This window comes from Lutra lutra, chromosome 16 (genome assembly GCF_902655055.1).
Source record: "Lutra lutra chromosome 16, mLutLut1.2, whole genome shotgun sequence".
Classification (NCBI taxonomy): Eukaryota; Metazoa; Chordata; class Mammalia; order Carnivora; family Mustelidae; genus Lutra; species Lutra lutra.
The window spans coordinates 14,572,547-14,850,850 of NC_062293.1; the positions used below are offsets into that span (position 1 = coordinate 14,572,547).

General features: G+C 48.9%; 5 protein-coding genes, 1 long non-coding RNA gene and 2 other non-coding genes across 26 annotated transcripts; 4 read left to right on the forward strand and 4 right to left on the reverse strand.

Moving 5' to 3' along the window:
- The first annotated feature begins 1,616 nt into the window (after positions 1-1,616).
- On the forward strand, positions 1,617-106,828 carry TEX2 (testis expressed 2). 4 transcript variants are annotated; one of them, XM_047706754.1, is made up of 13 exons: positions 1,617-1,744; positions 21,816-21,904; positions 46,706-48,371; positions 66,101-66,301; positions 67,259-67,598; positions 69,070-69,317; positions 80,678-80,824; positions 85,472-85,571; positions 94,104-94,236; positions 99,289-99,414; positions 101,336-101,545; positions 103,484-103,604; positions 105,170-106,828. In XM_047706754.1, the coding sequence occupies exons 3-13, from the start codon at positions 46,731-46,733 to the stop codon at positions 105,290-105,292; spliced, it is 3,390 nt and encodes a 1,129-aa protein (XP_047562710.1). In that variant the 5' UTR covers positions 1,617-1,744; positions 21,816-21,904; positions 46,706-46,730; the 3' UTR covers positions 105,293-106,828. The 4 variants fall into 4 exon arrangements, with proteins under 4 accessions (XP_047562710.1, XP_047562709.1, XP_047562708.1 ...); XM_047706753.1 differs by lacking the exon at positions 21,816-21,904 and adding an exon at positions 45,161-45,363; XM_047706752.1 differs by lacking the exon at positions 21,816-21,904.
- An 875-nt stretch (positions 106,829-107,703) lies between these two features.
- Positions 107,704-107,838, reverse strand: LOC125088263 (small nucleolar RNA SNORA76). Its single transcript, XR_007123659.1, has one exon. It is a non-coding gene; the product is annotated as a small nucleolar RNA SNORA76 (small nucleolar RNA).
- A 28-nt stretch (positions 107,839-107,866) lies between these two features.
- LOC125086984 (uncharacterized) lies at positions 107,867-108,595 on the reverse strand. Its single transcript, XR_007123324.1, has 2 exons — positions 108,121-108,595; positions 107,867-107,952 (listed from the first exon to the last, which is right to left on the reverse strand). It is a non-coding gene; the product is annotated as an uncharacterized LOC125086984 (long non-coding RNA).
- On the reverse strand, positions 108,031-108,101 carry LOC125088249 (small nucleolar RNA SNORD104). Its single transcript, XR_007123646.1, has one exon. It is a non-coding gene; the product is annotated as a small nucleolar RNA SNORD104 (small nucleolar RNA).
- Positions 108,596-119,807: 11,212 nt separating the features above from the next.
- Positions 119,808-197,469, forward strand: ERN1 (endoplasmic reticulum to nucleus signaling 1). Of its 2 annotated transcripts, XM_047706760.1 has the most exons (22): positions 119,808-120,034; positions 145,023-145,143; positions 163,663-163,696; positions 164,675-164,747; positions 168,556-168,628; positions 170,986-171,108; positions 172,557-172,658; positions 173,500-173,761; positions 174,960-175,038; positions 175,864-176,029; positions 179,661-179,779; positions 182,498-182,689; positions 184,182-184,449; positions 185,229-185,319; positions 185,605-185,794; positions 186,582-186,681; positions 186,962-187,161; positions 187,601-187,748; positions 189,295-189,422; positions 191,701-191,824; positions 192,260-192,327; positions 192,873-197,469. In XM_047706760.1, exons 1-22 carry the CDS (start codon positions 119,981-119,983, stop codon positions 193,083-193,085), a joined length of 2,928 nt encoding a protein of 975 aa, XP_047562716.1. In that variant the 5' UTR covers positions 119,808-119,980; the 3' UTR covers positions 193,086-197,469. The 2 variants fall into 2 exon arrangements, with proteins under 2 accessions (XP_047562716.1, XP_047562717.1); XM_047706761.1 differs by lacking the exons at positions 119,808-120,034; positions 145,023-145,143; positions 163,663-163,696; positions 164,675-164,747 and adding an exon at positions 165,101-165,234.
- An 11,903-nt stretch (positions 197,470-209,372) lies between these two features.
- ICAM2 (intercellular adhesion molecule 2) lies at positions 209,373-223,047 on the forward strand. Of its 4 annotated transcripts, none has more exons than XM_047707957.1 (5): positions 209,373-209,529; positions 218,440-218,544; positions 220,279-220,542; positions 221,715-222,035; positions 222,709-223,047. In XM_047707957.1, exons 2-5 carry the CDS (start codon positions 218,472-218,474, stop codon positions 222,855-222,857), a joined length of 807 nt encoding a protein of 268 aa, XP_047563913.1. In that variant the 5' UTR covers positions 209,373-209,529; positions 218,440-218,471; the 3' UTR covers positions 222,858-223,047. The 4 variants fall into 4 exon arrangements, with proteins under 4 accessions (XP_047563913.1, XP_047563912.1, XP_047563914.1 ...); XM_047707956.1 differs by lacking the exon at positions 209,373-209,529 and adding an exon at positions 209,773-209,821; XM_047707958.1 differs by lacking the exon at positions 209,373-209,529 and adding an exon at positions 212,252-212,270.
- Positions 223,048-223,192: 145 nt separating this feature from the next.
- On the reverse strand, positions 223,193-226,445 carry PRR29 (proline rich 29). 8 transcript variants are annotated; one of them, XM_047707966.1, is made up of 6 exons: positions 226,215-226,445; positions 225,777-225,852; positions 225,536-225,642; positions 224,358-224,590; positions 224,121-224,197; positions 223,193-223,937 (listed from the first exon to the last, which is right to left on the reverse strand). In XM_047707966.1, exons 3-6 carry the CDS (start codon positions 225,626-225,628, stop codon positions 223,909-223,911), a joined length of 432 nt encoding a protein of 143 aa, XP_047563922.1. In that variant the 5' UTR covers positions 225,629-225,642; positions 225,777-225,852; positions 226,215-226,445; the 3' UTR covers positions 223,193-223,908. The 8 variants fall into 8 exon arrangements, with proteins under 8 accessions (XP_047563922.1, XP_047563921.1, XP_047563917.1 ...); XM_047707965.1 differs by having other exon boundaries at positions 226,130-226,445; XM_047707961.1 differs by having other exon boundaries at positions 225,962-226,445.
- Positions 226,446-232,598: 6,153 nt separating this feature from the next.
- Positions 232,599-275,078, forward strand: SCN4A (sodium voltage-gated channel alpha subunit 4). Of its 5 annotated transcripts, none has more exons than XM_047707540.1 (25): positions 232,599-232,730; positions 246,914-247,556; positions 247,646-247,764; positions 247,901-247,990; positions 248,285-248,413; positions 248,885-248,976; positions 250,629-250,943; positions 251,357-251,420; positions 251,660-251,801; positions 252,606-252,815; positions 253,409-253,562; positions 255,440-255,678; positions 257,446-257,619; positions 258,393-258,749; positions 262,736-263,224; positions 265,072-265,204; positions 265,849-266,003; positions 266,554-266,727; positions 266,815-266,937; positions 268,245-268,523; positions 268,797-268,850; positions 269,163-269,300; positions 269,710-269,814; positions 270,370-270,640; positions 271,252-275,078. In XM_047707540.1, the coding sequence occupies exons 2-25, from the start codon at positions 247,284-247,286 to the stop codon at positions 272,475-272,477; spliced, it is 5,505 nt and encodes a 1,834-aa protein (XP_047563496.1). In that variant the 5' UTR covers positions 232,599-232,730; positions 246,914-247,283; the 3' UTR covers positions 272,478-275,078. The 5 variants fall into 5 exon arrangements, with proteins under 5 accessions (XP_047563496.1, XP_047563500.1, XP_047563499.1 ...); XM_047707544.1 differs by lacking the exon at positions 232,599-232,730 and adding an exon at positions 234,822-234,916; XM_047707543.1 differs by lacking the exon at positions 232,599-232,730 and adding an exon at positions 242,820-242,855.
- The last annotated feature ends 3,226 nt before the right edge of the window (positions 275,079-278,304 follow it).

Consider the following 278,304-nt stretch of genomic DNA (forward strand, 5'->3'; position numbering starts at 1 on the left):
CAAAGAATCCAAATTCCTCACTTTTCAAAAAGAAGGGATTCTTCTAAGTGTTCGTGCTAGATCTTATTGGCCTCCACTCTGAGGTCAGATTGATGAGGCATTAATTAATCTAATATTTATATAGGGCTTGGAACAGGCACAAAGGAGGGTGGGTACCCTCTGATGCACCTTGCCAGTTTCCAAGGACCCTTGCAGCCATGCAGCTTCAGGGTCTGCTCCCCCGCACCAGACCCCCACGGAGGTGGAGATTTTAAGATGTGGCCATAAAGAGTCTGGGGCTGTTTCTCCACTGATAATCACCCTTGTTGGACATTTCCACAGATCCATGAATGGAGCCCTCTCCTGTTGAGACAAGAGCTCATTTCCCTTTGGGAATGCCAAGAGGAGACATGGTAATACCAGGCAGTGATATCAGCAACCCCGAGACTGAACCCTGACAAGGGTGATCGCTCTGTGTGTGGAGCTGTCCCTGCAAACACAGCACCCAGCAGATACTACAACAAAATATGGGGTGTTCTGTGGAGGCCATTTGCTCCTCATAGGAGGGGTCTAGGTGGACAGGGCTGACCTTGAAACTGAAGGCAGTAACTTCTGGGTCAGATGTACATCTGGGACACTGGGGATGAGGAGAGGAATGTGGCTGGGAGGGTGGGCAGGGCTCAGGCACATTGGAGGGAAGCTCCAGAGGGGCAAGGCACGCTCCTGGGCTTATGACTGGGTCTGGGTGTGTTTGCCATTAAGATATTTCAACACTGTCTCACCAGTCAGAGGGACAAGACTTGTTTCTTGCTTCATCCCACCCCAGTTCCCTTCAAATTCAATTCTTAGTATGACGCTCTCAGGGAACTGCTCTGAGTTTCTTAGTAGGCGACCTCCAGCCCACTAGAGAGTCTCCCAGCCATATTACTGATTTTGAGGATAAAAAGGAGTTTAGCTTTATTTTTGACAGTTAAATTTGAATTTCATGACCATGATGGACTGAAAGATGCACCTGAGCGTGCTTGAATCTGTTTGTACCATCTACATTAGATTCACCTCGGGGGAGGGATGTTGAAAAAGGCATATTTTCCCCAGACCCATTCCAGAAGTGGGCAATTAGAGACTCGGGTGGGACCTAGGGATCTTCATGTTAAAATCCTCCATGGTGAGACTGAGAATGTGCCTTTTTAAGTGAATTTCTGGGACTGGACGGGATAGATGACGGCCTTCTAAAACCCAAATTTGAGTGAATATGCCCCGCGCGGGACCCCTGGTTCTCGTAGCCTCAGTTTCTCCCTCCAACCCGGCCAGGTTCTGTCTCCACTTGTTTGCTAGACTGCAGGAAGAGGAAATTAATAAGTGCAAAGAACTGAAGAAAGCTTTGCAGCCGGGAGAGAAGAGAAGCTCTTACCCCTCCCATCCAGTCTCTTAACAGTAACGCTGCCGCCGCCCCTCTAGCCCCGTGGGCGGCGGTCCCTTTAACAGACCTGGCCAATCGCGCGCCCATTTCCGCGGCCGCTCCCCGGCGCGCGGGTAGGGGCTGGATTGGCCGGGCCTGGCGCGCGGCCTGCTCCGCCCCTGCCGTCCTCTGGTTGGCGGCGGCGGCCGCGGGCGCGGGGCGGGTCCGCCGGCGGGGCGGGGCGGCCGGTGCCCGGGGGCGGGCGGGCGGCAGGATAGCGGCCGGAGCTGGAGCCCAAGCCGGATCCGCGGCGGCCGCGGAGCACGGGCGCCGGCGCAGTACAATGAAGGAGCCAGCGGAGCCGGGGTGAGAGCGACTGGGGCCGGGCAGGGGGGCGGTGGAAGGGGCGCCCGCAGAGAAGGCCGGGGCTGGGGGCGGTCCAACCCCGCCGGGTCCCGGCTGCGCTGGGGGCCGGCGGCCGTTGGTGAGGCGGGGCGCGGAGATCGGGCCCCCGCAGGGCTCCGCCCCGCTGTCACGGCCCCGTGTTGACGGAGACGCCCACCCGCGACGCCCCCGGGCGAACCCCTCTTTCTTTTGGGGTCGGTGTGACGGTTTAGGCTTGACCCCGACCCGAGGCGGCGGCCGGCCCGTACCCCCACCCCCCCGCCTCCCGCGCCCCGAGCCCGCGGTCCGCGGGCTCCCGGCTCGGCCCGGACCAGGGAGGGCAGTCCACACGCAACTAAGGGAAAACAGCTTGTAAATTTATGAATGGGGCCCCGGGTTCCCGCCGCCCCCCACGCCCACGTCACGAAACGCTTTGCAAGTCAAGAACCGCGGTTACTTTTACGGGGATCTGTCAGGGGCTGACTGCGCTCGGGTTGTTTTCCCCCAACTCCTGGAGATCGCGGATGGCAGTGGACAGGAGGCGGCGGCGTGCCGAGAGCCGGGGGATCGGAAGGTTAACAAGTGACATTGGGCTGAGGCCTAACGCCAGGTGCCCTGCCCGGGAGCGCGGGTGTGACGGTGGAGGCTGTGGCTGCTGGCCGCTGGCGAGCACACCAGCGAAGCCGAGGGACGGGGAGAAGGAGTGCACCGCGACTCCAGTTGCACCATGCACGCCGCCCGAATTGCACGGCCGACGCGGGAGTTGGTGCAGGGGAGTTTTCCCCTTTTGAAAACGGGTTTTTGGAAAACTTAGCCCCTCAGTGGGTTGACGGTTACTTAAACCATCGGTTGTTATGGTTACGGGGCATCAAATATAAGGGCAAAGTCTGTTGCCACCCTCGCTCTTTTTCTCCAAAGCTATGAAGTACTTTGTCACTACGTTTTATAGACGCTGTGCTGGGAGGACATACTTTTTTAGAGTTGAAGGGAAAGCGTGGGCTCCTTGAAGGCAGGGGTGGTACCATATTCCTGTTTGAAGTCCACCGTGGCAGCTCTGCCCAAGAATTGAAAGGAACCAGCCTTCTTCATGTTTTGATGATACCCATCAAAGGATTTAAAGGAGTCCTTTCAGGAGCCAGATGTAAGGTGGAAGAAACCAATGAGTGGCTGTTATATGGAAACCAATAAGGAAAAACGGAGGGGGCAAATGATCCTTGAACTCCAGAGTAAGGGGGTATTTGAGGAGTCTAGGTTTAAGGGTTTAGAACTAGGTGACACTGTGAAGCTTATCTCGTAGGAAGTATTGGAAGAGTCATTCCAAGCAGTCATTCCTATTAGCTTTTCTTAACCCTTAAGCTATTTTGGTATTTCAGATTCTTCCAGGAATGGGTAGTTGGTCCAAACTTTCAGAAAACAAGTAAGCCTCCTAAGGTGATGCGTACAGAGTGGGTCTTTAGGCAGACAGTTTCTTTCACATGGGGCTCTCCAGGAGTGTCAGTGAAGGCCTCCAGTCAGCCTATGGCAGGCTCTGGGTGAACTCAGCTTGGCCTGTTCATTTATCTGCAGGAAGAGGGGCTGTGCCTGAGAGGAAGGAGATTAACAACCTGATTCAAGTCGGAGTATGGTGGTAATGGAGACAACCGACAAGGGACCCAGGGGCTGGGACAGAGTGGGGGAGGGCAAGTGCAGGAGTTTGCTTGGGCTGAGTTTCTGGGGCCTGGAGGTTTGAAGAGAGTAGAGTGTCCTCCTATGAGAGGGTTGGAGAAATCACATGTACCAAATGTATTGTTTGTTCATTAGAGATGATGATTTTAGAATACTTCTGGAAAAGCAGAAGAGATTAGGCTTTCAGGTAGAATAAATGTACAGGGTGTTTTGGAGTTTTTGTCAAAAAGAAATTGCATGTAGCTGAAAAATATTCATTTGACTAATTTTTTTTTTAAAGATTTTATTTATTTGACAGAGATCACAAGTAGGCAGAGAGGCAGGCAGAGAGAGAAGAGGGAAGCAGGCTCCCTGCTGAGCAGAGAGCTGAATGCAGGGCTCCATCCCAGGACCATGGGATCATGATCTGAGCCGAAGGCAGAGGCTTAAGCCACCTAGCCACCCAGGCGCCCCATCATTCGACTAATTTTTATTAAGTCGGTAGTGTATCAGAACCTGGAAGGCATTGTGGGTTATGGTGGAAAAAACCAAAAGGGGTGGAGGGTTTAGTTCTATGTGCCGTATGATTTGCCTTCCCTCCAAGTCAAAAGCTCTCTTCTGAGGTTGTTCTGAAGTTCTTGAGGAAAGAAAGGGGAGAAATGCACAGAATATTACTTAATGTAAGAACAAAACAGAACAATGGGAAATTCTTCCCACTTTAGTTCACTTCTGGTGTCAAACTGAAACTTCAAAGAGTGGTTTTCTGTGTCAGGTTTGGTATAAGATTATCTGCATTCTCATATCTATTCACTGGTATCATTTCATGGTATTGGTTCCTGTTCTTTCTTTTTTCCCTTTCTGCTATCTATTTATTCAAAAACTTGGAAGTTCATTAGACAAATACTGTCCCTGGCCTCTAGGTGCTTCCACTTCATTTTCTGTGCCAGACTATCCCTCAGCATCTACTTTCTTCTCTCTGATCCTTATTCTCCCCTGAGGGTCCCCCTTGGGCATTGTTGAGGTCACAGGGAATGTTTGTTCTTTGATTCTGTCCCAAAGCAGAAGGCAGCTAGTATAGAAAAGAGAGCGTTTGTTGAATTTCAACTCTGCTCTGTACTACTATCTCTCTCTCTCTCCAGGAGATATCTCTATCAGATAGATGTAGATGTGGATATAGGTATCTTCTCCAGTCCTTGGGCAGCCCTCTAAGGGAGATAGATGGTGGGAGCTTCATTTTATGGACAAGCAAACTGAGGTTCTGAGCAGTCTCAGTAACTTGTCTAGAATGATAAGCTGGTTAGATAGTGGAGCAAGAATGTCAGTCGAGGACTCTGTGATTCTAAAACATGCTTTTTCCATTGTACTGTGTTGCTTCTCCCAGAAGAGTCATGGCAGTTGTAGCACAGTGCCTTCTTTGGACATAATGAAAGGTCAGGTTCAGAGATGTTCAGAGAATTGCCACAGTTACTGTGCTTATGGTGGAGCAGGAGTTAGCACCCTATGTCCTGTGTCTCTGCCTGGTGCCTTTTTGGGTCATTCGTGTGGCTGCCAGGAAATTTGAGTTTACTGCTGTGAAAAGGTGACCCGACCTACCAGGGCATATCCCAATGCTTCCATTTAGCAGCTCTGTGACTTTGGGCAAATTATTTTTTCTCTCTCTGTACGTCAGTTTCTTTATCTGTAAAATGGGACAGTATTCACATTCCAACAATGGTAAGACAAGTACAGTTTGTCTCATTTTAACATTTCTGAAGAAAAATATCTTATAATCTATGGGGTCTCACAGTTGTAGTTGGCGATGATGTCCCTTTTTGGTATATAATTTAATGGTACGTCTTACAGTAGTGGGTTCTAGATCAGATGAACTGTAGTAGTGCATTCTTCATTTTAAAAAAATATTTATTTGAGAGAGAGAGCATGTACGTGCATGAGCGGGGGGAGCGGCGGGAGAGGGAGAAACAGACTCCCTGCTGGGCAGGGGTCTGACACCGGGCTGGATCCCAGGACCCTGAGATCGTGACAAAGGCAGACGCTGAACTGACTGAGCTACCCAGGCACCCCAGTAGAGCGGTCTTTATAGGTAGTTGTGGGGATTACATGAAGTCACTCCCGTGCCTGGCACATAGTGGGCACTCAATGTCAGTTGATGGTACTGAATGACAGGGTTAGGGTGAACTGGTGGGTGGCTCTGGTCTGAAGCCGGTGAACACCTTCAAAGATTTGCCACTTGGAGCCCAGGCAGTAGTCCGTGATCTGCGGGCTGGAGGAGCGTTTTCTTGTTTGCCTGGAACTCTGTCCTTTGGCTGACTCTTGTCCCCATGAGGAGCATTAACTGTAGGAGCTAACGAGCCATGGGTAGACAGCTCCCTTTGTCCTGCCTGTTCATTAAGGTCTTTGTCAACTTTAAATCCCAAGTTAAAAATAAATATCATTGTAAGATTGGAAACCTGCATAGTCTTACATGTGAATTTTAAAGCTCCTCAAGGTTATATACAAGATTCTGTGTTTCCCCTTTCAAAACTCCTTGTGATGTTTAATTGCTTTGGGTGAAGTGTCATGAGATGCCATTACACAGTAGGAGCCTAGGAGGTCATGAATGTGCAGAAGCCCTTGACTAGCACTGGGTGAGGCAGAGAGAGCTCTAGAGTGGGCATCGGAAGGCCTGCTCCCAGTCCTGGGGTTTATCTTGTTATTGTGTGTGTTCTTGGGCCCTGGGCCCAAGGGTCTCTCTGGGCCTCAAGGCTCTCTTTTCCAAAATGAAGACGTGATTTCCCAGTCTCCTCCGCTGACTCCCTTCGACATAGTATCAGAGATTATGTGAGTTTATGAACTAAGGATCTGAGAAGTTATTTACTTATTTATTCTTTTAAAAGATTTTATTTATTTGACAGAGAGGGTCACTGTGAGAGAAGGAACACAAGCAGGGGGAGTGGGAGAGGGAGAAGCAGACTCCCCGAGGGGCAGGGACCCCGAGGCAGGGCTTGATCCAAGGACCCTGGGATCGTGACCGGAGCCAAAGGCAGATGCCTAACGACTGAGCCACCCAGGTGCCCCAGAATCTGAGAAATTAAATGGTTGAAAGGAGTTCCTTCATTCAGGACTCCTGAAGTCTCACTTGGGTGTTTGTGATCATGCTTTGTAAAGCAGAAACCAGTAGTCAGGTGATAACAATAAGAGTAACTATCATTTATGGAGAATTGCTGTGTGCCAGGCACTATCTCCTTTTGTTTCATATGGCCCTTTGAGTAGGGGAGACCATGGTCAATCTTATCGTAAGATGAGAGCACTGAAGTTCAGAGAAGTACGAACCTCATCCAAGGTCACACAGCAAAGATGAGGGCTTCTGTTGCTCTCCGGTGCAAGCTCTTTGGTTGCTTTCAGGTGGACCCTGCCTGGTCTTGGAATCCTCTCAAGCCACGTGCATTGGGCTCTCTGCTCAGCGGGGAGCCTGCTTCCCCCTACTCTCTGCCTGCCTCTTTGCCTACTTGTGATGTCTCTCTGTCAAATAAATAAAATCCTAAAAAAAAAAAAAAAATCTGAGTTCTTGTTCAGGGCATCGCTGTGAATTGGGAGAATTTTGCTCAACCTTTAAAGAATAGCGCCTGTGCCAGTTGTGGGCGACCTAAGTCCTTCAAAGGCAAGATTTTCCTTTGGTGAACAGAAGCCGCAAGCTGGGTCACCGTGAGCATAAGTGGGACCGTTGAGAGCAGAATCCAGTCCTTCTCTGTGGAGCTGGTGGGATGGGAAACGTAGGTGGGCTTAGAAACAATCAGGTAGCCTTTCGCTTTTGGGTTTGCCTGGAGTGTTGGTTCTTTTTTTATTATTATTGTTATTTTTTAAAGATTTTATTTATTCATTTGACAGACAGAGATCACAAGTAGGCAGAGAGGCAGGCAGAGAGAGGAAGGGAAGCAGGCTCCCTGCTGAGCAGAGAGTCCGATGCAGGGCTCGATCCCAGGACCCTGAGACCATGACCTGAGTGGAAGGCAGAGGCTTTAACCCACTGAGCCACCCAGGCGCCCCTGGAGTGTTGGTTCTAAGGGCTTTTCTCCAGGCGGGTTATTGGACCTAACAAATTGAGTGCCTCCTGGTCTTATCCTAATAGTTGAGAATGGGGGCGCCTGAGGGGCTCAGTGGATTGGGCCTCTGCCTTCGGCTCAGGTCATGATCTCAAGAGTTCTGGGAATGAGCCCTACCTTCGGCTCTCTGCTCAGCGGGGAGCCTGCTTCCACCCCCCAGCCCTTTGCTGGCCTCTCTGTCTACTTGTGATCTCTGCCTGTCAGATAAATAGATAAAATCTTTAAAAAAAAAAATTGAGAATAGCACAGGCAAGCAGAGCCCACTTCAGTCTTAAGCTTCTTTGGGATTTGAAATGTAAACCCACCCTTAGGATCCCTCCTGCCGTAACCTTTCAGAATCACAATAGGCACTTCTGAGTTTCATTTCTCTGTTGTTTCTGACAGCTGGGTAAGCTGGCCTGTTTTCGTATTCAATTTTAAATTCCTTTTTGCTTCTAATGCTGCCTTTTAAACAGTGTTCCTAAAAATGGTCATATTTATCATTTGGGGTTTGAAATAGAGAATTTAAAAATCTTTTCACTGAAAGGACTAACTAAACAATGATTATTACTCGTTCAATAAATATTTGAGCATCTACTGGAGCCAACCATTGTGCCTGTCCTTGGAAATCCAGTGGGGAGCAAAACAGATGTGGTCTCTGCGAGCACACAGCACATTATCTAGTCCAGACAGTCAACAAGTCAAGAGATGTATACGTTGTATGTGTATATTACATTGTGGTAAGTGTGAAGGCTCCTTCCTAGGAAGGGAAGACTGAGAAGGAAGAAAGGGAGGGAGCTAGCAACTGGGAGTGTCCAGCAACGCATTTCTAGAGGGAACAGGGTGTATGTAGAAAGTGTGGCACGGGGAGGAGGTGTGGAGGAGGTTGTGGGAAGGCGAGTCATCAGGAGAGCCCTGCAGGGTAGAGGTGAAGACCCCTGGCTCAGGAGCCAGATACTTCTTCAGGGACTTGGGGATTTCTTAGGCTCTTGGTGCCTCAATTTCCCATCCTAAGTGGCCTTAGGATTGAATGAGCTGATGTCTGGGGATTCTGGAGGACGGTGCGAGGCACGTACAGGAAGGACTGGGGCCAAGGGTTTGCTGATTCTCACACAGTGGGCATCTTGACCTGGAGTGGATGAGCTTCTGTTCGTGGTCAGCATTTCCCATCATTCCATGTGTAAAGTAACCAGGGGCTGAAGTTGAGACGAGATGGCTAATATGCACGGCTGCTGGGCGCGTTCTGAGGTGGCTTGGTGTTGGATGCTCTGTGGTGCGCTAACCATGGAGCACCTGTGCCTGGGGAGCACTTGGCATGGAGCCTCGGCCCCGTCTGCTGTGGGAGCTGTGTTCAACCGGAAGCTTCGTTCCTCAGCTCCTTCCTGCAGCTGTCTGCTTTGGGGTTTGATATGGAGGGTAGATTTTTAGCCCTTTTTTCACCCCATAAAAGGAGGCAGAGGCCAATGGCCTCACTACCAGGCGATCAAAGTTGACAACTCGGAGTTGCTAAGTGGTACCCACCTGAACTCCATGCTCGATGAGATTTGGTGTGGTGCTTTCTCGGGGAAATGGCCACACCTCGGGATCATACAGGAGGAAGACTTCATGAAACGAGTCACTGGCTTTGGTTCTTTGGCCTGCTTTGGGATGTTCAGTAAAATAGAAACCCAGCCATATCAGAGTTTGTTAGTATCCTACAGAGTATTTTATTAGAACTGATCAAATTTGTATATAATTGCAGTAGTTCCTTTTTAAAAAAATATTTATTCTGGAAACTTTTTTGAATTCACAAAAGTAGAGAATAATATAATGAGACCCATGTATCTATCATTGTTTCAATAATTACGACATTTTGCTAATCTTGTTCCAAGATAGTTTCCATTTGAAGCATTTTTGGTGGATTTTCTGTCACAGTATAAATGTATCTTTGTAATATAAAATTATATGGTAGATATGGTCCTAGAGAAAAAAAAATTACCACATGCTGCCTAATTACAGGACTGGTGCTAGTAGTTGAAATTCAGAATCCTAAATGAACATTTCTTGCAAGTCTGCATAGTCTTGCTTATGAAAATTAGGCATCCCTGACCTGGCTGCATAGGGAAGGTTATAACCTTGGGGCCTCAGGTTGGAGCCCCATTCTTCTGATGACATACTCAGTGAGAGTGATGCCTCCTGAGCGTGGGATAGGAAGCCCACCCAGACAGAGGGCCACCCTTAAAAGTTGGCAGGAGAATGCATTTCAAGTCTGGGACAAAGGCACAGAACATGCTTCTTCTGTGAGATGGGTCTGAACCCATTGGACAGCTCCAGGCATGGATTCCCGAGTCTCTTTCCCCCCTTATTTCCCATTCTGGATTATTCTACTCTAAAAACTGTTTGACTCCTTCTATGAACCCAAGTTTTGAAGAGCATTATCTCAAGTTTCTCCTTGTTTTCTACCACGCTTGCATTCATTCATTCATCACCCAACAAACATTAAAGGCGGTTGCGCAATGGGTCAGACGGTGTGCTAGGTACTGTGTATATAGCGGTGAGCAAGACTGACAAGGTCCTTGCCCTCCTGGAGGAAGGAGAAAAGCAGAGGTCTGCTAAAAAAATGCATCCTAAAGAATAGTGAGAAGTGCTACAAAGGAAAGCGCAAATGGGAATGAGGTGAGGGGGTAGAGCTGTTTCCTGAAGAGGGAGCAGGTGGTTCAGTTTCTGAAAGGCCTCGCTCCCTTCCTCCTGGGAGCAGGAAGGTGCCTGGAATATAATAAACCAGGAGGAGAGAGGCATGGACCCAGCTGAGGCAGAAGGCAGGAGGGGCTGGACCATATAGCACTTTTCAGAACATAGATCCTAGTCCATGAGCCACAAGAAGCTCTCATAGGGTTTTGAGCAAGGATATGGTACGCTTATGTTAGGATTTTTTGTTTAAAATTTTTAAAAGATTTTATTTATTTGACAGCACAAGTAGGCAGAGCAGCAGGCAGAGGGAGAGGGAGAAGCAGGCTCTCCACTGATCAGGGAGCCTGATGTGGGGCTCGATCCCAGGACCCTGGGATCATGACCTGAGCCCAAGGCAGCTGCTTAACCGACTGAGCCACCCAGGCGCCCCAGGATTTTTTAAAATTTTAAAATTTTGTTTTTAAGTAAGCTCTGCGCCCATTGTAGGGCTTGAATACAAGACCCACCCTGAGATCAGGAGTCGCATGCGCTGCTGATCTAGCCAACCAGCGGGCCCCCATGTTAGGAATTTTTAAAACCACTTCCACTGCAGTTGGGCAAATAAATGGAAGTCACCATGGGGAGAGCCGTGAGGGGGCTGCTACTGTCTTCCAAGCAAAAAGGTGGTCGTTTGGACCAGAGTGGTGGCAGTGAAATTGGAAAGAAAGAGAGAGGAGAGGTTTAAAGATAAAAATCACAGCACTTGGTAAAGGACTAGGTGAGGGCCAGCTTGCATTTGCAGTGAAAAGAAATGTAAATTACTTCTGGCAGAAAACATTGGCTGTGCATACTCTGCAACTCACTGGTATTACACTTCCCTTGGCACCTATTTTTCAGAATTTCTAGATAAATTTAAAGCTGTTCTCCTTATTTGCTCTTAAGTCTATTCTTGAAAACCGTCATCCATCTTTGAAACATATTCGTTGAGCATCTACTATGTGCTGGGGAGAAATAGGTGAGCAAGACAGCCCAGGCCCTCAGCCCATCTCCTCCGCACCTCTCCATCCTCTGGGCTGGGGTTGCCTTACCTCCTGAAGCTTTCATGTGGGCCAAGTTGCCAGGGTTCCTGTCCCAGCCTCAGGAGGCGTCACTTGCTGAGTATGTCATTGGTAGCATGGGGCTCCAAACTGAGGCCTCAAGGGTAGAGTCTTTCATATGCAGCCCACAGTCAGGGACATAGTAGTCTTCCTCTCTGTCTAGAAGGTGGAGATTGTGTCCTGTTCCTATTTGTATCTCCTCCCTCTCACACTCCCTGCTCCCTCCCCAGCTCCCATCAGCAAACCAGAGTGCTCTACCCTTGGGTGTTCAGCAGGTGTTTGTGAATAGCCCCCATACTACTCAAAAATAATGCTAGATGGGCCCTAAAGAGGGCGCTAGACAGCAGTAGGAGGTGGAAGGATCTTCCCGATGTTGGGAGATTCACCATGGGAGAGAAAAGAGGCAACTGTGTTTAGACCTGGCCCAGCAGATGGGCAGACTCGCCCTACTAGCCCTGAGGCCAACTTCTAGATGAGGGGAGGAGTCTGCCTCCTCAGATCACCTGTCACTTGGGAGGGAGTCATAGGAAACACCTGGATCTTCACCGGAACTTTGAAGTTCTAAACAGGAAAAAAACTTGAGGCAGAGATGGCAGTTAAATTTCCTCTATAGCTTTTGCGATTGTGATTCTGAGAGAGAAAACTGATGTGGGACATTATTACCTGGTTTCCTAGGTAACTTCCCTTTCCTTTGTTTTGTTTTGGAAGAATGGATTGGGTCTCCAGACCAGGTCCTCTGATAACCAGAGTGGAGGTATTTATCGGGGACAAGAGTGATGTGTTTTCTGGGAGACTTGCAAATCTGACTATTAAGGGGATAGAAAAGTATATACATATTTAAAAAAAGCATACAGGAAATTTGCAGAACCAGATAATATAGAGACCTATGTGACTCAGCAGCCGTGTGGGCACCAAAGTGGTGCCCAGAAACTCTCCAGTGGAAGTGAGCACCGAAGCTGCTTGAGAACAGCGCGGAGGGAAGGGGTCAGGTATCTGTCAACTCATGCCTGGAGGGGGAGCAGCCAATGTCTCCAGGCACTGGAAACCTTAACATCACAGCCAGATAAATAAGTGATCCGCTTATTGGAATTAGATCTGCATAGACTGAAATAGAGCAAAGGAGTATGGGCACACGTGGCCCCAAAGAAAACCCTAGGAGAGACTCCTCTGTGTGCCTTGACCGCAGAAGGCTGGCGGCAAGCCTTCCAGTCATGATGGCAGGACCAGGTATGTAATTGTAGGACGGCCTGCCAGACTGAGCTGGCAATGATTTTGTTCCACAGGCAGATCTTAAAAGAGGCCCCTGGCAGATGTAGTAGACTGTGAAGATGTTTGTAGGTGAGTGTTAATAGAAGTGGACCATATGGTAAATTTTAATACCACCTTGCTGATAGTTTATCTCTGAGAGCAGGTAGAGGGATGTGTGTGTGTGTGTGTGTTGGGTGGGTGCTGTTTGGACCTAATGATGACAAATAAGGAAAAGCCAGTTGACCTCGCGGATAGGATAAAGCCATCCAGAGGGCAAGGGAGCCGGGAGATAAGCCCAGAGCTGGGGTTTAGGCAGGCTGGCTCCACAGCCCCTGCTCTTCGAGCATCTCCTGCCTCTTCCTATTTCCTTTGATAAAAACGATGGAACCGCTCCTCCCACTCGCTGTACAGGAGCCATCTTGGTGTCCTCAAATATAGATGCCCTTTGGAAATGACCTCTAGAGTATCAGGCCATGGCAATGACTAATTTGATGTGGCTCCTCCTTGGTCTGCCATCTGCCTCAACTCCCCCACCCTCTGCCCCACCCCGGAAGAATTCGAGTAGAAACTGCAGTACCTGTCCTAGAAGTCCGAAGGGAGTTGTCCTCAGGGCAAGTTGAGCTGCTTGCCCTGGCGAAGTTCAGAGGCAAAATTGAAGTGGAAAATAAGTCAGAGTAGTAGAAAACCCATGGGAAAGGAGTTGCTTTTGTTTTAATATCCCAGGGTAGACTAATGTCTGTGAGGATATGATGAGTGGTATTCGATCCTGATGGGGAAAGTTAATAGTAAAGCAGGAACATTAATTTTTTTTAAGGCTAAAACTCCCAACAGAAATGATTATTGATCATACTCTGAGCCAGAGGCTGAACTTCTTTGGTCAGCCTGGCTTTTTTTTTAAGGTCTGACTGTGATCAAGAGGGCTGTTGGCAGAGGCTTAACAGCCTGAAGCGAATTTTATCTCATGAGGTCTGATTTGTGGGATGAAAGTCTTGTGGAAGGGAAAAACATATCTTGAGTTTCTGAATTAGGTGACAGAGTTGCTTTGGCAGATGTAGCAAGGACAGGGCCCAGAATTTTCTGGGGGCAGGTGATCAAGAGCTCCTTCCAACTGTATGAATTTATAATGCCAGAGTGTTTATCTTAAAAAATAGAATTTTAAACATGTTTAAAATATATGACCCACAGCTTAGACGGCTTCCAGGAATTGCAGGATTCGCAATCTCGAAGTCCTTAGCTGTGCTGTGGCCTAAGAATTTGAGCATTTTGTGTGATTTGGCAGAGTTGACCCAGTAGCTCCAGTTTCCCCGCCCAGAAACATCCTGTTGCTCCTTCTGGACTCTGGCACGGCACTGCAACGGGGGCTGCTGGTCCCTCACCCAACACGGCTCAGAGCGTGGGTGGGCACTATTGGTTGGTAAGTGTTCAGTACTTCATAGCAAGCTAAGGGGAAAAGTGTGATTTTTTTTTTTTTTTTTTTTTTTTTTTTTTTTTTTTTTTGGTCACGTTTTTCTATTTTTGGAGTTCATACAGGTGCCCCATTGGGCGTGTAAAGGGAAAATGAGGTTTTTGCCACCATAAACCAGGGTGGTTCCCTGGGTCAGCCCTGTCCGTTTGTATTTCTGCCCGTTGTCGTAGAGTACAAATCCGGATCTCTCACTGGTGTGATGCTATTGCTTAGGGAGGGAGTGACCCTGCGAGACAAGCAGGGAGCCCTGAACTAGCTTTGGAAGCATTCATCGAGCCAGCTTGAAGATCTCATGGTGATTTGGGGCTGGAGAAAGGACTCATCAAACGGGTTGTCCCCACATTGAGTTAACCTGGGCTGGGCATCCGGTGACGCTCGAGCATTGAGCAGATGACGCCGCTCCCAAAGCAGTGGCCGTACATGGGGACTGTCACAGGGCAGGCCCACGCTCTCCTGGGCAGTGAAAGGCAGTCTTCTGCGAGTCTCCTAAATGAGAGTCTCTTAAAAGTGTTCACCCACTTTGTCATTCTTTTTAAGGGAGGTCTCGAAGAATCTTAAAGCAAGTATTTGCATAGCATGAAACATGATACATTCTTAATTAAAAAAATGGCTAATTCAATTTTTTTTCTTCCTGATTAATAACTTAAAAGTCAGTGTGCCAGTTTTTCTTTCCTTTTTAACTTAGGCAAGCACTTAAGTATGTTTTAGAATATTTGCTTTTCAACTTTTGGTTGTTTGTAGAGTGTCTAGAAAGGAACCACATATTTTCCCAGGAAGGTCTTGGCCACAGGAGTAAAAAAACAAAACAAAACAAAAAAAACCCACGAAGCTTTTGTTGTTTTCTTGGGGCAGTACTTCACCTTGCCCTCTCTCTTGTCCTGCCCAGACTTCTAAAAGACCTCACACCCTACTACCCAAAGGGTGTACATCAAACCTCTATACATCTTCCTGAGAATAATGTAATGAGTTCTTGAAATTAGGGTTGTTGTTGTTGTTATTTTTTTAAGATTTTATTTATGTGACAGAGAGACATCGAGAGAGGGAATACAATCCAGAGAGTCAGAGAGGGAGACGCAGGCTTCCCACCAAGCAGGGAGCCCATTAAATTGGGGTTTTGGGGCACCTGGGTGGCTCAGTGGGTTAAGCCTCTGCCTTTGTCTCAGGTCATGATCTCAGGGTCCTGGGATCAAGTCCCGCATCGGGCTCTCTGCTCAGTAGGGAGCCTGCTTCCTCCTCTCTCTCTCTCTGTCTGCCTCTCTGCCTATTTGTGATCTCTCTCTGTCAAATAAATAAAAATAAAAAATCTTAAAAAAAAATCGGGGTTTTTAACCTTGGGGAGGGGAAGGGAGAAGTCTGTACCTGCTTGCAAATTGAATGTGAAATCTTGCGGGTGTTTGTGGATTTGTGTTTGGTGGTGGTAGGGTCTTATGTTCGTCAGGCTTTCACGCAGCCCTCGAAGGAGCTGAAGTCTCTGTACCTCTCACCTAGAAAGCTCTAAAGCCAGCTTTTGAGAAAGGAAGGACCGATTAACAGTAGGCAAAGAACCTAGATCACAGTCTGCAGGTTCCTGACTGGTGGGAGCCCACACACGCTAGCCTGGCTTCTCACTACCTCTGGGTCCCCGAGAGCCTCTTTCCTCCCTACTGGCCCTTCTCCCCTCTTCAAATCTGTAAGGTATCCTTTGCTCGGAGAGCACTGGATGAACTTGTCCTATAAGCCCGGTGCCATGCGCCAGGATATTTTGTCCTTGGTTTCTTTAGTCACTTTCTTTTGGTCAATGCCCTAACTGCCTCCTAACTTCTAGGCCTCTCTTCTCATTTTTCTTGGGTTTCTCTCTTATACCACCTTCTCTTCCTCCCCTTCTTCCTCCCCCACTCCCCTCCCCCTTTTTTTTTTTTTTTCCTTAATGTATTCTAAGTTAATCTCTTCCCTGCCATTGGCTTTTCTGTTTGGTCTGGTAATTCTTGTCTGTAGCCAGAAAGGGGGCCCTGAGCTAGACAGAGAACCAGGAGGCCTCCCAGCCCTGTGGTTCTGGACGGTGGATCCTGCCCCTCCCTGGGATGTCTTGCAGGGTCTCAGCTTACTACCCACTTCCATCCCCAAAGTCCAGCCATCTGCTCTGGTGGCTTCCACCCAGCCAGGAACACACACATGCATTTGCTGTCACAGGCTCCTGCCTTTCCTTGTGGACCTTATATGTATCCCATGATGGTGAGCTCGGTTCATGAAAGTATGATTCTGTTCTATCATCCTTATTCCAGTGCTGCCAGAGGCAGAAACAACAGAAGTTATTGCTTCCAGAAAGACTGTTCTTCCAGGGGCAGGCCAATATATAAGAGAGCCTTGGTGACAAATGTGCATCATTGCAACAGCAGAAGTTTAAATTACAGTGAAAGATGATCATTTTCTACCTTCGGTAGTTTAAGCTTCTTTCCCTCTCCGAATTTCTCCCGGTGCTCTGGGGAGCTAGGGCTCTGGCCCTGAAAGGGTTTGGGCAGAAGGTCTCCTTCTTTTCCTGCTTTTGAGGACTCATTAGCTCCTTGGCAGCGCTCACCTTCACACGGAGGTGGGCGTGTGGTCCAGGAGGCTCTGCTTAGGAAACCAGATCTCTTCATAGATAGAGCGATCTCATGAGCTAGTAATGCAAGCTGTTGGTAATTACACAAAACCTACCGTGAAATTCATCTAAAATTAATGAAGACTCAGCATTGTGGATGTTAAATACAGAGGAAGTTATGGCAGTGGCCCTCAGTTATCTGAGTAGGTTATTTCTTGCTCGTCTTTATGCCTTTAGCTGGCTTCCCTTTGCACCCCATTGTGGCTGGGGTCTCCCTTCCCACTCCACTCTGCTCGGTTCACGTTCCTCCCATGCAGACCCATTTTAATGGGAAGCTACCAAAAAATGCCATTTATTCCCAAATCAGTTGCTTGGGATTATCCATTCTGCTTTTCTCTTCTGTGAACACAGAGAAGTGAAAGGTCCGATGTATTTAAAAGAAAACAGTATGGGAAAAAAAAAAAAGTATCACTGTTTATACATTCAAAAAAAAAAAAAAAGAAAACAGTATGGGGCATCTGGGTGGCTCAGTGGGTTAAAGCCTCTGCCTTAGGGTCGGGTCGTGTTCCCAGGGTCCTGGGATCGAACCCCACATTGGGCTCTCTGCTCGGCAGGGAGCCTGCTTCCTCCTCTCTCTCTCTCTGCCTGCTGCTCTGCCTACTTGTGATCTCTGTCTGTCAAATAAATAAATAAAATCTTAAAAAAAAAAAAAGAAAACAGTAAAAATGTATGGAGAACAAATATGTGTGAGTGAAAACCAGCTAGATGAATAGAACATGTCTGCTTTTCCTGACATTGATTTTTTCTTTTAAAGGAGCATTGTTGGGGCGCCTGGGTGACTCAGTGGGTTAAGCCTCTGCCTTCAGCTCAGGTCATGATCCCAGGGTCCTGGGATCAAGCCCCGAATCAGGCTCTCTGCTCGGCGGAGATTTTTAATTTTTAAATAAATTTTAAAAATCTTTAAAAAAAAATAAAAATAAAGGAACATTGTTTATTACTTCATTTAGTGTGTAAGTCAAAATTTAAAGATCTCAAGATCCGTACTTACATAGACTGAGATAAATGGTTAGGATACTTTGAGGCTAAAATTTATATTGCTTTGGTGATATGCTTTATAGGTATTTCATGCCTTGATTTAATAGGAAGGATCTCTGGTCTATATGTGCTTTTTTTTTTTTTCTTTTTTAAGATTTTTATTTATTTGACAGAGATCACAAGTAGGCAGAGAAGCAGGCAGAGAGAGAAGGGGAAGCAGGCTCCCCGCTGAGCAGAGAGCCCGATGCCCGAGGCTTGATCTCAGGACCCTGGGATCATGACCTGAGCTGAAGGCAGAGGCTTTAGCCCACTGAGCCACCCAGGCACCCCTATATGTGCTTTTATGTGACTTGAAAATCAACTAACTATTCTATTTGAACAGATTTCAGTTAGGACAATGGTCTTCAGACATCTCACAATGGTGCCATTCTCAGACTCTTATGACAGAATTGTCAAATTATAGCAAATAGTGTCAGAAATAATTTTGCAATTTTCTCAGCAGATTGTAAATTTCTCCTTCTGTACATCTCGTTGTTCTGGAAATAATAGTGTGAAGGTACCTTTTTCCAGAACTGATTATTTTCCAAATACAGCGGTACCTTTTGGTTTAGAAGAAACAATAGAGGAAGATTGTGGTCCAGAAGACAAGCAGAGAACAGGGTTTTTTTTAGCCTTTCTTTTATTACACCTTTGGCCACATTTTTGAAGAGAGACCAAGAATTGCCGTATGTATGAAAGAATATTGGCAACTGGATAGACTCGAGATGAAAGTGAGATTTTCAGAGTAACAAGGTCTAGTTTCTTACGTCGGTTGTAGAAACAAAGGATATGTGATCACAGTAGGTCTAGCAGCTGGGGTTGGTGGAAGGGGAGAATTCATGAAATCTGAAGGATATTTAAGTTGGTATGATACATAATTTCCAAGTTAGAAAAACCTCATCAAGAACAGTGGTTTGTTAAGACCAAAATAGAAAATCACTTTTTAAAAAATGGGAGGAGGAATGTGCACGTATGCATCTTACAGGATGTTGAAAAAAGATAACCTGGGACACAGTCCGGTGAGGGAGCCAGAGCGCAGTGGGAATAGTGCTTTAAGGATTACATTTGATGTAGAAGCACTCAGTCAAAGAAGAAACTTGCCCAGGAGGAAGGTCTCTGTGGAGATGTGCCCTGCATTTTGAGTGATGTACTAGAGCATTGCAGACTCAACATTAATTTTGATCTTTCTTACGAAGCTGGATAAAATAATATTGTTTCTGAGGAAAAAATAGTCATTTTCATGAGGTGTCAGAGCCCTGGGGTGGAAAATGCCAACAGCGAAGAATCCCAAACAAATTCCAGAATCAACATCCTCAGTGCAGACCTCACACTAACATGTCATCTTGATTTACCCTGCTGGGAGGTCCAGCGGGCTCTTGTTGGGCACCCCAGAAATGCATGAGATCCACTCCCAGCAACCAAGTATGGGAGCCAGTACTCTGGCTTCCTAGTATTTTTCCTGGGAAAAACTGTTTGATCTGAAACAGTTCAAACCAGAGCTGGCTCTGAGAAACTTTGGTTTCGGCCACCTGGGTGGCTCAGGTGCTTAAGCATCTGCCTTTGGCTCAGGTCATGATCTCTAGGTCCTGGGATCAAGCCCCACATCGGGCTCCTGGCTCAGTGGGGAGTCTGCTTCTCGCTCTCTCCCTCTGCCTCCTCCCTGCTCATGCTCTCTCTCTGTATCAAATGAATAAATTTTAAAAATCCTAAAAAAAAAAAAAAAAAAGAAACTTTGGTTTCCCAAAATAACAGATGAAGTTCTGCTACTCCCTCGAAAGAGCATCGTTTTAACTTTTGGAACGTGCACCCCTTTGCGCTTCTGAAAGCTACGCACCGTCTCCCAAGGAAACCACACACGTACGCTTAGACCAGATTTGGCCCATAGGATGTTAGGAACACTTGATGTAAAATAGTAAGATGGAAGGTTTGGAAGAGAATGTTAGGAAGGAGTATGCTGCTGGTGCTGATGCCATTTTTCTCTGGAGGGTCGAGGCGCTCGCTGGGGAGTGTGCATTGTGGGTTGTTGGACGGTAAGATTTAGCAGGGCTGGAATACGCAGCTAGGCCTTTTTTTTTTTTTTTTAAGATTTTATTTATTTGACAGAGATCACAAGTAGTCAGAGAGGCAGGCAGAGAGAGAGGAGGAAGCAGGCTCCCCGTGGAGCAGAGAGCCCAATGCGGGGCTCGATCCCAGAACCCTGGGATCATCATGACCTGAGCCAAAGGCAGAGGCTTTAACCCACTGAGCCACCCAGGAGCCCCAGCCAGGCCCATTTTGAGAGAGTTGTACAGTCTGAGAGTAGTGCTTCCAGAAGGTGCAACTCCCTACTCCCCTCAAGATCTGGGCCCAGCGTTTGCTGTCAGAGGCTTTTTGGACAAGGTCTTTGTAAGTGTAAGTTATTGATTATGTGTGTGTGACAAAGCAGGACCAACTCTGCATTTATTTCCCTCGTTGCTCATATCCTTTTCCCCTTAAAAAGACTGATACAACTTTGACCTAATGGGTTTTAAGAGCCAAAAATTAATTTGTTAGATAAATTGCTTGTTATGTAAGTTAAAAAGGAGGCATTGCATACTTACTTATGCACAACAGGATTTCAGAATTCTCCCATTTGAGAGTATATATTCTGTAAGAATTGCATGTATTGGATTTGTGTCCTGCTTTCAAATCCTCTGCTCCACTTTCCAGTGGGCCTGGCGTGTGATACAAGCTGGGAGTGGGGTGGTTCTGGTCCAAAGGCAGGCCCAGGAGCCACAGGTGGACACCTTGGAGTTCTGTTGATGGCAACAGCTCTGCAATTTCCACTTCTGAACCCCTGGTAGATGGTGACTTGCCGAGGAGCTTTAATTTATGCCATCGAGATCTATAGGCACCTGGGTGGCTCAGTTGGTTAAGCGTCTGACTTCGGCTCAGGTCATGATCTCTGGGTCCTGGGGTCGAGCATCTTGTTGGGCTCCCCGTGCAGCAGGGAGTCTTGCTTGTCCCTCTCCCTCCTCTCTGTGCCTCCCCTCCTCCTGCATGAATGTTGCACGCATGCTCTCTTTCATATAAAAAAATTTTTTTAAACCTTAAAAGGTTTTTCTTATTAATTAAGTGATCTGAGAAGTCACTACCACCCAGAGGTATACCCCCCTTCTCCTGAAGGATCCTTTCCTTTGACAGCGGCTGGCTTGGAATTTCAGTTTCCTAGAAGAAATGCATTTTCCCAGCAGAAACAACAATATGTATATACTCAGTGGTTCTGTAGAAAAGAGTGGTACCATGCTCACAGCCTGCATTAGGAAAAGCTTGTGTGGCTACAGAAACTACCAGTAGAGGTGATCTGGGTGTGAAGTTAGATCTCACCTTCTCCTAGCAGGTGTGATAATATGTTACATTCTGGGGCTAAAACTTGGTGCCCAGTTGCTAAAAATATACTAGACTATAAATGATATATTCATTTTCTAGACCATATGGAATATCCTGAAAAGGACATAAACAGGTTACATAGGTATTAAGTGAGGTGTTCTTTCATTCATTGAACCAATAAATATTTAAGTGCCTACTCTGCAGTGCATATATTCTGCGGGCTGAGAGGTAACAAGTAAGTAGCCGTGTAACACGATGTCAGGTAGTATTACTGTTATTAAAAGTAAAATAAGGGGCTGGGGAGGCCGTGCTTTTAGAATGAAGTGGTCAGGAAGGTCTTTCTGAGGAGACCTTAGAGCTGAGTCCTGCCATTGTTTTTACTACAGTAAATTTTGGGGAGTAATAGTTGTCTTGGGGGCCTTGGAATTCAGTGAGGCATCTTTGCAGAGATTTTTTTTTTATAAACATATATTTTTATCCCCAGGGGTACAGGTCTGTGAATCGCCAGGTTTACACACTTCACAGCACTCACCATAGCACATACCCTCCCCAATGTCCATAACCCCACACCCCTCTCCCAACCCCCCTCCCCCCATCAACCCTCAGTTTGTTTTGTGAGATTAAGAGTCACTTATGGGGACGCCTGGGTGGCTCAGTTGGTTAAGCAGCTGCCTTCGGCTCAGGTCATGATCCCAGCGTCCTGGGATCGAGTCCCACATCGGGCTCCTTGCTCATCAGGGAGCCTGCTTCTCCCTCTGCCTCTGCCTGCCATTCTGTCTGCCTGTGCTTGCTCTCTCTCCCTCTCTCTGACAAATAAATAAAATCTTAAAAAAAAAAAAAAAAAAAAGAGTCACTTATGGTTTGTCTCCCTCCCAATCCCATGTTGTTTCATTTACTCTTCTCCTCTTTGCAGAGATTTTGACCGACTAATTTGAAGGATCTTTTGAGGAGTTGGGACTTTTGTATCAGTGACCTTTTGAGAGAGTGACTGGCCTTATTCTGGTTGGTATCCTCTTTTTTTTCTTACTGTCAGTTTTCCTGTGGCAGGAATAGGAGGAGAGCAAGTTGCCTCTGGCTGTCGTGCTGGTGGTTCAAAGCAAACCGAGCATCTCCCTACTCTTGGGTTGCCTTTGAACTTGACCACTGAACCTTGCTTTCTGATGTTATGCGTGCCCAGCAGTCTTTAAAATGCATGAACTGACCCTCCACTTGTCGCTCCATGAGGTCTGACAACCTGAATGCTTTCCCTGAAAGGGTCCCCACATCCAGAGGCCAGCTGACCTGAGCATGGCCGAGTCCCAGACACAGGGGCCTGAGTACAGGCTGAAAAGTTACAGCTATTGGCCTAAGGCTTTTTTCCCCCCTCCTCAGTGTCATTTTTAAGCACTGAATCTTGGCTAAGATCAAGTGTAAGCACTGAATCATAAAATTATAAAACAACCTTTTTGGAAATAGTATATACTTCTGCCAGCGATGCTGCCTTTGTTCACACGTGGGGCCTGTTAGCCCCATGGTTACTGCCTGTACTCAGTTGTCCCAGGATACTTTAATAACCGGTATTTGCATCGGGCTGTGATGGACAGAGCCAGGGCCATACCCCTGCCCTTAATCATCACAACATCCTGTTGTTACTGCTGCCCCTTTGCAGACCAGGAAACTGACCACACCTGTCAAAGCAGGAAGGGCACTAGTCACACAGGGAGAAGCCCGTATAAAGGCTTGTGTGGAACTCCTTTCATCCCCATACAGATGCCATGGGGTAGAGTTTATTTTTCTCATTCTGTAGATTAGAAAACTGAAGCGCAAAAACATTGTGTAACTAGCCCGAGGTCACGCAGCTGGCGAGGGGGTCACCCAGGTGGGGTTTGGAAAAGCATGCTCTCACCACCCCTCACCACCCTCACCTCGCTGAGGCCACCTGGCCCTTGCTCCCTTCTTCCCTTTGTAACTCCTGCTCTGCCCCCCTTCAGTGTCACCTCAGCCACTTTGCCTGGTACCTGGGCCGGCGGCCTCCCTGGGTCTGTGTCAGGCAGGCCGGGCTGTGCCAAGCCGAGCAGTGCTTCTGAGATCCCTGGAGGGCTCTCAGATGTTACACATTTGTGGGTGAAGAGCTTTATACACACACATATATGTACATAAATATATTTACATACGTGTCTGTGTGTGTGGGGATGCAGCGGAAAATTAAACTCTACATTCTTACATTTCTAAAATTGTGTAAATCGGTATAGGTGCTAGTTTGTGTTTTTTCTTCATTTATCATTATTTCATTTGCACATCGCCCCACTTCTGTACATACTTGCTATGTGTTGTTGTTTTTTCAAGATTTTATGTATTTATTTGAGAGAGAGAATGAACGGGGGGGGAGAGGGAGAAGCAGACTCCCTGCTGAGCAGGGACCCCCCCCCCCCCCCCCCACACACACAACGTGAGGCTCAGTCCCAGGACCCCGGGATCATGAGCTGAGCTGAAGGCAGACACTTAACTGACTGAGCCACCCAGGCGCCCCATACTTGCTCTTTGTAAGGACTATGTAATATTTCCCGTTAACACAGTTATGATCCTTGGTTGGCCGTTTGAGTTGTTAAGCTCTGGGGCCTGGCAAGGAATGTACCTGATAGCATTTCTTCTTTAGGAAGAAAAGTTCTGAGTTTGGCTTAAGAATAAATAAATGGTTTTTGGGGCGCCTGGGTGGCTCAGTGGGTTGAAGCCTCTGCCTTCGGCTCAGGTCATGGTCTCAGGGTCCAGGGATCGAGCCCCACATCAGGCTCTCTGCTGGGCAGGGAGCCTGCTTCCCTTCCTCCCTCTCTGCCTGCCTCTCTGCCGACTTGTGATCTCTGTCTGTCAAATAAATAAATAAAATCTTTAAAAAAAAAATAGTTTTTGAAAAATCGTTCTGTAAGTTAGAGGCACTTATTCACTATAGTTTCAGTGGATTTTATTTGGAAACGTGTAGTAGACATTTGATGAAAAACAAATATTTGGTTTTTACAGATTGGAGTTTACATTTGGATCCCAATGTTATAAGCAATCATAACTAAAACTTTTAAAACTTTCCTTGGGTGTGATTTACATATCTAACCAGACAAAACTCTTTTCAGAAGCTAAAGCAGAGAGGATTGAATTGACAAAACTTTTTAAAAATTAAGATTATCTCGGGGCGCCTGGGTGGCTCAGTGGGTTAAGCTCGATTGATGGAGCCCCATGTCAGACTCCCTGCTCAGTGGGGAGTCTCTTGTCCATCTGCCCTTCCCTCTACTCACTCTTTCTCTCAAATCAATAAAATCTTTAAAAAAAATAAAATAAAGAAAATGGTTACAGCTTAGAATTTTTTTAAAAAATTAAGATTATCTTGAGGCTAAGGATGAAATTGACAGGTGATCACAGAAAACACCTTCTGAAATAAAATATCCCGACGTTTGACTTCTACAGCAGAGGATTAACATCAAGGAAATAGCTGCTTCTTCCTTTTCCGCTGTGGTGTTGGGCATCCCTAAAGGGAGTTGCCTGGACCCATTTGCTTTGCATTTCTGCCCTTAACTGGCAATGATGCCTTAGGCAAGTCTCTCAACTTCCCTGTCTCCTATTCCTCATTTGAAATGAAAACACGGTTCCTGCCTCTTAGAGCCAGAAGTGAAATAAGGAGTGTCTTGATGTATCCAGGACTTATATCTTCAATCATAGTTTTTCCCCTTAACTCAGAACTTCAGATGAATTGGTGCCTGCCAAGTGAGCTGCCTGGGCAATGCCAAGATCCCCACCCCCCAACCCTGTTCCTCATTTTAGGAAACAGTTCTTTTTCCTGCTTCAATTTGAAGTTTCTTCTTTGCTGCCTGGTTTAAATTAGGGTCCTAAAAGTTGAAGAAGTGTGTGTGTGTGTGTAGAATAGTAGATGGCATTAAATTTCTCTTGAAAGATGTTCTAAAAAAGTTGAATGTAGGCAGACATATGCAATGATTTTATTGCATATGTTACTTGCACAGTATTGTTAGAAGTTCATGACTTTGAACTTTGACTTTGAACAAAGAAAATACTTTGTTGGGACGCCTGGGTTGCTCAGTGGGTTAAGTCTCTGCCTTTGGCTCAGGTCAAGATCTCAGGATCGAGCCCCACATCAGGATCTCCACTCTGCGGGGAGCCTGCTTCTCCCTCTCTCTCTCTGCCTGCCTCTCTGCCTACTTGTGATCTCTGTCTGTCAAATAAATAAATAAAATCTTAAAAAAAAATACTTTGTCATCCAACAAATTCTCTCTCTACTGTTTGTTTGCTTTTTTAATTTTTATTTTTTAAGTATTTATTTTAGAGAGGGAGAGAGTGCGTGTGCATGTGCAAGAGTGGGAGGAGGGGCAGAGAGAGGGAAAGAGGGAGTGAATCCTCAAGCAGACTCCCCACTGAGCGCAAAAACCCACACAAGGCTCAATCCCAGGACCCTGAGATCATGACCTGAGCTGAAATCAAGAGTGGGATGCTTAACGGAGCCACCCAGGTGCCCCTGGTTTGCCATTATTTGTAAGGAACCATTAGTCTCCCTCCCTGGTGGTTGTGTAATAGTATCAGTTAGTGAATCAGAACTTCCAGCACCTTTCTGACATCCACCCTTGGAGGCCACCAAATGTCAGACTCTTAAGATGTCCCAAACTGAACCTACTATGTCCTCCTTAAACTGATCCTTCTCTTATCCCCAGACTTGATAAATGGGATTGCTGACCACTGTCTTGTAAGCCTAAAGCCTAAGGCTTGTCCTTAAAAGCACCTTTTTTCTCATTCCCTGTCCTACCAGTCAAGTCCCTCGCATGTCATCTTCTCTTTGTCCCCTTCTTTCATCTTCACAGCCACCTCCCTTGTCTGGACTATTGTCACCTCTCACCTAAAATGTAAGTGTGTAACTGATCATTCTGAGTCCCTTCTTGTCCCTTTCCAGTCTGCTTCCACACTGTACCCAGAGTAAGCTTTCAGAATGTCCATCTGATCCACCGGCATGCTGCCTCTAGACCACAGACTATAACCCTTCAGATTAAAATGTCTGTGCAAACAGACCTGTACCAGTGTGTAAACTGTGAAATCAAGAGCCTTAAATCTACTATCAACTCCAAATGCTTGTTTTGTATACATAATAAATTGAGAGGAAAATGAATTTGTCTTTAGGTGCCGTTTTTGAAGTCAGTTTCTGTATGGTCGCACCTTTAGACATTTTGGATGAACATTTCATGGAGTGGTCATGTAGGGAAAATCTGTGGTAGCGACTGCCTGTGATGGCTAGTATAAAAGGGAAGGCAGAAACATCAGTAAAGTCACCAGGTAATCAATAACATGGGTGGACCATTTGCTACAAACAGCAGCCGCCTCTGATGCCACCTTTCACTGTCTCCATGAAGTCCCAGCTAATTGTGACCAACTTCCCTAGGATGGAAATACGTTCCCAAGGTACGCAAGAAGAGAAGTGCCATATTTTTAGGGTTTTCTTAAGATTTTTGTGCATGCAATAGAACATTTACTTATGTACACAATAAAGTGGGGGAGGGTAGAACACGTAGTCCCTAGGGCTGATACCTGCCTGCTGGATTTCTTTTTGCTGTAAACCGTGATTTACTATAAGAAAGTCTTCCCAGCGTGGAACGTAGTTCCCTAATAGGTTGATTACTATCCCAAGTAGGCTTTGAGGGACCTGGAAGAGTAGAGCGAAGAATAAAGCATTTTATAGCCTGTCCTATGAATTACTGGGACTTTTTAAGAAGTACTTTTCATTGCTTCTCTGAGTTATACTCAGGGTCCACCCTGGAATTGATGCTCCCTCCTGGACAGACAGTGTGAAGGTCTTTGTCGTTCAACAGTGGGCTTGGCATGCAGCCCGTGCTCAGTAAATGTTGAATGGTTGGAAGCTTTTCTTGAAGCACAGAGCACTGGTAGAGAGCTTCCGTTGCCCATGGATCAATTTGCCCTTGGAAATACATGAACGAGGCAGGTAATGGGGGGGTGTAGAGCACGGCCTCGGAGGGCGAGCCCCAGCTCTGCTAGTCGGTAGTTTTCTGTTGCCTTGGTAAGTTGCCCAGAACACTCCTCCTTTTTCCCCATCTGCAAAATGTGGGAATAATACTAGCTCCCTACCTCTCCGAGTCACTAGTCTTTGGTGAGATCTTGTTGGTAAGGCCCCGAGGCCTGGCGCGTGTAGAAGTTAATTATCAGAATCCCTCTGCTACATCCTCCCACGTCCAGATCGTGTCTCACTTGGATCTCTGTGGGCCTTGGCCCTCCTTTCCTCCAAGAAATAATTCCTGCTGCTTTAGGTGACTGGGGCATGTATGCTCAGGACGTGAATGGTGGTCTTTACCATGGACATTTAAATGGCCCTCAAAGCTTTTGGAGGAAAAAAACCCCTTGTATGATGACCGTAATACAATGTTTTAAATAAAAACAACTGCCAGAGTCTTTTGAGAACAATTAATAATATTTCCTTGATATACTTTACTCCGTCCTGTCCACGGGGAGAGAGCATCGTGGTTAATTATAACATTTCTCTGCCATCGGTGCCCATAACTTCACAGTTCATGAAGTGCTGTTCCATTCTTTCTCCCAGCAATTTGAGGAGTGGGTTTTCACCATCACGACCCTCATTTGACAGCTCAGGAACTACAGTCCCTGCGAGGCTGCTTCCGAGCCAGAGCTCTTCCCAGTTAGCCTCAGCTGTCCTGGGCTATGCCTTTGGGTGTTGAGTTATCTCTGTTGGATTTTATGGTATCCTTAATTACACTTGGGTAGCCAGAAAATTCTGCTCCTGTTTTGGCATTTTCCTTTGGCGGAGAGTCCTCTCTGAGGACCCACACGAGCTGGAAGACCAAAGCCAACAACAGACTCAGCATCGTCACCTGGAAAGGGCAGGACACTGCTGTTAGGCAGTTGCTGGACCTATGAACAGAAGAACATCAAGATCACAACTTTACAGCGTTCACCCCTTTGAAATGTCAGATGGAGGCCCAGTACAGCTGTCAGGTTTAGAGTGCCTCCCAAATTAGATGAGGCAGTTTGGTTCTAGGCTGTGTACTTGTGTTTCTGGTGATGAAATGCTCCTTGTGTGGGTTTTCCCTGATTCACCAAGAAACCGCTTTTTCTCTTGTTACTTTGTGCGTCCAAGTTTGTGTATTTCACTTGCCCTTCATTTCTGCCTTCTCTCCTGCTTTGGGCCTTTAGACAGTGATGAAACAGACCTTCAGAATGGGCAGCTGTGGAGGCCCTGGCTGGGGTCAACTCTGTACCTGGGGTCTTGGTTTGGTGGGGGATAGGCTAAGCCCCAGGAAGATGAGGCCACAGCTCTAGGGGCAAAGAGTGCAGTCAGGTGTATCAAAGGTCAAGAGCAGAATTCAGTCCAGTGGTGTCCTGTGCCCATGGAAGCAAGGACCCACCTCTCATTCTTCATCTGAAAGATCTGAAGTAGTTCACTGATTAATCTTGATGGAGGTAGGCCTGCCCCTGCCTTTCTAATGTAGGCACAGAGCCGGTCACCTCTTACAAAGGAGTCGCCTCTAAGGTAGTGCCTTCTAACATAGATGTAGACTGGGTTAACTAGTTACTGGTGCTGAGGAACAGCTGATACTGTGCCTCCAGCTGAGTTCCTGGGGATTTCATGATTTCATCACGCTTTCCAGTGTGTGTGTGTGTGTGTGTGTGAGAGAGTAAGTGAGTGAGTATACTGCGTTCCTGATATTCCAAGGTGATTTAGACCGGTGAGTCTTAATTCCATGGTAGGTATTGGGGCAAATGTGTGCACATACATAGGCCTGTGATTACTGGGAAATTGTTTCAAATTCTTTGTCTTCTAATCCCCCCTTCTCAGTTATGACAGGTCCTGAGATGGGGAGGGATGGCTGGGTCATTGGCATGAATACATTCCCTAGGATTTCCTGGCACACCTCCACTCTCAAGTCCCCAAATGCACTTGCCCACTTGCCCTTTGGTTACGAGGGACAAGAAGGTGCTCAGAGCTGGGTGGTAAGAGCCCACCGCAGTGTGCTGGGTGGGGCTGATCTAGGCTGGTGGTTCCAACCTGACATTTGCAAAGGAGCCCATGGAGCCAGGGAGCCATTTTCAGTATTTCAAAAGGCTTCAGACAAGCTATGCATTTACCTGGGACAAGGACACAAAAGCTACCCAAATCATCAAGTTTCTTTTCTTCTGTTTGGAATTGCCAAGTCTATGTGGTTTCATGCTGATTCCAAGTGCTGATTGGCTGTGAGTTACATAAGAGCTTCTGAGACAGGATTGGTCTAACTCTGGATATCGTTATTAGAGCTGGTATCAGGTCTCATTCCCCAAACTGAATGTTCTTACTGCCTTTAGAATGGGGTTGACCTTGACTATCAAAGTTAAGCAACTGATTCTTGCTTACTTAGCAATGTTTATCATCCTTATACCTATGGCAGTGATTTGATTTCATAATGTTATTTAAAACCCTTTATAGGGGGGCACCTGGGTGGCTCAGTGGTTAAGCCTCTGCCTTCAGCTCAGGTCATGATCTCAGGGTCCTGGGATCGAGTCCCACATCGGGCTCTCCGCTCTGCAGGGAGCCTGCTTCCTCCTCTCTCTCTCTCTCTCTCTCTGCTTGCCTGTCTGCCCACTTGTGATCTCTCTCTGTCAGATAAATAAAATCTTTAAAAAAAAAAAAAAAAAAAAAACCCTTTATAGGGCGCTTGGGTAGCTCAGTCAGTTAAGCATCTGCCCTCAGTTCAGGTCATGATCCCAGGGTCCTGGGATCAAGTCTGTGTTGGGCTCCCTGCTCAGTGGGGCATCTGCTTCTCCCTCTCCCTCTGTCCCTTCCCCCTGCTCGTGTGCGCATGTGTGCTCTCTCTCTCTCACGTGTGCGTGCATACACACACATGTGCTGTCTCTTGCTCTCAAATAAATAAAAAATTAAAACCCTTTATAAGTGTGGATTATTGGTTAAAATTTGGATCAGCATTGAAATGCAAAAACAGTATATAGTATTAGCCCATTACTACTAAACATCATTTGTTAGAATCTTGGCCACAAATATGTGGCCAAAGTGGACAAGGGACAGAAAAAAAGGTTGGTAGGACTGCATAGGGTTTTGTTTTTTTTTTAAGATTTATTTTATTTATTTGACAGAGATCACAAGTAGACAGAGAGGCAGGCAGAGAGAGAGGGAGGGAAGCAGGCTCCCTGCTGAGCAGAGAGCCCGATGCGGGACTCGATCCCAGGACCCTGAGATCATGACCTGAGTTGAAGGCAGCGGCTTAACCCACTGAGCCACCCAGGCGCCCTGCATAGGGTGTTCTGGGAGTGTTCTGGAGAGGAGTGTTCTGGGCAACTTACCAAGGTAACAGAAAACTACCAACTAGCATTCAGTGTCTTTATTTTATTTTATGTATTTTTTAAAAAAGATTTATTTTAGAGAGAGGACGCACGCACACACAAGTGTGGGGAGGGGAGAGGGAGAGAGAATCTCCCGGCGACTCCTGCTGAGTGAAGTGCCTGATGCGGGGCTTGATCCCATGACCCTGAGACCACGATCCTGAACCGAAATCAAGAGTCGGATGCCCAACTGACTGAGCCACCCAAGGTGCGCCTGGTGCCTTCATTTTAAAAGTGATCCTTTTAAACAGCTCTACAGTAAAAGCAAAAAAGACAACTCACAGTAAAGCACCAACTATTAACCTTTCGTCTCTGTAGCCTCCTAGGATCCTGTTGGCCGCACTTTCTTTTTTTTCCATGCACACCCTCCCAAGTTCTACTTTTTCATGTTGTGCTATAATGTATAGACTTTTCCTGTGTTTGTAATTCTTAATGGTCACAGCTGCCTGAACTAAAACTGAAGTCAGCCAGGTGGGACAGTCTAGTTCAGGTGGTTAGAGAGGCCGGGGACAAGCTGTTTGACCCTTGAGAACATGGTCGGGTGGGGTCAGCTCCAGCCCGGTGGGCACGGATAAAAAGATGTGCTCGAGCCTGCTGTGGATAATGATAATTATAATTTCCATGTGCTAAATTCATTTTCCCAGCAGCCCTTCTGAGGTAGGCACTGTTATCTCTGTTTTATTTGAATAATGAGGAGAAAGAGGCCTTTTGTGATAATTTGTCCAGAGTCACACGCTGGTCAGCAGTGCAGCTGGGATCAGAAGCTGGGGCAGTGTAACACCAGTGTTTAAACTGGTAACCGGGTTTCTCTGACTTCAGAAAACTTACCACCTTTTATCTTCCACCTTCATGCTCATCGCAAACACATCTGTTACCTGCATTAAAGTCACAGAGGCTTGATACTAGAATAAGCCGGAGCAAATGCTTCAGGTGAGCAGGAGCCCCAGGAAACCTCCCTCAGCATCAGAGCTTTGTTTGTCCTCCTTGGGGCAGAGTGGGGTGAACAGCCAGGCCACAGTCAGACTTTTCTTTCACTCCATCCCGTAGTCGGCCTTGGAGTTTCTCAAACTTGACTGGGCACAACAATGACCGCACAAGGTCACTTGAAGCGTTTGTACCGTACTTTGTAGGGTAATCTTGGTTCTTAGTAGATTTTTGCCCTGACCTTAGAACTTAATCGCCACTGATGAGTGGCCACCACATTCCTAATTAGAAGTTATCTATGTGCCCTGCTCTATCCTCTGGACAAATTAAAAATGTTCCCATGTTCTCCCTTATGCCTTTTGCCATGTCAATGCTTGGAAGTCATCGAAGCAGTTTTGTCGCTGCCTGGAGGGGCCCGAGAGGAAGTGTTTCCTCTGACTGCCGCCTGGCCCCTATGTGTCTGGGACTGGCGGTTCAATTCCTCTATTTTTCCAGGATCTATTGAAGTTTTACACAGGAATTAAAACAGATTCATGTCCTTGAGCTGGATTGGAAATTGGACTCCAGAAGTCCAATTGGGACAGGTGGTTAAGAAGTATCTGGGTTTATACCCTGGGTCGCTGGTTTCCTATTCTCTAGAACTGTCTTTTTCTGGAGTGTGTACAGGTGGGTCCTAGTTCTAGGGTCCTGGCATTATATGAATTCAGAATGTGGTTTTGTTTTGAGTTATGTTCTGTGTGGTCGGAAAGGTACATTTGTAGCACAGTGACATTGTGGATTGTGTAAATTTTGTGGGCTTAGGAACCTCTTTCCCATGTATTTTCCTTCAGGACAAATGGATTTTAAATTTCACACAATTGACTTACTGATGAACTTTTGAGACTCAGCCTGCTCTTGGGTGAGAACTCACTTACTATGATTACTTGTATGGCATAAATGTTGTAGAAGGTCAGCTGACAGGCCAGAGTTGTCTAGGAGGAAGGCCTGGGGCTCAGTTCAAGCATCACTAGCTTCACGGAGGACATTGCACTTGACGAGACAGAGACAAGAGGGGAAGGCATTTTAGATACAGGGAGCTGCCTGAATGAAGGTGGGAAGGAGGATGGTTCTCACATGAGCCAGTGGCTCATCAGACCCAACCAGAATGTTGGGAACTCGTTGGAGAGTAACTGAAAATAAGGTTGAGTAGGTAGAAGGGACCGGGTTATGTTGGACCCTTAAAGCCAAAGAGATTAGATGAGACAGAAGATAGGTCTTTGAGCAGAAGAGGGACATAAGGAGAGCAGTGTTTAAAGAAGGCTAGCTGGGGCACCTGGGTGGCTCAGTTGGTTAATTGACAGCCTTCGGCTCAGGTCATGATCCTGGAGTCCCAGGATTGAGTTCCACATGGGGCTCCCTGCTCGGCGGGGAGTCTGCTTCTCCTGCTGACCTCTCTCCTCTCATGCTCTCTCTCTCTCTCCCAAATAAATAAATAAAATCTTTAAAAAAAAAGAAAAAGAAGAAGAAGAAAAAGGCGGCTAGCCAGGTTGTAGAATGCCATGTGGGCTGGATTCTGGGGACGAGAGATGAAACCAGAAAGAAATGTTGAGGTATGAGATGATGAAAGAAGAACTCCATCAACAGGACTTGGGGAACAAAAGAGGCTTAGAGGATAAAGAAGAGGAGAACATCGGAGATGACGCATTGGGGTTGGAGCCTTGGTGGTTGGGAGATCAGGGGTCCCTTGATGGATGAGAGGGAGTTAGTGTGGGGTCAGGTTGGGTGGCAGGAATGAGGGGACAGATGGGTCCATTTGGTTTAGAATTAGGCCTCTTTAGACCTAGATAGGATCTGTGTGTGGGTGTAGATTAGAGAGGAACAGCTAGAATTTCTAGCCAAGGGATGGATTTGTGTATGTAGTTGGGTATGGGAGACAAGATGGCAACTCCTACCACCTTCCCAGTGAATTAGGGGCAAGGCCATCTGCTTAGAGGGAGAAAAGAGGGAGACAAAATGGGACGCCTGGATGAGAGACAAGGCCTGGCATCACACCAGTGGGGGATCTGACCAGGAAATCAATGAGCTAATTCAGGAATTTCCTAGGACATTCCTAGGCAATGTCCTAGTCCAGGTCTGCATGCTGTAGTCACCTCTGTAGCTGGGATCTGGAGCATCCCCACCCCACTCTCTCCCCCAACACCCTCCCTACCCAGGATGAAGATCCCTAGCCGTGGGAAGGACTTGTAGGCATGGGGGTGGGGATGTCTTGCAGGCGATAGATAGCGGTGTTAATGATTTAGACGGGGTAGTACAGATGGTGGTTTGATCTGACAATACAGATGGTGGTTTCGTCTTAAAAACTAGGCCAGCCCTTCTCTTACCTTGCTCTCTTCCCCCATTAAAAAAAAAAAAAAAGCCAGGCAGAGTAGGAGGGGGATCATTTTTTGTGAGAGGGTATGGAATTGTGTCCCTGTAAGGATAGATGGGAACCTGGAGGAGGTACTGTTTGAATCCACAAGAGGGTGAAACCTTCTGTCGCCACAGCACACTCGAGCGCTGATTTTCTGTCTGCATCTCATTCTTCGTAGACTTGGCAGACTCTCCACCTAGGACCAGAAGAAGTGAGGGATGTTTCCACAGCTGGGCTAAGCAAGACAAGGTCTAGAAGTATTTGTTAATCTGAGATGAACTGTTTCAATATTATTAGAAAAATATTTTGACTTAATTGCCTTAGGCACGTTAATCATTTCAAGCGTACTCTCATCCTTTTGCTTGACTTGGGCAATTGCCAAGAGTTTCTCTGGGCAAAATAAAAATGTAGGAACTCTAAGTAGGTTCTGTTCCATGAACATTGAATCATAGAACATAGATGTACAGAATTTAGAGCTTTCTGGAAAACTTCTCGAAGACGAGGAGGGTCCCCTCAGTTTACAGTGAAAGAACCCAGGGTCAGGGAGGTGAAGTGGAGTAGCGCCACCACTGTCACTGGAGGGTCTTGGTCCTCCTCGGAGTTCCTGGCCCTGCTGCCTCATGGCTTCACTTGGTATGAATTTTCAGAGGCTGATTCTACTACCATCTGAACAATTATCAAAATCTCACACTTGGGTAGAACTGTTGGGCTTGGTCATATCACTGGGCTGCCGCCAGCTCCAGTCCTTCCCTGTCACATCCACAATGGTGGTTGCGTAGGATGGGGGGGATGTTACCTGACGGGGCCTATAGGCAAGTAGTCCTCTTCAGAGGGAACCACAGTGTGGCCATTTGGCCATCCAGGACTGTGCCTCTACCAGGAACACAGTACCTCGTGACCTTGCAGGCCTTGAACATGGCCTTGGGTTTCTTGTCTCCTTCCCTTTCCTTTGGTCTGTCCTTCACAGAATGTACTCTCGACACTCACTAAGTCTTTGTGGTCAGCCTGTTAAGTCTACAAGAGCCAGCTCTCCACTTTCTTCAAGTCACCTTCTCTTACTTCCACCCATCGCTTCCTTTCTCTCTCTCTCTCTCTCAGATTTTTTCCACTTCTGAGGAATTAATCTGAAATTGATACGAAGGGATTCAGATATGTGAACTAGGTTTTCTAGTTTACAGATATGATTTGGAGGGGGAAAAATCCAATACTTTACTGTTTATTTTGACTAGAAAATACAGAGGAATGATTGTTCCTGACAGTCTGTTTTTTTAAAGTTAAGAGTGTGATCCTTGTGTGCGCACCAGAGAACAATATGCATGTTACGTATACTATTGTCATCGTTTTCTGCAGTGATTTCAGAGACTAATGTTCTTAAGCTGATGGAATGGGGAATACTTTCTTGGGAAGTGTAAAACCCAGATACTGCAAATAAGAGATTGAGAGATTCAACACCTCAAAATCCAAAACTTTGTATATTTCAAAATTAAAAGGCAGGTCAGAGATGGGAAGCAATATTTGCAATAGAAAGTAGAGAAAATGGTAACTGTCCACGACTCATAAAGTAAATAAGAAAAACCCTTGAGCAAGAACCATGAATGACCAGGTGACAGAAGAAGGAAAACAGGTGGGGAAAAGCTTGAAATGATTATCAAAGCATTGAGATGCCTTTTTACCATCAATCAGTTGGACGAAAATTAAAAATAATGTTCGGTCTTGACCAAAGTTCGGGGTGGATACTTTATATGCTGCTGGTAGGAGTGTAAATTAGCAAATCGGGCAAATTCGCGAGACAGTTCCAGAATTGTCAATATGCACTTCCTTTGACCCATCAGTTCCACTTCTAGAAATGTATCCTACAGATAGGCTTGCACCGGACACAAGATTTATATAGAAGGCTTTCAAGATAGTGTTGTTTCTAATAGTGAAAATTAAAAAAAAAAACAAAACCCTCAGATTTCTATCAAAGAAATGAGTAAGTGGATGATGGTATATCTGTATTATGTAGAGAAAACGTGTGTGTGTATGTATACAATTTACTATATAGGCGTATGAAAAAGTCCAAGAAATAGTGAGGGTTGCCTGGGTGGCTCAGTCAGTTACATATCTGCCTTCAGCTCAGGTCATGATCTTGGGGTCCTGGGATGGAGCTCCGTATAGGACTCCCTGACCTGCGGGGAGGCTGCTTCTCCCATTCCTTCTGCCTACCCCCCACCCAACTCATGCTCTCTGTCTCAAATAAATAAATGAAATCTTAAAAAATAGTAGGTGAAAAACGGCAAAGTAGTATGTGTAATATGATCTCATTTAAGACTAAGAAACAGCTTTATGTGTTTGTGTGTACTTATAAATACAAAAGGACTGGGAGGAAGGATACTTTTTTTTTTTTTTTTTTTTTTAAAGGAAAGATACATTCCAAGCAGTTGATTTGAAGGGAGCAGTTTTGGAAGGTTTTTACAATGAGTTTGAAACTGGTTTTTTTTTGTTGTTGTTGTTGTTGTTTGTATTTTTTTAACTGGAGTGCAAATGTATAGATGCTATATAACCCTATATTTTTACTTCTAAAACCTCATTTATTGAGGAAATAATCAGAGACAGTCAAAGGTTGCGTATAGGATCGTAATGCATTGTAGAGTTGTGATAGCAACAAATTCCAAGCAGTATCTTGTGTTGAAACAGTTATGGAATAGTCAATTTTAGGTAACTATTTAAAATCATGTGTAGAAGAATCTCTCTTGACTTGAGGATACACTTAAAAGCACAGTTAACATCTAGGGAATGCTTGCTTTGTACCAAAGACCATGCTCAGTGCTTTACATATTGTTCTATTTAATCTGAAGTCTTTTGCCATTCCCATTTTACAGATGGAGAAACAGAGGCTTGGCTAGTGTAAATAACTCGCCTGAGGGTCAGACTCCTCCCAGGTTGGTGGAACTGAAGCCAAAGGCCTCACTGGTACCCATATGCTAGATCACTGTGTAATCTTGTGTATAAAAACAGATTGCATGCATTCTTAGGGTGTGACTCATTTTATAAAAATGAATCTTTCTGTGCCTTAGTTTTCTTTTGGGTAACTTATGGGGGATGGGCTAGTGCAATTTTATATTCCAAAGATCATGATTTCATTTTAAAGATTGACATCCATTTACATGTAATTTTTTTTCCAGATTATGAAAATCTTTGGAAATACTTAAAACTAGAAAATAAAAATTACTGATAAACATAACTGACATTAGTGCTGCCCGCCCCCCTCTGGTTTTGGCTGGTGTATGTGTGGAATGAACATTATTATTTTTTTAAGATTTAATTAATTTATTTATTAGAGAGAGCACATGCAAGCAGAGGGAGGAACAGAGGGAGAGGGACAAGCTTAGGCTCGATCTTACAGCCTTGAGATCATGACCTGAGCTGAAATCAAGAGTCGGATGCTTAACTGACTAAGCCACCCAGGTGCCCCTGGAATGAACATTATTGAGGAATGTACTGCAAAATTGGTTTCTGAAAAGTTCTTACCAATTTTGTTCCAACCATTAGTGCAATAGTGGGTTTATATCAATGTGCCCTTGACAGCCTCATACATTATATTTTAATGATGGGATGTTGGCATTTGATGACCCAAATTGTTTCACTGATTTGTTTCCCAGCTGATATTTTTAGTAAGTTGAACTTTTTTTGTTTGTGTATTGGCCATTTGAACTTTTGGGGGAATTGCCTGTTTATGTTATCTATTGATGATGTGGCAGGAATTACCTATTGATGATACCTTCCTAAACTTGATCATTTTAAGACTTAAGAAAGACTATCAGGAAGTCCTTATAAGGGGAAGTTTCACTCTCAGGTAGAATGCATTTTTCTTACAAGGATGAATTGGTGGTCTATGGTTAAAACCTGATTTCTTAATCACTTGGGATTGATTTGACTTTAAAATTTAAGGAATGAGGGGCGCTCGGGTGGCTCAGTCGGTTAAGCATCTGCTTTTGGCTCAGGTTATGATCCTGGGGTCCTGGGATGGAGCCCCTTGGCAGGCTCCCTGCTCAGTGGGGAGTCTGCTTCTCCCTCTGCCTCTGCCCCCTCCCTGCTCCTGCTCTCTCTTGCTCTCATGCTCTCTCAAGTAAATAAAATCTTAAAAAAATAATAATAATACGGGACGCCTGGGTGGCTCAGTTGGTTAGGCAGCTGCCTTCGGCTCAGGTCGTGATCCCAGCATCCTGGGATCGAGTCCCGCATCGGGCTCCTTGCTTGGCGGCGAGCCTGCTTCTCCCTCTGCCTCTGCCTGCCACTCTGTCTGCCTGTGCTCACTCTCGCTTCTCTCTCTATGACAAATAAATAAATAAAATCTAAAAAAAAAAAAAATAATAATAATAATAATAAAAATAAAATTTAAGGAATGATTGGTGAAAGGTACACGGCATTTCTTTGTACGACGTTCACAACTTACTGCAAGCCTTTAATTATTTCAAAATAAAGTTTTAAAAAGTTCAGGTTATGGTAAAAGTCAGGGTCCCTCCTGTTAGTACTTGTTGAAGGCCTTGATCATTCTGACTGGTAGACTGGTAGAGCTGGTGGGTGTGGGAGGCAGCAACATTTGACAACAGCTCCAACGCCAAACAAGGGCAAGGAACACTGCCTTTTTCGTTTTTGTTTTTTGTAACTTGAAAATAATTTCAAAATTTAAAATGGTTGCAAAAATAAAAACTGAATAAGGAGCACTATGTACTCTTTCCCAGATTTGCCTTTTGTTAACATTTGACCCCATGAACATCAGCAGTTGAAACAGTTGAACCGTGTTTACGTGGTGACCACAGCCACTAACCACTCTTCTTCTTACCCTCCTTCCAGATTTCTAACACTGGTCTCCTGGGTTCCAGGCAGGAACTCACCTGAGCAAAAACATCTACACCCAGTTTTCAGGTTTCTTAAGAACCTACAGGGGTTCTGTTTCCTATGATTTAAATATAAATCCAAACACTTTAAAAGCTTTGAACAGTTGATTCCCTGCCCCTCAACTTGGATATTAACCTTCCTCCCCTGCCCCCCGGCAGAGCCCCTCAGCTGTAGCTAACCCAGCTGTTTAGCCGCCTTCTTGTTTCCGACTTGTTCCCATCTCAGGGGCTAAGGTTTCACATCTGCAATTTTCTTTTCATGTCTAGGCCATAGACCTGACTTTTCTGCTTAAAAAAAATTCATTCCCAGACTACTTTACTTGATTAGCACCAACTGGTCTGGGCCTACCTGTTCTAAGTTTCTGTTTTACTGGAGGGTCTTTTTGCTTGCACGTAGAGGTCCTACACGATTCCATCTGTTGTCTCCTTGAGTTCCCCTCCGTGGAGAGCACCGGCATTATCCTCTTTCGGCCTCCATAGGCTTTGTGCGGTTGTGCTGGAGGCGTCACCTGGTTTTGAAGGAGTTATGAACTGAACTTGGATTCCATTATTCGAACCAGCTAGCAGTCTATAAAGCAAAATTTCGTGTTGCTGCATTTGAACACCTTTTTCCTCCCAGGTGGGCCTTCTCTGTGGCAGGTGAAAAGGTCCATGCATCGGCGAAGAAGGTGGACCAGTAAGCCTGTGGTCGAGGCGCAGGACCCTGCTGGGTTGGAAGAGACTTTGGAGGTGTGCGTCTTAGAACCTGAAAACTAATGGGAAAGGCATTCTGAGTTTCTGACAGAGTGCCTTGGGAAGGCTGCCTGCGCTGAAAGTACTTTGTTTCCTCTTTCATTTCTTTTTTTTAGATGAAACTTAAGGCCAGAGCTAGTTCATTATCTATGATGTCAATATTGATTTTTGTTTGCGAGGTGGAGTATTAACAGATTAGAATGGCTGGCCATTCTCAGCTGCTTCATTGAATTTCAATGAATCAAGAGACAGCTATTCGGATGCACTTGAAATTTTTAGACTAAGTCAGACCTTCCTGTGATGGTTGGTTTGACCAGATTCAGCTGTTTTCTCTGCACCATCAAGGCAGAAAAATAGTCTTAAGGCCTCTTCCCTATAAAACCAAATCCTATTCTTAAAAAAGCACAGATAAGAGGTATTAAGCCATCCTCTGCCACACAATGCAGCTTGCCTCTTTTCCCCTTCCAGGAGAAGTTTTTGAATTAAAATTATTGACTGACACAGCCCGTGTTAGCAGACAGTACTCACACATCATACGTCCAAGTGCAGGCTTGTTCAGAGGCAGCAAATACCCAACAGGCTGAATCTTACAAAGACTAAGCATTTTAATAATGATCTTGAAGGATTAGTGATGCTCCTGAAAAATGAGGCATATTCCAGACAGGCTTGCTTCCTAAGATCTGCTCTATTACTGTGCACATGGTATCTGGAGACTAGTTGAGTTTTTAGTCAAAATTGTTCTTTTCGGGACCCCTGGGTGTCTCAGTCGGTTAAGCGTCTGCCTTCGGCTCAGGTTATGATCCCAGGTCTGGGGATTGAGCCCCACACTGGGCTCCCTGCTCAGCAGGGAGCCTGCTTCTCCCTCTCCCTCTGCTGATCCCCTTGCTTGTGCTCTCTCTCTCTCAAATAAATAGATAAAATCTTTTTAAAAAAAATTGTTCTTTTCCCTCCTTGCTTCCCTCCTCCTCTTTTTCCCTCCTCCTCTAATTTAGTATATGATTTAGAAATTAATAGTAATGATAATAATAATGGTCACATCATTTTTTTAAGAAGATTTATTATTTTAGAGAGAGAGAGAGAATGTGTGTGCGCGCGCATGTGCATGTGAATGTGGGAGGAGGGACACAGGGAGAGAGAGAGAGAATCCCAAGCAGACTCCTTGCTGACCTTGGGGCCTCATGGGGCTCAGTCTCAGGACCCTGAGATCATGACCTGAGCCGAAATCCAGAGTTGGACTCTCAACTGACTGAGCCACCCAGGCACCCCTCGCTATTTATTTTAATGTGGAAGGACCAAGTAGATGAATTGCTGGTAAGTGAGTGACCTGGACGGAACTGTTTTCTCTTTTTATGGCCCTGTAGGATGCCAGGATTAAATTGTTTCAAAGACAGCTAGAGGTAAGAAGGACAATTTTTATTAGAAAATTAGCTCCCCCTCACCCTGAAAAAAAAAAAAATCACCACAGTTCAGGAAGGTTATTATAACTGAGTTAATAAAGCCAACACTGAGTCTTGAAATAGCTTTTCATTTTTCATTATATAGTCTGATTTATTGTTGATTGGTTTTTCATGGCCTAATTAATGATGATAACCTTTTTGAGTGACTAGAAATAAAATAAATTTCATGGATGTTTCACATCCTAACCTTGACTGTACTGTTTGAGAGTCTCATGGACTTCACGATAGGGAGGGCAGTTGGCTCCTGGCTTCCTGTTGAAGGTCTTTGTTTTTTATGAGTTCAGGTTAGATGGGAGCTGAGCCATTGATTCATTCCTTGTTTTAGACTGGATAGAATCGAATCCAGCATAAATGCTAGGGAGAGAAGCCCTCCTTTGAGGCTTTCTCAGTCTTATTTATTTATTTATTTAGAGAGTGAGTACAAGCCCGTGCCTAAGGAGGGGGAGAGGCAGACAGAGAGGGAGAGATAATCTTAAGCAGGCTCCTCAGTGCGGGCGGAGCCCTATCTGGGGCTCGATCTCACAACCCTGAGATCATGACCTGAGCCAAAATCAAGTGTCAGATGCTTAATGGACTGAGGCACCCAGGCGCCCCTTATTTATGTATAGAGAGAGGAGGCTTTCTCAGTCTTAATGAGAACAGTGGCCATCTTTACAAGGCATAGGAACTTTAAAGGAGAATTGCAGTCAGGATCTTAGGAAAAAACGGTCAAGCAGAACAGTTTGAAATGTCCTTTTTCCCTGAAACATAGCCAACCAAGGCTAAGGTTCAGGGAGCATTGGGCTCTAAATAGCTTTTTTTTTTTTCTTTTTTCTTTTACTTCCTAGAAGTATGGGAGCAAAATACAGTTGCATTTGTTACCTTAGAATGTAACCTTAGAATGAACAGTATGAACTTTGTGAGTAGAATTTTCTTCATTGGCATGATAAGGAGTTCCAAGTATTTTAGTATTTCATTGTAAAGTTTTGAATGAATATTTTAAAAAATATTTTTTAGTTCGAATTTATGCCAAAACATACACAGCGTAAAATTTACTGTCTTCACTGTTTTTGGGTGAGTGATGTTAAGTATATCCCCCTTGTTATGCAAGCAAGCTCCAGAACTTTTTTTATCATAAGAAACTGAAAACCTGTACCCCCTAAACAGCAACTCCCCATTTCCCTCTCCCCTAGCCCCCAGTAACTGCCATTCTGTGTTCTTTTTATTGGAATTTGTCTACTCGAGGTACCTCAGGTAAGTGGAATCATTCGGTATTTGTCTTTCTGTGACTGGTGTACTTTGCTTAGTGTGATGTCCTCAAAGTTCTCAGAGCTAAGGGGGCCCGTTGGTCTGTCGTTCACTTGCTGCTGAGTGGATGTAGCCCTCTGGGGTTCTAGGTCATTGTGGTAAGGTCTTCAGTTAGTGCTCTACCTCGGTCACCCCCGAACTTCGATTTCTGCTCAGGAGATCGTGAAAATGAAAGCTCCAGTTTGCCAGGAATCATCCAATGCTCTAAGGGCTAGCCTGGCTTCTCCAGAGCTCTTCTCTGGGTTCCCGTTGGCCTTAGCCTCAGCCTGGTTTTTCCTTTCCCAATTGTTAAAGCTTGAGTGCTTCTAGAAGATTTTTTTTTTCTTTAAAATAGCAAATTCAGTGTTAATTGTTTGCAGCAGAATGGTGAGCCTGATGATAGGACTCGCCTTCCTAGACACCAGACCTCTAGCTTCAGTTTATCAAAGTTGCCTCTGCTACCCACCTCCGTTCTGGGTCTGGATGTGGTTAATCTTTAGCCCCATTTTGCTCACAACCAAATCAGACTTTTGTTCAGACTCACCTCTGGCAGGAGATCCTCCTCTGTGGCAACATGAGCTAGAGGCCCTCCTCTCGCAGGACTCAGGAGCCAGGGTCAGAGCCCAGGGTCCTGTGATCTGCTGATGGCTTTGGAAGAAGGAGACCTGTTGGGAAAGAAATTTCCTTTCTGGCCTTTCACTTCCTGAGGGCTTGATAAGGTTGTCTCCTTTTCTGGAGCCTGGTTATAATTGAGTTGGAGTAGAGGGCAGGAACTAGTTATTTTTTAGGATCCTGGATTGTCAGGTGGGTGATCAGATGACTTTTAATTTCTCTGCACAGCTGGTCACAGGCTGGTGGCTGCGAACTGAGCTTTTAGCTCCTGGGAGAGCTGTCGCTAAACGTCGGTGAAGGAGCACAGAGGGCGGGTACCAAGTCCAGGACAAAGCAGTCATAAAGAACGTGCGTGACATGCTGGAGGAGGCAGCCTGCTGTGGTGAAAAGGGCATCAGGACATCAGTGTCAAAAACCCATGTCTAACTGTCTCTCCCTTCCCCCTTCTGAGTCAGTGCCGTGGTCTTGGACAAACCACGTTATCTTCCTGGGCAGCAGTCAGGTGCTCTTTTCTCTTGACCTTGGTCGTCCTGCAGGGCTGTGACTGAGAGGGTCTGTTTTGCGGGCCCTAGCAGCCAGCCATTGGGAGGACCGAGCGGAGGCAGTGACCACTTGAAGGGTTGTCCGGAACCCAAATCATTGTCTCTGGTTCCACGACATTCCATTACCCAGCAGTGTTGGTCCTAGAAGCAGCTTTTCTTCAGTCTCATCTCCTCATTTTGCAGATGAGCAAACGGGGCCCCAAGATTTTCTCGTGTTTAAACAGTAGTAGTGCTGCTGTGGCCTCACAGGGCTTGTTTTATCCATATTTTATCAGGTGAAACTGAAAAGAACTGATAAAACAAAAAGATAAAAATAAGCATTGAAAAAACCCCAAACTGGTGAAGTAGAGCAAAGGCTTTGGTCAGCAGGAATGTGGGGGAGTTTACACTGGGTCCCGGAGGCTACCACCTGAGCCCTGGAGAAAGACACTGGGGCGGTAAGCCAGACTGCCCGCCCTTAGCGGGCTTCCTGGCAGCCAGCTCTGCATGGGGTCCAGCTTGGACCCTGTTGGCTGACATAGGCCGTGAGATGGTCTGATCAGAGATGAGCAGAGGCGCTTTCAAGTGGCAAGTCAGGGGACCTGATTGTGTGGAGGAGGACTGGGCAAGTAGGCCCCTGGGAGTGGGCCTTCCTGGGCAAGTGCTTGCTCATGGTACCACAGGCTTCTGGATACACTGTTTTCTCCCTTTGGCTGCTGCCTGGCCCTGCCTTTGCCCGCGGATTCCCAGGTCATTCCACCCTTGACTACACACAGGCCTCTCTCCACACTTGCCTTGCTCCCAGAGGACTGACTGACACTGTTCAGCACCCAAGTCATGTTCTATCTTTACCCCTGTGCCCACAGTCATTTTAACATGTAGCCGTTGCTACCCGGGACGCAGACTCAGAGCAGCAGAGCCTTACAGGTTATCCTTTATGTTATAAAAGCAATTTAAAGATTTTTATTTATTTATTTGAGAGAGAGAGAGAATGAGCAGGAGGAGGAGAGGGAGAGAGAATTTCAAGCAGACCCTTCACTGAGTGGGGAGCCCAACACAGAGTTCAATCTCACAACCCTGCGATCACAACCTGAGTTGAAGTGTAGGATGCTTAACCGACTGAGCCACCCAGGTGCCCCATTATTAAAGCAATTTCAGTGAAGCTTATTTTTCAGCCTACTGAGAATTATCAAGTATCAAACTTTTCCAATTACCTCTATAATTTTCTTCTTAAATTACTCTTATAAAACTAAGTGACAGTTAAATGAAAAAAAAAAACGTGTGTTGGGCTTGGTATTTTTCTCCTTACTAAGCTTACAAACTTGTTGGTTTAAAGATAACCGGAGAGGATTGTCCTGGACCTGAGGCCGTGTGTTTTCAACTTGCCATCAGCTCCTGGATTTATTTTATTTTATTTTTTTAAAGATTTTATTTATTTATTAGAGAGAAAGAGAGAGTGCATGAAAGGAGAGAGGTCAGTGGGAGAAGCAGACTCCCTGCCAAGCAGGGAGCCCAACGTGGAACTCGATCCCGGGACTCCAGGATCATGACCTGAGCCGAGGGCAGTCAGTTAGCCAACTGAGCCACCCAGGCGCCCCCAGCTCCTGGATTTAAATTGCTTTCTCTGTCCATAAGGATCATTCCCTTTTCCTGAATCTGTTGGGGATAGGAGAACCTGAGGGTCATGGTCATGGTAAGCATGGACAAAACTCTGTTGGAAAGTTTCTATGAATGTAATTTCTCTTAAGCATTGATGCTAAAAATGTGTAGTTTCAGATGTGTCTGTGTTGTGACTGTGCTCTTGAATGGTCATTCTTGTCATCATTGGGGTATTTTCTGTTCTCATGACACAGGATCACTCTCCCCCCACCCCCCCGCCACGGATTTACTTTTTCTCTCATTGGTAGTATCAGGTGCCTGCATTTTGCACATGAATATTTGACAGAAGACTCAAATATAGGAGTCTTCAAACTAAAGAAATACAACACGCAACGTGACGTTGATCGTCTATCCTAGATTATCTGTCGAAGTGTGTTATGTTGGGTTGTATGCAACCGTCTATAATCATGTAGGACTTTAGATTTGGAAAGAACTCTTGATCCTCCATTTTACAGATGAAGATTCTGAGAACCGGAGAAGTTGTGGCTTGTTCCGGGTCCCACAGAGTCAGCTGCAAAAGGAGCAGGTCCCAGGAGTCCTATTTGCGTGCCCGCATGTATATACCAGCAGCCCCCAGGGCTGCCCTTCTGCTCCCATGATGCCGCTCTTGTGCTGCTGGTCTCCCACTGCTCCCCAGCGCCCGCCCACCCTCCTGGAGGTAAAGGCCCATCTGGCAGGACACATCAAGCCCAGGCTCATCTTTACACCTTTTCGCTTCTTTCTGATCATGCTCCTTCCACCACGACCTGCCCATCCATTCATAATTTTAATTTATTAAAATTTTAAGTAGGTTCCATGCCCCGTGTGAGGCCTGAACTCACAGTCCTGAGATTAAGAGTCACATCGTGATTAAGTCAGTAGATTAAGCTCTGGCGCCCCATACCCATCAGAAAAGGCTGAGCAGGTGTCCTACTTCCCACACTGCTCTTACCGTCCTCAGAACATGTGAGGTTCATTCCTCAAGTGTTTTGTAGCTCCTTTGATATGGTCTCTTTCCAGATTGTGGTGTTAATTTGCATCTTGTAGGATCTGTCATGGTGCGTGGTGTCCAGGAAATGGGCCTTTAGCGAATAGGGGAAGAGGTAATGTACTAGATAGCACAGGGTCGGCTTGGTGTCTTCTGTTGTGCCGCACAGCTTTTCAGGTGTCTTTCTTCTTCCCAGCTGGCTGCTGAGCTCCAGAAGGGCAGAAAGCATAGCTCCCATGTCTCTCACCGTAGCTCTTAACAGAGTTCTTGGTTGGTGGTAGATTATAGCATTGAGTCTTAACTTTTCTGCCCTCCGAACCTTGGGGTCAGTTTAAAATATGTTTCCTTTATCCTGAAGCCCCAGAATATGACCTTGTCTTCATGGCTACCCAAGTACTCAGCCATTTGGGGAACAAAGAAGCCAACAGTTGATCGCAATCCATTTAGAGATTTCCCTTTCCACCCTTGGAGACTTGGCTGTTCCTTTGCCGTGGCAAGATAGTATGAGTCCTGGTGGGAGAAGCAAGCCAAATAATTGTTAGGATTGCTGGGAAAATAGCAATGGAAGCAATAATCCTCCTGGGGTTGGCTTTTTATAGCTAGAAAACAGTGGTGACATTTTTGTTCCAGGATCCTCAAAATCCCCAGGCTGCTTCTTTCTAGCCTGTTGGCTTTCTGAAATGACTCTGGTAACATCTATTGTGCAGGTATTTTAAGGGTTGAGATATGGAAAGGCTGGTAGAAATGAGCCAGTTAAGAGGGAGGAAACAATTACTCAGCTGTTGTGAAGTCAGATCGCAGGGCCTCTGTAATACCGGTTTGTAGCTTGCTCATAAAAGAGAATGCCTAACTGGGATTTATCTGGTGAAAATTAAACCATCAAACCTGCTCGAGTGAAAAACAGTGGCCATCTGCCAAGTAAAATCATAATCACCATTTGGAAGGGAGCTTCATCTGCGTTCCCGTGTGCACACGACAGCCCCTCCTTGGAGAAACGGTTCCCTGACTTCTGGTTTCCTTGCTGTTTCCACAGAGCCTGAGCCCTCGTGAAGCCGGCGATGACAAGTCTGAACGGTCACCATGCCGAGAAGACCGTTGACATGCCAAAACCATCCGCCCCCAGAGTGCACGTGCAGAGGTCCGTGTCCCGAGACACTATCGCCATTCACTTCTCGGCGTCCGGTGAGGAGGAGGAGGAAGAGGAGGAGGAGTTCAGGGAGTACCTTGAGGAGGGGCTGGACGACCAAAGCATTGTGACGGCGCTCGAAGCCAAGGAAGACCTCTATCTTGAACCCCAGGGTGGCCATGACTCCACTGGCCCTGCCGGCCAGCCCATCGTGGCAGATGGCCTGTGTGTGTCCCCTGCCATTCTGCCCGTCTCCGAGAACACGGTAAAGCTGTTGGAGGCCCCTCCTCTGGCAGTGCAAGTATTAAGCACAGTGCCATCGGCTCTGTCCCCAGGGTCGTCTTCGTCGGGGCCCTTAGCTAGCTCTCCCAGTGTGTCTTCCCTTTCCGAGCAGAAAATCAGCTCTTCCTCTCCGTTGTCCTCTCCTTCCAAGTCTCCTAGCCTGTCCTCCAGTGCCTCGTCCTCCACCCTGTCCAGTACCAGACCCTTCTTGAGCCTTGTGAAGTCCCTGTCAACCGAGGTGGAGCCAAAAGAATCCCCGCAGCCCTCGAGGCACAGGCACTTGATGAAGACTTTAGTGAAGTCTCTGTCCACAGACACCTCCCGGCAGGAGTCAGATGCCGTGTCCTATAAGCCCCCTGACTCCAAGCTCAACCTGCACCTGTTCAAGCAGTTCACACAGCCCCGAAACACAGGCGGAGACTCCAAAACCGCCCCCTCTTCCCCGTTGACTTCTCCCTCCGATACGCGCTCCTTTTTCAAAGTGCCCGAGATGGAGGCTAAAATCGAGGACACGAAGCGACGCCTTTCAGAAGTCATATATGAGCCTTTTCAGCTCCTCAGTAAAATTATAGGGGAAGAAAGTGGCAGCCACAGGCCCAAAGCCTTATCTTCAAGTGCTTCGGAACTCTCCAATCTGTCCAGCCTGAACGGTCACCTGGAAAGCAGTAACAACTACAGCATCAAGGAGGAGGACGGTGACTCAGAGGGGGACGGCTGTGGCAGTGACCCCAGCGGCCCCGTGAGTGACTACCCCAGAGCCTCCGATGAGCCCCCAAGAGAGGCGGAGCCCAAGAGTAGTTCCCAGGGGGGCGGCCTGAAGGACTTAGGCCTGAAGACGAGCTCACTAGTTCTTGAGAAATGTTCCTTGTCTGCCTTAGTGAGCAAAGAAGATGAGGAGTTCTGCGAGCTGTACACTGAGGACTTCGATTTGGAAGTGGAGGCCGAGAGCACAGTCGACAAGCTCCCGGAGAGCCCTCTCAAGCCCGCGGTGCTGGCAGAGGACGGTCCGGCCCTTGACATTGAGTACGAGGCCCAGTCGGCCTTGCAGCACCCGGAATTACCCGTGAAGACACTGGGCTTCTTTATAATGTGCATGTATGGGTACCTCGTCCTCCCTCTGCCCCATTACGTGAGCGGACTCCTCCTGGGAATTGGTCTTGGATTCATGACTGCGGTTTGCATGATTTGGTTTTTTACACCACCAAGTGCTCATAAATATCACAGGTTACATAAAAACCGACAACACTGGAACACAAGCTCTCTGGATATCCAAGAACCGGAAATCCTAAAGGTGAGTCCCTGCCGTGGCCGAGTGCACATGCTCCCTCCCGGACGGCCGGAGTTTAGATCCAGCTTCATTTTCCTAGTCGATGGTCATGGGTTTTCACACAAGCTGTGTGTCTTAGGCTTTGGGGTCTCTCTTCGTTCTCCGGGCACGCGAGAGACTTCTCTGGTAAACCTCATTCTAGGTCCGGTGCTAGCAGCTCAGCGAGCTTCTCAATGATCTCCGTCGTGCTGGAGAGCAGCATTTGCATGCGGTTCGTATTTTGGTCTCTCTCGAAATTTCCGGGGATTTACGACTTGCTGAGGATTTGTTACAGCTGAGTCTACCAGGATTGCATATTCTTGATACCCTGGAGAAGGGTTCAGCACTCCTGGAATGCCAGCAAAGGAAAGGAGGAAGAGAAGGCAAGTCAATGTCCGTGGTTGGCCGCTACCGGCACACCTCTTGCCTTCGTGCTCAGTGAGATGTGGGCTTGAGAAGGGACCTCACTCTCCAGGCTGTGACGGTTTCGGGATCTGGGCCCCCCGACAGGTGCTTGGGTGATCCGTTAGGGTGCGGGAAGAAAATAGTAGAACCTCCATTCACATTTGTTTTTGTATATTTAAAAAGCTGCTGTGTTTTTGTATGTTTCAAAATATACAAGATATAAGCATACAGTTGTAGCTTATATAGCTTGTAAGTCATAGGCTCATATACGCTTTTATATATATATATATATTTTTTTTAATTGTGGTAAGATACAAATGGCATACAATTTACCATCTTAACCATTGTATAGTGTACAGTTCAGTGGCATTAAGTACATCCACATTCTTATGGCCTCATCACCACCGTCTATCCCCGTAGCTCTTTTCATCTTGTACCACAGAAGCTCTCTACGTATTAAATGGTAACTCCTCATTTCTTCCCTCCCTCCAGACCTTAGCAACCATAGTTCCACTTGGTCCTTTAGCTTGAGTATGTCATATAAGTAGAATCAGACAGTATTTGTCCCTTGGGGCCTGGCTTATTTTACTTAGCATAATCACAATTAGTCAGAATTTGCTTTTCTTTTAAGACCAAATACCATTCGGTCATGTGCATGTACTCCCATTTTCCTTATCCATTCATCCAGCAGTGGACACCTGGGTTGTTTCCACGTTTTAGTTATGCTGAATAATGCTGTGACCGTGGGTGTATAGATGGTTCTTTGAGCTCTTGTTTTCAGTTCTTTTGGGTACACACCCCAAAATGGGACTGTTGGATCTGATGGTAATTCTGTTTCAGATTTTTCGAGGAGCTGCCGTACTGTTTTTCACAGCGGCTGTACCATTTCACCTTCCTACCAGCAGAGCGCGGGGTTCTAATTTCTCCATAGCCTTGCCAACGCTTTTTTTGGGGGGGTTGTTTGTTTGCATTATTTTGGTAGTTCAAAGCTGGTTTCATTTCTCTGTTAATAGGTTTTTTTCTCCCCTCTGTTTAAATAAGAATGCTTAAAAAATGGCAGCCTGTCTTTCTACCGCAAAAAACAAACAAACCAACCAAAAAACAAAAACAAAAAAGCAAAACAAGGGGAGGAAGAAAGCTAAGGGTCCAAAACATTGTTTGTTTTCTAGTTTCATAAACTTTTTATCGTATTCAAAATAAATACACAGACAATATTTTAAAAACATAGGAAACCCAAAGAAAAAATTTATTTTTTTATCACACTAGTGGGAAGGGATTAACAATTTTGTTATTTATCCTGGTTTTGTTCTTTTTTTAAATTTCCGCAAGTATATATACACCACACGTGTGCATACTCTTTTTGTTTTGACTTAATGAATCATGTGTTTGTTTTTTTCTTTTTTCTTTCTCATGGCAATATGAGACTTCCTTTTTAAGAGAAGCTGGTGCTGAGTCTTGAGGATGTGACACACATCAGCTTAGTATTAATATATGAAGTGGAGTAGGAGGGACTCATTATGGTTGCTGTGTTTTTCATAGGGTGATGCTGTGACTACCTGAGTTACATGCCCTCGAAGTCAGTTACTATAACTTTAGCAAAGAAAATGGTACTTCTATATTCCTCCAGTGCCTAACGATGGTGACATTCACTTTAAACTGGTTCGAGCACTTGACTTGTTTAGGGGGGCTTTGTTATTGTTGAGGAAAAGTTATATTTTAGCGGGAAGTCTTCTGTTTGGTATACAGGGCTGTTTTTAGAGGCGTGGTTAAATACTTAATTTTAAAAAAGGAACACTACTACAGATTAGAAGGGTAGGTTGTGTATTGTAAGGCAAAGATTTCAAATGCAAATGTTCTTTGGGCTTAATTTTACTGAGTTGGAGATCATACTCTTGGGAACCGTTTAAAAAGTATGACACTCTAAAACATTTAGCAGTGTTGACATTAAATTTGGGACTCAGATGATGCAATAAGAAAAGGAAAGGGTAGTGGAGTCTTACTTCAAGCATCTATTTTCTTACATTTTCTCATTGGACATTGTGCTTTATTTTTTGTAAGAGGTAGGATAACACTAGCTATTACAACAAATGAGAACTTGTTTCTTGCCTGTGGAAGAATCCTGTTTGGATCTTCCTGGTGGGTGGGTGGCCATCCCTAGGTGTTGATTCAGGGGCCCAAGCTCCTTCCATCTTGTGGCTCAGCTAACATTCTTAAAAGGCCAGATAGTAAATATTTTATGCTTGTGGGTCATATAGTTTCTGTTGCAATCACTTAACTCTTCTTTTTTAAAATCACTTACCTGGGCGCCTCGGTGGCTCAGTGGGTTAAGCCGCTGCCTTTGGCTCGGGTCATGATCTCAGGGTCCTGGGATCGAGGCCCGCATCGGGCTCTCTGCTCGGCGGGGAGCCTGCTTCCCTCTCTCTCTCTCTCTGCCTGCCTCTCCGTCTACTTGTGATCTCTCTCTGTCAAATAAATAAATAAAATCTTTTTTAAAAAAAATAAATAAATAAAATAAAATCACTTACCTCTTTATTGTAGCAGGAAAACAGCCACAGACAGTGTGTAAATAAATGGGTGTGGCCCTGTTCCAATAAAACATTATAGAAACAGGCCTCAGGCTCAGTTTGTTGATCCCTGCCTAGGGTACTGGGGTTTTAGAGTTCTTTACATCCAGCTGGCAGAAGGAGAATGAAAAAGCAAAAGAAGGCATGCCTTCTTATAATGCCTAGACCTAGAAGTGACACACAGCACTTCTACTCACATTCCATTGTGAGCTAGTCACATAGATCCTCCGAAATGTTGGGGGTCATGGGGAATCTGGGACTTGGCTGGGCAGCTTCTTCCCAGCAACAGCTATAGACTATAGAAAGGAGTACCCAAGTTTGAGGGACAGCTAGCCTTCTCTGCCTCACTTTCATAGTACTTGTGAGAGCCCTAGTTATATGTATGTTTATTGCCCATCTCCTCCAGTTCACAATGGGCTTCCTGAATGCACAGGCCACATCCATCGTTTTCATCGTTGTGTCCTCAGCATGTAGCACATATTGGGCACTTGATAAGTAATTACTGGATGAATAGGTGGGTAGATGATTGGATGATGAATGAGTAAATGAATGAATGAGGCTTTATCAGGAAATGTAGGTGGTGAGGCAGTATTGGCCTTGTCATCTCCTAATGAAGTTGCCTTTTTTTTTTTTTTAAAGATTTTTAAAATTTATTTGACAGAGAGATCACAAGTAGGAAGAGAGGCAGGCAGAGAGAGGAGAAAGTAGACTCTCCGCTGAGCAGGGAGCCCAATGCGGGGCTTGATCCCAGGACCCTGGGATCATGACCTGAGCCAAGGCAGAGGCTTAATCCACTGAGCCACCCAGGCGCTCCTCGAGTTGCTTTTTAAAAGAAATCCTTGATTTTTTTTTTAATTTTTAAGGATTTTATTTATTTATTTACAACAGAGAGATACAGAGGGAGAGAACATGAGCAGGGGGAAAGGCAGAAGCAGAGGGAGAAGCAGACTCCCTGCTGAGCCAGGAGCCTGATGTGGGGCTCGGTCCCAGGACCCCAGGATCATGACCTGAGCCAAAGGCCAATGCTTAACCATCTGAGCCACCCAGGTGCCCAGAAATCCCTGATACTTAAAGAAAAAAATTTAGTTGGATTGTGGTCTTTTAAGAAGACAATAATTACCAAAAAGTACAGATTATGAAGAGGTTTTTCTTTTCCCACAGCAGTGGAAAAGCCAAGATGGTCCATCTTTCACAGGATTTGGAACTTGATTTTTACTACGTAGAAACCTCTGGCAGCAAGTCTGCTCTTTCTTACCTATACTCCTCCATTGCTGGCCTCCTGAATTCAAAGGGGGAGAGGACTGCTGGTGTCTGCCAAGTTGAGCGTTAGAGAAATGGCGATGGTGGCAAGTTCTAGATTTCCGCTAGATCTATGACTTTAAAAGTGATGCAGGGAGGGCGCCTGGGTGGCTCAGTGGCTTAGGCCTCTGCCTTCGGCTCAGGTCATGATCTCAGGGTCCTGGGATCGAGTCCCGCATCGGGCTCTCTGCTCAGCAGGGAGCCTGCTTCCTTCTCTCTCTCTGCCTGCCTCCCTGCCTACTTGTGATCTCTGTCTGTCAAATAAATAAATAAATAATCTTTTAAAAAAAAAAAGAAAGAAAAGAAAAAAAAGTGATGCAGGGAAAAAAAATAATAAAATGAAATAAATAAAAGTGATGCAGGCGATGGGCCCTGGTTTTTTTATAAAGCAGATCTGTGAACCTGTTCCTAGGGCTGAAAAAGCTTGAATTAGGGGAATTAGCTGTTGCGAATTATTTTCAATGGATCTGCTACTATTCCATTGGTTTTTACAGAGGATGTAATGGTGCAAGTTTTGAGGGCAGGCATGGAAACTTAAAAAAAAAATTTGCAGACATGGGCTGTAAAACCTGCCTGTGATAAAGATCTCTAGCATAGAGGCCCAGCATTGACAGTGATCCTCCAAGCTTCGTGCCCTAAGTAGACTGTATCTTCGGGGCCCCATGAACAAGACAGGCAGGAGGGTTAGTGCTCCACGAGTATTTTAAGAGACTGTGTGTTTTTAAGCCTCTGACTCATGGAGGTTCTCACCTATGGGCCCAGGACTGAGAGTCTAAGTCCTAAATTGGCTCCATAAACAATTCAGAAAGCACTGAAGTTTCTCTTCAGCGAGACTTCACCTGAAAGGGAGGAGAAAAGTAAAGTAAAGCTCTTTTGTACTTTCTCCCGGTGATTTTACTCTTCCATCCACACTGTGGATATTTGTATTTAAAAATGACCCTGCTACAGGGGGTCCCTAGGTGGCTCAGTCAGTTAAGCATCTTCCTTCAGGTCAGGTCATGATCCTGGGGTCCTGGGATCGAGCCCCACATCGGGTTCCCTGCTCAGTAGGGAGTCTGCTTCTCCCTCTGCCTCTGACCTCCCCCCTGTCCGTGCTCTCACTCACTTTCTCTGTCTCTCTCAAATGAATAAATAAAAAAATCTTAAAAAAAAAAAATGAGGGGCGCCTGGGTGGCTCAGTGGGTTAGGGCCTCTGCCTTCAGCTCGGGTCATGATCTCAGGGTCCTGGGATCGAGTCCCGCATCGGGCTCTCTGCTCAGTGGGGAGCCTGCTTCCCTTCCTCTCTCTCTGCCTGCCTCTCTGCCTACTTGTGATCTCTCTCTCCGTCAAAAAAAAAAAAAAAAAAATGACACTGCTACAGTGGTGAGTATATGGGATGGAGAGTCACAAAGACTGGCTAGCAGCCAAGAAGTAGCTGTTCTCAAGGACCGATATGTGGCTGATCCAGCCTCATGATCCTTCGCCATGTCTCACTCAACCCTGCCAGTCAGCAGCTCTCTCGTCTGGGACGGAAGCAGTCAAAACCCCTGTAAGGCCAAACATTTGTCACCAAGTCCATAGAACGACTCTTAGAACCTCCTTGAAAGCCTGCTTGTTCTTAATGTTGGGAATTCATACATTGTTATTTCATATATTCATGCTGCTGATGAGAAGCAGCAAATAGGAGAAAGGCGGCTACACAGGCACCAAGTGACAAGTCGAACACGTGAGAGGAAGGGGGGCCACCAAAATGCTAGGACACATGGATGTGACTGAAAGCTTGGCAGTCTGGGTATGTTAGCTCAAGGTGGAGACTCGTGTGCTGCAGAGTCCCAAAGCCTTCATTTTGAGCAACAGCCCCTGTGTAGGAACCTTCTGGGGGTTTTATTTTGGGTGACTGGCTAGATACTGTGAGCTGGGGACCCTGGGAAAGAGTGGGGTTGGGCACGGGGAGAAAGACATTCAGAGTCAGCACTGCATTTGGGATGTGTGGTTTTGCTGAGCATTCTTAAGCAATTTGGGTGAGACTTCTCTGAGAGTGTACTGTCACAGGAAGCCGGGGTGGCTCTGTCGGTGAAGTGTCTGCCTCTGGGTCAGGTCATAATCTCAGGGTCCTGGGATCGAGTCCTGCATTGGGTTCCATGGTCAGCAGGGAGCCTGCTTCTCCCTCTGCCTGCTGCTCCCCCTGCTTGTGCACGCACATGCTCTCTCTCACACAAATGAATAAATAAAATCTTAAAAAAAAAAAGAATGTACTTGTCACTTGACCAGGAGTGTACCTAATTCAGTGCCATTCCTGTACACTGAGGTTTCCACGTGTCTGTAATGATAAGCTTCCCGAAGATTTCATAAGGTTCTTTGATGTATGTTTGAGTGTATGGCTCATGCAGTTTTGAATTATAGTCATGGGTAAATTCTTTATCTCTGACTTACAAACCACTCGTGGAACACAACCGTAGAATGTTGGTTTCTAGAGTGATGATCTGTCGCTCGCTCTCTCTCTCTTTTTTAAAAATTTTTCTAAAATTATTTTAACATAAACATCAAAACAACTTGGCTCTTTTTAAAATATGTGGCTCACAGGGCACCTGGGTGGCTCAGTCGGTTAAGCATCTGCCTTTGGCTTGGGTCATGAACCCAGGGCCCTGAGATCAAGCTCCACATCAGGCTCCTTTCTTGGTAAGGAGACTGCTGCTGCTCCTCTCTCTGCCATTCCCTCTCCTCCCCCCGCTTGTGCTCTCTGGCTCTCTCTATCTCTCCATAAAATAAATAAAATCTTAAAAAAAAAAAAAAGATACGGCCCATAAGGTCAACTAAAATTGCATTTCCACCATCGCAAAACTAATAGAAATAAATTTTGGAGAATTTTTTTTTTTTTTTCCTTAGGTTATATCACATTTAGGTTTTTAGTAAGGAGGATAGATTTTTTTTTTCTTTTTAAATCATTGCAGTCCCTAAATACAGGCTTTGGTATTGACACGTAAGTATAATTTTGTAGGGAGAACTTTATAGATTTTGAGAAGAAATTCAAGCTTGTAAATTTAATCTCAATTTCATGCAGGTCTTTCTTTCAAGAAATTAGAGTGTTCAGATATTAAGGAGAGAACAGCTCCATTACAACCAGAAGAGACCTGGGTTGCTTTTTGTTGGTGTCTATAACTCCTAATTTAGTGAGTACAAGAAATAAAAGAGCATTTCTTTCTACATTATTCTCAACTGAAAATATCCTGCTCCCATAATGGGTCACTTGAGTTTTTATGGATGGCTTTTATAAACATGGCTATTTCCCAGTGTCCCTTGTCGCTTGAGAAATACCAGGTTTCAGTGCAGGCAGCCCTCACTTAAAAGCAGGTACGCATGTTTTAAAGTTGGTTGGAAAGCTAACTGTGTAGAAAATGCTTCCTGAATTCCATTGGAATAGTGTGGTTAAGGATGTCAGGTGCCTCCAGAATGATTTTTTTCTTGAGCTTGTATTTTCTAACTTTTTATTGTAGAAAATGTCTAGTATACACAGAAGTAAAGAGAATGGTGTAATGAAACCCCATGTACCCAATGCCCAGTCTCAGCTTCAACAATTACCAACATTTTGCCAATTTCTCACTCAACTCATTAGCTTACAGCATGGCTAAATGGTAATTCTGGTTCACTTATATGTGACTAAGTTTATAGCATCATTTCCTTGAGAAAATATATTCTGGATTCTGGCTAGGTATTCCAGGACCATGCTTTTTAGTTTTGTTGCAGGTTTCATCTATGGAGTAAGGAGAGAAGCTGTGGGCATAGTGGATCTGAGAGAGTGGGTCTGTGTGATCTAAAATTTTAGAGGCTCCTAATTTATTGGCTTGCTAATCTCTTGTCTTATAATTTCAAAACTTGTTGATAATGATTTAATGTTTATCATATGTTAGTGTAAATCAGACCTTGATTATTTCAGTGGTTCATCTGAGATCGTGTTATTTTTCTGTCAAATTTGAATGCTCAGGAGTGCCTGGGTGGCTGAGTTGGTTAAGCACCCAACTCATGATATGGGCTCAGGTCATGATCTCAGAGTCATGAGATCAAGCCCCACGTTGGGCCCTGCACTGGGTGTGGAGTCTGCTTGAGATTCTATCTCCCTCTCCCTCTGTCCCTCCCCTTCCTCTTTCTCTAAAAAACATTTTTTTTTTTGAATGCTCATTTTCTCTTCTACTATTTGCCAGTACATTCTAAAAAGTGTTCTTTGAGTAGATGCTGCCCTGAAGGATGGGAAAATCTGAGATAAGGGCCATTTTGCCAGGCAGAGTCTGTGGCTTTAGCTCGGACTCCACAGCTTCTAGTGACGTGGCCGTGAAGGTGACCTTGGAGTGGGCTGTTGGAGGATGTGGATGGTATTGATGTTGGTGCTTCTCTCCCCTAATGGACTTTTTTTTTTTCCTTCTTGATGGTTTCTTTGAGTAGCATCTATTTTGAATGTTGACTATTTGCTTGAGGCTGTCATTCATACTATGAAGTCTATATATCTGTAGGTTTTTTTGTCTTTTATGGGTAAAATCAAATTTGTATCTAACGTTCTGTAAATTTAAGTAGACTGTTCCTGCCATAGTCTCTAAGTCCATGATCTGTGAGATCGTGTTTTAACTGATGACTTCCAGTTCTAAACCATTAATACATCAAAAAGGGTCAAAAGCTGCAAAGAGAAGACTCTTGCTTATGCTTATGCTTTAGTTCTGGGGACAAAAGAAAAGTCCCAGCCGTTTTTATCGGCTTCACAGAGGATTTCCAGCAGCCGGGGCCTCGGGCCGTGGCTCTGTCCTTATGTTTAGGATTTGTTCCTCTCCTGATAGGCTGGGTGAAGGAATGATGCAGGGGAGCTGAGTGACAGGCAGCCTCAAATGCCAGCACAGCCATGTGACAGCAGGATGTCAGCCCACACGACACCGAAGATAGAGAAAGCCCCATCGCTTCCTTGGGTGCATCGCTCTGGTCAGCACAGCATCAAGCTGACCAAGAGAGAGCATTGGTCTTGACCTCCTGACTGGCACTGTAACTGAAAGTGAACACAATAGTAGTTCTCCCAGACTTTATTATTTTGCAAAAGGTTAATTGCTGCTTTTAATCTTTCTGAGTGTTAAATGAGTCCCTTTATAGATTGTGGTTTGTACTTTCAGCCAGATACGGCTTCTAAATCCAGTGGAGAATTGAATAGAAACCCCTGACCTTTTACAGACAGGATCACAGGACCAGTCTGTGGGCCAGACAGCTGTGGGCCAGCTGACTGTGGTCATTGTCCCCCAGTGCGTGCAACTGTCTCCATTTTAACAGTTCCAGCCTCCGAAAGAAACGAGGCTTGTCTGAGCTGCTTTAGTGTGGGTTGAGAGCACCTCTGAGGTTTTTAGTTGAGCTGTTGAAATGGAATGAGTTGCTAACTGTATACTAAGCCTCTTTATACTCCCTCCTATGTCTCATAACAAAGTAAAACTGGAGAAATCCTTTTTTGTTTTTAAAGATTTTATTTATTTATTTGACAGAGATCACAAGTAGGCAGAGAGGCAGGCAGAGTGGGGGAAGCAGGCTCCTTGCCAAGCAGAGAGCCTGAAGTGGAACTCGATCCCAGGACCCTAAGATCATGACCTGAGCCGAAGGCAGAGGCTTAACCCACTGAGCCACCCAGGCACCCCAAACTGGAGAAATATCTTACTTGTTAAGAAGTGGGGGGCTAAGAATTGTAGAACAGCTAAGCAATAGACAGCTGGGTACTATATGGGGAACTGGGGGAAGGCCTTGAAGTTGCTGTACTGCTCGCTAGATTTGACATTTGACTGCTTAGGTCTGGAAGTTCCATTTGCAGCTTTATCTAAGGAGTTGGTCAAACTGCAGGAAGAATTTGGCCAGTTGAAGGTATCAAAAGCCAGTGGGGTTTCCATTGGGAGATCACTTTCTGGAAGGGCAGCCTGCGCAGTTTGGGGACAGTAAGGTGCATTAGGGGACAGAAGCAGGAGAATCATGCCTGGCCACCTCTTGGCTGGAGCCTTCCAATGGCCATCAGCATCGTGGATGCCTGACTGATGCAGGTCAAGTAGCAGCCTTGTGACTCAAGGTTTCCTATCAAAGCTCATAATGTTCTGGAAGGAACCCTGCATGGGAATCAAGAAACCTGAGCACCAGTCACAGCACCTACCTCTCTGTGTTATAGAGAAGTAGCTAATTCAGTTTCTGTCCTGAAAAGCTTGAACACCTTTTACTCTTAAGATTCTTCCTGAGGTTACTTATTCTCTGGTTCTATTTTGTGCAATTATAACTTGGTTCTCTCCTTGGGAGCAGTGACCAAGCCTTCTGCTTCAAAATAACCTCTGCCGGCCTCTGCACTCTCCACTCCTTCTGTGCTTCTCTCCGCTTCTGCGAGTAGAACAATACTTCCAGGTTGTGAAGGGCACACCAGCTTGTCCTGCTCACTCATGCTCGATGTACAGATCCCCTGTAACCCTCACGGGGGCCGTCTAAATCAGGGTGCATTCAGGTACTCGTCAGTGAACGTGTGCTACGACTCTGATTGTCTTCCCGCGTTTGTATGCAAGTAGACCAGGCAGTTAACAGATGTAGTGATAGGAGGAAGGCAGTAGACAACAGGTGATCAGAGAGATTCCCTAGGAAAAGTGTCACCTTCTCCATGACCTGCGGGATGGCTAGCCAGACAGAAGGTGGGCAGTGCTATGGAGGGAAGGTAGGAGCCTGGGCCTTGAAGTCAGGTAAATTTGGCTTAAGTCCTGGATTTGCCACTCGCTGGGCCACGTTTTTGTTTTTGTTTTTGTTTTTGTTTTTTTAACCTCTTTAGGCAAATCACTTAACCCCTCTCACCATCTTGCTCACTTAGATCTTAAGTAATCGGCAGAAGGAGCTAGGGCAGCTGAAGTGCCCGGATCATAATGTGAGCTCAGATGTCAGCTATTATTACAAACCTTAATATCTTAAAATCTCATGGGTAAGATTTGTTCCTTTTACTGTGTATATAGATTGTACCTCACTAAAGTACTGTTAGCGTGGAGGAATTCATTACAGTTGGAGCAAGAGGGTGAGGTGGGGACGGGGGAGGCACGAAGCTGGGTTAGACCCCCTCACAGGCAAGAAGACCAAGCATCTAAGGATAAGTACCACCCAACTTGGCAGTTAGCAAGTGGTGAAGTCAGGATTGGAACACAGGTGTGTCAGGCCCGGCAGTTCTGCTAATGTTTGTGGGCAGGTTGCAATGCATGTGTTTTGACCAGCAGTCTGTCATGTATGGCCAAGGGTCCGGTCTCACTGAAGCTAACAAATGATTGTTGGCAATAGACATGCAGTTGAAATCCTGATTCGTGGGTTGTATTTAACTGTTGACAGCCTTGGGCTTTAGCCTCGGATAGCTCCTGAACACAAAGAAAAGCAAATGGTAGTGTAGGGAACAGGCACTGTGAAGATAAAAAGGAAAGAGAAGCCACAGGGCCCTTTTTGTTGGAACGCAGCCAGTGGTGGTTGCGAAAGGAACAGGTGATGGGGAGGAGGCTCAAGCCAGCCCTGAACCAGAAGAAGGCAGCTTGGAGCCTCCTGGGCCTTTCCTGAGGAAAGGCATCTCCTAGATTCTCTTCTTAGGCCTACTCCTGCCTCTACCCAGTGTCCCCTGGTGGGGCAGGTGTGGGGTTATGTTCCCGAACTGGTTAGGACTTGAAACTCTCTTTTCTCCTCCACATGCCTCTAAATCAGGTTGTTCTAGTATTTCTGCAACTTGGCAAACGGTAGACGGTGACCTGTTTGTTTTCTGTCAGAGCAGTGAGCAAAGACGACCACGTATCATCTTGGAACTGTGGCCATGGTGCGGGGGCGAGTCACAGGCTGCAGTCCAGCAAGAACTCCAGAGGGCTGGCTCTCTGGGTTGGGTAGGAGCTCAGGCTGCTGGGTTAGGAGCAACTCCCCAAAGCACTGAAGTGTTTGCCCTTGTTAACCAGATACAGGAATAGTAGCTGTGCAGCAGTTTGTTAAACGAGTACGGAGTGATGGCTCTTCACCAGGTAATCCTGTAAACAGATGAGCTGAAGCAATGTGACCTAACACATGTGCCTCTGTAGCCTGTCTTCTTTTCTGCTAAAAAACTGAAGAATAAAAAAACAAAAACAAAAACAAAAAAAACAGAAGAATAAGCTAAAAACTTAATGTAAGTTTGTTTGCAAATTGAGTGTCTTAATGACCTTATAGAACTGTAACAGTTTTCAAAAACTTCAGCCTTTTACTTAGATTACTTTTACTCTTATTCCTTAGTTTTTAAGATTGCATGTTAGCTTTTCTTTAAAGTTTATTTTTTTTAGTAATCTCTGTACCCAATATGGAGCTCAAAGTCACAACCCCAATCAAGAGTCGCATTCTCTTCTGACTGAGCCTGCCAGGTGCCCCACGTGTTAGCTTTTTAAAGTGGTTTTGAATTTCTGAGATTGAATGTTGCATCTGGAGATTACTTAGACCATCTTCTCTCATGTAATTTGGTAGAGCACCTAGTAAAACACAGCATAAAACTGCTTTTGTTGGAAGTGTCAGCAAGAGGGGCACCTGGCTGGCTCAGTCAGCAGCGTGTATGACTCTTGATCTCGGGGTCATGACTTTGAGTCCCATATTGGACGGACCTAGAGATGACCTAATGTAAAATAAAATTTAGAATCCTGGAAGGGTCAGCAAGAGAAGAGAGGGGAATTTTGATCATCCTGCTTGAGCTAGGTGTCTAGGTTCGAAAAGGCAAAACCCACGAGTCGGCTGTGTGCTAATATAGTAGCCACTGGCCATGTGGGGCCATTGAGCGCTTGAAGTGCAGCTAGTTCGAACCAAGCCGTGCTCTAAGTGTGAAATATGTGCTGGATTTTGAAGACTTAGTACAAAACAAAGAATGTAAAATATAATCAATAATGTTAATGTTATGTGTTTACATGATAATATTTGGATACACAGTTGACCGCTGAACAGTGTGGGAGATGGGGCACCGACCCCCTGTGCAATTGAAAATCCTTGTATAACTTTCGACTCCCCCAAAACTTAACTACTAATAGCCTATGGTTGACCAGGAAGCCTTACCACTAACCGAGGTGATTAACACGTATTTTGTGCAGTATATGTATTGTATACCATATTCTTAAAATAAGCTAAAGAAAATATTAAGAATGTCATAAGGAAGATAAAGTAAATGTACAGTAGTATACTGTATGTACTGAAAAAATTCTGTGCATAAGTGGACCTGCACAGTTCAAACCCATGTTGTTCAAGGGTTGACTGTATTGAGTTAAATAACATAGTTTAAATTAATTTCACCTGCTTTTTTTTTTTATTATGGTTACTAGACAATTTAAAATTATGTATTTTCATGATGCGTATTTATGGTTCATGTTATATTTCCATTGGACAGTGCTTCCCTGCACAGTTCTGCATTTTCTGACTTATTAGGAAAGGCAAAATGAAAGCAATTGGAGAGAAACAGCCTTTTATTCCCAAATGTCTCTTATTCATACATAGATCAGTTAACCTGTGCAGTCTCAGAGTTTCAAAAGGGGAGACTCTCTACAGCTCACATTACTTTATTTCTCAGAGACTCTCCTGTTATTTGAGAATAACTTCATAATATGCCTAACTTTTTTTGCTTCCTGCCTTTCTAGTCTGGTGATGATGACAACTATAATGCTGGGTATTTTGTCCAAAATTCCAGTGTCGTGTTACTTCTATTGACTTTTTTACATGTCCATATACTTAGCGAAATAAACCTCCCTGATTTCACATAGCTAGAAACAAATGAAAAATCTTTTATATGGAGATATTATTGTAGAAATGTTTGACATGTATCAAATTATGATTATCATAACTCAAGAATCAGAGGAAAAAAAGCTTTAACATCTCAGGTAAGATGTAATTATGGACCCCAGAGAGGCTATCTCACATGCCGTATATCCTCAAAAACCTCTATTCTAGGCAGGAGATGTACACTCAGAGTGGAATAATTCAAGAAGAGCCATCCCCAGTGGGGACTGTATGGCTACATGGCTTGTAAGTGACACTGATAGAAGTGGCTATTTTAATCTCATTGTCATTCCCTGGCCCTAAGAAATTCTTCAGCACCAGCCCTTTCATCCTTCCCTCCACAGATTCTTCTTGGTTTTAGTAGCTCTGCAAGTAAATACAGCCTGACCTTTGAGCATGGCTCTGAAGCAGGCCAGAAAAATCAGATCTGCTTCAAGTTCTTTATTAATCTAGTTGCCTTTAGAACTTTCGGCCTAGTATAAACCCATTTAGGTAAGAAAGTACTTTCTGCAACCAAAGTGGATAAAAAGAAAACTGGATTATATGCCAGGAGATCTTTAGCAAAAATGTTGTTTGAAACATTTTAGACAAACACTTTTTAAAAAGACAAATATATTTATAGAAAATGCATATTTTTTATAGTATACATGGAACATTCACCAGATACACCATATACTGGGCCATAAAAACTTAACGAATTTAAAAGAACTGAAATTATAAAAAGCATGTTCTCTGACCATCATGAAATGGAACTAAAAATCAGTAACAAAAAGACATCTGGAAAATTCCCACACACTTGGAAATTAAACAGCATACTTCTCATTAGCCTGTTGGTCCAAAGATAGTCACAGGGGAAAGTAGAAAACATTTTAATCAAATGATATTGAAAATACAACATACGAAAAATTGCAGCTGATGCAGTGCTTAGAGGGAAAGTAAATAGCATTAAGTGTTTATTTTAGAAGTACAAATTACCAATATTAGGACTAAAAGAATATTACTAGACTCTACAGATTTAAAAAGCATAATAGGAAAATATTACAAACAACATTATGCCCACAGGTTGGGCAACCTATATGAAATAGACAAATTCTTTATAAGACACAAGCTACCAAAGCTCACTCAAGAAGAAATAGATAGCCTAATTTCCAGTAGAAATTAAATACATTGAATTCATAGTTTCAAACCTTTCTATAAAGAAAACTCCAGGCCCAGATGGCTTCCTTGGCAAATTTACCCAACCTTTTAGGAAGAAATATTTTATACAAACTCTTCCAGAACATAGGAGAAGGAACACTTCCCAACTCATTTTATGAGGCTAGCTAATATTGAAAGATATTGCAAGAAAACTGTAGACCAATTTCCCTTATGAATTTAGGGGGACAAATGAACATAGTATTAGCAAGCCAAATTCTGCAATGTAAAAAAGGATAATATTAGTACTGTGCTGATAAAATGGCTCTCTGGATCAAAGGGAAGCCCTGTTTGTACTTTTCACTGATTTCCATGATATAAAAACTTCCACCAAAAAACAAATTAAAAAAACAAACAAAACTCCCACCGTGGCCAGCTGTAAGCTACCAATGTGAGGTCCCTGACAACGGAATCGGAAGAAGCATGTAGAATTAGCTCTCATGAGCTGGTGGAACCCGGCTTCAGCACATCATGACCAATACCTAATTTTCCCAAGAATGCAAGACTGGTTCAACATTCAAAAATCAATGAATATACTTTACCATAATAGCAGACTAAGGAAAAAGACAAAAAACTATGAACCAAAGAATGTCCTTAGTTCTATACTTAGCAAAATAAACCTTCCCAAACTGATGCTCCAACTGTACAGTCCACTGCAGGCCCCACTGTCTTGCTTGTCCCTCTTTTCATTTCATTGCTCAGATCATTGAAACATCTAGATTACACCCTCTCCCTGTCGCCATGCTCTTGGTCATTCAACACTTTAATAGATGCAGCGACGCATTGGGAGGAGGGAGAGCTACTCCTAACTCATGCAAAATGGAAAAAATAAAAAATAAAACTATGTAATTGTCTCAAAATTTCACAGGTCAAAACTTAAGTGTGAGACCCAAGTACTCACTGTGGAAATGGCCATTCTTTGAAAAGAAGGGCATTCCCAATTGCATTGTGATTTTTGGTACCTCTCTGCTCGGTTCAAAAACATTTCTAAAATGAGGGGAGTAGAGGGGCACCTGGGTGGCTCCTCAGTTGATTGAGCGTCAGACTCTTGATTTCTGCTCAGGCCATGATCTCAGGGCCGTGAGATTGACCTCATTCAGTGGGGAGTCTGCTTGAGAGTCTCTCTCTCCCTTTCCTTCTGCCCCCTGCTACCATGTGCACATGCTCTCTCTCTCTCTCTCTCAAATAAATCTTTTAAAAAAGGAGAAGAGGTCAGGGCGCCTGGGTGGCTCAGTGGGTTAAGCCGCTGCCTTCGACTCAGGTCATGATCTCAGGGTCCTGGGATTGAGCCCCGCATCGGGCTCTCTGCTCAGCAGGGAGCCTGCTTCCTCCTCTCTCTCTGCCTGCCTCTCTGCCTGCTTGTGATCTCTCTCTGTCAAATAAATAAATAAAATCTTAAAAAAAAAAAAGGAGAAGAAAATGAAGAATATGGAAGAGAATCAATTAAAATTCCCTAGAGAGCTTCTTTTAAAAAGATCTGGGCCACTGTATCATCTGAAAAAAGACAGTGGGACAGGTAGAGTATTAAATGATGAATACTCATCATCCCTCTGAGAGGAGCTTTACCATAATTTTATAGTGTGTCAGTCCTTACACTTTCATACGTGTGCTGTATGTGAAGATCAGTGTATACGTTCATTTTTGTTGACTGGGGTTAGGGGGAGACGTGGGGCACAATTTTACTTATTTAGGTTACTATATCTCTTTGGATTGTGACATACTATTGATCATATCTGTAATTTTTTTAAGACTTTATTTATTTGACAGAGAGAGAGGGAGCACAAGCAGGGGGAGTGGGAGAGGGAGAAGCAGGCTTCCCACCGAGCAGGGGGCCCGATGTGGGGCTCGATCCCAGGACCCTGGGATCCTGACCTGAGTCGAAGGCAGATGCTTAACGACTGAGCCACCCAGGCGCCCCTGATCATATCTGTAATTGTTAATGCCTAATTTCTGATCATCTGCCTTACTGTGTGATTTCAGTGAGCTAGAAATAGAGTGGAAGGTCTCAGTCCTGGAATGTTAGCATTAGTTAATATGATCTGTGAAATTCCAAAGATGGTTTGCAGGTGAGTGAGAAGAGGATGAGTTTGGCTAATTTAAGAAGACTGGACTGGGTAGTAGTGTTCACCCCGAAAGGAGGTTAGGCTGAAAGACTTGCTCTATTTACATGAATAAAACTTTTGAGTTTCCTGATTCGCTTGTTACCTTTTAAAAAAAGAAAGAAAAGAACCTTTTATTTAGAGAAATGGGCATTATCATTAGTCCCCCATATCCACATTTTTAGTTATCAGAAACCTAGCAGTTTACAGCTCTACACTGATTATCCTTCAAACTTTGCACCTGTCTGAGCAACTCCCAGTCACCAATGAATCGATGTTTGCCTCACAGTCAGGTTTGGTTTCAGTGTCCCATCGACCTCAGTGATCTTCATTTTTGTATCAAATAGGATTTCTGTTTACTCTAATTTTACTAATGGAAGTTTTTCTCCATCAGGGATGGATGAATGAGATTTACAACTATGATCCAGAAACTTACCATGCAACTTTGACACATTCAGTCTTTGTTCGACTTGAGGGTGGGACCTTAAGACTTTCAAAGCCCAATAAAAATATATCCAGGAGGGCAAGCTACAATGAAACAAAGCCAGAGGTTACCTACATCAGCCAGAAAATCTACGACCTTTCAGACAGCAAGGTGAGCCTGGCCGATTTGAGAAACCGAAATGAAAACAGCATTTGGAATCTTGTTTTACTGCATTTTTCCTCCTCAAAAGGGCATGTGTGTGTAGTATGTGTGTGTGTGTAATTTCATGCAAATCACCCAAGCATCTTTTTCAATGTAGATTCTATTTCAGCAACTCTGAGTGGGGGCCTGAGAGTGCATTTTTATGAGCTCCCAAGTGATACCCTTGCTGCTGGTGGTCCATGGACCACACTTTGAGGACTGAAGGCATAACACAGTCATCTGACTGAGTTAACTTTTCACTTTTTCAGTCCAACAAAAAGCCAAGTGTGGTGGTGCTAGGGTAATAATGAGTGAGGACTCTGTATATGTGAAAATTATGGAGATGCAAAATAACTACATTTGGTAAGTGTTATATACTACTGTTGTTGAAAAATGTAAATTGTCTGTTATTCCAAAAAGCTGTAGGTTTTCTCTTGTTATAACTCATGTGAATGACCTTTAAATTTACCTCAAATGACAGAAGTATTTAAAATAGTTTTTGTATAAATTCACTCTTAACTTGAGAATGATAAACTTGAGAATGATAAACTTGAGCTTCATCTAGATCTAGTTTGATAAACTTTTTTTTTTTTTTTTTTTCAAATGTATGGTTGGTCCAGGTCATGAAACTTAGTTGATGATCACCTCCTAAATAATTTTTGTGCCACTGTTACCTGAAAATTATAGATGCTTGTAACTCCTGCAGAATTGTTAAACATCTACTTCTGGAATGAGTTCAAAGAATAACAAGTCACTTCTAAAACTCTATCCCAGTTTCTATACTCACGTTGTAGACAGGTGGTAGTTTACACTCATTGTCTTAGTCAAAAAGGCTATAAAGTTTGCATTTGTGTTCTGCATAGTATTAATGCACAGTGTGGCCAGTTCTTAATTTTGTATGTCAACCATCATTTCCCTTTCCCATAGATTTATCTTGTACCCAAAAGTCTGGCTCGAAAACGAATCTGGAATAAAAAGTACCCCATTGGTATTGAGCTTGGTCGACAAGATGACTTTATGTCTAAGGCCCAGACTGATAAAGAACCTTCTGAAGAAAAGCCTCCAGCTGAGCGAGAGCTGGGAAGCGAGGACCCCAAGAAGCCACCCCATCCTCAGGAGGGAACCCGATCTGGCCAGCGAGACCAGATACTCTATCTCTTTGGGAGAACTGGCCGAGAGAAGGAGGAGTGGTTCAGGCGGTTTGTTCTGGCGTCTAAACTGAAGTCGGAAATCAAGAAGGCCCCTGGTGTCTCTGCAAGTAAACCAGGTAATGACATGTGTGCTAGATGCTCCGGTGATTTTAAAGGGTCCATAGGAGAACGGACAGAGATTTCCAGGTAGGAAGGAAGGAAGCCCACCCCGAACCGATGACCCTGTGCCACCTGAGGAGTGTTCTCAGGACCCATTCACCTTTTAGGCTGATCGTTGTAACCCTTTATACTGGATCATTTAACCTGTGAGGGAACAGCTTGCAGATGTGTGGGGTTTTTTGCCATCATTGTTTCCTTAGGATTATATTTATTTGCACATACTGTGACTCCTCTGAGAGAAACATCAGGAGAACCCTGGTGAGGATAAGCAGGCGGGTGAGTCAGGACAGCATATCAGGCTAGTGTTCTCAAGCTCCTGGCCCTGAACAAGGTTCTCCAAGCCCCAGATCACCACAGAAATGCAGAGTCCTCTGGTCTCCTGACTCCCAAAATTTGTACTGATGAATGAGCCTCTGCTCATTTCCTGTCCCTTCTGCCCCATGTAGCCCACTTGGGCCTTCACTGAACCAGACATCCAGCATTCCCCTGTCATCGCTTTTTGCATATGTTCCTCCCTCTACCTAGAATGTTCTTCCCCCACCTGCACCAGGAAAATGCCAGCTGTTTCTCTGAGAGGCAGCCCGGAGGACACAACCTGTGGAAGTCAGTCCTGGGGCTCTCTTGGGCAGAGAGAGCACCTCCTCCTTTCGGCCCTGAAAGCCCTTCAGTCATGCTTCAGTTATAATGGTTATTTTACAGAGCTGTGATTTATTTGCCTAGGTGCCCAAATTCAAGGGCAGGGATTATGTCTCATTCTTCTTTTCATGTGGAATTGGCCCAGAGAAAGTGCTTGATAAAAACCTTTTTTGAATGAAAGATGACAGGTCTGGAATTGCTGTGATCTGTGGGTGAACAGTTCGCTTTCTGCCTGCTTCCATTTGTCTGGGGGTGTGGCAGCTCCGTATTTGACCCTAAGTGATCTCCAGGAAAAAAAAAAAAAAAAGGTACTTAATTACCACACGAACTTCATGGCTTTCAGTTCCTCTGAATTGTCTTAGAGAAGACTAAAAACTATTCTAAAAAATGAGCTATTATTAGAAGGGAAGGTATTTTTCAGGATAGGAAGTACCTTTATAAAATAACCTTATTTTCTTTTTCCTTTTTTTAAAAAATTTTTTTAAAAAAGATTTTTATTTATTTATTTGACAGAGATCACAAGTAGGCAGAGAGGCAGGCAGAGAGAGAGGAGGAAGCAGGCTCCCCATCGAGCAGAGAGCCCAATGCGGGGCTCGATCCCAGGACCCTGGGACCATGACGCTAGCCGAAGGCAGAGGCTTTAACCCACTGAACCACCCAGGAGCCCCTATAACCTTATTTTCTTAAACAGTCGTTTGTTAGCATTTTCGTTGGTTATTGACTTAGCCTGGTGAAGTTTGTTCGATGTTCCATTGACTTTGCATCCTAACAGCTGGCCCCTTTCCGCTGTAGGGGTCCTGCCCTCGCACAGCAGGCACAGCAGCCCCTCGGGGCACCTGACCCACAGCCGCAGCAGCAGCAAAGGCAGCGTGGAGGAGATCATGTCCCAGCCGAAGCAGAAGGAGCTGGTGGGCGGCGTGCGGCAGAAGATGCTTCTGGACTACAATGTGTACATGGCCAGGTGTGTCCCCCAAGAAAACCGAAGCCCCCAAAGGAGCCCAGTGCAGAGTGTGGAGAGCAGCCCCACGACTGGGAAGAAGGTAAAGCTGGCTGCCTGGGCTGCGGCTTTTCTGCTTTTCTACTCAAACTCGTTTCTGCCTACAGAAGCACTTTGAGCGCTTCCTGTGTACCAGGCCCTGCCCTAGGCACTGGGGACACAGTAATGAACAAAACAGACAAGGGACCTTGCCCTCAGGGAGCTTGTGCTCTCAACAGGGAGACAGAAAGAAACAAAACAGCTGGTGGTGGCAAGGATTAAAGCCAAGTAAGAGAGGGTGAAAGGTGGCCAGACTGCTGTTTTAGAGTGATGGTCAAGGAGGGCCTCCTTGAGGAGGTGACGTTTGCACAGAGATCTGACCAAAGTGAGGAAGTGAGCCATGGGGGGTGTGGGGGTGTGAGAGGAGCCTTCCAGGTGAGGGGACCAGCAAGTGCCAAGGCCCCAAGGCAGGGATGTGGTTGGAGTATACAAGGAACCATGATGAGGCCGGTGTGGTGACGGTGAGCAGGGGACAGAGAGCGGGGCCTTATGGGTCAGTTCTGAGGAAGAGGGGAAGCACTGGGAGGGTTTTGAGCAGGGAGTCATGTTGATCTATTTAAGTCTAAAAGTGACTGTCTATGGAGAGTGGGCAGGAGGAAGAGAGGGGGTGGGGGGCGCTTCCGGCCGTGGGCGATGGGGCTGTGATGAGGGTCAGCAGCAGCTGGTGAGAACGGCATTGGGATCTGTGTTGGAGGGGAGCGGCTGGATCTGCTGGTGAATTATGTGTGGGGCGTGAGAGAGCCAGAGGGGCCAGAGATCACTCCTAACCTTTGACCCGAGCAAGTGGGCAGTCAGTGGGAAAGTTCTCAGAATCATTAATAATAGAGGCCTGATTCCCGAGTTACCTTTGTATTCTCAAATTCTCAGACTCATTAGCAATGTCCAGGGCTTTTGAAGATTTGCCACTAGCCTTCTTCCCACAGCGTAACCAGCTGGCCGTGGATAACTAAGCTGCCATGTGCCAGCCTCCGTGAGGCCCTGTAACAGAATGCCTCTGCTCCCTTCAGCAGCCTTGCAGACGAGATGTTCTTCTCTCCACTCTGTCAGTGGAGAAGCAGGTTCACACGGGTTAAGTAGCTTAATTTCACAGTTGCCAAGTGGTGGCATGTGTAAAACCAGATGACACTCGCAGGCCCCCAGCTGCCACCACTGACATTTTGGTGGGCATTCGGAAGCTGTGCTGGCCGTCAGGCCGCCTGCCACTACCGCACTCGTCCTCTTAGCACCCGGCCAGCCCATGCATACAAAGCCAGTTCCCTACTGGAGTGTCTGGCCTCTTCCAGTGGCTGTACCTCTGCTCTTAATGGGAAGCACTGGGTGCCTTCCTTGTGCTGTTAACCTGTTGCGGGCTTTGATTCATTCTGTTGATCCTCTCCAGTCGGGGGGAGGTCCCGAGCCCTCATCCAGCAGACTTGGTCAGGCCCAAAGAGACCCTCTGGCTCTGCTGGCCCTTCCCCCACTGCCTCTACCTTCTGACCTAAGTTACCAACTAGGGTGGGAAGTAGGCCTTCCTCTAGGCTGGAGTTGGGTAATACCAAACTATTCTGGGAATGTCCTGTTTACCACCCATGAACCCCCCTACCCCTAACCCCTTTTCTCCCTGGGTTGTCACCTGTCTGGACTCTCATCACATTGAGGGAAGTCAGGAGGAGCCTTGTAGACCAGTGTATTTCATGAAATGCTTGCTCTTTAAAAGAGTTCCTTAAGTTAAAAATATGAAAACAAAACCATGTTTTAGAATATCATGTCCTCAGTGTGTGTTGCATGTGCTTGTCATGTCAAAGCTGGAGTTTCTGGAAGCCCCAGGAGGCGCTGGGAGGCCCCAGTGGCCCATAACCCAGCCCCTCGACCCAGCATTCCTGTCACCCCTCCTGTCACCCCGGGGGCTTCTCTATTGCAAACGTCCTTTCTGAGTCCTTGGCATTTACCTCTTTAAGCACCAAAACATGTTTTTCCTTTTCTAAGTCTGATGAAAATCTTTAAAAACCACATTGCATTTCCTGACCCCCTTAGGCAGAGTAGACAGAGAGGATTTAATCTTGATAATTTAAGGACTTAACAAAACAAACAGAAATTCAGGCTTGTCAGTCATGCAGGCCTGCTTGAGGTCAGAGGCCTTTCAGCCCCATCTGAGCCACCCCAGGCTGCAGATTCTGCAGTTTCTCTCGATTGTCAGCTGGCTGCTGTTGATATATGTCCTTCTAGTTGCTTCTCCCCCTCCCCCACCCCTACCCTAAATGTAACCATTCTAGTCTGTGTGGGCTAGGAAACCAGAAAGCCAGAACTGTGTGCTTCGAAAGGGGGCTTCGGAAGAAGGTGCCTGAGGTCTGGTGCTGGGCTCCTTCATCCACGTGGCCTGAAGCATGTGTGGGCCGTGTCCTGGCTCTCAGGGGTGGTCTGCTTCTTGAGACGGTCTTGACTAAGGTACGGGCATTTATTGTAGTTAACTATTACTGCATAACAGCCCCAGAAGTGGTGGCCTAAAACCCTACCAGCTACTCATTTTGCTTACCCGTTTGTAACTTGACCAGGCTTGGCAGTAAAGGCTTCTGTCTGCTCCATACAGTGTCAGCTGAGGTGGCTCCGCGGGGTGGGGTTGGGGGTGCTGGAGGAGCTGCTCCCACGATGCCTCACTCCTGTGGCCGGCACACAGATAGATGCTGGTTGCTGGCTGGGAGCTCACTTCTCCATGTGGCCTGGGCTTCCTTCAGCAAAGTCTCCCTCGAGAAAGAGCCAGGCGGACACCGTAGCACCTTTTATGACCTAGTCTCAGAAGTAAAGTGACGTCACTTCCGTCAGGCTCTATTGGAGCAGTCAGCATACCTTCCCAGGTTCGGGGAGGGGCAGAGGTTCTCCTTGCTGAAAAAGTAGCAAATTCTTGGAAGAGTATTTGGGGTGGGAAATATCGTGGCACTGTTTTTGGAATGGAATATCTGCTACGGTTTCCTCTGCTACTTTGATTACTCTTCACGCTTTAAGGCAGTTTTTAACTAATTTTATTTCTTATTAACTTTGCTGTTTGAACACACGAGGACATTCTCCCTCCATTTTTAACTTGTTATGTTTTTGTGCATGTGAAACATTAATGTGGTTGCAGAGATCAAAACCGGACAAAGACGTTCTCAGAAAAGGGCTGTCACTCCCGCCCTATTTCTTCTATTCTTCCATGCCATTCCCACTCACGCCTCTGAAGTAAGCCAGTCTCCTTAGTCTCTGGTTTATCCTTTCTGCCTTTATTTTCCCTTCTGCCTCAGTCAAATGATAGCATATTATGGATCCTCTTTTGAACATTACTTTTTTCGCTTCCTAGTTCATTCTGGAAATCACTACACATCAGTTCATAGAGGCCTCTCCCTCCTCTTGTTTTTAAACAGCTGCCAAACTTGCTCCATTGTACAGATGTTTCATAGTATAGTCCTTCTCCTTTCATATGGGCATCTAGGTTTCCAGTATTTTGCAATTACAAATAATGCTGCAGTGAATAATTTGTGAACTTGTATTTTTGTGCCATTGGCAGTGTATCTTCAAGATTAGGTATTTGTTAGGTATTATCACATTCCCTTCTGTAAGGGTTGCACCAGTGTTCATTCCCACCAGTAATAAGAGTGCCTGTTTCCCCACAGGGTCACCAAATGTGGACCCTTTGGATGTGGTCAGTAGTGTTCATCCTTCCTGCCAAAGACTGGGCCAGGTTATTTCTTAGAGTCCATATCACCTCTGATATCATAAGTCCAAGAGAAACTCAAAGGGCTCAGAGACACAGATGAACCTCTGACATCTCTTCAAGTGACACTGTCCCACCGTCAGTGTCGGCCACCAGCCAGAGCTCACCCAGAGGGAGCTTGGGACACAGCTCTAGCCTTTGTCTCAGCTTCTCCTCTCCCCTCTCTCCCCCTGCTGCTGCCTCTTGTAGGCCATGGTCAAAGCATCACTTACCCTGTGGGCTCCAAGTCTAATGGCAACTTCTGCCCACTGAGCCTCCTTTCTCGCATGTCACCCAGTGCTAAACTAGGTTTGGATGAGAATGGGGCCACTGGTGCACAGGAGCCAAACTGATGTTAAAAACACCCAGGATGTAATTAGTAAATGCAGATGAGGTTTGTGTTAAACAATGCTGAAATAATTTTGGTGATTATTCTTACTTATAATAATTAAAAACATATTCAGGGGATTCTGCATATTGAAAGCACTTTTGGAGCTCAAAATTGGAATTATAAAATCAATATTTTGGAGGAAGGGCCTGATTCTCCAGATGTTTAGTGCTCAGTGACCAGTCACTGAGCCCTGACTTGCCCTTGTGACTGCTTTGTCCTACTGCCAAGGGCTGTGCAAGCCTCCAAATCACCAAACCCCTATGGTATTGGCACCATTTTCTCACCCTTCAGAATAGTTGAGAGACCGTGAGGCTGGCGGAAGAGACCAGAGCTTTATTGTCTTGTCAAGGTAGTCTTCTTGGTTAGAAGAGGAGATTTTAATAGTAATTTAGAAAATAAGAAAATAAGGAGACTCTCTCTTGAAACTATAAGTTTCAAACATATATGTTCGAAAGTTTAAAACACTATAAGTTTCAAACACTATATGTTAACTAATTGAATTTAAATAAAATAATTTTTTTTTTAAAAGAGGAGACTCTCTTTTTAAAAATGTCTAAAGGTGGGGCACCTGGGTGGCTCAGTGGGTTAAGCCGCTGCCTTCGGCTCAGGTCATGATCCCAGGTCCTGGGATCGAGCCCCGCATCGGGCTCTCTGCTCAGCAGGGAGCCTGCTTCCTCCCCTCTCTCTGCCTGCCTCTCTGCTTACTTGTGATTTCTCTCTGTCAAATAAATAAAATCTTTAATAAAAAAAAAAATGTCTAAAGGTGGCATAGTATTACCCCTAGTGTGGTCACCTCAGGAAGGGAGACCGCACAGGCTGCCTGCAGCTTTGCTCAGGGGTATGAGGCCAGGGAGGTTGCTAGTTCCGAAGTGGTCTGGCTAGGAGAGAGGACCATCGGTGGGGTTGGGCTGTGTCTGTGCCCCAGGCAAGTGTAAGACCCTGATACTCAGATTGTGCCACACACTTCCCATGCTCTTTATCCAGCGAAGATCCTAAATGTTTAGAGATAATGTAGGCTTCCCAGGTTTGGAGAGTTCTGTCTTCATTATTTCTAGTTGTACTAATTATCTTGTTAGCCATAAACTAGATCATGAGATATTACTCCCTGTTTGCTGTTATCAGAACATGAGAACCCTAAGAAAGCAAATAGGAATCAAATAGAAATGAGGAAATCTTTTTTTTTTTTTTAAAGATTTTACTTATTTATTTGACAGAGAGAGAGAGGGATCACAGTAGGCAGAGAGGCAGGCGGAGAGAGAGGAGGAAGCAGGCTCACTGCCAAGCAGAGAGCCCGATGCGGGACTCGATCCCAGGATCCTGGGATCAAGACCTGAGCCGAAGGCAGAGGCCTAACCCACTGAGCCACCCAGGTGCCCCGAAACGAGGAAATCTTAATTGGCGGAGTGGTTTTCCAAGGCTTCCCCTTTCCTAAGCAAAGTCACCTTTTCAAACATTTAAAAGTAGACTTGGAAAGTGCTCCTTGTACAGTGAGTAAAAAATATGAAGTCGGGGCGCCTGGGTGGCTCAGTGGGTTAAGCCGCTGCCTTCGGCTCAGGTCATGATCTCAGGGTCCTGGGATCGAGCCCCGCATCGGGCTCTCTGCTCAGCAGGGAGCCTGCTTCCTCCTCTCTCTCTGCCTGCCTCTCTGCCTGCTTGTGATCTCTCTCTCTGTCAAATAAATAAATAAAATCTTTAAAAAAAAAATATGAAGCCATAGAGCCAATTTAAGCTAACATTTTAGAAAGGATCCAGAATAGAGTGCCAAGGCAATTCAAGGAGCAGGGAGGGGGAGGGAGAGAATAGTCTTCACCAAGTGGTGCTGGAACAACTGGTATCCACATGGCAAAAGAATGAAGTTGGGCCCCTGCCTCATACCACACACAAACATTAACTCAAAAGGATCATAGACCTCAGTGTAGGAGCTAAAACTATAAAACTCTTAGAAGAAAACGTAGGTGTCAATCTCTGTGGTTTGAGCTTAGGTAAAGCTTTCTTAGTTAACACACCCAAAAGTACATGCAACCAAAAAAATTTTAAAAAGATAAAATAGGGGCGCCTGGGTGGCTCAGTGGGTTAAAGCCTCTGCCTTCGGCTCAGGTTGTGGTCCCAGGGTCCTGGGATCGAGCCCCACGTCAGGCTCTCTGCTCAGCGGGGAGCCTGCTTCTCCCTCTCTCTCTCTCTGCCTGCCTCTCTGCCTACTTGTGATCTCTCTCTGTCAAATAAATGAATAAAATCTTAAAAAAAAAAAAGATAAAATAGATTTCATCAAAATGAAAAACTTTTGTACTACAAACAATACCATTAAGATAGTGAAAAGACAACCCGCAAAATGGGAGAAAATTTCTGCAAATCATTTATCTTATATACTAGTACTTAGAATAAACAAAGGATTCTTAAAACTGAATAATAAAAAAGTAAATGACCCAATTAAGAAATGGGCAAAGGGGAGCACCTGTGTGGCTCAGTCCGTTAAGTGTCTGCCTTCAGCTCTAGTCACGATCCCAGGGCCCTAGGTTCAAGCCCCTCATTGGACTCCCTGCTTAGTGGGGAGCCTGCTTCTCCTCCTCCCTCTGAGCGCCACTCCCCCTGCTTATGCACGCGCGCTCTCTCTCTCTCTCTCCCTCTGTGTCAAATAAATAAATAAAATCTTAAAAAAAAAAAAAAAAAGAAATGGACAAACGATTTGAACAGACATTTCTCCAAAGAAGACCTACAGATGGTCGGTCCATAAGCCTAGAAAAGATACTCAGTCGTTACTCATCCAGGAAATGCAATCAAAACTGTAATGAGATACCACTTAACAACTACTAGGATGGCTAGAATAAAAGAGGTAATAGCAAGTATTAGGATGTGGAGAAAGCTTTGTGTGTTGGCGGTGGGAAGGCAGAATGATGCTGCTGCCGCGGAGAACACTTTGGTTGTTCCTCAAAGTAAACACAGCTATACGATCTAGCAGCTCCCCCTGTAGGTGTCCGGCCAAGAGAAGTGGAAACCTACTTCTGCCCAAAAATATGTACACAAATGTTCATGGCGGCATTATTCACAGTAGTCAAAAGTGGAAGCTACTGAAACGTCCGTCATGAGTGGATAAAGTGTGGTATATCCACACAATAGAATGTTATTCTGCGATGAAAAGGAATAGTGTGCCAACACCTGCTACAGCATGGCTAAATCTTGAGAACATTATGCTTATGAGAGAAGTCAGTCCCAAAAGAATACATATTGTATGATTCCATTTTTAAAAAAAGATTTTATTTATTTATTTGACAGAGAGAGAGATCACAAGTAAGCAGAGAGGCAGGCAGAGAGAGGGAGAAGCAGGCTCCATGCTGAGCAGAAAGCCTGATTCGGGGCTCGATCCCAGGACCCTGAGATCATGACCTGAGCTGAAGGCAGAGGCCCACTGAGTCACCCAGGCACCCTGTATGATTCCATTTATATGAAATGTCTAGAATAGGTGCATTTTCAGAGATAAATTAGTTTGCCTGGGGCTGGTAGGCACCTGGTGGTGGGGGTGGTGGGGACAGTGGTGGCAGGGATGGAGTTGGGGAAGAATGGCAGGTAATTGCTAAGGGATACAAGGTTTCTTTGGGGGGGGTAATTCAAATGTTCTAAAGTTGATGATGATGGCTTCACAACTCTGTGAATATGATAAAAACCATAGATTGTACTCTTTAAATGGGTGAATTGTGTGTTATATGAACTATATTTCCATAAAGCTGTAAAAAAAAGATACAAAACTATGTTAATGTGATCCAATTTTATTTTTTTTCAAGTTCTGTATGTATACATTGAAAAAAGACTAATAGTAAATAGAGGAAAATGTTTTGTGTATTATATTTGGATAGTGGGATTATGGGTATTTCTTGCAATAAATATGTACTGTTTTTATAATTGGGGAAACAGGTAACAGACCTGGGGGAAGGGTCTTCCGTTGTGCCTTCTCCTGGACCCAGCAGTCCTTTGTGGAACCCTGGTACCACATTTGTTGCAGGAAAGATTACACCAAAAAATTAAGTAAATTTGTACTTTCCTCTGGAGGTTAGCTTTTCCTAAACTATATCTCAAGAGCTACTCAGACAGTCATATAATAGTCTCCTTCAGCTTCAGGCTGTCAGACTCTCTACACCTTTTTTTGGAAGTCATTTTGAGAAAGGTACCCTATCTAAACGGATCTATATAGTTGAAATGGTGAAATGAATATTCTTCTCACATTCCTTCCTGCAGGCAAATGGCAGTGTTAGGAAACATAGGCATATTTATTCTTTAAGCTCTCAAATTTTTATGACACTCATTGGAAGTGAGTTCTTTCTAGTAGCCCAGTGAATCCAGATTTTGTTCATAAAGCTGCTTTGATGCATTGTCAGTGTTCTGCTGCTCTTGGGTTTTTCTTTGTTCCCAACGAGTCTGTGGAGAGAAGCCTGTAGAAGGAACTGTTGAAAAGAAAAAACAACCTGCTTGTCAGTTATTTCAGAAATGTGTTTCCACATCATATGTCTTTGGCTTGGACATAAATTGTGAAATAGCCTTTGTTTCTTGCTATTTTGTGCTCAGCCTGCTTGCTGTGAATATCCGGGTTTGTAAAGAAAGGTTAATAGAGGGTAGACTCTTGAGAGGGGAAAGTGACCGATTTTCTTGGGTTACCTCCAGATCAAAGCAAGACACGTGCTGCTTTGTATGGCCACAGCTTGGCACTACCGAACTACCTGGGGGAGGAGAGCATTGTCCTTGGATGGGTGTTTACTCAGAAGATTGTGTAGACCATCAGATGTGACTCAAAGACTATAACCTCAGAAACGCTAGACCACATCCCCTCAGAGGGTGGGGCGCAGATGTTCAGGCAGAGAGAAAAGTGAGTCTGAGAAACACGTACTGCCTGTGGCATGACCAAGTGCCCAATGATCCCAGACATCTGCTCTTGCATCCGGGACCTGGTGGTAGAAGCGTTTGGGTGAGGGGCGCCTGGCGGGCTGCATCGGGGGGAAGCCTGTGACTCTTGATCTCAGGGTTGTGACTTTGAGCTGCACGTTGGGTGTAGAGATTGCTTAAAAATAAAATCTTAAAAGTCTTGGTTAATATCAAAAGATAGTACAGCACTAGGGAGCACAGAGGTGCTGTATAGCCATTGAAATGAGTGAGGGAGAGCCATGTCTTCTGAAATGGAATGACCAACATGTATTGTTTTTTAAACCGGAGTTTAGGGGCGCCTGGGTGGCTCAGTGGGTTAAAGCCTCTGCCTTCAGGTCATGATCTCAGGGTCCTGGGATCGAGCCCCGCATCGGGCTTTCTGCTCAGCGGGGAGCCTGCTTCCTCCTTCTCTCTCTCTCTCTCTCTCTGCCTGCCTCTCTGACTACTTGTGATCTCTATCAAATAAATAAAATCTTTAAGAAAAAAAAATAAATAAATAAACCGGAGTTTAATTTTTTTTTAAAGAGACTCCCCAACATTCTTAAGGGAGACCTGTGAAAATACCTGAATTTGAAGGACTCCTAGAACATAAAATATCTCCCCTTACACGGGATAACGTTAGATTAAAAACCCCAGGCAAACTCCCAGACCCCCAAAGGGAGAGACGGCGCATGCTCTGAGAAGACTAGTGGACAGGTGGGTGCTGGGCAGTCCAGGAGCCCAGGCGCAAGCTCAGCGACCGCTTCCGACCCCCAAACTCCAGGCTTCAGAAAAATCACACACGGGAATGTGCCATAGACCTTTGGGGTACTCGGAAGTCATCAAATCTCCGAGGGTCAAGTCCATGAGCACCAGGCCACCCGGGTACAGTTCCCCTGGCCTGGGCACACGGCTGCCCACCAGAGATCGCGCAGGCATGAGCACACGCTTACAAAGTGTGGAGATGACAAGGGTGTCTGATATGTGTTACAGCTGCAGGCAGCCCATGAGGGCAGGGTAGATGCATTTGTACGAACCACAGAAGGAAGAGAAAGGGTAAACAATTCGTTGATTTCTGCTTTTCTAGGTTTGTTGGGTTTTTTGGTGTTTTTTTTTTTTTTTTTTTTTTGGGTCCTTGCTTTCCAAGGCTAATTGTTTCTGTGAGGACTAAGTCTAATTAGAGACCTCAGCATAAGGAAAAGTCTGTCACACCAGGTGCCTATCCCACTGCCACCTCCTTCCTCCCTCAGGACAGAGCAGGTGGAGATCAGGGAGAAGGAGGCTCTGAGTCAGGCTGTGCTGATGAACCAGGGGCCTCAGGCAGGACACTGCATGGTTCCAAGTCCCATTTCCTCATCCCTAAAATAGAAGTCATGGTTCTGTCTTTCTGGGGGTATCATAAGATAGAAACCAGCAGCCTGGGAAGCGGTCTTCTCACAGGGCCTGGCACGGGGTCAGCGGCAGCAGTGACCCACGGTGGCGGTCAGCAAGCATTCCCCGAGCTGCCAGCTGGCTTGCCCCACCCTCAGCGGCCATCACTGCCCACTTCTGTCTCCTGCTTCACCCCTCGGGGCCCTCTCCAGGCCAAGAATCCCTCATCTGATGAGTAACCTGGGAAATCAGAGACTAACGTAGGTTTGCTCACACTGGCCGTGCTAGATGTTTAAGACAGATTGTCCCCGGTGGAGGGGAGGCCCCGGCGGATGTCACCGGGCTGGGACTGGGGAGAACAGCTACAGGAATTTTCACAGAATTCCTGTGAACAGGTTCTCTCTAATCCGAGGCTGCAGTTCTCAGCCTCACCTGTTCATTACATCTGTGAGAGCGCTTCTGGGAATTTTGATACTCACTTAAATGAGTGTCTCTGGGTGTAGGGCCCAGGCACCTGTATTTTTAAGTAGCCCCTGCCCCTCGCCCCGGAGGGCTGTGAGTTCACAGCCGACCGACCGTAAGAGTCCTGGCCACAGGAGACTTTGGGGCTGCCCCGGGAGGACCAGCCTGACACTTGCATGTCCAGGGACTGTCAGCTGGAAGAAAGAGAGGCAGACTTTTGATCAGAGGTGCCATGAATCAGAAGTGGGTACCACGCTCATTTGGGAGGCAGGGCAATCTGGTTGAGCTAATCGTGTGAAATACTAGCTCCATCACAGGACGATTGGCAAGAAAAGAAAACAAAGAGGAGTTTTTATCTGGGGTGATGGCTTTTGTTTCTCCCTTTTGCTATCACTGACATAACATGAGACTGGTAATTTGTAGGGAAGGAATACAACTGCCGTGGGCGCCCCTCTCTGTGGGGAGGGACCTTCAGTGACTTTGTAAAAATAAGCACCTGTCTTGTTCTCCAGTTGCTTTCCAGCTAATTTTGGTTCCTTTCTTCTGCCAGTTGCCAGAGGCCCCGCCCTCTGAGGAGGAAGAACGGGAAGCCTGGGTGAATGCCTTGCTGGGAAGAATGTTTTGGGACTTCTTAGGAGAGAAATATTGGTCTGATCTGGTGTCTAAGAAAATCCAAATGAAACTCAGCAAAATAAAGGTATCGTTTTCCACATAAGACGTTTCCGGTCCCTCACATGTCTTGATTTAGAAGTTTTGTATCATTATATCCTAAGTGAAAAATAACTTGGTTTAAAGCATATAACATGAGAACAATAACATACCTGAGCTGTGACCTTGGCCGTATGACTCACCGTACCTGGGGACTCAGTGAGTGTTCCTGTTTACTTTTTCCGAGGGTGTTGTTAGCCGGTTGTTAGCCATTCTCCGTGATAATCCAGAATCTGGTTTGAGACAATGTGAGCTCTTGTAGCTGGTTTGTCATGTAAACCTCTATTATCTTGAAATGAGTAAGGAACTTAAAGTGTACTTCTGGGGGCCACAACATCTCTGCTGAGTAAAGTGCCAGACTCCAGACCTCTTTCCCAAGTCGTGCTCCCTCTCAAAGCCGGGAAAGTTAGCACGGCTCTCTAAATGTGTCTGGGCCTGACCTTTACTTCTGGCCAGATGGTATTTTATTTTGGGCTCTGTCTTTGCTGAAAAAACAGCAGTCCTGGTGCTGATCAAGCCCACTCGGAAGTAAGTTTAAACTGCATAAATATTCTTCACGATTGCCACTAAATGACACATTTAGTACCACCTCTGCCAACCCAGAGACCTCAGGTAGGTTACGTAGAAGTAAGTTTTTGACCCGGGAAAGACCCAGCCAAGGAAGAGTTCCTTTGGTCCCCAGATGAAGTTGCGCAGTCAGCAGCTTAAATCCACGGATCTTTCTGGGTCATAGATACCTTTGAGACACAGAAACAAATGGATCCTTTCCCTAGAAAAATGCACAGTGGTGCAGAATTTTGCCCATGACTTCAGAGGGTTCAAGGTCTCCAGGTTAGGAAACTGTGAGCTAAGGGAAAATGATATTAGAAGGAAAATATGGGCATGAAGGAGCTTCGACGTGGCTTTGTCATTCCTTTGGGTGACAAATCAAGCCCCTTAGGGCTCTGGCAAGCTCTGGCAAGCTCTGTCTGCCAGCTGCAGGCTGGTGTCATCTTTTTCCTAACCCCTGATGAAGAGGAGAGTCTGCGCTCTGAGCTGGTAGAGCAGATTTTGAAGCAGAATTTGGGGCAAAGATTTGGGAGGGCTCTGTTGACATGATTCAGCCTGTTGTTTTCAGGTGGTAGATCAAGGGTAGAATGCACTCTGCTAGCCAGGTCTGGCGGGGGCCGGGGGGGGGGGGTGGTCAGGAAGCGGCAGTGACCCTCCCCTGTTCATAGACAGGTAGCCGAGCTGGGGCACACTCCACCGCCTCCCCCTTTCTGGAAAAAGATGGAGAGCTTGATGAATTCCTGGGTCAAAACACACAAGCGGGGTTGGCACTCCTCTCTTCCCAAAGACTGCTGCAGGCCCTTTCCTGAGCATGAGGGCTGGGGGGCCCGGCAGGAGGAGGCAGAAAGCAGGGCACACCTCAACTCCAGACGGGACACTCCTGTTCCTGTTACACACATTCCAAAACAGACAGGGGTAGGGCAGCGTGTCGTGCTTCCCTCAGGTGCTGGAAGCCCATGGAACCTCTGCCATCTTGGAGAACGGTGGCTTCTTTCATCCCAAAGGAAGCTGAGGGAAAGTCTTTTATTTTCTTCTTCCCCCCGCCTTTGCTGGCCATGGGAGCTTTTCAGTTTGCAGACTTAAAACAGAAGTCAGAAGTGCTAGAAGGTGGGGATGGAGACAAGTGGCCTGGATCCAGGAGTGGGCTGTGCTCCCTCTGTCACCAGCCTCACACCTCCACCCTGACCTCAGTGCCCTGCGAGACCAGAGGAGACCCTGGATGTAATGGAAATGAAGAGATAGGTAGCAGGCTGTTACTCTAGTTCTCAACCCACCGCCACCCCTGCCAAAAGGACTCTTATTATCACTAAGAGCCAAGTATTCTGGGAAGAAGGAAACCTAGTAGTGAGTGTTGGCTAATGGCCAGTGCAAGAGCCAGAGTGGCCGGAGGAGCCTGAGCTGTGCGCTCTGACAAAGATCTCCCCTGTCTCCTGGTTTTCCCTGAAGGCCTGACATACGGAGAACTCTTTGCTGGCCTTGCCCTGCAGTCTCAGATTGTCACCCTCACATGTGACAGTGACTCATGGTGTGAAAGAGCAGAGCTGTGTGTGTATCTGATGCCCAGGGATGGTTTAAAACTAGCTGAGTTTCTGCCCCCACGGCAAGTACATTCCTGGCCTCAGCCAGCCCCTCCCAACACCGCCTTGGGGCTGTCAGTCGTCAGGGCCTCTTGTGCCCTGTGTTAGCAAATGTTACTACTGCAGACAGCTTCCAGCAGTTCCTCCCACCAACCTGAGAATGTTCTATACACCTGAGTGTCCAGCTGGGTTCACTCAGGAGGTTAAAGAACATGCAGTGGGTTCTCATCTTACTGTGGTGCCTTTGGATGGGAAGAAGAGAATTTCTGGTTGAAAAGAGCAGGAGTGACCTTTCGTTGCCTTTCCCTGCAGAGTAGGAAGGAGACTGACCAGACTAGGGCCTGGTCCTGAGAGTTTTGATTCAAATCAGTTGTGATTTGGAGGGGAAGGGTGCTTAGAGGTATCCCAGAATTTTGGAATTGGGCACCCAGGGGAAGAAGTAGGAAGCAGGCCCTTGTTCTACCTACTGGTGATTAGAGCTCAGCCCAGCCCTGCTGAGTCTGTCCCGGTCCCGGGTTCCTCAGTCTCTTCTTTGTCTCGGGTCCCTCCTCTGCCCTGGTAGGGACCACAGGGTGCAGGATGGGAGGGCTGGGAGGTGGCACAGGGCTCCGGGAATGCCATCACTGCATTCACCCCCTTTGCTCAGTGTCACGCTCCTGTTCCCACAGGAACCCAGCAGGCCCCTGACTCACTGGGTATTCAAGTGATACTAATAGACAGTCTGGGGCAAGGGTGCAAGAATTTGGCTACATTCTTGACCAAGTAACATTCTGTGGGCTGATTGGGAGGCCAATCACCATGTAACATTGATGCCTTAGAAAAAGGTTTTCCAAACCCAGCAACTACCAGTTCACAATGTGCATTTGAGTACTCTCTTTGGTCACGCTCTGTTCATCACAGACATTGTAACTGACCGACCCACCCCTGCAGAAAAGCAAAGAGGGAGTTCTCTGGTGAATCGTCAAAGTGTATGTCTTTGACAACCGGAGAGCTCCAGCCAAAATAGGCATTAAATCCATGCCTGGCTAAATGCTGCCTCGTTTTATGGGAAATGTTCCGTGTATATTTATTTAAAAAAAAAAAAAAATTTGATGCTGGTAGAAAAACAGGGTGCTCATTACAGGTGCCAGTGTCGTGGGAATCTCACATTTAAGGACACTGCTGCAGGTTAGTAGGGAAAGTATTCAGTGTGTTCAGTAAGACGCCCGACAAGCCATTGGGGGGAAAAAAATTAAGGTGGATCTGTAATTATATCTTACACTGAAATGGGGAATGGACCACAGGTTTAAAAAAATAACAATATATACACATACCTAAATTCAGGTGAAAGAAACAGATGAATTAATTCTGTAGTCTTGAGGCAAAGTAGAAATTTCTAAGCATGATATAAATACTCAAGTTATTTCCTTTAGAGCAGTTCCTATGACACTGTATTATTGGGGGTCGCAGCAAGAAACAGATGGCACTCTCAAGTAGCGTCACCTGAGAGGAGAGTTCATTAAGGAAAGATTTATAAATGTGTGGGCCAATGTAGAGAAACTGAAAGGGCTGGGGTAGGACCAAAGCTGGCAGCAGTGGGAGCTGTTAGTACTCCCTGTAGGGGCAAAAGTGGGAAGGAGTTACCAGACCTTGGGGCAGCATGGCCGTGTGGAGGTTGGTTGCCTGTCTGACAGGAGCCATGGCCTTCAAGAGAGGGAGGGGACAACTACCTGACAACATTCTTCCGCATTACCTCCCATCTTCCCTGCCCATTGGTGTTTCCCATTGGCCAAGCAACCAGAAGCCAGAGGGCGGGAGAACCCATCCACATGGTTTGCACAAACTAGCCTCTCAGGGGAACTCAGATCTAGGCCGGGGGCAAACAGAAAATGTCCAGCACTGGGTCAAGGGATGTGATTCTCTTTTTTCCCAAGGATTTAAATAAATACTGTGAGTTTGCCTGTCAGACATGCTGTAGCAATTTCTGAACTCCTCCCTCGTCGTCTAAGAGGGATCCACTGCTCCACATACTCTGGCCAGCTCCAGGCATTGTTAACCTGACCAGCATGGCTGGTTCTACCTCCTCGGTCTGGTCCTCCGGCAACGGCATTCTTCACCGAAGCCTTCACCGACTTCCTTGGCCAAAATAGCCACCCCACCCTATACCCCGGCTCCCTCTGTCCTACCACTTGCCTTACTCTCTGGAACACTAATCACTCTCTCAAGTTATCTATCTATCTATCTTATTTATTTATTTACTTGTTTATAATAAATAAGATTACAAATAAATTTATCCGTTTATTTATCCGTTTCTGCCTCTCCAACAAAAACCCCATGAGAGCAAGGACCTTGCCTGATTGCCCACAGTTCTCTCTGTAGGATGATGCCTAATATGCTATACATGCTCAATAAGTTTCAGTTAAGTGAATGTGTCCCCAAAACCTTGACCTTGACTCTTACCGAGCGGATGCTGAATTCTAACATTGACCAGGTTACTAACATCTCATTCATTGTTTCCTTCTCTCCTCCAGCTCCCCTACTTTATGAATGAACTAACTCTGACGGAACTTGACATGGGGGTGGCTGTGCCAAAAATCCTTCAGGCCTTCAAGCCTTACGTTGATCACCAAGGTAACTCGAGCAGAGAACTGACCATTTGTGTGCAGGTCGAAATGTCTCCATCACTGCAGATGGATCACCGAAGCTTTGTGTTGGGAGGGCTTCGGGGACAATTTAAGCATCTGTCTTATGTTGATTATCTTTTGTTGGGAACAGTCACAGCCTTCAACTGATGGGCAACAGATCAGGAATAGATCCCCCCCCTAATTCTTCTAGTCTCTCAGATCCCTGCCAGTCCCCCCAGCCCAGACATGCTCATGTACCTGTTGATGGGGCTGGGCTCTTGTGTGATTCAGAAAATAGCCCCCGTCCCTCATGGCCTCGCGTGTGTGCCCCCCACAGCCCTCATCTCTCACCAGGAGCTGCTGCTGCTCCATCTGCGTTCACGCCTTTGCCTTGCCCCAACTTCTAGGTTGCAGGTTCTTTGACCTTCATGTTTTACATCTTGCCTTCCTTCCCACGCCTAGTAGGTGCTCAGGACATGTTTAAGAAATGAAGACAAGGGCGCCTGGGTGGCTCAGTGGGTTAAGCCGCTGCCTTTGGCTCAGGTTATGATCTCAGGGTCCTGGGATCGAGTCCCGCATCGGGCTCTCTGCTCGGCGGAGAGCCTGCTTCCTCCTCTCTCTCTGCCTGCCTCTCTGACTACTTGTGATCTCTCTCTGTCAAATCAATAAATAAAATCTTTAAAAAAAAAAAAAAAAAAAAGAAATGAAGACAAATGTCAGCAATATTTTGAGAGTAGAGCTCTCTGCTGGGGGAAGGTGCTCAGGTTTGATTTTGAAGACGCTCTCCGGACACAGTATTTATACCTACTCTGGTGGGTTGGGGACAAGAAGAGTTGATTAGGATGTATAGTGTTTAAGTAAATTATGACGCGAAGATTTACATGTATTTTGTGGCACGTGGTTTTAAAAGGACCATGATGGAAAATTTCATACAGAGGAGTGGGGTGAAAAGAGGCGTGGGCCAGACAGGCCAGAATAGTCCGTGAACAGGCAGGAAAATCTCCCCACCGTGGAAGCAGTCGACTTCTTTTCTAGAGTATTCCTTTCCCCGTGTACCTCTTTCCGCCTAAACTGGAACGTCATTCCTCAAAAGGTACGGGAGGAAATACTTACAACTTTCCAAGAGTGACGTTTGTTTTGAAGTAAGTGTTCTTTATAAATTTATAGATTGCAGTGTCTACTTTTGTCTCTGTATGGCTGCATTGGATAGCTCTTAAATCATGCTTGGTGAAATCATTTTCTTTGTTTGATGTAAATACAGAGATTTTTTCCTAGCCCTACAGTTAGCAACTCTGATTATCTCCGTAGCGATATATCAGCTGACAGCAAGCCCCTATTTCCGTGTTTTTAGCATTTCGTGGATTTCAGAGATAGACCAGAGTGTTATTTACAAATCCAAAAGTCCAATATCTGCATGTTGAGGTCACCTGTAACCCCTGGATCCTGTCTACACTTTGATAAATCTGTGAGCTCCTGGATTTGGCGAATTTCTGGTGCACTGAGGGTAAAACTAGAAAAGATAATCTGTAAATGGTTTAGCTAGAGTTCTTTTAACCACCTGTGAAATTTTAAAAGATGCATTATTTATGTGTTGAGTACCTGGCTAGGATCTCCACCTCATCTGTATGCAAGGGGCTGCCTGCCTTTCTTCCTCTGGCTCTGGTGGGCTCTGGGCTCCCCTTTGTTCTTTGCCTCTTTAGGGATTGACTTGTAACGAGCTGGTAAATGATCAGCTAACATGCACCTCCACAGAGTCAGGCTTAAGGAGAGTAAATAACATGTGGACATGCTCTATTTCCTAATGTGTTAGCAGTTTCTTATCTCTGTCCTTTGTTGAATTAGTAGAAATTTCCAGCAAGAAAGAAGCCACAGCTGGGCTTTGCCGCATCTCACAAGTGTCCCCTGTAGCTTTGAACTCTGCGGACTCCCAGGGCAGCTTTGTCAGGCTTTGAGGGAAATTCACCAAATGCCTAAGTCTCTTTCCTCTTCCTCTGGAGCAAGACATTTCACTACGCAGATCAAAGCTTTGCCAGTTTTTAATCCATTTGAGGCTTATTTCAATTCACTCCTTTCAGGGCAAGTTTTAGACATCTGCCTGCTTATGTAACAAGGGAAGAAATGTTATGAAAGGAGTAATAAAAGACATAAATAAAGCCTGTGGGTTTTAAAAGTTTGATCAAATTTGGTTTCTCCAAGTCAACAAAGGATGCATGTGGTAGTTAAAACAGAAATAAACGTAAAGGAAATGTTCTGTTTTGGATTCCATTGCTCTAAGGTAAACTTTTCTTTGAAGGAAATGAAAATCAACAGTGATTGGCTAAAACTGATGCTGAGAAGCAGAGCTTACCTTGCGGGGGAAATGCAGGCCCGTAGAATAAGGCTCCCACAGCACTAGGAGGAGGCACCTCCTGGGGGAATCCCTCCCCTCCATGCACACGCACACATACCCCTTTCTTTTCTTTCTTAAGTGTTTCCTAACTTGTGCGGGTTTTTTGGAGGCACATGGCTGGGGAAATGGAGGAGGGTGGCTATTCGGGCGAGCTGGTTGGATCACTCCATCCTCGGGATGAGGAATGAGCTGTGGTTCTGAGCATAGCTCTAGGGCCAGGCTTTGGGATTCAGGGCTCTGGGGTCTGGGGCAGGTTCTGTCCACCCCGCTAACCTCTCTCTCCAGGGAGGAGACTAGGACTCTGTAGACTAGGCTGGTCTGAGGACTGAGTGAGTGAGTGTGTGGAGGCTCCTAGAAGCCCAGTGTGATAAGTGCTGGCTTCTGTTACTTTTACCACCCGTTGTGGCCCCTGCGCTGCTGCCCCTGGAGACTTTAGAATGTGGGCGGGTATGGTGCCCATTTGACCCATTTTACAGGAATAAATGGAAAGAAAAAGGCCATTCTCATGTGTTGAGGCCTTGCCACTAAAAGGAGCAATGTCTATAGTTCTGAAATCACCTGTTGGCCACCATGGGCCTGTCTGAGTCCCAGGACACACAGCTGGTGTCTCAGGTTGAATGACCGCCTTTCCCAGGGTCGTCTTCACTCCCCACCAGAGGCAGGTGGCTGGGAGATAGAGAAGATCTGTCCCTTGGGAACTGGCTGCGCACCTCGTGCCTCATCTCTGAGCCCTGCTCGCTCCATGCGCACCTCTGACTGAGGCTGTGTGTGGGGGCACAGTGGGCGCAGACGCCCAGGGGAGTACGAGCAGTGCGTGCAGCATGTCAGTCAATGTCAGGATGAACCACGGGTATGCTCTGTGACCCCTCTGGTTCAGATCAGTTCGTTTAGTCTTCACGACCTTTGGCGCACGGTTGTAGGTCTGCAGATAGACACTGAGCGCCCCCCCACAGACAGAGTGCTGTGCTGATTATACCCTGTTTCAAGATACCCAAGTAACAGCCTGAGTTTTGACGAAGGTGTTGGCTTCTGTGGCAGGAGTACCATGTCCCACAGGAACAGGAACCTGGTCCACTTTCAGAGATGTGCTTGGCCGTGACTGATGGTGTCCCCCATCAGCGACTTGTCTTCCGGACCTTAACTTTTAGTGCCTCGTGCCTTTATCCAATGCTGAGACTGAAGGGACTTTGCCACTGAGTATTGCAGAAAACTGGAACCACTGGGACGTGCCCATTCCTTCCACTGGGCCCTTTTGAAGAGCAAATAGGAGAGCAGCAGCCCAGGGCTGAGCACCGTGACAGGGCCAGACCGTGGGGCTCAGTGCTGACAGAGCGGGTCCACCCAGTCTAACCAGATCATGTTGCAGAAAGGAAAAGGACTTTTTTCACGGAAAAGGAGAAAAATGCTGTTTTGGGGGAACTTGGTTGGGGTTCAAGAGAGGGGACTCTGATTTGCAACCAAATCAGTCTTGAGACGTGGAGCTGTTTCTGAGAACAGTTCAGGCAGACAGAATGGCATCTGTCCTAAAAGACACATTGACATACAAGGATTGCTAGTTTTCTGTGGTACATGAGCGAGCAGTATGGCACCAGGAACAAAACAGTCACTGGTATGCTTTTCCCAGAACCTCTAACTCCCAACATCTGTTCTTGGTCATATATTATTAAATGTTCCATTTTAAGAAGTTTGTTCTTTGGATACCAAATGTTGCCTCTCAAAGTGAAAAATCAACCAGTAATAGTTACAATGAGAGAGAAATGGAGGAGCGGATAAGGGCCCAGCTCAGACAGGCAAGGCTTTGGGTTCTCTTACCCCTTCTAAGCGGCAGGTACCCTGTTAAGCCCACTCCAGTGAGACGGATGCCTTTTTGCTATTTTAGTGGTAATAAAACAGTGGGCTCCTGAGTGAAATTATTAGGTTTGTGGGGCCACAGTTGGACTGTTCCTGAGGCTGTGGCATCTATCAAATAGAACACCAGGGAAGGCTGAGGGACCCTTAGTCTAGTTGTCCCTGGTGACACACACTAAGGCATGCTCATCTCTCCTGGCGCCATGGCCAGTCTGCCCCAGGTGGTCCCCGCCATCTTTATTCGTCTTCGAGCATCAGGTGCCTGAGGGTGGGGATTTATCTCAGGGTTTGCTCGGACATCTTACCCTGAGAACTCGAGGAACATTTTGGGTGGAGCAGGCTGTAACTTCTGCTGCAGTCTCCCTCTGAGTGGCGATGATGGTAACCAATCCTGCCCTCAGCTGAAGAGTGGAAAAACCACCATCTGAGCTCCTCACAGCTCCTGGCATGAAAATCGACTGAAGTTGTCTTTGTCAGTGTGTTCCCCATGTTGCCAAATGATGTGCTGGTTTCATAGAGTCTTGGTGGTAATCAGCTGCCACTCTTCACCTCGTGTGTGTGTGTGTGTGTGTGTGTGTGTGTGTGTGTGTGTGTGTGTGGTGGGGGAAGATCTGTTAGGGATTCAACATCCCTCCATCCCCCTACCTGAACTCAGATGTTGAAGCCCTAACCTATAACATGGTGGTACCTGGGCTTCGAGGGGTGACTAGGTTTAGATGAGTTCATGAGGGAGGGGTCGTGATGATGGGTTTTAGGAGCAGACGTCAGCAGGCTCTGTCTGTCTGCCATGTGAGGACGACACAGTGAGAAGGTGACCTTCTGTAAGCCAGGAAGAGAGCTCTCACTAGGAACTGAAATGGCCAGCACCTTGATCTTGGACTTCCAGCCTCCAGAACTGGGAGGAAAAAAATGCCTGTTGTGTAAGCTGTTATGGCAGCCCCAGCAGACTCACTTAGACCCTCTGTCTTCATGGTCTTTCTGGAGAACCTCTGCGTGCACTGACGGCCTTCCTCCTGTTGAGCGGCTTAAAAAATTATCCCGCTCAACTTCTGGTTTTTGTCCTTGAGCGCTACCAAGAGCAGATGGTTACAGAAAGCAGCATTTCAAATGAAATGCCTCATAAAAGAGTCTTAACATTTGTCAGGAGCATAAAAGAAAAACCTCTGGGACCACATTCCCATAGACGAGCCGCAGTCAGCTCAGTCCAAGCTCGGACGCCACCCGTGGAGCCGCGTGTGTCCCCGTCCTCACACTGTTGACGTGCTTGTCTGCAATGGGAAGACAGCCTCCCCAGGAGCTGTGAATCTCATCTTTCGGTCCCACAGGCAGGTGCCTCCTGACTCACCCGTTACATAACCGCTCGGTCTCAGCGCCAGGTTGTGTGTGCTGCAGGGTTTTCGGGGTGCTCTTTGGCTCGCTGAATCATTGTCACAGAAGCAAGTTTTTCTTTGCACCTAATGCTAAAATAGTCTCCTTACCCTCATCTAAATGCAGGCGTGTCATAGTAAAGTAATTTGTTGGAATGGTTGCAGTTGAGATCTGTTTTCAAAAGTTGTCAAGCCATTCTTGATTTCTTCCGATTCTTCCTGAGAACGGGGGCTGAACAAGGCCATGGGGGTGGGTCTGTTGGGACGCATACAATGATGTAAATCAGACCCCGTTCCTCACGCAGAGACTTGGTCAGAGCGTGCATGCTTCGTGCCCTCCCCAGCCCAGACAGGGCTCTCTGCCTGCCCGGTGCCCCCTTGGCCCAGCGGCCTCCTGTGGTCTGGTCCCCCTCTGCCATGGCAACGGCAGGAAGCTAGGTGGGCACAGAGAGTCCTGAAGGCAAGGAAGTGGGCTGGTGACAGCAGAGAGAGGGAAGAGCCTTGGCTGGAAGGACCCAGCCCTCCCCATGAAGAGGCAGTGCAGTCCCTCTTGTGCTCATGAGGAGGCTGGTGAACAGAGGTCTAGAAACTTCCAGTGGAGCTCAAGCACTGGTCCGAGTGAGAGCGCTCCACATGCCCCTTCCCTCTGCCTGCCTCCCCTCAGCTCCTGGCAGAGGGGGCGCTGGCCCACAATTCCCTGGGGGGGTGTCACAGTTACCGGGGTGTAAGCCAGCAGCGCCCTAAGCCATAGCCTTGTCCCCTCATTTAAAAAACAGACAAACAAAACCACCTACTTGACAAGAAGTAAAATTCTGGTGCCTTTATTAGAACAATCCTCAAAGGCACTACATACTATTAATATTTATTAGAAACCTGACCAGGATTTTCAGAAGTTATTTCTGAATACAGACAGCAGCCAGGTAGTTGGAGCCCATCGATTCTCAAGTAAAAAAAAGGTGGAGATATTCTACAATAATAAGTATCTTCTTTTTTTTTTTTTTTTAAGATTTTACTTATTTATTTGACAGAGATAAAGAGATCACAAGTAGGCGGGGGGTGGGGAGGCAGGCTCCCCGCTGAGTAGAGGGCCCACTGTGGGGTTTGATCCCAGGACCCTGAGACCATGACCTGAGCTGAAGGCAGAGGCTTAACCCACTGAGCCACCCAGGCGCCCCTACTTATTATTTTTTAATAATCTCTACTAAATGTGAGGCTCAAACTCATGACCCTGAGACCAGCAGTCTCCTACTCTTCCAACTGAGCCACCCAGGCACCCCGATAAGTATCTTCTTTACTGATGTTCTATCTATATTGAGTTTAAAGCCTGTTCGTATCTAGCCTTTGCCCTGTTCCCTTTCCACCGGAAGTGATTGGTGACTGTCTTCATTAAAGCCGATGTACCCTTTGTTTCCAGTAACAGTACCTTTGAAGAGCAAGTTAATTGATGACTTTTTATTAATTTAAGCAAGCAATAAAACAGATTTGTGAGCTGCCACAAACAAGACAGTCGCATTGAGCTGCCTATCACTTAATATCATTTGTGGAAAACAGTTACCTTCAATTATGATAAAAAGAATTTTGTTGAAAACAAAAATGGGACTCCTTCCGCCTTTAGTGAGGAATTACACCATTAGTGCCTCTTGAGGTGAAGCAGAGCTTTCATCTGTAAAGGTGGCCAAATGGGGGATTGGTTATTTACTGTAATTGCTTGAAAATCCTGCTGTGTGTCAACGATGGTTTTAAATTAGTTTCCTGCTTCCTTTTCAATGTTGTCATGCATCTTATGAGGATCTATAAAGTTGATAAACATTTAAATACCCACTTGAGGGATCCCACGTTGATTGAAAGTCCGTGAAGTATTATGGAACCCTGAGTCTGAACACTCACGGCATAGCATGTTCTACCCCCAAACCCCAGAGTCCTGGTGTGGAAGGTCGGGAGATGGTCCCTGATGGCATTGTGGCCTTCTGGTCAGTGGCCACTTCTGTCGGTGGCCCATCCCAGTGCAATTCCACAAGGCTGAGAGCCTCTTACATACGAGCTCACTGACACTGGTGTCTTTTGTAAAGAACAGTGTTTTCGGTTTTGTTTTTTTTTTTTTTTTTAAGGATTTTATTTATTTATTAGAGAGAGAGAGCACACAAGTAGGCAGAGAGTCAGGCAGAGAGAGAGGGGGAAGCAGGTTCCCTGCCGAGCAGAGAGCCCGATGTGGGGCTCCATCCCAGGACCCTGAGACCATGACCTAAGCCGAAGGCAGAGGCTTAACCGGCTGAGCCACCCAGGCGCCCCAAGAACAGAGTTTTAAACTAAGTTACCAAGAGGTTACCCTACCTTATCCAGGTAATTCTGGGGCTTGAATGTGAATTCTTTTGCGCATTACTAAGCAATTTCCAGAAAGAAAAGGGTGCTAACGATGTTTGTCCCTCTCCTTATCATCCTGAGCTCAGTCTGAAGCATTTCCTGTGCCCCATTCCCCCACCATGAGATCATTTGAAGGCAGTGGTTCTCACACGCATCTTTAAAGAATAGCCCAGCATTCAGTGAGGTCTCTGCACCTCTCTTCTGCCTCATAACTGGCTGGGAATCAGCAGGCCTTGTCCTGGCTTTGCCCTGGGTCAAGCCATCCTCCTAAGTGGGATTGTATTTTCCTACTACATGTGAGAATGAACCCAGAGAACAGGACGCCTCCAGCACTCACAGGTGCACTGAGCTCCCCGTTTTAATGGATATTCACGTGTTGGCAAGTTAACAATCGCTTGAACCCTTTCCAGGAGGACCTCCTCTTGCACGCATGGGTAGTCAGGCGATATAAATCTACAGATTTTCAATGTGATACCTACTTCGATACTTTAAAATACATATTTTTATACTGTCATCTATAGTCATGTTTTTCTGGGGTGAAAAAAAAACTTCTGTTTTTTCACCATTTCTCCAGGACTCTGGATCGATTTGGAAATGTCCTACAATGGGTCCTTTCTGATGACTCTCGAGACCAAAATGAATTTGACCAAACTAGGTAAAGAGCCTCTTGTTGAAGCCCTGAAGGTTGGAGAAATTGGCAAAGAAGGGTAAGGGGCCGTATGAATTTACTAATCCAACCCTGGGGAACCAACCTCTCCCTCTAGTCTTTGAGAAACAGCTTAGATGTGTTGTAGCCTTAGATGATGAGTGAGTTTCCGGGCAAGTGCTTCCGGACCAGAGAGGATTTCAGGGGATTATTCCCTGTTTTCATCCCCACCTCTGCTCAGCGCCTTGTGACCTCGGTGTTGCCGGTGGAGCGCACAGCATCAATTACCCAGAAAGCATCACTGACCCAGACCTGTAGGGCAGGCTCATCTGCACAGTAAAATGCTCTGTGAAGAGAATCATCATCCAGAAACTTCTCCTTCAACTTGCAGCCCCAGACAGCATTGTGTGGGCAACACTAAGGGCCTTAGGGGGTCTATCTGCTTTAATCACAGAGTCTGAATTATTTCTAATAAGACAATTAATTTTGCAGCTGACACGGTGCTCCTAAAGTGTTTTGAGATGTATTTTCCTTAAATAATACAATATTGATTTGCCTAGTAGTGAATTCTTCTCTTTGTAGAAGGTCTTAATTCTGATGCCCAGAGTTTGTCTGATTTGGTGAATATTTCAAATTCGTGAGATAGTTAATGAAGGTTAGTTTTTTCCCCCTTAGATGCCTAGAATGGGTAAGCTGGGACTTTACATTCCCATGTACCTTAAAATGACTGCCTCTGATCACAAATTTAAATTATGGTATTGTTTTGACCAAACTAAAAATGCTGAGTAGGATCTGCTTCTCACATTTTTATCCCTTTGGCATGGAATTAACAGTACATTGACAGGAAAACCCCACAAGGAGCCACCTTCTCAAGGTCTAGATAAAAGACACACACACTCTTAGATTTTTGCTTAGTTACGATGCTGACTAATGCGTATATTCATACATGCGGTCACAGCAGATGGGGGGGCTCATACATTTGAGTATGTGCTTTTACTTAGATTATTCTGATTTAATGAAATAATTAGAGAATTTCCCCACCTGTATGCAATCTAACCTGTATCTGTGCTATTTTCCTTTCATTTTTCTGCTATTTGTTAAAATGTGTTTGGATTCGGCAATCTGTGGATTGTATTTTCTGGTGAGTGGTGTTTATCAACTCTCCGTGTAGCATTTCATACCCTGTAGGTGCTGAGTCTTGTTTTGGTCCCATGTGACGCCACTAGGAAGCTTGTCCTTTCATCATGTTCCTGGACAGAAAGGCTTAGTGTGTAGACCTAAGAGGATTGAGGTCAGAGTCTATAAGAGGCTTTCCTGGGAGGGAAAGTCTTGCCAACTTCCCTGATCTGAGTTGCTGGGGTTTTGATCTAGGTCTCTAATCAGACTAAGTTTCCTGTGTCTGGACGCCCCCACTGCACTGCCAGGGACAGAGCATACTTCAGTCAGGAGTCCATTCTGGAGACAGCCCTGTGCCAGCACCATTGGTAAGGGGCGTCTTGGGCAGCAGGTGGGGCCCCGACACAGCTAGGTCCCTGAGATCCTGGCCATGTAGGCGTTCCACGTTCACCCTTACTCACATGGCTCTCTTGGCATAATTTCAAGTTCATAAACCTTGGCTGATTAGAGGAGAAATAGGTTTCTGAGCAAGCAGTGTTTCTCCAGACTGCATGGGAAAAAAAAAAATCCTCTGCTTTGGGAATATGGTAGTATGATTTTTGTAGTATACTTCTGAAGTACCATTTTTTTTTTTTCTGGTGGAGTCTGGTATAAAATATCTTGCTTCTTCCTATGAGGGTGTTACCTTATATGTTAATGGGTAATCGGCTGTCATTTAATTTTAAAAGTAAGGAAAAGAGCCATTCCAAAAGTACTTCATTTGGGGAAAAAAAGGCCTGGAAAAATGGACTGTTAATTTTGTTTTTTTGGTTTTTTTTAACATAAAGGACCCCTTTGGGAATCCAAGAGCTCCTTCTCCCTGAAAATGCCTGTGCATATACCTTTTGGGTTCACAATTTCTGGGAGTATTGAGAGCCTCTGAAAGCCCATCCATGACTAAGAATCCAATAATCCCAGAAGTGATTCTAGAATCCACGCCTTCACTTCCTCAGTCCTGAGCGTATTGGAAACGCCCTGAGTCGAAATACCAGGGAGAGAGCAATGTGGTATACATTTTCCTTAACAGTGTATCTCTCCGAAGAGTAGCCTGTGCCAGGGCCTCTGCTTTGTCTCACGGCTTTTTCTCAGTCCCCCTTCAAGTGTCCCAAGTGATTGTGCCCTGGGGGCAGGGGTGTTTCTCTAGAAGATGCTGCTCACCCTGCGGGAAGCCCCGCTGGACTGGTTCCAGCGAGCCAGTCCCCACAGGGGTGCCCCTGCCACCTCCATATTGGGTCACTAGTCCACAGTATATCCCAAACCACCACTATCCCGAAGCTCCTGGTTTTGGGGAGCCAGGTGCCTACAGCCCACCCCATGACCCGGCCTTTCTCTGTGGGTGTGCACACGTGCGTGCCTGGGCCACATGTATGGTGGCCACCTCGCTGGGCTGTCTCATCCTTCACTTACAGTATTTTTTGGAGCTGCCTTTTAGAACTGTCTCTCGAGTCTGTGACATTCTTTTAACTATTTTGAGCATCAGCAAATCATCCTGCTTTGGATCCTGGAGAAATTGCTAGTTGTTCAGAGGCAATGGTGATTATGAGACCAAGAAATAAAATGGTCTGTCCAAGATAGAGCATCAGTGATACAATAATTCACTTTTCCTTATGTGTCTGATTCTAAGCACATGTCCAAAAAGATTTTTAGCAGCGGCAGCAAAACTAGAATTAGCCCTTTAAGGTGGCTTTTTGAAAGGATATCATACTCATCTGGATTCTGAGATGCATATTTTAAAATGAGGCTTATTACGTTATAGCGTTCTTATACAGGAACATGCAGTGTATCTTTCTCTGAAGCTCATGTTGTCATCATGAGATCATTAAATGCACATTCAGTTACAAAACTATCTGTCAAACACAGAGTGACACATTTAATTAGCTGGTGCCATGCAGAGGTACCATTTAAGGATTTAAGTATCTGGTGCCATGTAGAGGTACCGTTTGTTCAAAATCACAATTTGATGTCACCCGGTCTACTTTAACTGATAGGGTGTTGTCTCAGTGACTAACTTCAAGCCACAGAATGTTTCCTGTTCTCTGGTCTGCAGAGGGTTAATTTGGGAACCTGAGAGCTCTTTGCAGTGCTCAGCCTTTGGCATCTTCTGCTTCAGGCCTGGGGGCTGCCAGATGACAAGTACCAGTGGGGACAGGAGGGGCTGGGGGCTCAGAGGGTCTCACCGCAGCCCCAGATCGCAAGGCAGCTTTCTGTGCTGCGCGGCTGAGGAACAGCTTCCTGAGCCATGAGGACACAGACGCCTCGCCTGCTAGCGCTGGGTCTGTGAGCCAGGGAGCCCGGGCGCTGTGCTGCTGGCCGAGCAAAACAGACGTCTCAGGTGGCCGTGTGACCCTCGGGGATTTGCCTCCCTGACTTTCCTCAGGCCAACCCCCAGCTTGGGCTTTCTTGGGAATACTATTTTGCTATGCACATTTTATATAAAAGAAGATCTCTGTGAGGGCCGCCTGACCATGGGAAGCTCTGCCATGGCTTTGTGAGCAACGGGCGCCCATAAGCATTCCCGGACTAGCCCAGACGCTGATGGAAGGAGGCGGAGTCAGTCCGGTCCTGTCCGCTTGGCCAGGGACAGGAGGCTTTCCTATCTGCAGGGGGAGCTTCCCTTTAACTGTATGCTCAAGCCTGTTGGCTGAAACAGCTGGCTCTTGTGTTTCCGAGCTGGGCTTGGGGAGGAGCCGGGTGTCCTGCCAGGGAGGACACTTGCGAGGTCTTCTTACAGCCCGGCTCCTGTTCAGGGGTGAGGACTTCAGCCCCACCCTTCCAGGGCTGGGGCCTCTGCTGGCCCTTCAGGTCTGCACTCATGTGTGTACTCTGCCCTTGGGTGCCCTTGGTCCCCATTGGCCAAGAGATGGCTGCCTCCCCCCGCCCCCCTGCTGTGAGCATCAGAGGAAGACCCCAAAAAGGATTGCACCTGTAGGGATAGCATCTAAGCCCCACTGCCTTCTCCTATCCCGGTAATTTTGTCCTGATCAAAAATACGAGGCCTTGCCTCTGCTTTGTGACCATTTGGTTACTTAGTAGTGTTCAAAGACTGATCTGTCCCTTGTTCACTTCATCCCAGTTAAGTGTCTGAACCTCAGAGATGGACCCAGCCTCTCTGCTTCTCTGAAGCAAAGCCGCCATCCAGGGAGGGAACTGCCTTTCATGGGACCAAAGCTCAGCCAGGAACCCCGCCCTATGCCATAGAGGGGCACTTGCCCCTGCTGGGGGTCTAGTAACCCCCCTGCCTCTGGATGCTGAGTATCCAACCTGGAAGGATTAATGAAGGACTTTGCTCCTTGGTGAGGCTTCATATTACTTTATTTTTAAAATGGTTTTTTAATTTGTATTTCTCCAGGAAACTTCCAGGGTTCTCCCATCAGTTGCTTCCCAGAGTCCCTTGAGATTTGTCTCTTGTGATTGTTGAGATTTGTCACTTTTTCTATGGCCTTTAGGAGCTAAGGCAGGTATGGGGTAGGCTACGTAGTTTCACTAGAAAGGAGTCTTGAGTCAAACGAATCTGGAGGCGATGAAGGAAGCATCATAGTTATGGAGCTGAGCTAGAGTCAAGGGACTTGCCTAACATCCCTGTCATGAGTGAGAGGAGGTCATGTCACCAACATAAGCTGTCACCTCCCCACTGCAATCATCGTTCTTTCCATTCTCCCTCCCACTTGGCTCCTGCGCGCTGCTGATGAGGTCACTGCATTCTGTGTCACACCCCCACCTGTCCTGACGCATGCGCAAGATGGAACTCCTGAGGCCCAAGTCCTGCGTGCTGCTCTCGGGGGACTTGGTGCTGAAGAGTCTCCCGGGTAGCCTGACCAATCCCAAGGCTCTTGGATTGGGCCTCGTCTTTTCTGGATCGGGTGGGGAGAGTGAGGACACGTTTGCGGTGGGGCATGTGTGTTCTCTGTCGAAGCAGAGCCCCATGGGCAGGCTACGGTAGTGACTCTGCCTTCATCAGTTGCAGGCCCAGGGCGTACTGTCTGGCGGACAGCGAGGAGGAGTCCTCCAGTGCTGGCTCCTCAGAGGAAGACGACGCTCCAGAGCCCAACGCAGGAGACAAACCCCTTCTCCCAGGGGCCGAAGGGTGAGTGGATCCAGTTTCCAGGGTCTCCACAGGTCAAGGTGCCAAGTCAGGAGTGAGCTTTCCCCCTCTTCGCAGTAATCTTTCTTACTCCTTCACGTTGAGCGAACGGTTTTTGCATTAAGAACCCAAAGTGGCTTCCAACCCCGGGCCCCACAGCAAAAACACCTGAATAGCTTTCCTGAGCTGAGAAGGTTCCCCCATCAGAACGGCTTTCCCAGGCCATTGAAGAAAACTAGTATTTTCTAAAGATGTTACTTAAATTCAAGTTAGTTAGCATATATTGTATTAATAGCTAATTAAAATAATTAGCATATATTGTATATTGTGTTATTAGCATATTTTGTATTATAATTAATATATTAGCATATACTGTATCATTAGAATTGAGTAATTCATCCCTTGCATGTAAGAAAATGAGGAGTACAGAAGTGAAAGGCCTGCTTGCGGCCAGGGGCACAGCTTATGCAACACCTCCCCCTGGTGTCGGCAGAGGGCACTGCGCCCCCTTGGTCTGGTGGTGTTTCTGTTGGCGCTGCCGGCGCCTTCCTGCAAGACCGGAACACTGGGGGGATTTCTTTGGTGTAGTTCGAAGATGTGGGTCACTTAGCTGATCTTTTGGATCATGAACTTCATTGCCTGTTACTTGGATTATGGAATAATTGGAGCGCTTACACAGCTTCTCCATAAGGAGCTTTTTGTTATTTAAAGTGAGTTGAAGAAACGAAGATTATAAAGACACCAGAGATTGAGAAGCACTTAGTAAGAAAAGAGCAGCCTGTTCGCTTTTGAAATCCAACAGAAGATGGAGAGAGTGTGGACATTTGAGGAGTTGATACTAAAGTTTGTATATGTTATTTAAAACCTACCCTCTTCACCTTCCTAAGAATGACTGCTTTTCCCTATACACACATACTGTGCCTGACACTCTGAAACTCTGGAGGATTGTTAAAAGCAAATATCCTCTCTTCTGAAGGAAGTCGTATGTAGCTAGGACCTGATAGAAAAGCTTGCTTTCTTGGCCTGCTGGCGTGCCAGCTTGATGGGTAGTTTTCTTTAGAAAGGAGTTCTAAGCCCTTTGAAAAGTAGTTGCCACTTAGAGTTGATAATAACATCGCCTAAAAGGCAGTCAAGGGGTGCCTGGGTGGCTCAGTGGGTTAAGCCTCTGCCTTCGGCTCAGGTCATGATCACAGGGTCCTGGGATTGAGCCCCGCATCAGGCTCTCTGCTCGGCAGGAAGCCTACTCCCCCGCTTTCTCTGTCTGCCTCTCTGCCTACTTGGGATCTCTGTCTGTCAAATAAATAAATAAATAAATAAATAAATAAATAAATAAATAAAATCTTTAAAAAATAATAATAATAAAATAAATAAATAAAGGCAGTCAGTTAACTGCCGGATTTTATGTCCCTATCGTTGCAGCATAATTTCTTATTTGATGTGTAGAGATGGGGCGGTTTCTCTAACAGGACGCAGGATTTATAATCAGTCATAGTAGGTGTAGTAGTAAGAGGAGGAGGGAGTAGGAGGACAGGTGAGATGCCTTCTCTGCGCTGGGAGAACTCTGTCTCTCCGTTGGTCATGACGTGGACTCTGTCCACTCTCTGCGGCTTCTCTAATGTAGTAGTTCCTCAGCTGGAGGTTATTTTGCCCCCAGTGGACCTCAAGCGATGTCTGGAGACATTTCTTACTATCATGACTAGGGAAGCATGCTGTTGAGGTCTAGAAGGTTGAGGCCAGGGATGTGGCTAAGCCACTTACAGTGCCCAGAACAGCCCCGAGAACAAAGACTTAGCCAGTCCAAAATGTGGGTGACGCTTCGGTTGAGAAACTCCTGTCTGAAGTGAGGTGAATGCAGAGCCACAGGGTTGGGTGGGGAGAGAGGGCAAAGTTTATTTTAACACCTGTCTGTGTCCCTCATTTAAAGGTATGTTGGAGGTCATCGAACAAGTAAGATCATGAGGTTTGTCGATAAAATTACCAAGTCAAAATACTTCCAAAAAGCAACAGAGACAGAATTCATTAAGAAGAAGATTGAAGAAGTCTCCAACACACCGCTGCTGCTAACCGTGGAGGTGCAGGAATGCAGAGGAACCCTGGCAGTCAACATTCCACCTCCGCCGACTGACCGAATATGGTGCGTACTGCCGGTCACGTGACCCTACATATCCCGCCTGCCTCCCCCCACCCCAAAATGATGGAAAGCGCCCACTCCTGGGCAGAAGCACTCTCAGATGTTCATCATGGAACCTTAATGTCCATTGCAAATCCAGTTCTGCTTTCTTCTGTGAATGGTTGATTCCCATTGAAAGCTTCCCTTCACATGTTTCTCTTCTTGGTCTTCCTCCCCTTGGAAGCCAGCTCTTTCCACCAGTTAGAACAGCCGCCATCTGTAGAGCTCTTATTCTCTGCCTGGCCTGGGGTGTCGCTGCTTCGCCGTCAGTCCTCCCAGCATCCCGCGGAGATGGGTACCACTGTTACCCGCTTATGCATTCAGTAGAGCCCGAGATGCTTAGGGAAGACTCCCTGCGTTAGACCTCCGTGTTAAGGAGGCAGAGCCTCTGCACTTGGTAATTGTGGTAGGCGGTCTAACCAAGGAGTTGTCATCGAATGAACCAGTGGTTCTCAACCCTATCTGTACATCACAGTCAACTGCAGACTTGTTAAAAACAAAGATTTACCCAGCCCCCAGGATCCAGGGCATGGGGCACTAAGCCAGGATTGAGAACCACTGAAAGAACCTATTATTCATGGGTCCAGCAGAAGAAAATCCCTGTCTGTGAACTGCAGTTTAAAATTGACATTCGAGATCCTTTAAAATGTATATAATAAATGTATACAGTGATTGCAGGAGACTTCGTTGTACCAGAAACTATGTTGGCATAAAAAAGATAGCTCTGCTCTATCCTAGAGTTGAAACTGTCATGCTGGTACATATCCCTGGCATTCAGAAGGGTTTATGAGAATGATCAGAAGACAGTTTTTCAGTCGACTAACCATTTGAAGATGATACCAGTGCTTCCCAGTAAAAACTTTAAAATGCCTTTTTAGATTTTATTTTTCGAGGGTAGTATTTTCATTGGAAACAAAAAATGATTGGGAACAAATGAAAAAAGTGGAGGGGAAAAAAAGCCTCTCATCTTACCACCCACAAATAACCATTATTAATATCTTACTGTATAGTCTTCCAAACCTAACAAAAAATATTTTTTTAATAGTAAGAGTTGACACATTTCTTCACTTTCGCGCTTTAAGATGTATTAGTTACAGGTGCCACTGCTTAGTGGAAGACAAAATTAAAGGCTTCTGGGGTCCTACTACCCAGTGCCTTTATTATGAATCCATAAAGTTAAGTATAGATCTTGGGGGTGTTTAGAAATGCTTGTAGCAATTTGACATTTTTGTTGTAATTTTTAGAACATTGATCCATGACAAATGGAAGTTTTTAGGTAGTTTGATAGCACACAGTCTCATGTCTGGATCCTTTGCCAACAGTTCTGAATGCCAGTCTGCTCTACTGGGAAGCCTTAATAAGCATGCTGTGGGGGATGGGATGAAAAAGCAGGTTACAGAATGTTCTCTGTTTACATATGCATGTTAGGAGTGTGGGGGAAGTTGACCCTGGTCCTGTCTTGGGGGTGAGATTCAGAGAGAGGCAGTATCTTTCACATTCTCCTTTGTACACATGTATATTTTGGGGTTTGCAATGTATATATACTACCTTTATTAAAATAGAAACAAAGATCTTTGCTGTTTCAGGAAAAACAACAACAACAACAACAAAAAACCAAACAGAAAATAATGCCCAGGTCAGACTTTTCCAGTAGTGCTTCCTAAATTTCCCAGCTTGTCAGAACTGTTCTCGAATCATCACAGCCTTACACATGGTCGAGGGATGTGGGAGCTCACGATTCCTGTTTGCTGCCTTGAATCATTTCAGAGGGGATTTTCACAGAAGAGAACATTTAGATAGGCAGATAGCCCTGGGTAAATGAACAGTGTTGGGGGTCGGTACTTGTCTACTTCCTCTCTTTGAATCTAAATGTAGTTGTTTACTACTTGTCTTCTTCAAAAGGTACGGTTTCCGGAAGCCACCATATGTAGAGCTGAAAGCTCGGCCAAAACTTGGAGAGAGAGAAGTGACTTTAGTTCATGTGACAGACTGGATAGAGAAGAAACTGGAACAAGAGTTTCAGGTAAACGTGTGGTGTCACCTGGTGTGCGTGTCACCAGAGTCTCAAAGCTCAGGGCAGAACAGAGGTTCTGAGGTCCATCCGGGTCAGGATCTGCTTTTGAGAATCTAATGAAAGCTATGGGCCCTCATCCCAGGAAAGTACCCGTCATGACCAAACTGGCATACCACTTCAGGTACAGTCTCAGAAACCCCGAGCCCTAGCCATAGAACCCCATTAAGTTGTTCAGAGGAAGCCCCAAAGGTGGGTTCGCTAAGCCAGAGCTCATTCTCCAAGCCTGGTTTCCGCTTTCTGCCGCCCAAGCAAATAGTGGTGTAGCCAAGGCCCTGGGATCAACTATCAGGAATTCGAGGCACGGTTGTCTTTTAAGGTGTCATGAATTGGCAAACAATTTACTTTGTAAATGAGTTTCACCTTTTGAAGGAGACCCCTAATTTTGCAGGGGTATATCTTGAGCTCTTGCCTTTAAAAACTTAAATTCATATTTAAAAGATATGGACGAATGTTAACCGAAAACCAGTTTCTGGAAAGCTTAGCAATATCACCAAGTGGAAAAGTACTTTGAACCTAGTGAGGGGAAAGAAAATCTTTAGTTTTTTTCCTTTTCCCTAGATCCTACAATAGGCATTAGAGTGGGTTATCTCTTTCAGGGATATTGGGGTACAAGGAGCACAAAGAAAGGACAAGGGGTGGAGGTTGGCACCTGGGTGTTGTGTTTTGTTTTAATATTTATTTATTTTAGAGAGAGAGTGTGAGGAGGTGCAAAGGGAGAGGGAGAGAATCTCAACCAGACTCCCTCCAGAGTGCAAAGCCCATTGCAAAGCCCAGCTCGAGGCTCTATCTCATGACTGTGAGATCATGACCTCAGTTGAAATCAAGAGTCAGATCCTCAATTGACTGAGCCACCCAGGCATCCTGGCATCTGGTATTTTTGAGGCAAGGTGGGAAGTTGATGGGTAATTGCTACAACCTCCCATAGCCATCTTTTTTTTTTTTGCTTTGTGTATGCTTTTGTAAGAGGGGTGTTCCTGGAGACGGAACGTATTGCCAAAATTCACTTGCGTAAAATTAGTTTATAAACAGGGTAGGCAAAGCACCATTACTATCAATCACTGCTTGTTTTTCTTATGTTCATTATAAAGTAGGATTTCTTTCATTTATAGCTTTGTCTGGTTCTGGGTGAAAAAAATGATCTTACATTTTGTTGCTAAGATTTAAATGAATAAATTCACTTGGGATTTGTGTTCTGGACATAGCAATTTGGAAATACTAAAAGTCCCTGAAGCCGATTCTCTTAAAGTAATGGTGTTATTTATGAATTCATGAGTAATTTTATCGTATGTACATGAAACCAAAGGCTGCTTCTGCCCCAGAGCTGAGTTCTTGAGTTCATGTGCTGATGTGATTCGACTCTTTAAATGTGGCAGAGAAACTAGTTTAGAATGTGCACGGAAAGTTGTTTCATGTGTACTTCTAAAACTTCTCCAAATCTTAAAATGATCAGAACAGAATAGGGTGACACCCTGATTAAAGCAAGCATTCTTCCACGTGGCTATTTCTTTCTACAGAAAGTTTTTGTCATGCCAAACATGGATGATGTCTATATCCCTATAATGCACTCGGCCATGGACCCTCGCTCCGCTTCCTGCCTCCTCAAGGACCCACTTGTGGAGGCTGCTGATCAGCTGTGATGGGTGAAGATCTGACCTTCCCAGCATTAGGAGACCTAGCTCAAGGTGTGGGGTTCTCGGCTGCCATCCGTGCTGTAGCACTGGCCTCTCCTCGTGCCACAGCTTCTGCCCTCTGCCTGCTGGTGCCCATTCCACTGCGAGGTATCATTCCACGCATCTGGGAACTGGTGTCCGGGTTGCCGGCTGCAAAGCTTAGACTCAGCCAAGGGGACTGTGGGACAATCACCACAGTGGACCCAGAGGCTACAGATGACTCAATCCATGGCTTTTTTGAGTCTACCAGTTTTTGTGGCAGCCAGAGCACAGTAAAAGCAAAGCTGTACAACTGGAAGGCTTTCCCTTTGCCTCAACTTCAAAGCTTTTCCTCAGGCAGCCAGTGCACAATGGAACGTTTTCTCACTTCTGCATCTTGTGGGTGATGTAGCCCTCCTTCCCCCCTGAGAATGTCAATTCAGGAACATGTGGAGGGTGGGGAGTGGAATTTTGTGAACCATTTCGTTGATGATAAAGAGATACGCATAGCAACTTTTTTTCATATTGTGCATTTTGGAAGCAAGTAGCCATAGAACACATACACACTAACATACGATCGACAGGGGTGGGGACAGTGGGATTTATGTGAACATTAGGCAAAGCCATGAGATCAAACCATCCCAAGCCTTCTACCAATGAGATACAATCACCTGGTTTTAACTAATCCCAAATTTTCCTGAGACATGAGCATATGTGAAAATGTCAAATACTGCACATAATGAGTGGATTGGGGTCGGGGTAGAGCCAGATCCACATCTTTCTATCAGGCACCTCCTATGTGCTCTGTGCTTTATATAGGCATCTACATGCTTTGTTAATCTGACTGGTTTAGGGTATTTTGAGGTTGTGGGCAGTTTCCTCTTCTGACAGCCAAAACTGTCACCTTTGAGAGTCAAGACCAAGTTTGCTCAACATTAAACACTACATTATCTAAAAATCCATGTGACCTTTCTTTAATGTTGCCAACCTTATTGGTGCATTTGTGTCAGAAATCTTTAGTTTACAAGTTTGGGGGCTCCCTAGTTGTATAATTTGCTTTGAGAAGTACTCTTAAAACACAACTTTTTATTGTTTAAAAAGCTGCATTCAACATCAAAACTACCGTGGGTAACTTTTGATAACTTACATCTGTGGACAAAGCTAATAGTGGTTTTTTAAACAGCACCTTGCCTGAACATGACTTTAAAGAAATTAATATATTGAAATAATATATTTGAATCCTTGATTACTTTAATTGCACCATTAAAACATTTGACTTAAATTATTTGATCATTCCAGTTGGTGTACTGTTCTAATTTCTCAGTGTGTAGGCCGATTTGCCTGTCAGTCCGCATGTCTTGTTCACTGGTCTATAATTCTTGTGCAATAACTAAAGGCAGAGGACTAGATGCACTACTGTGTAAAGAGATTACACATGACTACCCTATTGCACTTAAATAGTATGTGGGGATTTACAATCGCTTGCATTGTTTCACAAAATAAATATCTCAATGTCAAACACTAGATAAGCATCCAAGTTATTTCTACTCAATCCATTTTGGATAATAGAGAATAAACAGCGTGTACAAGTCACTTGGGCACTCAGCTGCCCAAGTAGCTTCCATTTCCTGGGTGACCACCAGATGGGCTAATATTGCAAGGTGGTCCTCACCACACCCTAACATCGTGGATTTTAAGAACCCAAGAGACAGTCTGGTTTCTGCGCTCATCTTAACACCCTCATTAGCCTAGTTAATCCTGTTAACTTAAAGCGCCCTGCACTTAGGATACGCCCAAGTAGTTTAAACACTGCCCTCGTGCATCCTTGCCCTTCAACAGTGCTGCCTTGTGCTCAGAATAGACCTTTCACCTAAACCCGGATGAGAGATGGCACATCACCATCAATCTGGATTGAGAAGGAGTGTGCATTGCATTTACTTGGGTGCCTGATGTGCCCAGTAATGCATGAAATAGATCTTTACAACGACCTTGTTTAGGCTAACTGGGTTAATTTGCCCAAAGCCTTTATCCCATGCTCAGCACAGTATACAAAGACGCAGTTGGCCCTAAATGATAGTTTTCCTAAGTGTGTTGCTGCTACACCTTAGCCAGGCTAGTTTCCAAATTCATGCCGCATCAAGACTGAAACCGGTTCCTGTGAAGTATACCGGGGCTCTTATACTGCTTATTTAGCAACCCCCGCCTTTCAGAGGCCATCCACGCCACGGTTAATCACGTCTCCAGGATCACGGTCAGGAACGTGCGGGGCACTGAGTAGCAAATTGTACAGGATCCCCGACGTCTCTCTCCAGGGCGCTTCATCCTCGGCTACGAGACTGAGGCTGGAGTCGTCGCAACCCCCCGCGGAAAACCTCCCAGCTCCCCGCAGCCGAGTGCCGCTCTGTAGCTCGCGGTTAAAAGGGCCGCCGGCGGGGAAACCAGGCGGCCCCAGTTATGCGCAAGCGCAGTACTCTGGCGCTGCAGCCTGACCCCCGGCGCCACGCGCAGGCGCAGCGGGGGCTCAAAGGCAGCGCGTCGCGACAAGAACACCCAACGCTGGCGCTGGCATCATATTATTTTACTGAGGAGCTGTGGGGAGAGGTCGAAGGGGAGGACAGGGAGATCCGACGCCTCGGCCCGGCCAGAACCTGCAAGAACGAGAGGGGTGGGTTAGTGGGGCTGCGTCCGCAAGCCCAGGCCCCGCCCGCCGCAACCCCGGAGGCCCGGCTCAGATTGTTGTTCGCATCACCCGTATCAGCAGTCTAACACGTGCTTTTTTTGGGAATGTCATCACTGCAGGACCCCCAGCGACCCACTCGGCTCCCGCACCAACCCGCTAGAGCCCATCACAAACACACCTCAATCTTCCAGCGTCACAGTCCCCGAAAGAATGAAGCGCAGCTTCTGGCTTCTACTTAAAGGAGCTGACAGTAGGCGGTTGGGCGGGCCTTGCCGGCAGTAACCAATAGCAAGTGAAACATCCGGTCACGTGCCGAACGTAGTCTAAGGAGCGGCTGTGCTCGTTGAGTCCTCCAGAGTGTAGAGTGGTCACATGCCAACCATAGAGATGGGAGTCAAAGAAAGACTGCCAGTCTGCATTTCTTTCTCTGTGTTGATTGCAGGCTTGTAATTAGCCCGTTTCTCTGCAGTTTACAGGAAAGTTTACAAATAGGACCCAACTGAGTCACTTGTTTGTGATGTTCTGTGCCAGGAGGTAGGCTAGGAGCTGAGCACATAAAGGTGATAATCTAACCTTGTCCTTTTTTTTGAAAGTAACCTGTTCGGTTAAGAAGAGCCTGTCTTTGGGGCTGCCTAGGTGGCTCAGTGGATTAAGCCTCTGCTTTCAGTTCAGGTTATGATCTCAGAGTCCTGGGATGGAGTCCCGCATCGAGCTCTCTGCTGGGCGGGGAGCCTGCTTCCTTCTCTTTCTCTCTCTGCTTGCCTCTCTGCCTACTTGGGGTCTCTCTCTGTCAAATAAATAAAAGTCTTAAAAAAAAAAAAAAAGAGTCTGTCTTTGAATGTAGAAGATGTGCAACCAGATCCTGACTTTGTTTTTTTTGTTTGTTTTTTTTTTTTTAAAGATTTTTATTTATTTAACAGATCACAAGTAGGCACAGAGGCAGGCAGAGAGAGAGAGGAGGAGGAGGCAGGCTCCCTGCTGAGCAGAGAGCCCGATGTGAGGCTCGATCCCAGAACCCTGGGATCATGACCTGAGCCAAAGGCAGAGGCTTTAACCACTGAGCCACCCAGGCGCCCCCCAGATCCTGACTTTGTGACGAATTTGTTGTATGAACCTCAATTGGGGATTAGGAATATCCAAAAAATTTGTTGTGAACATTAAATGAAATGATGTCAGTTGCCCAGCACATTCTGAGTGGTAAACAAATAATAGTTTTTAAAGGACTGCTGTGATGTGGAAAACTTATGTGAGGGCAGTGCTTTAATAAATGCTGAAACAGAGCTATGAGCAATCTGCTGTGGAAGCCCCAAGGACAGAATGCCCAACTTTGGGCAAGTTAAAAGTACTTCTAAGTACTGAACTCTTACTGTAACCCAGGCACCCTCTTCATTACAGGTGACCCTCGAACAAGGAAGGGAGTGAGGGAGGCGTTGGGGCACCCACCACCCAGCGGTGGAAAATTCCCGACTCTATTATGACCCCCACCACCGCCAAGGGGTGGTGCCTGGGTAGCTCAGCAGATTAAGCTCCTGATTCTTGATTTCACCTCAGGTCATGATCTCTGGGTTGTGAGATACGCCTCAGGTGGGGCTCTGGCAGGCGTGGATCCTGCTTGAGATTCTCTTCTCCCTCTGCGCCTCGCCCTGCTCCTGCACACTCTCTCCCTCTCCCTATTTCTTTCTCTCTTTAAAAAAAAAAAAAAAAATTTCAGGGGCGCCTGGGTGGCTCAGTTGGTTAAGCGACTGCCTTCAGCTCAGGTCATGATCCCAGGATCCTGGGGTCGAGCCCCACGTCAGGCTCTCTGCTCAGCGGAGAGCCTGTTTCTCCCTCTCCCTCTGCCTGGCTCTCTGTCTACTTGTGTTCTGTTTGTCAAATAAATAAATAAAATCTTTTTAAAAAATTCATAAAGAGGAAATACATTTACAGTGCTGTATGGTATCTGTTTAAAAAAAAAAAAAAAAAGCAGACCCACGCAGTTCAAACCCATGTTGTTCAAGGGTGGACTGTAATGGAGAAAAATAAGGCACTGTCCCATGAGAGCGTAATTTACCTGGAGGGAGAACAGCAACCAGTCACAATTTCTGGTTTTCTTTATTTCCTTGGGGAAATCTTTTCCTTTTTCCCTCCTAATTAAAAACAAGAAAACCATTTCAACCTGAGCTTATAGTTACATTGTACTTATTTTCATTATTTTCTACACAGTCTTTAGTTAATTTTAATTTAAATTTAGCTACAGTTTGCATTATTGCAAAGGAAGCCAATCCGAATATTCTTGTGGGTGTGCCAACAAGTTCCTTTGGGGTATGTAGATGGAGGCACAATTGCTGGGCGGTAGGGTAGGCACATTTCCAATTTTCTAGATAATAGGGAATAACTTTCAAAGTGGATGCTCTCCTTTGCACTCCCGCATTGGCCTACACCCTCACCAATTCTTAATATTGTCAGACTTTTCATATGTGAGTATACAATGGTATCTCAGTGCAGTTAAATTTTTAAAGCATTTAGTAATTTTTATACAATCATTGAGCAATCAGCTGACAATCGGGTTTTCTCTTCTGCAGTTGCTCTTTTAAATTAAACTATAAAAAATTCAACTTTATATACAGTAAAAGGTACCCATATTAAGTGTCCATTTCCCTGGGTTTTGTATGTTTGTTTTTACAAATAGATACATTTGGGGGCACCTGGGTGGCTCAGTTGGTTAAGTGTCCGCCTTCGGCTCCGTCATGATCCCAGGGTCCTGGGATTGAGCCCCACGGCTGGCTCCCTGCTCAGCATGGGGCCTGCTTCTACTTCTCCCTCTGCCTGCTGTTCCTCCTGTTTGTCAAGTAAATAAATAAAATATACTTTTTTAAAATGTCTTTAAAAAACACCAAAACCCAAAACCCAAATAGGTACATTTGTGTGACCTCCCCCATACTCAAGACACAGAAAATTCTCACTGATCCAAAATGCTTCTCTCTTGCCTCTTTGTAATCAGTGCCCCCCCGGCCCCCGCCTTCGCCTTCAATCACCAACTCAGGCAGCCACTGACCCATGTTCTGTTATTACAGAATGGTTTTGTCTGTTTTAGATTTTCTTATAAATGGATTCACGCAGTTTGTACTCTCTTGTGTCTGGCTCCTGTCCCTTAGACGAATGTTTTTGAGATTTGTCCATATTATTGTATCAGTGATCGATGCTGTTTTGTTGCGGAGTAGGATTTCATTATATGAATATGCCGCAGTTTGTTTTTCCATCCGCATGTTTACAGAATTGGGGTCGTTTCCAGTCTGGGGCTATGATGAATAAAGCTGTTATGAACATTAGTGTAGAAGTCTTTTTATGGACATTTGTTTGCATTCCTTCTAGGAATGGAATTTCTAGATCATGTGATAAGCATATATCTTTAACTTTATAAGAAACAGCCTATTTTCCAAAGTGATTACACCATTTTACACTCCCACCAGCAATGTATGAGAGGTCTGGTTATTTCAAATCCTGGTCAGCACTTGGCATTGTCACTCATTCTAATGGGGCTCATTGCGGTTTTAATTTACATTTTTCTGATGTCCAAAGATGTTGACCCTCTTTTCATATGACCATGACTATATCTATTTTTGTAACGTGTTCAGATCTTTTGCCCACTTTTAAAATTGTTTTCTTAGTAACGAGTTATATGAGTTCTTTAGATCCTTTTTCACATCTAAGTATTGGGAATATTTGCCTTTTTATTTTCCTAATAGTGTCTTTCAAAGAGGAGGCATTTTTAATTTTGATGAAATCCAATTTATCATTGATGGGTTCTAAACAAGAGAGTGACCATGTGGTGGAGTTCAAGCTCCCTGTGACATTCCACAGCCCAGATTTATAACCCCCCTCCCCCCGAGAATAACATGAGCTACTAATACGGGAATGCCTACCACAGGCAAGGCACTTGAAATATTTTAATTCTAATTCTTGGGATAGTCCTGAAAGGTAGGGAATGCTATTTCTGTTTTTTAGCTCTAAGTTCCAGAACAATCAGAACCAGGACTCAGAGAGATTAAGTAATTCGATTACATTTGCAGAAGTAACAGATGGCCAAGCACAGCTGGGATTTGAATTCATAACAATTTGATTATAAAGCTTATGCTCTTTGATCACTATTCCATTCAACCTCCTAAGGAACACCAATTTAGTCAAAACTATTCCTCGTTATCTGAGAAGGTGGAGCTCATCCAACATACAGACCTACACACCTCACTTTTGAGGAAGGCTTACTAACTTCCCACCCCAGGAACTACCCAGTGAACCAAGGGACCAGGAGCAGAAGGGATGGTGGGGAGTCCCAACTCAAAACGGTAGATGGACCCAGAAGTTATACAGAAGATCTAAGACCTGGGGCACCTGGGTGGCTCAGTGGGTTAAAGCCTCTGCCTTCTGCTCAGGTCATGGTCTCAGGGTCCTGGGATCGAGCCCCACATTGGGCTCTCTGCTCAGCAGTGAGCCTGCATCCTCCTCTCTCTCTGCCTGCCTCTTTGACTACTTGTGATCTCTGTCTGTCAAATAAATAAATAAAATATAAAAAAAAAGAAGAAGAAGAAGAAGATCTAAGACCTGAGTCCCTAGGAGAAGAGTCAAGAAGGGCACTGAGTCTGGAGGGGCCTGAGGTGAGTGTGGAACAGGGCTCCTGGGAAGCGAGAGGGACACTAGCATGTGGGGATGAAAGATGGAGAAGGGGCGCCTGGGTGGCTCAGGGGGTTAAAGCCTCTGCCTTTGGCTCAGGTCATGATCCCAGGATGCTGGGATTGAGCCCCACATCAGGCTCCCTGCTCGGTGTGGAGCCTGCCTCTCTGCCTACTTGTGATCTCTGTCCAATAAATAAAATCTTTAAAAAAATGAAAGAAAGGAAGATGGAGAAGACAGAGAACACTGTCTAGAACAATCATCCAGCCAGTGTTGTGACTTGCTCCTATGGCTACCATGGGTGTATGTGTGGAGGGAGGTAATGTGTGGAAGCCAAAAGGGACCCAAATCATCCCATTGTAACTTCCCTCAACTTTCCTCTTCTCTACCTCAACCTAACACAACCCTTGAGACCCTTCTCTCTGGTCTTAGAAGATGTGGCCTCTCATTCACTTTCTCTTTCAGGAAACACTTTAAAAGTCCTTCCACGCTTCATCCTATTCTGGGCACAAGAAATACAAATGTGAAGCAGAGTCTCTATCTTCAAGCAGCCCACAGTGTAGATGAGGGTAAAAAGAAAACCCTTACATTTTATGTACTTCATGTTCCTTTTTCAATCTCTTTCGACCAGAGTCATCTTCAGAGTGCTGGTGTAGGTGGGGAAGAGAAAAGGAGAAAGCAAACTCTGCTTTACTAAAGATCAGCTGTGGGCCACGTGTGGTCAAACCCATTGTTGAATTAGTCCTTCTAGAAATGCTAAGCCAGCATTTTAATCAGGGTTTATTGGTTTTGAATGATGAACCCAACTTGAGCTAGCTGAGGTAAATGGGGGAAGGTCTTCTGGTTCCATAGAGGAGGCATGACGGGCTGGGCAGGCCAATCTCAAGCCAAATCAAATCAGAACGTACGCTTGTCCTGAGCACCTTGACTCCATCTGTGCGTTTTTTGTCAGCTTCTTTCTTTTCTGTTGGCTTTCTACCGGATGGAGGCAGTTCCTGGGCCTCCTACCTCCTGGCTCGGCCACTAGAAAGGAAATGAGTTTCTTTTTCTGACTCTAGGTGGAGTAGGGTCAAGTGAAGGTGGCCAGATGGGTGGCTGTTTTGCTTGTGTAATACTGCATATCCAAACCATGCCATGAGTCAGAGCTAAAAACATCAGCCATTTTAGTATCTCTTGCAAGTGTGAGAGTTCACTAGTCTCAGCTGAGAAGTTCTTCAGCTCCATGTGGCGTCCGATGATGACACATAGGGGCTTGACTGGGCTGGAACATCCAAGGAGGCTCTCCCAGATGGCTGACTGCTGGGGCTGGCTGGCCGCTGGGGGCTCAGCTGGAGCTGTTAATTAGGACAACTCCAAGAAGGAGTATCCACAAAGTGAGAATTCTAAGAGGAAGGAAATGGAAGCTGCCAGGCCTCTTAAACCTGGCCTGGTAAGTCCCTGAACGTCACTTCTGGTCAAGACCAGTCCTGGAGCCCATCTAGATTCAAAGGAGGAAAAACAGCTCTATCTTTTTATTTTTAACTTTTATTTATTTACTTAATTTTTAATTTGTACTCCCCACTGGCCCATCTGGCTACCTTCCCCACCTCATCTCCCACCGGTCCCCAGTGTGGACGTCAAGCACGGGCTCACCGAGGAGTCAGCTCGGGCTTCCATGAAGCCACACAGGGTCACCCCTTCCTCCTGCCTTTGTTCTGGCCCTCCTCTTCCCCTGCCAAATCTGAAAGGACCCAGTGCAGAAACCACTTCTTCCATGAAGCCCCCACTGCACACCTCTGCCCCGCTCCTGCTCCATCCATCCCATCCCTTTCCTTCCACTGGATCCATCTCTCTCTTGAGCACCATAATTCTGTTTCTGAGTTTACTCCTGCTTTCTCAAACTTTTCACAGTCACCCTTGCATGGTGCTTATTTCGGGGCACATCCTAACACTTTTACCAGCCTGCAAACTCTGTCATATTCCCTCACGGCACTTTGTTTTCAGAAGCCCTCGGCAATATTTGCTAAAAGAATGAATGAATGAGTAGTCATCATCTGTGGAGAAGTCAGAGATGAAGTCATCTGCAAAAGGAAGCTCACTAGATTAAAACTAAGTTTGCCTTCTGCTCTGAAATCCGGTTATGTCTGTGAATGAGTTCTAGGGAGAAAGGAGAGAAAGTCAGTAAGGTCTACATATTAAGCTGTGAGAAACACAGTCAGGAAGGAGGAGAAAGAGCCAGAAAAAGGTAACACCCAGAGAGGAAAAGTTCAGAAAGAAGAACTATTAACACGTCTGAAGGGAGGCTCAGGAAAAACTAGACGAACCATGGCCACTGGGATTTCACAAGAGGAAGAATGTTTATGAGCTGCCTGAAGGAAGTTTCCAGAGAGTTCTGTGGAAATAAGCCAGACCCCAGTGGAGTAGGAGGGACTGGCCAGTGAGGAAGTGGAGGCATTTTGAGAGGACAGCCATTTTCACACTGGTGCTGAGTTGGCTCTTGGAGAACATACATTTCTAATAAACGGTGATACCATGGACGCTTCCCCATGGTGGCACACAGACTTGGTACAACTGAGTGTGAAATACGGTAGCTCACAGGCGAGTGAACAAATAATCAGTCAGGATTAGACTGGATTATCTCACAGGGCAGAACTGCCAGGAGGAAGCTCACTCTTCTCTCCCAGATGGCTGCTCTATTATTCGCATTCTTTTGCACACTCCCCCGATGAGGCTAGGAGTCTTACACATTATTTGAGGCAATGCCCCTCATCACCACACATTTGTATGCATTTCTGGTTGTTATCGGTACTCGAGGGAAACACCAAGCTGGGCTCCTAACTATGTTTACACATCACATAATGGTACCTTGTCATCACGCTGGGGGAGGAGCAAGAATAACAAGCAGCTAATGGGGGAGCGTGTCATAGTACCTGGGGTTGACCAGATGAACTCTGACGTCATGTACGTAGCTGGGTCCTAATCTAGGTCGTGCCCCTTCTAGCTACGTGTTACCCCCACCAGACTGTGGACCTTTTAACATTTCAGCGTGTCACGTGTAAAGCAGGGCAAACAACACCCACCTCTGGAACTGCTCAGGTAACGTGAGGTGACCCTACGAAGCGTGTACTCGCACATTCCCAAACAATAGCCAATAGCCAATAACCCTTCACTGTGATAACGAGGAACACTTCCCCTTTGCAACACAAGGAAGTGTGCAGTAGGTTGGATTCTGTGGTAAAGAGTTCTTCAGAGTGTCACTGTCTTTCCAGATCTGGTCATTCCGGAACAGGATGAGCCAAAGTTCTGTTTACCTAAACACACTGCTCACAGTGACAGGAGCTTTTCTTGAATTTCCCTTCAGTGGTGGAACCTGAAGGAGGTAAAGATTTCACTTGCTACCAGAGACTCTCGCCTCATTGTTTGACTTATCTCGTAACTACCCTAGACGTGCTGGAAGGTCAAATCCGTTTGGAAGCAGCAGCAGTAGCACTGACATCACAAAAAAGTCAGTCACCTCATTCTGATAAAGACACTGTTCCTTTGAGACGGTCCCGGAACTGTCAACCATGACCTCTCTTTTTGGTTTTACCAGCTTCTTTTCCTTTCAAGATTCCTTCATGAGGAAGACAAATATGATTTTCCTCATATGCAGAACTTAAGAATGAACATAGGGGAAGGGTAAGAAAAATAAAGTAAGATGAAATCAGAGAGGGAGACAAACCATAAGGGACCCTTAACTGTAGGAAATAAACGGAGGGGAGGTGAGTGGGGGGCTGGGATAACTGGGTGATGGGCATTAAAAAGGCATTTAATGTAATGAGCCCTGCGTGTTACACGCAACTGATGAATCACTGAATTCTACCTCTGAAACGAATAATACGCCATATGATCATTAAATTGATTTTTTTAAAGATTTTATTTATTTATTTGATAGAGAGAGATCACAAGCAGGCAGAGAGGCAGTCAGAGAGAAAGGAGGAAGCAGGCTCCCTGCTGAGCAGAGAGCCCGATGCGGGGCTCGATCCCAGGACCCTGAGATCATGACCTGAGCTGAAGGCAGCGGCTTAACCCACTGAGCCACCCAGGCGCCCCAATCATTAAATTGATTTTAAATTAAAAAAAAAAGTCCTTCAAAGGCAGCTACCCTCTTACTGAATAGCTATCTGCAAGCCAACCTCTTAATCATTTTTAAATGAAATTTTGGGGGCGCCTGGGTGGCTCAGTGGGTTAAAGCCTCTGCCTTCGGTTCAGGTCATGATCTCAAGGTCTTGGGATTGAGCCCCACATCCAGCTCTCTGCTCAGCGGGGAGCCTGCTTCCCCCTCTCTCTCTGCCTGTCTCTCTGCCTACTTGTGATCTCTGTCTGTCAAATAAATAAATTAAATTTAAAAAAAATAAATGAAATTTTGAAGGGTTTTAAGCAGAAATGAACAGGCTGAGTCATAATTTATCCCACCAGAGGGCGACATTTGCTAAAATAAACAAAAGGGATTAGCAGCTGCAGGAATTAACACCGGACATTATGAGAGAGCCAAGGCGGAGGCTCTTGGCTACCCTCAGTCCCCTGCGGAAACTGGAAAACATACAGGCCTCTGGGGTCCATCCCTGGAGATGCTAGTGGGGGACGAGGACAGGAAAAGGTGTCAGAAATCTGTTTTTTAAACATTCTCCAAGTTTGGGAATCACTGGTTCAGAGAGAAGTGAAAATAAGATTTTGTGAACTTACTTTCTCCCAACCCCCAGCTCCTCAGACATATTCTGGTCCTCAGACATATTCCAGACATAGTGCCGAATCCCATACACAAATTTTTCTTTCCTTGGTGAAAAGAGAGGGCTTATCTTCACAGAAAGATCATGACCTTGGCCTTGTTTAGAGCATGCTATTTAATGCAACTTCCAGAAAGGTCATTTACTGCCTGCTCATTTTCAGGTCTTTTCTACAGGTCCAATTCAAAGGCACCCTACAAAAATATTTCCATTTCTGTTTCTATTTATCAGTGATGCCAGCTTTTGCTTTATCATAAGCAAAAAGCTGTCAAAACAGTACGTAATTACGGAACAGACTTATGGGCAAGGCCATAATAAATAAAACCAGAGCTTATCATAGGAGTTGCCAGTTAAGTGGAGAAGCGCATAAAACATGGGAATTGATTAAGTGTAAGAACAGTCTAAGTGTTGTGTAAGAAATTCTGAGAAATTCTGACGATCTGTAATAGCACAGTTAAGGCCTGGGGATTTGGTCCAACTGAGTACAAGATACAAAATATACCTACCTGGCCTAGACTCCTTGGAACAGATTTCTTTTTTTTTTTTTTCTTTGTTGGATCTTTAAAGCTAATTTATGAGTCAGATGAGTCAGATTCCCTTTTGTGTTTCATCTACTGTGCTTACAGGGTCACAGTGACATTTTGAATTGTCAAAAGGCTGCCAGAGTTCCAGGCCAGAAAGTTCCCCTCCTAGACTTACACTGTTTGAGAAAAAGCACCAGAGAAGGGATGTGAAAGCAGTATTTTCTAGTCAAGCTCCTCTTTTAACTCAAACTTGTGGTCTTGCAGATCCTGTCTTCAGCTGGCAAGCGGGACAGGTAAAAAGCCCCTCCCAGTCTCTGGATTGTAGGCTCCTCCCTGGACCCGGGGCTATTCTGCCTAGGAGTGATGGACCCCCTGCTTCCACCCATCTCTCCCTCAATCCCAAACCTCTCTACACTGAAACGTGCAGATACCACTCTTTCACAGTTGCCAAGATTCATCACACTCTTAAAAATTGGTGTTAGGGGGTCACCTGGGTGGCTCAGTGGGTTAAAGTCTCTGCCTTCGGCTCAGGTCATGATCCCAGGGTTCGAGCCCCATTGGGCTCCCTGCTCGGCGCGGAACCTGCTTCCCGCCCCCCTCTCTGCCTGCCTCTCTGCCTACTTGTGATCTCTCTGTCAAATAAACAAATAAAATATTTTTTAAAAAATTGGTGTTAGGCTCTCCAGCAGTGGTAGAGATAGGTCCCTTGACTTCGATCCAGGCGTTGGGGGCTGGGAATAGGGAACTCTGTTTATGGATTTTGGCTTCCAGTGAGCATCTATCTATTTCATATTTGAATAGGGTTGATCCAGACATTTGGGCTGTCCCTTGCTACTTCTTTGCTGTTTTCTCTAGCATTGCCTACTCCTTTCCCCCAAACCCTGAAAAATCTTAGGCTGTCATGTGAGCAAGTCAGGAAAAATTAGAGAAGTTCCTATCCCTTATTTCTTTTTCTCCAAGGATATGCAAATGCGATGCTTTGAGTCTTAGTTTCTCGTGTTACAAACAATATGTCTTCTCTCTCCACTTCCATCCAAGTGGAGAGCAGCTGGGGACCCTGTGACCTGGGTGCCAGAATTTGAGTTCAGGTTGATAGGCTACAATCCTCAAATAGATCTTGTATGAGTCCTCAACATACCCACTCCCTCCAACGAGTTGTGACCCATGTCATCTCCAGCTCCACGAAGTCACATCTACGAAATGCCACATTAACACACAACGCAAGCCGCTGAAATGGATTCTTTCTTTGCTTATAATTTTTGGAGAATGCCTTGGCTGTAGTTTATTCCAAAGGGAAGAGATGGCTGTTGGACAAGATTTGAGGGGAATTCCTGAGGGCAAACGGAAGAAAGGGCCTTGGGGCTCGCTGAGAAACAGTTGGAGCACCCTAGAGCTGTGGACTTGCGCGCATGGCAGAAATGTCGTGTTTGCTGGAGTCTCTGCCAGCTGCTGACCCTGGCTCCGGAGGTCGTCCATGATTCCACCACGACGGAAAGACGAAGCGGGGTCTCTGGACAGCCGGCACCAACAGTCTCCTGGACTTTCCCCTGAGTCTTGACACAGCTGGTCTCTCCGTGGGTTTGGTGGGACCGCCTGGGGACCGCGTGGGGAAGGGGTGCATCCGCGGGGCGGGACTGCCAGCCTCCCTCAGCCATCGGCAAAGCTCCCTGCTTCAAACGCTCAGCGCCCCTAGACGCCGGACACCCAGGTCTGGTCCTTCTCTGGGGGAGCCGCGGCCGCGGGACTCCCCGAAGGCAGGAGGCCAGCGCCGCCCCGGTCCTGCCCCTCCAGAACAGCCCCGCCCCAGGCTCCGCCTTCGGGCCCGGTCCCCGCCCAGTTTCGGGGCCGCCCCTCGGTCGGCCCCGCCCCCGCCCCGCCCCGACCGGAAGAAGCGCCGGCACCCGGCGCTTATAGGGCTGGGCATGGGGGTGCCGCCACCGCCTAGTCAGTTCTGCGTCCGCTGAAGTCCGGCCGCCGCGGCGCTGTTGTCGCGGCGCCCCCGCCCCGTCCTCAGCCCGCCCGCCCGCACCGCCCCCCGGAGCCGGCCGGCCGGGCCGGGAGCCAGGCCCGAGTCCTCGCCATGCCGGTCCGGCTGCTGCTGGTGCTGCTGGCGCTGCTGCTGCCTGGCCCCGGGGTGAGTGACCCGGAGAACGTGGGGTGGGGGACAGCGCGGGGCGGACTGGGGTCCGAGCCGGGATCGCGGCGGTAGTGGCGGCCCGGGCTCCCGAGCGCCCCAGCGGAGGCTCGGGCAGGACGTAGGAGACGGCGCCGGGCGGGGAGCGAGCACCTCGGGACCGGCCTGAGTGGCGGCCGCGGTCGGCCGGGCCGAGGCTCACGCCACCCGAGGGGCCTCGCCGGCCAGCGCGGCTGTCACGGGCAGCGTCTCCCGGGGCCCCGTGCGCTCCCGCACAACTTTGCGTCGTCCCGGCGGCACCTTGGGGCCTCTCGAAGGCGCTTGGAAGGCGGCCCCACCTGCCAGACCCTTCCCACAGGTGGGCGCCGGCTCTGTCTGGAGGTGGCCGCGGGGCAAGGATAGAAGGGGCCCTATAATCGAGGGGGAGGGGAATGTCTTGCGCTTATAATCCTTGTTTGAACTTTTAAAAATTCGAGAACTTCGGGAAACGAATGCCCTTGGGAGCGGGTAAGCATTTTTACCTGCGAGTATGATTCTGCTTACCTGCCTTGCAGGTTTCTAAGTGTGCAGAGGCAGGAGGCATCCTTTTGGACACCAAGACTTCGTTAAGCAAGTTAAGCTGTGGGATTTACACTCTTTTTAAAGATCCCATGTGAGACAGCGGTGAAGCCTCTTCAAAACTTTAAATGGAGACTGTCTCCTCATGTCAGAGCACTGTGGAGCGGTCCGAAGGGTCTTTTCATCTTTTCCCGGAGAGAAATGGCTGGATTACATTTATTTAACTATTTTAAGACCTTCACTCGGGCTGTAGATTTGGGCCCCGTGGCCGGGGAGGACATTTTGTGGACAGACTTGGCTTTTTTCCTTCTAGTTGAAAAAAAACCCAAATTAGTAGTTTAAAAAAAAAAAAAAAAAAAAAAACACCTCATTGTTCAGGATGTGGGTATGGTACATTGGTTCAGGTTCTTGTTTAATGACTTCCACTATGTACCTTTTAATATGGTATATCATGTACCAGGTGTCCAGGTGGAGAATTGACGTGTGTGTATCTGAGTGCCACAGTGTGAAGTCTTCAGAGGTCATGCATGTTTGGTAAAAATCTGTGCTCTTGGAGTAACAAGACCTTGAAAATAGATGAAGTAAAATATAAGATCACCTTTTTCAAATTTGGGGGTGTTTTAAGGGGAAAATTTGTATACATTTCATGATAGAACTCATGTAAGTTTTTTTTTTTTTTTAAAGATTGTATTTATTTTAGAGAGAGAACACAAGCGGGGGCGGGGGGGGGGGGGAAGGTGGGGGAGCCGAGGGAGAGGGAAAAACAAACTCTGGGCTGAGCAGGAAGCCCCACTGGGGTTTGATCCCAGGACCTTGGAATCATAGCCTGAGCCCAAGGCAGATGCTTAACAGACTGAGCCACCCCGGTGCCCCAAGTTTTTCTTCTAATTAAAAAAAAGAATCCACTTTTACAACTAGGGTCACATTTGAATGTGAACACTTCACCCTGGATTGCTTAACTGTTCCTTGGCATTTGTTCATGTGACATAATGATCAAACAAATGATATGGAAATTGATCATTTCCTATCAGGGTCTAGGTATATATGGGTTTTTTTTTGCCACATCTTTCCATTGGCTGTTATTTTGCAGGATTCTAGTATTTTAGTTATTCAGTAACGTAGAGCCAAAAATAACTATTTAGCTTTAGTTGGGACTATAGTTTCAGTTTGTGTAAATATTTCCAAATTGTATTTAGAAATCCAAACTTCTAAGTTCATGGTACAATATTCCAGACCCTTATCAAAAAGTTAAATTTTAGTGTAACTGCTTTGTAAGTAAAATGTCAGAATTTTACTCCCGGAATTATCTACCGGTAAAAATTTTGATCCCCAAACATAGAATTATTATTTTAAATTTTAAATGGAACCCATTGCAGAGCTTGCAGTTAAACTAGGCAGGAGTGATATCCCGCAAAACCTATTGGGTGTAAAATTGGACAAACCAAGTTCAAACTGGTCACTTGCTGGGCACAGCTATGTGCCCTCAGACAGATTATTTTACTTTTTAGAGAGTTTGTTTACTGATACGTGAAATGGGGATAACTAGCACATGTGAAGGCACCTTGCATATCATAGGTAATAAATGTAACCCCCCATGTTTTTTACTGTCATTATTTTTTTAATGTTATACACTCGCCAAAGAATATTTTCTTTCCTTTTTTTTAAAAAATATTTTATTTATTTATTTGACAGAGCACAAGTAGGCAGAGAGGCAGGCAGAGAGAGAGAGGAGGAAGCAGGCTCCCTGCTGAGGAGAGAGCCACATGTGGGGCTCTATCCCAGGACCCTGAGATCATGACCTGAGCCGAAGGCAGAGGCTTAACCCACTGAGCCACCCAGGTGCCCCTCCAAAGAATATTTTCAGTGCTCTTTTTTTAAGTTTTAAATTTATTTTAAGTAATCTCTACACCCATTGTGGAACTCGCACTCATGACCCTGAGATCAAGAGTCACATGCTCTACCGGACTGAGCCAGCCAGATAAATGCCCCAATGCTGTTTCTTTTTGATTGATGAAATAACTCGTGCATTGGAAGCAATACTGTGAGTTTCTTTCAAGAGCGTGTCTGATTGAGCTAGACATTGACTCATCCTAGGCTGAGACTCTAGGCTATCATATCCAAAAATGCAATAACTTTGGTGTTACTAACTTCAGGCTGCCTCTTGTTAATCCAAATTGTGCTTATTTAGTGAGTGTTTTCCGTCCTCCCTGGACCTGGATCTTGTACCCAGTGTTGGTTTGTATTACATCATCACTGTCCTTTAGTCCTTATTTAATGGTGTTTATGTACCGTTTCTGTCAGGTACCAAACAGATTTGAAGCATGGGAGGCAAAATGCTATCTTCAGCTACAATATATACGATTTCTTTTATTCAGCCAGTGTTTTGGTTTTAGAGGAGAGTAAACAATGTCATTGAGAACCGAGGCCCTTGTGTGTACAAAAACACACTGAGGATACCATCTGAGACAAGAGGCTTAACTAGAAATGTCCTTGCTTATCATTTGCTCTGATAGTTATCACCTCCACGAATGATCTTACTAGGCGATATCAAGAATTTATACTGAGGCCAGGAGGAGAATGTTTCATTAAGCTCATATCAGAGCTTCTGATCATGAAATTGGACTGTAGTTCACATGTGTGTGTTTTGTTTCATGCCTGGCCTCTGGGCTTTCCACAGTAGTTTAGTTTCTCAGAGCAGGAGAGAAGTGTGTATGAGAGTTCCTCTTGAGAGTGTTCAAGAGTAGGCCGTATTCCTGAACGTAAAACTAGTGAGCTATGTAAAGGTTTCTTCTTGTCTGGACAGAATCGTGCCACCTGCATGGTCCTGGGGGAGAGAGTTCTTTGCCTGCATCAGATTTTGACTCCATTTTTCAGGTTGAGGAATTTTTGGATAATGATTTCATTTTCACTGGAAACCTCTCTGGTTTGGGGATCCAAAGTACTCTTTAGGTTCAAGATTATATATGTTTTATAATGATCAAATGTTCTCCCTGAAGAGATGATATAGGCAAGAAAAATGTAATGTATCATTTTAATGGATTCAGTTTTTATCATGCACAAATAACTAGGGGCCTGTAACCTAGCAATATGATTAGAGTGTGATGCTGGCTTGAAAAAATAGGGACAGTGAATCATAGTTTGTGAATAATAAACATGCTGGTTGGCTGTATTTCCTAGGGGTTGGGGATTTTTTTTTTTTTTTTTTTCTATCTTTATCTTCACCTATATCCCCTGTTTGGTTTCAGACTTCCTTGTGTCAGAGCAACACATTCTTAGTGATATTTAAGTGAGTGCCACAGACAAGATATGGGCTAGGAAAAGTAGAACTTTTAAAAGGAATCATAAGCTCCCTCCTTGCATTCTTTTTTTTTTTTTTTTTACTTTAAGTTATTTTTAGTCTCTACATTAAAAATTTTTTTTTTTATTTTTTGGTCTACGCCCAATGTGGGGCTTGAACTCACGACCCTGAGATCAAGAGTCACATGCTCTACTGACTGAGCCAGCCAGGCGCCCCTCTAGATCACTTCTGATTATCATATGATCTTTGTTCATGTACAACCACACAGCAAATATAGCAGCATAAAAATACGTGTTCTATATTTATGTTTAGTTTCACAGAAGCTTTCTATAACTGGTAGGAAATTTTCTGAGTATGTTATTGAATTTGTCACTTCGACTAGCACCTTGGTAAACCATCATCCATGCCAAAAGCATTTGAGCCTTCTATGTCCAGCCTGAGTTTGGAGACGGGTTGCACTGACCAAGATCGATATGGTAATAAACCATGCTTTGCCTAGTGGCCACCTTGCTGGGTCATATAGATTGTTTCCAGTTTTCCCACTATGATAAGGAAAGGTGTATTTCCCTTTCTTCAAATCTCTGTGTTTGGTGCTTTTTTTCCCTTTTCTTTTTAAAAGATTTTATGTATTTATTTATTTGACAGAGAAAGACACAGTGAGAGAGGGAACCCAAGCAGGGGGAGTGGGAGTGGGAGAGGGAGAAGCGGGCTTCCCGCTGAGCAGGGAGCCCTACAAGGGGCTCAATCCCATGACCTGAGCCAAAGGCAGATGCTTACTGACTAAGCCACCTAGGCACCCCCTAATGTCTTGATATATATCCTTCCAAACATTTTTTCTGTGCACGTATTTGTGTAGATATTTTTCTTACCCAAACTGGAACATATCCTGGATCTTTCTGTGCTGATAAATTTAATTCTGCAGCATTATTCTCACTGTCGCATACTACTTCTCTCATTGGATGAACCATAATTTGGGGGGTTTTTTTGGATACCATAATTTGGCCAGTAAGCCATTTAGCTATTAAGGCTGTTTTTAATTTTAATTACTACAGACAGGGGCGCCTGGGTGGCTCAGTGAGTTAAGCCTCTGCTTTCAGCTCAGGTCATGATCTCAGGGTCCTGGGATCGAGCCCCGCATCGGGCTCTCTGCTCAGCAGGGAGCCTGCTTCCTCCTCTCTCTCTCTGCCTGCCTCTCTGCCTACCTGTGATCTCTGCCTGTCAAATAAATAAATAAAATCTTTTAAAAAAAATTAAAAAAATTAAAAAAAAAGATTTAAAAAAAATTACTACAAACAGTGTGGTGGGGTGCCTGGGTGGCTCAGTTGGTTAAGTGTCTGCCTTTGGCTGAGGTCATAATCTCAGGGTCCTAGGATAGAGCCCCGTATCAGCTCCCAGCTCAGCAGGGAGTCTGCTTCTCCCTCTCCCTCTGCTCCTCCCCCTGCTCATTTTTTCTCTCTTCCTTCCTCTCTCTCTCTCTTTCTCAAATAAATAAATACAATCTTTCTGAAGAACAAAAAACAACAATGTGATAAACCCTCTTGTTGCTAAGCATATCTTAACTGCCTAATTATTTCCCTGGAATAAATTCTCAGAATCAGAATTTGCTAATCTTATTTACTCTTGCCCTCTTCCCCAGCCTCCAGGGAATGCTGGATGTTTTAAAAAGCACAAAACTAACCTTTAAATTGGTTTTATAGCAACCATTTTAAAGTAACCTGTTTTCTTTTAGCAGTGTGGATTTTAGGTCAAGCGAAAATGGAACGTCTAGATCTTGTTTTGTTTATGTTTTGAAGATGTAAATGCCTGTAGCAGTGTCTTGCTGACAACTTATATACATAAAAGCTGCTGAGAAATGTTTTATTCTAATTTGTTAAGTAACTTGGTCTGCAGTGGTTTCAGATCAGCTTTCTAACAGATGTGACTCCCACGAGCACCCTGAAATACCTCGGGATAATTCTGCGAGTTTGGTTTTGAGGGTAGCCGACCTTCTGCAGACAAGATTCTTCCTGTAGTTTGTCATGAGGCCATTTAAAGTCTTGCCTAAACACTCTTAATAAATCAAGAGTTGGAGCATTGACTGTCCCTTGTGGAGACCATAATTCTTAATAGTTTGTCTGTACAGGTGTTTTTCCTGGGAAGATTCAGGTACCACTTGACAATGGAATTATGCCTTTGGTGATGTTTTGTCTTTTCCACAAACATACCTAAACGTACTTGTCCAAAAGAATGTTGTGTCTTTCCAAATAATCACCCCTTTAGAGGTCAGGTTTCATGCCATACAAATCAGTTAAAAATTTTTTTTTCTTTTCAGTATTTCATTTAGGAATTCATTTAACCCATTTAATAATTCAGGAACCCTAAAAAAGCAAATATTTACTCTTAAGCCAATGATACTTACACAATTTAAAACCTTTCCCAATTCCTTCCGGTGTTTGCTTGAATATAACTTCTCCGTGGTTCACGCTGAAATTTTGATCAAAACTGTTACTCAGCTTGATTGCATAATTTATTGAGGACACTTGGATTTGATTTTTGATTGTTTTTAAAAACCAACTAAACACGAATTATCACTTAGGGGATATAAAAGTATATTCTTTGAAGGGGATTTCCAAAAAACTCCAGAAATATTGTGAGCAGTGGGAGCACATACGAATAAATGGATAGCCTCCCAAGTAACTAGAGTCAGGGTAGCAGGAGTCTTGTTGATCTAGCCCAATGGGTCTCAGTATTTTCCCTACCCCAAGTGAGGAATAAGAGAGTGCATATCCATTGGTAACAGTGGGAGCACCTTGGAGGGTGATATTTGAAGCATATACCATGCCCTCCCCTCCCAAGTTGAACAATAGCTATTCTGCTGTTCCCTAGAGCAGACAGATGAGGACACCGAGGCCAGAGAGGGCTGGGGACCTGTCCAAGGTCATGCTTCAGTGGCGGAACTGAACTTTGAATCTAATCCTCCCGCTTCCCTTTGAAGAGCGGCTCCTACAGTGCTTGTCTCCTGGTGGCTTTGTTAGAACCCATCAGTTTACCCAGTCACACCCTGAGCAGGTGACCAACCATGCTGCAAGGAGAGATTGGCTCTAGAGAAGGAGTGGGCAGAGAGGAAAGCAGACTTTCTTGGAAGCTTCAGGAATGTGTGCAGATGATGCTCTTGTTCCTCCCAAGAAAGTTCTGGCCTCTTACGCTTTGTTCCAGTAGTAGAAAGATGCAGCTTTGAGGTGGAAACACTGCCTTCACCTGAGACTGTCCATCAGCGAGAAGGATCATTGTCAACTCTGGAGCCAAGTCCAGTGAAGGTGAATAGAGTGGAGATTCAGAGGCCCTTAAAACCAGGTCATAGTTGAAGCTCAGTTCTTTGCTTAGGTCTAATAATATCCAAGCAGGTGCATGTTTTTTTCAGTAAGATCTTGCCCAGAAATGTTTCTGAAATAGCAAAACTGAAAGTTCACGTCTTAGAAGCCTTTACCCAAAGTTGCATGGTGCAGTCACTCTTTGGTATGGGATCCTGAAAAGCTAGAACCTCTAATCATCAGGCTGGGCCTGGAGTGTTGGCCTTTGCAGGGGCCCCTACCTCCCAAGCGGTTCTGGCACCAGGAAGTGGGTCTGTGGTGACAGGAGAGAGAGTGGCCTTGCCCCTTGGACCACAGTGGAGGGACGAAGGTTAGTTTAGGTGGGTCTCAGGAGAGTGTAATGAGGGAGAGAGGAGGCCACCAAGAAGGTGCCCTGGTTGGGGGAGAGGGCTATCCGTTTTTTTGCTGGTTTGCCCTAGAAGGAAAGGCCCCTGTTTTACTTATCTGTATCCTCTATGGCATTTAGCATGGGAGTTGGCCATACCCACTGCGGTGAGCACTCAGCAGGTAAGGATTGGATATTCCTTTTTGAAGCTCTTTAAGACCAATAAAACAAGAAGCTGTTTCATGGTCAGGCGTGTGGGTTGTGGATTTCTTAGGGGGGAGTAGGAGGGAGGAAGATGTTGCTGTACTCTTTAATGGGATCTCATCAGTAGTGTTTCTACAGAGTGAGAGGGGTTCCAGGATACTTGGTTGGGTGGGCATCAACCATAGTGTCTGGGACACTCTTCATGGTCTCCTCACCTCGGTAATGAGATTAATTTGTCCATTGCCAAACCCTACGAGCTAAATGGTTTGTGATTATGCCAAGTCAGTTTCATTTTTCACTCAGCATGATGTTTCATTGTTAAAAAAAATGAACCTTGATCTAGGGTTGTCCTCTTATGTATGAAACATGATTTCCCTAGTTAGTAGATTAATTTATCATTATCATTCAAAACCACCCCTTTCTCCAGTGGATTACTCCCCTCTTCCCCCCATTTCAGATGAGGGAATAAATGTTTGTCTGGGCTGCAGGAGTGTTTGTCATGGAAACCAAGTTTTCTCATACGTTTTCTGAACAAACGGTGTTGTCAGAATCCCTAGATATTGTCATTGATCTACAGTAGGGTCATGGGAGTTTGTTGACGAAACTGAATCAGATCTCTCTTCTCTTAAACAGCCCCTCACTCCTGAGGGCCTCTGGGAGTGAAAGAAACACCTGCCCAGAGGGCCACAGCTGCAACTAGCAATGTGTTACTTGAGGCAGTGCCTCTCAGCCCTGGCTGAATTAGCCACCTAGAGGCACCTGGGGAGCTCTTTAAATACCCTCTGTTGAGGTACCACCCAAAGTGATGGAAATCAGAATCTCTAGGAATGGAGCCCAGCACCCGTCTTTTAAAAAAAAAAAAAAAAAAAATTTTTTTTTTTTTTCTTTTTCTCAAGCCCCCAGATGATGCTGATATGCTGTCAGGTAATTCCTGTACCTTCGTTGTAGACAGAGCAAATGTGTCTCTCTCCTGTGTCCCGTCACATCACAGAGCGCTAGACCAAACTGGAGACAGGCTTGGCTCATTTTGTAGAGAAATTGGGATTGATATTAAGCTGAGCTGGGAGGGAGCCTGAGGTGGGCTGGTGGGGTTGGGGAGGGGACTCCATCCCAGGACCTAGAGCTCATGACCTGAGCTGAAGGTAGATGCTCAACCGTCTGAGCCACCCAGGTGCCCCCAAACTGGCTTTGTATTAAATAAACTTAGTCATTGAATTGTAAGGTGTTTGGAATTCTTTAAAGTTCTATTGCATGCTTACTTAGTATTTTTGCCTTCTCCATATGTTAAGAGGCCTAATGAATCAGAATAATACTGGCTTCCAGGTTCCTTTGCAGTACCCTCTCTGAGTTGTTTGTTTGTTTGTTTTTTAAGGTTTTATTTATTTTTGAGAGAGAGAGCGTGCACGTGCGTACACAAGCAGGGGGAGGGGCAGAGGGAGAAGCAGACTCCCCCACTGAGCAGGGAGCATGATGTGGGACTCCATCGCAGGAGCCTGGAGTCATGACCCGAGTCAAAGGTGGACGCTTCACCGACTGAGCCATCCACGCGCCTCCCTCTCTGAGTTAAAAGAGCCTGCTGGAGCCAGAGTGAGGCAGCTAAGGGGAGTAGGTGTGGAAGAAATGTGTGAAAGAAAAAAAAAAAAAAAGAAATGTGTGAAAGGAGTAGGTTCGATAAAGTACAAGAATGAAGCATATAAACAAAAAGGGCCTTTCTTATCAGGGTGAGAATGTGGGTTGGAAGCCAATCATGGGAGGGTATGGTTTGGATACTCGCCTTCCCTTCTCCTGGGAGGCCTGGATATCCAGATTATTCATCAGCCCGTGGAGCTCTGCAGCAGGTGCACCATTGAAGGGCCTGACTGTAGAACGCACGCAGGAGCTGGCCAGCCCGTTGTCTCAGCAACTGGATGAGCCTTGGATGTTACCCTAGGAATCTGAATAGTGGCTTAGAAGCAAGGGGACCTCGCTTTAAGTGTAACGTTGACTGGGCTTGACCACATCTAATGCCCTACTAGAACAACGGGGGACAGAGGTCAGTAGGACTGGGAGGTCACTCTTTGATGACAGCCTCAATCTGGGCCTGGGCATCTGACCTGACAGAGTGGGGTGAACTTGAGGACAGGGGCCTCCTTCAGTAGACAGATAGGCATAGTTTGTCATTTTAGCTGTTCTGAAATGTAGTTTATAGGCATAGTCTTCTGTTTTCATGTGTATTTTGACCCATATGATACACAGGTGTTTTTTCAGTGAGTGGGAGGTGGGAGACGAGGGGTTGGGTGCTAGCCAGCTAGAAGACTTTGGACAAATGAATTATTTCCTCTCTGTTTTCTCATCCATAAAATAAAGGCTTGAAATTAGAAAATCTAGGCCAGCCAATTCTTACATTTCTTCCCAAATTGGGAAAACCATTTAGGTTAAAATGACTAGTTACCCCACCTCTCACCTCCCCTCAACAGCTTTACATCCACTCTTACCTGGGTGGTCAAAGATAGGAAGGCTGCTTTGGGCCGCCCCCCGCCTAGCTTCGCCAGCTCTCGAATGTGGTGGATTCCCTCTGTTCATCCATTCGTTCACCTGTCTTATTGGATATATATTCTATGCCAAGCACTGTTTGAGGGGCTTGGGGCCCATTGATGAACACAGCAAAGACCTGTGCCCGCATGAAGACTTCTACTTGGTGGAGAGCGTCAAGCCACAACAGCATGATAAATACATAAACGTATTTGTGAGAAAGTGATACAGTTCTATGGAAAGAGAAAACCTAGAGCAGAGCAAGGGAGGTGAGGGCCCCGGGAGTTGCCACAGTGATGGGCCGTGGTTTCATCTCGTGTCACTCACCTGTCGTGTAAGGCGCAGCCAAAGCGTGGGGCCTTCCCTGACCACTGTCCTCTCCTAGACAAGAGCCCCTCTCTCACTCTGAGTGACATCACATTGCACAGTGTTGGGGTTAATATATGAGTTTGTACCTGAGTTTGTTTCTCGTCTCCTGAAGGGCTGGTATTGACAACTCAAGTATGTTTGAAAGCACTGGAGCAAATATGAGGTATTGAGTGTAACTGTTGCCAATTTTTGATGACAGCATAGCAAGAGAAAGTTTAACATTCTATCAAAGAAATCTCAGAAACCCCCACAATCCAAGAAACAGAGCCAGCAATTCTTTGAATTTTGTGATGGCTCTGCTCCCAAATGCGCATGTGGTGTGTATATATTTTTTACAAACAAAATTAGTTTTTTTTCCATTGTAGAAGTATATGTAAGCGCTCCAGATAAATTCAAATACTGCAACAAAGATGTAAAGCCGGGTTCGGGGAATCTCTGACTTCAAAGGCACCACCTCTCTCTGGACAATCCAGTGACCTGATCCTATAGTTGAGTTAGGGTTCATTTTCCACTTGCTGTGGTCCGGTTTTGCAAAGAAGAAAACGGTTTCCTTTACGCACAGAGATGAAGAACAAATTTATCTGTAGTTTTGGCACTCAGCTGATTGGGAACCAGACCACAGTTGCTAATCCCAAGTCCTCTTGGTCTGTTAGATCAGTACTTGGAAATCTTTAGGGCTTTTGGTGCGTGGGTAAAGTTCAGTCACTTAATCTGAGTTGTGGTTTGGAGAAGACCGAGGTCTCCCTTTCAATTTAGGTGGTTGGTTTTTAGTATCTATAGCAAGAGTGTACGCATGGGAGTCACCCACTTCCTCCCACATAACATTAGTTGATTTCTATGGTATTTCTTTTCTCCACCCTGAACCTTAAGTGAATCAGATTATTACTAATTTCCAACGTTGAAATATTCCAAGATAAGCAGAAATGGTGGGAAGTTGAAAGACCAGGACTAGGAATGACTTTGCTTAGAGGCATTAAGACTTTTTAAATTCTCGAATTCTTATGCAGGTTTTGGGCATGTGTTGATTGGTTGGGGCTAGAAGAATCTGCAGTAAAGCCTGAGGAGGGGTGAGGGCCTGGTAAATCACCGATGATCACATCTCTGAGCTAACAGGCAGATTCAGCCCAGTCATCGTACTTTGTAGAATCAGAAACTGATAACCAGAGATATTTTAATGACTTGCCCAGAGCCCAAACCCCAACTCATAGCCCCATGCCCCATCTGCTTTCCTTTCAGCTTCATTCACCCAGAAGCATATGTTGACCATGTACCAGGTTCACCTAAGGAACTTTGGGGCTTTTTTTTTTTTTTTTTTAAGATTTTTATTTATTTATTTGTCAGAGAGAGAGAGGGAGAGAGAGCAAGCACAGGCAGACAGAATGGCAGGCAGAGGCAGAGGGAGAAGCAGGCTCCCTGATGAGCAAGGAGCCCGATGCGGGACTCGATCCCAGGACGCTGGGATCATGACCTGAGCCGAAGGCAGCTGCCCAACCAACTGAGCCACCCAGGCGTCCCACTTTGGGACTTTTTAACTTGGAATGTTGAGAGTATGATTAATGGGCTTTGGAGTTACATGAACACCGGTTAGGCCACAGAATGAGAAGAAGGCCTGAACAGGGAAGTGTGGGTTCAGAATCTTAGGGAATTGCTCCAGACATGGATTTGGAACCTGCCATCGTTTCCCTTGGATTATACTACTGCTCTGCCAGATGGTAAACTCCTTGAAGGCAGGAGTTTATAGACCTTGGAGCTCCAGTGCCTTATGAATGACAGGACCCCTCTTCTGTGTTTCTGTAGGATAAAAGACTGGGGGTGGGGTTGAAATGAGTGAACTAGTAGACGGGCCATGGAAGAGTCAGCCAACAGGAAGAGGTGTGAATCAGGGAGTGCCTGGGAGAGATTGATAAATCCTTCATATCTGTGCCAACCTTCTTGAGTAATGTGGGACGGTGATCCAGTGACTTACCGCATTTTATAAGGTTTGTACCCTCAAGATTTCTGCCTGCAGGGCACGAATGGCCCTGGCACTGACCACAGGTACTGGGGGGATGGAGCACCCCAGAAGTTTAAAGAGAGAGCTTCAGAGGGGTGGCCAGTCAGAGGTCCCTCGGGTGAGGGGTTTTGGAAAGCAAAAGCCCTTGTACTGGGGTGTGTTCTATAGCCATATTTCACCACAAGTGATTTACTAAACCTGCCCATGAAGTTTGGGTGTGTTCTGCTCATACTCAGCTCTAAACCAGCTAAGAAGCACTAGTCTAACATCAGTTTAAGTTAAAACACCGAAGACGACTCAACTGGGGTATGAACACAGATAGTCTGCGTTTGGTGTATCAAATATTTCACGTTGGGGGAGGGTTGTTTTCCCTTCTAGATGAGCTTTACACCAATCGGAATAGCACACCTTCCTATTCTTTCTGTAAGCTGCAAGGGTAACAAACAAGCACATGAAGAAGGTTCTGGTTTTGTGGCTCACTGTGCATGAATGTGCCCTTGGGCTTCTCTCTGCTGCCTCAGCCCCACCGTGGCCCATCCCCCGACTCTGCTTTCTCCGGCAGCAGGGGCCAATAGGTCTTCAAGCACCACAAATTATCTTTAGTCTCAGGACCTTTGCATAGGCTATTTCCTCTGCCCAGGCTATTCTTCCCTTCCTTCCCCTCCTTCCTATAGATCTTAGTTCAAATATCACTCCTTTCGGAAGATCTTCGCCACTGTAATCCCGTGCACCCCCAGCATGAGACCAGAGCAGCTTCTGCTAGGCTCTCATGGTTCCCTCGTGTGCCCTTTTCACAGCACGTCCTGCAGCTTGTCATTCTGCTTGTGTGATTATTTGACTACTGTGGCCCCGTATTAGACTGTAAAGTCCGCCAGGGCAGGCATAGATCTGTTGTGATTAGATGCTGTTGCCTTACGTAGTTCTTGATTAGTTGTCGTAATAATAACAGACCCTCAGCCAGTGCTCGCTGCATACTAGACCCTGTTCTAAGAACTTGGGGTATGCTGGACCTCCCAACAGCCCTTTGAAGTAGGTATTATTACCGTCCCCATTTCCGGATGAGAAAACCGAGGCACAGAGAGCTGCCTGGGGACGATCTGGCTCCGGAGTCTGCCCTTCTAACAGCCACACCGCCAGGCACTACATGGAAGAGTAACAAATGGAAGTTGAATTCTCAAGCATCATCAGGGAGCAGAGGTTACTACATGAGTGAGTTTCCAGGTAATTCAAATACAGTCCCTGAACTTGAAATGTACAGTTTGGTGAAAGTCTCTTCAGCACTTATATTCTCCCCTCTGCTTAAATACCACCAGCCAAACATATTTTAACCTTTTCTTAATTATTCAGATTATCAGCACCAGCTCATGTCTGCTTGCTGTCTGCCCACGAGGATAAATGTGGAGCAGTTGAGCTTTGAGACAGAGTGGGTAGTCAGGTTTTTGAGTGTGTTTACTTTCCGATGGCATCTTTGGCCACCACCAATTTCTTTAATACAGCGATCTTCCTAGTGTTTACATAACTCTTGCCTTTAACATTCTTAACATTTATTTTGCTTTCTTAGCATTTAAAGAGATGTTGCTGTTCCTCAGTTTTCAAAAGAAAGGACAGATTCGGGAGCTTTGCCACCTTGTCCCACAATGCGGATGCCCTCATGAGCCGCTTTATTGACCCAAGAAATCGGCAGTAAGATTGGATGACCTCCCGACGAGGCAGAAGCCTGACCAGCATGATGACTTTGGGAGGAGAGGCCTCTGGGTAAACAGAGCCGGATGGCAGATGAGCGGCTCTGTCCTCCCATCCCCACACCAGACGGTCATATTTCCTTTCTCAAGAGGGAGTTTTAGTCTCCTTAGTGTCTGGAAGGTTTTCTACCTTGACCCCAAAGGCCTGGTTAACTTCCTATCGGCAATGCTCTCCTACTTCTGTTCTCTGCCCACCACTCCATAAACTGGAGAAAGCAGCCCTGTTCCATCGGGCCAGTCCCCTTGCTTTGCTCTGGTTTCTCAGCCCTGGGTTTTTGAATCACAGCTCTGTAGACTTGGTTGTGCCAACAGTCTTCCATCAGTCTCCTTTGCCTTCCTAACTCTGTCCACATGTGTGAGAATTGCATGGGGTTGTATACATTTGCCTCTCAGAGGAGCCTGGAACATAGAGACCTCGGCTGAAATTACGGAAATCTGGTGGCATCAGATTTTTTTTTTTTTTCCACATGAAAAAGTCAATATTTCAGATCTGCATTTCCTTCCCTTTTCTGTGAGCCTCTTGTTCCTGCTAAGTGCAGCAGTCATGGCTTACTGCCTGAGGCCCGTCAGTGTATGTTTGGTCATTAAAATGGTTGTCGCTGTTCAAAGGAGTTGTCCCATGCTGATCGGTAATGTGTGTTTCCTTGGCACTGGCATTAAAAGAAATGACTCGCTTCATCAAAGGATTTGGCAGTGGCTACTGTGTCATCATCATCATCATCATCATCATGTTCAAAGAGTTTTTTTTTTAAACCATTGGAACTGGGTCGGATAAATGTGTATCGCAAGAATTTTTTTATGGTGGCCGAGGCTGTGGCCTTTCACTTTTTCTGGTGTTATTCTCATCCACTTAGATGTACAGTGGGATCTCGGGAATTGTTATCCAGAACATTTTCTACAGACCCCGCCCACCCTGTCTAATTTGCAGTGCCTTTTGCTATGTTGGGTGCCTGTGTAGAATCCACAAATTACATTTTGGTCTCCTCCAAGAGCTCCTGCACCCCCTATCAGAGCAGGATGCTTGCTGATCTTCCTCTGCCCCGGCCGAATTCAAAGGGGAGCTCCAGGCCTGAAGTAATTTAGGCTTATGGTTGTCAGAGAGCCGTGATTTTAAAGTAGTGAAATTATAGTGTAGTATAGTGAGCCAAGGCCCAGACGGAGAGGCGGAGGCCTTGTTTCCAGTCCTACATCTACGGTTAACCATCTCTGGTGCCTTGGGCAAGTCACTTCACTTCTCCAGGCCTTGACTTCCTCTCTCTTTTTCATCTCCAAAATGGCCTGTCCCAGAAGCCGGAAATAGTCCCTGCTGTTTGATCTGTGTCATACGGAGCCATATGGCTTCAATGCCTGTTAGGCTAATTGGAGAGAAGAACGGGGTGTGGCTCACTGGGCGGGTAGGGAAGTTGTATTCCTCGAATGTACTTGTTGCAACAGTGGGGATTCTGTCTAGGGGAGGACAGACTGGCCAGGCATCTCTCTCAACTAGAGGTGGCGTTTCATAGTATTTAACTTCTATTATAAAGCTTAGCAACATCTGGCAAGCTTAGGTGGCAATTAGGTCATAAATATAGTTGTTTGTAGATCATTTTTATTCCACTAGAGCACTTACCCACTTTTTGCCTGGCCCCAATTGTTCCCCTCCCCCAAAAGAAATCTCTAGCCAATGTAAAGGGTGAAATTGACAGTTTGAAATCAGTTGCAATTATTAGGAGTGAAAAATTTGGTATCTAATGGAGTCCTGCCCCCCCCCCCTTGTGGTTTTTGAAGGGGGACTTCTTCACAATACGTTTAACTGCACCTGAGTATGCAAACTCCAATAGATGGAATCAGGCTTTCTGTGAGGCTGGTAGTTCCCCACTGCGCTGACGGTTGACAGCAGACTGTTCGTAGTGTAGTTTGTTTCCCATGCTGTTCCATTAAGGTAAGTGAGCCTCACAGGGCTCTCAGTTTTTTGTTTTTTTTTTTTTAAAGATTTTATTTATTTGACAGAGAGAGATCACAAGTGGACAGAGAGGCAAGCAGAGAGAGAGAGAGAGAGGAGGAAGCAGGCTCCCTTCGGAGCAGAGAGCCCGATGTGGGACTCAATCCCAGGACCCTGAGATCATGACCTGAGCTGAAGGCAGAGGCTTTAACCCACTGAGCCACCCAGGTGCCCCCAGGGCTCTCAGTTTTTACAAGATCCCAATTGCTGCTGTTTCCCTTTGGCGAAGGCAACTAAATAATAGTGGCAACACCTGTATTCTGAATCTCAGCCACTAAATGATTGTGAAACCTTGGGTTTTAGTTTTCATGTCCATAAAATGCTTCGGGGGCTGTGGGGATTTGATAGCACCCGAAACAATGAGGGCTTGTTCCCTCGGCCATGGTGTGCCACAAGGTTTCCCGTAGCACCCTTCATGCCCAAATGTATTTCCCCCTCCCATGGTGTCAGTATAAGCGAACGGCAGAGCGACCATGAGGACAAACAGAAGTGCCAGCTCCTGGAACTCAGGCACTTGGCCTGGGGCCCCAGAACCAGTTTGGGGGGGGGAATATATTCACCTGTTGTAAAAGTAACCTGTCTTTGGGCTCGGGAACAAGCGGACTTGGGAGGAACCTTTTATGACAACCATTAGGAGAGTAGCCTAAACTGAAGAATTGTAACTGTCTCGGGTGGTGGTTAATTACACCACACACAAGAATTGCCACAAATGCAGCCTTAACTCTCTTAGCCGCTCAGTTTGGAAACCACACAGGGCTGTTCGGTTAGGCCTTGCCCTTTTCTGCATCCCAACCAGACACTTGACTCCCATCCAAAGCAAATGTCATGGTTACCTTTATTGACTTAGTATCAGGAAACATAACAGTCAGTAGTCCGGTTAGAAGGAACTATCAAGTTGATGGGTTATTACTGACCTATCTGCAGCTCAACAAAGTAGAACAGGGTGAGGAATGATTCTGCAGTAGACAGAGGTCACTAAAACCAGACACAGTTAAACCGGCAAATCTCTTAATATCCCTAATGTCTCAATTCTGTTCTTCATCTTTATCCCAAGGCAGCAGACAGGAGACTAAACACAGTGAGTTTTTGGTGTCTCTTGGTACCCCTGGCTATATATGAAAGTCTCCATGTTTGGAAAGGAGCACTTTACTGTTGGATCAGAAATGTAAGTGAGATGGGGGTTGGAGAGCAGAGTATGATTCGAATAAAAATCTTTGTCTCTCTGATCAGGCTTTTACATAAGATACCTTCACAGGTAGGCCTTTGGGATCTGCTAGTTTAGCCCCCTCTTCCTGATTAATAAGAGGCTTAAACTCCTGTGGACTTTTTTTTTTTTTTTTTTTTTTTTTTGGTCAATAAGAGATCTTTTTATGTAATGGGCGTGTGCTGGCAATAACTGGGCACTGATTTCAGTCTTCTGCTGCTTTGATGAATTCTTGATAGTTTTTTTGGCAGTCATCTGCGTGGTCTTCTATGATGTGATCAGTGGCTCTATTAGGTACTTTTATAAAGCAACCAGAACTGCAAATAGCCAGGCTTTGTTAAAGTTTATAGTCTGAAGTAAATGATATTGCTGTAAACAGAATTATAGATACAGATGCCCTTTTTCTTGAATATTGTTCAGTGCCTGCCAGGGGACCATGTTACAGAATACTATTTTAAGGTACTTTGTGCTGGGGGCGCCTGGGTGGTTCGGTGGGTTAAGCCTCTGCCTTCAGCTCAGGTCATGGTCTCAGGGTCCTGGGATCAAGCCCTGCTTCGGGCTCTCTGCTGAGCAGGGAGCCTACTTCCCGCCCACCCTCCTGCCTGCCTCTCTGCCTACTTGTGATCTCTCTCTCTCTGTCAGATAAATAAATAAAATCTTTAAAAAAAAAAAAAAGGTACTTTGTGCTGAATTGACCTATTACCACACAGGTTGGCGTGTGTGTGTGTATACGTGTGCATGCACGTTTGCATGAGTAAAGCCCCTAAGGGTGATGTCTTATTATGGCATGCCAGAAAATGTCTTATTGATCTCTCTTAAAATCAGTTCATCCGTCCTGTAGCTTTCAGCTAATTATGACCAGCAGAATAATCCGGTCTGTTAGCCATTACCCCTCTCCTCTGCCTTCTTCTCTTCCCTCCTTTGGCATTGTACATCCCCCACAGAGAAGGCCCTCCTCATCTCTGAGCATTGTTGCTAAGATTAATAATTGTAAGCTCTGATTCCGTAGCACATTCTAATCCATTCGAAATCTATTATTCTGCATCTGGGGACCTGCAGTTTTAACTGTTCTCAAGATCGCATGTATCCTTAAGTAGTAAGACAAAACACCGCGGAAATCTTTCTTATCCAATCCTTCCCACGCTTGGAGACTTGTTTTACATCTTACCTGTAAAACCGTAATGTGTATATATTATCCCAACCAAAATGAACTTGTAAGTCACTTTACCTTCACTTTGCCTCTGTTGCCAGTGCCGGTGGGTTTGAGGCCTGGCAAGGAGCCACTGCTCTGCATAAGGCAGACCCGGTTGTAGATGGGAGGTTGTAGGTTCCAGGAATTTAGGTACATGCTATCTTGTGTAATAATATTTTATTGGCAGCATGCCAGTATCCTTGCTCGAGTAACGCAAATACTGTACTTTTAGTTTGGAGGAATGATTTTCTTAGCCTGAAATAAAGAAACTAAAGCTGGGATTATGCAATGTAAGAGTAATCCAATGAAGATGGAGGAAAAATTAGTTAAAAAAAAAACCCAAAACAACAAAATAAAAAAACTGTCTCTCAACAGTTTATTGGTTTATCTCAATGGTGTATCCTGGAAATTGGTGTGGTACTTCTAAAAGAAAAAAAAAATCATGATGTTATTAGCCTGATTATTATATTCTAATATTATTGTACAGACTGTGGTCTGCTGGAGCACAGGTAGGAAGTAGAGAAGATTCAGAGAAAAGATTGTAACTATTTTTACTGTTTTTGCTTACCTGACTAAGCTACTGCTACAGTGTTGTCATATAGATCGAACTTGGGCTTGACTTGATTGATGGGCATGCCAGCTGAGAAGGATGTGGCTCCCTTGTTCATAGTGGTGGGTCTTCTGGGTGTATGTGTACACCTCTTTTTCGGGGGGGGGGGGTCATCACCAGTGTTGTAAACAGAACCAGCACTACCACACTTACCAAGCATAGATGACTTTGGAAAGCTGGTAGGAGACACGTGTGCGTGGCACCACTCCTTCCCACTGACTTCAAGATGAAAAGTCTGTGCTATTTTTATTAACTTATTTCTGACCCTTGTTGTTAGGTAGTCAGTGTGTGTGTGGCCTGTTTCTTGAAATGTGTGTCTGAAACTTAAGCACTGTATTTCTTTGGAAAATGCAGCATTTCTGCAAACCCTGATGGGGACCACTGGTTCCCCCCTGTTCTGAATTTTGGAGGAGCTGGCGTGTGCTTCCTCGCTCTTCTTCCTTGGTGGGGGGCAGAGGGTGAGTGAAAAGGAGTAGCCACCTCAGTGGTAGACACAGCGCCCAAAATGAAACCAAGCCCTGGGCTTTACTGGTTGCTTTCCAGGCACTGGTGAACAGCCTCTTTGCCTGACCAGTCCCAAGTACTAGTTCAAAAATGGGGGTGGGGCGAGTTTGGGAGAAGTGGTTTCCTCTGTTTTTGTGCTGCTTCAACAGATCCAATCTCTGGTGTCCAATTCTCTTTATTGAAGATATTTTTTCTTTCCCTTTTTTTTTTTTTAAGATTTTATTTATTTGAGAGAGAGAGAGCATGTGCACATGCCCAAGTGGGATGGGCGGGGCACAGAGGGAGAAGCAGACTCCCCGCTAAGCAGGGAGCCCAATGTCGGGCTCCAGCCCAGGACTCTGGGATCATGATCTGAGCCAAAGACACACACCAAACCAACTGGGCCACCCAGGCGCCCCTGAAGACATTTTCTAAACAAAGTTATTTCAGAACTCATTTTAGGAAAGATTTTTTTTCTTACCTGAAATATAAGGTGTTGAATTAATTAATGCAAGAACAACTAACAGTCAGCTGAGTTTAGAATATCAGAATGAAATTCTCATTTTATTCATCTCTAAGCTGTTGGTAGTTGCTTCCACGTCTTGGCAGAAAGGCAGAATGAGTGGTGTGTTTTATGAAGTGGTGTAGATGCTGAGCTTTGCTTTACCATCAGAACCTTGAACATGAGGATGCAGTTCCAGTACTGCCTTTGTTTTCCCAGGAGAAAGGCTCTTGTTGAAGTCCTGGCCGAGCATGGCTGCCATGAGGGCAGTTCTACCATCACGGAATGAACTTACGTGAAATAAGTGGGTTGTACTAGTGACCCTTTGCTCAGCATCCTCTGCCCCGAACTGCCCGGCTTTGTTCATTGTTCACAGCATTGTTATGTCGGGGTCCCCTCCTGGGAGAGAGCGAGCGGGGTCAGACTTGTGTGAGGACCAGCTGGCTCATGGGTGTTTAGTGTTAGGTTAGACTCGGTTACCCGCCACCTGTGTCTCCCCTCCACGATGTCACTGTGATTACTTCTTAGAAGCAGCCATCAAACCCAGGAGTACATATCCCGCTCGCTGGAAAAATGAGTCAGATTCCAGGTGGTCAGCTTGAAGCCGACCTGCAGAATCAGCATTTTGTTTACGTTTTCAGGCTCTCCAGAAATGAGCGTGTGTAACCGTAGGGCCTCTGGTCATTTCTTCCATCGTAGAGAGAAGGGAGCCCTGGCGGCTACAATGGCTGGGTGAGCTAACGTGCAAGGTCATTATTGTAAAGCAGCATTTTTAGATGTCCAGGTACAAATGGTTCTCAGCTGTGCTCAGTATCCCAGAAGGCATCTGGACGCTTATTTAATTCACCTTAGTAATAGCAACTGCCTCCGAAGGCAGGCATTTTCACGCTTTCAAAAATGTTGGGGGAGAAAAGCCAGCAATGTTGTCATGTTAATTTGCCATGTGAGAGAATAACACTGTTCACAGTGGCTCCCCGAACATTCTAATTGGAAACCATCAGCAGCCTCCAAAGAAGAGAGAAGCCTGTTGTGACAGGGTCTGTGACGTCAGTGTGGACACTGTGATTAACCGTCAGTGCTCTCAGTCGCTAAATTCAACTTCTAGCCAAACCTGGTATTTCTGAGATTTTCAGAGGACTCTGTTAGTTATGTGATTAGTGTTTTATTTCGATTCACCAACCAACCATAGATAATTGCTCTTCCTGTGGTTTCCAAGATGCTCAGACAAGGCAGGTGTCTTTTGTTTCCACACTAGTAATGAAGCAGCACTGATAGGTTTTAGTAAATATTGACCCATTTGAATATTAATACTGTGATAAGATATATTTGGGGGCATTCAGTTCATTAAAATTGTACTGTAGGCTTTAATAACAATGACAGAACTCATCCGTTCCTGGATACGAACTGTCTTTTTTTTTTTTAATATAAGATTTTATTTATTTATTTGACAGAGATCACAAGTAGGCAGAGAGGCAGGCAGAAAGAGAGAGGTGGAAGCAGGCTCCCCGCTGAGCAGAGAGCCCGATGTGGGGCTGGATCCCAGGACTCTGGGATCATGACCTGAGCCGAAGGCAGAGGCTTTAACCCACTGAGCCACCCAGGCAAACTGTCTTACCAAGGGACCTCTTTGTTTCTAAACTTTTGTTTCTGTCTTGTGGACGTTAATGATCAAAGGTGGCCGAGTTGTCTGAGAATCCTAATATGGAAAGCGCTTCATCTGGAACTTATAGGCTTGCTCAAGCTCCTTTAAATGTGAGCTTCTCTCCCACCTGCTCCCTGGGCCATCTCCTTTCTATTTTACGAAAAATTCATTGCTGATTACACAATTGTATTATAGAAAATTTAAGAAAATCCAGGAGAAAAATGTGTTTCTATAATTTTGTAATATTTCCTTCATCTTCATATGTATAACTTTTTTTTTCATAGGGGCGTGTGTGTTTGTCTTGGGTTGTGAGGGACAGAAATCTAGTTCTAAGAAATGTCAGCAAAGGGGGAATTTCTCATGAGGTTCTGTGAGCCCAAGGACAGGAAGTTGGCCTGAGGAAGGGTAGAAGCCAGGGCACTCACTCTGTCTGTCAGCTGTGTTTCTTCTCAGGCTTCTTTCCCTATTTCAGTCTTTGTCTCTCTCCCACCCAGCAAACATTGACGGAAGTCGCCCGAATTTAGTTTTGACCAAGCTCAGCACAGTTCTGTGTCAGCCCGAGACCTACTTACAAAATGCCTGTTCTTGAGGGAACTTTTGACAGGTGGAGGGGGGCTCAGCAGGCCTTTCCACCTCTTGGTCCCCAGATGTGTACACATTCTTTCCTTTTGATTTATTCAGTCTCTAGACTGCCCGCACCTGACATGACCCTGCTGTCCCCCATCAGCTGCAAAGCCATTCTACCTTCTCCGTGGGAGATTGCCTTCAGTCTCGCTGAGTGACAGCCCGCAGTGGTCTTGTCCTCCAGCCACTGTTCTGCAAGCCCGCGTGCTCTGGGCGATGTGCGTTTCGGGTGTGAGCGGGTGCAGATGAAGCTTCTCACCGTCTATATCCTGTAGGCTAAAAGGATTTCATCCCCAAAACACTGGACTCCCTGCTAGGGCAGGACCACCCTTGCTGAGGCTTCTGTTTTCCCAGCCAGGTAAAAAGCAGACTCCTCTTCCTTGGGTTGAGGCTTCACACCGAGGATAGACTGAGCCAGCAGTGGGGAAGGTTGCTCTCGGTTCTCCCGTTCTAGGTGAGTGGCCCTGGCTCTGCTCGAAGGAAAGGGTAGAGCCTCTTCACTTCTAGGCCAGGAGCCGGCAAGGGAGGACATTGTAGCAGCTGCTTCGCCCCCTCTGCCAGCGGGTCTCCACCGTGGAGAAGGAGTGCAGGGACCCGGTGTTTGTCCTGCCATCTCGGGCTGTTTTGGAGACAGACATGGGGCTTTCCTTCTTAAGCGACTAAGTGCCATCCTGGTTCTTACCAAGAGTGGGCAGATGTTTCGGGGTCAGGCTGCTGTGCACAAGTAAACCCCCAGACTTGTTGTTTAGTGCTAAAAGCCAGCCATACTCCTGTATTTTAAAATTTTTGTGCCCAAATCCAAACTCTCACAGTATAAGCGAGTTGTGTCGGCCCATTTTTAATTGAAGACCGCCAGGAACCGGATAATTTGTGGGACAGTGTGCTGACGAAGAGAAAATCTTACTACAAGGTGGCATGGCTGAATGGGCCCAGACCTCAAAGGGGTGTTGTCCCAGGAAAACTTACCAGCCATCCCCTGTACATGCGTGCATTGCACGTGTGTACATGCGTGTGTGTGTTCACACACACCTGCTTTTGTGGAGACTGCGTGGGGGAGGGTACAGTCCTTAGCCAAGCTAGAGGACCAGCAGACCAAAAAAATCTGCCCAGTATAATTGTCACCACAGTGTACATTAAATCTTGGATTCTATATTTTTCACATGAAGACTGATAGAAGCATTTTTCTGCGTTGCTGTAAATTTTCCTGAAGTGCTATTTTAATGATTGCATAATATTCCATTGAGTGGGGGCACCTGGGTGGCTCAGTGGGTTAAAGCCTCTGCCTTCAGCTCAGGTCATGATCCCAGGGTCCTGGGATCGAGCCCCGCATCGGGCTTTCTGCTCAGCGGGGAGTCTGCTTCCCTTCCTCTCTCTTTGCCTGCCTTTCTGCCTGCTTGTGATCTCTGTCTTTCAAATAAATAAACTTAAAAAAAATCTTAAAAAAAAAAATTCCAGTGAGTGTATGTGTCATAATTTATTTCAGTCATTAAGATCTTGGAAATTCAGATCTTTCCAGTTTTTATGTTTATAAATGGGATACAACGAGCGCCGTTGGGCATACAGCTTTTTCCGTATCTGAAACTATTCAGGATGTAGAAGTAGAATTATAGGATCAAAAATGTGAGCACTTTTGTGCTTTCTAGAAAGAGTGCACCAACTTCTAATTTTCATTGCCACCAACGATGGATGAGAAAGTAAATTTCACCACCTTTGGCTCTTTTCTGTAAAGAGAGTGCGTGTTTTAACTCATTAAGCATAAAAGGTACATTTTTATTTAAATTATATTTTGATTATAAGTGAAGAACAATTTGGGTTATGTTTTTCATACATTTTATAACCTTTTTTGAAATCTTGTTGTTTTCTTGTTACATAAATTTTTTTTATAAAATGAGAGCTGTTTTTTCCTATTTTGCTTTAAACACTTCCCCCTAATATTTCGCCTTTTTATAATTCTGTAAGTGCATGCGGGTATATGTGATATGTTGGCATTTTTCTCTACCATGGAGATTTGCAAGATGACCAGGTTTTAGAAGGTGAAGTATAACCAAGAGAAGGAAGTCCATTAGAAAGCTGAGCATACTTTCTTCCCGTTTCAGTGGGGGCTACCCGTGGATTATTTCAGAATCCTTGTCTTTGTCATATCAGGTTATAAGCCTGTCTGTCTGCAGGAAGGATTGCTGCTGAGATAGCATAAAGCGACCTGGGGTCTAGTGCTGACTTGGCTGTTGTCTAGACATGTGTCCTTGGACATAGGCTCTGTAACCGCAACGTCTTCGTCTGTGAGGTAGCGGATTTTAGAAGGAAAACTTCTGGGGTGTCCCCGGGGGTTCTGTGTGTGGTTGCGCATGCCCAAGACGAAGAATTCTATTAAACAAAAGATTCTTCCACATCTCATTGCAGATTTTTGGAAGTCCCAGCACAGTGACGCTTCCTGAAACCTTGTTGTTTGTGTCAACTCTGGATGGAAGTTTGCATGCTGTCAGCAAGAGGACAGGCTCGATCAAATGGACTCTAAAAGAAGGTAATTTTGGTTTTGGACCTTGGGTGACATGGGTATTTGCTCAGCTGCTTTCTGAGGAAACCTATTCCAGAAAAAGAGAAAAACAGTTACACATCTTTAATAAAATTAAAAAGGATAGTGGCATCAAGGAGAAGAGAGGGAATTATACTCAGAGGGTATGTTTACAGCTTGAATGGGGATCATTCACCAAATGCATCAATTAAAGAGGCAAGCTTTATCTTTTTTTTTTTTTTTCCTCTCCAGATTTCACGTTTAAGTAGCTCTAGGCTTTTCTATTAATAGTTCTGGCTGGTAGGTCTTTCACAAAGGCATACTACATTAAATTTTTTTAAGTTCTGTCTAATGATTAGAATCTTGTAATCATAATTACAAGAACTATCTTCTGTAACCTCATATTACTCATTTGTTTTTATAGAGGCTGAAATCCTCGAGGGCAGTAAAATTTGACATTCATCCAAGCTAGCCACTTTATTGGGTCTTTACATTGAGGGAAGTGAAAGACTGAGCTTGTTTCTCATTTAATCTGCCACGCCTTCTTTTTTATGATCTTGTCTTCCTGGTGATAGTTAGCAGAGTGAAGTCCTACAGCTGGGAAATGGTATTTGATTTCCAAAGTAATCTTCCTGGATAAAGCCATGCAAATCCAAGGATTTGGGGCTTTCAGAGTCTTCTCTATTATTCTGCCCAGTAATAATTCTGATTTGGCTGTAGATTAGGGTCTGACCAGCATGCTCTCTTTCGTCACTGCTCTGTGACGTGACTCATTATTTTCATGAGCACAGCGAGTGTTTTTCCTTTGATAATAAAATGTTCCAAAACAGTGTTTTAAATGGACAAGAATTGGCATATGTCAGAAGGTCACACACCATTTTACCAGTTCGACAGCAAACCTAGTTGCCACCCAGAGATGATGGCAGCTGGGGTACCACAGAGCACCTGCCTCACCTGTCTGGCTCCTGCTGGGCTCAGCAGGAACCCTAGGCAGCTGAAAGGACCAGAGCTCTCAGGAGGGGGTGGCCACAGGGAGACTATGGAGTCAGCTTTTGGCGTTGCATTACAGGCTTCCAGAATGTTATCTGTACTTTCTCTCCTTCCTATTTGAGCCTTTTAATGTTTTTAGTTTTTAGTTTTATTAAAATAATTTTTTTTAAACTTATTCATTTGAGAGCGAGCATGTGCGAGAGCATGAGCAGGGAGGGTGAGAAGCAGACTCCCTGCTGAGCAGGGAGCCCGCCTTGGGGCTCCATCCCAGAACCCCAGGATCATGACCTGAGCGGAAGGTGGGCGCTTTACCGCTAAACCAACTGAGCCTCCCCCGAGGCCCACCTTTTAATGTTTTTAAAACAAAAGGACCGTTCTTTAAATTTTCACAATTTCTGATTTTGTCCAAAGGCGAATTCAACAAATCCTCAACAGAAAGATTGAGATAAACATTTTTACTGTTGAATATTAGGGCTGGGTCCTCAGTCTCAGCGTTCCCAGGCAGGGCATTTTTGGCCCAAGCTACTTCATTCTTGTGCTTTGTTTCTCCCTGCATGTATTGTTTTAAATTGATCTTGTCGAAGTCTTCATTTCTACAAATAGCCTTGGCTGTATCTGGCAAAACTGTGTCTCACCTTGTTTGTTACTTAGTCAAACATAAAAATCCATCTCTTCTTTCCTATACTTTATTTTTAATTTTTTAAAAGGTTTTATTTACTTATTTGACAGAGAGCACAAGCAAGGGGAGCAGCAGGGAGCCCAGTGTGGGGCTCGATCCCAGGACCCCAGGATCATGACCTGAGCTAAAGGCAGCCGCTTAACCAACTGTGCCACCCAGGCGCCTCTCTTCTCTCCCATACTGTAGAACTTAAAGAATTGTTCTCTCTTTTACCTAATTAACGAGTGTTTAGAGAATCTAATCTGTGAAGGATACTTTGTAGGGCACTGAGAAGAAGCAGCCCGTCCTTGTCCTCAAGGAGCCCACAGCCTGATAGGGAGAAATGATAGGTGCCACAGCTCCAGCACAGACCCAGGGTTTCTAAGGGAGGTGGTAGGGACTTGGAGGCCTGCAAAAGGGGCAGCAGGTCTGGGGTATAGGAACAGGTCCTGTCTGAGAGGAGCTTAAGTACAGAGGTGGTGGGAGAGAAGCCGGAGGGGATGTTGACCCCTATAGTAGCATCGAGGCTTTTGTATTTGAATGAGCAGGAAGCTGGGACCATTAATGTGACAGCAGGTGAGTGACTCAACGGGTTTAAACCTTTAATCCTGCAGTGGAGTGTGGGAGTGTGGGCTGGCGACAGGGAGGCCAGGCTGTGCAAAGGGGGCAGGGGGAAGGGGAAAGGTGGGACAGAAATACAATCAGTAGAATCCAGCAACAGATTAGGGAAGCAGAGCAGGGAGGTGTTAAAAGACACTTAAAGGGAGAATTTGAGAAATCTCAGCAAGGTCTAGTAATTTCAAGTAATATTTAAGATGTTCTAAGTCTCATTTTTCCGAGAATAGGTTGGCTTTTTTTTAGTTAAATTCAGTCCTGGATTCCAGTAGCTGTATAAAATATATAATATGTATTTCTACAGATCTATGTACTATGTCTATTACAGCATATATATATATATATATATATATACACACACACACATATACACACACACACATATATATATTTTTTAAGATTTTATGTATTTATTTGACAGAGATCACAAGACAGAGAGAGGGAGAAGCAGGCTCCCCGCTGAGCAGAGAGCCCAATGAGGGTCTTGATCCCAGGACCCTGAGATCATGATATATGTATGTATTTCTATACAAAGATTAGAAGTGGTAATGTATACAGACCCTGAGTTTTTTTTGTTTTTTTTTGTTTTTTAAAGATTTATTTATTTATTTATTTATTTATTTGACAGAGAGAGATCACAAGTAGACGGAGAGGCAGGCAGAGAGAGAGAGAGAGGGAAGCAGGCTTCTTGCTGAGCAGAGAGCCCGATGTGGGACTCGATCCCAGGACCCTGAGATCATGACCTGAGCCGAAGGCAGCGGCTTAACCCACTGAGCCACCCAGGCGCCCCCAGACCCTGAGTTTTTAATTCAGTTTTAATCTTGCAATTTTTTAAATATTTTTTTAAAGATTTTATTTATTTATTTGACAGAGAGAGATCACAAGCAGGCAGAGAGACAGAGAGAGGGGGAAGCAGGCTCCCCGCTGAGCAGAGAGCCCGATGCAGGGCTCTATCCCAGACCCTGAGATCATGACCTGAGCTAAAGGCAGAGGCTTAACCCACTGAGCCACCCAGGCACCCCTTAATCTTGCAGTTGTAACTAAAGTTTTCAGAATTGGTATTTTTAAACCATGAATCTATAAATTACCTTTAAAGGTATCCCCACATTGTTCTAGGCCCTGAGGATACAGCAGTTGAACGAAACAGACAAAATCCTGCCCTCCTAGAGCTTTCATTCTAGTGGAAAATGGACAAGGAAATAAATTAGCAGACTTTATAGAGGAAAAGTAAAGCAGGGCAGTGGAATTAGGGAGTACCGGGTGTTGCGGGGGTGGGGAGCTGCAATTTTAAGCAGGAATGATGCCCCTGGGAAGGTGTCATTTGAGCAAGAACTCAAGGCGGCAGGGGAGTGTTTAGGCAGAACGTAGCAGGGACAGAGGTGGGAGAGTCCTTGGGCCAGTGGAGGAACCGTGTTGGTGTGGCTGGAGGGAGAGTCGGGGGTAAAGGAGAAGAAGGGTAGCAGGAGGTGAGATCAGAGCACTGGTCACGTGAGGACACATAGACTGTCTTCATAGACTATTTATTATAAAAATGCCCCTGCTAATGTCCTGGAATGAAATGTGTAAGACCGTAAGCTACACACATGCGCACACACAATTTCAGAAAGAAATGCATGTATTACCCGGCTGGTAATCTAACACTGGAATAATGGAAAAGTAACTTTTACTCACGTGTATGTGATTTAACACGTAATGCTCTGACACACCGTGATGCTCCACCTCCGAGTGAACACGGTGCCCGCTACCACGGACCAAGCAAAACACCAGGATCCTGATGGGGATGGGTTTCCAAGATGATGAATAATTCTCGGTAACGCTCCAAACCAAAGCAGTGTGACCTCAACGGATTTATACAATAGTTACATTCTGCGAAGATGAGCTGTGTAAAATTATGCGAAAAGTGCCTTTGTGCTTTTACACAAGTGAGGTTGTGGGCTCGGGGAGCTATTAAAGGCTTTTGGCCTGTGGGAGAGTCTGACAGACATGAGAGCGTGTATAGATTTGGGATGGGCTTTGGCTCTGCAGTGCTCTCTGCCCCACACCTAGTGCTTGTGTTCCCCCCTCACCTCCCATACACCCCCCACCAGTCCCTGGGACCACTAAGAAATGCCCTCACAGATTTCCCGAGTACCAGCAAGCTGTGCCCTCCCCATAGAGCCATAGGGCCTGGTGGCTGGTGTGAGGAGGTTGGCCTTTTTGAAGTCACCATTGGAGATAGCTGAGGAGAGGGTGACATGCCGTGGTATTATGGACTGATGTTTGTGTCCCTCCAAAATTCACATGGTGAAGCCTTACCCCACTGTGTGATAGTATTTGGAGGTGGAGCTTGGGGGATTTAGCTTAGATGAGGTCATGAGGGAGCCCCCCCTCCACCCCATGATGGGATTAGTGCCCTTTTGAGAAAAGGAAAGACCCAGAGCCTTGCTCTCCCTCACCATAAGAGAACATGGCAAGAAGGCTGCCATCAGCAAGCCAGGAACAGGACTCTCCCCAGAACCCAACCACACTGACACCCTGATCTTGGACTTAAAGCCTCTGGAACTGTGAGAAAGAAGTGTCTGTTGTTGAAGCCACTAAAGCTGTGGTATTTTGTTGAGGCAACCTGCGATGACTAAGACACCTGGCCTCCACTTCACAGGGTCGGCATGTGCTGTGTTGAGACTGAGCTGAGGAGGCCAGAAGGAAGCTGCAGACTAGGTGGAGGCTACTGCACCAGTCCAGGCAAGGGAGGCCACAGGTTTGGGCCTGAGTGGCAGTGGAGAATCAGAGTCAAATAGAAGAGACTGCTGAGGAAATAGACACCCCTGTGACTCCTCAAACTGAGGTTAGACAGACTATATATACCTGTTATTCCATTTCATGGTTTCCTGATTTGTTTACTCATTTCAGGGGCCAACAAGCTGGGAGAGTTTTGTTTTCTTTTTTTCTTTCCACAGATTAGTTTTGGCAGGTGCTTTTGTTCTTCACCCAAACATGTGTTGCTGTTCCCAGAAGTGGAGATTTCTTACACCGCAGCAGCAAACTGCACCTAGTACAGAAAATGAGTTTTGTTTTCAGAAACTAACTTGAGTTGTGACATACCAAGTGAGGTGCGATCTTTCTAGGCTGCGATTTTGTGACTGTAGCCACACCAGAACTGTCTGTCTTTGTCTGAAATTTCAGCAGTGAAGACAGTTAGGGTGTTTGCTTTCTGCACTTTCAGCCCAGATGCAAACAGAAAGCTTTGCTGCTGTGTGTGGCATTAGGTCCGTTTTCTAAAGCCTGCTTTGGCTTGGTGAGGCTGAAAAGCTTTTCTTTGGTATCTCCAGGCTGGTTTCAGGCTTCTTGCATTCACCTTGAAAATACTCGTTATTAAAATGAACTAGAATTATTTAAAAGACTAAACTAGACAAAATAGAGTAAGAGAAACACTAGAGTTATAGGGGAAGATTTTCTTCAGGTGTCACGTGTGTTTCCCTTTCTTACCACATGCCTCTTCCCTTGGTTCCTGCTGGTGCCGACCACTGCTGCGGGCCCCCGAGTTGCATAAGTGAGCATGATGCTTTGCCACTTACTCACTGAGTTCTCTCATGGCGACCGAAGTAGTGTCTCTCAAATCTGACTCCTTCTCGCTGCCCTCCTTGCCAGTGCCTTAGCCAAGCTCTCAACATCTGTTCCTACATCAGTACAGGAGCTTCCGGCTGTCCTTCGGCCATCACGCTGCTGTCCGACCTGCCCTCTAATGACACCATGGACCATGCCACACCCCTGCTGAGCTAGCCTTGTGCCCGCCAAGCAGCACTCCAGGTGTGGTCTGCCCAGCTGTCTTCGAGAAGTCCAGGAGGGATCCCAGGCGTCATCCACGATGGGCTGGAATTTTCAATAGCTGGTCCTTCCCCACAGTTAGAGAAGCACTGGTTTACAGGGTCGCGTCTGACCTCCTTGGTGTACAGGCAAGGCCCTTCACCATCTGGCCCTCACCCACCCCTCCAGGCCTCAGAGACACGGGGCTTTGGCTTGTGTTCCCTCCCCATCAGCAGCCTGCAGTGTTAGACAGGCTCCTAGTCATCCTTCAGGAGCCCCTTCGGAGGCCACCTGCTTGACCCCTCCAGCGGGGTGAGCCCCTTCCTCATGTGGATTCAGGGGTACTTGTGTTGTGCATTTTAGTTTATGTTTGTCTTCCCACTGAATTCTGACTTCTTTTTTTTTTAATTTATTTTTTAATTTATTTTTGAGAAAGAGCATGGGGTTGGGCGGGAGGAGAGAGGAGGAGAGATTCGTAAGCGGGCTGCTCACTCAGCACAGAGCCTGACACGGGGCTTGATGTCACGACCCTGAGATCATGACCTGAGCTGATATCAAGAGTCGGACACTTAACTGACCGAACCTCCCAGCTGCCTCCTAAATTCTAACTTCCCGAGGCTGGGCTATCTAGACGGCCGGGGACGCTCCGTAAATGTCTCAGGCACCTAATGCTGACTTGGGTCCCAGAACCCTTCCCACTAAGATGTCTTTTGGAAGCCTGAGAACAGATGAGACTAGACTCTGCCCCCGTGGGATGTGTCAACTGTCACTTGGACCATTGTCACAGCAGGTTCCAGTTCCTGACCTTGAGTTACATGCGGCTTTCGTGACTTTTTGCAGTTGGTTTTCTCTCCTATCCCTAAATAGCGTGCCTGTTCCTCTGGAAGAGTCTGAGGTCTGCCTTTAGAGGTGTGACAGAAACAGAAGAAGGGAATTGTAAGAAGGAACATTTCGTTAGCAGTTCTAATTGGTCTCCTCTTTCGGAATTTTCTAGGCTTAAAACAGCAGTTTCCACACAGAGTGGCACAGATTTCAACTCTGGGGGTCTTCGCAGCATTACTAGGTCTGTTTGGGGATAAGATTGTGAATGTTGAAAGCTGTGACTTTGTTTGTGCCAGGTTTGAGGGCACCCCCATTGCCCACGAATGAGTTCTGTGCGGTTCTGCGTCGTGAGAGGTGTTTGGGCGCAGGCCGTAGCACTGAGTTGTCTTGTTCTCCTTGAATTCTTTTCACTGTTGATTATAGTGATCAGTGTGCACTTTGAGGTCTGAGTTACTTCTGCCGGGGGAGGGTGAGCAAGAACACAGTAGAATCAGACTGCCTGTGGAAAGGGGGGTTTTTCAGATGACTTTGGTCCCGCCGCATGCTTGTCTCCGTCCGACATGACATTTGGTAACTGGTAGAGCTTCACCTGCAAGAAACCTTGTCATGTCCTTTTCCAGTTCTGGTGAGATTTGGAATTTGAGGATCAGCTCTTGGTTGGATGCCTGCATGAAAAGGCTCTCCTTGGGGTGCCTGGGGGACTCAGTCAGTTAAGCGTCTGCCTTCAGCTCAGGTCATGATCCTGGAGTCCTGGGATCGAGCCCTGCATCCGGCTTGCTGTTCAGACGGAAGTCTGCTTCTCCCCCTCCCTCTGCTCCTCCCCCCACCTTGTGTACTTTCTCTCTCAAATACATAAATAAAATCTTAAAAAATAAAATGCTCTCCTACGAAAGCTGAACTTTGAAGAACATTTGAGACTTGCTGCCATACACGTTGGATCTTACAAATTAATGGGAACTTGAGGTTTAGATTACGGGAGTACTTTCCTTTGGGGACGGAAATGAGCTGCCGCTGGGGAGAAGTTCCTAACTGGTTTACTGGAGTGCATTGAACATATGTGGGAGACTTACCTTTGGAGTTAGGAAGGCTGAATGACCTTGTTTTTACTAATAATTTTTATAAGAAAGTAGAACCTTCAGCATTTTCTTGAGGAGATGCCAGTGGTTTATTGCCTTCAGACCAGCCAGTCTAGCTTCACTATCTGAGGATTAAATCTCCATGTCCTCTTTGCATCCTTTTTCCACTGCATTTTTTGAACAGGAGGTTTTGCTGCTATGTTTCCCCCTCCTGTTTGGTTCCTAACCAGCCCTCCTGCCGCCCTTCCAGCCGTCCTTCCTCCTGCCCCCACACCGGTGCAGGTGCAGGCCATCGGACTGGGGTTACCGGGCCGCCTTCCTCACTGCCCTTTGTGACTCCTTCCCTTTCTCCTTCACTTCATGCCCTGATGCCCGCCTGTCTAACCTTCCTTCAACAGACACGGAGCGTCTTTTGCTCAGAAGCCTCCAGTCAGCCCCTGGTTAGCGCCCACCGTACCACATCAGAGTTTTCACAACTTTCTGCTCCATGGCCTCGCTGCCTACTGTCTGGCCTTACTTTCGTGGCTCCTCAGAAGGAACACCTGCCGCTTGCCAAGCCTGTGTCTTCATTCCCACAACTGGGGGTGATAGTTCTTCACTTATGCTGTCTGGTCATCCCTGTCCTCTGAGTCCTCCTTCTTTATGAAGTCTGTCTTCCCCGAGTACACTAGCCCTCAGTGACTTCCGTCACCCAGGAAATCCTGTGGTACCTACTATAGGTTTCAGCAGTTCATTATTCACTGTTCATGTACGTCGACTTTATAAACTCCTTTCTATATCCCACACAGTTGGCACATGCCCAGCATTTGCTTTTGAGATGCTTGTGGTAAATCTCAACAGATGATTACCAGTAGTTGGGTTGTCACACTCTTTCTCAGAAAGGGAGAGAGGGAAGGACAAGGCTCTTGAATATGTGGTATATGAGGAGCCTTCATTTCTGGCTTTTTTGGTCCAATAAATACCTTTCAGAAGGGCCAACCCAGAATAGTTAAAATCATTGCTAGAGATAGAAGGAGCTGGTTTGGAGAATTTCAGATGTGCTCTGACATCTTAGTTTTACCTAGAGAAGTCATCTAGTACCTAGAGAAGTTTCTAGTCTGAGAGTAAGCCAGTTTTAAATGCCAGGTACAATGTAGGGGTCAGCTAGGTGGTTGTGCTTTGGAAAGAATGTGGTGAGGCAGGGCAGAAAAACCAGGGCTCATCTAGATCTCACCAGAGAAGCAGCGTGTTCCAGAAATATCAATGCTCATCTGAGAAAGAGAAGAGAATGATCTTGTAAGGTTGCTTAAGCTCCAGTCAAATGGGCAACCTGTTCTTGTGGTTTCCGTAATCAAAGGAATCCATTCCTTCCTACGTGGAAGAAAGTCTGCCCAGAACTACCTCTAGGGAGAGGCTGGCAGACCTGAGGTCTGGTTTGAGACACTTATGTAAATTTTGGTTGACTTCATCAGAGACATTTTTCGGTTTTGCTGACTAATCACCCCCTCTGTGTTCCCACACCCTCGCCAGTTCTGCTAGGCGTGTGTTAGGGAAGTATGCTGTGCTGCTAACCGGGTCCTCCTTGCCCTTCGAGCCTGGTTCCCTCCAGTGCCTTCAAACCCTAGGGGATCAGGCTTCACTTTAGAAAGAGAAGGTTTAGGGCCCCTGGCTGGCTAAGTCAGTAGGGATCTCAGGATCATGAGTTCGAGCCCCATGTTGAGTATAGATATTACTCTGTATCTATATATATAGATATATCTATTACTATATAGATACAGTAATATCTATATTTATTTATACAAAGGTTTGTATTATAGGTGAATGCAGGAAAAACAGATGTTTCTTCTGAACATATCAGAAAGGCTTTCCTTAGGGCGCCTGGGTGGCTCAGTGGGTTAAGCCTCTGCCTTCGGCTCAGGTCATGATCTCAGGGTCCTGCGATCGAGCCCCGCATCGGGCTCCCTGCTCAGTGGGAAGCCTGCTTCTCCCTCTCCCACGCCCCCTGCTTGTGCTCCCTCTCTCGCTGTCTCTCTCTCTGTCAAATGAATAAATAAAATCTTTAAAAAAAAAAAAAAAAGAAAGGCTTTCCTTAAATGGCTTCTTTTTTTAAGCTTGTCTTTTTAAAAATTTTTTTCATTTTATAAAAACTTCAACACACACAAAAGTGTAGACTAGTATGAAATCCTCGTGCAGCCAGTGCCCACCACCAGGGGTTGTCAGCACATGGCGGGCCTCACTTCCTTCCTTTTGTAGCAAATATCAGATCATTTTCTTCCCCATACATTTAAATAATTTTTTTAAAAGATTTTATTTATTTATTTGGCAGACAGAGATCACAAGTAGGCAGAGAGGCAGGCAGAGAGAGAGAGGAAGGGAAGCAGGCTCCCTGCTGAGCAGAGAGCCCCGATGCGGGGCTCGGTCCCAGGACCCTGGGATCATGACCTGAGCCGAAGGCAGAGGCTTTAACCCACTGAGCCACCCAGGCGCCCCTTAAATAATTTTTAAATGTGAGTGAACATGGGGCGCCTGGGTGGCTCAGTCAGTTAAGGGCCTTTGGCTCAGGTCATGATCCCAGGCTCCTGGGCTCAGGCCCCACATTGGGCTCCATGTTGGGCTCCTTGCTCAGTGGGGAGCCTGCTTCTCCCTCTCCCTGCTGCTCGCCCTGATTGTGCGCGCGCACTCTCTCTCTCTCTCTCTCTCTGTCAAATAAGTAAAATCTCAATTGTGAGTGAACAAACAATGGTGTGTGGCAGTTCTCTTTAGCTTTTATCGCATGGGTTTCTGTGTGGAAAAGTCCTTTTCATTTGGAAAAGTGAAATTGGAATGACTCTATCCTACATACAGTATTGAGTATCCTAAATTCCTGACTTCCTTTCATTCTGCAAACAGCATCGTCTACTAAGTACGAGGGAACTGAGGCCCCCTTGGCAGTTACCTTGGACGTCACCCTGATTACTCATTAAACTGTACATAAGGTTTATGTACTTTTCCAGGTGTATTTCACAGAATGCAACATAGATGGGCTCTGTCCTTCAACCTGCTGAAAATTCAATCCAGCCTCGCGATATCTGAGAGACCCAGAAGGTCGCCTATGCCTGGGGTGGGGGATGATCTGTGCCTCCTAAGAAGATACCAAGTGCAGTGGGTGGTCATTTTCTGGTTTCCTGGAGCACAGAGACCAATGCAAAAGCATGGGGGCGTTCAGGAAAGAGACGTGATTGAAAAAGAAGCCCGGAGAAGAATTGGGCCCAGGTTTTGCAGAACCCTGAATGCCTAGGCCTCTGGTTCCCAAGCTGTGCTGAGGGGCCCCGGGTGCCACAGTATATTCACAAAAGGCATTGCACCTTGTTCTAAATTTTTTGTTTTTGAAGATTTTATTTATTTATTTGACAGAGACAGCCAAAGAGGGAACACAAGCAGAGGGAGTAGCAGGTAGAGGGAGAAGCAGGCTCCCCACTGAGTAGGATGCCCAATGCGGGGCTCCATTCCAGGACTGTGGGACCATGACCTGAGCCGGAGGCAGACACTTAACTGACTGAGCCACCCAGGCGCCCCTTGTTTTAAATATTTGAGAGAAGCCTAGCAGTACTCAACAAGTGTCAGATACCACACTCAAGGTAGTTTCTAGTTTCAACATTAGGTTGTGCTCCTTTCCTTTCAACAGTGTATCTTTGCAAAACTCAATTTTTGGTGGTTGCCGTGACAAAATTAAAATACCGCATGATAATCAACGTGGAATGGTAACGAGGGGGGCCAGTGTCTAATCCGATTATAAGGTTTGGGATATTGTATGCACCCAGCAGGTGCACCTCCCATTAGTAAGTAATTATGGTTAAGAATGAAATAAATGGTTTTCTTTCCATTTATGTATTTTCCTTTTTTTCACGTGGCTTTTGAGTTGCTAGTCCCTATATACCTAGGTCGTGTAGAACTAACTGTTTAATAAATGGAATTGTAAAGTATGGCCTAGGGCCCTCTGAAGAAATTACTGAGACACAAAGGGCGCCGCAAACCAAGAAAGTTTGGGATCTTCTGACTTGAACCACAGAGATGGAAAGTATTCACTAGGCAGAGGGGGGGGAGCCATCTTAGGGTTTTTTGTGGAGGAAAGACATGAACAAATTTGCCTTTGTCAAGCCCTTGCAGGCGGTAGGTAGAATGCACATCTGAAAGCTAGAGACCCCAGATAGGGGGCTGGTTAGGAGACTGCTGGGGAGACCCAGTGAGAAATGGTGGCTGCTGAGTTTGGCAGACCTTGAGAAATGTTTATGGGCTGAATCTTACACAACTCAGGATCTAATTGAATGGAGTGGGTTAGAATTAAGGGGAGAGTCAAGTATACAGACACTTACACTCTGCTGGTGGGAACCTAAAATAGCACAACCACTTTGAAGAGCTGTCTGACGGCTCCTTGTCAAGTCAGATGTAAACCAGCATGGCTCCACATTCCAGGTATTTTCCCAACAGAAGTGAAAACCCAACAAACACTTGCACACAGATGCTCATAACAGCTTTAGTCATGTTTTTCCAGCCCCAAACTGGAATAACCCAGTGTCCCTCGGCAAATCAGTAAACAAATTGTGGCACATCCATGCTGTAGGACAGTACTTAGCAATATAAAAGAACTGTGATAACATGCAACAGCATAGCTGAATTTCAAAAACAGATGCAGAGAGAAGGAACCCAGACACTCAAGAGAACCTAATGGGGGAACTGCATTCGTACAATTTTAGAACAAACACGACGAATCCATTGGTGATTATGGAGTGGGAGTTGGGGATTTTGAAGGTGGGGATATTGAAGCGTGAGAAAATGCTTTGGGGAGACGGAAACGTCATAGGGTGTGAGGGTGGTTACATGGATGTGTGGGTTTCTCAAGACTTCTCGAATTGTACACCTAGTAGGAGAGAAAGGAGTAAGGAGAGAAAGGAGAGACCAGAGGTTGGGTGTGTTGTGGGCTGGGGAGGAAGAAGTTAGCCAGCCAGAGGAGGACCAGAAGATCCTTGGAGACATGGTACCACCTGGGGGCTAGAAGGAAAGAATGAAATTGGGCAAACTTGAGGAGAAGGGTAGGAAGTTTGGGAGAGCTCACTCTGCCCTCTTTTACTCCCCCTGGGCCACAGAAGGCAGAATCAGGTGCGGAGAGGAAGAGAACTTGAGGCAAGGAGTGAAGGTTTGAAATATTAGCTGTGAGGAAGAGGGAACAGAGGCCAACCAGGAAGTAGATAAGCATATCTCTTATGATTTGGGGCCCAGCTGGAGAATGCTTTCTCCGAGTGATTTAGTGTTTTCTTCAGCAGCACTCAGAGCCTGGATATGGAGGAAAGGGGATGGCTAGGTAGATTTTGGGTTGAGGAGTGGTAGAACCTAGTTACTGGATTATTAAAAGTCATTAATGATGGATGTTCAGACTGGGCAGGAAGAGAGGTAGGAAGGAAACGAACCTGAACTGATTGTTCCAATCAGTCCTCTGTGCCAGGCACTGTTTTAGGTGTTGGGGATATGGCAGACAACAAAAGGTAAATCAGTGGCTAGAGTCAATGTTTCTTAAAAAATAAGTTAAATATGCTGTACTTCAGAGGTGGTTTAAGTGCCATGGAGAAAAATCAAGTAGGGAAGAGGTATAGAGGATCCCTGAGGGATAGGAGGTGGTCAAGGAAGACACCCCTGAGATGGTGATATTTGATCAAAGATGTGGGCAGAGGGGGCAGCAAATGCAAAGTCCCTGAGGCAGGAGCAGGCTAGACAGTATTTGAAGGCTATGAAGAGCTCCGCTGGAATAAGCAAGGAGGAAATGGCAAGAGAGCATTAGAGGGTGGGAGGGTGGGATTGTGTGGGATTTGTAGGCCACTGGGTGACCACTGGCCCTTATGATTGAAATGGAAACCACCTAAAGATTTTGAGTGGTAGAGAAGGATAATCTGACTTCTGTCCTTACAAGCATCACCATTCTCAAGGCACAGACTTTAAGTCTTAACAAGCATTCCGTCCTTATTTAATCCACAGAGAGATGCCTCATGGGTTATTGGTATTATTATATATTTTTTTCTTTATTGATGAGGAAATTCAGGCCCAAAGAGATTAAGTAATTCTGCGGAGGTCACTCAGCTGGTAATTGGCAGAGTTAGGACTTCAGCATAGACTTATCTGATTCCAAAGGCCACGTAGACCAGAAAAAAGGGAGCACTTAAAAGGGAAGGAGTTCTGATGACGGAAGGATACTGGGCATAGGAAACAAAACGATGATTGTTACAGATATAGACCTTAGAGTTTGGCAGCTGACAGGATGTGTTGGGGAGAAATGAGTGTCAACAGTGTCATTTGGAGCCTGCCTGTCTTCTAAGAGAATAGTGGTACTGTTAATGAAATAGGGGGGTCAAGAATAGAAGTAGGTTTGAATTAAAAGATGGAGGGCATGACTTTGGGCAGGTGGTGGCTTAGGTGCTGGTAGGAAATAGTGGAAATGTCCGGTTGATCTAGAAAGAAGAGCTCAGAAGATGATGGGGACCTGAAATCTCCCATTGTGGTTATGGTTGAAGCTTCGGGGAAGCATGTACTCCCTGAGATAACTCAAGGGACAACCTGGAAATGTCCATTCCTGTGGGAGGGAGCCAAAGAGGGGGGGAGAAGTCAGGCTGTGCTGAGAGGTACGAGACTCAAGGGGCAGGGCAAGCCATAGAACGAGAAGTGGCCTTGGAGGGGCTGCTTCCTAGTGGGTGGTCATGTGGTGGCCAGAATGGTCGAGAAGCTGCAGAAACAGTAGAGCCGTTGGTGCTCCTGGATGGAGCCGCAAAGACCCATAGCTCAGAAGGGGAGCAAAGTCAAGAGTGCACATGTGGCCCAGGACAGAGGGAGAGGGCATGAGGCTCCAGAGAGGACGGGATGGAGATTGAAACCAGAAAAACTATTCATGGAAAGATAAAAATCCATGTCTTGTGGAGATAAAAATGTTTCCGTTTTTACCTTTGCGAACTTGGGCAAAGGAAGGGTGTGACCATCTGTTATAAGTCATTTCTGTCCCTGGTTAAAAAGGAGGCTTCAGTGAGCACAACAGTAGCAGTGAGGTCACCCAACCTCATCCGGGTCTCTGGGTGTAAAGATTATGTCATTTCAAGGAACTGGACCCCCTAGGGAAGGGGGTCCCGTCCCGTGGCTGCTCCCTGGGGAGCAGGGAGCAAGTTCATGTCTGCCCCTGTCGGTCCCTCCTCCAGCCTTACCTGTACCTCGATTAACACCTGTTTTCATACTTGCACAGGAACCTCCCCTCCTCCCCACCACCACCCCTTTTTTCCCTTCTGAAAGTAAAACAGCTTTGTGAGACGCCTTTTATCCTTATCGGTCTCCATATAGATAGTGGCTTATTTTGTAGCAGTGTTTGTTTATAGCCTTATAGTTAGGCCAGCTTTCTTTTCACATGGCTGAATTCTTTTTTTTTTTTTTTTTTAAAGCAAGAATCTTGCCTGATACCAGTTCTCATTATTAAATAAAAACAACCACTTTTCCACCTTGGGCTTTCATTGCACATTTTCAGATGATGCTGTTTGCTTTTATTTTGCTGGCTTTCCAAGTTTTTTTTTTTTTTTTTTTTTTTTTTTAATCTCTAACCTGATATGTTAGGGAGAATTTCAAGCATATGGAGAAGGAATAGCAAAATAACTCCCCAGTGTTGCCACGGTCATCTTTAACATTTTTTTTTTAAGATTGTTTATTTATTTATTTGACAGACAGAGATCACAAGTAGGCAGAGAGGCAGGCAGAATGAGAGAGAGAGAGAGGAAGAAGCAGGCTCCTGGTTGAGCAGAAAGCCCGATGTGGGGCTCGATCCCAGGACCCTGGGATCATGACCTGAGCCGAAGGCAGAGGCTTTAACCCACTGAGCCACCCAGGCACCCTTCGTCTTTAACATTTATCAGTAGGCTTCCATTTCTCGTTTTATCTGCACTTGCATATGTTTTTTTTTTTCTGTAGTGTTTAAAGATTTTTATTTATGTATTAGAGAGAGAGAGCACATGCACACAGGTTGGGGGGGTGGTCTCCGCACTGAGCACAGCGCTTGATCTCATGATCCTGAGTTTAAGACCTAAGCTGAAATCAAGAGTTGGACACCTAACCGACTGAGCCACCCCGGCACCCCTTTTTTTCTGTAATATTTTAATATTTACAGATGCAAATGATTCTTTAAGAAAACAAAAATCTAGGGTGTAGGTCAGGGCTGGCCCTCAGAAGCCAAGGAGCACTTTTTTCACCTGTGGGAGTTGACTTAATGGGGGTGCCGTGACCTGGCTTCCAGCTCTGCCCATGTTCACTCCAGGGACTGCATTTTATGTGGATGGGAACGCTAAGATGACCAGAAGCTCCTCCTACTGGAGTTCCTCTCCTCCTAAGCCTACCATTCTAGAAGCACAGTTTTTAACACACCCGGTGAGCTGTCCCACTGCTCCTTCCCTGGCTCCTGCCAGTGGCCTGTGTCTTCCTGGAACCTGTCGGGTACAGGACTCGTTTTGGGACTTCAGGCCTCAGTGTCAGGAGGCCAGTGGATGAGCTCTAGAAAACTGGGGAGATCTGCCCCTGAGGACAGGTCCCCGAGCATGAGCAAGCGTGGTCCCGCAAAGATAACCCCGTGACCAGGACTCGAGATCCTGTCAGTCTTCGGGTCTTGTTTCGGGGGAAGTGCCGAATTTGGCCGCATCCTCTTCAGCTGTGTTTTTCTGTGGTACCTTGAAGCAGCCGAAATGGACAACCCAAAAAGCTACCCTCTGGCCGCTGTGTTTCCTTGGCGCTGCGGCATTGTCGCCTCCCCGGTTTGGATGGGGGGCGCGGGGCTGTGGCTGCACCTCCCCTCTGTTGGGGGCGGGGGGGGGGGTGACCTGTCTCTTGTTTCCTGTGTCTTGCATCAGTCTGTTTGCAAGCATGTGCCCGCAGGTGATTAATGGGGACGGTAAACAGACGCTTCCTAACTGAAAGTTCCTCCTGTTTCCTAAGATGTTTCTGGTGTAATGAATTGTTTGTTTGCAGCCCACAGACCACATGTGCTGTGTGTGCTTCGGTCCCTGCGAACACCGTGTGTGCTTTCATGTGGGAGCTGGGCTTGTAAAGTCAACAGATGATAAGGCTTGAAAGAGTTTTCTTCATCTGAGAATGCCAGGGGGGCTGGGGAATCAGTGGCGCAGCCTGGGGAGCCTGGCACTCTGCATCCAAAACCCTGTGACAATATGTGCCATCCTAACCGCCCCCCACCCCGCCCCTGCTTTGAGGTTGTGGATGGTGTGGCTGTGTAGCCCGGGGTGGGGAAGCGAGATTTTTTAACGGGAAAGCATTTTTTTTTATTTTTTGCCTTTCCATCATTTTTTTTTTCCTATGTGCATTGAAGATTTTCTCCTCAGCTGCATTACTACTCTGTATACATTATCTTTTCTCCTGAACATCACAATATAAAGATTTATACATTTTTTAAGTTATATAAGCCCTTTTAGAAGCCTTTATTTTCTGCCAAGTGGACATTCCTAATTGAACCATATTATTGAATAGTTAATTCATTTGTAATGCTACTGTGAGTATCTTTGTACACAAAGCATTTTCTGTGTTTTATATCACATTTAAACTAGATTTTGTAGAAATGAAATTTATGGATCAAAGGGAATCGAGGGGAACAAGCACTTGGAGGCTCTAAGATTGCCATATTGATCGCCCAGTGGGGTGTATCCATTTGCCACCAACCAGATTCTCATCAACAGGAAAATTTATTCTTAAGCCACAGTTTTGTTTTTCTGAATGGGAGTTCCTAGTACCACTACAGGAATCTGTGACAAGGTGATGGTTTAGGTTTTAAAAGGCCTTGGTGTGTCAGAGAGTGACACTGTGACTCATTGTCCACTGTGGGTTGTGACTGGTTCTTCCTTTACTGTCCATCTCTCAAGTTATGTGCACATTTTTTTAAAGATTTATTTATTTTAGAGAGTGGGGGAAGGGCAGAGGGAGAGAGAGAGAGAGAATCCTCAAGTAGACTCTGTACTGAGTGTGGAACCTGATGTAGAGCTTGATCTCATCACCCTGAGGTCATGTCCTGAGCAGAAATTAAGACTTGGGTGCTCAACCGACTAAGCCACCCAGGTGCCCCCATGTACACATTTCTTGACATCAGTTCCATTCTGCTATGTTCTCTGTCCAGTCTGGGGGACAATCTGTGTCTTTGGGTGTGTGCTTTCTTTTCTTTTCTTTTCTTTTCTTTTCTTTTCTTTTCTTTTCTTTTCTTTCTTTCTTTCTTTCTTTCTTTCTTTCTTTCTTTCTTTTTAAAAATTTATTTATTTGAGAGAGAGAGCAAGTACAAGAGGGGGGTTAGGAGCAGAGGGAGAGAGGCCGACTCCCTGATGAGCAGGGAGCCTGACATGGGGCTCAATTCCAGGATGCTGGGATCATGACCTGAGCCGAAAGCAGATGCTTAACACGGAGCCACCCATGTGCCCCTGGGTGTGTGTTTTCTAAAGTGCCTTCATGTACATATCTGGTAAATTTAAGGTTTTGATACCATTTGTGAATCTTTCCTGGGGACCTCTTGGAATCTGATACTTTAGAGTCTGATGATGCCTTTGTTATTGTTTTGCACAGATCCAGTTCTGCAAGTTCCAACACATGTGGAAGAGTAAGTCTTCTGATTTGCTTCAGTACTTCCCCTTTAATGCATTTTTAAAAAACTATTCCATCAATATTTAGGAAGCTAGCCTCTGGGAGTGCGTATATGCATACACTTGAGGTATAACGAGAATGATGGGGACAGGAAGTCTTACAGGTGCTATGGTCTCTGTTGGGTGGTCCGTTCCTTGGGGGAAGGAGATAGTGATATTAAAAAGGCTTCCTTGAGATGAAACTCAAGTTGAGTTTTGAGCTTAAGCTGCCAAAGTCCTGCCAGAGGGTTTAGATCTCTCCCTCTTCACTGTCATACCATGGAGAGGAAACACGAACGTGACCTGCTACTAGAGTGTGTGCTGTGGCACCTGTCAGAGCTCAAATGTTGGGGGCATCCTAAGCACAGAAAAGATTCAGCAAGGGGTTTCTGAGTGCCTAGTCCTAGTTCAGACTTCACCAGGTTAACCTTACCAAAGACCAGGGAAAGCCACGGACTGGAGACTGTCATCCTTCTCCTTGGCAGGTTCTCTCTGATGTCAAGCTTTCCGAGTCTGCTCTTATTGCCTCCAGTTTAAAAATAAATGTTTGTTGAACACTAAGGTAGATTTGTCCTACCTGTTTACATATTGTTCCATGCTATTAAATATTAATTGTTGACATTCTATACACAATTGACTTAGAAACTGAAAAGCAGACTTAATGGGTTCTTTTTCACTTCATCATCGTCACCCGGAGCGCTTTGACCAAATGATGATTTACTCTTCTATGGTTTTTTACTTTTTTTCTTTCTTGCAGGTTGCTTTTTTTCTGCTCAAGTATAGCCTATCACCATAGGGATATTTTATTTGTGGCTAAAAGTGAAAGAGCGGTGGGTGGAATTGTCTTAGACACACACATGTCCCCCTTCCCCCAATCATGACTTTGCATGGCTTTGGGATGTTGTTCTGTACCCTGGGCTATAATTTATCACTGATACTTACTGCTCAATCTCTAGGCCTGCCTTCCTCCCAGATCCCAATGACGGCAGCCTGTATACGCTTGGGGGCAAGAATAATGAAGGCCTGACGGTGAGTGTATTTAGTTTCTTTGTGTACTTCGAAGTTCTGGACCAGTGGTCCTCAACTGTTGCCCATTGAGATCACCTGAGAGCTGGTGATTTGTGATCACTCCACTGAGAGCTGGAGATTGTGATTTGTGTGGTCTCGGGTGAGATGTGGGCATCAATATCTTTTTATTTTTTAAAGCTTCTTAAATGAACTTTTAATTTTTTATTCTTATAAGATTTTATCTATTTATTTGAGAGAGAGCAGGAGCAGGATGGAAGAGCAGATGGAGAGGGAGAAGCAGGCTCCCCACTGAGCAGGGAGCCCAATGGGGGGTTTGATGTGGTGCTCGATCCCAGGACTCTAGGATCATGACCCAAGCCAAAGGCAGACACTTAACCAGTGAGCCACCCAGGTGCCCCCCCTAAATGAGCTTTTACATGGCAGCCAGAATTCAGAAACACTGACCTGGACCAGCAGGTTCCCATGGGCCAGCCAGCATGCTGGAGAGGTATGAGACTCCCTCTAGCAACAGGATTTGCTCTAACTAGCGATTCTCAAGTTGGAGGTTTAAAGCATTGTTTACCCCCTCCCACCCCAGCGAATGTCCCCTTCCGGCACAGGGAGCTGGTGAGATTCCATTCCCATCCCATCTTCATTTGAGAATCTAGACCAGTGGTTCTTAACCTTAGCTACACATTGTAATAACCTGGAGCACTCTTTAAAAAAAAAAAAAAAAATCTGTACCCCAATCCCAAAAGTTTCTGTTTAATTGATCTAGGTCATCAGCAAGTTTTAAAAGCTCCCCGGATAAGAGAATTTAGAAACAGGCCCACACATATGGTCACCTGATTTATGAAAAGGGTCATGCTGCAGGGCAGTAGGGGAAAGGTAGTCTTTGAATAAATGGCATGAGTCAGCTGGGATGTCCGTGAAAAAGTATCTTAACTCCTGCCTCACGCCGGACACACGAGACTCAGTTTCAGAGAGATGGCGTAACTAAGTGTGAAATGTGGAATAAAACTTTAAGAAAAAAACATAGCAGAACATCTTCACAACCTTAAAGTAGGAAAAGATTTCTTTCTTTCTTTTTTTTTCTCAGTTGGCCCCGTGCCAAATGTGGAGTTCAGTGCAGGGTTTGAACTCAAAACTATGAGATCAAGATCTGAGCCAAAACTAAGAGTTGGACACTTAACCAACTGAGCCACCCAGGTGCACCAGAAAAGATTTCTTAAATAGAATGAGATAAACAAAACAGAATCACCCCACACTAACCATAAAGGCCCCCCAAAATTATATATATATATATAAAATGTATATATATATATATATAATTATATTAAAATTAAGAGTTTTTCTTCCTTAAGAGAGACTGTTAAGAGAGGCAGGCCACGCTGTACCCGGCAATACACATATGACTCCAACAAAGGATTCATATTCAGAATATGTAAAGAACTATGGATTATTAAAAAGAGAACCTAATAGAGAAATAGCAGAAGAGGTTATCCAAATGGTCATTTAGACATATGAAAAGATACTCAGCTTCATTAATCATTAGGGAAATGCAAATAAAAATCACAATGAGAACTCCTGCCTTACACTACTAAACTGAGTACACTACTAAACTCACACTACTAAAATGAGAGAAACAGACCAAACGGGTGTTGGGGGAAGGATAGTGAAACAACCAGTGCTCCTGGGCACTGCTGGAGAAGGGCCACTTGGTATATCCAGTTTGGAAACTGTTTGGCAGAATCTGTAAAGCCTTATGACCCAGTCCTCCCTCCCAGGTTATTATGTACCCAACAGAAACACCTGTGAGCATTCGCCAAACAGGTACCCAGAGTTACCGCAGCGTTTCTGAAAATAACCAAGAGGTGAAAACTGCCCAGACAGCATCGCTAGTAGACAGGATAAAGAAATCACGGAACAGCGATACAATGAAATAGTTCCGCATCAGCGAAAACCAACAGTCTGCGAGTCTACACAGCAGCGTGGAGGGACCTCACCGATCTGAGGTTGGACAAAAGATGACAAACAAGAAAGGTTGCACACTGAGTGATTCATTTATATAAAGCTCAAAGACAGGAAAAACTAGTCTATGCTGTTTTGAAGTTAGGATAATGATTACCCTGGAAGATTAGAATTGGAAGAGAAGCAAGAAGAGGAATTTCGGAGCTCTGGAAATGTTCTGCTGCTTCATGTACATTCTGGCTACGTGGGTTGGTTCACTTTGTGCCATTGCACTGAGCTGAGGTGTACAATTCCGGGTGCCATTTGTGTCCTGCTTCAATAGAAAGTTTTTTTCTAAGAAAGTCTCCAAGTGATTCTAATGTGCAGGTTGAAAACCAGTGGTCTAGACTGTAAGTGGCTGTGAGCTCTAATCGGGGTATTTTAACCTCATCTTCTGAATAGCCAGGACTGGAGCGAATGAGAGGAAGGCAAGACTTGCATCCAGGTGTGTGTGTTCTATCATCAGCATTTCCCTTCACATCCCCAGAGCCTGTTTCTGAGTGCTCTGTTCGCTGGACACCGTGTACAGTGATTTGTGGAAGTTGTCTCATGTTTCAGCAGCCCTCTGGGATACAGATGTTATCCTACATAAGAGGAGTGGAAACTTTGCCCACAGAGGTGAAGAAGTGTGTCCAAGGCCAAAGCATCAAGTGTTGTAACTTGGGACTTGAGCTCGAACTTCCAAAAGATGCTCTGACCACCAGCCCTCACGTCTTCCTGTGTTGTGGGTTAACAGTTCCGCAAGCTGTGTGTTTCCCAGCTTGGGCCTTAAATAGGGGGGCCTGTAGAAATGCTCAGCATACTATAGGCTCCAGACTGGAAGCCTTGCAATGACTTTGTGATTCTTCAAAACATCTGGCAAAACCCAGTCAGCCATGACGGCCTTTCTGTGGCATTTCTCCTTTTCTAAGGCTCAATTTAAATGTGGGGATAAAGGGGGAAATCCAAATGATTGATTATTTCAAGTTCTGTTTATTAAAACTAGAGAGAAATCTTTTCTTTTTTGGAGAAAAAGATGACGGTGTAGTAGAAATAGAATAGTTTCAAGAACACAGAATGTTCCAAAAATAAAGTATACCGAAACGAACACTAACCAAAGGAACTCCTCAGATGTCAGCTGTAGGCTCAGTTGTATGATGAAATGCTGTTGAAACACATGGATTCTTTTGAGTTTGAGTTTCTTTTCCTGGCACCTACCATAATTTCTTTCTAATACCAAGACTTAATTTTCTTGTTTTTTTCAATAAGAGCATTATTTAATGAAGAAACCATCAAAATGACTTTTTCCACCTCAAACTCCTGGGTCATCCACATAATGATGATGTCTCCTTTCCCTTAAAGCTTCAGCTGGGTGCTGAAGTTGCTTCTCTTCAGAATTAATCTCATGGCTCATCCACACTCTGAAAACCCTTCCATTCCACTCAGCCTAGCTGGTCCTGGGTCAATTTTCAAAGACAAGAGAATTCTTTCTGCCTCCCCCCCCACCCAATTTCAAAGATTGTGTAACCTCTATATTTGTATAAGTCTTTTCAAAAAAGGTTTGTGTCTTCCCCAGAAGTGCTCTGTATAAGATACTATAAGGGGCTCCTGGAGGGGACCTGGGAGTTCGAAGCTTGTTCAAAGTGGATATGGAAGCCTGGGGCAGCCCTTCTCCTTGGTTTCCAGTAAGGAAAACTCCCATCAACCATCCACACTGCCTCTCTCTTATTAGCAGAATTGGGTAACAGAAACAGATTGTGCAGTAAAATTATAATAATTGCACAAGACTTGGTTAACTTATTTTTTCCTTTTCCTTTTTTTTTTTTTTTTTTTTTTTAAGAAACTTCCTTTTACCATCCCAGAGTTGGTACAGGCATCCCCGTGCCGAAGTTCAGAAGGAATTCTCTACATGGGTAAGAGTTCCTGTTTTCAACACTGAAACTTTGATCTCTTTGGAAATGAGTCCTGGGAAATGAATCTGGGAAAGTAGGGCGTCAGAGAGAGAGGTGTGCAGTGACTCCCCACGAGCCCTTCTGGGAAAGGTCTTTCTTACCTCGGTTGTGCTTATTCACACCAGGATCAGCTGACCAATTAAGAAAGGGTTCCCTCCACTTGGGAGCAGACTTGACACCATTAATATGGTTACTCATTTAACAAGCTTTTTAGCTGCCATGTTGACTTACCCCAGTGATTTAAAGATTGCAACATACCCAGAAGCAATTGGATGAAATTTAAAGTGAACACAATAGTCTGAGCCAAGAAAGGGAAGCCAGCTTCTGCCTATTAATTATAGGACTTTCTTAGTATTTCCTGCTATCAGAATATTGGATAAAACAGCACTTAACAGCTTGGCCAGATAAGCGACCTTCTTACCTATGGGGTCACCTCTTTGAAAGCATCAGATCACCTGCTTTTCTCTTACCATGTTGCTGCCAAAATGTCAATAAAAATGCATTTGTAATACAAAGGAGAGCTGTGTTTATCTTGAAATCATGGTAGTAATAATATCCTATATTTACATAGCAGCTTTCCTTCTGAGGAACTGAAGGCACTTGCTCCCTATTCGTGCCTCAGGAGCTTTATGTGCATTTCTGGGCCATGCGTACAGGCTGGATTTTAAGTTTTTGCTTGGGACTCGGGAGCTGTTGCTTTCTTCCACACCTTCAGGATGAGGCAGCCCCAAGCCTCGAGATTCAGAGGAAGTGATCAACACAAGCTTTCTCTTCTCTCTCCTGGGCCATGCTCCAGGCCCTCCTGACCATCTTTTTTAAGATTTTATTTATTATTTGAGAGAGAATGTGAGCCCAACCCAGGGGAGGAACAGAGGGAGAAGCAGGCTCCCTGTTGAACAGGGAGCCCGATGCGGGGCTCAATCCCAGGACCCTAGGATCATGACCCGAGCCGAAGGCAGGTGCTTAACTAACTGAGCCACCCAGGCGCCCCATCCTGACCATCTTCTGACCATCTGCATAACTGTTGTCTGTCTGGGTTTCTAGCTTTTGGCAGTGGTTCATTACTTAAGATGCATTTAGGCTAGTGTGTTTCTATCATCCTTGTGTGGTGTCCTCTTAAGTGAGTTCATTAAGCATATTTAAAACTGTGGCAATTGCCCGATCCATCCTTTAAGTGGTCGCTGAGTTACCCAGATGGTAATGGTCCTCAAAGTAACCAGAAGGGTGTCATGCCAGATGGGAAGGGATCGTGAGCATGGCTATTTGGTGATGTTCTCACTCTATCTGCAGACCTTTTTCATACTAAGATTTTGTCGTTGAGAATAGAACGTTATCCGTGGACAAGTTTCACATATGTAGACTAGGCATGTATGTTCCATCTGTTAGAACTAAGTGTAGCTCCAGCAAATTCTGATGCCCTGTTCTGTGATCTGTGGTCACAGACATGGGATCTTCTCAACATCTCTGTACTCTGCTTCCAAGAGTCCCTTGAAGTAGGACCTTTGTCCAATAAGTTAGAAAGATCCCAGTAACCAGAGGCCATGCCTTACAGAACAGAAATGCATACCTTCTGGTGACTGTGTTGACTTTCAGATGGGAAGCCCGTGCTACCGACCCATCATTATTAGCGGGATCCTCTGGAGTGTGTATCGCAGAGGCATATGCTTTGAGTTTTCCCAGTGGTGTTGTCTGGCTGTGCTGTCCACCTGTTCATACCTTTTAACCAGCCAACCAAGGTGTGGGGGTGTAGTGTGTATGCTGGGGTCCACGGCTGAGATGAGCTTGGTCTCATTAACACCAAGTTGCTACCAACTCTACTACCCAGTCCCAGGTATCAGCTAAGTAGAGTTATAAACAGTAACTGTGGATCCTCTTTACATGTGGGCTCCTTAGGGAGGGGTGTGGAGGTCTGTGAATGACGGTTACCAGAGAAGTCAACCCTGGGCGAATTTCTCTATTTATATAGAGCTTGGTCTGCAGGAAGAGGTTTATCCTTCGGAGGCCAGGCTTTTCAGATTTAAGGCCACTCATCAAAGCAATGAAGTCTGTGAGTTTTATTAGGTTGTTAGGTTTGAAGGCATTTTCAAACCATCATTAGGTTATTAAGTTATTAGAAGACCCAGTGGGCCAAGAAGTTTTATTCTCTCTGCTGTAGCATTCACCTTGTCACCCTCAGAGCATGAGAGAAATGTCTTCAACATCACGAGAACTCCCGACCTCTCAGCACGGGAAACATCTTGGCCTGCTAGTTTGGCAGGGATACATTTTTTTCCATATGGGGTGAGTATAAACCACAGTGTTTCCTTGTGACTTTTCAGGTAAAAAGCAGGACATTTGGTATGTCATTGACCTTCTGACCGGGGAGAAGCAGCAGACTCTGTCGTCAGCCTTTGCAGACAGTCTCTGCCCATCAACCTCTTTGCTGTATCTTGGGCGAACGGGTAAGAAGGGACCTTCTCTTGTGTACAACCTGTCCTGTGCCCCCCCCCCCCCAAAAAAGACATTAAGTAGCCTCCCCCTGGTTCTCTGCTGCTCTGGGCTTCATCCTCTAGAAGGTGGCCGGAGCGGTCTTCTCCAAACACAGACTTTACCATGTTGGTTCCCCCTTTAAAAGTCTTCCCTGCCCCCCTACCAGGGCTCCTGTGGCCGGAGGGATTAGCCAGAAGCACCACGGCCTGCAGAACCTCTGTGATGGGGCCACGGCCTCTATTGCCTCCTCCCCAACTGTATTTCCCAGACTTAAATGTTTTCCATTCAGTTTCCAGAATAAGCATTGCTGGTTTTATTTTTTTATTTTTTTTAAAACATTTTATTAATTTATTTGACAGAGAGAGAGAGAGAGAGATCACAAGTAGGCAGAGAAGCAGGCAGAGAGAGGGGAGGAAGCAGGCTCCCCACTGAGCAGAGAGCCCGACTCGGGGCACGATCCCAGGACCCTGAGATCACGACCTGAGCTGAAGGCAGAGGCCTAACCCACTGAGCCACCCAGGTACCCCAGCATTGCTGTTTTTAAAGACATTCAGCAGTGGGTTCATCCCTCTCCACCAGCTACGCACCTGTTTGCCTTGATTTGATCTTGACCCTGAGGCCGTTTTTTATAGTGAGGCTCTTCCAGCTGGAGTGTTGGTCCTGGCCCCTCTATATTTTCTTTGTATTCAGCTTAAAAACTGAATGGTTTCTTCTTCAGCCTCTCCATCTCACAGTACATCACATGCAGTTAGGAGAGCCTGCTTGGCACTTTCTGAGTTCTGCCTGGAAATCCCTGCAGCCAAACCTGCAAGATTGCCAGGTGCTTTCTTGGGCTTTTCTAAGTTACTGCAAGCAGTGGTCTGTGCTAATGTCACTGCGCGATAGCCTGGGCCACCCCTTGGCAGCTTCCAGGAGCAGTTTCCTTCCTGCTCCTTCAGTCTTCACGTCAGCCTGCCAGCCTCCCCCTGCCACTTTGTCCCAGCCAATGCCAAACGTTTCCTTGTGTTGCCATAGCCCTATCCCATGTCTGGGTACCAGTTTCTAACATCAGCTATCTATTGCTATGTACTAAACCACCCTATCACTTAGGTGGTTTTAAATGATACTGTGATTAAAAAAAAATAAAATCGTGATGCACAATAGCAAAAAAAAAAAATAAACACAGTGATATTGATTCTGTGAGTCATGAGTCCAAGGGCACAGCGTGAGTGGCTCGTCCCTGTTCCACACGCTGTCGGCCAGGTTCACCCGTGTGTCTGGGACTTCAGTTCCCACCCACGTGGCCTTTCTCTTTCCCTACGGATGGCCTGGACACTTTACAGACATGTAGAGAGGGTCTGTCCGTTGTCATGTAGGTCAGGTTGGCCCCTCAGCAGGCATTGGGGCCCCTGCAGGTAACAGGCTGGTGTGTGTTCTCCAGAATACACCATCACCATGTACGACACCAAAACCCGCGAGCTCCGGTGGAACGCCACCTACTTTGACTATGCAGCCTCGCTGCCTGAGGACGACGGGGACTACAGTAAGTGCTCCCGGGAGGCTCCACAAGGCTGGCGGGGTACGTGTGACCACTGAGGACGCTGTCACTCCCAAATGCCAGGTGTTGTTTTAAGGCGCTCTTGGCCACCAGCTTCTGGAGTTGCCAAGGCTTTGACAGTCGGTATTGAAGGGCCCTGGGAGAGAAGCGTGGAAGGTAACCTTAATAGAGTGGGTGGGGAGTTAGCCTGAGAGGAGGATCAAGCGCCATATTGAGTCTCTCTGTGTCCCAGAAGGAACATACCACAAGCCCCTGGGAAGTGGAACTAAGTATGCTGTGATGTGAACAGTCCATCCCCTAAATGTGACTCATCTCCCTAGTTTATTTCTCTCGTAAACATTCCCCCAACTCAAACGAAAACTGAAAGCCAATTTTGCCATCTGAACACTGATACCTGAACGTCTGACAGAAATCTCCTCTCTGGGCAGATGGGGGCAGTGTCAGTGGTCAGCTTTGACCTTCCACTCCATCAGTTGGTTTGAAATGATTGCTATAAAATATCCGAATCCTGGGCCTCTCCCCTGGCCCTTTCCTCCTCACTGTCGACGCCGGCTAATTGTGTAGAGCGCGGGAGAGTCTCACCAGGTAAACCGCCATCCACAGAGTGGTCCTAGCTTATGTTTGTGAAGCAGGCAGCTCTCACTGTCCTTATGTAGAGCCTGCGCCGGGTTCACTGGAAACAAGTGACATCGTTGGGAGGCTATCTGAGAATGCTCCAGAAATCTTGTTTCCTGTAGCTGAGTGATTGCTTCTTGCCAGGAGAGAGAGGATGTGGTTGGTCGCTGATGGGGTGAGACTGCATGCTTTGTTTATTTGATCTGTGCAGAGATGTCCCACTTTGTGTCTAACGGCGACGGGCTGGTGGTGACCGTGGACAGTGAGTCCGGCGATGTCCTGTGGATCCAAAACTACGCTTCCCCCGTGGTGGCCTTTTACGTCTGGCAGCGGGAGGGTCTGAAGAAGGTGCTGCACATCAACGTCGCCGTGGAGACCCTGCGCTACCTGACCTTCATGTCTGGGGAGGTGGGCCGCATCACCAAGTGGAAGTACCCGTTCCCCAAGGAGACGGAGGCCAAGAGCAAGCTGACGTGAGTCAGGGGACCCAGGGCAGAATAGGGCAGCGGTGACCCAGACCGTCCGCAGGACGCCATGGCATAGTATGGATAAAGAGCCAGGACTGGCTCCGTCGGAAAGTTCGAGATGCGTCTATGCACTAGGGCATGCCTTGATGTTTCAGAGTTCTCGAATATTACAAAAATCAAAATTCTGGACAGGGATAAGAGACCGCTGATACAGAACCCCAGCACAGTTTGCATCTGTCTCAGCTGGTGGGAGGACAAGAGATATCTTTACCTTTCAGCCTTCTGGATTTTCTAAATTCTCACTGTAAGTCATATTCATTTCCAAAATGAGGGAAAGAGTATTACCGCGTGTAAGCCTGAGCCTCAGCAGGCTTCTGTTTGCCATCCTCACCTGTTAGCAGCCGGCACCATGGTCCCGTGGCCTTGCCGAATCCCCATTTCCCGCTCCGCAGGGTGCAGGGAGAGCAGGTGGGACCGAGAGCGCTCTCCGAGTTGCACAGCACCTCTCACACGGCAGGTGTCTGTCGAGCAAGGTTTCAAGTGTTTAGTGGACGACCACCCCATGCTGGCTATTGCTGGTAACCGCAAGGGTCTGGAGGTGCAGCCCTGCCTCTTCACGCCAACCCCACAGACAAAGCCGGACCCTCCTCCCGCCGCCCCTCGCTGCCCACCAGCCGGGGGAGCAGCACCCTCACCTGGTTTGGAACTTCTTGTGTATCCCTTTGCTGCAGTCATCCAGCTGAGAGCAGAGAGTGTGTCGCAGGGTTTCTGTAGAACCTCTAGACTCCCAACGAGTCACGAGACAGAATGGCAGCTCGGTTGTCAGAGCGGGCTGTGGTCCGGGCCACCTTAGTGTCTTGGCGGTGGTTGCGAACATTTGGTCCTTCCCGGGTGAGCACTGTCCGTGGTTCTTTCTGCAGGCGGCATGGGGACGGTCCAGCACAGCCTGCCCTTGGCGGGTGAGCGAAGCCAGGCTGACGGCTGACTCGTGCACACCTCTGGAGGCAGTGACAGCCGGGGCCTGCAGTCCAGGTTCCCAGGACGGTAGCCCTGCCTTCACGTCCCCGCTGCCAGAGTGCCAGGGGTTAATCTGGTTATTCTTAGCGTGGCATTTGGGCCTGGCACACTTCTCTCCAGAAAGGCCCCTTCTGTGGGACATAGAAATTAAGTGACTGTGGAATGCATGTTTCTGCTTGTCTTCTAGGCCCACCCTGTATGTCGGGAAGTACTCTACCAGCCTGTATGCCTCCCCCTCCATGGTTCACGAGGGAGTCGCTGTTGTGGTAAGTCTCCTCCTCTTGGGGGCTCTCAGCGGCAGCCTCCTCCTGAGCACTCCTCTTCCATTTTGGCAAAGAATGACTCTGAATTATATTTGAACATCCTGTGGGGAAAGAATGCAAGACGCAGGTCTGAGATCCCGAGAAACAGTCCCTGCCCGTGTACCACTTTTTACTTCCTGAGGGAAGATATATAACAAGAGCAGCTTCCCAAGCCCCGGGAGCCCTAGTCATTCTGCTTTGCTTTCATGTTCAAGTCTAAACTGTCCAGGCTGGTGCTCACACCCTCCTCTGTCTCTGTCCAGGCCCTCAGGACCCTTCTTCCACACTGCTCGGGTCTCTGTGGGAGTTGTACAGGCCATCTCTCCCTCATTCCAGAAGGTTCCTGTTTGGCTTTCTCTACCTTTGTTCAGGCTGTCCCTCACGCGTCAAATGCCCTCCCTTCCTTTTTCCTGCTCAAATCCTTCCCATCCTTTGGTGACCTCTCGAGGCCTCCTCAGACCTCACCAGCCTCTTCCAAGTGCGGGGCCAGCACCAGGCTCCTGGCCAGAACTTCTTCTACCCGGGTCGAGGCAGAGGCTGTGGGCTCCTTCACTTATCTCTGCTTCTCATGGTAGCCTCTGGGAATTCCACACACATTCTTCCCAGTCCCCAGACAAAAGAACTTAAAAAGCTGTCCCTGATGAAGGTGTTGAGGGAGGAGGCTCTGCCACGAGAGGGCTTTGTGCCTTGCTCTGGCTGTCCTGGGCCAGCCCCACACTAGAAATCGCTTCCCTTGGGTGCTCGTCTACAAGGGCTGCCCCAGACCTCACTCCCATTCTTTATTCACAGCCCCGAGGCAGCACTCTTCCTTTGCTGGAAGGCCCCCAGACTGATGGGGTCACCATCGGGGACAAAGGGGAGTGTGTGATCACGCCCAGCACAGATGTCAAGTTTGACCCTGGGCTCAAAGGCAAGAACAAACTCAACTACCTGAGGAACTACTGGCTTCTGATAGGTAAGCGCTGGTTTCTCATCCCTTCTGGCCACAGTGTGCTGCCCCCTGGTGGGCAAAGACCAGCCTTGCTTGTTACCGTGGTCAACTGCATTGTGCTTAGTTCGGGTCCAAGATGGTCTTTCAGACCTGGGACTGTTTTTATCTGCAAGGAAAAGAAACAGGGTAGTTGTGTTACCAAGTCAGTTCTCAAAATTCATTTAATGTTCCAAAACCCAAGTACGAACTTAACATAACCTTTGTGCAGTTATCCGGCACGCGGACCGTCCATTATATGTCAGGCACTGGCACTAAGCACTTTTGAACCCATCTCCTCATTTCTGCCAGCAGCCCCTTGTGGGGTAGACAGCCTTGTCGCTCCACTTATGGGAAACCAGGGCGATTCCTATGGAAGAGTTCCGTCGGGGGGTAGTTGGAGACGGGGTGTGGGGGGGTTGTTGGAGACCCAGGAGGAATGGAAGGTGGCGAAGAGATTGAGGCTGGGCTTGGGTCAGGGAGCCACAGCAGAAGTCCCCAGATATGTATGTGTGGGGTCCCCTTTTCCTTTCGCTTCCATTGTTGCTGTCCTTGCTAATGGCCCTCAGAGGGACTTGGAGGTCCTGTCAGCCACAGAGGTAGGTTGAGATGAGACTTGAAGGCAGTGAGTGTGATAAATGAAGGCAGAGTCACGTGAGAGGAGCTGTGTCTCTGGTAAGCGTCCCTAGTAATTAGAGCAGGACAGAGTTTTCTTGAATTTGATTTGTCTCCATGCATCTTGTCTCCCCCACTTCTGCTGCCTCCCAGCCCCAGAGATGGTGAGAGGCAGGGATGCCACTTTGTGAGGGGGCACGGGAGGCAAGTGGATGCTAGCTGCTGAGTGGAAGGGGCAGAGAGAGGGCAATGCTGGAGGCACCAGGAAAGGATGTGGGGTGGCTGGGAAGCATGTGGGCCCAGGAGGCCCCGTGGTGGCACCCAGGCTGGGCTGGGGGCTGGGGGCGGGGATAGGAGCCTGAGCGTCCCGGAGTCCTGATCCGTTCCTGTACAGTTGTCCAGGTCTTGTTCTTCTGACTCTCTGTAGTCATTTTTCTTCTGCTTATTTTTTCTGCCAAATAATGGGCAAAAGAGGTAACAGAGTAATTCTACCTTTTTTTTTTTTTTAAGATTTTATTTACTTATTTGACAGAGAGAGATCACAAGTAGGTAGAGAGGCAGGCAGAGGGGGAGGGGGAAGCAGGCTCCCTGTTGAGCAGAGAGCCCAATGCGGGGCTCGATCCCAGGACCCTGAGTCTATGACCCAAGCCGAAGGCAGAGGCTTAACCCACTAAGCCACCCAGGCGCCCCACTTCTACCTTTCTTTTGAACAGAAGTAGTTTCAAGAGCATGTGTGAGTGGGCCGGTGTGAGGGGGAAAATAACTGATGAGCAGAGGCCATTAAAATTACAAAGTCATGTAGTTTTCTGTATGAGTTAAGGGATACATAACCAGCCCACAAGTGGCTAAGAAGAGAAAAAATTTTGAAAACTAAGGAAATAGGTCCCTAAGACTATAAAAAATATGGGGGAAAATCTTCATGACTAGGCCGCAAAATGATATCCTTTTAAAGTGGAAAGGTTGTCCAAGTAAGAAAACTGAGAAACTCAACAAAGTGTGAAGAAGTCATTAGGGAATCACCCCACACTTCTGAAGTCCCCTGGAGGAACTCCGGAGATAGTCATTTTTAAATAAGGAACTACTTGGCAATCTTTGCATAGACTCGGGGCCACAGGTAAAATGACATGCCCTTTTATGTCCAACTGTGTCCTTTGATTTGGTTTTGGAGGAAGACATTAAGGATATCCCCACTTCCACATTGGTCTTGAAAATAAAATGAATCCTCTTAGCTTGAGCGATGTGGTCTGGTGGACTTAACCTGGGGTGCTGTTGGCTTCCTGTGGGAGCTTTGTCAGACAAGCATGTGTGACTCCTGGAGATCCTGAGTCCATGGGTCCGGGCCAGGGCCTGTGCTTTTTGCTCTAGAGCCCGGACATGATGATGATGATAGATAAATCCCAAAGACCAGGTACTGCTTGTACAAAAATGTGTTGGGATCTCCTGATGATACTTGTGGAAAAGTTGGTTCAGAGCGTGCAGCCTGATGGCGCCAGGGCCCAGCTACGGGAGACGCCGGTCTGTGAGCAGAAGTACAGCAGGAAGTGAGGATCTGGGCTAATCCTGTCTGTAGTTGTCTGTTGCTAAATCCCTACAGGGGAGGCAGGACTTGAAACACAGGGAGCAGGCCCTGGGGGCAGGGGTGGGGGCAGGCAGGGCCCTGCAGCACAGGGCAGTACGTGGGAGGGCAACCTGTTTTCTCCTAGAGCAAAGGTTTCTTGTTAGTGAGCCTCAGAGGTGCCCAGAGATACTCACATTCAGATCCCTGGGCCCCATCAGCACGTCTGATTCCAGGGTCTCAAGCAGGAAGACCCCACATGAGGACATCCTACTTCCCAGTAAAGCATGTTTCGCAGTTCTCACAGACAAGGGGAAACGTGGTGGTTCAGAACAAAATGATCTTGTTTAGGGACGCCTGGGTGGCTCAGTCGGTTAAGCCTCTGCCTTCAGCTCAGGTCATAATCCCACGGTCCTGGATAGAGTCCCATGTCTGACTCCCCACTCAGCAGGGACTCTGCTTCTCCCTCTGTTCTCCCCATCCCCAAATAGATAAATAAAATCTTAGGCAAAAGAAAGAAAGAAAGAAAGAATGATTTTATAGAGAACTGACCTAAAGATAAAGATTTTTCTTGTTTATTTTTGTCTTGGAAATACAGACCATAAAAATCTCTGGTAGGTTTGGGACAACAGTGGAAAGATCATAGAGTGAGATCCACATCACAGGGAGAGAACACAAAGGAAAGTGTGTCCTGGAGCCAACAGCGCACTGTGAGAGAGTTAACTGGCTCTTCTGGGTAGTATAGGCGTCATTTCATGTTAGAGCTAAACAGATTTTCGAGCCATACTGAATCCCAGTTTTACTCAACTTTGTCTCTCTTACAATAATATGCATCCAGATGATGCTCAATAAATGTGTAACATACAGTAGGTAGTCTTCAAATAGCATAGAGATGAGTGAGTGAGCGCCCGGAGAACTGTGACCCCCGGCTCCCCTAGCAAATGCGTCCTGTTTCTCTCTTGTGAATAATTCACCCCTTCCCAGGATGGAATTTAGATAATAGGAATAGAACGCCACCCGAGCGATTTAAATACTAAGGTGGGAACGTGATAGCCTTAGTAGGGTGATGTTATGAGGTAGTCCTTGAAGGGACAAACTGCTTGAATTTTTAATGGAGCTTCAAGAAGCTTCAGCAGCCCACACGTGAATTAGGAGTTACCCACACAAGTCTTACTCTGAACATATCCCAAAGATCCTGATTCCTCTCCTGACAAGGACACTTCTTTGCCCCTCACTGTGAGATCCAGAACACTGTATACTTGCCACTGAGTAATAAAATTTGTCTTAATGAGATTTTTCTGGTAACTGCCCCTCATTTTCTCTCCCTTTACAAATGTGGGTGCTCACCCTCTGGGCCCCTCAGTAGGGAGCGACAGTTGCCTAAGCTTGACATGGAGGGCCACCACCATGTGGGGAGCCGGTCTCATGGAAATGTGTTTCCTCTCCCAGGACACCATGAAACCCCGCTGTCCGCGTCTACCAAGATGCTGGAGAGATTCCCCAACAACCTGCCCAAACATCGGGAAAACGTGATTCCTGCCGACTCAGAGAAGAAGAGCTTTGAGGAAGTGAGTGGGGACGTGAACAGTTAGTTCCTGCCTCCTCGGGTCAGGTGTTGGGGGAAGGCATTTGCCCTTGCCTTTGGAGCTCACAGTGGACTCGGGAGGGGAGAGGACTGCTCGGGAACCCACAGCAAACATCACCCAGGGAAGGCCTGGTGGGGAGGCTGTCAGAGCACTTACTGAGGGCGGTGGGAAAGGTAGAGGGATGGGGGAGGGGCTGGCTCATGGGACGGAGGTAAAGGGCACCAGAGGACAGAGGGCAGCAGAGACAAAGACCTGGAGGTGGGACGAACCCTGTGTGTGCAGCTCTGGGCCTGAGACCAGATCTGAGGCCACCATGTGGGGGGCGGTGGAAGTGGGACCACATGCTACAGAGGAACCACGTTACCCAGCTTTGCTTGCACCTGGCAGCGGAGCCAACGGTTGATGAGGAGAGGAGGTGGGAGACCCGAAGCTTCGTGAAACCAGGAGTAGCTCTTTGGAAACAGTGGGCTCAGCTGCTTGGTCTGGTGGAGGCTTGGTCTGGCAGGGGCCCAGTGTGTCCACAGAACAGAGATTTGGGCAGCAGGGAGGCCCCCCCAGGTGGTAGCTACCACGAGCCTCTGCCCTGGGCTGTCCCCTTTTAGCTCTGGGGACACAGAGTGCCAGGCAGGGTTTCTGCTGGACATAGGTGGCCATCCAGACTAGGACGATCGGAGGGGAGTTAGTAAAGGGATTATTCTCACAGATGTGGACAGCCCTAGGCGTTCTCTTAGCATCCTTTAGCCTGAAGTTGGGGGGCAGGAGTGGAAAGCCTGGAGCTTCAGTTGGCATAATCAGCAACCCCACAGACCTGGACCTCCTTTCCCACCCCCTGCCCCATCTACTGAGGTCTCAGTTGGGAATCAGAGGGCAGGGAGACCACTGCTGTGCCCATAGGTGGCAGCCTACTGCGGCACAGAGCAGGGGGAGGAGGCAGGAGGGGGTTCTGTAGGAGGGGTTCCAGCATGGCCAGTGGTGGGGGAAGGGGGTCTAGAGAAGCCATGTGGACTTGGTAGCTTCTGCAGCCCTCCCACGGGGGATGCAAGCCTGAGAGAGGCCTGGACTGTGGGCAAGGTCCGAGGAAGACGAGGGGGACTGGCTGATGTGGGGGCCGCAATTATGGCAAGTTCACTGTAGGGCTCAGATTTGATCCAAAGAGAAAGGAAAGGAAAATCATGAAGCTGTTTAAGACTATAGAGCGAGATATCTCAAGTTGCCTGTGGTCTCTGGAGATAGCCAGTTGGAGAAGTCCGTTGAGTCAGCGATTTCAGACATCATTGGTGCCTTAAGGTCTTGGTCTGATGTTGATCTTATTAAACTTACTCATATCCACCACTGAACACTTAGAAAATAAAAGTATAGAGAAGAAAACAAGACAGAACCCTTACTCTAAGGCCAGAGATAGCCACAGTTAAGATTTTTAATAATCATCCAAATTTGAACAGAGTTTTTTAAAACTCCCCTAAAATCCTCTGAGGTGCATTTACACAGCAACAAGACAACCTTTGTTACAAACACCTTGGACCGAATATAACCAAGGGTCGTTCCTGGTCCCATGCTCAGCAGACATTCCTCAGCTGCCTGCCCCCCACCGGCCGAGCCCCCACCCCCACCCCATACACTGTGGGTGGGGAGTGGCAGGGAGAAGCGCAGGCAGAAGTCTGGGGTGGGGGGAAGGTGGGTGCCTGGTGGGGGATGCCAAGTTCTGCACTTGCCCAGGGGCTATGTTTGCTTCACTGGGCAAACAGCGACGGTGCTCCCGGGGTATGGGATGTTTGAGAACTCATCAATACATTTTCCCAAACTGTTCTTGGAGTCCTAGAGACTCTGAAAAGCTGAGACGGGAGGTCCACTTTTATCTGGTTTCATTTTGGGCTTCCAAGTAAAATTTTTCTCTAACAGAAGATTTTGGTGCTTTTCAGAAACCATGAAAAATAGTGGGATACTTGAAAAAAATGATTTTGTTTTTGGAGTTGCCCTGAAAGTTTACAAGCGACAGAAACAGGCTGCTTTATTTTTCTTCAGCCACATCTGTGCCCACACAGAGTTTTCCTTTTTTTTTTTTTTTTTTTTTTTTTACAGATTTTATTTATTTATTTGATAGACAGAGATCACAAGTAGGCAGAGAGGCAGGCTGAGAGAGGGGTGGGGTGGGAAGCAGGCTTCCCGCTGAGCAGAGAGCCCTACTTGGGGCTCGATCCCAGGACCCGGGGATCATAACCTGAGCCAAAGGCAGAGGCTTTAACCCACTGACCTACCCAGGCGCGCCAGGGTTTTCCTTTTTAATGTGAAACGGTTTTATTAAAGTGACTATCAACCTTTTCACTAGACTTTGTCACCGAGGATGTCAGAGTTTTCTCAGATATTGAATCGACCCCTCAAAGGAGGACATCTTTGTCTTCAGTGAGGATTTTCTAAAGAATATAGGATCTAAAGACCCTTCCAGAAGTACTGCTCTCTAGCTGTTTTTGAGTACTGATAATAACCTCATTGCATTGCAATAAAGCCTGGCCTCTCAGGACAGTCACTTTGACAAGGGCAGAGCCATTGTTTGGCTGTGTGATCTTTGGTGAGCCTAACCAAAAAAGCCCAGCACATTCTACAGCATGATCCCGCCTGGTAGTCACGACTACTCTTGACTGTTTGGCTCATTTATATCTGCCAGAAATTGTGCAGTGACGTAGTCACTCTGTCCCATACAAGGTTATCAACCTGGTTGAACAGACTTCAGAAAACGCGCCTACCACCGTCTCACAGGATGTGGAAGAGAAATACGAGCGTGCCCCAGCCAAGCCTGAGGCCCCCATGGACTCTGTGCTCAAGGACATCGCCACCATCATCCTGAGCACCTTCCTGCTCATTGGCTGGGTGGCCTTCATCATCACCTACCCCTTGGTAAAGCTCTACCCCTTCCCTTCGCTCTCCCGGGTGTTTCTGAACTTCCGGGCTGGTCACCTGGTGCCCGTGAGCTCCGCACACGCATCAGACAAGCAGACAGGTTGCCTTTCACATTTCAGAGTTAGTATTTGCTTATCTTTAGAAACATTGTCATTAAAAAGACACTAGCTTCTCAGGAAAGGACAGGTTTTTTGTTTGTTTTTTTAATCTATGTCATAGAGTTAATTAATTGTAAAAACTGATTTGTAAACCTTGCTTCTGCAGATTATTTCAAATAGTTAACTGTATTTTCCTTTTTAAGAATAGGGATGATAGATGAAAATCCACTTAACTTTCCTCCCTTACAAACTGCCTGTGAGAGATACCAGCTAGAGTGGAAAAGGCGGCATTCCTTCCACTTTCTGTTGGAAGTGAGTGAGCTAAGATTACATAGTTGAATAGGTTGTCAGTTGGATAAAACATTCTAGAATATTCCTTCATCAAGTTGCTCAGAGCACTGAAGTGTCATCTTAGAATACTAGTGTCCGGGAAGCTCATGTCCCATACAGGAATAGGAATGACAAACCCTTCCATTTGTACAGATGGGTTCACCTGCAGTATTTTATATTTTACCTCCCACAGTTCCGGGAGGTCATCATTGCTATGCCTTACTCCCAGAGAAGCTAAGTTCTGGGGAAGTTAAATAACGTTCCCAGTGTTACTCAGCTGATCTTTGGCATTTCCTGGATTTGAACCCGAGTTCAGAGAGAGAGTGTGGGAGTGTACGTGAGAGCCAGAAAACTCCCAGGGGACAGGAGGTTGGCTATACAGCCGTCCCTTCAGTGCTCTTCCCACACACAGGTAGTAATAATCACGGATCACTGCTACTTCACATTATGACAGAACAAATTTTGTGGGATAAATGAGAGGAGTAGGGGAGGTGGGGAAGGCAGTGTGACGAAATGGGGGGAGTGGGACTTTGCCAGGCCACATGTTACAGCCACATCCTGGCTGTGTGGCTGTGGGAAGATGGCTGTGAGGTTGTGAGCCCCAGCCGCTTCCCCTGCCCATCCGGATCAGTGACCATCTGTGTGTTAGCCTCTATCAAGTGCACAGCCATAGTGAACAGCAAGCCCCGGTCTTCCCGTGTTCTGTTTGGTTCCATGTTTGTAATGACTCCAGACTTCCATAAAAGCCCTAGAATTGTAGAATTGAGTGGACCCTTCCCCCCTTCATCTGGCCCAACCTCCACCTACATCAGTCCTTCCTCTTGCCCCTGCCAGGCCCCTCCGGCAGGGGAGTAGGCTCTCCTGGGAAATCCTGGCTGGCCAGAAGAGCCCTAGTCATTGAACCCAACCTGCCTCCCGTGCCTTCTCACTGGTCCCCGTGGGATCTCATAAAGGGCCCCTGCTTCCTCTGCCACAGGGAGCTTCTCCCAACCAGCCTATGCCTGCGTGTGTCCCTGCGGGGAGCAGACTGCCCTTGTCTGGATGCAGGTTTCTCTTCCCAGAGCATGCATCAGCAGCAGCAGCTCCAGCACCAGCAGTTCCAGAAGGAACTAGAGAAAATCCAGCTCCTGCAACAGCAGCAGCTGCCCTTCCATCCACCTGCAGACGTGGCTCAGGATGCTGAGCCCTTGGACTCATCCGGCCTGTACTCCGAGAGCTCAGGCACCAGCAGCCCCAGCACATCCCCCAGAGCCTCCAACCACTCACTGCACTCCAGTGGCTCTGCCTCCAAGGCTGGCAGCAGCCCCTTCCTGGAGCAGGATGATGAGGGTAAAACGAGTTGCTGTTTTCTCTTTCATTTCAACACAGTCTAAGAGCCATCTAGTACCAGTTCCTCCCAGGGAGTGTCCGCGGGATCACAGAGTGCCGTTTCTAAGGGTTCACTGTGTTCTCACCTCATTCCCTGTCATTCTGGCGGCCGGGCTTCCACGCCACCCCAGGGCCTGTCCCCTCTGGGGGACCATCCTGTTCTCCCTCCGTCTTGCTCTGGAGGGGCTGGCAGTTGCTGCTAGCCTGAGGTCCCCTGGGTGTCTGGCTTGAGAGCGTTGCTGAGGCCAGCCAGCAGCCCCGTTAACACTGCCGCTGTTGACCCCCATTTCTCTGGTGGGGGGGTTGGCTCAGACCAGCCGTCGGGGTGATAGTCTGAGGGATTGGAGGCAGAGCTCGTGCAAGAGACCTGACCTCCAGTCTCAATCTGGGGCCTTTTCTGGCCCCTCCATTGCACATTGGCTGTGCTCCCCAAAGGCTTCGGTTGCAAATTGTAGGTACATCTCTGGTGGACCACTGTCTCCCGACAGTAATGCCGAGGCAGGGACAGACAGCAGGAGGCAGGGAGCCTGTGGCCCCGGTGTCAGTGGGGAGTGGAGCCCGCCGGCTTCCGCTCACCATGGGCTGGGAACATACAGCCTGCAAGATCCGTTTCTCTATCTGAGCTCAGGAAGCTCGCAGCCTTTTCTCTATCTGAGCTCAGGAAGCTCGCAGCCTTCTAGCCTCGAGGGGTTTGAGATTATGTTCGTTTAAAACCACTTCGTCTTCCTGTTTCGTCCCAGATGAGGAAACCAACATGGTGATAGTTGGGAAGATTTCATTCTGTCCCAAGGACGTGCTGGGTCATGGAGCTGAGGGCACGATTGTGTACCGGTGAGTGGCTCCAAGAGCTCTGTGATGTCGCCTCCGGTCTGAGCACCTGTCAGCTTGCATGTGGCAGGCCAGGCCCCCCGGGGTGCCGCAGGGTCATAGCAGGGGCCGAGATGGAGGAGTTCACCTCCCGGGAGGAAGGGACGGCCGCCTGGTGCTTGGTTAGGGCTGGGGGGCTCACAGGGTGGCTGCTGCCTCAAGGGACACGGAGCACCGTGGGTCTGTGGGTCTCTTCGTCTCCACAGCCTGCTTTGCGCCCCCAACCCAGCCCCTGATCCTTGTCCTCAGGGGCATGTTTGACAACCGTGACGTGGCTGTCAAGAGGATCCTCCCCGAGTGTTTCAGTTTCGCGGACCGTGAGGTCCAGCTGCTTCGAGAATCCGATGAGCACCCCAATGTGATCCGCTACTTCTGCACGGAGAGGGACCGGCAGTTCCAGTACATTGCCATCGAGCTGTGCGCTGCCACCCTGCAGGAGGTGAGCCCCGAGCGGCTGCAGCCTCCGTCCTCCCGGCAGTGGTGGCTCGAGGGATTATACTTTCTTTTTCTTTTATTTCTTTGTATTCACTTCATTGAGGTCACAACACAGCGTAGGCCTTTGAGTGAACAGTTTGGTGCTTTTGAAGGACACGCCCACTTAACCACAAAAAGCCCGGAAGGAGAGCCTTTTCAGCCCCTCACCTTCAGTTGGGTGGGACAATCTTTGGTTGCAGTTGGTGTCTGTCTCCTTTGCCCCCAGGAAACCCTGCAGTTCTCACCCTGAGCAGGGTTAGTGAGGGCTTGGAGGATGCTGGCGGAGCAGTCAGGCCTTGGAGATCCTCCTGCGAACCCCTTTTGCTCAGTCTCCAGGCTCATCGGGAACCTGTCTTGGTATTAGTGGGCTGCACTTGCAGGTTTGCCTATATGAGGCCATGAACTTGAATTCCTTGCACTCTTACCTTTATCACTGTACACGAGTCCCTGGGGACTTCTGTTTGGTTAAGTGAGCCTGTGGCTTCAAGAGAAAGTCTGTTGGTGGATGTGGATTTGGGCGGAGAATGTTGTCAGTATAAATAGGATCAAAGAAAATGAGCTGACCTAATCCCAAATGTTAATTAAAGCAAAAAGCTGCTGGCAGGAGTTTTCTAAACAAAATTAAATCACTCGAAAGAATGAAAGAAAGAACGTACTGTGGGGGGGGGGGGTCAGGGGAGGGGGTTGGGTTGGGTTGGGGCTGTCCCTGCGGAGGGGCTGTGTGCATGACCTAGCCGTCGTGTCTCTTGCAGTACGTGGAGCAGAAGGACTTTGCCCACCTCGGCCTGGAGCCCATCACCCTGCTACAGCAGACCACCTCGGGCCTGGCGCATCTGCACTCCCTCAACATTGGTGAGACGCTTCCCTTTCCCAGGCTGCACCCCTGCTGGGGGAGGGGCAGGCTGGCGGCTGCTGGCGTGGTCCCTCCCTCTGCTGAGAATCTGTGCTTTATCGCTGGTATGCACATGGGGGGTCTTGGTGGCCTTCTGACAATAAGAGTTCTAAGAGGACTCTTCCACAGTTGCAGAGTAGAACCCTTAGAGGTGGCAGCAGGCCTGCTGGGAGTCTGAGAGGGTGCACTCCCTGACACTACTCGCGGTGAGTATGGGACTGATCTGGAGCGTTCTGTTAGTTCACAGAGACCTGAAGCCCCACAACATTCTCCTCTCCATGCCCAACGCACATGGCAGGATCAAGGCCATGATCTCGGACTTTGGCCTGTGCAAGAAGCTGGCCGCAGGCAGGCACAGCTTCAGCCGCCGCTCAGGAGTGCCGGGCACGGAAGGCTGGATCGCTCCAGAGATGCTGAGCGAAGACTGCAAGGACAACCCGGTGAGTCCCCGGCACAGCTCTCCGCCTCCTGCCTCTTCAGGAGAGACAGCCCCTGAATTCAAGCCTTCAGGGCTGTGGCACATGGAGAATGACGTTTGTCGAAGAGCTTCTATGTGAACAGCATGCTGCTGGCACTTTCCATATGGTCCTGTTCAGACGAATGGAGGGGCAGTTGCTATCCCCCCCACTCCCGTACTTTTCCAATCACTTCCTGCCCCAGCGCCTCGGCTCTAGAACCCACGTTTCCTGCTGTGAAGGCCAACATGCCTGCAGCCCTTTCAGGGGGCCAGCAGGGCCCTGGGCGCTTCGAACATGCTAGTCGAGTCTCCCGGGGCCCCTTCAGAGTGGGTGAAGCAGCAGTAACACTCCTGTCCTCACCGCTGCTGAGTGAGGAGTATAATTCTCCAGAAGGCCTCTCACCCCCTCCATCTCTCTTCAGACCTACACGGTGGACATCTTCTCTGCGGGCTGTGTCTTTTACTACGTGATATCGGAGGGCAGCCACCCTTTTGGCAAGTCCCTGCAGCGGCAGGCCAACATCCTCCTGGGAGCCTACAGCCTGGACTGCTTGCACCCCGAGAAGCACGGTGAGCGGGCCACAGGGCAGGAGGGGTCGGGAGCCACCCCAGCTGCCCAGCTAGACCCTGTGGGCCTCCGGGAATTAATGACTCATTCCGAAGCTGGTGGAAGGTTGGGTAGGTTGTCTTAGAGCACCTCTTCCTAAGGCCAGCAGCTCTGAGGTTCCTTCAAGTCACCCGATGACCTGGGAAAGACCCCCTTTGGGGATCTCTATTTTCTTGCTTGTGACCTATGAGGGTTAAATAACCTGAGGTCCCTTCCTGCACAAACATTCAGGAAAACAGATAGTCCCTGCTTCATAGACTTTGCGTGTGCAGGCCAGTGGTCAGTGGGTGCGGTCTGGGCTCGGACAGACAGGCTGAGTCTTGCTCTCTGGGTGCAGGGGCAACAAGGCTTCCTTCCCAACTTCAGGGTTTCCTGTGTTATAACTGACCCAGTGCCACCTTTAAATTAAAACTGGGGCACCTGAGTGGCTCAGTCGGTTAACCATCTTAATTTCAGCTCAGGTCACGATCTCAGGATTATGAGACTGAACCCCACATTGGGCTCCACACTCAGTGTGGAGTCTGCTGGGGATTCTCTCTCTCCATCCCCCTCTGAGCCTCCCCCCTGCTCACATGCACATGCTCGCTCACTCTCTCTCAAATAAATAAAATCTTAAAAAAAAAAAAAAGGTGCCTGGGTGGCTCAGTGGGTTAAAGCCTCTGCCTTTGGCTCAGGTCATGATCCCAGGGTCCTGGGATCGAGTCCCACTTTGGGCTCTCTGCTTGGCGGGGGGCCTGCTTCCTCCTCTCTCTCTGCCTGCCTCCTGCCTACTTGTGATCTCTCTCTGTCAAATAAATAAGTAAAATCTTTAAAAAAAATCAAAACTAATTTTCTGTTTTGCTCATGGATTAATTTTCCTTATTCCCTATAGAAACAGTAGGTTAGCATGAAGACCCCAATTCCATTAACACAGTGATGAGTTCCTGCTGTTAATACCTTTGTATATCTTATTCCAGTCATCTAATTAGACAGGTGTGTGTCCTTGTGTAAAACATGGAGGTAAATCGTCCGTGCCATTGAGTCCCTCTCTGTGTTGATCGGTGTTTGATGGGGCATCATGTTCAGAGCACGGCCCGGGACCCGGAGGCATTCCCGGAGCCTCCACTAATGGGTATTTCCAGTTACTCTTTTTCCCAGACCGCACGGTGAGAACTCCCTGTATTGGCCAAAGTTTGTGCATGTTCTTTTTATTTTAAAAATTTTATTTATTTACTTGACAGAGATTCACAAGTAGGCAGAGAGGCAGGAGGAAGCAGGCTCCCTGCTGAGCAGAGAGCCCAATGCGGGACTCGATCCCAGGACCCTGGGATCATGACCTGAGCCGAAGGCAGAGGCTTTAACCCACTGAGCCTCCCAGGCTCCCCGTGTGCACGTTCTTAAACCATTTCTGCAATGAGCTCCCGTCAGTAGAATCTTGAATCAAAGGGCGCGCGTGCTGTTAAGGTTCGGGTATTTCACTGTGACCGTGACCGGGGACAGTGACAATTTGCTTGTCTTCCTCCTTTGTAGAAGACGTCATTGCCCGGGAATTAATAGAGAACATGATCGCCATGGAGCCTCAGAAACGCCCGTCCGCAAAACACGTGCTAAAGCACCCGTTCTTCTGGAGCCTGGAGAAGCAGCTGCAGTTTTTCCAGGTCGGCCTCTTGGGTTTTGGGTTTGGGGGTATTTTTTTAATCAGAAGCCTTCATTTAACTTTTCCCAGATTTTAAAAAATATGGCAAAAGACAATGAAACAAATGACTCCTAATCCCATAACCAAGAGAGAACCATGGTTGATATTTTAACATACTTTCTTCATACAGATAAAAGTGTGTTAGGGTCAAACTGTATGTACAATTTTGTGTCCTTTTTTTCCTCAGCACCTAATATTTTGATACAATATTTTATTATGTATTTTTTTAAAGATTTTATTTATTTATTTGACTGACAGAGATCACAAGGAGGCAGAGAGGCAGGCAGAGAGAGAGAGAGAGAGAGGGAAGCAGGCTCCCTGCTGAGCACAGAGCCCCATGCGGGGCTCGATCCCAGGACCCTGAGATCATGACCTGAGCTGAAGGCAGAGGCTTAACCCACTGAGCCACCCAGGTGCCCCTAATAGTATTAATGTTATTAATATATTTAATGTAGTATTTTAACATCCTCTTTTTTCATCTTAAAATTCTAAATTTTTTTTTTTAATTCTAAAATTTTAACTACTCTCGTACTCAGTCCTGTGGATGTGCCGTAATTTAAAAACCTTATGTTACAGGAACTTACAAATACACACAAAAATGAAGGGAATACGATCATGCACTTTCCTTTACCCGTCCGCCAGCTCCAGCAATTATTAACTGAACCTCTGCGCTCTTCTCGAATCTTCACCCCAGATTACCGTGCAGGAACTCTTAGGCATTATATAATTTCATCCAAATCTCTAAAATCTAAACATTTACTTACACTGGATTCTTTCTACCTTCTTTCATCTAATCTTTGCCCACATCTCTTTTTGCTTACGGTGGATTCTGAGACGCGTACTCAGAGGATGGGTAGAGCTGAGCTCCGCCGGTGGTTTGGCCGTTTTAAGGCTTTGTGGTGTTGCCCGCCCAGTGGCTTTCGTGGAAAGGGAATGGGTTTCTCAGTCTCCCTGGGGTCAGTTCAGCAGAGCTCGTCAAGACACATGGTACCCAGCGCACCCACCCTGGAAGGCAGGCCCCCAGGGGCAGTGTGGTCTGGGTCAGAGTGAAGCTTGGGTTTAGGAGTGACCGTCACCCTGACCCGCAGTCTGACTAGAGCCTTAGCCCCCGACATGGAAGCTCCCTGAGGCCAGGAGTGGTTGATTTCCTGTTCGTTGCTGTGTCTCCACCGCTGGGCACGTGGCAGGTGCTTAGTAGGTATTTGGATGGATTGAGAAGGGGAGGCTTTCATGCCATTTTCGAGGGCAGTGGGCATGGACAACATTAGGATTGTTCATTAGGGTCATAATACTACAGTTAGGAGGTCAGGTGTCCTCCAGGGGCTTCTGGAAACTAACCACATTCCTTTGATGATGACAAGATGTAGAACAGGAATAAAGCTCACACAAAGGGACCTCCAGCCCACTGTGGGTTAGGATTTAAACTCTTCATTTTTCCAAGTCCCCTATCTTGTGACCACACCTGCCTCCCCCTGTATAGCTGTCCCGGCTTTGTGGCAGAAGTCTGTGTCCACAGGGCATCCGGGGTGAGCAGCTAACTCGTCCAGGGCTTCCCTCTAGCCACTGCAAGCTTGAATCAGCCAGTCTGGCCTCACCTTTGTCAAGGAAAGAAAAGACTATGGCCAGTGAGTTTGTGCCGCGTTAACACGTGTGGGGCCCATCGCTCTGTTTTCTCGGCTGCTGGAGCTCGAGCTCAGACACGGGGCAGGGTTCGAGGCCAGGGCAGGGCCTCTGGAGCCCACACCCTCGTCAGCAACTTTCTTCCTCTAGAAGAGGGCTTCATCTGTCTTTTCTGTTTGTATGAGGGGCGCTGACCAGCTGTGGATCTGAGCGTGTCCCATTTCCTTGCGTAGACAGAAAAACCCAAGATGCAGAGCAGAACTGAGCTGTTGCTGTTCACTGATGAACAGTCAGTTGATTGCATCTTGCCTCCGTTTGAGAGGCAGTAGGCGTGCACAGGGCTGAGACACGGGTGTGGCATTCGGGTTTGTGGAGAGGTGCGACACGTCCCACCTGTCACAGAAGTGGTCTGTGTGGGTCTCTCCCCAGTGAGCCACAGACAGGGCTGCTCACAGGGGAGAGGGTGACAGATCGGGAGGGACTGAGGCACAGCACTTGCTCCTGGTGCCGGGGACCGAGGCTCATGTGGCAGTGACCATTCTGTGCGTGAGTGTGTCGCTTCTCCAGCTTCCAGTTCTCCACACACTGACCATCGCCTGCTGCCCTTGTCACCCTCACAGGACGTGAGTGACCGAATAGAAAAGGAGTCCCTGGACGGCCCAATAGTGAAGCAGCTGGAGCGAGGTGGGAGAGCCGTGGTGAAGATGGACTGGAGGGAGAACATCACTGTCCCCCTGCAGACAGGTGACCACGCTGAAGCCCCCGCCGCGCGTGTTGGCAGAAACGTTTCAAGAGCAGCAGCCGTTTCTAAGAAGTGAACGTGGAGCTGGCAGCTCCGGGCGGTTTGGGCTCCAGATCTCACAGGGTTGAGGCTTTCGTGGGTGTGTCCCCTGGGGTTCATTACACAGATGTGGGTTTCATTTTGTCTCTTCACGTGACAGAGACAGTGACAGGTGCTGTGCTCTGAATGGTTATCTGTGCTCATGGGTGCGACCCGGAGGTGGAATTCAGCCTTGCACTGCCCTCGGTCAGGCTCATTCTGGGGGACACATTCCTGTCAGCCACGAGCATGGCGTAGTTCTGTTGTGTTTCAGTCTGATTGCTTGGTCCCCAGGAGCCCCGGGAATTTTCCTCTTTAGACATGGGTTTGTTAAATGTCATTCCTGGTTTCTTCCCTAGATCTGCGGAAATTCAGGACCTATAAAGGCGGCTCCGTCCGAGACCTCCTCCGAGCCATGAGAAACAAGGTAAGGGGCGTGAACCCCCCGTGGGCCCGGTGGCGGGTACAGCCACCTTCCTCCTTTCTGTTCTCTGTGGGTCCTTCCACTCCTACTAGAATTCTGACCTCGCAGGGCCAACTCGTTCCCTTAGACAGGTTTTCTCTTCTGCGATGTTGAGGTCTGAGGAGTTCCGCTCTGGGAAGCGGGTTGTCTGATGCTGGTGTCATCTGTGGTCTCTGCTGACCTGTGTGAGACCTGTGCCCGCCTGAGACGGCACAGTATAAACCCCCTCGATGGGGACCTTCCCACACAGGCCTGGCCACTGGGCTACTCCAGCAGGGAAGCTTGTCTTTGCCTCCCCAGCCCTGGGCCTGACTCGGCTCCGAGGCGTCCTCCTGCAAGAGGGAAAACAGGGAAGGTAGGCAGTTGGACCGTTGAGTACCTGCGCCTTTTCTCCTCGACAGAGAACCAACTAACATTCTGTCTTCCTTGACTCTCAAGAGGATCTTTTACCGGTGTTTCCTGGGCTTTCCAGCTGCTAACCTCCATGTGTGTGTCCATCCTGTTTGCAGAAGCACCACTACCGGGAGCTCCCCACGGAGGTGCGGGAGACGCTGGGCTCCCTTCCCGACGACTTCGTGCGCTACTTCACGTCCCGCTTCCCCCACCTCCTCTCCCACACCTACCGGGCCATGGAGCCGTGCGGCCACGAGCGGCTCTTCCAGCCCTACTACTTCCACGAGCCCCCAGAGCCCTGGCTTCCAGTGACTGCAGACACCCCTTGAGCCAGGGTGGCCATCCATTCTGGTGGTCCCAGCTGTGACTGTGGGCTTGGTCTCTGCAAGTCCGAGCCAGACGCCTCTCGGCTTAGCAGGGAGACCAGGCTCCCAAAACAAGTGCCTTGAGCTGCCCACTCTGCCTCCAGCAGAGGAAGACACCGACCCCGGGAGGTGGGAACCGCGGCCCCTTCTGACCTGTAGGGAGCTGGGAAGATGTTGGCCACGAAAGCTTTCCAGTTGGGGTCCTCTGCCAAGGAGGGCCCATCCCAGACGCAGTGACAGAAGCATCCTCCGCCTTCTCCTGGACGCACTGGCTTCAGACCTACCGTTTATTTTTTCAACTTCCTGTTTGGTGTCAGCCTGTGGGCCTGTAAGGAAGAGAGGGGAGGAGGCAGTCCTGCATTTTGCCTCCGTGCGGGACCAGGAGCACCTCTCTCCTCGACCAGCGAGGCTGAGGGGCATGAAATGGAGCCTCTGCTCTAAGTGGGGCTCCAGAGGGGAGGGACTTTGAGGAGGAGGAAGTTGTTCAGAGGGTGTCGTTCCTGGGGATCGGAGATGCCTCACTCATCGCGAACGCGCCCAGAGTTCCCCAGGTCGCTAGAGCCAAATGTTCCTTGAGGGCAGCGAGAGTCCTGAGTGTGAGGCACAGCGTTGGGGCAGGTGAGCACCGCCCACTAGAAGACAAGGTCGTGTCTGCTGATCTCTTAGAAATGAAGAGGGTACTCTGTCCTGAGTCCACAGTAGTCCAGTGCCTTGGTGGCCTTTGATGGATTGGGGGGATGTCTAGGAGCATGTGGGGGCAAAAGGTGATAAGTTCCCCCATCAAGAAGAGCAGCACCCAGGCAGGAACGGGCCTTTGGGACCAGAGGGGAGAAGGCCACATGCGACACTTATGGCCACCCTGGGGGGAGTCCTGGCCAGCATGTGGGCAATGAGACTCTCTATCCCTGGACCGGAGGACGGGCCAGGGGGCCGGGAGCAGAGGCCAGAGTCACCACGAGCTTCATGGGCAGGCTTTTATGTTTCTCTTGGCAGATTTTAATAACTTTATATTTTGATCATACTGTAGAATGCTACGTTAGCAGAAGTAAGCTGAACTTGAAGCTTACTCCTAAAGAAGATAAATGCAAGATATATAATACACTTTCTATTTTGTGTAGTACCAAAAGCCTCCATCCCCTCCGGAAAGAGCGTTCACGTTCAGAATGTGCTCTGATGCCGAAGAGTAAAGCAGTATAGCAAGGCTGTCTGCATCCCTTAAACAACTTGAAAGTAATATTCCCTCAATTATGTCAATACCATCTTTTTGGCTAAAATTAGTAGAGTTTTTGACTTTAGTCTCAGTCCAAACTTGCTGTCTTTTCTCTACCAAGAGCCTTAGCGGTTCAATGTGATCAGGGTACAGTGTGGCGATGTTCCCCGTGTCCTTTGTCCAGTCGGGTGAGTGGGTCCTCGCCCTTCGTTCAGTGCCGGCGAGCTCGGAGACCCCGCTCGGGAGCAAGGATGTTGCTGACGGACGCAGAGCGCACCGTTCCTTCTGTGAGCTGCTTCCTGATGGCGGGTTGGGCTGAGGGCCACTCATCAGAAGCTCTCCTGTGCCTTCGTAGAATTCCGTTCCCTTCCTTTCATAATGACCGGACTTACTTAAGTTCCCTTTATCCTCCATCTGCTGTTGTCCTCCCTCCTCACCGGTGACCCCACCTAGACCTGGGAGCCCTGGGGCTGGGGGCGGGCATCGTGCTGCGTCTTCTGCCACGGCACCCACGGTTCAGGAACACAGCCAGATGGCTGTCCTCTCCCCACTCTGCTGCATCTGCGCTGTTGTCCCTAGGATCTGCGGTCACTTTGCTGCCGGGCCTGAGTGTGATCCCCGCCTCCCCCACCCCCCCACCCCCCGCCACCAGGTGGAGGAGGTGCCCCAGGTGGGCTGGCTGTCGGCTCTGTGCTGCTTCGGTCTCGTGGCTGAACAGTGTTCGTGGGGGGGTGGTAGCCGGTCACGGCTGGCTGCCCAGGGTTTGTGTCCCCTCCCTGTTTGGGCCCAGCTTGTCTTTAGAACAACTGTTTTTTAAATGCCCTTTCTACTTCTCGCCTTCGTTTCTAACCATGCACCTTCTCAAACTCATGTATTCGACTTTGACTTTGAGTACTTGCAGGGTGAGCCAGGCCAGATCCTGGGGGCTGGGGACGCAGAGGTGAACGAGACAGACGAAACCTCTGCTTTTGTGAGAGCGTGGAGGGAGAGACACAGCAAATAGTAAAGATCAGGGCTCCGGGAAGAGCCGTTCTCCACTTTGAGGAACCTGGTCACTCCTCAACTGCTAAGGTGGCTTGAAGAGGTGTCCTGTGGCCCTGTCATCATGGAAACAGCTCGGGCATCCTTTGCTGCATCTTGCCCTCGTCTCCAGAATCCTGGTCTCCTGTTGTGCTCTGCACCATTGTTAGAACAGGGTTCTGCAGCCTTGTGTGTCCTGTCACAGCAGAGCTGGTGGATCTTAAGCACAATTCCAGGAAGGCTGTTAACTTCTTGAAAGTACGCTGTCTTCACTTTTACAGCAGAATCCAGTCATATCTGTTGGGAATCCCAGGGCCGCTCTCCTTCAGCCTGGTGTTGAAGCCTGTGTTGAACCGGTCTTCAGCGCACCTGCCAGAATTTCTCTTGTTGGTTCTCAAGTCTTTTCACCCACAGTTGAGCAAGAGCCCACATGTCCCCGGGGCGCCAGAGCACTTGCACTTTGGGGGATCACTGGTGTCTGCGGTGAGTCACTAAACCATCTAGTGGCGGATCTAAAACCCTGGGTACAGGGGGGGCTCTCCCTCCTCCTTTCTGTCCGTGCCATAGTCGTCCCAGGCTCCTTTCAGTGAGACGTCACTCTGACTGGTGACCCGGATCTGCAGGTCAGTGGGCCCAGCAAAGGATTTTCTTTCTACCGACTCTAGAAGGAAGGCCTTGATCAGAGTTAACTTTTGGTTAAGTTCTGTGTGATTTGTTTCCCGTTGCGGTTCTCTCTCACTACAGTGAGAGACGCGTCGGCTGCTGACGCGAGCGCTCACAGAACGTAGGGGCCTCTGGGTTGTAGGCCTTTCTCTTCTTGGCCGCCGTCTCTCCAGAAGTTGGACTCCGGCCGGATTTGGGTTTCCTGAGTCTGCTCTCGCTCTCCCGCTCTGTGTATTGGGTCCTCAGCCTGGAGGTCCTGGCAGGAGGTAGGCTGGTTCACCTGCTGCTGCCTTCTGTGCCACAAGAGCCGGGAGAGAGAGCGCGGCGCCCTGTGAAGAGCCTCCTTACATTCTCCTTAGCCTTCTCTCTGCTCGTTTATATCTGAACTCCCTTTTCTTCATGTATCCCAGTGTCTCTTCCTTGCTCATTCCTTCACCATCCTGGCGTTGTCCTTGTAGCTGAGTCTGGCCTGGCCTTGGCTTTTTTCCTAGAAGAAAGTCGCTGGGTGTCCCATAGAGATGAGCCAAAATTCCACCTTCCAAGGTTGGACCATGATCTTTTAAACCAAAGTGTCTCCTCATCCTCTACTTTGTTTTCTTGATGAAGCAGTGATTTCCGCCGCGAGTAGCCCTGGTTCTGGTTGCTTGTATCTGTGCGTGAATCCTTTCTGTATTCATTGGCCAACCACCAAGAAGGCATCTGCAGTGAGCCTCCCCCTGGGGCAGCCTTAAGGTCCACTTCCGGCCCAAGTCCCCGCCCCTCTCTCCTCCCCCTGTGATCTGTGTGCGTCTGGCGGGTATAGTGTTCCTTTTCAGTATCCCAAAAGCTGTGACGGGGGCGTCCCCACTTACCTAGGAAGCATTACCCGTCAACTAGGCGGCATTCTCAAATGCAAACCTTACGTAGTGTTCTTTTTGCGATGACCTATTTATTTAACCTATTTATATTTATTTAATTTTTACTCTGACGTGTATCCAGCTATAATTGCACTTGCTTCTAAAGCACATCAGATTTGTTTTGGACAACACACCCCTGACCATTCTAAAACTGGAAAAGGAAAAGTTATACTGGATCCTTCCATGGGATGGACACCTCACAGTAGTTTTATCATTAAAGGGTGAGAAATTTGGTCAGGGTTCAAGTTTTCTCTTTTGAGTGATTTTTTAAAAAAATTCTGTGCCATCGTGTCTTCTCCGTGAACGGTTGTTTAATGGGTATGTGTTAATTGTGCGATAGAATTCTCTCTGTGAACCTACAATCCTCTTTTTAGCTTTATATTTTATAAACTGCCAGATTGTACAATTTTTATGTGTATTTTTAAAGCTTGATGTGAGGGTAATTATCTAAGTTAAACAGCCTATTTTTGTACCTCCTGTACAGTTTTATAATTCTGCTGATTGATGAAGGCGTCTTGTGCGGCGCCTCCCACAAATAAAGGTAGTTTTAGACCTGGAAGTTGGCTTCATCTCCGTGAGGACTTGACGCCCGCTCTCAGACAAGGGGTCATTCCCGGCGGTCTTCCTGGCCATAGGGGCATGGGCGGTGAGGGTGAGCAGATGACTCGGGGGTAGGGAGGGTGCGGTTGCCCGCTGGTGTTGGCGGCATGGTCCAGGGGGCTGGAACGTCCTCCTTGGTGGCCGCAAGGAAAGGTTCTTTGAAACCCTGCAGGGAGTCCCCAAAAGTATTGGTTCAGGCTGAATTCCAGGAAGCTGGCCCGGTTGGGTTGGGACTGAAATGGCCCATGGTGAGAATGAGACTCCAGCTGAGTTTGGGGGGTGTCCAGTGAGGAGGACCGAGGAGCCCATGAAGGGGTTAAAACTGCTTTAGTAACTCGGCCTGTGCAGTGCTGGGATGGCTGTGACCCGGTGTGTCAGGGGCACCTGATCTGTTTACCCACAGGCCTAGGGATGAGCCCAGCGGCCAGTCTGGGCGGAACTAGAATCCCACCAGCCCGCTTCTTCCTTTCCTGTCTGGTGAAAAAGGTGAGGACGTTCCTCTCTCTTGCATCGCAGGAAGGGACCACTCACAAGGCCCGGGGACCGGCTCCTTCCCCTCTGCTGGCCACCATCCAATCCCTTTGGCCCAATCCCTCCGGCCCAGCCAGGTCCCAGGAGAGCACTTGGGAATTAGGATGCCCCCTCTGAAGCTCGGGATCCCGGACCCCCCAGGTGGACCCAAACCCAAGGGAGCAGGAGGGGCCGCAGGAGGCTGTGATGCCCGCTCGCGGCCTCCCGCCGCTCGATGGCAACGCGGAACCAGCTCTTGGAGTCCCCAGGGAGCTGCGAAGCCGGAGCAGGGGCTGCATTTGGAATTGGTCCAGGCCAAGGAGGGAGCCTGCTGGTAGCACCCTCAGCTGTGTCCGAGAACAGAGACGCGCGAGGGTCCTTGGGAGGGAGGCCGGCAGGTGGTCGAGACACTGGCACAGCCAGGGCCGTGGTTCCGGGCCACTGAGGCAGCGTTCGCTGCTTGGATGCCGAGTCAGTGTCGGGCTGCAAAGAGGGTGCTTTTTTCTGAATGTTGGATACATTTCATCAGGTAAATGCGTACATATGCCAACAGCGTTTCATCAGCAAAGGCGCTGACTCTTACTCTATTATTTGTCCCATCTGTCATTTGTGCTGGACGCGCCCCTGAGCTACAAGAGCTCATGAAAAGAGACAACAACAGCCCCACCGGTCTGCCCTTCCCCCTGGGCCAGGCGCCATGCCTGACCTTATTCCTCTCCCCCTGCAGACCAACATTTCCCTTCAGATCAAAAACGTACATCTTTTACTTCAGTGAGGCTCTGACTGGACCCTTTGCAAGACCAAAGATCAGGTGATGACCTTGTATCTGAGCCACTTAGCTGTGGGCAGAAGGAGCAGGGCTGGCAAGAACGTGGCAGCCCCTGGGAAACCATAGTAAAAGATGGCAGGGGGCAGAGGGAGCGGTTTCCAGAAACAGGAGAGGCAGGGCCGGCAGGACAGTAGCTGAGTGAACTTGGCCTCTGAGAGGGTTAGCAGGTGAGCTCAGTGGGTGTTCTTTTCTGCCCTCACCAACCTTTGCCTCTCCAGATTCACCCAAGCCCGCTCGGTGATCTAGATGAAGCCATAAAGGTGTGCTCATTGCGTTTGCCCGCCGGCATCACCATCGTGATTCAGGACCCAGTCAAGATTCCAGAAGATAGCAAGAAGCTGGAATGCTGAGCCCAAACCCAACGGATAGTGGGCGGCCCTGCCTTGACATGATGATGAGGTTGGAGATGGAGGGCAGGGCCGTAAGAGGCTTGGAAACTGCCACAGACACTTGAAACGAGATATTGGGACCTCGGATATCTGTCACGTAATGAAGAACTGGTTTTGCTCCCTTGCTCCAGATGGTCTGGGCTAGACTAGCGGGGAGCAGGTTCAAGACGGGAGCCTGAGCTGCCCACAGTGCCGAAGGAGGCTGGACAAGTGAGCGAGGGCTGGGTCTCTGCAGGAATCCAGCAGAGGGGTCGGGCCTCATCCTGAACAGATCAGGAAGAAGTTCTTCCTGGGGTCACAGGTTGCACTCAGGGCCCTTCCAAATAAGCATCTATGACTGAGGCCCACCCCTCGCTGTGATGAGTTCCTGGAAAAGGCTGCCTGGCTGGGTGTGCATCACAGGAAGCGGGGAGGGGGCCACCGCAAAGGATCTGTTGATGATTGGAGGGGGCTGGGCTGGTGTTCTCCAAGATTCTGCCAGGGGCGTCTGCTGTTCCAGACGCAGGTGCTCTAAGTGGTGACACAAGCCACAGTTGACTCATTGAGGACAAGTGTGCGCCTCAGAATTCCAGTTCCAAGGAATACTGCACTTAGGCAAAAGGCCCCATGACCAAATAAACTCCGGAAATGATGGATTACAGACAGATTTCCTATTGACCGCAACACCATTCAGCTTTTCATATACTAACAGGAGGGGCACCCGGCTGGCTCCGTCGGTGAAGTGTGACTCCTCATCTCAGGGTCATGAGTTCAAGCTCCACACTGGGCATGGAGCCTACTTAAAAAAACAAAAGAAAAACCCAAAACACCATATATTAATAGGATATCTTGAATCATTGCCTTTAATTCTTTTTTTTTTTTTAAAGGATGTTTGGAGTGGCAGAGATAATAACATTTTCATCAAATCTTATTTTCCTCTTTCTGGATTCCTAGGAAGACAACCTTCCCAGGCTCGCCTAAAGTTAGGTTGGGGCATGTGACTAACTCTGGCCAATGGGTGACAGGGGAAATAAACAGTGCCACTTCTGAGCCAAAGCCCAGACCAGTGGGGGCACAAGCCGCCAGCTCTCTCTTCTTCTGACACATGACGGGCCACCGTGGGGGCCACATATGGAAACAACACAAAATGGAAGTCATTTGAATCATGTAGGCCCCACACAGAAAGCAAGCTGTCCTGAAAAGTCACCCGATTCAGAACAGACTTCTCATCCGTAAAATAAACAAACGCACAGACCCTTGTGTTGAGCCACTGAGATGTCTGCCAGCCCAACTAAGCCCATCTTGACTAACCCTTCAGGTAGAAAGTGTCCCAGAAAAAGGCTTCTTTCTACCTGTCACCTGAAAAGTGAAGGACAATGCGCAGCCATCTGTGACTTTAGACAGCTAAAAAGTTCGTGCTGTCAGGACGCCTGGGTGGCTCAGTGGGTTAAGCAGCTGCCTTCGGCTCGGGTCCTGATTCCAGTATCCTGGGATCGATTCCCACGTCGGGCTCCTTGCTCAGCAGGGAGCCTGCTTCTCCCTCTGCCTCTGCCTGCCGCTCTGTCTGCCTGTGCTCGCTTTCTCTCTCTAACAAATAAATAAAATCTTAAAAAAAAAAAAGTTCGTGCTGTCAACAGTCTGAGGGGAGCAAAGGAGAGGATTCTCTGTCTGCCGCTCTGTCTTTCATCCACCCCCACTCCCGTCATGATTGGATGCCCCGTTTGGCTTCTATGGTTACCTGTGTTCCCCTGATGGTTTGGTGGTTAGCGGTGCTCATGGTGAACCCTGATGAGAAGTGGCTGAACCCCACAGGGGAAGTGGGAGGGGGAGGGCAATAACACCCCACACACACTGCCTTCCCTTGGCCTCACAGGGCCTGCTGGGGTCACGGTGGTCTCTCCCAGGGCTTGGGACATCCAATTTGGCGGGGACCCGAGGAGGGTGAAGTTGGGAAGGAGAGTTCCTTTCATTGGCACCCACTCTTCCCAGAACAATTTTAAAGGGAAGTAAAGTAGGGACTAAGGGGCAGAAGGTAGATAATTTACATTAGGGCCCATGCGGTATAGAGCTGAGGGTCTGACCTCTCCATTCTGGTGACTCAGAAACCTACTCCCTTCCAACGTGGGAGCCATGTCACTCTCAGCAGCGGGGTGGCTGTCACAGGCAGTGAAGGGCAGACAGAGAGTAGAGAACTTGTTGGTTGCAAAGGAAGCCCTCTTCGATAGGACTTGCTGTAACCAGGATGACAAAACCCAGTGTCATTGTTCGGTAAGTCTTAGAATTTTTAGCTAGGTCAGTGGTTTTCGAATTCTGATCTTATCAGCATCGTGGTGTGGGAAACGGGAAACTTACACAGGCCCCGGTCCTATCCTGCTTCAACAAGCCCGGGTCTCTGCCTTCTTCGATTTCCAGGTGATTCTGGCATAACGCAAGGGTGAGAACCATCCCATCTAGGCCATAGTGCTTATCACAGAAAGGAAGTTCACAAGATATGTACCACTAATGCTTCAGTGTGTCTCTCACCTATCAAAAATAAATGAACACCAGTTTTTAAATCCAAACTGGATTGATATTGTACATACTTTTTAAAAAGCCTGGTTTCCACAGGCCAGTTCCCAGAGCTGAGGAACAGCTGGTCATCCCATTCCTTGGGAGGGCGGGTGAGAGCAAGAGTTTGGTTTCCTCAGCTACTGGCTCCCTGAAGGAACGTGGTCATGCCCTCAGTCAGAGACCCCCAGCACCCACCCTCAGCCCCCAGGACAGTGTGTTCCATGGAAACTTTGGGAAGGAAACTCGCTATTGCCTGTTCCCAGAGACATGTCTGCATGTGGGTCTCATTTCCTAGTGTTGGACACCGGCGAGTCCTTTCAACCCAACGGCCTGTGTCTTTCTGTCAGGAGAAATTGGCTTGTCTAACTTCTAAATCATTGTCTCCGCTCTATTTTCTGTTTGTATTTTCTTTAACTTTCAACAGTAGAATGTTGGGACTCTGGGTTTGATCCTCCGTGACACTTATACTTTATTTCTTATATTACATATGTTGATTTTGTTCCTTCTGGAAAACATCCCAGCTTTATTTCCAAAATTTGCCATGACACTTTTCTTAGTTTCAGTTTCATTTCCAAGAGCTCTTAATCCCTGTCCCTTTCTTATGGGGAAATTAGTATTTGAGGATAGTAATTAGACTTTTTTTTTTTTAACAGCTTTCTTCAGTTCTCTGTATCATCTCTGTATCCTTTGGGGTAATTTTGGTTTATCTTGATCTCTCTTTTCCAAGTTGAAGATTTTTCTAAGTGTTGGTGATGCTTGATGGGTTATACATACTAAAAAATGAGGCAGCAAAAGCTGATTGAGGCCCTGCGTTGGTAAGTAGAGCTTGTCAGCTGGTAAGCTTTGTTTTTACGTTATTATACAGGGAATCCTTAAATGCCAGAGGGCAGAGGTCTTTGCTCTGGGGTCCTTAAAAGTTTTTGGAGAAGAGTCTTCTGACTGTTGGCCTGGGGATTAACTGCTACTATCTGTCCTTCTACATCAGGGGTCAAATGTTTTATGAACCAACTTCTAGTTCATTCTGGTTCTAACATGTCACTCCCAGCCTCTGCCATCCTTGCCCTGAACCTCCAAGGTGAAGCCCCTCTCTGGTTCTATTGGACAGATGCGCCCCTCCTCAGCTACATCTCATTCGTGTGTTACTGTAGGCCGAGGCAACTGCCCTTGGCTAGGGCTGTGGTCTGTAGAGGAGACCTAGCCTCCTGGGCGTGGGGGTACTGTGTGGGCACAGCAAGGGTGCAAAGAAGGGATATCGAGGGAGTGGATGGGACAGTGGTTGGCCTTGGGGTCCAGGCCGATGGAGGGAGACAGGAATGTGGTCAGGAGACGAAGGATATGGAGATGAAGGATATGGAAGTGGAGCAGTAATGCATGGGGACAAAGTAAGATTTGGCTGCAGAGGTGGGTGGTGGAGAGAAAGTGAAGAAGACTCTTACAGTTTGAGGAAGCAAGCAGATGTTGAGGCTCAGGTGTAGCTGGGTCTTCTGGTAGACACTAGGGTTGACCATGGTGGTAGCAAGAGTCAGGGGCAGGGGAGGTAGAAGTAGACAGGAAGAGAGACTCAAACTCCTCCAGGAATTCCAGATTGGGCAATGACCTTGAGATGGGGAGTGCCTTGGGCCTAAGAGGGGTACAGCACATGAGGGTGGGCTTGCTTCCCAAACGCTGAAGCCATGAGGAGACAACCAATGATCAATGCCCACCAGTTCAGAGGTTTTTTCTGCCTTTCAGTCTTCACTCAGGGAGAATGCGGAGAAAGAGGCATCCTCAGCCAACGGCCAGGCTCCAGCCAGGGTGAGGAAATGGAGGGTCTGTGAAGAAGGGAGGGGTGTGGGCAAATTTTTCTCCAGCGAACCAGGTTTCAGAGGGCAAATGGGAGGTTTAAGCAGAGAGAAGCAGCGTCCTGAAAATGGACGAAAGCTCAGGGGCTGGTGGGGACTGAGCACTGCGTCCTTCCGACTGACAAGGCCCAGGGCCTGTTCAACACACGGGTGGGTTAACGCACCTTCAGGCTGTGATCTGAATGGGAGGAAATTTGCTCAGCAGCCGGAAGGGACATGGGGTGCCCAGGAGGTTATGGGGCCTTAACTTTATCGGCTACTGAGGCCCTCTTCTACCCAGCAGAGGAACACTGAGGCAATTCTCTATTGTTACAACTGAACCTGACTGGCCGGGTGGCTTCATTGTGGCTGGAGAGCCCCAGGCAGCTGTGAGGGGAACAGGGAAGCTGGATCCAAGCCCCAGCACCAGCCCCCTGAGGTCCTACCCCTGCCGCTGGGCCCCGACTCTGCAGCGGGTCCCCTGCACAGAAAGAATCTGCAGTCAGAACCATTGAAAAAACAAATACCTTGCAATACCTAATTTTTAAAAAATAATCTTTAACCATATTCAGATATCACTTAATCTATCATTCAGGCCCCAAAAGAGAATAGCCTGGCAGTAAAACAAAAAAGTAACCTCACACACCCTTGGATTTTGCCTTTGCTTTTCCAAGAAGCCAAGGAGGTGCCTTTGGTGTCTTTCCTAAGGAAGCAGCTCTTTTCCCCATCTGGGTTCCTAGTCAAGCATCTCAGTTTATTCTCTCCCTTGCAGTAAAGGTGAAAAGAAGAAAAAGACAACAGGTGCCTACCCTGGCATCCGCGTTTTCCAGGGAAAAGTGGATCTTCCTTCTGGGAGAGGTCCTCTCAACTCGCCCTCGGTCAGCTCTTGGGCTGTTGGGTGGTTCTGGATAAGTTTGCTGCATCTATATAGATCACCTTCCTTAAAAACAGCCCCCCAGGATCCCAGCCCATTTCCAGCCTCTTTGTGTTTGCAAAGAAATGTGACCTACCACTGCCACTCCATCCGGAGAATTTATTTCTGCCTCTCAGACTGAGGGGCCGGCCCCTTGTCACTTCGGCCACTAGATGGCGCCCGTGTGCAGCCTCGTTTCCTCCTGGGCCAGCAGCAGCACCCTGTGCTGTCCCCAGTCCCGTGTGTGGCCACTGCTCCTCCGAACTCTGCCGGCCTGCTCCCTGTGAGATGAGACTGGGATCCCCAAAAAAAGGCCAAAGGACCTGGCTTTGTAAACAGCTCAAGTCCTTTATGAAGTAATGCTTATACACAGGTTCTTCTCACTCGAGCACGGACATGTAACATACAATGTAGAGCCCCCTCCTATATGGGGGTGGTCTTGGGATCTGACATTCTCTGGATCCACACAGAGGTCCAGAAGCCCTTCGAGGGGGCTCTAAGGTGGGCAAGAGGGTCTTAGAGCTTAGATGTGGGATCCCAATCGCCTGGAATAATCTTGTGTGGCCTCTTGCGGCTGCTGCACGGCTGCTCAAAAAACCCAACTACTCGATTCAACACCCACACCGAGTAAGCGCAGCAGAAACGTTGGCTGTCGGTATTCTCTGCATGTTACAGGTAGGCAGATTGAAGCTCAGAGAAGTTAGGCAACTTGCCCAAGGTCACACAGTCGACAAGAAGCTGTGCAGAGAATCACGCTCCGTCAGAATGACCCACGGTTTCCATCCTTCAGCCTGAAGGCCGCTGAGTCCATGAAGCACTAGCCTTCCAAGGATGTGGAATTTCTACTCTGAATCCCTGTTTCTACTTGTAGTTGCAACTCCCTTGAATTTATTTATTTATTTTTATTTTTTTTTTTTTAAGATTTTTCATTTATTCTACAGACAGAGATCATAAGTAGGCAGAGAGTCAGGCAGAGAGAGGGGGGGAAGCAGGCTCCCCGCTGTGCAGAGAGCCCGACTCGGGACTCGATCCCACGACCCTGAAATCATGACCGGAGCCAAAGGCAGAGGCTTAACCCACTGAGCCACCCAGACCCCCACCTTGACTTTATTTAAACAGAGAGCATATTCTTATTCTTGCTAAAATAGTGTGGTCTTGGGACCAGAAGCATCAGCATCACCCGGGAAATTTTAAGAATCCAAATTCTCCGGCCTTGTGCCAGACAGGGTGAATTGGCAGCTCTGGGGATGGGCCTCTCCAAGGTGATGTGAGTGAAAATTCGAGGGTACTTGCTCATGTCTCAGAAAGCCAAGTCCCTATTAAGTCTAATTAAGTCTAACAAGCATTTCCTGAGCATGCTCTCGGTAGCTCAGAGAAGAGGCCCCCAGAAACCTAGCAGTGAGGGGAAGGAAATAGACATGAAACGGGATCTGCCCCAGAAGCTACAAAATGGTGGGAGTTGGGGGAACAGAGACAGGGGTTGGGGGCTTGCAGGTCAGGGATGGACCTGAACGAGGCGTCAGAACTGTCTGCGCAGCTCCAAATGCAGGCACCCAGGGTTATGATCAGTCAGTTCTGAGGTGGGCCCAGCATCTCGACTGCTCAAAGCTGCCCTCTCCTGAGACGGCTCTGGGGGCTTCACAGCCAGGCTTCGGTCGAGCTTGGCATCCAGGTGGAGTATGATACTGTTTGCAGTAAGAAGATGCCACCCACCCTTCGGAAGAGGGACCGCTGCGGCCTTCCCCTTTCCTCAGCTCACTCTTAGGGATTTTCAAGCACCTTCTGCGCTCTGTGCCCCCAGCTGACCCCTGCCCTCCCCAGTGCACCAAAGGGGACCAAGCTTTCGTGCTTCTGCTCCTGCTCACTTCCGGACTTCTCGCCCCTGTTTCTCCTTTTCCACCCCGCGTGCTGGTGCTCCGCATTGTGCACCCTGGAGTTAGCTGGAGAGCTTAAAAAACACAATATACACATACACAAGTTGCCCCTGTTACCATGTGCGATGTTTGAGACACACTAAAAATAATATATGTAAAATTCCAATTTCACTGTATTTTAGGAGAGTCAGGAACAGTGTTGGGGACCAGGTCTAGACCCCCCTGGACAGGGGAAGGGTTGATAAGAGCCTGTAAATGCCAGCGCCGAAGCCTACTTTCCGAGCCCCTTCTCTCATTTACGCCCCCTCTGAAAAGCAAGCTTGGGTCCCCAAGATCACGCTCACCCATCAGGGAAGTCTTGCCAGGCTCCTGCCCTCCCCTCAGTACCAGGTTATTACAGTTATTACAGTCCTGGCTCTGATTAGTGATTCTGGGGCCTGATGCCTCATGAGCCAAGAGGGGCCCTGTGGGGGGCTCCTGCCACAGGGCCCACGTACCTTGCTCAGACAACCCACGCATTCCCCTCTTTGCTCCCCCCTGGCCCAGGGAGTGTCTAGATGCAGCAAGATGCCGTCTCTGACAAAACAGAGCAAGTCTGAATTAGGAAGGAACCCTATGCAAGGCACAGCAATCTACAATGAACTGCTTACATGCTCGGATTTTCCTCAATACAAAGCAATTTTGCTTTCACCCACCGAGAGTTCAAAAAGCAATTGCCAAAATGCTGTATTACTTCCTAAACCTTAAACCAAAAGGCATGTGGAGATGTTCTCAAGCATTGATACCTTTTCACCCGCCCTCTTACTGTGAAGACCCAGCACTAGATGAAGCCACCGGTGCCAGAGCCAATCCAATCAATGTGCAATTTTATTCTGGAAGATTCCGTGGTTGACTGATCAGGTTCTCTGGCATGATTCATGGTTTCTTACTCCAGACTCTGGTTACACAGGGCAGAATCCAGCTGAAACTGACTTAAGCAAAAATGGCAAAAGGATAGGCTCATGGAAACCCACCTTCAAGAACAGGCCTTCAGGAATGGCTGGAACCAGGAGCCAGAATGCCATCAGAATGATTTCACCTCTTCTGTGTGCATTTTGACCTCCTCACCTTCTACAGATCCCCCCTCTCCTGTGAATGGGCTGATAGCCTTAGGTGGCATTTGTCTTCTGACCTCTGCATCCAGGCAGGGAAAGGCTCTTTCTCCAACTTGTTAAACAACACCACCACCACCAAAATCCCTCAAGGTTAGACCTGAACATGGGGCACTGCGACACCAACCTTGGACCAATCATTTGACAGGAAAGTGGTATTGAGTAGGAGGACAGAAGCTCCCTAGAAAACCTTCTAGAATAGAGAAAGGAGGGGTTCCTCTCAAAAAGGGCCAAGTCCAGGCATAACTCCTGGGGAAACTGCAATGAGACTGCATTCTAATTTGTGTCTATGATAGATGCCATCAAAAGTTTCAAGTCACGTGGGCAACTCCACGCCTTGGGCCCTGATGTCCTCCTACCCAACATCCCACATTGGCTTTGTTTCACCAGCAGTATGACAGGGAGATTCCGAAAAGAACTTTTGTGAAGGTACCAATGCACAAAGATACCAAGAGGGATTGTTCCAGAACCCAGCAGACCCTCAGCATTCATGGCCTTCCCTGCCCCATGGTCTGTCACATAATCTAATTTATGACTTTGCTCAGCCAGGAATTTAAATAGTACGTAGGGCTGGCTTGTGGAAGCAAGATCTCCCGCTGGTGTGTGAGTCAAGCTTGTGGTCCGGCACCCACCCTTGCACCTGGCTTTGATACTTTCTGCCTATTGGGACAAAACCACTCCGCTGGGGTAGGTTTTATTTTTTCATTGCTAGGTGAGGTGGCAAATGTGGCAAGATCCACGATGGTCCTTCGTCACAAATAGAAGTCTCTCGTGGCAGGACATGTCCATACAGGGAAGAGCCAGCTCTGGGACAGTGACCAGCCTCCTGCAGGGGGACAACAGGCAGCTCATCCTGGACCCCTCTGCCCATCAAAGGCCCCCAGCGGTGCAGACACTGCACATCCAGAGAGAGAGAGTCGGGGGAGAGTCCATATCGGTTCCTCAAAACCTTGCACCTAGAACTGTCCTAGGACTTGGTTATTCCACTTACGGGGTCTACCCTTTGAAGACCTGAAAGCAGGGCCTGGAGGACGTGTCTGTGCCCACATCCAAGGCAGCGTTATGCATAGTAGCCAAAAGGTGGAAGGAACCCAGAGTGGATAAGGAATAGAGTGTGCGCAGGCGGCCGAGGATAAGGAATAGAGTGTGCGTAGGCGGCCGAGCATTAATCAGACTTAAAAAAGAAGCAGGTTCTGACACCAGCTCTGACACAGACGGCCCTTGAGGACATCCCGTGAAGTGAAGCAAGCTAGTGACAAAAGGACAGACACAGTAGGGTCCTGCCGATGCGTGGTTCCTGGAGTAATCTGATTTGCACAGTCGGAGAGAAAAACAGTGGTTGCGGGGGTGCTGGGAGGGGCCAGGGACTGGGAGTTAGTGTTTAATGGGACCACGTTGCAGTCTGGAAAGGAGACGATCGATGCCGGTGGTGGTGATGGGAGCAGGAGAGTGCAAACGAACCCGAAGGCCACAGCACGGTGCCCTAAAAATGGTTAAAATGGTACCTTTTCGGGGCGCCTGGGTGGCTCAGTGGGTTGGGCCGCTGCCTTCGGCTCGGGTCATGATCTCGGAGTCCTGGGATCGAGTCCCGCGTCGGGCTCTCTCCTCAGCAGGGAGCCTGCTTCCTCCTGTCTCTCTGCCTGCCTCTCTGCCTGCTTGTGATCTCTCTCTGTCAAATAAATAAATAAATAAATCTTTAAAAAAAAAAATGGTACCTTTTCTAGTTGCGTGTATTTTGCCACATCTTAAAAAAATACAAGCAGGAGGGGTCTGAAAATGAGGTTCGTCCGAATGGGGAGCCTGGCACAGGAAAGCACGTAACTCCGACGTGCAGAGGGAGGGAGGAGTCCGAGTTCACACACGCAGAACCACAGAGACGCAGAAGTGGGAGCACATTTTCCCCTTCCACCTCTCCGGGCGCTGGGCTCCGGGCTGCCCTGCTTCCTGTCCCCCCCACCCAGCACAGTCCTCCCATCGGCCTCCAGCCCACTACCACGACGACGGGTAAGGTCACGACTCTCCCTTCCCTCTTGGCATCAAGGCCTCACTTCTAGTCCCTTCCCCTTTCTTGGCCTGTTTCCCTGGGAACAGAGAGGAAAGCGGGCAGAGATCCCCTGAGTTCCTTCTGGGCAGATGTTCCCTGCTGGGTGAAGCAGCCCCCCACCACACGCCCCCCGTATTGACGTTGCTTTTACGGTTGTTTCCTGTTTTTGTCCTCCCACTTCCTCTCCTGCTCTGCCGTTGGGTGACGGATTTAGAAGCATGGGGCTGCCTTCTGGTCGGCCGGCCCATGTGGGTAAGGCTTGAACCGTCAGATCTGTGCTCCGAGCAGATGCAGAGAGAAAGGGATGGTCCCCTTCTTCTTAGGATGGCATCTGGAGTTCCTGATGAATCCCTTTGATAACTTTCTTACTATCGGTCTGACACGGGTTTTGCTAGGTTATTCCTCTTTTACTGCTGCTATAAATGACGTGCTTTCAAAATTATATTATTCTATGTTACTGATAGACATAAAAGCAACTTGGTTTTGGATACTGATCTGAAACCTAGTTGGCTTGCTAAAATCCCTTGTAATTTGGAATCGCTTGTGAGACCATTCTTTTGGATTTTCGACGCAGGCAATCTTATCATATGAAAACGCTGATAGTTTGTCTAGGACTTCTGGAGCAACGTTGAAAATAGCAGAGATAGTGGGCATCCTCCTCTGGGTCCGGCTTTTATAGGAAATGCTCCTGAGATTTACTCATTAAATATAATACATGCATAAGCTCTTTGTAAGTTCTCTTTACCAGCTTAAAGACGTTTCCTTCTAGGGGTGCCTGGCGGGCTCAGTCGGTAGAGCATGTGACTCTCGATCTCGGGGATGTGAGTTTGAGCCCCAATGTTGGATGCAGAGATAACTTAAAAGAAAAAAAGGCTTCCTTCTAATCTAAGATCTTTCTCACGAAAGGATATTGAATATTTTTTCTTCTGGATGATCCTATGTTTTTCTTCTTAAATCTGTTAAGTAAGTTTTTAGTTTGGGCTCCTTTAAAGGCAGAGCCTGGAACAAGGACTTGGGTTCAGGTAGGTTGAGAGGTGATCCCAGAAAGCCCGGAGTGAAAGAACAGGGGGACAGAGATGGGGAGAAAGAAAAGCCGATTAAAGGTGCGTGACTGATGTCGTGGCCACAGGCAAAGGGAGCTTGACTCCTGCTCAGAGAAGCCGGCCGGAGGCCTCCCCCAGTCGCCCAAGGAGAACGGGAGGCTGGAGCTCATATCATCCTCTAGCTGGTCCCTCACTGGGGGAGGGATGTGTCTTAGGGCACTTCTCTCCCACTTTTGGGAAACACTTAGCAGGCTGATACGTGGCTTCTAAAGCGTTGAAGAAGACTGCGGGCAAGAAGCAAAAAGAAACATGGTATAAACTTGAGGCGGGACCCTGCAGGGCGAGGTGAGTCTAAGTCTGCACGAAATTATCCACAGTAAGTACTACTGATATCAGAGGAGGGCAGAAGTGATATGACAGAGCACAGAGTCGTCTTCTTTTTTTTTTTTTTTTTTGAAGATTTTATTTATTTATTCAACAGACAGAGATCACAAGTAGGCAGAGAGAGAGAGAGAGAGAGAAGGAAGCAGGCTCCCCACTGAGCAGAGAGCGCGATGCAGGGCTCGATCCCAGGACCCTGGGATAATGACCTGAGCCGAAGGCAGAGGCTTAACCCACTGAGCCACCCAGGCGTCCCACAAAGTCTTCTATTACCAACATAATAAATGATACCTGTGGGGTTTCTTCTATTATTAAGCTACTTCTGCATAGCTGAGATAAATTCAATTTGGATATGATGTGTATATTTATACACTGCTCTATGTCTTTATTTGGTTGGCTAGCATTTTTCGTTTAATTGTTGCATTTATGTCCATGAGTGAGACTGGCCTTTAATCTTTCTTTCTCATCCCGCGCTGGTCTCATTTTGATGTTAAGGTGAAGGTTACCCTGGCCTCGTAGAAGGAGTTGTGTTCCTGCTTTTTCCATTCTCAGGGAGGGTTTTTATGAAATTAGAATTGCCTCTACTTAAACTTGCGTAACACCATCTGGACCAGGTGTTTCCTTTGTGGGGAGATTTTAAATTATGGATTCTGTTTTTTTTTTAAGGATTAATTTAATTTATTTATTTGACAGAGAGATAGCACAAGTGGGCAGAGCGGCTGGCAGAGGGAGAGGGAAAAGCAGGCTCTCTACTGAGCAGGGAGCCGGATGCGGGGCTCGATCTCAAGACCCTGGGTTCACAACCCTAGGCGAAGGCAGCCGCCCACCCGAACAAGCCACCCAGGCACCCCTTTTTCTTTAGTAGTTATAGAACCATTCAGACTTTTTATTTCTTCTCAAATCAATTTTGGTAAATTTTATCTTTCTAAGATTTGGCCTGCTTTGCTTTGCCTTTTTTTTTTTTTTTTTTTTTGCATAAGTCATTTACAGTGTTTTAAAATTTTTAATTGTGGTAAAATACACATAACATAAAATGTACCATCTTAACCATTTTTCGGTGTAGAATTGGTTAAGTGCATTCACGTTGTTTGACAGCTAATTCCCAGAGTGTTTTCGTCTTGGCAAACAAACTATGCAGAGGAAACATGCTCACTTCCCCTCCCCCAATCACTGGCAACCACGTCAACCTTCTGTTTCTGTAGGTTTGTACTGTCTTCATTGTAATCCTCTTTTCATTCTGAATAACGAATAACGGCGACTTGTGCCTTCTTTGGTTTGTAAGTAAATTTCCCCAGAGACTTGCCCGCACTATGAGCTTCTCCGGAGAACTTTTGGTTTCATTAATCCTGTCTACCATAGTTTTGTTTTCCATTTTGTTGGGGTTTGCTCCTTATTTTTCCCTTTTGCATTTACCTTGTTGTTCTGTTTACTTTGATTTCTGCCCTAATCTTGATTCCCTTTTGAGTCACTTTTGGGTTTCCTTTGCTGTTCTTTTTCTAACTTCTTGAGTACCTACTGAAGATTAAATACTCATTTTTGACTTTTTTTCTAATGCAAGCATTCAAGGCTATCCATTTCCCTTCAAGTGCCGACTTCTGATGCATCCCAGACATTTTAATATATGTATCGCTCAATGCGAAGATTTTTTGAACGTGTCATTGCAATGTCTTCTGTTGACCTGTGGGTCAGAGTACGTTTTCACATTACTGAGTATATGGGGCTATAAAGCCTTTTTTTTTTTTTTAAGATTTTATTTATTACTTATTTATTTAAAAGAGAGACAACAAAGAACATGAGTGGGGAGGAGAGGGAGAAGCAGCCCCCCTTACTGAGCAGGGAGCCCAGTGCAGGACTCAAACCGAGGACTCTGGGATCATGACCTGAGCCGAAGGCAGGCACTTAACAGACCATGCCAGCCAGGTGCCCTAAAACCTATCTTTTTGAAGAGCTTGTGCTTTCTAATTTAGGAGCAGATCGAGCTTTTAAATTATGTTTCAGCTCATCCATTCCTCACACTCTTGTTTGTCGGCTTCGTTATTCCTGACTGAGGACATGCATTACAGTCCCTTGCTGTAATCATGGTTTGATCTCTTTCTGGTTCTTTCAAGGTGGATACTGACAAATTTAGAAGAATTCTAACTTTCTACTGATCTCTCCCTTTAGTCCAGACATTCATGCTATCCCTCGTAAGTATTTTTGTCTTTGAAGTTCTCTTTCTCTGATATAAACAGAACTTTCCCAGCTTTCTTTTGGTTAGTGTTTGCTGGATATATTCTTTCCCAGCGTTCAACTTTCAACCACTCCATACTCTTATGCCTTAGGTGTGTCTCATAAACACCAGAGAACTGGGTTTGGTGGTTTGTTTGTTTGTTTGTTTAGATTTTATTTAATTATTTGAGAGAGAGCATACAAGCAGTCGGGGAGGGGTAAAAGGGAGAGGGATAAGCAGGCTTCCCGCTGAGCAGGGACCCTGCCCCCCTCCCCCGCCCCCCAATGCAGGACTCCATCCTAAGACCCTGGGATCATGCCCTGAGCCGAAGGCAGGCAGACACTCAACCGACTGAGCCACCCAGGCACCCTGGGTTTTGTATTTTCATGTTTTAAAAATCTAATCCGAGATGAGAATTTAGGAACGACTGAGTCCACAACTTCCACGACACCCTACCGAGTAAGAGTTGAGTTTAAAAACCTGTATTTTCAACAAGTTGGCAAGAACCCTAATCTAGAAGTTTCTCTTCTGAGCTTGTGTGTTTGAGCTACTTTTAAAAATAGAATTTATTTTTTTAGAGTAGTTTTATCTTCACAGCAAAACACAAAACAGCCCCCACGCATGTGGAGACTCCCCCTTCGTCAACACCCCCCCCACCAGAGGAGTATGTCTGTTACCTTCAGTGACGCTACACCGGCACATTGTCAGCACCCAAAGTCATGGTTATATTCAGTTAGCATTCAGTCTCGGTGTACATTCTATGCCCTAAATATCCTCTGTCCTCTGCCTAATCACCCATCCCTCCATCTCAACTCCCAGCAACCACTGATCTTTTCTAAGTTCTCCTCTCCTCGCTCTGTCACTTACTAGCTCCATGACCTGGGCCTGTCATTAATTCACCTGAGCCCTACTCTCTCTGTTGCATAATCAGAATGCAGAATGGTTCCTTATTTTTGTGCTTCCTTATTTTTGTGTGACATTAAATAAAACAATGTATTAAAACCTCATTCAGTCCCTAGCAGAGAATACACATCAACTGTTAGTTTCCCATTCCTTCCCCCGTTCTCTTAGAAATCGGAAATCAAGTTTTGCTGAGAACAGGATGTGGCTTCCACATCCAATCAGATTCCCTTGTGATGGGGGGTATCACCAGAAATCTAAGCAGGGGAGGACACAAGAGGTTACTCCTCCCAGACCCTCTTTCTCCAACTTGGAAAGTCCTTCCCTTTCTGCTTCCTGCCGGGAGGGTCCCATCCATATATTATCCGTCCTTTCAGTCCAACACCTCTGACCTACATCTGATAAACGGTCAGGGCACACTCTGGCTTTAAGCTGTCTGGGAGCTAAAGTGACTCAGAACTCAGTTTCGTGTGCAGGAAAAAGCTTGTCGCCAGGGCCCCAGAGGGAATCGCGATCCAGGTCATGTGGGTCACGTGAGACCTTGTCGTTTCCAAGGGAATCGCCCTGAATTCCATTAAAAGTTTGAAGGTTTAGGGGCGTCTGGGTGGCTCAGTGGGTTAAAGCCTCTGCCTTCGGCTCAGGTCATGATCTCGGGGTCCTGGGATCGAGTTCCGCATAGGGCTCTCTGCTCCTCCTCTCTCTCTGCCTACTTGTGATCTCTGTCTGTCAAATAAATAAATAAAATCTTTAAAAAAAAAAAGTTTGAAGGTTTATAAAGGCGGCAGGCCCATGTACTATTCCTCTTCCTGGCTGTTCTGCTGTGGCTGATTTATGAATACAAGGCATTGTCCTTGCATAAAATCCAGACACCAGACAGAAGTAGGTTCACACAGGGCAAGGATTTTTTTTTAAGATTTTATTTTTTTTATTCTTTTTTTTTTTTAAAGATTTTATTTATTTATTTGACAGAGAGAAATCACAAGTAAGCAGAGAGGCAGGCAGAGAGAGAGGAGGAAGCAGGCTCCCTGCTGAGCAGAAAGCCCGATGTGGGGCTCGAACCCAGGACCTGGGATCATGACCTGAGCCGAAGGCAGCGGCTTAACCCACTGAGCCACCCAGGCGCCCCTATTTTTTTTATTCTTTAAAGATTTTATTTATTTATTTGACAGAAATCATAAGTAGGCAGAGAGGCAGGCAGAGAGAGGGGAGGAAACAGCTCCCCTCCGATCAGAGAGCCCTATGCGGAACTCTATCCCAGAACCCTGAGACCATGGCCTGAGCCGAAGGTAGAGGCTTTAACTCACCGAGCCACCCAGGCGCCCCTAAGATTTTATTTTTTAAGTAATCTCTACAGCCAATATAGGGCTTGAACTCATGACCCTGAGATCAAGAGTCCTATGCTCCCACTGACTGAGCCAGCCAGGTGCCCCCTCAGGGCAAGGATTTAAAAAAATTCTCTCTGAAAATCTCTTTCCTTTAACCATAGTTAAATTTTTCATCTTTATTGGGATTATTATAAATTTGGACTTTTTAATACCATCTTCTTAAAAATTTACATTTGTCCCTCTTCTTCCATGCTTTTCTCTTTTAATTCTTTTAATTCTTTTGACTGAAGCATGTTTGTTTTCACGCCATTTTAACCTTCTCTAGGGGTTTACAGCTTAAACACTCTCTCTCTGCTGGTTTTTCTTGAAATTTTACCATGCTTGTTATAGCTTAAGGTATATCCTCCCTCCCGAACAATACAGAGTTTAGAAAGCTTTAACTCTAATCCTCTCTCAAATATATTATTGCCCAGGATTTTAATTTTGAACTTTTTAAGACTTCTCAAATTAAATATTATAAATATTACATATTTATCATCCACATTCGTTTGCCATTTTATTTTCCCATGCTTCCTTCTTGCATAGAAAACTATCCTGTAATCATTTTTTCTTCTGGACGCACATCTTTAAAAATTCCTTTAGTGGAGGTATCTTGAGGGTAAACTCTCTCAGCCTCTGCTTATCTTTCTCTCATCTTGGTTCTTGAAAGACGGTTTTGTTGGAAACACAAGAGAAGTCAGTGGATTAAGACCCAGTCATGACAAAACCCTTCCCCAGCCCTGTGAAGAGATGAGTTCACTCCCGAAAACCGACACACCAATCTCCATTCCCCTCAAATGCTCCTGCATCTCAACCCTTCCAGCTTTCTTGTCCCCTTCACTGGAGAGCTCAGAGACCTAAAGAACATGGCAGGGACTATTTGGTAGTAGAACAGAGCTCCAAGAAGGAGCACCTGAATTTCTTCTCTCATCGACATCATGGTTGGGTTCCTGTCATCCCTGGGCAACTTCTTGGTGACAGGAAGTGTTGGTCTTCCCTCTTCGTTTGGAAGCATCTACCTTGGCCTTTTAGCGTCTGATCATCAGGCTGCCAAATTCACTTCACTCTTTCTCCCAGAAGGCCTCACGGCCTCATGCAAGGACAGCACTTCCTCCCCCAACACCACCTTCCCAAGTCTTCCCCAGAAGTTCCAGGAGGCAGAACGGGGCTCCAAGTAACTCCCATTTCACAAGGACCCTGACTCCCATGGGCAGGTTTGAAGGGCTAGAACCTTCTGGCTTGGAAAGCTTTTTCATTTCTGCCACACAGAATCATCACCAGCCCTGCCATCCAGAGGCCATCTGGCAGCCAGCACGTGATCTGGGACAATTCTGAGTTGCCTTCCCTCCACTGAGACAAGTTCCTTTCTATCAGCTTCTTCACTTGCTGGGGCATAAGGGCTGATAGCTGCTGGCTCATGGGGGCATCTGCTAGGATCAGAAAGGGAAGGGCTTGTTCCTACCAGTTCTGATTCAGAAAGTCCCAGAAAAACCACTGCCCAGTTTGAGGGCCCATCTTTGAGGGATGAAGAGCCCTGGTTGGCCTTGTTAGGTGTTCAGCTCAGCTCAGTGGCCTGGGGGGTCAGCAGAGACATCACCAGGAGAAAGGTACACTGGGCACAAAGAGAAAGATCCCCCCACTCCGATCCAATCTTATCTGGGTTGTACACCAAGACAAACTACTTCTTCTGTTCATTTACTCATCCGTCCCTCCCCCCCTCCCTCCTTCCATCCATCCATCCCTCCCTCCATCCATCCCTCCCTCCATCTATCCTCTTACTGGACAGTTACTCAGCATCAACTCTTTGCCAGGTACAACCTACCATATCCGCTCTAGAACAGCAAACAGCTCTAGAATCAGCTTCCGCCCTCACGGGGGCGGGGTGGGGGGGATGTTGATGTGTAAGCTATCAGATGCAAAACCACATTCCCTAGAGATCAAAGAGGAAATGGTGGGTGGGAACAGGGGCTGACCAGCTTAAAGCAGGACCTGTGGGCCCCAGGAGCTTCTGCTGAACACTGGTGGGGATGGAGTCTGGCTGGTCCAGCTGTGCGTGCGATTGGGATTCACAGGCACAAACCCTTCCAGAAGCTGTTTGGAGCTCCCTGGGCAAAAGACAGACAGACACACACACACACACACACAACACACCCTGCTGGTCCCAGGGACTCCTGCTTCTGGGGATTCCCTCAGTAGGTGACAAAGCATTGCAATGCCCCCTTCCCTGGACCAAGGCTCCCCTGAAGGGTTGGGGGGAGACACCATAAGCCAGGCCCTGGAAATGGAGGCTGGGGGTTTGGGCTACAGCCAAACAGACCCCCATTACCTCTGTCAGTGCCTGGGCTGCTGGGGACTGTCATGGGAGCTCTTCCCTCAAGTTGTCCCTATCGGCTGGGTCAGGGAGGGTTGAGGTCGTGAGCCCGGTAGGTGTGGAGGTTTCAGTAGCTGTGTCAGGGGGCAGTGGGCGTGTTCCCTGGAGCGCCTCCAGGGCCTGCCCGGGTGTCCTTAGAGAAGCCCAGCTCCCGGCTCGCTTTGCGACAGAGACGGCATGTCCTGGGCAGACCTGATTTCGGATATTCTGTTCCCAGAAGGGAACTCAATAATGTAACCTGTGGGATTGGGGGTTCTCAGATCTGGGGCTTGTAGGCCTCACTGTCCTTTGTGCTCACACAGTGCCCTGAGCCCCATGTGCATACACAACCCTCGCACACATGCGTGCCTGCCACTCGCCCTGCCCCCTGCCCAGCAGCATGGCGGGAGGCCAGGGTATACCCTGGCTTATCGGCTCCCTCCCAGCTTCCTCTGCCTGCGTTCCTGCAGGCCTGGAGCTCTGAGAGCTGGCCTTCCACGTGGCTTCCAGAAGACCTCTCAGATAATGAGAGGAAATGTGGTCATCAGCTCATAGAAGGCTGGGGTTCCGGGCTGCAGCTCTAGGCCACCACTCCCTGACCTGGGTCCACCATCTCCCTCCAGGAGGCCCTCGGCTGTTCCCAGCAAGCCTGTGGATGCCACTCGAGATGTCCCCTTTTGGATGCTGGGGTCTGCCCACCGCCCTTCTTGCTCTGTTCTGCTGCCCAGGTGAGCTGATACCTGGGGTTCCTGACTTGGCATGTGCCAGCCCAAAGTGGGAGCTGCCGGCTCCCTGGTGTCTGGGGTGGGAGGCGGGGCTGATCCTGAAGTCACTGAGGCTTTGAACACAGTGGTAGCCCAGCCTGGGCACTGGATGCCGCGCCAGCTATGTTCCCCCATGATCCTGGATGGTGGGGGGAAGCCGGTCTGTGGGACAGCAGGCTGAACAGGCCCCATGGCTTCAGGACCTGTGGAAGTGGCAGGTCGTGGAGGCTGAGTGGTGGGCTGTGTGAGGCCTGAGGCCAGAGGCAATGCTGGGGTTCAAGGGAAGGGGAGGGAGTGCCCCAGCTGTTCTTTAGATGTGGCCCAGGGACAGCAGGGGGCAGCAAAGGACATGGCCTTTTGACTACTGTCCAAGGGCGTCCTCCAGGGAGTCAGGGGACTGTGGAGGAAAGTGCTACCGTGTGCTGAGCCTGTTTTGGACAAACTTCCAGGGGCTTTTCAAGGGCTACCTCACCACAACCCTGCAGGAAAGGGGTTACTAGCCCCTTTGACAGATGAAGAAACAGGTTCAGAGAGAGAAAGCCCCCTGCCCAGGGTCACACAGCTGGTACATGGCAAACTCAGGATTCAAATCCAGCTCCGTCTACCTGCAAAGCTCCTTTCTTGCCTCTTCATTATATGCCACTCGCTGAGGGCTGAGTGGGGACATGCTGGTGTGGAGGGAGCACAGGACAGGCCCAGCTGGTTGAGATCAAGGACCCTCTGAGTGGGAAGTGAGCTCCGAGGACTCAGTCTTGATGCATCAAATACTTCTGAATGTCCGTCGCACACGGGGCATTGTGCTGAGCACTGAGGGAAATCTGGGCCCTGCCTTCTAGAAGCTCTACCAGTCATTGGCAAGGTGGTCCCATTACCTTCCTGAACTACTCTCCCCCTGCCTTCCTCCTCACTGGGCTCTACCCCATCCTGATCTTGCTGGTCCCCAAGCACACCAAGCATGCCCTTGACCCAGGGTCTTAACTCAGGGAACACTCCCTGCTCCCCACGTATCTGCAGGGCTCACACCCACCTCTTCCATGTCTTTGCTCAAATGTCGATGCCTTGGTGAGGTCCCGACTGACCACCCTATTAAAATGGCAACTCCACCCCATTCCTGTCCCACCCCAGGCACTGATCACTGTCTGACCAGCTGGCTATCTCACTTGCTGATTATTGTCTGTCTCCTTCATGATAATGAGAGCTCTGCAAGGGTCTGCTTGGGTCACTGCTGTGTCACTGGAGCCTAGAACAGGGCCTGGCACACAGCAGGTAATCAAAAAGTATTTGCAGAAGGAAGGAAAGGAGGGAGGAAAGGCCCAGAGGACCCAGTCCACCTCCATCTCTGAGAGGCCTTCATGAAGGGAGGGGGCATTTGGTCTGGGCTTTGAAGGTTGCATAGGATCCCTCTGCATGGAGATGGAGGCTGTGTGTGGAGAAGACTCATCCAAAGATGGTGGGCTGGAGGAAGAGCACCCAGAGGCAGGGAGATGGCTGTGGGACAGCCTCTGTGGTCTAGACCCGGGCAATATGCAAAGCCTTGCCCACAGTCTAGACACAGGCGATACGCAAGGCCTGAACAAGAGAAGAGTGGCAGAGGGGCCAACTCTGGCCTATCTTCTTGGGCACCTGTCCCGTGATCAGACTGCCAGCAGGGGCCAGGGCAGCAGAGACCTTTGCTGCCCTGTCTTTCTGGTCTTCCAGGGTCTGGGGAGGAGTTCGAGGTCCACATGTATCCAGAGCAGCTGGTGGTGGAGCCCGGAGGGTCCCAGCTGGTCAACTGTAGCACCAGCTGTGCGAACCCAAAGACCGGGGGCCTGGAGACCACGCTCACCAAGACCCTGAACCAGTCCGGACCCCAGTGGAAGCAGTTCTTGGTCTCCAACATCTCCCAGGACACCGTCGTCCACTGCCACTTCACCTGCTTCGGGAGTCAGAAGTTGAAGAGTCTTAACGTCAGCGTGTTCTGTGAGTGCTGCCCTGTGGGGCCCTCCTCACCAGGCAGAGCCCGTGTCTGCTGTCTGCAGAGCTACCCTGGGCACTCGCTCTGGTCCCCACCCCCCTCAGCTCCCCCTACCCCCCCACAAATAGCAGGGTGCCAACAGAAGGGCCACCATGCTCTCCAGTCATCCTTTTGTCTCACGGAGAGGAGGTTAACGCATCACCTGGTGCTTTTATAGTCCCTTTTCTTTCTTTCTTTTTTTTTTTTAAGATTTATTTATTTATTTGAGAGACGTGGGTAGGGAGAGAGGGGAGAGGGAGGGAGAAAGAACCCGGGCCAACTCGGTGCTGAGTGTGGAGCCAGATTCAGGGCTCGATCTCACAAGCCTGAGATCATGAGCTGAGCCGGAACTGAGAATTGGATGCTTAATCTACTGAACCACCCAGGCACCCCTGCTTTTATATTCCTGAGGGCCCCTGGCAAATGTGGGACCATCACCCCCCCACACACACCTGCACACAGGCCAGGGAGACCTTCTCAGAGGGCAGGATTCTCTCAACATCTCGGCACCAAGGCTATGGCTTGGTGCTCCCCATGACCAGCATCAGGGGATCAAGTGAAAAGGAACATGTCCTAAATCCAACATATGACCTCGGGGTGAGGGGGCAGGGTATCCAGGCTACCACTGAGGGTCCCGTTTAACAGACAAGGGATGGCAGGTCTAACTAAGCAAGGCAGGTCGGACTCCAGCCCCCACCCCTTAAGTGAAGACCCCACAACCCTTGGCCCAGTTCCAGTGAGCACTCCCTTTTTAGTCTCAGGACAATTATCGAGCTGTTTGATATGGAAATTTATGTTTGATTTCTGGAAAAGAAGGAGACAGATCCAAATTTTTTTGGTTCCTAGTCGACTGTACAATTTCTAGACCTCCTCTTCGTAGACCTCCTCTTCGTAGACCTCTTACCACCTGGATTCTTGTCAATTCCAGAAAACGTCATGTTGGTAAAACTCCCAGCCCATCCATCCTTCACCTTGAACTGCTTCCTCCTTCCTCCCCTTGTGCTCTAGAGCAGGCCAGGCCCGGGCCCTCCTCCCCATGACTAGCCGAGGCCCCGAGAACACAGCAGTGCCGGGGGCAGGGTGGGGAGCCTGGGACTACACCTCACCCTGACCAGCCCTCCCTCCTCCTTCCCTGCAGACCCTCCCAAGCAAATGCTCCTGAAGATACAGCCCACGTGGGTGGCTGTGGGGAAGTCCTTCACCGTTGAGTGCCACGTGCCGGATGTGAAACCCCTTGAGAGCCTCACTCTCACCCTGCTCCGTGGCAAGGAGACCCTGTGCAACAAGACCTTTACCGGGGAGAAAAATGACACCCAAGGAGCCACGGCCACGCACAAGGGCATGGCTCACAGGGAGGACGGCCGCCACAACTTCTCCTGCCACGCCCGCCTGGATCTGCGGTCTCGAGGCGGGGACATCATTCACCAGGTCTCCGAGCCCCAGATGCTCAAGGTCTATGGTGAGGGGCAACCCCAGGATGGGAGGGGTGGGAGAGGACAATTGCTTTCTGTTCCTTGGAGGAAAAAGCCTTCAGCACACCCTCTGCCAGCTCAGGAGGCAGGCACCCAGGGACCCCGCACTGAATCCCGGGGCTTCCCTCTCAATCTTCCCTGGAGCTCTCTCTGAGTGCCCAGTTTGGAACTGAACTAGTTGCTTAGCAATGAGTGAACTGCGTGACCTTGACCAAGGCATCCTCCTCTCTCTGGCCATGGCCCCTCTTTGCGTTCAGAGGTTGGGCCCGGAGGTCCCCTTGGAGCTCCGCTATTCCGTGGCTCTCGATGGTCAAGGTGTCCCCTGTCTTCGGAGAGTTTGGTAAGAGCTCACTCAGCTCTGCCCAGGGCAAGGCTGGGCTTGGACCACATTGCTGTCCAGGCCACAGTGGCCAGCATATGCTGGTGCCAAGGGCCGGTGGCAGGAGAACATCCACGGCCTCACAGAGGGCCGGCTGGTGGCCCGGACCCCGCCTAACTTTCCCCGAGATCCGACACCGTTGGCCATTCCTCTCTGCAGCTCAGGTGGCTGCAAGACAGATGAGGCGTCGGCAGGTGACAGGCAGACATCTACTCCCCCCTGGCCCCTGCCATCAGGGACCAGGGGACATCTAAGACCCCTGCCCCCTCTTCCCTCCCCAGAGCCCACACCGGACAACCAGATGGTCGTCATCATCTCCGTCGTCTCGGTGCTGCTGTTCTTGTTTGTGACATCTATCCTCCTGTGCTTCATCTTGGGCCAGCACTGGCGCCAGAGGCGGATGGGCGCCTACGGGGTACAAGATGCTTAGGTGGGGCCTGAGTCAGGCCTACTGGCACAACCTACACGAGTGGCATGGCCACCGCCACAGCAGCTGCTGGAGCTCAGCGGGACTCCTCAGGATTGTGGTCTAGCCCTCCCTGGCTGCGGGACGGTTACAAGCAGCCGAGGACAATGGGGTCGTTTCCTTTTCTAGTCTGCATATAAACACGTGGACCCAATCCTGTGCCTCCATGTCTTCTCCTGGGATAGAACTCCAGAGCCAGGAAAGGCAACCACTGGGCCTGGACTTCTCTCCCCAAAGGTCTCCTAAGCCTCCCTCAACCTTCTCCCTCACAGGGGCCTTCCAGAGCCCCAGCCAGCCCAGGCCCTGGGGTGTCCCCATGCTGACCAGCCCAGGCACCAGACACCCATCCTCGTGGAGCCCTGAGTGACTCATTTCTGCTGAGGGACACTGGGGGAGACACGCCCTGGCCCAGGAGGGCAGAAAGACGTTCTGTTCCTACTTGGTACTCGGGGACCTCAGGCCACTCCTGCTTGGAGCAGGACGGCTCTGGCTTCTTTTGGCCAAAAGAGCCAGCTTCCTGTGGCAAGGGTGGGCCCAAGGGAACTGGCTCAGCTCCAGGACCCTCTGAGCCAGGCCTCTCTCCCATCACTCTAGGCCTTCAAAGAGCCTTGCACAACAAAAGCCGTCCTCCCCTTACCTCCTGCTCTGTCTTTAGGCCACCAAGACCCGACAGCACTGCCATCCCAGATAGGGGTGAGTGGAGGAGGTCAAGGGAGGGCTCTGGTTCCCAGACCCCCAAGGCCCCCAACTGGCGGCGGCTTCCCAGCTCTGGATGCGCTTAGAGGGGCCTGTACTCCGGGGCAGAGCTGAGACCAGTTCAAGGTCTCCATGTGGTGAAGAGGGTTTTGATTCACACAGGAGAGGGCCTAGCTGTGGTTGAGGGGTTGGGAGGGGGTTGGGGAGGGCTGCCAGGCATGGGTGCAGAGTCGTAGGCTCTAGAGGGGCACTCGGGGGCTCCAGGGCTCTTTCCAGCTCTGTAATGAAGCTGGCAGGGTCCCAGGGCCGGTGTCTGTCCTCATGGTAGGCTCTCTGCATCATAGTAGTCTGGGGAGAGACGGCACCTGTGTCTTGGCTCCCGCCTGCCTAACAGGGCCCCAAGGAGCGAAAGGAAAGGGGACAGGCCAGTGGCCTGCAGCAGTGATGACAGGTGCTCCCCGGCCCCCAACATGGCCCTCCTGGCCTCCTGACCCATCCCTGGGCCCCACTGCCCACCCGCCCTGCCCCTACCTGAAGCGGGGGGCACATCCGCATCCACAGTGCCTGTGGCACTGGGAGGTGGGGGTGGAGGCACGGTTACAGCTCTCCTGACATGGAGGAAAGAAAAGAAAGACCCCCCCTCATCAGAAGCTGTCTCTAGGGCCTTACCCAGAGGTATCTTCACCCACGCCCAGCTCCTAGTGGGCTCTTCCAGCCCAGCCCCAGAGCAGGACCTCGGCAACACCCAGATCCCCTGTCCTCACTTACCCTCCCCTTTTCCGAGAGGCAGGAGGGCAGTGCTGAATCCTGGCTGTGTCCTGCAAGTGGGGCTGATGTTGGGGGAGGGAAGGGGAAGGGACCGGCCAGGGTAGCAAGGGGCCCAGCATGGGCATTGGGCAGGGCAGGTAGTGGTGGTGAATCACCAAAGGCCCTTCCTCCAGAGCTTGCATCTCCTCCTCCTCCTCCTCCTCCTCCTCCTCCTGTTGACCCTCCAGGTAGACCTGGGGATTGGGGGACAAAGGGAGGAAGGAGGATGAAACAGGACCCAGTGTCCCCACCCCCACTTCTCTGTTCCTCTGACTTCCCCAGATGAGCATCATAAACCGGCTTCCCTTTACTGAGCAGCTACTGTGGGCAAGTCAGGTACTTCGGAGACGTTTTTTCCTTATTTTGCAGGAGGGAAAACTGAGGCTCAGAGAGGTTGAGGAGCTTGTCTAAGGTCGCCCGCTAATAAGTGGCTGAGCAGGGACTGGAAGAATCCAGGTATGACTCCAGAGCGGGGTCAGGAGGCCAGTGACCTGCATCTGGCCTTGCCCCTGGACCCACCAGCCCCATCAGGGAGGTGGGGTGCTCATCCCAGGCGCCCCCTGAAGGCCGGGGTGTGAAGAGGGCCGGCAGCCTGCACAGCCTGGATGGTGGACACAACCTGGCCTCCTCCAAGCGCCAAAATCCTACCTGGCTCTCAAGGACTGGTTCCAAGGTCACCTGCTCCTCCAAGGAGCCCTTCCTTATTCCCCAGGGCACGCGCGCTCGATCCTACCTTTCTGCTCTCCCTGTGTCGGTCGGGCAAAGTCGCCTTGTATTCACAGTCATTCATTTATCTTTTTACTTGTTCAACAAATATCACCAGAGCTCCTAATAAGTACTCGGCAACCTGCAGACTCTGGGTACAGGGTTCCTGTCCTCCTAAGCCTGCAGTCTAGTAGGGGGTACACTGGCAGAGAGACCTCCTTGAACACAAAACCTGAGTGCTCTGGATTTGGGGACTCCCACTCCGTGCTGCTTTGGGTCCCTGGCACATAACATGCCAAAGGGACCCAGTGGGGACAGCTGCACTGTTGCCTGATTCTTTTTCTCCAGGATCCACCCCAGATGGATCCCCACCCTTGGACTTGCAGGTGGGTGACGCCGGTGGCACACCTGCACCCCACCCCCAGCTGACGCACCTGCGGGTGGCGAGACACTGGTCCTTGGTTGAGCGCTGCGGCCACCAGCCCGCTCAGCAGCAGCTGGTGCATCTGCGCGTTCTGCAGCAACATCAGTTCCAGCAGGTCTGGCGGGCGGGGGGAAAGGGGAGTTCAGCAGGCCCACGCCAGGCCTCCCACTGCCCACCGCCCGGCTCCCAGGGACTTACCTCCCCCGCCCCACCCCCCAACGCCCAGCCCAGGACCGCGCGCGGAGTCTCACCTTCCTTCAATCCACCCGGCTGCGGGGTTGGCTGTGGGACTGCCCACGCGACGGGCTGCAGGACTGTCACCCAGGGCTGGGGGGAGGGGGAGACTCAGCTCTGCGAGGCCGGCAAGGGATCGGACCAAGTTCTCCCCACCTCCGCCCCCGTGCACCCCGCGAGTGACCTCGCCCCGCCGGGCCGCCTCGTTCTCCTCCCTGCCCGCACGGGCTCCCGGTTCCCGGAGTCTCCTGGGCGGCTGGAGTCCCTCTCTGCACCCACCCCACTTCCTCCAGGGTTCCGTCCCTCCGGGGACGGCTTCCCAGGTGGCCAACCCCCAGGCCTCCCAGGTAAAAGCCGGCTCAGCCCTCACCGTCCGGGCGGCACTCTGCGGTGGGGCCTGACCCCAGCTCCCTCCAGTGCCGGAGGCCATGCGGGCACCTGCGGGTCAGGGTTACCTGGGCGACGAGGGCGACGCCAAAACCTCTTCCCACGCATGCGCAGGTCCCTCCCCGGCGCCGGTGCTCCGGGCACGCTCTGCTCTCCTCACCTTGGCGGAGGGGTGGCGGGGAACAAGGAGTCCCCGAGGACTCCCTGCCCCAGGAGGCCGCTCCCTCTGCCGGACGTCCACCTCCAACAGCCCTGCGCCGCCGGGCTCCCAGGTCCTCGCTGTACCTTCCACCCGTGCGCACTTCCAGGACCAAGCCCCGGGGCTCATGTCTGTGAGTGAAGGAGTGAGGGGCTGGGAATTCCGGCGCCAATGCCAACACTTGGTTTTCAGGTCCCAGGATTGGCTAGGATGATGAGTTAAGCAAGAACAGAACATTCTGTATGCAGGCTTGGCAGGGAAGGGCAGGTGACTGGAGGCAAAGAGTGTGTTCTCCGTCAGTCTGAATCAGAGGGGCATCCTTTGGGCCAGGAGTGGTTTCTGGAGCAGACCAAGGACGGAAACATCAACCAAGTTCACAGAAAAGGCTGGGCCCTGGCCAGAAGCAGATGGCTGGCCCCTTGACCCCCACCCCCCACCCCGGTGGCTCTTTGCTCCCTCATTCCTGACTGCTGCTTGGCAGAGGTGGAGAAACGTGGGGAGATCAGCACCAGTACCCCCATTATTATCCCACATCCTGGAAAAATGACCAAAGCATGCATTCTTTTGACAGGAAGTTATCAAGGTCTTCTTGGCTTCAGAACAGGTGAGGGGAGAGATCTATTTCGGCAGCTGTAACCATCCTAAGATAGGCCCTGAGCAGCAGTCAAGGAAAATCCAGACAGGAAGCTGGGATTAGCACCCTTGAGTTGCCCTCCCCCCACCCTCTACTTCTATTCAGCTCCTCTTCTCAGGAGTTTTGGTATCTAGAACCACAAAGACCATTCGGACCTCCTCTCTTGTGTCTTAGTCCCTGGGAGGGGGCCTGTGGACAGAGCTTTACCTGGGAGTCTTACCACTTCAGTGGCCTTCAACAAGCTGACATCCGGCAATTTGGTGACAGGCCTGGATGGAGTGGGAGGAGCACAGAGGTGCATCTTTCCGTCTTTCCTTCTGCACCCTCATGGCAGTAAGAAGGGCAAAACCTGTCCTTGTGTTTAGCATCAGCAAAACCTTAACCCAGGAGTTGCCTGTAAGGTGTCCTTCTGAACACTGGAGACACAGTGGTATATTCTGGCTGGTCCCAGCATTGTTGGGAAGTGAAAATGTACTCAGGAGAAGGGAGCGAAAATACAAGGCTCCTGCGGGAGAGACCTAGAAGAAGGGGTCATATAGAGATGAATTGATCACTGAGGGATAGCGTTCTGAAGCGGACCACCTTGGGATGGGGCCAAACCGTGTGGGAGAGAGAGAGGGCAGGCCAGGCTGGGGATACAGCCTGGGCAAAGGCGTAGGGTCAGGCATCGACGGGCTGTAATGATGCAGTGGGCACATTGTCTGACTGTGGTGCAGGGTCTGGGCTGAGAGAAGTTCCAGCAGCCCAGCCAGAAACAGGTCAGACCCACAGGCCCAGTCAGGAATTTACACTGTGCCGTGTGGGTAATAGAGAGTTCTTGGTGCATTCTGAGCAGGACAGAAATGGGGGGTGATGTGTGCACGGCCATGTGTTAGGAAGATTCATCTTGTTCCTCACATCTTCGTGTATGTCATCCAGAATTAGGAAGAGCAAATGTCTGACGGGGATGTATCTTCCCAATGGTATACTGTATACATGGTATACAGTTGGTTCCTGAACCCAACTACAGCGTCTCCACCTGGGGATATTTTCTGGCTACAGGTGAGGCAGGCCAGTGACTTCTGGCCAGAAGCAACCCTGATGCACTTGAGGGACAGCAGCTGATGGTAGAGCCCGCTGGCCTCAGTGGGACAACTCTGGGAGAATCCTCCCCCCGAAGTCTGTCAACACCTCCATGTGTCCCAGTTACAACCTACTTACCAAGAGAATATGCACTTCAGTGGCTTTTTTCCTTCCTCTGTCATTTCTCCACTCTTCACAGTGAGTGCTTCCTGGGAGCTCCTTCCAAATAAACTACTTGCTCCCAAATCCTTGTCTCAGGCTCTGCTTTTGGGGGAATCCAAATTAAGACACCAGCCCCCCATTCTCTCTGTCTCTGCCCCTGGGCTGCTAAAAACTCCTGGAAAACACAGCCCTAGTAGCTCTATGATAAATCTGTGTTCAGTGAAGTAAAATAGCAAAACAGACGCTGAAGAAAAGTCATCAGGTAGTATAGCAGCCAATGGATTAAACTGAGGCAAAACTGGTGGCAGGGAGGTCCACTGGAGGCCACCACCCTCCTCCCTCTAAAAGCAGCCCAGAGGGGCACCTGGGTGGCTCGGTAGGTTAAGCATCTGCCTTCTGCTCAGGTCATGATCCTAGGGTTCTGGGATCAAGACCCACGGTGGGCTCCCTGCTCAGCAGGGAGTCTGCTTCTCCTCTCCCTCTGCCCCTTCTCCGGCTTGTGTGCTCTCCCTCTCTCTCTCAAATAAATAAAATCTTTTTAAAAATTAAAAATAAATAAAAGCAGCCCAGAGCAGGCTGGAGGCAGCCGTGGAAAGCAGGCAGGGCTTGGCAATTACTTCAGTACCTCAGACAAGATCGCCTGTTGAGCCCACACGTGTTCTGGAAGATAGGGCTGAGGTAAAATGGTCTGGTTTCCGTATGTAAAATGAAACTGAGCATTTGCCTTTTGAAGAATGGCAAAACTGCACGTGTTTATCTGCCTGAGCTATTTTGCTTATAGATCTGACATTAGTCTGACAGGGGAGGAAGTGACTTTCCAGCCACTTGGCTGGCCCACTATTATTTTCTTTGAGGCACTGAACACTCTACCTATTTCCTTTTCATTTTGTCCCCATGAGGACTCTCGTTCGCATCTTTGCTTTTGTTTTGTTTTGTTTTGTTTTACCAGGTTTTTCGTTTGTTTCTGAGTGTCCCACAGCAATATATATCAGAAGTCCTCCCTGTTGCCTCCGTAAATCTATTTCTGGGAATAAACTAAACACGGCAAAAGATTTCTCTTCAAGTGTGTTCATCACAGTGTTATTTTTAAGGGTTGAAAATTGAACATACCAGTGTCCTCCAAGAAGGGAATGGCTGTGTAACTGAAGGCAAGTCACTCAAAGGAAGCTTGTGCAGTCATTTAAAACACACACACACACAAAACATGAGCTCCTTCCTCTCCTCCTCAGACGGGAATGGAGAGAAAAGAAAAGGACTCCGGTGGAAATTTCAGTGTTTCTTTTTTGTACAGATGAGGAAGTGCTGAGCAGAGACAGACGACCGATAGTAGGCCCTTTTCTTGGGCCCCGGTCCTAATGGGGACACTAACTGGAAGGAGTTATTTACATGACTGACTGACTGGCTACGTTGGGAGGGCCTTGAAAATACCATAGTAAAGAAATTCCAGTTTTCTTCTTAAAGGTTCTGACTGTGTTGTTTCTCCAGATCGTGGCTCTCCTTGTGAGCTGTGGGGTGGAGCCCTGTGCCCCTCCCCAGCTCCCCGGAATTGGGGTGCCACCAACCATGGGGGAGCACCTGCTGAAGATCCCAGGAAGTCCCCCTGAGTGAATGGCTCAGGGAGGAAACTGAGGCCCAAGTGGGGGTGAGGAGTGGAGGGTAGTGGCTGGGACAGGGTACAACAAGGTCAGGGTGGGATTTTCTGAAAGGTGGTTCTCTTCTGCAGAATTCTTGTGTTTGTGGCCAACTGAAACTCAGCCTAAACTAGCCTAAGGAAGAGGGATGCTTTTTGGCTCACGTGATGGGGGAGGACGGTGACAGGGCTGCTCTGTAGTCCCACTGACTCAGGGGTCAAGCAGGGCCTTCAGGTCCCTCTCTCATCTCCCTCACCTGTGTGTGGTGTCCTCGTTCCTCATCCCACATACAGGCTCTTCCACTTGGTGGGAGACATGCCTCAGGCACCTTCAGACTTACTTCAGTTACTCTACACAAACTCAGAGAATCCTGAGGAGAGACAGATTATCTTTCTTTTGTATGGATACACATAAATCCCCAGGAGGGACTATGATTGACCCTACCTGTGCCACATATCCACCTTTGGGACCAACCACTGTGGCCAAGAGTGTTGACCAAACCTGGGTGACCTGGCCATCTCCATGGCCAAGGTGGAGGGTGTAATCAGCAGCCATACCAGAATGACATATTTAAGGTAGGGAAAGAGAAGTTCCCCAAAGGAAGGAGGAATATTGTCATTAAGAGAGAGAGATATTCATTCCCCTTGGGCTTTGGGGAAAAGTCTTATTTCACATACAGCTTTGGTTTTCCAGTCAGCCTTATTCCTAGTCCAAATGACACCTCACACAAATTAGAAACATTAGCCCTCTCCTCCAGATAGTTTGCTACCATCTGCTAGACAATCTATCATCTTAAATACATGAATCTATAATGATAACAAATGTGATTGGTGCCCAGAATTGTGCAGTGTACAACCCAGACAACCGAACACAGCAGCCCTCCCCACCCTTCATATGCTACAATTCCCTTCAATTACTTCAGCCCTTCATTAAAGAAATTCTTACCCCATAGAGCTCTAGGTAGTGCCCAGGTAGAGACCATAAATGGGAATGACAGCTGCCTGCCTACCTCCTCTCCAGCGCCCACAGACAGGGAGGAGTGAGCTACCAAGGGGACAGTAGCCAGCAGCAAAGCGAACTGGAGCCAAGGCAGGGCCATGAGTAATGACAGGAACCCTAGGGAACAGTTCCAGGGAGACAACTTGGGAAGGAAGAGACAAAATGTTTGCTTTTCCTCTGAGTGCTAAAAGAAGAGGACCCATGCAAAGAATAGGCAGAGGTGTGCAGACACCCGGATCACATTAGCATGTGAAAACTTGTGGAAAACTTGTGTCAAAAAGGTGTGTGAGCCGAGCAGCATAAGAACCACACACAGAGAACACCCACTTCACACCTGTAGGTTTGGGAGACATACCTCTGAGGGTATGAAGTTGGTGTTGGTCCCCTGGGGAGAGCAGTGGGCAGTGCAGGCATAGTAGAAAGTTCTCCAACCACAACCAGGCCTGGCCCCCAAGAAGGGGTTCGCCAAGACTGACGCTGGGTCCACCGAGAGTGTGCTGGGAGGAGAGAGGCCAACCAGCCTCGGACTGAGGGTGACCACCCCCCAGGCCTCCCTGAGCCCCTCACAAAGGCCACTCTGTCCTGGGCTCTGCTCGGCTGGAGCTCTGGCTACCAGAAAAGATGGTGTCAGGGACGGGCATGGGAGATGGGGAGCAATGCTGGGAGCTTTGGGGAACAGTGACTCTGGATTCAGCCAGGGGTTCTCTAGTCCGCCTGGGGCAAGTGCAGTGGGAGAGCTGGGAGGTGGGTTGTTTCACGTCAGCTCCACTAGGGGTCATCACAGCCCCAGAATGCAGAGGGGGTGGGGGGGTGGGGGGCAGCTAAACCCACCTCATGCTGCCCCCAACCCACCCTCCGCTCCCCAAGCTCTGAGGGACAGATGTCTAGCGGGTGGGATGGTGGCGGGGGTGTGGGGAGAGTGGTGATGGAGAAATGACTCTCGAGACTTCTGTGTTGTCCAGTGGACAGTTATGCGTGTGTGTGTGTGTGTGTGTGTGTGTGTACAGATAGACATGCACTTAATGAATATCTAGTGACCATAGGTACACACAGGTGGCCCTGTGCACATGTGAACAGGAGCGTGGACTTAGACAATGGTGCAGATAGGAGGAACATGCACGGACACGCGTGAAAGCCCGAGCATGACCGTGAGTACGGGTGTGTGTACACAGAGACACGCACATGATAAAAGTCTAGTGTCCAGAATACGTGGTGTTCGTGTTCACCTGGGCAGGAGAGTAGATATGACTATATGTATGTAATAATACAAGTATATGCACAAGCCTGATGCGAGTGTGGGAGCGTGTTTGCGTGAGCTATAAGCATGTGTGGGAATGGGGGTAACACACGGTGGAAGGGTTTGTGTGAATGTATGAAGGGTGATTTATGTGTATGGCTGAGCACATGTGAGTGTGGTATTTGTAGGGAGACGCGTCCGTGAATGTATATGAAGTGAGTGTGAGTGTGCAAGCTGGCACATGCCGCCGGGGCTCCTGGGAATGAGCGTGAAAGGACCCTGGCGTGTAGAATGAGCCTGAGTAAGCTCCTCAAGGATGGGAAAGGACCCGTGTGAGTGGCCTCATCCGCGTGCCCCACTGTGTGTGCATGTGCATGTGCGCGTGCGCGCGGGTGTGAGTGTGAGCAGGCGAGAGTGTGCCAGCGGCCCCGGGCCCCGGCAGTCCCGGGCTGAGCCCAAGCACACCCGGTGAAGCGCAGCCCAGGCTCCCACCTGAAGATTGGCCCAGTCCTCAGGTTTCACTCATGACCCTGTGACATCAGCGGCAGCAGCTGTCCCCGCCGGCCGGCCCCCCGGCCAAGTCCCCCAGAGTCCCAGCCCCAGCCCGAGGTGGGCACGGCGCTCCAGGCTCGGCCGCAAGCACTCCGCTCCTGTCCAGCAGTGAGTACCGCACCCGCCCCGCCCAGCACCCCGAGGGCCGGCCACCCCGAGGAGCAGGGCACCCTGGCCCCATGCCCAGCCTGGCTTCAAGGAAGCTACCACTTTGCTCCGGGCACCACTGTCCTCCTGCCCACACCGGGCCCTGCTCTGCCCCGGCCGCAGCCGAGCTCCTTGGGCCTAGATCCTCCCCGTCCCCAAACTCGCCTCTTGGGGCCCCCCTCGGCTGCCCTTGATGCCCCTGGCTGGCTGTCTTTGCCCTCAGCAAGAGTCCTGAGGTCACCAATGGCCCAGTGGTGAAGTCTCAGCTCCAGACAAGCGCAGGGTGACCCCAGGGACGGGACTGGGCTGAGTGTCTTCAGGAGAGGAGAGCGGAGAAGCCAAAAAGCCTGTTCCCAGTGGCGGCTCAGCCTGTTCACCCGCTGGGAAGGCAGGGCTGAAGGGGGAGGAGAGCGGCTGGAGGCCGGGTGGGGGGTGGTGGCGGCCCCTTTGCTCTGCTGAAACAGGAATCTTCCAGATGCCAGCAGAGGACACATCTCAGGCTGCACCGCCCAGGCTCTGCCCACCGCCCCTGCCTCTCCCGGGGCAGCTTGTAGCAAGGCTGGGCTGCTTTCCTGGACAAGTGGGGAAGGCGGAAAGCCTGCCCCAAGGGGAAGGAGATGGAGCCACAGCACTGAGGGGCCGCTAGGGGGTTCAGGAGGGGCCCTGGCGCCAGGGCAGAGTGCAGCCCCCTCCCCCTCCCTGCTGGCAGAGCTGGCACCCGGGCCTCCAGGGAAGAGGGGGCGGGCAGCCACTAGTTCGAGAAGCTGAAAGGTCTGAGCGGAGGTAGGAGAAGGGGTTTGAGAGGCGTGTGGTGTTGCTTATCAGAGAGAGGCATTTGTTCAAAAGATTGGGAAGTCCCCATCTAGAGGGCCCTGAGGGTGGGATGGGGGCTTTTGAGACTTTTCAAGAAGGCACTGGTTTGGCACAGAGGGCCTGAGCGCCTTCCCAGTCCACCCAGCAAAGGCTAACCATGTCTTGCGGCCCCTCCCCCTGCCCGGGGCACCAGGCCCGGGCAGCACAAGGGTTCACACTGCCCCAGGTGGGGAGAGGGCCGTCCAGGTGGATCCTAAACATGGCCCCGTCCACCCATACCAGCAGCAGTGGGGGCCTGCCTGGAAATAAGTCACTCCAGAGCCCGGGAAGGGCAGAGCCCAAGGGAGCCTAGAAGACCCTTAAGTTTAGCCTCTGTGGAAGAGCCAGCTTGAGGAAAGTAGCTGGAGACCAGTTTGAGGCCAGTCTGGCTCGTCTGGAGAGGGGAAGGGTCTGACAGAGAGATAGGAAGAGCCAATGGTGGGTTCTGTTGTCATTCTTCTATGACCAAGACCATGATTGCCTCCTAGGGCCCTGAGTTGGAGAGCTAAGGAGACCTCAGGGCGGGCAGTAGTGGGGACACAGGGGGAGGACCGGTTTTCCCAGGAACCTCCAGATTCCTCTGGGGTCATCCCCAGCCCCCTGGCCGTGGCTGGCGGCCTCACTCTTGGAGGCCACATTGTGGACAGTTGAGGTGACCACATACGTATTTGGAGCCACTCACCTGTGTGGGCAATATAAGGTCCCAGACATAACCCAAGGGCCCACTCCCGTGTCCTTGCCAGGCATCTCTCAGGGGATCGGCTGGGATTTTTACTGGGGTTTTGGGAAGATAATTAAGGGTCCTTCCTAGGTGCCCCTGTCCCAGCCTGGCTTTGCTTGTCATTTCTGGTTGGGAAACTGCCCGAGGTGAGGGCTTAGGACTCGGAACCACCTTCCTAGCTCTAGGCTGCCCTGAGCATCAAGGCCTGCCTACCGGTTTCCCTCACCTGGGCTTCTGGGTCCCACGCTTGGGCCCAGGTCCCGGGGAAGCCCGAGTTCAATACTGAAAACGCACATCTCTTGGCCAGACTATGGAGGCGGTCCTGACAAGGGCCCTGCCCGGAGGCTATTTGGGCCCCCAGAACAGAGAAAAGTGTAGAGAGTGGCGGGGGGGGGGGTGGGGGGAGTCCAGCTGGGGATAGAGTTCAGAGAAGTCTCCCAGGGCCAGGCACAGCCAGAGAGGAGACAAGGGATTGGACTTTACCGAGACAAGCAGAAGGGCTCTCTCCAGGTGACAGGAGAGAGATGCATTGATGGGAAATGAAAAATCTGAGGCCTGAGTCCCCAGAGAGCAGGTAGGGAGAAGGGAGGGGATGGGGGGGGTGGTCGTCAACACCCAAAGTGTTGATTCCTCTTGAGGAAGGGTTCAGGCTCTGAGGGTCCTGTTCCTTGCCCAAGGCACACAGCTAGTGAGGGGTGCTGACGCTGGTGCAGGGCTGGGTGGGGGGCAGAGCTGGCCCCTGAGACTTGGGGGCGGTGCAGGGGGTTCCCGTGGGTAGCCTGAGGGCTGGGGCAGGTGCTGGACCTTCGGCAGGGGTCCCCACTCTATAGAAGCAGAGACAGGCCGTGGTACACAGGGGCTCCTTTAGGAGGTGTGTTCTTATGGGGCTGGGGGAATCCCAGGTTCCCTCTACCTCCACCACCCTTGCCCCAGGCCTTTCATGTGCTCTGGCCCCCCTTCTGCCTCGTCAGCAACAGCTATTTTTATTCCCTGAGGTTTTCAGTCAACAGCCATCATTGGGGGATGGGGCAGCAGGAGGAGCAGGAGGGGCTCAAGGAGCAGACAGAGAAGGGGGTGGCAGGGAGCTGTGCCCCTCGACAGGCAGGCTGCCCCTTCCCCTCAGGCCTTACTGCCCTCTGCCAGGAGCCCTAGCATAAATGCAAAGGACAGAACCACAATGGTCACCAGACCCCACTCTGCTTTTTAACTGGTTTGTGAAGCCAGGTGCCCCTGCCCGCCTCCCCCCTCCCCACAAGTTAGGTGCTAGAAGGACATGGTCCACGTAAGACCTGGGTGACAATGTAGCTTAGTGTTCAAGTTCCAGGGTTCTCCTGAGAGCCCCACGGGCCAGGTTTCAGCCCCAGTCTACTACATAAATCACCTCCACCAAGTGACTTACCTTTTCTATGCCTCAGTTTCCTTCTCTTTCAAAGGGCATGACGATAGGATCATGGTGAGGAGTAAGAGCTCGTGATTGGGAGGTGCCGAGAACAATGCTTGGCGTGTAGTCAGTTCTACATGTTAACTAGTAGTTAATGATCATGGCTCTTACCAGGCTGTGACTCTGATATCAATGTCTCATCTTGGGGCGGGGGGAGGGTGGGCAACGGAAGGAGGGAGAAGAGTTATGAAGGTGGGTCTGCGGGGCAGGAGGCAGGACAACCTTCCCCAGTGCTGGGCACCCTGCATAGCTGGGATGGGGGATACGTTTTTTTCCTATCTGGTCTCCCTCAGGTGAGGGAGATCCTTTTATAAAGTGGATGGCAGACCCCCTTTCAGGAGGGTCCACGGTTGACTCATGTTGCTGTGAGGACAGTGACTCCAAAAGCCAAGCAGAGTCCCTCTGGCTCCCATTTCAGCAAGATCAGCTTGTGACTCCGGTCTCTTTGGAAGTTTGTAAGATCTTGATTGGCCTTAATTGGGGAGAAGGACCTTGTACCGGAATCGTTGGTGGGAAAACATTCCTAGAGCGGTTTCCGGCGTAGAGTGGAGTTCTCCAAAAAAGTGGCAGGGCCCCGCTGGCTGAAGGGGCAGAATGATTCCGCCAGCCTTCCTTGTGGGTTTCCGGTGATGGGACTAGGGCTCCACAGGCAGCAAGAGGATCACTCTTCCTGGCGCTGGTGACCGTGATTCCCAGCTCCCGGGACCTGGCAGGTGTGGGGGGCCCCCAGCGGGCAGGGCTCAAAGCCCACCTTACCTGGATGGCTGGGGGTTGATGGAGGGAACAGGGAGCCAACTGGGCTCTGATCAGTTTTAAATAGTCTTCCTGTCGCCCTCTTGGTGGGCCTGTGGTAGGAAAAGAGACTCTGTGCCACGATCTGGGAAGAGTAAGGGTGTGGGGCAGCGAGAGAAGAGAACAGAGGCAGGCATCTCCTGGGGTGGACCGCAGGTCAAAGCAGGCAGGGCAGGGGAGCAGGCTGGTGTGCAGGGGGTGGATCTGCCCAAAGGCGGGGGAGGTGGGCACAGATGTGTCCAGGAGAGGGTGTGCGTGCACGGGTTTGAGGGGTGACATCCACAGAACCCTGGTGGTCATGCTTGGGGGCTCCTGAGAGTGAGCCAAGCTAGCAGAGGGCAGGAAGCCCCAGGCCTGGGTGGAACGAATCAGCCTCCCCACCCTTTGGAGCAGCTGAGAAATGACTCATAGAAGTGATGTGTGTGCGTGTGTGTGTGTGTGTGTGTGTACAATGGGCTGCAAAGGGACTTAGTGGGTACATGAGGGTCGACTGGTCTAAAAGAAACCCATACCTCAAGGAAGTCTCTTTACCAAGCTGTTGACTTATGGTCCCCACTCCCACAATTCTCAACACACACGGCCCCAGGAGGCCTGATTCTAGTCCTGCCAGGGCCCGCCAGATGCCCACCCCAACTGGTGCGTTTTAGGGGCTTGGCCCAAGGACCCCTGGTCTGCCCTTTGAAGAGGACAGACAGGTGAGGGTCAGGCCAGCCCAGTCCCCCAGAGGGCTGGGAGGAGGCAGCGTTTGTAGGAGCAGGCATGTGCACTGGCATCGGAGAGCTGCGTTCAAATTCTGCTCCTGCCACTTGTCAGCTGGGAGGCCAAGCCTGGAACAGTGCCAGGCACTCAGTAAGCACCAAATGAACAGATCCATGACTGCTTTTCTTCAAGAAATAATCCTTCAGCCTCCACTTCGAGGCTGTGCATGTCAGCAGGCTGGGTGAAGGGGCTGAGGTCTGGGGCTGAAGGAACCAACCTCTTTCACTCCCAATGGACTCTTCCCCATGCTGACTGAGGTGGGAATTTTATGTCTTTAGACGAATTCCTTTGATCTGAAGCTCAGTCTTGGGAGGGGAAAGCCCTGCCTCTAGGGAGAAAACGCTTCCAGGCTTCCAGAGCTGCTGACAGATGAGCTGGGAGGGGTTAGAAAGAAGGGGACACAGTTCACAAAACCCAAACACAGCCCATTTGAGGATTTATTTCCCATTTGTGGGTTTTTTATTTCATCGGCCCCCAAGCCAACCAGAAACACTCTGGGTGAAGACAAAGAGGTTTGAGAGGAGGAGGCAAGTTGGCGAAAACTTTTGAGAGCTGTTGGGGGTTGGCAGAGAATGGATCTGACTCGGGGGGAAGGGGCCGCTGACATATCCTGAACAAGAAAACAAACTTGGCATTCAGTAAGTACAAAATAAATGTGGTCACCACTATCATACTTACCCCTTGCAGCAGACACATTATTAGGCTGGTTGATTCACGTCCCTAAAAAAAGGGGAGACATTTTTTGGTCCAGTGAGCCCACATGGAAAGTACAATCATCATTTGCCCACCCCTCACCCTTGCAGCACCCCTCATGTGCCCCTGATTGTTTCCGGAACTCTTGGGGCTCCTGAGTGTCCGGAGGTTTCCACTCCCGGCTCCAGGCCTCCCTCCAAGACCTCTTGGAGCAGATTTCCTCTGCAGAGTGTTAGATCAGGAGTGGAGGGCACCTGGGGTGACTTCCTCCAGGGCCCTGGCCTGCCAACCCTTCAGCCCTAAGTGCTGGCAGAGAAACAACACAGCTACCCCTTTCCCATCCCCACCCCCAGGCTGCCCCAGCTGAGAAAAATTGTGACTTGAGATTTATAACGAGGGGGCATAGGGATCCGTTTTGCATTCCTGGAGCTGGGCCACAGTGGGAATGCAGGAATTTGGGAAGTAGGCCACCCGGATGCCCGGTGCTGTCTTTGGCCAGGATAGAAAAAGTTTGATCTCTTCCAGTTTCCCAGAAAGTTCTGAGTCTGAGCCCTCACTGCAGATGAAGCTTAAGGAGGGGTCTCCACTGGCCACATGGAGCTCTGAAATAATCTTGCTTCCAGTCCACAGAGAAACAAAACAGCCTGTCCCTGGACTGTATTCTGCTGCCCAGGGAACGACATGGTTGGTTGGCAAGAGGCACGATGACTGGGTCCTAAGCAAGGCCAGCAAGCTACCTGCCATCCACAGGGATGGGCCCTAGTCCTAGAATGAACAGGGAAGGCTTCGAGGGACAGGTCACATCCATTCTCAATCTTGCAGGAGAGTTCTCATAGTGGCTTTTATATCTCAGGCTAGTATGGCATGGCTGACGCTTCTTGGAGGATCTCAGGCCAATGCAAGTGCAGTGAGGTAGGTTTCTGGATGTTTGAAGGACCGTCTTTGAAGGCAAAGTTTCCTAGGAGAGAAGGTTCTAGAAGCATGTGGTGGTGGAGGGTGGTGGTAATGATGTCTGAGTCATGTTTTCAATAATTTGGGACAGTCAGGATCACAGACACCCAGCTGTGAGGGTGTTGAACTGAGAGGAAAAAATCAAGATCCGATAGGCTTTCACAAATACTAGAAGTAAGGGGCACTTGGGTGGCTCAGTCGTTAAACGTCTGCCTTCGGGTCAGGACATGATTCTAGGGTCTTGGGATTGAGCCCTACGTCGGGCTCCCTGCTCAGCGCGAAAACCCTGCTTCTCTCTCTCTCACTCCCCCTGCTTGTATTCCCTCTCTTGCTGTCTCTCTCTCTGTCAAATAAATAAATAAAATCTTAAAAAAAAAAAAAAACACCAAAACTAGAAGTGAAGAGGTGCAATGGACAAGGGGAACTTGTAGAATGTAAAGTCCAACACCTAAATTTGTATTAATCTTGCATCTTGAGACCATTATTCGTTTCAGGTTTGGGGGATTTTTTTGGTCAGTTCTTTTGGATTTTGTACCTAGATAATCATGTCATCTGTGAACGAAGATTCTTTTATTTCTTCCTTGCCAATCAGTATACCTTTTATTTCCTTTTCTTGTCTTATTGCATTAGCCAAGATTTCCAGTATGATTTTGGAAAGCAGTGGTAGAAGGCAACATCCTTGCCTTGTTCCTGACCTTAATGGAAAGCTTCTAGGTTCTCATCATTAAGTACTATGTTAGCTGTAGGTTTTTTGTAAATGTTCTTTATCAGGCTGAGGAAGCTCTCTACTATTCCTAGTTTACTGAGTTATTGTTATTGTTGTTGTTGTTGTTTTATTATGAATGGGTATGGCTTTTTGTCAAATTCTTTTCCTGCATCCCTTGATATAATTCTATGTGATTTTTCTTCTTTAACCTATGGATGTGATGGATTACATTAGCAGATTTTCTAATGTTGAACCTGCCTTGCATACTTGGGATAAACCCCACTTCGTTGTAGTTATACTGATTTTTACACATTGTGAGATTTGATTTGTTAATATTTTGTTTGGGGTCCACCTGGATTTAAAAGGGAAAAATCAATTGCACAATTTATAGGATAGGGAAGGTCTAATTTGACTAGAGTTCAAGGAGGAAAAGATCCAGGAGTGATTGCAAATTCCACCTTATGAGTATGCTGCTGAAAAAATGAATCCTATCTTGGGATGAATGAATACAAAGGGTGTTTAGGCCGGAGGGAAAAGGGCTCTGTCTGTGGTCAGACTATGTCTGGAATTGGGTGTTCCAACCTGGCAGCCCCACAGAGAAAGACAATGCTGGGCTGGACCTGCTCCAGAGTGGAGCCGCCTCGCCCTCCTGTGTCCTTACACTTGGCTCCCTGCCTATGGACAGCTGGCCCCAGCCTGGCTCCCCGACTCCTGACCCTTCTTCCCCCACCCTCATCCCTGTCTGCTCACCACCTCCAGGCCCCAAGATGGCCTGACCTTACTCACCACTTCCGCCCAAACTTCCGTTTCAATGCAAGTTCCGCTGGGGCTTCTCACTTACTAAATGGGCTCTGGCCCTGGCGCTCAGGGAGCTGGGTTTTATTCTTGGTGTGGCCTCTCATTTATCACTCTCTAAAATTATCTTATTTGCTCCCCTATTTATTATCTGCCTTCTCCCTCGGGAATGCAAGCTCAGTGAGGACAGGGAGTTTGCCACCGTTATACTGTGGCTCCTAGAACAGAACCCAGGACAGAGCAGATGCTCAAGAAATGTTTGTTGAATGAATAAATGTATGATCTGGGGGAGTTGTTGCTCTTCTCTGGGCCTGAGGTTCCCCATCTGTGAAACGAGGGAGTTGGACTCCTTGATCTCTTGAGTCCTTGCAACTCCAACATTCTTAAATTCAGTGGGAAGAGGTTGTCCGGAGCCCCCTGCCGGCCCTCAGCTGCCACATCTGAAGGACAGATTGGGGGTGGAGGCCAGAGTCTGATTTCTGGCAGGTGGGAGGAAGGTTCAAGCTGTCACGTCGGCCCCCTTTACTCCAGGTTACTCCAGGTTGTAGCTGGAAGAGCCACATGGAGATGTGCCATCATGACACCTAACCCATGATATGGGGCTCTGTGGCACTTGTCCCTGCCAGGAAGCCACTGTGCACACATCCCAGACAACCCTTCATTCTTCCACTGGTGTCCACTGCAAACAATATAGCTTGTCCTGTCTATTCTGGACACATTGAAAGGGTGAACAGAAGGCACATACTTGCCAACTAACTGTGGTCTTATCTCAACCCACTGCCCCTGTGAGGGGCTCTCCAAGGCTGCAAGGTGAAGTCCAGACTCCCATGCCTGAAAATCGAGGCTATGGCCAGTGGTCCAACCCACCTTCCCCAAATCCCTGAATAGATTCTCTGCCCCACAAAGACTGACATACCTGCAGCTCCCTATGTCCAGCCTCTGTCTTTGCTCAGGTTGCTCCCTCTCCCTGGAAGGTTCTTCCCCACTATTTCTCTGTGTTTATAACTTAAGCATCCTTTGAGGCCCAACTGAAAAACCCCATCTTTCTTTCCCTGACCTGGGAGTAACCATTCATTCACACGAACTCCCACAATGACCTCCCCTCTTTAGGGCAAGCATCGTTTTCTCCTCATGTCATAGTTACATGTGCTCGTGTCCACCTTCCCCCATCCATCAGCTCTTGGAAAGCAGGATGCCCAACAGGTGCATCTTTGTGTCCTATGCAGGGCGAGCTCAGCTTCTGGCTTATGAACAGGATGGATGGATGGATGGGTGGATGGATGGATGGGTGGGTGGGTGGATGGATGGATGGATGGGTGGATGGATGGACGGATGGATTAAATATATCAGAATCCATTTTATCTCTGGGCAGGTCTGTATTCAAGTCTTCATCCACTCATTCTTTTAGCAAACATGTCTTGAGTGCCTACTGTGTGCCTAGTCCCAGGACTGGCTATAGTGAGCTAGACAAACAGCTTGTGTCCTCTTGGCATTTCAGTCTAGTGGAGAAGACAGACAAAATAAATTAGGCAAATTACTTAAGTAATTATCAATTATAACATATGTGATGGAAAACACAAGAGACTGTAATAGAGAGTAGAGAAGGAGAACGCCACTTGAAGAAGACACATTTGAGCCTAGGCTGGGGGTGAGCTGGAAAGGGGCCAGTGGGACTGGGGCAGAAGGAAGAGGGAGGAATCAGGAGACAAGGGTGGAGAAGGAGGCAGGGACTGGATCGCCCGGGCCTTGTAGGTCACTGTAAGACTTTTAAGTTTTGTTCAAAGCACAACAGGAAATTGCTGGAGAAATTTAAGCAGGAGAAACAACATGATTAGTTTCTTGTTTTTAAAAGATCACTGGCTGCTCTATGGAACGGATTTGCAGGGGCCAGGGCAAAAAGTTAGCAGGAAGCAGGCTATTGCAAGAGATTATTGTGATACGGTCCAGGGGGAAAAGGTGGAGGTCGCATATATTTTGGAGATAGTATTAATGGAACTTTGGATGGGCTTGGTGTAGAAGGTGAGGGGGAAAAAAGCATTTAGGAGGCACCCTGATGTTTGCCTGGAGCAACCAGATGGATGGATGGACATTTTCTGGGTTGAGGAAGACTATGGGTTGAACAGTTGAAGAGCACAAATGCTTCGTCCCAGATACCATACATAGGTTGGGATACCTCTTAGCTCTCCACATGGAGTGGTCCAGTTGGCAACTGCATACATCAGTCTGGAGTTCAAAGGAAATGTGATGCTATTCTTGTCACACTACTTACAGTCCTAGGAATGATGCCATCTAGACCCAGACTGAGCTCTGAGAAACTTTAGAGTTTGGGGAAGAAAGAGGAACGAGCGAGGAAATTGAAAAGAAGCAGCCAGAGAGGTAGGAGGGAAACCATGGATGTACTCTCAGGGAGGCTGAGCGAATAGAGCCTTTCCAGAAGGGGGCTGCAGCCAAGTGGGTTGAATACTTGTGAGAGGTTGAGGGAGGTGAAGACAGAAACGTGTTCAGCAGACTTGGCAGCAGAGAAGGTGCTAGTGACTTGACAAAAGCCATTTCAGTTGAGTGGGGGGGGGGATGGAAGCCAGGTTGGAATGGGCTGGGGAGTGAACAAAAGGTAAGGAAGTAAAGACAACTGGTGTAGACACTTTCTAAGAAGTTTCTCCATGAAGGGAAATCGAAAAATAGGGCAATATGAGGCTGGAAGGGTGGTTTCTGTCACCACCGCCATTATTTTTGCGATGGGAGAGCCTAGTCATAGACAGGAAGAAGTTGACGGTGGTAGAGAGAAGATAACTAGAGAACGGGGTCCTTAGGAAGGCAAGAGGGGTCAGGGCTGAGCCCACATGCAAGGCCTGGCTTTGGTGACTCCTCATCTTCCGTTTTAGCAGGATGGCAGGGGCAGGGGCAGCAAAGAGGTTTTTGTCAGTTAGACGGTGTGCGATGCTATGTTCTCACTGGAGGCCAGGAAAAGTCAGTGCCTGGGCGCATCCCAGGGAGGAGCGTGGAGTGGGGGTGTTGAGGAAAGAAGAGAAGGCGTGGAGTAGTTTTCTCACAAATTGGAAAAGTGAGGGCACCAGAGAAACCTGTACTCCCAGGACAAAAGTGAGGGCACACATGACATTTGTAACCACGACGTCAGCTGCGAACCCTGTCCAGCCCAGCCTTTGTTCCAGCAATGTCCAGCCACTCAAGGGCTGAGCCAGAAACGGCACAGCTGGGAGACGGGCTGGGGCTTCCCCAGATGAGTGAGATGGAAGGAGAGAGAAGGCCGGAGTCAAGAGTATTTTCGAGGAAGGATTGTGATGATGGTGCTTATAGGTAAGCTGGGTAAGTCAGAGGGTTCTGCTGGAGAGTTAGAAAATGCATGGACAAGGGGGTGAAGGCTGGAAGAATCCCAAGGATCACAGTAAAGAGCACTTGACTGTGAGCTGAGAGGTAGGAGCGGAGGAGGGACTATTAAAGGAGATATGGTCTCTGGTCGTGATTTAGATTCAGGGTGTGCTTACAGGAAAGAGGGGCAAAGGTGGAGGGCTCCTCTCATTCATTCATCCATTCATTTAATAACCTCTTATGGGGCACCTGGCAGGCTCAGTCGGTAGAGCATGTGACTTTTGATCTCAGGGTTAGTGCGAGCCTCATGTTGGGTGTAGAGATGACTTAAAAACAAAATCTCAAAAAAACACAAACAAACACTTTTGTTCAGCATTAGGCACACGGGTGGTACAAAGGAGAAATTCACTCAGGGCATCCAGGGTGAGTTTCTGGAGGCAGTGGTTCTTGTGTAGGTTGAGACTAGAAAGACAAATTAAAGTTCTTTGGGGTGACAAAAAGGAGGGGTGTTCCAGGAAGGCAAGCAGACCATAAGCAAAGGCCCGGTGGTGGTTATAAAACAGCTTGGCCCATCTGAGAAATGGCAGTGGCACAGCCAGAGTGTGGGCGCGTGCGGGGCAGGGGAGGGTGGTAAGGCGGGGGGGGGTCATGGTGAGACTGGGAGGCCAGGTGGAAGGTGTGGACACACTACTAAGCAGTAAGAAGCCACTGAAGGAGCAGCCAGGTTTGATCGGATTTGTGATTTCAGAAATGTGGGTGGTGGACTACAGTGGAGCCCAGTGGGAAGTAGGGAGGCAGGTGGGGGGTATCTGGACAGAGCAGGTGAAGGGTGATGAAGGAGCAAGAGCCTGAAGGACGGAGAGCCCTGTGGGTGCTGGACCTGGGATTGGACCAGGTGTACCACCAGCCAAATCCATGCCTCAGCTGGCCCAGCCAGGGACGGCACTTTCCCCCTCCTGGAACAAGACATCCAGACGCCAAGGGGCTTCAGGCCTGGTGAAGAAGGCAGGACAGGAATTTAGGATGAAGTACAGATTTTGAAGGAGGAGATGCGGACTCTGCCTGGGGCCAGCTGGGGTCAGCAGGAAGAGGTGCTAGGCCTGCCTGCGTGGGTCCAGAGCCTGGCAGGGGGAGAGCCCAGGGGAGGGAAGAGAGGCAAGGGCTGGGCAGCCATCTCTAAACAGACCTGTGCCAATGGACCAGGCACCAGATTCAGTGGCAACCCCAAACCCCAGGCTGTGAGGAGTCTGGTGGGGGAGACAGATACCAAGGGACAATCTGGCAAGCAGGAAGTGAATTACTGCTGACCTTAGAGCTTTGAAGACTCTGGCTGCAGGAAGGGAGCCGTGACTCCACTGGTCTGGGGCCATCAAGGAAATGGGACTGTCTCTTAAAAAAAAAAAGAGAGAGAGAGAAGGAGGAGGAGGAGGAGAAGGGGAAGAAGAAAAAGGGGAAGAAGGAGAAAGACAGTGGCAGCATGAGGTGCTCGAGGGGCGCGGGAGGGCCAGCTGAGAAGAAACCGCAGGGTTTGCGCACTGGGGGGCCTCTGGGGACTCCAGCAAGTGTGGCTTCCACGAGGGATGGGGTGGAGCCAAACTGTCTCTGTTTGTCTGTCGTCCCACTTGGGCCCCCGTGAAGGGCAGAGTGGGCAATGGCAAGCCAGAGGATGGTTGCCAAGCGAGGCTTGTGAACTGGGCGGGTGCCCAGCAGCCACGGGCTGTCCGCACGGCCATCAGGCAGGTCAGCGTCTTCTGTCTGGCCGTGTCTGTGGGCCCAGGGGTGGGATGAAGGTGGGAAGGTGTGCGGCTGGCGGCAGGGTAGGACCGCGGGGCGTGTGCATGTGTGTATGCGTGCGTGCTTGCACACACACGCTCCCACGCCCACAATGGGGCCGAGGAGCAGCTGAAGGATGGGGTCAGCAGGGATGAGCAGAGTCATCCCCGTGGAAACACGACTCCCTGGGTGATGGCAGGGAGCAGCTGGGCCGCCAGGCCAGGGGGCGTGGCTGGCTCTGCCCAATGGCTCTGGCCTCTCCCTGGACCACCCTCTCCACCTGTTGGCCAAGCCCAAGGAAGTGCTGTGCTGGCTGGGGCAGGGACACCGTGCAGGCATCAGAGCCCGCTGAGAAAGGGCCACCATCCAGTGGAGCTCTGGGGGCCTCTGGCGGGGTCTGTCTGAGCCCCTTCGGTGGCGAGGTGGCTCAGGGGTGTCTGTCTGGGCAGGCCTTGCAGTGGCTCATGTGAATGGGCTGCCACGGTCCCCCTGTGCCTGCCTGCTGACGTGGGTCATTCCCCAGGACCTTTCAGAGAAGTGACCCACTGCCTCCCTTCCCACAGGGAATGGGCTCGGGAGGGCTGGGCAGGAGCATCAGGAGAGGCCAAGGGACAGTCCATACTGTTCTCACAGGCCTCTAAAGCTCCGGGGGGGTGCACCAAGTCCACACAGGGACCACCAGCCAAAAACAGTCCCTGGGACCTCTAGCCCTGTCTCCACCATTGAAACTGTCCATGTCATTATCTGCATGACCTTGCCTTTGTGTCCTCCTCTTCCACATAAACATCTGCAGGCTCTCCTGCTGTGGCCACACACACACACACACATACCCTCTATCCTCCTGCTCCAACCTCTCTGCTTGCCCATGGGATAGATCCCACAGGTTCCGTGGGCGGGAACTGGTGGGACCCTCTGCAGAGCCTGGGTGTCTTCCTTCTTCCCTCTCCTAATCCAAATCATGCTTTCCCAAAGCTCAGGATATGGTAGCCCCCACCCCATGTCTTTCTTTCCCCTTCCCTCCAGACCAAGGATGGTAAATACCGGCAGATCCACTACATTCTCTTCTCTCGTGCCCTGGCAGATATCACTAATCAATCACAACAGTCCTTTTCCACCCAGGCTGGCTGCAGCCTGGAGGGTATCCACCCGCATCTCCAGGCAGCCCATAGCAGCTGATCTAGGTCAGCCCTGAAGATGAAATCCATCTGCCACTCTTGCTTTAGAGTTGCTCCCACCAGGCCCTTCCTCTTGACCCTCAGGGCCTCGAGCATATTCACATCTGACTTCTGTCCGCCTCACTGCATAGCCAGCTGTGGTTCTCTCTGTCCCCATAGGCTGACGCCACCCAGTTCCAGAGCTTGGGCGCAGGAGGTGGTTGAAGGCACTGGGGCACTGGCCCCACCGAACAGGACCTGGTGGTTTGCTGTCCGTCCCGAGGGCAGCCCACTCCCTGCTGGGGAGAGTGGTGCAGGCCCGAGGGGGGATGCTCTTGTGTCCAGCACCTGCCCAGGCCTTGCAGGCACAGCTCCCCATCCCGACAGGGCTTGCGCGTCGGCCCCCCCCAGCCTGGCCCCGGGGCAGACAGGAGGTGAGTAGCAGACAGCAGGCCCAGGGCCTGGTAGGCGCCTAGCCCCCAGGGAGCGGCACACTGCAGCCTCCCAGGCCACCTGCCACCCTCCTGGCCACTGAGCCCAGGATGCGAGGATGGCGAGCTCATCTCTGCCCACCCTGGTGCCTCTGGGCCCTGAGAGCCTGCGCCCCTTCACCCGGGAGTCCCTGGCGGCCATAGAGCGGCGGGCGCTGGAGGAAGAGGCCCGGCAGGAGAGAAACAAGCAGATGGAGATCGAGGAGCCAGAAAGAAAGCCACGCAGCGACCTGGAGGCTGGCAAGAACCTGCCCCTCATCTACGGGGACCCCCCACCCGAGGTCATCGGCATCCCCCTGGAGGACCTGGACCCCTACTACAGTGACAAGAAGGTCTGGGCCGGTAGGGTTTCCTCTCCCCGCCTGTCCATCGTCCGCCTGTCTGCCTGTCCCTGGGTCTCACAGCTCCCTCTCTGCCGCAGACCTTCATCGTCCTTAACAAGGGCAAGGCCATCTTCCGCTTCTCTGCGACGCCTGCCCTCTACATGCTGAGCCCCTTCAGTGTCATCAGACGCGGCGCCATCAAAGTGCTCATCCACTCATATCCTGCCCAAGCGGGGCTTGTGCCGGGGCAAGAATGGGCTGGGGGCGGGCAAAGCCAGGTGCTATAGACGAGGAGGCCCCCCACCCACCTCTGTTCCCACCTGCTCCCTCACTTTCCTTGACCCTCCCCTGACGCTGTTCAGCATGTTCATCATGATCACCATCCTGACCAACTGCGTGTTCATGACCATGAGCAACCCGCCTTCCTGGTCCAAGCACGTGGAGTAAGTCTCTTCCTTCCTCCTCCTCGGAGGCCCCCTCCCCCCACCCCACCCCCGTCTGGGACATAGCTCACCCCAGGGGTCTGAACTCTGAGGGTGCCCCGTGTGGCACTGCTCTTGTCTTCCAGGAAGACACACTCTTACTGTCCCCCCCCATCAACACCACCCCCCGGGGAGGGGGTGCACACTGTCACTCTCACCAATCAACCTCCCGGGCAGCATATTCCATTTTTGTGACCTCCCTCCTGGGAGGTCCATCATGGCCACGCCTGGCCCTGGCCACCCTCTCCCCACCAGGTACACGTTCACGGGGATCTATACCTTTGAGTCCCTCATCAAGATGCTGGCCCGGGGCTTCTGCATTGACGACTTCACATTCCTCCGGGACCCCTGGAACTGGCTGGACTTCAGCGTCATCACCATGGCGTAAGCAAGGCCTGGAGGGCTTCCCAAGGCAGAAGCTGAGTGGGCTGACCCTCTGGGAGGGGCGGGCTGCAGGGGTGACGGGAAGGAGTGCGGTGAGCTGCCTCGTCCTAGGGACTGCCATGGCTGGGGTCTGGCTTGGAGGCTCTCCCGATGCCTCCTCCACGTGCCACCAAGCGCCGTGTGCCACAACACGTGACAGTGCTGGACCCCGGTCCCATGGGCCTCACACACTGGGAGAGCTGAGCTACCCAACCCCCACTCCCATCAAAGTTCCTGCACTGTCTTCCCCAGCTCTCAGAGCCGAAGAGAAACCTTGGGGTGTCTGACATGGCCTTCCCCCTAACCCCTGTGGTAACCCCAACCACAAGGATTCCTCAGGAATCCTCATTCTGGGCCTAGAGAAGCTGTGACTTCTGCCCTCATATCTGCTCCCAACTCTGACACAGTCTTCACCCCAACCTCCTGGCCCAGGTACCTGACGGAGTTTGTGGACTTGGGCAACATCTCAGCCCTGAGAACCTTCCGGGTGCTGCGGGCCCTGAAAACCATCACAGTCATCCCAGGTACTGGGGAGGTGCAGGGACCCCCTGCCTGGGCCAGCAGGCCTCCCCCCTATGCCCAGGCCTGGAACCTAACATTCAGGTCCAGGAGCCTGACCCAGGGTCACAATGCTCTGACACCAAAACCTGGACATAGTGGGGGGTCCCCATGGCCAGGGAGGAGAAGGAGCCAGAGGCTGGAGGATGGGCGTACAAGAAGCAGCACAGCAAGGTGGTTAGAGCACAGACTCTGAGCCAGATTTCCGGAGCTCAAGTCTCATCTCCACCACTTTCTAACTTTGACCTCAGGCAACTGGTTCAACCCACCTATGACTCAGTTTCCTCCTCTATAAAATGTGTGTGATAATAGTCCCACTCATTGGGACTCTATAAAATGTGTGTGATAATAGTCCCACTCAATTACGAGGATTAAGTGTGCATGGATGTGTGTTAAATGAAATGAACAGCTGGGCAGAGCAGAGAACTCAACCTGAGAGAGACAAAGGGAACGAGTGATGGAAAGTCCCAGCCCCGAGAGCTTGATAAGGAACATACCACATAACCACTGAGCAAAGAGGCCAGGGCAATTCCAAAGTAATGCATCAAGAAGTATGAAATAAATAGAATCCAGATCACCCAGACCCTCAAAAAAGCACGTGGAAAAACCGGACAAGCTTCATGAAAGACAGTCTGAAAAGAGACGGACCCTGGGAGGAGGAGGATTAGGTGTAAATGCTGGAAAGCACCATCATTTTCGCCTAGTCCAACACCCGCAAATGTGTCTGAGGAAAGTGAGACCCTGACAGGCCTTGGGAGGGGAAGTACTTCCTGAAGGCCACATTGCTCACTGGTCACTGAGGGAAGGCCAGAGTACACTTCCTCAATGCCAGGCTTCCAGCATCCTCCCAGCTCAGAGAGTTTTGATAAGGCGGTGCTGAGTACCTATTTTCTGCACCAGGATAAGAAAAGGAAATGAACTGATATGGAAGTGAGAAACGCTCTGAATAGGCCCAAAGAAGAAGTTATGGCTTTTCCATAAATGACGGGACTCCATCTCTGAAAGTTTGTAAGAGTTTCTATGCCTTGTCTGTCCAAAGGTTCAGGTTGCAATAATATCTCCAACTCAGTCTAGGGCTGCTATTCCTTGGGTATGAATAGGCATTGTAAGAAAAAGGGTTCTGTTGTCAAGTAAGTTAAGGAAACATGGTATTAAAGTGTGTTTGTTTCTACAGGACTTGTCAGAGCCTTTATTAGGATAATCTACAGTCATGCTCCAAGAGCAAAATCTAGAACTGAGACTTGCCCAAACATTTATTGAACCCCTTCTTTTTTAAGGGCACAACTGGGGAGATCAGTGTTGTGTAAAACAGTTTGGGAGTGTTGACTTGGTGACATTTATTCACCACCACCATGTGCCTGTGTGTTGTTCTATGAGTCAGGCAACAGCCTGGAAAGTCCTCATAGTGCATTCTCCTCATTGCCAAGACTCTGTGCCATTCAAATGCTCCATATCAAGGATGTGATGGGAGAAGAGTGGGCTCATTTGGGAAGGCTTCAGGGAAGTGGTGCCCCTAGTAAGTCAAGCCCTGAAGGAGATGTGGTAGGCAAAGACCTGAGGGGGTCAGGAGAAGGAGCTTTCCACCTGCCCATCCCCTACTCACACTCCCTCTGGTCAGGGCTGAAGACGATTGTGGGGGCCCTGATCCAGTCGGTGAAAAAGCTGTCCGATGTGATGATCCTCACCGTCTTCTGCCTGAGCGTCTTTGCTCTGGTGGGGCTGCAGCTCTTCATGGGAAACCTACGGCAGAAGTGCGTGCGCTGGCCCCCGCCCTTCAATGACACGAACACCACGTGGTACGGCAATGACACGTGGTACGGCAATGACGCTTGGTACGGCAACGACACGTGGTATGGCAACGACACGTGGAACAGCTATGAGAGCTCGGCCAGCAACTCGACCTTTGACTGGGATGCCTACATCAGTGACGAAAGTAAGAACTCACCCTGGGGAGGCAGGGGGGAGTACTCCTTCTTCAACCTGGCCCCTGGATTCCGGCTCTTGCCACACCTGCGCACCCCTCAGTCGGGCTGCCCGCGCAGGTGCATGGGAGCTGCGCGCATGCGCACGCGTACACGCATGCGCCCTATCCCGCCGGCTCTCTGTGCCCCTGCTGCATCCCGACTGCCCACCCCACAGTGGAGGTGCGGAGCTGATGGGGCCCGCGGCTCAGCTCCCTGTCATGTATCTATCCAGAGACCTTACTGGAGGGGCAGGGGCAGCCAGAGAGCCTCCTCTTGGTGTATTGGTGGACACAAATGTGCCCACAGGCGTGCAACGGGTGCGTGTGTCCACAGTGTGTCCACGTGGGTGACATGTTTCCTTTGTGGCCTCTGACTCCCAAAGGGAACTACTATTTCTTGGAGGGTGCCAATGACGCCCTGCTCTGTGGGAACAGCAGCGATGCTGGGTGAGTGTACAGGGAGGCGGGGAAAAGGTATCCGAGGGGTGTCGGAAGACGGGAACTGATTAGGGAAAAGGACGTGGGGTGGATGGGAACGTAAGGAAAACCCATGGACGTGAAAGGAATCCTTCCGTGTTTGGGGGGCGCAGACAGAACTAGAGGATTTTTCCTCTTGGGATCCCCCGACTGTCCCTCGGCTCGAGTTCTCTTCCGTCCCTAAAGCCAGCACCCCGTTTTATCCGCAGGCACTGCCCCGAGGGTTATGAGTGTATCAAGGCTGGGCGGAACCCCAACTACGGCTACACCAGCTACGACACGTTCAGCTGGGCCTTCCTGGCTCTCTTCCGCCTCATGACCCAGGACTACTGGGAGAATCTCTTCCAGCTGGTAGGACTGCCACTGCCCTGCCTTGAAGCCCTGCCTCGCAGCCCAACCGCCACCACCCCTTCCCCTACCCCGGCCTCCTCAGGGCAGGACCTGCAATAGGGCCCCTTCCTCCCTGAGAGCCCTCTCAGGGCCCCAGCAGACAGCTTCTTGGAGGCCTCTGACACTGGGGACCTGCCACATCTGAGGCACAGCCTTTTCTTCCTTCTCTACCTTTGCCTTAAGCACTGAGATCTGTGCCTGGAATAGACCCCCAGGCCTCACAGCAACCAGTAGGGTAGCTTAGAAATTCAACATGGCCCCTACACAAGTATTTAGCTTCTACTGTTTGTATAGGTAGGCAGGTGGCCTCTGGAGCAGCAGTGCCTTCTGGTTCCTGGTAATGTGTCTAACATGGATGATATTGATGATGATAATAATAATGGCAACTATTATTTGTTGAGCTTGTATTAGATGCCAGGCACAGCAGCAACGGTAGGATTCAAGTTGACCCCAAAGTCCGCTTCACCATTTTAAAAAATTTTCTTTTATCCTGGCTCTCTGATCTCAAGATATCTGTCTCTGGTCCTCAGGGCTCTCTGAGTCAGGAGACCAGGAAAGTCTGGGTCTCAAGTGTGTATTTTGAAGTTCCCCAGAATGTGGCTTAGCCTGCCAAAGATGGCTATCCCCTGCCTCAAGGTCCTCAAGTCACCAAGCTCTGTGAGCGACCCTCCCTGTTTCTGGGCAATGGGTATGTGGAGAGGGGTGGTGGGTGAAAGTAGGCAGGGGGCCATGTTACACTCCCTCTCCTTCTCCCCCTCTTCCCAGACCCTTCGAGCAGCTGGCAAGACCTACATGATCTTCTTTGTGGTCATCATTTTCTTGGGCTCCTTCTACCTCATTAACCTGATCCTGGCAGTGGTAGCCATGGCGTACGCAGAGCAGAATGAGGCCACCCTGGCCGAGGATCAGGAGAAAGAGGAAGAGTTTCAGCAGATGTTGGAGAAATTCAAAAAGCAGCAGGAGGAGCTGGAGAAGGTCTGGACTCAGGGAGAGGAGGCCAAGGGTTCTCCTGGGGAGGCTGAGACTGGGGGAGAGGCATGGGGTAGGGGGCTTCAAGGCAGGGTGAATATAAGGCCCCAGGCTGGGGGTTTCGGTGGGATGAGAGGCATCCAGGCAGTAGAAAGAGTATTTTGCAGCTCTTTGCCTCAGTTTCCCTATAAACAGCAAGGGATCTGGAGGAGTTAAACCTGAAGTAACCTTCCAGCTCAAATATCTGTGGTCTTGTGATTCTTTCTGGGCAGGATATGGGTCCATGCTGGGGGAGAGGTGTGTCCTGGGGAGGCCCTGGGGTGCAGCCCCCCCATTGCCTCACCACCGCCTGAAGTGTAGGGTTTGTCAAGACTTCCAAGAGTGGGGGGTCTTCAGGGATGAAGGTCTTCAGCCATTTTGGTTCCTACCCTGTCAATCCCATCACCACCGAGGTCATCCCCCAACCCGCACCAGGCTCAGCACAGGACAAGAAGAGGGACCCCATCCTAAAGGACTTGGAAAGAAGCTCTGAGAGTTTCTTAGTCCATCCACCAGGCTCTGAGGTGGACTCTGTGCCCACCACCCTTGATGATCCACAGGCCAAGGCCGCCCAGGTTCTGGAAGGCGGGGAGGCCGATGGGGACCCAGCCCACAGCAAAGACTGCAACGGCAGCCTAGACACCTCGCTCGGGGAGAAGGGCCCCCCACGGCAGAGCTGCAGTGCAGACAGTGGTATCTCAGACGCTATGGAAGGTGAGTGCTTGACACCCCTAAGGCATCCTATTCTGCTTGTCCTGCCCGTTAGGCCACTTGGACTCTTGGGGTGGGGGGCAGGTGGGGCCTGGCTGGGCCCAGCTTTAGAAGGACAGTAACTTAATATAGGCATCAAAGAAACGGCCATGATAAATATAGTCCTGGCTTAGCCAGGCCCAGTTCTGGCTGCAAGGCCAGGCTGCTGTGGGAAGTGGGGGCTTCCAAGAGGGCCTTGGGGGTTGCCAAGACAATGGGGAAGAACAGGAGGATCATACTAACCAGGAAGGCCCAGTGTTCTAGAAACTGGAAATCCTGCTCCTCATATGTCTTCTGAGCAGAAACTAAAGGTCAAAGACAAACTCTGCCCACGTAGGGGTTACAGATTCCTGCAAATCCCCATACTGTCCTACAAGTGTCAGGGAAAGAACAGGATAAGGTAACAAGGGCAGGTTGGATAGACACAAACACGGATGGATGGATGGATGGATAGGTGGGTGGGTGAGAAGATGGGTGGATGGATGAATAGGTGTATGGATGGGCTGGAAGATCAATGAACGGGAAGAGACATGGGTGTATGGATCAATGAGAGGAAAGGGGAGGGAGGGAAAAAAGAGGAGGGAGGAGGGCAGGAGGAAATAAGGGAAGGAAGAATAATGGAAATCCAACATGGAAGAGATCTGGTTCCCTTCTCAGGTCCCACTCCCCTTCCTTTAGCCAGGAAGGACTGGGAGGGGCTAGAGGACTTTGAAGACCTCTAGAGGACACCTTCTCACCTGACTTTATATGACAGGCATCCAGGGATCTGCCCCAGAGCATGCCCCAGGGGTCCTCGGTGTCACTGGCTGAGAAGATCACTTAACGCTACCCTGGCTGGGACCGTTGTGAGAAGTTTTGGGTGTCAGACACTGAGTCACCTGAAGTGACTTGGGGGTCACCAGTTTGGGGGTGGGGCTGTTACTATCAGACTAGAATCCGCAGCCTTTGAGAGGCCCAATTAGCTAATTCCCGGGGGTGTCCCAGTTGTGTACTTGAACCCAGGTCTCCATGGGACTTCTCCAACTCTTTCCTCATCTAGAGATGGGGGACACTAATAGCACTTCTCTCATAAATTTCTGGTGGTAATGAAATAAGATCCTGCTGAGGCTGAGGACTCCCACAGGCAGCGGAGGCCTTCAAGACCAGCAGGAAGGGCAGCTTTATCCATGGGCCTGACAGAGCCCCTGGGCTCTAGAGCTGGGGGGGCAAGAACAGGGGATGTTTCCAGAAAGCCACTCTGGTGGGAAAGGCTAGACTGGCTGGGGACAGTGGAGGGGTCAGTTTTGCTGACAATGGGAGGGAGAGCCCTCTGGGGGATCCTTGGTTTGCTTTGAATGACACTGGCCAGCAGCAAGTGGAATGGGACCCAACCCTCTGCAGGGGCCTCCCACCTCTCCCTGGGACCTTCAGGCCCAGCCAGAGATCAGGGGTCTCCTCTGCCAAAGATCACAGCCCTGGGCCATGGGCAGAAGGTGGGAGTCACTGGGGGGCAGGCTTTGTGAGGTATGCCAAGAAGGCCCAGCCTGAGGCAGGGCATTAAGAGAAGGGCTCCAGGTAGGGCTGGCTGAGGGGGTGGGGGTTTGAGGGTGGGAGCATTAATGGGTGGGGCTTTGGGGGGATGGGACATTGAGGGGGTTGGGGCATGTGGGTGGGACCTCCAGGGGCAGGTCTTGAGGGCAACACACCGAGAGGGGGGCTTAAAGTAGGCTTGGCCGAGGGGATATATTTGAGATGTGAAATTCAAGGGCCAGGCCTGGAAGGTGGGACATAAGGTCTGGGTCAGGGAAGGAGGACTCGGGGGCTGGGGGTGTTCATCAGGTGTGTTTCTACCCTACTCCCAGAGCTGGAAGAGGCCCACCAGAAGTGCCCCCCGTGGTGGTACAAGTGTGCCCACAAAGTCCTCATATGGAACTGCTGCACCCCATGGGTGAAGTTCAAGAACATCATCCACCTGATTGTCATGGACCCCTTCGTGGACCTGGGCATCACCATCTGCATTGTGCTCAACACCCTCTTCATGGCCATGGAGCATTACCCCATGACAGAGCACTTCGACAACGTGCTTACCGTGGGCAACCTGGTAAGGAGGGGACAGCGAGAGGTGTCACTCCCATGCAGGAAGGGGGAGGGGCCACCTGGGATGTGTGGAAATATGGGGCACTATTGGGGGCATACGGGGATAAGCTGAGCTTATTCTCCCAGCGTACAGGGGACAGGAACTGAGATATAAGTGAGGTACATGGGGTGATCGATGGGATGTGGAATTTTTTAAGGTATGTGGAGGCAGAGAGAGTGGGATGAGGTGCTAGACATTTTAGGATCAGGATTCAGGGTGTCTGAGGTCCAGGCATAACATTTTAGGATCAGGATTCAGGGTGTCTGAGGTCCAGGCCATGCCCTGGATGGAGGCAGAGGTGGGGGGGTGGGGACATGAGTGACAGGTCTCTACCTTCAGAGGTTGTTGTGGGCCTAAGAGGGACCAAGGGACCTGAAAGTGGGGGCATATGGCCCTGGGCACCAAGGCCCAAGAGGTGCCCCAGGCATAGCTCCCCCCAAGCCCACTGCCCACTACCATTTCCCCCAGCGTGGCCAGGCCTGCTCCCTGCAGGCCTTTCCTGCCTGGCTATTGTTGACACGCACTGATCCGCCTGCTTATCCCTGCCCATTAGGAGCATTATCACCTCGTTTCCAGCCCCGGTGGAGCCTGACAAAGGGAAAAAGCCGCCTCATCCTCCAGCCCTGCCCCACCCTTCCCCATTCCCTTAGCATGTTTCCAGATGGCAAATGGGTGAGATGCTCCCCCGACCCTGAGGGTGAGGAGAGCTCAAGGAGAACGAGCTGTGGGGGCCTATGGCAGTACGATGTGGGTGGCGTGGGCATCAGACCCTGGGCTCCCAGCCTGTGAGGCAGGCACGTCTATCCCATGGATCTGTCTGAGGCAGCCAGGCCAAACTGGGCTGGGGGGGCAAGGGTGTGCCCTGGGCTCGCAGTGCAGCTGCTGGGCCGTGCGTGATGGGCCCAGCTTGCCACCTGCCCGCCCCCTGCCTACCCCCTGCCCGCACTGCACTGCCGTCTGGGCACCTGCTATGGCCGGGGACAGCTCCGGGCAGGGCTCAGCATGTGCCTGGGCAGGCTGTAGACCAGGGCAGCTGGTGCCCGGCAGGAGGGGGCCTGTGCTCAGGGAGTTTTCAGAGGCTAGGCAGCCCTTACACCCCTGTGCCTGGTTGATGGAGGGCAGCTCTGGCCTTCTCCTGGATCCCTGGGCTTGCCCCTTTTGGCCCCTACCCTAGACTTCTAAGTCCACCAAGGTTTGCTGAGCTTCAGGACCCCTGCCAGTCAGGGTAGAGAGGGTAGAGTGTAGAGACAGGAAGACTGAATTAAGTACCCCAAGACCTGGGTTTGAGGTCTGACTCATTCCCATGTGGGTGGCGTGAGCAAGCACTTGCCGCTTAACTCTCAGAGTCTCAATGTTCTCATTTCTGGGACAAGGGACCATCGCTCACAACTATGTAGAAATTGGCATCATCCTAGTGAGGTCATGGCATCAACCACAAAGTGCTATATGAGTGCTATATACTATGACTGGGGTGAGGCCACAAGAAGTGAAGTGACTGGCCCATGGGCACAAGGCCAGAAGCAGATGGGTTCAGGTGTCTCAGGGTGGTACCCACTGTGCCCTGGGGCAGGACCATTCCACTCTTCACACACGCACGCATGCACACCTGTAGGCTGCGGGTACCACTGCCTGCCCCCGCTCAAGGCTCTGCCAGGAGGTGGGAGTCGGGGGGGACTCCCCAGGCCCCGTGCAAACTGAGGCTCTGTGATGTGGACCCTCCACCCCCTACAGGTCTTCACTGGCATCTTCACAGCAGAGATGGTGCTGAAGCTCATCGCCATGGACCCCTATGAGTACTTCCAGCAGGGCTGGAACATCTTCGACAGTATCATCGTCACCCTCAGCCTGGTGGAACTGGGCCTGGCCAATGTGCAAGGGCTGTCCGTGCTCCGCTCCTTCCGACTGGTGCGTGAGGCCCTGCAGCCAGGCTGAGGAGGGGCCGGGTGGGGGTATGCAGGGGAGATGGGAGGAGGGATCCCCAAGAAGCCACTGGTGCATGCCGCTCCACCACTCAGAACCTTCCTGACTGGAAATGGGGAGAAAGAGAGCCCCCTCCCTTTATCACATAGGGCTACCAGGGACCAAAATGATAGCCCTGGGAGCTGACATTTGGGCTTGACTCCCAGGGACCTGGGTGACAGTGGAGCAGAGACCATACTGCAGACCTGAAGGCTGGGGCTCGGGAAGCTCATTAGTAGTAGAATTGGGAGTCCGGTTAAGGATCCTTTCCACCACCCCATAGGAACACTTCTAATTTTTCCAAACTTTATTACGAGACCTGTCCTTCATCCACAAACATATAAAGTCTACCGAAATCTGTGTGCCTACACCCACTCCCAACGGCCATCAACATTCCAACAGCCATCAACATCTCTCCCCTATTTTTTGTGGGGGAGGGGATGTGAAAGCAAATCCTGACATAATCTGTCTCTGTAAATACTTCAGCCGATATCTTTAAATGATACAGTTCATTTCTTTTGAACACATAAAGAGGATGAGGTGGTCGGATAGGAGGATTCCCATTTAACAGAGCGGCAGACTGAGGCCTCAGCTCACTCACGGGGCAGGGATTTGAGTTGTTCTGGAGAGTTGTTTCTCCCGAGGATGGGGCTCCCTCGGGTCAGGCCGGGTGGGGGGAGGGGGATGGCCCTCACTGGCGCCCGCCGTCCTGCCCCCAGCTGCGGGTCTTCAAGCTGGCCAAGTCGTGGCCGACGCTGAACATGCTCATCAAGATCATCGGCAACTCGGTGGGCGCGCTGGGCAACCTGACGCTGGTGCTGGCCATCATCGTGTTCATCTTCGCCGTGGTGGGCATGCAGCTGTTCGGCAAGAGCTACAAGGAGTGCGTATGCAAGATCGCCTCCGACTGCAGCCTGCCCCGCTGGCACATGCACGACTTCTTCCACTCCTTCCTCATCGTCTTCCGCATCCTGTGCGGGGAATGGATCGAGACCATGTGGGACTGCATGGAGGTGGCCGGCCAGGCCATGTGCCTCACGGTCTTCCTCATGGTCATGGTCATTGGCAACCTAGTGGTGAGTTGGGCCCGCTGGGTGGCTCCTCTCCCCCCACCCCACCACTGCCAGGAAACCCAAGCGGAACATGTCACATTCAATGAAGTCCTTTAAATTGGGCTGTCTTTCCAGGGCCTTTGCCCCATGCAGTTAAACTGGATGAAATCACTGCCACTGAACTATAGTCTGCCTCCCCCACCCAAAAGGGCAATTTTAAACAGTTTAACACTGTGGCTTTCCGATTTTAACCTGCTTAAGAATCACCTGGAAGTTTCTTAAAACCCAGATAGATTCCTGGCCCCACGTCCCGAGTCTGATTCAGTAGCTTGGGGGCCAGGGCCTGGGAATCTGCCTTTCTAACCAGCGCAGCTGTCACAAGTCCAGAGGCAGGCACTGTGAGTAGTACTGTTGAAACCTAGCATTTAGGGCAAAGTAACACAACAACTGGAGGCAGACCCACACTCCAGGCCTAGCTCCACTGTCATCTGTGTGACCTTGAACGAGCGACTGCTCTGTGGTCAGCTGGGTGCGGGAAGGTGGCACGCGGGGTTGGCTCCAGAACTCCAGGGCCTCCTGTCCCTCTCTCACCCTCTCACCCTCTTCCGTTCCTGGCATCAGGCCCCAGGAGTAGGGAGAATCCAGAGTATGGCATAAACGGCCTTCATCCTGCCGCTTTCTGTGGCTCAGAGCTTCCCTGTGGGGCTGGTGCTGGGGAGGAGCCAGAGGGGGCCCCATTACAAGCAGGGGTGCAGGCTGCCGTCACGCTGACCAGCATTTCTGTGTCTGGGGCCCCAGGGTGGCCTGTCTCCACACCCTGACGCCACAATTCCTGCCCTGCTCAGGGTGGGCAGCACTCCTGCCAGGAGCCTGGTGCCCAGCTGCCCCCATGGCCGACGTTGCCCTGGGCAACAGTGGGGTGGGAAGACGCGCGTCCCCACGTTCCGCAAAGGCTGGTGGAATCCTTGGGCTGCTGGGTCAGCACTTCTCAGATATCGCTGAGCTCTGGCTGGGGCGGGAGCCGTCCAGTGTCACCTCCACTGAGGTCCTGAGCCCCCAGGGACAGTTAGGCAGGAGAACCCCAGGGCCTGGGGTGTGGGGGAGAGAGAGAGAAGATGCCCCAGCAGAACGGGGGTGGGATGGCGTGGGTAGCTAGCTCTGAGTAGAAGCTTGTGAAGGTAAAGGTTAAGGGCCCAGCACGACTGAAAGGGTCTGCAGTGGGTTTCTGTCTGTACGTGGGTAAACTCAAAAACATTGCAAGCCCCTGCTTTTCCACATACTGACTGGGAAACCCTGAGACATTATTTAACCATCTCTCTGGCCTCAATTTTTCTCACGTGGAAAATTGGGATGGTGATGGTGGTGACCCACTTGAGCACATGGTCTGAGCGCCCAGCAAAGCACTCGGTCTACAAGGCGGGGGCTGGGGGGGGTGGGTTGCGGGGAGTGGGGGTTCAGGTCTCTGCCATAGGGGTCACCCCCACCCTCCCCGAGGACTGGGCTCCTGCCTGCGCAGAGGGCTTTCCCTGCCTTATCCCTAATGCTCTCCCAACCCCGGGAGGGAGGTCACGTTGGCACTGAGCTCTGAGAAGCCACTGCAGGGGACCACACAGCTAGTGTAAGACTGAGCCCAGACTAGAACCTGAGTCTGCGTCAGTAACAGCAGCGGGGGGGTGAGAATGACAGCATCAACACGGGCAGTAACGACAGTGACAGCTGACCTCCATGTGCATTTGCCCAGCATTCTGAGCGCCTTCTCTGTGTCTATCTCTTGATGCTCGTCATCACCTCAGGGGACGTGCTGTTTCATCTCTGCTTTTTAGACAGGGAAGCAAAGGCTCAGGGAGGGAAGCTAGTAACCTGCACAGGATGGGAACCCAAGCAGTCTAGAACCCCTGCACTGCCTCTGTGTGCCTGTCACACAGGCGTGTCACTCCACACACACACACACGTGCACGCGTGCACACACACCCCACCCATACTCCTTCCCAGCCCAGCTCTGCCTTGATCTGCCCTCGCTTGGCTCAGGGGGAGTAGAGCAGCCCAGGGAGGCGGCACCAGCAGCTCCTTGGGCACTGTCCCCGCCTACTGCCCCCCCCAGGCTTCCTGGAAGCCAGTGTCTGCTAGAGGGCACTGGAGGCATCCTGCCAGTGAGTGTGGGGCCCCATGCCCCCTGCATTGTGGCACTTGGGCACTTGCTCTGGGTTACTGCGAAGAAGGGGAAATGATGAGGGCATAGGTAACCCACCCCTCAGAGCCCCTGGGGGAACATGATGTCCATCCCCCTTCCCCCCAGTCCTCTTCCCCACGCCTTGCCTGACGCAGCTATTTCTGTCCTAGGCAGGCGCCGTGTGCAAACCCTGCTGACCCAGAGAGCAGCTAATTCCCATCTCAGATGTGTTTCTGAACACTGGATGCCCCCCCCACCCCAGCAAAGGGAAAGAAAGACCCATAAATGTTGGTTGGGGGCAAAAGCAGAAAAGCAGCTAGAGGGCAAGGAGATGGGGAGGAATGCCGCCCGCATACACCTTCTCCCCAGTGTGTGTATCTATAGAAATACGTACTTTAAAGGTATTCTGCTAACATGGTAGTTAAGGTGGTGATGAAAAGGCCTTGGAGGAGTCCCGGTGAAACCAGGCCATAAGAGCCACATGGAGAAGTTAGCTGGGGGTGGACATGTACAGGCTCCCCTACTCCTTCTTGTCCACCTATACAACTAGCCCTGTCCCTAGGTGCCCAGAGTAAGTCCCAGCCCTGCCTCCGGCTGGCAGGAACCAGGACCCCCCACTGCAGCTGGGTTTCACTGTCCTCTTTGTTCCCTGGGGAAGGGAGACTGGTGGAAGGCAGAGCCACCAGGAAGGTAGAGACACAGGGTCTGGGGCTGCCATTCACATTGTAGTCTAAATGAATGATGTCTTCCAAAGTTATGGAATGACTGGACACCTGGATTCTAGTCCTGACTGTGTTGGATGTCTCAGGGCATATCCCTCTACCTCTCTGGGACTTAGTTTCCTTATCAATAAAATGCTGAGCTGACCTCAGAGCTAATCATACTCTTTCCTATACCTTATACCTTCTGCCCTTGCACACATGACAGTCAACATGTTTTGAGTGCCTACTGTGTGCTCTACTTAGACTGATCTTTCAATCTTCACAACAATGCAAGGAGGTAGGTACTAGAACCATCCCCATTATACCCATGAGGAAACAGAGGCACAGAGCGGCAATATGATTTGCCTCAGGACACATCACTAGTACGCCGGGCTTCAAGGCCGAGCAGCATGGTTTCAAAGCCTGCACACCCCAGTCTCTACTACCACGCAAACCCACCGCACTGATCTGGTCAAATGTCTGTCTGTACTAGGTGAGAGCTCCCTGACATCACAGTGGGAGAGGCTCAGCAATGGTCTGTCTCTGGAAAATAAAGCTGGAGACTGGAGGGGTAGACCAGTATTAAACCTTTCAGCAGGGAAATGGGAATGGGAAGAAAGCGAGGTGGAGCAGGGAATCCCGAGAAGAGAAAAGGGGGTGACTAGCAAATGTCCTTCCCAGAGCAATAGGGTACGTTGCTCTGAGCACCAGGGAGCACAGGCTCTATTAACAGACAGGAAAAGAAGGCTCAGCTGATTCAGGGTCCCAATAAGTCCTGGAAACTCAGAAACGTGAGCCCTGTTTTTTGTTCTGCCTTCCCAAGCAGCGGAGGTGGAGGACAGAGTCCTGGAAAGAGTCCTTGTCACCCAGTGGGCCTCCCCAAACCCTGCCTCTGACCTGATCTTGCAGACTCCTGGCATGTGCCTAAGCCTCAACTTCTCTTTCTGCAAAGTGGGGCCTATAGGAATGCTCCACCTCCCCGAGCAGTTGTGAGGATTCCATTAGGCAATAACCTTTTAAATGCCCCCATGTGGTAGGTCTGATCTGGAGGCCTGAGGCCCCTCGAGCTGGCTAAAGGTGGCACCCTCAGCGGGCCCCCTGAGGCTGAGCTCAGGTTCCTCCCAACCCCTGCTTCCCAGGTCCTGAACCTCTTCTTGGCCCTGCTGCTGAGCTCCTTCAGCGCTGACAGCCTGGCTGCCTCCGACGAGGATGGCGAAATGAACAACCTGCAGATCGCCATTGCGCGCATCAAGTGGGGCATCGGCTTTGCCAAAGCCTTTCTCCTGGGACTGCTGCATGGCAAGATCCTGCGCCCCAAGGACATCATGCTCAGCCTCGGGAAGCCTGGGGAGGCTGGGGAGGCTGGGGAGGCCGGGGAGAGTGCCCCAGAGGACGAGAAGAAGGAGCCACCACCCGATGAGGGTGACAAGGACCTGAAGAAGGACAATCACATTTTGAACCACATGGCCCTGGTTGACGGTTCTCCCCCCAGCATCGAGCTGGACCACCTCAACTTCATCAACAATCCCTACCTGACCATTCACGTACCCATCGCCTCCGAGGAGTCCGACCTGGAGATGCCCACGGAGGAGGAGACTGACACATTCTCAGAGCCTGAGGATAGCAAGGTGAGCCCATCCCAGCACCCAGCTTGAGGGGCCCAGGGGTCAGATAGACATGGCTTCAAATTTTTGTGTGACCCTAGACAAGTCACAAATCCTGAGCCTCGGTTTCTCCATCTGTAAAATGGGTGTATGGCACCTCCCTCAGGGCAGGGTCGGGAGCAGTAGGTGAGAGGCTGTGTATAAGCACACAGAAGGCTCTCTGTGCATGGTGACTAACAATTAACCGGATGGGACCTGCCTGTCTTTGCCCAGTGTCCCTTCACTCTGGCTCTGCACCTCCACCTGGGCCCCCCTCTCACCAGCAGGTGGTGCTCTTGGACAGGACGTTCCTATCTGTGGTGCCTTGGCTCCAGGGTTAGGACCCAAGATGATCCTCTTAAGGCTCCTCTGGACTTGAAGGCCCTCCGGTTATCTCACTGGAGCTGGTCCCAACCTCCCAGGGTGGGCCAAAGTGCTGGGTCTGGACTGGGGACTCTGAGGGGTGGAGGGGGCTGGGGGGCCACAGGGGCTGGGTACAAGGAAAGCAGAGAGCTGGGCAGTCTCAGCGGTAGCCCTGACCCACCCATCCAGGAGATGCCCCTCCTACTTCCTCTTCCCAGCAAGGGTGACAGAGGGACTGGTAGTCATCCCAGGAGCTCAGGCTGAGGCTGGAGCCTCAGCCTGAGCCTCTCCAGGGAGTGGACTCTGAGCCCCAAATCCCATCCTCCAGCTCTGGCAAGGGAAGGGCTAGCACCTCGGGTAGGGCAGGGCCCCTTCCCCGTCTCCACCATCTCGGCCCTGGGCCTGGCTGGGCACTGGAGTCTCAAAGAATTTTGCCCTGAAAGCTCTTGACTCCTTATTCCCCCGATATGTGTCACGCTGACTTACCAGGGGGCCTAGTGCCTGCCAAGCTATAAATACCCAGGGAAATGTGGCACCGACCTCGGTATGAGGAGCGGGGGTGGGGGAGGGCAGGAGAGCACCCAGGGCCAAGGCTCCGGGGACTCTCAGGGGGCCAAACAAGGCTCCAAGGGTGATTGTGGGAGTTGGGACACACAAGTAGGGCAAGTGGCTTAGTGGGTGCCCTGGCTGACCTAATGCCTGCCTCGGTTTCCTTTTCTGTCAACTGGGCACAAGGGGACCTCCTTAATTTTCTCGTGCCATTCTGGATCCAGAGCTGTCCTCTCCATCTTCCCATTCAGGGTCCTCAGCTCCAGCCATGAAGGGGTTCCCTTGAGGAGGGAGGCTAGAGCCAAGAACGTGGCTCAGGACAGGGGGGTGCCTGGCAAGGCCAGACACTCGCCTCCCCAGTCTTGCCCCACTCCCATTGGATTCCCTGTGCCCCAAGCTGGAGCTTCTGCTGGGGAAAGTTTTTCATCCTTTCTGGGCTCCTCAGCCCAGCGGACCCTGGACATGGGAAGGCTCAGATCTTGAGGACACTGCGTGCAATTCCCTGCGGGCTTTGGCAGCCCCGGCTCCATTCTGACCCCTTTCATGCTCCCTCAAAAGCCCCTTCAGGCCTGTTATTCCTCCACTTCCCCAGCCTGGCTCAGCCACCCCCAGCCTCCTCCCTTACCTGAGGCCCTCACCTGCCTCCTTCTGTCCTCACCATCCCTTCCCAGGCCTCATCCCAGCCCTGCTCCAAACGGAAGTGCGTGAGGGCAGGACCATAGCTGCCTTGGTTGCTGTGGTTGTGCGAAGGCCACGGCACTGGCTCCATAACCCGGGGCTCAGGGAATGAATGAGTGCTGAATGAAAGAGTAGGTCAGCTCCACCCCCTTTCTCCTCTCCCTTCTGGTCCCCCATCCTGACCTCCTCCATTCACCTGGTGGGAGAACACAGGGTTCACGTCACCCTGTGGTCCCCTGCAGAAGCCAGCGCAGCCCCTAGATGGGAACTCCTCCGTCTGCAGCACCGCCGACTATAAGCCCCCTGAGGAGGACCCCGAGGAGCAGGCTGAAGAGAACCCCGATGGGGAACAGCCCGAGGAATGCTTCACGGAGGGTGAGGGCGAGCTGTGTGCGTGCACCCCTACTGCCTCCCCTGGAGCCTCCGCCAGCCCAGCAGCCCCTGGAAGGGACAGACTAGGCCAGGGCCTGGGGTGCAGGTGACATCCTGGCCCAGCCCCAGCCACCTGCCTCCTTGAGGACATCTCAAGACCATGTGCATCACTGAGAGCAGGCAGAGCCTCCCCCCAACCCCCCATGCTGCCATGCCCTGACAGCCTGGGAGAAATACAGCCCCAGGGAGGGGCACCAGAGCCTGAATGCCTCCCAGCCCCTGACCCCCTGAGCCTCAAGCATGTGCGGTGGGTGCACACCAGGCCCTGCAGACTGCCACACTGACCCCCCACAAGGCCCTGAGTGTGACCCAATGCTTGGGAAGGACAGGTGCTCTGGAATGGCTGCTCCAAGACTATTACCCTCCTCGGCTTCACCAGCAGAGAGAGGCCAGCCTGGCCCTGCAGGAAAGAGCCCTGCACACCCCCTGCTGCGCCCAGGGCCTGGGCTGAGCAGTGTGAAGCCTGCCAGGGAGGGGGGAAGATGGGCTCAGCCAATCTCGGGAAGGGGGTGGGAGCACACTGCCTGCGGATCTGGGCCAGCCCCCAGTCCTGTGATGTGGTACCCTTGCCCCCTTCCCTCCCCCAGCCTGCGTGCAACGCTGCCCTGTCCTCTACATGGACATTTCCCAGGGCCGTGGGAAGATGTGGTGGGCGCTCCGCAGGGCCTGCTTCAAGATTGTCGAGCACAACTGGTTTGAGACCTTCATCGTCTTCATGATCCTGCTCAGCAGCGGAGCCTTGGTAGGCACACCCTGGGAGGTGGGCGTGGGCAGCGGCAGGTGCCAGGCCCAAAGGAGGCCCTCCTGGGACTCCCTACCATTTCATACCATGGGAGGGATGAGACCTGGGCGGTCTCGGCCCCAGAGAACCCTAAAGGGACTCGCTTGTGCTTGCGGGATATGACGCAGAAAGTTGTTGATTTTCATAAAGCAACAGGCAGGGTCCAACTCTTTGTGCACCCCCAGTGACAGGTGGCAGCCAGGGCAGAGGTGGGAAGGCCCTGGGAATGTTGAGTGAAGGGGTGGTCAGGGCTGAACATGTGTCACAGTGCAGGCCCCCAAGCAGGTGACTGAGTGTCACCCCTGGGGAAGGGCTGCTGAGCGGCTTCTCCCTGTGGGGAAACTCGCTTGCCCCATGGGCCCCACAGAGTCTGGGAAAAGCCAACAGCCTGGCCTTGGCCTGGTCCCAGTCCAGACCCCGGGAAAGCCATGGCAGTAGACTGGGTGGGCGCCGGGGCTGCCGCCCCCGCCTCTGTAGCTCCAGCCACCCCCAGCCATGCTGGTATCCCCAGGCCTTTGAGGACATCTACATTGAGCAGCGGCGAGTCATCCGCACCATCCTGGAGTACGCGGACAAGGTGTTCACCTACATCTTCATCCTGGAGATGCTGCTCAAGTGGGTGGCCTACGGCTTCAAGGTGTACTTCACCAATGCCTGGTGCTGGCTGGACTTCCTCATTGTCGATGTGAGTGTGCCCCGCGGCCAGATCCCAAGGCACCCCTGGGGCAGAGGAGGCCCTGCCCGCCCTGACCAGCCCACTCTCCCTCTGCAGGTCTCCATCATCAGTCTGGTGGCCAACTGGCTGGGCTACTCGGAGCTGGGACCCATCAAATCCCTGCGGACCCTGCGGGCTCTGCGTCCCCTGAGGGCCCTGTCCCGATTTGAGGGCATGAGGGTGGGTGCCCAAGGGGGCTCTGAGAGGGCTAGGGTTTGGGGGAGCAGCCACCGCAGGGCGCGGTGCGGTGAGCACAGGTCTGTACTCCAACCACCACTGGAGGAGGAGAGGCCGGGGACTCTGGGCCCTGCTGAAGGCCAGATTTGAGGACTCCCAGACATCCTTCCATACCACCCAAATGCCCCTTCCACCGCTCAGCCCCTCCTTAGCTCATCCCTGCCACCGCTGGGGGGCAGCAGAGGCTGCATCAGCTCCTAGGAAGGGCGCTCCTTCCCTAGGAAGGAGGAAAAAGGAAGGCAGGCCCGTGGGTGTCGAGATGTCCCTCCCCCGCCTCAGACCCCAGCTCACCAGAACTCTGCAACCTGGACAAGCAGGCAGGGCCTGGGCATGGGCTCTGAGCCTGCCCACCCTTCCATCAGGCCCTTGAGAACAGAAGTGACAGTAAATAATAGAAGCTTTGGCCAAGACAATTGGGACTTCCCCAGCCAAGAGAGGTCTGTTGGGAATAAGACCCACTCACAGGGACAGATGTCTGTGCAGCAGCTGGTCACAGGCCAGCAGGGCGCTCAGCCAGAGGGGCTCCCTCCTGTTCATGCAAGGGGCCAGCCAGTGCTGGGTCCTCCTGCCTCAGAACCAGGGACTCCTCCTCCCCGAGGGGAAATGACCTGCCCATGCAGCTGGAAGGTGCCCCGGCCAAAAATAGAGCTATACCCCAGGCATCACCAGGTCTGTGCCGCCCACTCTGTCTGGAAGTCATGAAACACCTTCTCCTCAGAAAAGGACGATTCTCAAGATTAGGCCAACCCGACAGAGTGAAGCTAGCCTGTGCAACCAGGGCTGGGGGTGGGGCACAGGGTCCTTCTGCTTTGAAGACCCCAATGGCTTCTTTTCTGTATCTGTGTCTCTAATGCTAGGAACGGATGAGCAGGGGGCCGGGTCATGGGGGCTGAGTTTCCTATGGGGGCCAAGAAAGGAGTGTTTGTCTCCTGCCTAGTGACCCGTGGCCAGGCTGCTTCCAGAGAAGCCTAATGCCCTGACTCTGGGCTGATAGCTCCAGCCAAGCAGAGAGCCCTCTTCAACCACTAGGCCCGCAGCACCCCTACTCTACTCCTCACTTCCCCACCCCCACCCCCAACATAGAGCCCAGCAGACTTCTCCTCCAGGCCGGGCTCAGAGCGACCCTCCTCCAGGAAACCTTCCCTGAATAACCATGCCCAGCCCTGTCTGGTCCCCTTAGTGTAGGGGAGCCCTGTCCCAAAGGAGCCTGGGTAAAGATCTGGCAACAAGCCCTCGCCCCGGCCCCCCAGGTGGTGGTGAACGCCCTCTTGGGAGCCATCCCCTCCATCATGAACGTGCTGCTTGTCTGCCTCATCTTCTGGCTCATCTTCAGCATCATGGGCGTCAACCTGTTTGCCGGCAAGTTCTACTACTGCATCAACACCACCACCTCTGAGAGGTTTGACATCTCTGAGGTCAACAACAAATCGGACTGTGAGAGCCTTATGCACACAGGCCAGGTCCGCTGGCTCAACGTCAAGGTCAACTATGACAATGTGGGTCTAGGCTACCTCTCCCTCTTGCAGGTGGTAAGTGTAACCCGCTGCCCTTGCACTAAACTGAGATGGAAGTGCTCCCAGATTCTTACTGTACCTGCACCCACTGCTACTCCTCGTTAGGAGCCCACCCCCCCTGCTTCCAGTGCTGTGGGACCCTGAGGTAATATTTAGACCTCTCTGGTCTCTATGTGATGCCTGCCCTGTGGGGCTCTGGGGAGGACCAGGCTAGGGTGAGGAGGGAGACTCATGGATGGTAGAAATGGGAAGCAGCCCCTCTCTTCAAACCTAACCACACTCTCCCAGGCCACCTTCAAGGGCTGGATGGACATCATGTATGCGGCAGTGGACTCCCGGGAGGTGAGTGGGGCTCACCGAAATGTGGCTGGCAAGCAAGGCAGGGGAGAGGGTGCAGACCAGAAACACAACCATCCCCGGCCCCATGCCACCTCCTGAGGAGCCCCCAAACTCAGCAGCCTGAGGGGTAGAAGGATCCACCTCTGGGCTCTAGGATGCCCTTCCTGCCAACAGTGAGATGGGGAGTGGGGAGCAGCCAACATTCCCCCCAACCTCTCCATCCCATCCCATCCCATCCCATCCCACCCCCATCCTGTCCCATCCCGCCCCATCCCTGTGGCTGTCCCATCCTGTCCTGTCCTGTGGCCTCTGCAGAAGGAAGAACAGCCCCAGTACGAGGTGAACATCTACATGTACCTCTATTTTGTCATCTTCATCATCTTTGGGTCCTTCTTCACCCTCAACCTCTTCATCGGTGTCATCATTGACAACTTCAACCAGCAGAAGAAGAAGATGAGTATCCACCCACCCTCCCTGGGCTCTATCCTCCCTCTCTTCGCTCCCTGGTCCCTTCATATAGTCCCACATGCCACCTCAGCCCCTACTGTGGGGTGCTGGTGGGATGACTGAAGCAGCAAGCTTGGGTTCAGATCCTCCCCGGCGACTTTGAGAAAGTGACTTGGCCTAGGCTATGAGCCAGTGCTGGTCCTCTTCCACACTCTGCTGTCACCCCACTCCCCTCCCTCCTTTCTCTGGACCCTGCAGACCCCCTTCCCCTCCCTCCCTCCCTCAGCCCCTATCTCTGGCCCCTCCAGGTCCCCTTGCTGGTGTGGGGGCTGCTTTAAGGGTGGTGCCCAAGGTGGGGAGGCCCTGAAGACACAGGAGAGGAGCCCTCAACCTTACCGGCACCATCCCATTATACTTTGGAGGGAAAGACATCTTTATGACGGAGGAACAGAAGAAATACTACAATGCCATGAAGAAGCTTGGCTCCAAGAAGCCTCAGAAGCCAATTCCCCGGCCCCAGGTACCAGCCCTCTGAGCCCCTCCTCCTAACAGCCTGGATGAACCTTCCACCCAAGGGGGCCGATGGGGACCAAATGCAGGCTGCCCTCTGCCCACCAGGCAGTGTCCCTACTGTGAGGCTGGGGCCACCTGTGGTGAGGCTAGGGCAACAGTGGCCTCAAACCCCAGCCACTGGTTTGTCCCTCACCTGACCTTGCACAGCCCGCCGTGTCTGCCCATCCCTTTAGTGGGAGGGAGGCCCCTAGAAGTGGGTGGAAGAGGATGTCCAGACACCCTCCCTGGTGAGCAACAATTCAGGAGTAGGAAGAGAGGTTGCCAGGGAGACCTGAGGGGAGAAAGGGTCCTGGAGGGAGGATGCAGCCCATGGAACCTCCAGAACATCCTGTCCGGACAGGTCTCCCCTCCCTGCCATGGCCGACTCTACCACGAGTCCTGACACCCCTCTGTCATGCTGTGTGTCACCCCATGCCCCCGGCCTGTCCACACCATGTGGGTCCTGACCACTGCACCCCCCACATCCACCCTCCGCACCCTCACACCCCACCTCGTGCTGCAGAACAAGATCCAGGGCATGGTGTATGACTGCGTGACCAAGCAGGTGTTCGACATCACGATCATGATCCTGATCTGCCTCAACATGGTCACCATGATGGTGGAGACGGACGACCAGAGCCAGCTCAAGGTGGACATCCTGTACAACATCAACATGGTCTTCATCATCATCTTCACCGGCGAGTGCGTGCTCAAGATGCTCGCCCTGCGCCAGTACTACTTCACTGTGGGCTGGAACATCTTCGACTTCGTGGTTGTCATCCTGTCCATCGTGGGTGAGTGGGGCCGGGCTGGGCAAACCCACCCAGGGAGGCCTGCTTGCTCCGTCAGTAGATGCACACTCGGCTGCCGAGGTGCCTAGTGGAAGACAGACGGTTCCAGTATCCGTACACACACAAGTGCACAGACGTGTGTCAGTGTGATAGCAACTAACCACTTATTGATCATTTATGATTTGCCTGACACTGTGCCATCCCAGGAGGTAGGTGCTGTTACCACCTCTGCTTTACAGGTGAGGAAGGTGAGTCACAAACAAGGTAGGCTCAGAGTCACACACAGAGCTGTCCTCCCTTTGTCTCACCTGGGGCTTCTACAAACAGCCTTGGGAGTCGGCTTACCCTCAACCCCATCAGCCTGGGCATACATATCTCACCTCTTTGCGGCTGTGTCAGGGTGGAGCGGTGCTCCCACCCCCAGGACCCTGGGAGAGCCCGGCCTCATCGGTCAGACCATTTGGGCTGTGCTTCTCCTGCTCCCTTCTGGGGAATAGCATACCAGGCCAGGCTCCCTTGAGCCCCACATGCCCCCTCCACCCCCCACCCCGCACCTGCTCCCTGACCCCACCTCCCACCCCAAGGACAGAGCTCCTCACTCTTGCTCTCTGCAGGCCTTGCGCTCTCCGATCTGATCCAGAAATACTTCGTGTCACCCACACTGTTCCGAGTGATCCGCCTGGCCCGGATCGGACGTGTCCTGCGGCTGATCCGGGGGGCCAAGGGCATCCGGACTCTGCTCTTTGCCCTCATGATGTCCTTGCCTGCCCTCTTCAACATTGGCCTCCTCCTCTTCCTCGTAATGTTTATCTACTCCATCTTCGGCATGTCCAACTTTGCCTATGTCAAGAAGGAGTCGGGCATTGACGACATGTTCAACTTTGAGACCTTTGGCAACAGCATCATCTGTCTCTTTGAGATCACTACATCAGCTGGCTGGGATGGGCTCCTGAACCCCATCCTCAACAGTGGGCCCCCTGACTGTGACCCAACACTCGAGAACCCGGGCACCAGCGTCAGGGGTGACTGTGGCAACCCTTCCATTGGCATCTGCTTCTTCTGCAGCTACATCATCATCTCTTTCCTCATCGTGGTCAACATGTACATTGCCATCATCCTGGAGAACTTCAACGTGGCCACCGAGGAGAGCAGCGAGCCCCTCAGCGAGGACGACTTCGAGATGTTCTATGAGACATGGGAGAAGTTTGACCCCGATGCCACGCAGTTCATCGAGTACAGCCGCCTCTCAGACTTTGTGGACACCCTGCAGGAGCCGCTGAGGATCGCCAAGCCCAACAAGATCAAGCTCATCACGCTGGACCTTCCCATGGTGCCAGGGGACAAAATCCACTGCCTGGACATCCTCTTTGCCCTCACCAAGGAGGTCCTAGGCGACTCTGGGGAAATGGACGCTCTCAAGGAGACCATGGAGGAGAAGTTCATGGCCGCCAACCCCTCCAAGGTCTCCTATGAGCCCATCACCACCACCCTCAAGAGGAAGCACGAGGAGGTGTGCGCCATCAAGATCCAGAGGGCCTACCGCCGGCACCTGCTCCAGCGCACGGTGAAGCAGGCATCCTACATGTACCGCCACAGCCAGGACGGCGGCGGGGACGGTGGCCCCGAGAAGGAGGGCCTGATTGCCACCACCATGAACAGGATGTATGGCCAAGAGAATGGGAACAGCAGCGTGCCGGGCACGGGTGAGGACAGGGGCTTGACGGGGGACTCTGGACCGGCCATCGGGCTCACAGCCATCAGCCCCTCAGATGCTGCCCTCCCTCCCTCCCTGCCCCTGGGGCAGACAGTGCGCCCGGGGGTCAAAGAGTCTCTCGTCTAATAGCAGCAGCGAGGTGGCCCGCTGAGCCTGGCACAGCCCCCCCAAAACCCTCATGGTGCCTGCTAACTGAGGGAGCAGGCTTTGAGTCTGCGGCTGATTGGCTCCCTGGCTGGGACAGGATTTGGCCACACTGGGGCTGACCCCCCAGGCCGTGGAAAATGGGAATTGCACTCGGAGACCACCCTGGGCCTGAGGCTCTCCCTGCGTCCATGGTTTCTCATTTCAAGTTGTTCCACCTCCTCATGGGCCCTGCTGCCTCTCCTCTTGGGGGAGGTCATAACATCAGAAATCTCTGCCCCCCACGTGGGGGAGGAGTCCGCCTACAGTGGAGGGATGAGTTGCCCTCCTCCACCAGAGTCTTAAGGGCTATAGGCCTCTCCCCAGGAAGTGGCTCAGGCTCCCCAGGCCTCTCCCGGATAAAGATGTCTTAACCTCAGTGAGAGCAGACTCCTGACCCAGAGCCTACCAGCCCTCCCCTGCCTGGGATACAGCTACGTCCTTCCAGACCACAAGTTAACTGGAGAAGAGAAATGTCACTGGTCCACAAGTGGTTCCCTGAGTCTGGCTGGCCACTGGATCCTGATGCATCCGGCTGGGGTTGTGGCCCCTGAAACCATGTCCCGCTTTGTCCATTGTGCAGCCCCTGGTTCCCCCGACCGTCCCCTGGGGGAAGAGCAGGAGGGAGGGTTCCACTCAAGGATGATCTTCTTCTAGGAAGCATGGAGGGTTGACAGAGGTGGGGTCCCGCCAGCCGCATCACTGCCCTGGAGGCTTCCTTGGCCAGAGCACCCAGACCTGGGGCAGGGGCAGGGACCCTGGAGCCCGGGGGTAGGTTTCTGTTCCCTCCCTCCCGCTTTAGCACCACAGGGCTCTCTGTAGCCTCACTCAGCCTCCAGATCCCCTCAGCCCCGGCCACACCCATCTCTCCCTCCCTCCTCATCCTTCTCTCCCCATCCTCAAAGTGATCCTAAGAGTGTTGTCCTTGAGCCCGTGTTAGATTTTAACACTGGGATGTGCACAGCTCCCCTGGCTCGGGCCCAACCTTCCAACTTCCTGCTGCCTGGCACACCAGACAGCATTTTTATTGGCACCCCTGGTCCGGGCATGGCCGCGTCAGGCCTCTTCCGGCTCCCGGAGAACAGATGGAGGCCGAGCTCAGAGGAAGCATGGAGACACCTCAGGCATCACTGGATTTGCTCACTTGTGCATGTACTTGGGTCTGCTTCATGCCTGTGTGTACAGCTGTGTGTGCATTCGAGTCCTCAAAGCACTGTGTCCTGCCTCTGCGTGTGTATGTGTTGTCTCTAGTGTCCGCGTGCCCCTGTAGTCTGACTGGTGTACGCGTGTGTGTGTCCTGTGCAGTCCTGTCCATGGGGTGTGCCTGTGCTGTGAGTGTGTGAATGAGTGTGAACGTGCATGGTAAGGTTTGCACGTTGAGTCCCCGTTGGCCTTAGTTCCTCTTCTCTCTCTTGTTTCTTGTGAACAGTTTGATTAAAACTCAGGAAGCAGCAAAACCTCCAAAACAATGTGGCTGTGGGTGTGGGTCTGTGTATGTGTGTGTGTGTGTGTGTGTGTGTGTGTGTGCGCGCGCGTGCGTGTGCATGTCCCCACAGGCTGGAGCCTCTCTTTCTGTCTGCCTTACTCTCTGGCCTCCTGGCCAGCCACTGTCCCTTCCTCCTATTGCCTCAGCCCCGCTCCCTGTCTCTTGCCTGTGTCCTCCATGGAAGGAGGCCCCACTCCTTCTACCTTCCCACAACCGTCTGTCTCTTCCTTTAGAAGATACATCCTAGAGAGGGCAGCCTCCTCCCTGACCAGTACCCTGTCCCCTGCCCTTCCCCCAAACTGGGGTGTCCCCAAGAGCCTCCACATCTGTTGAACTGGATATTCACCCAAAGACCGCATGGAGACTACAGGCTCTGGCCTGTGGCCCCCTGTCCACACCTACACCCATCCCCACTCTGTCCGGGTGGGAACAGACCCAGGCCAGGCTCCTTTGTACAGTTCTTATAATAAACCTGCCGCCCCACAACCCCCCCACCCCCTGTGCCTCACCTGCAGGCTTCTTCCTTCTGCACCTCCTCGTGTGGATGTTGACAGGGTCTGAGGGCTGCAGAAGGCCAGAAGGGCTGGTGGGGATTGGAGCCAAAATGGGGAAGACTTGGGGAGCCTCAGTGTGGGTAGAGGGCAAGATAAGGAGGGCCCCAACTCCCTTTCTGGCCCAGTCCGGCTCTCTCCTGACTCTCTCCAAAAGGAGACTTGGACTTTGAAAATTAATAAAGGGAAACCTCACTAAAACGGAGTCGGGAGGTTCAGCAGGAGGAGCTCTCAGTTTCCATCACTTCTCATCAATTGCAGACCGATTGGGAAGAGATGGACCTTGCATGCACCTACCATTTTACTGTCTGGCAGGGAAAGGAAAGACTTTCCTCCTTCCCCGGCAACAGCCCAGCCAGACACTCACAACTCAGCCAATGAGAAGTCACCATACTTCCAACTCCCACTTCACTCCAATGGACTTTTCGTTTACAGCAGCCTTCCCAGTCTCCCCTTTCCTCTATAAAGGAGCCCGTCTTCCGCCTTGTGGCGGTGCCTCCAGTTTTACCCAGTTTGCTTGTGTGGCGTGGCAATTCTCTGCTTTCCCGAATTAAGCCATCTTTTGCCAGTAAGCTAACTGGCAGTTTTATTTTTAAGGTTACAGCTCCAACATCTTATCAGAAGGCCAGGCTAGGTCAGGGGTCGTGGGCCCCTCTCCAACAGGCAGTGCCACAGTCCCTCCCCGACCCATGATGGTTCCCAGGAAATGGTACTGGGACCCAGTAGCCCCACCCCCTCCTCTCTGGAAGCCCCCTTCACTTCTCTGCGCCCCCCAGAGGCCCCAAGCTGCCTGGGGACCCATGGTGTGAACGCTCCCTCCCCACAGTTAGGGATACTGTCTCCAGAGGACCCGACCTCTGAACTCTGACCTCAGAGAGCCCAGGGTCCCATGGACCTGTGATAATGAGGAATATGACATAGTGAGCTAAGTCCGCAAGCCTGGTGAGTGAAATACAATTTATATATAATTTTGTTTTCTACAATTGATTTCCGATTTCCAAAGCTTTATTTGTACAAACGAGGAAACACTTAGTCCTTTACAATATTTCTACACCCTCTTTTCCTGGGTCCTAAGGTTACATGGACCCTGTGCTGGCTGTGGAGTGCTACCACAGGCCACCCTGAAGTCCCTCAGCCATATTCCTGAGGCCCCTTCCCTCCATGCTGTTCTCTATGCTTGGGGAGAGGGGTTCAGCATCCCTGTAGGGTTCTGAGCCCTTAACCAGGGTACTGACATCCCTCCCTGGGATGGGGGTGCTCCTTCCCAATCTAAGTTTCTCCATACTGTACCTGGGGCTTCTCCAGCTCCAAGGACAGGAGAGCTAACAAGGAGCCCTGACCCACCCTTCTCCTGAGCCTTGAATAGTGGAGGAAAAGAGGCAAAATACTAGATGAGAAGCACAAGCTAATAATTCAAATTCATCCCCTCCATCAGCTATCAGCTGGCCCCAGTGCCTTTGCAATTGCCCCCTGGGGTGGGGTGGGACCACTCCTCAATGAGATCTGCTAGGTAAGGGGTTGGCTTTCTGGCTGGTACCCTGCAGGGTCAGGAATCAAACCTGGGTCCGCTTTCTGGATGGTAGGCTGCAGGGTCAGGAATCAAACCCACCTCCTTCTTAACCAGTGGGCCTCCACCCTCCACCCACAAAACAGCAAGCCCAGCAGAGCCAGGCAGAGTGGACTGCGGGGGGGAGGGGCACTGGTCTGAGCCCCTCCTTCCAAACTGAGGCTCTGCCCTCTCCCACCCTCCAGGAGTGCTGGGGGTCCCTGACCTCTTGCTTACTCAAATTCCTAAGCCTCTTGTCCCCTCTCCTTCCACCCCCATCTCTTGTCTCAATGCTGACTTCCTGGAAAGGGGAGGTGGAGGCGGCCAAGTGTCAGGATGTGCAGCCCAGGGTAGCTGGGGACAGAGGCAGGAATGGGCTTATGGGGCCTCCTGTTCCAGGAAAGAAAAGGCGTCATGACCCCAGATAGAGCTCTGTGCTGTTGTCATCGGAGAAGGAACAGCACAGCCCTAGCTGTGACAAATAACCCCACAGGCGGTGGGGGCCCCACTGCTTCCACCCACTCCTGAAAATGGATCCCTGCCAGGCATGAATGGGAATGAAGTCCAAAGGACACATCTGCATGCCTGCCCACAGGGGATGTGGGTGTGTGGATGTGTTTGGAAAATGCCATCTGCCCCCCAACCTCCGTGCCCCCCTGTAGTCACCCTGGGCCCTGGGCCCAGCTCCTGAGCAGAGTCCACACCATGCAGCCCAGGCAACACACCGTATGAGCAGTCACATGCACATACACACGGGTGTACCCCAACCCTTCCCCAATCATCTTCCCAAATTTGGGGCTGCACTAGGTCCGAAGCTAACCAAGGTCTCCCTCATGAGGAAGTATTTTGCCAAAGGAAAAAACCCCTGGATTTCCCCCATTCCTCTGGGGGTGGGGTCTCCAACCAATCACCCCCCCACACACCACCCCAGCCCCTGTGGTCCCCAGGCTAACCTCAGGTGATGTTTATATTCCTGGGCTGTTTGTTCTGTGAACTGAACACCTGACACCTTTTCAGAGAAATGTTGTTGGCTTGTTGTTGGTTTTTTTTTTCCATTTGGAACATCTGGAAACAGCAAGAACATCTGGGACTGCGAGGAACGAGCTGTTCCTTGGATGAAAGCTTAACCCTTCTGTCCCTGTTTTCTATAGCTCTGGTCCTGGCTGGCACTCCTTTGCAGTGGCCCATACCGTCGAGGTAAGGCCTGTGGCAACCAGGACTGAGGGGGCACCACCCAGACCCCTGCCTTTCTCATTGCCAACCCTGGGGCATGGAGCAGGTCCACATCTCTCTGAACCCAAACAGATCCTCTGGTAACATAGGCTGTTTGAAAAATGGAGGGTGGCAGGAGAACGAGATGTAGACAGAGGACACATAGGCTTCAGCCTCTTTCTTCCCCTCCTGGGAGTTGGGAGAAGAGAGGGATTGAGAGGACAAGAGACAAAAGGGGGGAGACATAAAACTAAGAGTGAGCTCAGCTGCAGGGCTGAGGTATGCAAGCCTGCCTTGTGTGGCTGTGCAGGTTGTGCACTGCACAAGGGCAGCCCCGGCCCCCAAGGTGCCAAAGTTGTGTCTGACTCAGGGATATAAAAACAGAAACTCAGACAAGTTTCTGAACACTGTGGTTCCATCCACCACTCTACTGACTGGCGAGATAAAGCCAGAGAGCCTTCAAGTGTCAGAACCTGGAGGTTTCCCCACACTAGCCTCTTGTCCCCCACCCCAGACCTGGGAGCTTTGGACAACTCCCTGGAGTCCCCTGATTGCTGAGTGGTGGTTTTTTCCTAAGCTGTCTCTACCTAAGTCCACCCCCTTTTGCAGCTTCTAGCAAATTCTCTCACCAAGTGAGGGAGGGAGGCCTCTTGCCAGGGTCTGGACTATGTCTTCTCCCAAGTAGCTACCACATCTGGCTCTTGCTCAAGAACCTCTGTGGCTCCCTTCCTCCCCAGGGTCAAATCTTCATCAATCCCCACCATGGCTGCCTGCACTCCAGCTGAGAGGCCGCACTCTGGGCCCTCCGGGAACCTGGGCTAGGCATGTAGCAACCCTCCCCCAGCACCCCTGCTCCATCTTTCCTTGGTGCCTCTCTTCCTGCAGAGTGCTGGCTGTCCCAGAGCCAAGGAGCTGTGCTCACATTCACCCACAGGCCCCAGATGTGTTCAGCTAAGGGTCTGGGAACCTAGACTG

Excerpts from the sequence above, each read along its gene's own strand:
- TEX2 (XM_047706754.1), top strand. The coding sequence starts at position 46,731 with ATGACAAGTCTGAACGGTCACCATGCCGAGAAGACCGTTGACATGCCA. Across the intron at positions 67,599-69,069 it reads TGTCTCTGCAAGTAAACCAG|GGGTCCTGCCCTCGCACAGC; the intron begins GTAATGACATGT and ends TTTCCGCTGTAG. Across the intron at positions 103,605-105,169 it reads AACTGGAACAAGAGTTTCAG|AAAGTTTTTGTCATGCCAAA; the intron begins GTAAACGTGTGG and ends TTCTTTCTACAG.
- ERN1 (XM_047706760.1), top strand. The coding sequence starts at position 119,981 with ATGCCGGTCCGGCTGCTGCTGGTGCTGCTGGCGCTGCTGCTGCCTGGC. Across the intron at positions 173,762-174,959 it reads GAGGCCAAGAGCAAGCTGAC|GCCCACCCTGTATGTCGGGA; the intron begins GTGAGTCAGGGG and ends CTTGTCTTCTAG. Across the intron at positions 187,749-189,294 it reads CTTGCACCCCGAGAAGCACG|AAGACGTCATTGCCCGGGAA; the intron begins GTGAGCGGGCCA and ends CCTCCTTTGTAG.
- ICAM2 (XM_047707955.1), top strand. The coding sequence starts at position 218,352 with ATGTGGTCATCAGCTCATAGAAGGCTGGGGTTCCGGGCTGCAGCTCTA. Across the intron at positions 218,545-220,278 it reads TGCTCTGTTCTGCTGCCCAG|GGTCTGGGGAGGAGTTCGAG; the intron begins GTGAGCTGATAC and ends CTGGTCTTCCAG. Across the intron at positions 220,543-221,714 it reads TCTTAACGTCAGCGTGTTCT|ACCCTCCCAAGCAAATGCTC; the intron begins GTGAGTGCTGCC and ends CCTTCCCTGCAG.
- PRR29 (XM_047707959.1), bottom strand. The coding sequence starts at position 226,189 with ATGGCCTCCGGCACTGGAGGGAGCTGGGGTCAGGCCCCACCGCAGAGT. Across the intron at positions 225,853-226,129 it reads CGCAGAGTGCCGCCCGGACG|CCCTGGGTGACAGTCCTGCA; the intron begins GTGAGGGCTGAG and ends CCCTCCCCCCAG. Across the intron at positions 224,591-225,535 it reads CAGTGTCTCGCCACCCGCAG|GTCTACCTGGAGGGTCAACA; the intron begins GTGCGTCAGCTG and ends CCCAATCCCCAG.
- SCN4A (XM_047707540.1), top strand. The coding sequence starts at position 247,284 with ATGGCGAGCTCATCTCTGCCCACCCTGGTGCCTCTGGGCCCTGAGAGC. Across the intron at positions 248,414-248,884 it reads TTCAGCGTCATCACCATGGC|GTACCTGACGGAGTTTGTGG; the intron begins GTAAGCAAGGCC and ends CTCCTGGCCCAG. Across the intron at positions 251,421-251,659 it reads GGGAACAGCAGCGATGCTGG|GCACTGCCCCGAGGGTTATG; the intron begins GTGAGTGTACAG and ends TTTTATCCGCAG.